The sequence below is a fragment of the Oncorhynchus mykiss genome, chromosome 7 (assembly GCF_013265735.2).
Source record: "Oncorhynchus mykiss isolate Arlee chromosome 7, USDA_OmykA_1.1, whole genome shotgun sequence".
NCBI classification, from domain to species: domain Eukaryota; kingdom Metazoa; phylum Chordata; class Actinopteri; order Salmoniformes; family Salmonidae; genus Oncorhynchus; species Oncorhynchus mykiss.
Window position 1 is genome coordinate 38,885,057 of NC_048571.1, and position 288,358 is coordinate 39,173,414.

A 288,358-nucleotide genomic window follows, 5' to 3' on the forward strand; every position below is an offset into this window, starting at 1 on the left:
AAACAATTACACACAAATACATGATGGGAAACAGAGGGCTAAATTCATGTAGAATGATTAGGGAATGAAAACCAGGTGTGTATGGGTCAAGACAAAACAAATGAATATGAAAAATGGAGCGGCGATAGCTAGAAAGCCGGTGACGTCGATCGCCGCCCGAACATGAGAGGAACCGACTTCTGCGGGAGTCGTGACACCACCCTTGATTGATAAATGAAGGTCAAAAATGACCAAGGAACTCCGCTCACCTGGTTAGGTTGTCCAGGTGTTCATTGAAATGAAAAACCAAAAACCCACAGACACTCTGCCCTCTGTGGAATGAGTTTGACACCCCCGTTTGTCTTTTCAAAGCCTTTCTAAAGACAATTGTTTGCTCCCCAAGATCTAAAACGGCAAACAATGGATGAATTGGGCCCACCAGACAGCAATGCTCAGTGAATGTGTATCTATCCAATGGTCATCTTATTATCCACCATTCACATTCTTTACATTTTTGTAAATCACCTGTAGTTTTTGTGATGTAATCCACTTTCAAATGAAGTACACCTTAATGCTCAATTAAACATGTTTATTAAAATAAGTATCCTACATACACAGTCAAATACAATTCTAAACTGTTTACACTGCAGCTCCAAATAAAGACCCTTCACACCTACCACCCTTCTATTCAGACCTACGGCTGACACCTTTAGTCTCTTGCTCTCTCTCTCCATCCTCTTGATCCATCCTCTGGCTGCATTTTAAGTAAGTGGAGACTTTTTCACTTTCAATTAATTCATCTTTCTTCCCATTTCTTTTGTTTTCAAAAACCAAACCAGGTTGTAGTTTAAAAATGCAAACCAACTGGAGGAGATTATTCAAAATGTGCAGCTTAAAATAAGTAAACAAATCTCACTGGCCCAGGTACTGTTTCATCTGTCAACTAACGACACTCATTGCACTATGCTCCTGAGGCTATGGCAGGCAGCCTATATCTAGGTTACAACAGTTAGTATGGCACATTTTTCCATTACAGTGTGGCATGTGGGGTAATGTTAAAGTGTCAGGCTTTGTTTAAGTACCAGGCGAGGTCCATTATCAGATCTGACCCATATGATTGAGTCATTGAAACCCACATTACCGTCAAACACACACATAGCACTTCTTTAATGGGTTTGAGAAGGGTCGGGGCTTGATGTTTAATGTGAACTCGTCGTCAGCTCCTTAATTGGCCAAACTCTCTTTATTAATTGCTATTGTTAGTATCGTTTTTATCTCACAATCTCTAGTTCTCCTTGGCAATTCAAGCCCCATTGCCAGAGTGGACCTCCCTGGTGCAACATCAGTCAAAGTTATGTGTATAGGGCTATTTTTTCAGACACTTTCATATCCACCTTTCATGCAGAATGGCTCCTGGCTCCAGCCGTAAGCTGTATCCTAGTTGTAAAACAACAATAGGTGGAGCATCAAAGAAGTGCCAGTTCTGTGGTGCAAAAATACAGCTAAAGGTCAAGTTAGAGGCCCAAAAAATGAAGGCAACAGATGAATGGGCAAATAAGACAATGGAACATGGAAGATATGCAACCTTGGTTAATGCAGCAAACAAGCTGGTGAGCTTTATTATGTTTTCCATTAAAAAGATTTCTGCATTTCTAGCTTAGGGAAATGATAGGCCCTATGCACTTATTTGTTGTTGTCTCATTTAAGACTGTAAATCTAAATGTAATTATTTGACTGATATTTGTTGTGTTTCTGGAAGTTATTTTGTCATTAATGATTCCAGGTACATAGGTTCCACAAGGTTGGAGTGTACCCCCTGCTACTCCTCAGGAAGAGGAAGAGGGATAACATGTTGTCGTCAACGGCACTGTCCTCACAGTGGTATGATGAATCAGAACTCAATGGCAGCAATCCAAAGGTTGTATGATGTATGAGGCAATTGTGAAAAGTATTTGGACAGAAATATGTATGCTTGTCTACCTTAAGACCCTATCCCTCAACCACCACATCCATCAGATTGTAAAAAACAAATTATTCCACTTACGCAAATCCGCCAAAGTCAGCCCCTCCCTCTCCTGCCGGCCAAAACTCTAATCCATGCTTTCATCTCCTCTCCCGAATAGACTTTTGCAACTCACTAACACAAACTCCCTCTAAGCTCCAAATGGTTCAAAACTCAGCAGTCCATCTTCTAACCCACACTAAATCATCCTGGCAGCATATCACCCCCATCCTCTGAACTCCACTGGCTCCCTGTCTCCCACCGCATTAATTACAAGATCCTCCTGACCTAAAAAGCTCTCCTCCACCTTGCCTCTCTGAACTTCTTCTCTCCTACAGTACCAGCCCTCATGCTCTCTCTGCTCAACCACAGTTGCCCACCTTGTCATCCCCAGGTCCAAGCTCCAGAGTTTCAGTGACAGTGCCTTCTCCAGGGTTGCTCCTAGGCTCTGGAACTCCCTCCCTCGAGCCATCTGTGACTGTGAATGTGTGTTAGCCTTTTTAAAATGATAAACTTGGATTAGCTAATTGATAATTAGAAAACCCTTTTGCAATTAAACTGGCCTTCTTTAGACTAGTTGAGTATCTGGAGCATCAGCTTTTGTGGGTTCAATTACAGGCTCAAAATGGCCAGAAACAAAGACATTTCTGAGAAATGAAGGCTATTCCATGAGAGAAATTGCCAAGAAACTTTAGATCTCGTACAACGCTCAGTAATACTCCCTTCACAGAACAGCGCAATCTGGCTCTAACCAGAATAGAAAGAGGAGTGGGAGGCCCCGGTGCACAACTGAGTAAGAGGACAAGTACAATGAAGTGTTTAGTTTGAGAAACCGATGCCTCACAAGTCCTCAACTGGCAGCTTAATTAAATAGTACTTGCAAAACACCAATCTCAATGTCAACAGTGAAGAGGCGACTCCAGCATGCTGGCCTTCTAGGCAGATTTCCTCTGTCCGGTGTCTGTGTTCCTTTGCCCATCTTAATCTTTTCTTTTTATTGGCCAAGGAACACAGACACCGGACAGAGGAAATCTGCCTAGAAGGCCAGCATGCCGGAGTTGCCTCTTCACTGTTGACGTTGTGACTGATGTTTTGCGGGTACTATCAGACAATCAGATCCTCAAATGGGCACATTTATTGGCCAACATTAGCACGCAGGCCAGGTAGCCTAGGCCTACTTCTATGCGTAATCAGGTGCGCATCCATACGCAACACTGACATGAGCGCTTCAAACAAAAAGACAATGAAGAAAATTGACAAAACTCGTAAATGGAATGAAATAAACCAAAACTTGTTTCTCACAAGTGTAGCATAGCTTGTGCGCTCCCCTAACAACATGTCCACTCCGACAATGAGAACAGTAATATACTCTTAATAATAATATATTGAATGCATTAACAGAAATGACCATAACCAAACAAACATTGTAGATGAGAAATTGTGAATTAACGGTAGGCTAAATGTACTTCTGGTGATACTGGTGTGCCATCCACGTAGCCTACGCAATGGATTAGTCCACTTAGACAGGTGCAAATCAGACAGGTGTCTCATGTGCCATTAAATAAATAAATACATACAGTGAGGGCGAAAGGTATTTGATCCCCTGCTGATTTTGTATGTTTGCCCACTGACAAAGAAAGGATCGGTCTATAATTTTAATGGTAGGTTTATTTGAACAGTGAGAGACAGAATAACAACAAAAAAATCCAGAAAAACGCATGTCAAAATTTTTAGAAATTGATTTGTATTTTAATGAGGGAAATAAGTATTTGACCCCCTCTCAATCAGAAATATTTCTGGCTCCCAGGTGTCTTTAATACAGGTAACGAGCTGAGATTAGGAGCACACTCTTAAAGGGAGTACTCCTAATCTCAGTTTGTTACCTGTATAAAAGACACCTGTCCACAGAAGCAATTAATCAATCAGATTCCAAACTCTCCACCATGGCCAAGACCAAAGAGCTCTCCAAGGATGTCAGGGACAAGATTGTAGACCTACACAAGGCTGGAATGGGCTACAAGACCATCGCCAAGCAGCTTGGTGAGAAGGTGACAACAGTTGGTGCGATTATTCGCAATGGAAGAAACACAAAATAACTGTCAATCTCCCTCGGCCTGGGGCTCCATGCAAGATCTCACCTCGTGGAGTTGCAATGATCATGAGAACGGTGAGGAATCAGCCCAAAACTACATGGGAGGATCTTGTCAATGATCTCAAGGCAGCTGGGACCATAGTCACCAAGAAAACAATTGGTAACACACTATGCCGTGAAGGACTGAAATCCTGCAGCGCCCGCAAGGTCCTCCTGCTCAAGAAAGCACGTATACATGCCCGTCTGAAGTTTGCCAATGAACATCTGAATGATTCAGAGGATAACTGGGTGAAAGTGTTGTGGTCAGATGAGACAAATGGAGCTCTTCGGCATCAACTCAACTCGCCGTGTTTGGAGGAGGAGGAATGCTGCCTATGACCCCAAGAACACAATCCCCACCGTCAAACATGGAGGTGGAAACATTATGCTTTGGGGGTGTTTTTCTGCTAAGGGGACAGGACAGCTTCACCGCATCAAAGAGACGATGGATGGGGCCATGTGCCGTCAAATCTTGGGTGAGAACCTCCTTCCCTCAGCCAGGGCTTTGAAAATGGGTCGTGTATGGGTATTCCAGCATGACAATGACCCAAAACACACGGCCAAGGCAACAAAGGAGTGGCTCAAGAAGAAGCACATTAAGGTCCTGGAGTGGCCTAGCCAGTCTCCAGACCTTAACCAGTTAGAGCTCTAGGGGCGCTATTTCATTTTTGGATAAAAAACGTTCCCGTTTTAAGCGCGATATTTTGTCACGAAAAGATGCTCGACTATGCATATTCTTGACAGTTTTGGAAAGAAAACACTGAAGTTTCAGAATCTGCAAAGATTTTGTCTGTAAGATTTTGTCTGTAAGAACTCATTCTACAGGCGAAACCAAGATGATGCATCACCCAGGAATTAGCAGAATTTCTGAAGCTCTGTTTTCCATTCTCTCCTTATATGGCTGTGATTGCGCAACGAATGAGCCTACACTTTCTGTCGTTCGCCCAAGGTCTTAGCAGCATTGTGACGTATTTGTAGGCATATCATTGGAAGATTGACCATAAGAGACTACATTTTCCAAGTGTCCGCCTGGTGTCCTGCGTCGAATTCGGTGCGCAATTGCCAGCTGCTTCTACTTTACCATTTGATTCAGGGGAGAAAGCATGTGTCCAAGAACGATGTATCAATGAAGAGATATGTGAAAAACACCTTGATGATTGATTCTAAACAACGTTTGCCATGTTTTCAGTCGATATTATGGAGTTAATTTGGAAAAAAGTTTGCGTTTTGAGGACTGAATTTATGGATTTTTTTTGGTAGCCAAATGTGATGTATAAAACGGAGCTATTTCTAATACACAAGGAATCTTTTTGGAAAAACTGAGCATCTGCTATCTAACTGAGAGTATCCTCATTGAAAACATCAGAAGTTCTTCAAAGGTAAATTATTTTATTTGAAGGCTTTTATGTTTTTGTTAATGTTGCGTGCTGGATGCTAACGCTAATGCTAACGCTAAATGCTAACGCGAAATGCTAACTCTAGCTAGCTACTTTTACACAAATTATTGTTTTCCTATGGTTGAGAAGCATATTTTGAAAATCTGAGATGACAGTGTTGTTTACAAAAGGCTAAGCTTGAGAGATGGCATATTTATTTCATTTCATTTGCGATTTTCATAAATAGTTAACGTTGTGTTATGCTAATGAGCTTGCTGATAGATTTACACAATCCTGGATACAGGGGTTTTTTCATAGCTAAACGTGACGCAGAAAACGGAGCGATTTGTCCTAAACAAATAATCTTTCAGGAAAAACTGAACATTTGCTATCTGAGAGTCTCCTCATTGAAAACATCTGAAGTTCTTCAAAGGTAAATGATTTTTTTGAATGCTTTTCTGTTTTTTTGTGTAAATGTTGCCAGCTGAATGCTAATGCTAAATGCTACGTTAGCCATCAATACTGTTACACAAATGCTTGTTTTGCAATGGTTGAGAAGCATATTTTGAAAATCTGAGATGACAGTGTTGTTAACAAAAGGCTAAGCTTGAGAGCTAGCATATTTATTTCATTTCATTTGCGATTTTCATGAATAGTTAACGTTGCGTTATGGTAATGAGCTTGAGTCTGTATTCACGAACCCGGATCCGGGATGGGGAGATCAGAAAGGTTAACCCCATAGAAAATCTGTGGAGGGAGCTGAAGGTTCGAGTTGCCAAACGTCAGCCTTGACACCTTAATGACTTGGAGAAGATCTGCAAAGAGGAGTGGGACAAAATCTATCCTGAGATGTGGCCAACTACAAGAAACGTCTGACCTCTATGACTGCCAACAAGAGTTTTGCCACCAAGTACTAAGTCATGTTTTGCAGAGGGGTCAAATTCCCTCATTAAAATGCAAATCAATTTATAACATTTGACATGTGTTTTTCTGGATTTTTTTGTTGTTATTCTGTCTCTCACTGTTCAAATAAACCTACCATTAAAATGATAGACCGATCCTTTCTTTGTCAGTGGGCAAACATACAAAATCAGCAGGGGATCAAATACTTTCTTCCCTCACTGTATGTATGCATGTATGTATGTATGCATGTATATATATATATCTGTACACATAGTACCAGTCAAAAGTTAGGACACCTACTCATTCCAGGGTTTTTCTTTATTTTTACTATTTTCTACATTGTAGAATAATAGTGAAGACATCAAACTATGAAATAACACATGGAATCATGTGTTAAACAAATCAAAATATTTTATATTTGAGATTCTTCAAAGTAGAAGTCTTTTCATTCAAAAATGTATTGAATTAAGGGCACTTCATAATTTAAAAGGCTTTTAAAATCCATTAGCGGTGCACAATTTCTACTTAAAATATCAAAGGGACACAAAAGGTACTCATTTCGTGGAATGACTGATTGTTTTCAAGTACCTTACGAACGTGAGCTGTGATTTCCTTGTTCTGCATGAGAACCATACTTTTCCAAATGGTTCTCTTTTTCCAAGAAACTCTCAGGACTATTCTATGTTCCCCAATCTCTGGAGGTACTCCTGGTAGGACAATGAGAGAGAGAAACAAGGTATTTTTCATACAGTGGCACTGCACATAAACATGCAATGGAAAAGAGAGGTTGGTGTGTGTGACTGCATGTGTGCACCCCAATCAATTATTCAAATGTAGTTATAAAACCCTTTTTACAAGAACCCCAAATGTTTAGTACCTTGATATGGTGGATGTAGAACTGGACAGAGTTCTTCTGGACATCTTTTATAATTTTCACCAGGTTACTGAACAGCTCAGGTTTCAGCTGGCTAATCAGACTACTGATGGGTGCAGGTGGATGAGCTTGGGAAAGGCCCTCCCACCCCTGAAGAACTCTCAATCATCTGAGTGAGATGATGTGGAGCCACCATGGTGGCTTCTGGAACCGGAGGATCAACATTTATGACATTGTCTTTTGATTGAAACGTTGCACTCGTTTGTGCCTTACACTTTCCCCGTAGCCCTCGAGCATCTAAGTCAGTGTTCTTTGTCGTGGTTGACATAGCACTTGGCTTGCACGTTCCCAGTTGCTCTCAGCAGTCTGAGTCCGGGTTCTCTGTTGTTTGCGCTCTTGTTATCCACTGGTTGCCCAGTGCCAGTGGTTGGATGGGGAGGGGCGCTAGACTAGAGTGCAGCTGAGATAGAGGCAGCTCTGTCTGGGCTGGGTTGTTGTAGAGGGGAGGGGTAAAAGGAGAGGCAGCGCCAGGACCGGGGAAGGATGAAGAGCGAATAATAACATGATTGTTATTATTACTATTAAACTGAGACACAGCTGAGGGAAACTGAGAAACTGATAAAGAACTGTAAGTGGATGAACTAGCAAGGTTAAGGCCGGGGCCAGAAGGAGAGGCAGGAGAGTGGCAGTTGGGGACAGAATGAGACACAGGTAGAGAACTGTAAGAGTCTAAACTAGCACGACCAGGGGCAGACAGGGACAGAGTGAGAAACAGGGCCACGAGAAGAAGGGTACCAGTTGTATGTAGTTCTATGAACGTGGCTAGCATGGTGGTGGTTATTGTTAGAAAATACCAGGGGAGAGTCAGTGGCCACCATGCTAGGAATCCATTGCTCCTGTGTGTCTATGACGGTGCCCATGCGGTCTCTCAGGGAGCTGACGTAGTCCTGCATAGGCGGGGAGGTGTTGTAGAAGGAGACATACTCAGAGAAGGGCAGGATGGGGGGATGGCCTGGAGGACTCTGGCTAGGGATCAGCGGGGAGCTGTAGTGGACACTCTCTCTGAGCAGGAGGATCTGCATCTCTGTAGAGAAGTCGCTGAACTGCTGGTCCAGGACACAGTTCACTCTGCTCAGCACGGGCCTCTGGACGGGAGGAGTGTTCTGGATGGGGGGAGGATTTTGGACGGGAATCTGCTCAGGAGAACTGAGGTCAAGAGAGGGTGGTGACACCTCTTCTGTCTGCTTTATAACCGTCTCCACCTCTTCATCTACCACTTCAATCACATCGTCCTCCTCCAACTCTTTTTCTTCCTCCTCTACCTCCTCCCCCTCTTCTTGTCCAACATCCATTGTGGTTGGATCTTCAGCAACCACGCCAGATATAACTTTTCCTGTGCTGCCTTCAACCTGTTCCTGCCCAGCCTCCACAGGGCTAGGTTCTCCATTTGGCTTTGGCTCAGGTGAGGGGCTGCGGCACTTGTCTAGTAGCCTGGTGCTCGCTGGAGCACCAGGGATTTGAAAGAAGCTCTGGTTTGTGCTCGTCTTCTTGTCTGTGCTCGTCTTATGGTTGCCGCTTATTTCTGTGGGGTCACAGGGGGTTTCAGCTAATTGCTGCTCACCCACCATGGGACTGGAGCAAGAGCAGGCGCTTGGGCAGGGACTGGAGTAGGGGCTAGGCTCTTCTGACACCTCTAGGGAAGTACTGAGGCTATGCTGTGGGAGCTCCTCTAGTGTAGAGTTGATGCTTCTTTCCCGTCGTTCCGGGACACAGGGGGGGTAGCTTCTGTTTGCCATAGGGATCTGGGGAACAAAGCGTGGGTCCTGAAGGTTGTCCTTCTGGCTCAGGCAGTACTTGTTTGACTTCAGCCCTGCACAGGAGTAAAAGGTATTAGTAAATATCATAATAGTTTCACATATCAGCCAAATTATCTCACAGAAATGAAAATATACAGTACTAATCAAAGGTTTGGACACACCTACTCATTGTAGGGTTTTTCTGGAATAATAGTGAAGACATCAACACTATGAAATAACATATGGAATCATGCAGTAATCAGAAATGTGTTATCAAAATATTTCATATTTGAGATTCTTCAAAGTAGCTACCCTTTGCCTTGATGACAGCTTTGCACACTTGGCATTCTCTCAACCAGCTTCATGTGGTAGTCACCTGGAATGCATTTCAATTAACAGATGTGCCTTGTTAAAAGTTAATTTGTAGAATTTCTTTCCTTCTTAATGCATTTGAGCCAATCGGTTGTGTTGTGACAAGGTGGTATACAAAAGATAGCCCTATTTGGTAAGAGACCAAGTCCATATTATGGCAATAACAGCTCAAATAAGCAAAGAGAAACAACAGTCCATTACTTTATAACATGAAGATTAGTCAATGCGGAAAATGTCAAGAACTTCGAATATTTCTTCAAGTGCAGTCACAAAAAACATCAAGCACTATGATGAAACTGGCTCTCATGAGGACCGCCACCAGAATGTAATACCTAGAGTTACCTCTGCTGCAGAGAATAAGTTCATTAGAGTTACCAGCCTCAGAAATTGCAGCCCAAATAAATGCTTCAGAGTTCATGTAACAGACACTTCTCAACATCAACTGTTCAGAGGAGACTGCATGAAATCAGGCCTTCATGGTTGAATTGCTGCAAAGAAACCACTACTAAAGGACACCAATAAGAAAAGACTTGCTTGGGCCAAGAAACATGAGCAATGGACATTAGACCAGTGGAAATCTGTCCTTTGGTCTGATGAGTCCAAATTTGAGATTTTTGGTTCCAACCGCCGTGTCTTTGTGAGACGCAGAGTAAGTGAACGGATGATCTCCACGTGTGGTTCCCACCGTGAAGCATGGAGGTGGTGTGATGGTGCTTTGCTGGTGACACTGTCAGTGATATATTTAGGATTCAAGGCACACTTAACCAGCATTCTGCAGTGATACTCCATCCCATCTGGTTTGCGCTTAGTGGGACTATCATTTGTTTTTCAACAGGATAATGACCCAACACACCTCCAGGCTGTGTAAGGGCTATTTGACCAAGAAGGAGAGTAATGGAGTTCTGAATCAGATGACCTGGCCTCCACAATCACCCGACCTCAACCCAATTGAGAAAGTTTGGGATGAGTTGGACTGCAGAGTGAAGGAAAAGCAGCCAACACATGCTCAGCATGAAGATATCCCTCTAGTGGTGTGGGGGCTGTGCTTTGGAAAAGTGGGTGGGGTTATATCCTTCCTGTTTGGCCCTGTCCGGGGGTGTCCTCGGATGGGGCCACAGTGTCTCCTGACCGCTCCTGTCTCAGCCTCCAGTATTTATGCTGCAGTAGTTTATGTGTCGGGGGGCTAGGGTCAGTTTGTTATATCTGGAGTACTTCTCCTGGTACTTCTCCTGTCCTATTCGGTGTCCTGTGTGAAATTAAGTGTGCTCTCTCTAATTCTCTCTTTCTCTCTCTCAGAGGACCTGAGCCCTAGGACCATGCCTCAGGACTACCTGACATGATGACTCCTTGCTGTCCCCAGTCCACCTGGCTGTGCTGCTGCTCCAGTTTCAACTGTTCTGCCTTATTATTATTGGACCATGCTGGTCATTTATGAACATTTGAACATCTTGGCCATGTTCTGTTATAATCTCCACCCGGCACAGCCCGAAGAGGACTGGCCACCCCACATAGCCTGGTTCCTCTCTAGGTTTCTTCCTAGGTTTTGGCCTTTCTAGGGAGTTTTTCCTAGCCACCGTGCTTCTACACCTGCATTGCTTGCTGTTTGGGGTTTTAGGCTGGGTTTCTGTACAGCACTTTGAGATATCAGCTGATGTACGAAGGGCTATATAAATACATTTGATTTGATTTGATGTGGGAACTCCTTCAAGACCGTTGGAAAAGCATTCCAGGTGAAGCTGGTTGAGAGAATGCCAAGAGTGTGCAAAATTGTCATCATGGCAAAAAGTGGCTACAAATATAAAACATTTTGATTAGTTAAACTTTTTTGGTTACCACATGATTCCATATGTGTAATTTCATAGTTTCTATGTCTTCCCTATTATTCTACAATGTAGAAAATAGTATAAAAGAAAGAAAAACCCTGGAATGAGTAGGTACGTCCAAACCTTTCACTGGTACTGTATGTGCATACATTTCTTCAAACATATTTCAAAGGAACAAGTGCACATTACAGGGAAAGCCTATGTGTTATGCGATAGTCCATACCTGTGGGGATATACTATGGGAACATATAGCTTCAACTATGTGATCGTAATTGGAAAAACTTTTGCCCGGCCCGAGTTCTGCTGTATGTGCAGTGAGGGTCCATACCTGTGATGGGGATGAGGACCCATGGCATCTGTTCTTCCCCCTGATATTGGGACTGTGATCTTCTGGGCATTTCACCATTGGAACTGGGGCTGAAGCCCTCCAGACTGTTCGTGCTCCCTGCTGTCTGCTCTTACACACACACACACACACACAGAGACAGAGAGAGAGAACAATACAAAGTTATGTACACATATTCAAATCAAACTTTGTCACATACAATAGCTGTAGACCTTACAGTAAAATGCTTACTTACAAGCCCTAACCAACAATGCAGTTAAAAAAAAAATAAGAATAAGAAATAAAAGTAAGAAATAATTAAAGAGCAGCAGTAAAATAATAGCGAGGCTATATACAGGGGGTATCGGATACTTGAGGTAATATGTACAGTGGGGCAAAAAAGTATTTAGTCAGCCACCAATTGTGCAAGTTCTCCCACTTAAAAATATGAGAGGCCTGTAATTTTCATCATAGGTACACTTCAACTATGACAGACAAAATGAGAAGAAAAAAAATCTAGAAAATCACATTGTAGGATTTTTAATGAATTTATTTGCAAATTATGGTGGAAAATAAGTATTTGGTCACCTACAAACAAGCAAATTTCTGTCTCTCACAGACCTGTAACTACTTCTTTAAGAGGCTCCTCTGTCCTCCACTCGTTACCTGTATTAATGGCACCTGTTTAAACTTGTTATCAGTATAAAAGACACCTGTCCACAACCTCAAAGTCCCACTCCAAACTCCACTATGGCAAACACCAAAGAGCTGTCAAAGGACACCAGAAACAAAATTGTAGACCTGCACCAGGCTGGGAAGACTGAATCTGCAATAGGTAAGCAGCTTGGTTTGAAGAAATCAACTGTGGGAGCAATTATTAGGAAATGGAAGACATACAAGACCACTGATAATCTCCCTCGATCTGGGGCTCCATGCAAGATTTCACCCCGTGGGGTCAAAATGATCACAAGAACGGTGAGCAAAAATCCCAGAACCACACGGGGGGACCTAGTGAATGACCTGCAGAGAGCTGGGACCAAAGTAACAAAACCTACCATCAATAACACACTACGCCGCCAGGGACTCAAATCCTGCAGTGCCAGACGTGTCCCCCTGCTTAAGCCAGTACATGTCCAGGCCCGTCTGAAGTTTGCTAGAGAGCATTTGGATGATCCAGAAGAAGAGTGGGAGAATGTCATATGGTCAGATGAAACCAAAATATAACTTTTTTGGTAAAAACTCAACTCGTCGTGTTTGGAGGACAAAGAATGCTGAGTTGCATCCAAAGAACACCATACCTACTGTGAAGCATGGGGGTGGAAACATCATGCTTTGGGGCTGTTTTTCTGCAAAGGGACCAGGACGACTGATCCGTGTAAAGGAAAGAATGAATGGGGCCATGTATCGTGACATTTTGAGTGAAAACCTCCTTCCATCAGCAAGGGCATTGAAGATGAAAAGTGGCTGGGTCTTTCAGCATGACAATGATCCCAAACACACCGCCCGGGCAACGAAGGAGTGGCTTCGTAAGAAGCATTTCAAGGTCCTGGAGTGGCCTAGCCAGTCTCCAGATCTCAACCCCATAGAAAATCTTTGGAGGGAGTTGAAAGTGTGTGTTGCCCAGCAACAGCCCCAAAACATCACTGCTATAGGGGAGATCTGCATGGAGGAATAGGCCAAAATACCAGCAACAGTGTGTGAAAACCTTGTGAAGACTTACAGAAAACGTTTGACCTCTGTCATAACTTTGTTATTGACCAAATACTTATTTTCCACCATAATTTGCAAATTCATCAAAAATCCTACAATGTGATTTTCTGGATTTTCTTTCTCATTTTGTCTGTCATAGTTGAGGTGTACCTATGATGAAAATTACAGGCCTCTCATCTTTTTTTGGTGCAGCTGTAGAACCTTTTGAGGATCTGAGGACACATGCCAAATCTTTTCAGTCCCCATAGATTTCGTCGTGCCCCCTTCCTGACTGCCTTGGTGTGCTTGGACCATGTTAGTTTGTTGGTGACGTGGACACCAAGGAACTTGAAGCTCTCAACCTGCTCCACTGCAGCCCCATCGATGAGAATGGGGGCATGCTGGAGTCCTCCATTTCCTGTAGTCCACAATCATATTGAGGGAGAGGTTGTAGTCCTGGCACCACGGCCAGATCTCTGACCTCCTCCCTATAGGCTGTCTCGTCGTTGATCAGGCCTACCACTGTTGTCATCGGCAAACTTAATGATGGTGTTGGAGTCGTGCCTTTCCGTGCAGTCATGAGTGAACAGGGAGTACAGGAGGGGACTGAGCACGCTCCCGTTTTGAGGATCAGCGAAGCGGATGTGTTGTTACCTAACCTTACCACCTGGGGGCAGCCCGTCAGAAAGTCCAGGATCCAGTTGCAGAGGGAGGTGATTAGTCCCAAGGTCCTTAGCTTAGTGATGAGCTTTGAGGGCACTATGGTGTGGAACGCTGAACTGTGGTGAATAAATATAATTCTCACCTAGGTGTTCCTTTTGTCCAGGTGGGAAAGGGCAGTGTGGAGTGCATTAGAGATTGCATCATCTGTGGATCTGTTTGGGCGGTATCCAAATTGGACTGGGTCTAGGGTTTCTGGGATAATGGTATTGAAGTGGGAAATCTGAGGGTTGTAGTTTTTCAACTCAGCCCCCAATGGAGATGCAGGGTGATATTAGTTATGTTTCACTTCCCAAGGCTTCCACTAGATGTCAACAGTATTTAGAACCTGTTTTGAGGATTCTACTCTAAAGGAGGGGCTCATAAGGGCTCTTTGAATGAGTGGTCTGGCAGAGTGCCACAGCCTCGGTCTGGCGCGCTCACGTGAAAGGTAACTACGTTCCACTTCATTTGTACAGACAAAGGAATTGTCCGGTTGGAACATTAATGAAGTTTTATGTTAAAAACATCCTAAAGATTGATTCCATGCTTCGGTTGGCATGTTTCTACGGGCTGTAACGGAACTTTTTGAACTTTTCGTCCGACGTTCAGCGCGACCTGAACACGCTTTTGGATTTGTTTACCAAACGCCCTAACAAAAGAAGATATTTGGACATAAATGATGGACATTATCGAACAAATCAAAACATTTATGGTGGAACTGGGATTCTTGGGAGTGCATTCTGATGAAGATCAAAGGTAAGTGAATATTTAAAATGCTATTTCTGAGTAATGTTGACTACCCAATATGGCGGGTATCTTTTTGGCTGCTTTGTTGTCTAAAGGCTGTACTCAGATTATTGCATGGTTTGCTTTCTCCGCAAAGTTATTTTGAAATCTGACACAGCAGTTGCATTAAGGAGAAGTTTATCTAAAGTTCCATCTTTATCAATGTTTATTATGAGTATTTCTATAAATTGATGTGGCTCTCTGCAATATCACCGCATGTTTTAGAACTACTGAACGTAACGTGCCAATGTAAACTCAGATTTTTTGATATATGTATGAACTTTACCAAACAAAACATACATGTATTGTGTAACATGAAGTCCTATGAGTGTCATCTGATGAAGATCATCAAAAGTTAGTGATTAATTTTTATCTCTTTCTGCTTTTTGTGACTCCTCTCTTTGGCTAGAAAAAATGACTGTTTTTCTGTGGCTTGGTGGTGACCTAACATAATCGTTTGTGGTGCTTTCGATGTAAATCCTTTTTGAAATCAGACACTGTGGCTGTATTAACGAGAATTTTATATTTAAAATGGTGTAAAATACATGTATGCTTGAGGAATTTTAAGTATGAGAATTTTGTTGTTTTGAATTTGGCGCCCTGCACTTTCACTGGCTGTTGCAGGGGGGGTTCCCAGTCCTAGACGGGTTAAAAGGAAAAAGCTTCTACCAGTTTGTGGTGAGTAATTGCTGTTCTTTATGTACAAAATAAGTTAAAAATAAGTTACAAACAACGCAAAAAAACGAACAAAATAACAGTTGGTTAGGAGCATGTAAAATGTCAGCCTTCGCCTCCAACGCCGTTCTACCGCACTTTCACAGTCATTGAACTGGTTCTAAGTGGTACGGCTTGAGCAGAGGAAAGGTTTAGGAAAGGTTTAGGAAACAAAGGTATCGATTTATTACCTCCAAGAAGTCAGCCTTGACCTGCAGGCCCCCAGAATGTCGTTTCCTCAGGTCAATGTCCTGATTGGGCGGCAGGCCCAGCTTGATCATCCTATCAAACAGCAGAGCTTTAGTCTGCTGTGTCCCCTTTCTTGACCATCCTCCTCCTCCTCTCCCCTCAGACAACTTGAAAGCAGCCTCTGAGCGGTCTCTCCTCAGGTCCACATCTCTCAGACCAACACTCTGCAGCATCACAGAGGACAGATAAGAAGGGCTCTGGCCCTTTTCAGCAGCTGCTGCTGGGAGGGAGAGAAAAGGAAGAGAAAAAAAAGAGACATTTACTGCATTAACACTTTGTGGAACTCTTTTGCTAGGTGAGCCAGCAAACTATCCATGAAACACATTTAAGGAACTGGATTGAACATCTGAAGGACTGGATTTCAAGTTAATTTAATCTAGTTTCCACTACTTATACCTAACAGGCTGACTAAACCACTCGCTTCGCGTGCGCGAGCATTGCAAAATACATTTAGAAATCTCTGTTATTCAATTATTGCACCCACACTGCTCGCGCGCGCCAACGAGCGTCTGCTCGCGCTGCAAGTACTGCCTCTCCCATCTCCTCATTGGTTTATAGAAGCAGGTACCCATGTGCCATCTCCTCATTGGTTATACCCAATGTGGGTGACTGAAAGACAAACAAGGTCAGTGGTGGTAATGCACCTAATTTATGAAAGTTGCCAATCGCAATATAAAGTCAAGAGAATAAAAAGCTTGGTAGGAGGAGAGATAACTAGAAACGATTCGGTTGACCGTTTTATGTGTGGATTAATTGTCGGAGTAGAGGACCTTGTGCATTTCAGGTAAAATAACTCAATGTTTATATCCCAGGACAAATTAGCTAGCAACAGCAAGCTAGCTAAATAGGACAAATAGGCTAGCAAGTGCAAATGTTTAATGCTTTTTGACCTGTCCCCAAATTAATGTAATTGGTTCAGAGTTTGCTTTGATATTTTAACCTGCGTGTCGTGATCGCGTTTGGTGTGGGGGGACAATATAAATGTACGCACGGTGATGCACGCGCGCAGCCAGTTTTGGTTCTGTGTAAGGCCAATCCTCAGTAAGGCTTTCCATACCTGTTCTCCTATCCCTTCTGCCTCTTTCCTGTGAGGCCTTCTTCCGGTAGTTCAGAGTCCTCTCTGCAGTCTTCCTCTTCAGTCCTCGGGGGTCCAACCCACCTGCCCCCTGCTTTCGTCCTCCCTGCGGCACTCCCTTCTTCCGGACGTCCCCCTCTATGTTCCTCCAACACAGTATCAGGTTAATCAGCTCCTTCAACTTCTGAGGTTTGGCGTCAGTGGGAAACTGAGAGAGAGAGTGGTTGACCTGGACCCCCGGGGACTGGGCAGCAGTGGCACCATAAGGATTTACCTCTGACCCTACCACTGACTTGGCTCCACTGCCCTCCCAGCCCATTACAGGGCTGTTGTCATCGGGCACAGTGCAGTAACTCTCTACCATCTCCTTGGCTTGGAAAACAGGCATGGTGTAGAGGTTGGGGTTGTAGATGTAGGAGCGCAGGTAGCCCTCCGTGTTGAGTTTGTGGTGTTTGGGAGCCGGGAACAGCTTCCCCCGGTCATCCAGCTTGGTGTCATATTCAGTCATGGGGATGTGGCGGCGCTAGAGAGGAGATGATACAAAACTTTTCTGTATTCTTGAATGGAAATAAGCTCCATGTCACACAAAAAAGGTACAAAGTAAAACACCACATAACATTCAACGCATCATCCCAAAACACATGTCAATAACATACACATATGGTTAGTCAAAATCGAGTTAAAAGTTTGACTAGTCAAAACACAAAACATGTGATCAATATGCTTATATTATCATATAATCACACATTTATACCTTTCCATGGTGGAGTCCACTGAGGTAGTCCCTGGCCTGGCGCTCGACCCCGGCCGAGAGGTCAGCGGGCGGGTTGCAGCGCACCTTGACCAGGGCGTGATGCAGGGCTGGGACAAAGCTGTTCAGCTGGGGCATGGCGGGGTCACGGGAGGACGTCTGTAAAGGCTCCTGCGTAGTTGGACACTTTGAACTGTATTTTGCCACGTCCCTGGACTCCTGAAAAACAAATAACGCTCGAAGGCATTTTTTCAACCCATCTCTTCTTTCTGAAAAATAAAAATAGTAAATAATTAGAGAATAACTATGTCACACATTAATACTAAGTTATTACATAGTTACTACACAGGCATAGAACAACTTAAATGTAAAGTGATTTGACTTACCAGTTGGAGTGGCCATCTGAACTGAAGACAGGAGGAACAGGAATCCTTTGTCAGCCAACATGTGGACAAGAACCTGCACATAGAAGAGGTGTTAGAGCAGGGCTGGAGCAAAAGCCTGCATTCCCAATAGCTCTCCAGGAGGAGGATTGGTCTAGTTAAGATGTGCTGGACCTGGACCTACCAGTCGCTGTGTCTCCATGCCTTGAAGCAGTGCTGCCAGACAGTCTCCTGACTTGCTCTTATCCACCACCTCCAGCAGACTGCAGTGTGTCCCACTCTTCAACACTACAATAACACACACACGCGCACACACAAACACACACCATTAGAGACGTTTGAAGCCCTGTATCAGTGAGTCTTCTTCAAATCGCAGAAATTGGCACATGTATAGACACATGAAATCTAAATTGGATTAATTGTCAGTGTAAAGAAACATGACTTTGTATATCAAAATTCCACAAAGAACCAGCTAAAAAGAGGACCATATGCATGACAGGCAAAATAATTACCCAATGTTCATCTCCCAGGACAAACTAGCAAACTAGCGACCGCTAGCTAGCTAAATGTCCATGAATGGTTCATGTGTGTCGACCTGCCCCGAAATTAACATCATTTATTTGGGTATTTTAACATGCGTGTCATGATCACGCCTGGTGAAAATCATCAACATCAATCAATGTGCATGATGGCATACAAGCACGTGTGGCCAGTGTAGTCACAAGTAAGAATGACAAAAGGTACCCATGTCGTACAACATGGGAGCATAGATCACAGTGTGACGATGCAGTCTTTTACTTTTCGCTGAGCATACAGTACTGCGTATATATTCTTTGATCTCCAGCACTTGTGTAATGTGATCCTCTTGTAATGTGTACCTTGGTGGCTGCCTGCGTACAGGTTCCAGGAGAACAGAGCCGAGGGGATCATCTGAGTTACCTGGTCCATACTCATCACCAGACCCAGCTCCAGCTTCTCTGGCCTAGAACGGACACACAATGACACTGGTTACCTTCTTTCTGTAATAAAGCACTGTTGTGGAGAAAGACTCATTCTGATTGGCTGTGCCTGGCTCTCCAGTGGATGGGTGGACCTATACCCTCCTAGGCCCACCCATGGCTGCAGCCCTGCCCAGTCATGTGAAACCCATAGATGAAGTCTTAATGTATTTATTTCTCGTTTGATTTCCTTTGATTTTCCCATGATGTCAAGCAAAGAGGCACGGAGTTTGAAGGTAGGCCTTGAAATACATCCACAGGTACAACTCCAATTGACTCAAATTATGTCAATAAACTTATCATAAGCTTCTAAAGCCATGACATTTTCTGGAATTTTCCAAGCTGTTTAAAGGCACAGTCAATTTAGTGTATGTAAACTTCTGAACCACTGGAATTGTGATACAGTGAAATAATCTGTCTGTAAACAATTGTTGGGAAAATTACTTATGTCATACACAGTAGATGTCATAACTGACTTGCCAAAACTATAGTTTGTTAACAATAAATTTGTGGAGTGGTTGAAAGAAGTTAATGGCTCCTACAAAATGTATGTAAACTTCTAACTTCAACTAATTTGGGATGCCTTTAAAGCGTACTTTAGGGGGATGCAATCTCATACTCTGCAAGCTAAGAACATGAACAACTTCATAGTTAAAACCTGTTGCGACGAGCAATCCCGTATCCGGGATCCTATTTATAGCCTCAAGCTCATTACCATAACGCAACGTTAACTATTCATGAAAATCGCAAATGAAATGAAATAAATATATTTGCTCTCAAGCTTAGCCTTTTGTTAACAACACTGTCATCTCAGATTTTCAAAATATGCTTTTGAACCATAGCTAAACAAGCATTTGTGTAAGAGTATTGATAGCCTAGCATAGCATTAAGCCTGGCATTCAGCATGCAACATTTTCACAAAAACAAGAAAAGCATTCAAATAAAATAATTGACCTTTGAAGAACTTCAGATGTTTTCAATGAGGAGACTCTCAGTTAGATAGCAAATGTTCAGTTTTTCCAAAAAGATTATTTGTGTAGGAGAAATCGCTCCGTTTTGTTCATCACGTTTGGCTACCAAAAAACCCAGAAAATTCAGTCATCAAAACGCCGAACTTTTTTCCAAATTAACTCCATAATATCGACTGAAACATGGCAAACGTTGTTTAGAATCAATCCTCAAGGTGTTTTTCACATATGTCTTCGATGATATATCGTTCGTGGAAGTCTGGTTTCTCCTCTGAATCACATGGAAGAATACTTGCAGCTGGAGATTACGCACCAATTTCGACGCAGGACACCAGGCGGACACCTGGTAAATGTAGTCTCTTATGGTCAATCTTCCAATGATATGCCAACAAATAGTCACAATGCTGCAAACACCTTGGGGAAACGACAGAAAGTGTAGGCTCATTCCTTGCGCATTCACAGCCATATAAGGAGACAATGGAAAACAGCGCCTCAAATTTTGCTCACTTCCTGTTTGAAGTTTCATCTTGGTTTCGCCTGTAGCATCAGTTCTGTGGCACTCACAGATAATATCTTTGCAGTTTTGGAAATGTCAGTTTTCTTTCCAAAGCTGTCAATTACATGCATAGTCGAGCATCTTTTCGTGACAAAATATCTTGTTTAAAACGGGAACGTTTTGTATCCAAAAATTAAAAGAGCGCCCCCTATCTCGAAGAAGTTTTAAGAACACTAAACAATATTGTTGAAAATTAAACGTATCCAAGGATTGTTCCAAAAGGTTGTGTTTTTATGGAATGATATTGGTTCTTGTAGAATATGTTTCATTTTCAACAATATTGTTAATGTGTTAACTTTATCTTTTGAAAATAGACAACGTAAAAAGATGTCTTTAGTCGAGGTGCATCAGAATTCACCAATGAATTGGTCCACATGGAAAACGAAAGGCATAGAAACTGTAAATGACTTGGTAACAGGAAATAAATGTATTTCCATGAAAGTACTAAGAAGTAATTTTGAACGGTCCAATGTAGATAGTTTCAAATACATGCAACTTAAAAAAGTTACATATCACAACATTTTTATTTGAAATCTTTTGGACATCAGAGCAACCTTGAGGGAATCTTATTTGATTCAGATTTTTTTTTTCATATGATAGAGAAGATATACAAAACCTTGCGGAGAGCATATCCAACTGACAAACTATTAGAGCAGGTATTCCCAAACTGGGGTACGCGCAATGCCGTCAGGGGTACGCCAAATAAAAATGTGATTCACAGTTAAAAAAAACAATAATTAACACATTTTTTCTTCACATTTTCAAAACAGTCCATTTATATTTTCCTTTACATTTGGGTGTTTTTTTCCCCCTCGCCTGAGTAGCCTCATTTCACTGCCAAAAATCAAATTAAACCATCTAGTGTTCAGCGAAATAACAACACAATGTCAAATACAGGTAGCCTAGTCAAATAAATGACATCCAATCACATTAACCATTACTCTCTTGCGGGAATTCCACTAACAGTACATATGTAGCCAAACGTAGCTGCTGCTCATGTTGGTATCTGTACTGATAGCGCAAAAGCCATGACAGGGAGACATAGCGGAGTGGTAACGCGTGTGCAAGCAGTTGCTCCCAACGCTACTTGGGTACACTGCAGCATCTACCGAGAGGCTCTTGCTGCCAAGGGAATGCCTGACAGCTTGAAAGACGTTTTGGACACTACAGTGAAAATTGTTAACTTTGTTAAAGCAATGTCCCTGAACTTTCGTGTATTTTCTGCACTATGCAATGATATGGGCAGCAACCATGTAATACTTTTACAGCATACATGTCACGTCCTGACCATTGTTCTTTTGTGTTTTCTTTGTTTTAGTGTTGGTCAGGACGTGAGCTGAGTGGGCATTCTATGTTGTATGTCTGGTTTGTCTATTTCTATGTTTAGCCTGATATGGTTCTCAATCAGAGGCAGGTGTTAGTCATTGTCTCTGATTGGGAACCATATTTAGGTAGCCTGTTTTGTGTTTGGTTTTGTGGGTAGTTGTCTTCTGTCTATGCACCAGATAGGACTGTTTTGGTTTTTTAACATTTATTGTTTTGTATTTTGTAGTGTTCATGTTTATTGTCCTAATTAAACATGTTGAACACTAACCACGCTGCATTTTGGTCCTCTCCTTCAACGGAAGAAAACCGTTACAATACAGAAGTGCGTTGGTTATCTAGGGGCAAAGTATTGACACTTTCTTTTTTTAAATTGAGAGACCAGCTTAAAGTTTTGACTGACCATAATTTTCACTTGTCTGACTGCTTGCATGATGATGAGTTTCTCACACGACTGGCCTATCTGGGTGATGTTTTTTTCTGGCCTGAATGATCTGAATCTAGGATTACAGATACTCTCCACAACTATATTCAATGTGAGGGACAAAATTGAGGTTGATTAAGAAGTTGGAGCCCTTCTCTGTCTGCATTAACAAGGACAACACACAGGTCATTCCATCATTGTATGGTTTTTGTGTGCAAATGAACTCAAGCTTACGGACAATATCAAATGTGATATAGCGATGCACCTGAGTGAGTTGGTTGTGCAACTACGCAGGTACTTTCCCGAAACGGGTGACACAAGCATTCCCTGCCTCCAGTCCACTTACCGATATCTGAACAAGAGAGCCTCATCGAAATTGTGAAAATGTAATTTAAATCAGAAGCCACTGCCAGATTTCTGGATAGGGCTGCGCTCAGAGTATTCTGCCTTGGCCAATCAAGCTGTTAAGACACTGTTGCCCTTTGCAACCACGTACCTATGTGAGAGAGGATTCTCGGCCCTCACTAGCATGAAAACTAAATACAGGCACAGACTGTGTGGAAAATAATTTAAGACTGAGCCTCTCTCCAATACCTCCAAACCTCTTGTCCCAATTGGTGTTTTTAAATCACTGATGAAGGATTTTGACTGATTCCCTGATCTGTTAATGTTTTTAATTTGCTGTTTTAGGATTTTGTTATACTCTTGTGAATTTATGGTTTTTACTAGATTACTTGTAGTTTTTCATGTCTGTCTGTATTTGTCTAATGACTTGGTGCTGCCTATCTTGGCCAGGATGCTCACGAAAAAGAGACTTCTCAAAAAAATCTCAAATGAGTCCTTCCTGGTTACATAAAGGTTAAATAAAAAAATACAACCCAACATTGCAGCGTTATGTACATCCTTTCACACCCTTCTCATTAATCTGTGGTGAGTTATTCCCAATTTTCGTTGTACAAATATGTTTTATACGTAAGATGTTTAAATAAAGAGCAAAATGTTTTATTATTATTTGTGCCCTGGTCCTATAAGTGCTATTTACAACTTCCCACGAGCCGGGTTGTGACAAAAACTCACACTCTTATGTTTAACAAAGGTATCGTAAAGTGTGTGTGTGGCAGGCTTACAATGATGGCAAAAAAACAAAATTAGAGTGCACTGACCTTGGTGCCAGAGGGGGTACACAGCTTGAATGTTTGAAGGGGTACGGGACTATAAAAAGCTTGGGAACCACTGTCTTAGAAAAATATAAACTATTGGGAACTAAGACTTAAAAATGACTTGTTGGTACAAGATGGAGAGAAAGTTGGAACATAACTAATTCAATTAATTAAAGAAAATGTATGCTTAATCCAGTATAAACAAAGGTATCGGATTTAGAGACAAAATTGACTAAATTCTACAGCACAACGGAAGAGTCCTGTCTTAAGTGTAAAACTAGCAATGATTCAATAGTCCATGCTTTCTGGGAACGCTATAAAGTCCAAAAGTTGTGTGTGTAGGGCTGACCCCATTTAGTAGACTGATCTATTGTTTGGTCGATAGGCTGTTGGTCGACCGATGTTTCCTTTAGTCGAGCAGTCACAATATTATTTTTCAAGGTGCATCCGTCTGATTGGACGGAAGACTAATCCAGTGGTTCCCACTTGAGAAGATTCATGAGACCATATGCTTCCTGGTAAAATCCACACGAGGAGGTACTTCAGAGCAAAATTCAGTTGGTGCCACGGTAACTAAAAAAGGTTGGGAACCACTGGACTAATCTTTTGCAGAAGCCATGGGGATGGCACAGTCCATCACTCTGACATGTTATACTGAAATTATATGTGCTTGTGTTATGCAAAAATAATGGTGAAATACTAAAAGAAAAATCTAACATTATAACAAACGTGCTTTCTCCCGCGTTCGATACGGTCACTGTCCGCAGTTCTCAAACAATCTTCAGTGGGCTGTAGAAATGGCACCTTTCCCTATGTTGCTATGTGCATAATAGCTCAATTAACCAGCATATTGGGCTGGAGAACAATGCGGCGGAGGTAGCAGCAGAGACGAGGAAACAGCCCTTGCCTTTTCCTAGTTGTCCAAGAAAATTGAGTAGAGAGGAAACCAACTTAACTAGGTCTATAATCAATAGCCTAACTGTTCAAATGTGCCTGGCTTTATAAATCATCCATTTATATATCTACAGAAATAAGACAGCTCTTGCTTCTGTTGCCTGTTTGAGTGTTTGTTTAATAGCCTACTGATTCCGTGAGCACCAAGCCTCATGCAACAGCAAAATGTCAGATTAAGCAATTTCACAGGTTCGGCTGCCTTTATTCTTTGCTATGGTCTAATAAAGGCTTTATAACAACAACAAAAAGTTAGATCAGTGGTATTGCTCATTTATTTATTGCTGTTTACACTGTTCCAAACAGGCAGAACAATTATATTGTAATCTAACAGCACCGGTTTGCCACACATAATATGCACGCAGAGCTTGCTCTTTTACCCTCCTTTTTCTTGATCTCCTTCTTATTACAACTATTATGATCATCATTAAAGTAATAACTCATGTCTATCATTAGTAGGCTTTGTATAGTTTCCTTGTATAAGCACCATCGAGAGCTGTAGGACTAAGAGTGCAGTGCGTCCTGTTCAGTCTTAATACCGGAACGAACTTAGGCCTATCTTTCAATATACAGGATACTGTATCAATCATTAATTAGTTCATGCAATTACACAGCACACGAGGCATTCATGCTTTGAAATGCAATCAAGCATTTTAGTTTTATGGCGCACGTCGTCTCACTCTACTCCCTACTCCAGCGAAAGGCTATTCCCTCAACCCTCTTTACGTGAAACATGTAAGCATTGCATGCATGTGACTAATAGGACCAATCCCTCATCAATCTAAACACTATACCCCATAATGACAAAGCAAAAACAGGTTTTTACATAAGTATTCAGACCATTGACTCAGTACTTTGTTGAAGCACTTTTGGCAGCGATTACAGCCTCAAGTTTTCTTGCATTATGACACTACAAGCTTGGTACACCTGTATTTGGGGAGTTTCCCCTATTCTTCTCTACAGATCCTCTCAAGCTCGGTCAGGTTGGATGAGGAGTGTCGATGCACAGCTATTTTCAGGTCTCTCCAGAGATGCTCAATCGGGTCCAAGTCCGGGCTCTGGCTGGGCCACTCAAGGACATTCAGAGACTTGTGCTGAAGCCACTCCTGCGTTGCCTTGGCTATGTGCTTAGGGTCATAGTCCTATTAGAAGGTGAACCTTTGCCCCAGTCTGAGGTCCTGAGCGCTCTGGAGAAAGTTTTCATCAAGGACCTCTGTACTTCGCTCTGTTTATCTTTCCCTGGTCTCCCAGTCCCTGCCACTGAAAAACAACCCCACAGCATGATGCTGCCACCACCATGCTTCACCGTAGGGATGGTGCCCGGCTTCCTCCAGACGTGACGCTTGGCATTCAGGCCAAAGAGTTAATTCTTGGTTTCATCAGACCAGAGAATCGTGTTTCTCAATGTCTGACAGTCTTTTAGGTGCCTTTTGGCAAACTCCAAGCAGGCTGTCATGTGCCTTTTACTGAGGAGTGGCTTCTGTCTGGTCACTCCACTTTCAAGACCTGGTTGGTGGAGTACTGCAGAGATGGTTGTCCATCTGGAAGGTTCTACCATATACACAGAGGAACTCTGGAGCTCTGTCATAGTGACCATCTGGTTCTTGGTCACCTCCCTGACCAAGGCCATTCTCCCCCAATTGCTCAGTTTGGCTCTAGGAAGAGTCTTGGTGGTTCCAAACATCTTATATTTAAGAATGGTGGAGGCCACTGTGCTCTTGGGACCTTCGATGCTGCAGAAATGTTTTGGTGTCCCTTCTCCAGATCTGTGCCTCGACACAATCCGGTCTCGGAGCTCTATGGATAATTCCTTTGACCTCTTGGCTTGTTTTTTTCTCTGACATGCACTGTCAACTGTGGGACCTTATATAGACAGGTGTGTGCCTTTCCAAATTATGTCCAATCAATTGAATTTACCACAGGTGGATGCCAATCAAGTTGTAGAAACATCAAGGATGATAAATGGAAACAGGATGCCCCTGAGCTCGATTTTGAGTCTCATAGCAAAGGGTTTGAATACTTATGTTTTTTTAATGTTTAATACATTTGCTAACATTTCTTAAACCTGTTTTCGCTTTGTCATTATGGGGTATTGTGTGTAGATTGAGGAAAAGTAATCATTTAATACATTTTAGAATAAGGTTGTAACATAACAACATTTGGAAAAAGGGAAGGGGTCTGAATACTTTCCAAATGCAATGTGCAATGTAAACATATTTTTAATCCGTCTGTCTGCATATTTCAAGACATGGCATATGGGGGTGTAGTGAGATACCCAATGGGCTGGATGATTCTCTTCTCATCACTGATCTTTAAAAAGGTTATTTTAAAACTTGGAAATCAATTAATCTGCCATCATTAAATCAATGGAAAAATCAAATGATTTCTTATTGAAACAGCAAGGGCAACAAAGAAAAACAAATTGGTACAATTTAAGGCCATGTGGCAAACAATAACATAAGCAATAGGGATGGAAATGTGAGCATGAGGGTCTGGGCAGAGGCGATGTAGTTGTTTTTTGTGTGCGTCTGTAAATTGTTGTTCGTATGTTTTTGGTGTCGGTGATTTTTTTTTTTTTTTTTTAACAATAAAAATAATAGTGACTTCATTATCAAGTCGACATTGATATGTAAAAAGGTCACATGACTCACAGTTTGAAAGGCAGGAAGGGGGGAGAGAAGGAGCAGAAGGAGACCTGGGACACTACTCTACCCTCATTCACAAGCTCTCCACTCCACACTGTGTATTTACTCCTGCCTGTAGACACAGACAAGGGCATGACAGTCAAAAACATCCATCAGTAGATAACATGAACACCATGAGAGTACTTACCTGGTACGTTGCTCTGAATGACAGCATCTGCTCAATGATTAAAATGTAAATTACACATGGTAATAATATCATAATCCTACTTCCACATAACAAATTATGACATTACCTTTACTTCCTGTTTGGCTGTTTGACCTGTTAGAGAACATAAACAAAATCATTTTGTGGATTGGTTGACATTTCTACATCAACACTCATACATAATTGACATAGACCTGTACCTTAGGGGAGCCATGGGCTTGGCTTGTAACGGAGCATCTTTGCCTTTGAACTGGAAAGAGACCACTGCATAGGGGCACACATGCCTCGGCCGAGCCTTCAGCTCATCAAAGTCATACTCATAGAAGTATTGCTGTCAAATCAAATCAAATGTTATTTGATCACATACACCCACACCCTGTGGCCAGAATGAGACGTACAGTAAATACAAGAAACCTCTATGCCACACGTGCATTTTAGTTTGATTTTCCCTCTTAATATTTACAAATATTGCCGGTATAATAATCGATTATAATCCAAATGAGAGACCTATCCTCTACATGCAATGTAGTTAGTACCAGTACCTGAGTGAGCTCATAGGCTCTATAGGAGGTGAGAGATGTGACTATGCTGGCATTCTTCGATAAATGGCTGTCAAACTTGAGTGTGGGATCCAAAAGGTTCTTAGACATGTTATCATAGATGCTCTTTACTTTACCCTGTTGGAGAGAGAGATTTGCTTGTTTACTTTCATTCATATTCTGACCACTTTTTTACGAAAAACAACAAGGTTTTCTTACCTTGATAACCTTGAATATGATGATCTCTCCCATGACTCCAGGGTTAAAAGGATTGATCTGCAGTAAGTCTGAGTATTTAGACAAATAAACACCTGGAAGATACAACGGAAACATTTCAGTCTTATTCTTCCTCATAACCATTTTTTACTTGAGCTGGGAATTGCCAGGGACCTTTCAATACGATATCACAACACTTAGGTATAATCCTCACTTCAGCTTAGATCTCCCTATATACACATACAAACAATAACTACACCAAAGATAAACTAGCATCTGCCAACACTTCAACACTCAGGTTTAAATAGCCCACTATGGCTCGGATGATGACCTTACCCTTAGCTGGATTTCCCAGAGCGGTGATCCAGCTGTGCCCCACAAGAAGTCCATTCTCACAGATCCATGGTAGCTATAACCAGGCGTGTAACAGTATTATTACACGTAATATGTACATTCAATACACATATAAACGTAGCGATACTATAGGTCCTTCACCATGGTGGAGTCAGCAGTCAGGAAACAGTGGGTCTCCTCCAGCTCCTTCTCCGTCCTCCCATCCAGCTTCAGCTCCCTCCTTTTCTCTACAAACTGTCAATCAAACAACGATAAAAAAGATGAACCATCAGCGCTGCTGCAGATGAGTGGCATTTTTGTGTCACGAAAATGTCACCCTAAAGCATTGCTTACATTCTTCTCCAGCAGTTTGTTGTGGACGATTCTTAGCTTGGTGTATGTGAACGTCCCGTTGGAGCTGGCTTCTATGTAGCTGGAAGACAGAATAGTCAAGATGTCCTCAAACTCCCTGGACTCTGAGGACACATACTGGAACAACGCTACAGGGACAGAGACGAGAGACAGTCAGGTCGGTCAGTTCAGTTCTTTCCCAAATCCCAATCTAAACATGTTTGTCTTCGGAGACAAAATAATGCACAGTCTATTCTATGCTCAGTCAGAATATTGACCCACACACAAAAACAAACTTAGTAAGCCATCACGCAACACAAAGAACACCCCCTCCGTGTTAGCAAGTCAGTGTTTTTTCAACCATTTCTCTCTCTCCCAGAAATGCAACTACAGATGCTAGGCTTATATAAAGCTACATTGGCCAAAATAACGGGAAAATATGACTGGGTGCCATTTCTGACGAGACATTGTGAAGTCTACTTTTACAGAAGTGAGAAAAACCACACTCTCAAAAGTGACTCAAATAACAGGAAGCCTGTCTCAATGTGGTAACATCTTCCACTGTGCACCACAATGTATGATGTGCTGGGATGCAGGCCTTACACAAATTAAAACACATTATGAAATGTAGTATCATCTGTGTTGGTTGACATGAATAACACTTCCTCTACAATATTCATAGATCCATCAAGAACATTTTGGCAGTGCACTCATTTACGACATTGGGGCTCAAGACATGGACACATCTGCATAAATTGTGTCCTGTAGAACAGAGTTTGTGGGGAAGGATATGCAACAGCAATCATCGAGAGTGGTAGCTCCCTGATTTCTCTATCGTTCTGGTGGTTGGCGATGGAAAAATAATAATAATAATAATAATAAATACCACAATATATAATATACAACATATGAAAAACTGCTAACAGGAAGTTAATCCAGAGATTCTTACCTTTGTCTCGATTCGGCAGTCTCGTCCAAATCATTATGGCATTTATAGTTCTTTATGATATACCTTCGCTTTACATTAGCATTTCATATTATTATTATTATTGGGGGGGGGGGGGGGGGGGGGGTAAATACAGGCAAATATATTGATTAAAATCACCTTGTCCTAGAGAGATTAACACTGTTATCAACCTGCAGAAACAGTGTGCAAGATGTAGGCTAGCCGACAGTAGTGTGCTGATCTACCAGCATATCACATTTTACACAATACATCTGTTTATCTACTTACACTTTATTTATTAAAGTTTATTGTACACAATGCTCACCACCACTCTACATTCCAATGGCTATCTAACTACCTACCTGGCCAAGTAAACCATGTTTCCCTTCCAGGTGCAATAAAAGCAGGTGACCTAACTAAGCAAACGAAGAACATGCTAAATAGTCTACCTGAACAGTGACCCTGGTCAAAATTAATGATCTGACAGCTGAAACACTGTTTACAAGTAAGTAATATATATATATAGCTATTGGAATGTAAAATATATAGCCATTGGAATGTAAAATATATAGCCATTGGAATGTAAAATATATAGCCATTGGAATGTAAAATATATAGCCATTGGAATGTAAAATATTTATTTTATTTAACCTTTAACTAGGCAATTCAGTTAAAAACGAATTTTCTATTTACAATAACGGCCTACCGGGGAACAGTGGGTTAATTGCCTTGCTCATCAGTGGCAGAACGACAGATTTTGACCCCTGTCAACACTCTAACCACTAGGCTACCTGCCGCTCCAAAGTAACGTTAGCTTCCAGACCACATGGGTATCTTTCGCAGTAACAGTAGCACCAAAATCATCAGCTGGCTAACTAGCATATTAACGTTTAAATTATTTAACCAGGCAAATCAGTTAAGAACAAAGTCTTATTTACAATGACGGTCTACCACGGCCAAACCCTATCCCGGACGACGCTGGGCCAATTGTGTGCCACCCTATGGGACTCCCAACCACGGCCGGTTGTGATACAGCCTGGAATCGAACCAGGGTCTGTTGTGACGCCTCTAGCACTGAGATGCAGTGCCCTGGACCGCTGCGCCACTCGGGAGCCAACTGTTACAGCTAATTTCAATTATTTAGCCATTGAGAAAGTACCTCTCTTTTCTTTGTTCTTTCTCGGTATCTGAAAGTGTAAGTGGTCCCCCGCTTTTGGAATATATTGCGTCGAAGTTCCACTTCTCGGTCTCGTCTCCGTACCACCAGCTTGCTCGGAAGAATGCTCGCCATCTTCAGTTGGTGTAGTCTCGGAGGGTAACGTTGTGTAATATTTCACTGAGCTGCATTTCGATGCAGGGATGTTGTCACCACTGTGGCTCTCCATCTGAGATAAACAATTTGTCAACAAACGTAACCAAAACGTAGCTATATTTATTTGTAAATCGGCGGAGTGTTGGTTTCCTGTACACTCTGAGCGCAGACACTCAAAAAAATATTTTTCACTGACGTACGTATTCGACGCTTGGATTCTCAATCGAGGGCTGCGTTTCAAACTCTTAAAATAGTTACCCTCTCCCCTCAAATTAAGTGGACACTTCTGACGTGTTGACACTTGCAGGACGAGGGAATAATTAATTAATTTTAAACGGTCCGCTAATCCGGAAAGTTGTCACTCGTTCATCCCACGGTTGTGTTTTGAGTCATCATGAAACTGTTGTGTGCCTTATATGGCTACAGTCAATTATGATTGCCTTTCATATCTTGGCTTGAAGACAGCGCATCCGCAGACATCGAATGTTAGCCATCCTACCATATCAGGTAAATCGAAAATGATAAGTGTGTTGTCAGGAAAAGTTATGTGCGCAAGTTAACGTTTCCAAAAGCTTACCAAACAGAAACATCATTACTTTTATGATACGTATTTGAGCCGTCATGATCATTAGTAGCACCATTTCTAACTTATTTACATTCGTTTTTATATACACTTCTATGTTGACTTCGCCATATTAATGTTGGTTTTAAATTGACGGACGTTTCTTAGTACAATTGTCACGAATTGAAATATGGGGCGTTTCAGAGCCGGAGTGAACATAATTGTACACTCGCAAACTGGATCAAAGCGAGGGCTAAGAGGCGTACGTTGCCAATTTTCCTTGCTTGGCTAATTATTTGGAACAACGACAAAGTTACCCGCGGGGATTCGCATAATGGCACAAAGGGAGGGTAAGTGGAGGAGGGTGTGTCTTTTGTAGAGTTTGAAACGCAGCGGAGGTTTTATCCGAAGGGTTTTGGCGCCGTCTGCTGCTATTTGAAAGGTCTGATGGCTCAGTTTATATTTACATTTTAGTCATTTAGCAGAAGCTCTTAACCAGAGCAACTTAAATGTGTCCGCATGCTTCCCAGCCGAAACGGTGCGGTAGAGTTCGTGCAAATATTATGACGGCATTTGTGATGTTTTGGACTTCGCTGAGGGTTTTTTTCCGGCAGTTCGGGCACACGGTTTGGGAACCGAACGCGTGTGGTCACGTACTCCGTTAAAATACCTTCTCACTTCAAATACGAGAAAAAAGCGCCAATAGTACTGTTTGTCCATTTTAAGATGCCGTTGCCAGTGTATGTCCTCGAAATAGTCCAAATGTATCCAAATGAAGTCAAGAAATGTCATTAATGTTAGTTGCGCATTTTTACATCTAAAATGTTTGGTGCAATATTTGGTAATGAAAGAATTGTGGATTTTATATGGCGGTTGGCAACCAACTTTACTGGACAGGGTTGTGGCGCAGAGACAAGGAAGGTCTGAATCCTACCCAATATTCCTCGAGGCGTTGAGCGAGGGCGAGGGGCCTTCAGTAGCTTGTGGAGTGGGAGGGGTACAGTCCGGAGGAGAGATGCTGGCCTTTGTTGCTGCTGGAGTTCCACCGTCTCCATCCGGATCGCCCTGCGCCTCGTCCTCCGGGTCGTCCCCGAGGTCAGTGTCGGCGCGCTGCTGGAGCCGCGCGTCATAGGGGGGTGGGGGTACTGTCACGACTTCCACCGAAATTGGGCCCTCTCCTTGTTCGGTCGACGTCACCGGCCTTCTAGCCATCGCCGATCCACTTTTCATTTTCCATTTGTTTTGTCTTTGTCTTACACACCTGGTTTCAATCCCCCAATTACTTGTTCATGATTTAACCCTCTGTTCCCCCATGTTTGTTTGTGAGTAATTGTTTATTGTATTGCGGTCCGTATTTGTGTAATTGTATTTATACTACGTGTATTGTGATATTATTGAGTAAAATTGCTTTCATTCCTCATATCTGCTGTCCTGCGCCTGACTCATCTCACTAGCTACACACAGACGCTTTACATTGTGTTATTTTGCTGAGCACGAGATGGTAACATTTTATTTTTGGCAGTGAAACTAGGCTACTCAGGCGAGAAAAAAACATCACACAAATGTATAGCCCCGTTGGAAAATCTAAATGGACTGTTTGAAAATGTGAATCACATTTTTATTTGGCGTACCGCCGACGGCATTGCGCATACCCCCAGTTTGGGAATAGCCACGCTATGCTGTCCTTTACATGTGAGATTTTTTAGATATTTTTTAAGTAGCTTGTTTCATTTGAAATTCACTGACTAAAATAATCAGCTCTTGAATGCTCTTTGTTCTGTTGGCCTAAACAAATATCCAGATTTATACAAAGTCTTGGTGCTGCCCCTGAGAAAATACTACTGAACAGATGTAAGGAGAGTATGGTGTTCAGACAGACAAAAGAAACCTGAGCCTACATAAGGCTGAGCTGACATGGGCTCCCGAGAGGCGCAGCGCTCTAAGGCACTGCATCTCAGTGCTTGAGACGTCACTATAGACACCCTGGTTCGAATCCAGGCTATATCACAAGCGGCCGTGCTTGGGAGTCCCATAGGGCGGCGCACAATTGGCTCAGCGTCTTCCGGGTTTGGCTAGTGTAGGCTGTCATTGTAAATACAAATTTGTTCTTAACTAACTTGCCTTTTTTAAATAAAGGTTAAATAAATAAAAAATAAGGCGAGACAAGGTGGGACAACATGGGAGACAAGGTGCCAAAGTAAGCCTACTCATGGATGACCCTCCTAAGAGGGCGCCAACAACTACTATTGGCTAAGAGATGTCCCATGAGGAGCAGTGATCAACCACTCCAACAACTGGCTGTTCCCATGATGGTATAATTCCCCCTCTTTGTGTACTAGATCTTAAACATGGTTTGTACCAATGTGGTTGAGAGATGTTTACTTTCCTGGAAGGTTACACGAAAATCCTGTTATTTAATATGTGTAGTAACACTGTAATTAATCTAGTAGCACATTGTATTAACATGTTGTTACACATAGGGACTCAAAGATAGTAGTCACAGCTGCGGCATCTCGGACACAACTCTGGTGTGGAGTGCTATGAATCTGGCAAGCACCTAATATGGTAGTATTAATCAGTCACTAGGGGGCATTGCAAGCCAATAGCTGACCATTACATATCCTACATGGACAACAGTGGGGGTGGATGATCTTTGTTAGTCCCGCTCCGCCAAAGTTTTTACAGACCTATTGATGTAATGTACTACCAGAATCTGTAATAAGTAGAATAGCAATTACATTCTATAGCTAGAAATGGACATTTTAACACAGGTACATATGAAAAATGATAAGTAATCACATGGAATATACAGTGCCTTCAGAAAGTATTCATACCCGTTGACTTATTCCACATTTTGTTGTGTTATCGCCTGAATTCAAAATGGATGACATTTGTTTTTCTCACCCATCTACGTATACACTTACCCCATGATGACAAAGTGAAAACATGTTTTTAGACATTTTTGCAAATGTATTGAAAATGAAATGTATAATTTACATAATTATGCACACCCCTGAGTCAATACATGTTTAGTTACTTTTGGCAGCGATTACAGCTGTGAATTTTTTGGGGTAAGTGTCAAAGAGCTTTGCACACATGGATTGTACAATAATTGCCCATTATTCTTTTTAAAAATGATTCAATCTCTGTCAAGTTGGTAATTGATCATTGCTAGACAACCATTTAAAAGTCTTGCCATAGATCTGCAAGCAGATTTAAGTCAAATCTGTATCTTAGCCATTCAGGAACATTCACTGTCCTCTTGGTAAGCAACTCCAGTGTAGATTTGGCCTTGTGTGTTAGGTTATTGTCCTGCTGAAAGGTGAATTCAAATCAAAATCGAATAGTTAAAAAAAATATTTACCCCCTTTTTCTCCCCAATTGTTAGTAGTTACTATCTTGTCTTATCGCTACAGCTCCCGTACGGAGGAACGGTGAGACGAAGATCAAAAGCCATGCGTCCTCCGAAACACAACCCAACCACAGTGCAAGGTGTCGGAGGAAACACTATGCACCTGGCGAACTGGTTAGCATCCACCACAAGAGTCGCTAGTGCGCGATGAGACAAGGATATCCCTACCGGCCTAACCCGGACGACACTAGGCCAATTGTGCGTCGCCCCATGGACCTCCCGGTCGCGGCAGGCTGCAACAGAGCCTGGGCTCGAACCCAGAGTCTCTGGTGGCACAGGCTGCGATGCAGTGCCTTAGACCACTGCGCCACCCGGGAGGTCCTAAAATCAAATAGTTTTGTTCGTGTACACATTTTGTAGGTGTTGTGAAATGCTTATGTTCCTAGCTCCAGTACACGCAAATATAAAAAATTAAAGAAAGGAATTAAGAAATATTAAAACAAGCAATGTCAGAGTCTGGAATATAATTATTCTGAACAAAAATATAAACGCAACATGCAACAATTTCAAAGATTTTACTGAGTTACAGTTCATATAAGGAAATCAGAAATAAATTCATTAGGCCCCAATCTATGGATTTTACATGACTGGGAATACAGATATGCATCTGTTGGTCACGGATACCTTAAGTGTTGGGGCGTGGATCAGAACCAGTCTATATCTGGTGTGACCACCATTTGCATCTTGCAGCGTAGAGTGGATCAGGCTGTTGATTGTGGACCTCTTCAATGACTGTGCAAAGTTGCTGGATATTGGCGGGCACTGGAACACGTCGATACAGAGCATCCCAAAGGAGCTCAGTGAGTGACATGTCTGGTGAGTGTGCAGGCCATGGGAAGGACTGGGACATTTTCAGCTTCCAGGAAATGTGTACAAATCATTGTGACATGCGGCCGTGCATTATGCTCAAACATGAGGGGATGGTGGCGAATGAATGTCACGACAATGGGCCACAGGATCTCGTCACCGGATCTCTGCATTTAAATTGCAATTGATAAAATATAATTGTGTTCGTTGTCCGTAGCTTATGCCTGCGCATACCATAACCCCACCGCCACCAAGGGGCACTCTATTCACAACATTGACATCAGCAAACTGCTTGCCCATACGACACCATACACCTGGTCTGCGGTTGTGAGGCCGGTTGGACGTTTTGCCAAATATTCTAAAACGACGTTGGAGGCAGCTTATGGTAGAGAAATGAACATTCAATTATCTGGCAACGGCTCTGGTGGACATTCCTGCAGTCAGTATTCCAATTGCACGTGCCTTCAAATCTTGAAACATCTATAGCATTGTGTTGTGTGACAAAACTGCACATTTTAATGGGGCCTTTTATTGTCCCCAGCTCAAGGTGCACCAGTGTAATTATCATGCTGTTTAATCAGCTTCCTGAAATCCATCCACCTGACAGGTGTGGCATAATCTTGGCAAAGTAGAAATATTCATTAATAGGGATGTAAACAAATTTGTGCACAACATTTGAGAGAAACAAGCCTGTTGTGCATATGTAACATTTCTGGGACCTTTCATTTCAGCTCATGAAACATGGGACCAAACACATGTTGCATAATATGCTTTTGTTCAGTGTAATGACAGCATCTCTGTTTCCTCTTTGACTATTCCGCATTGCAAAATTATAACCTTAATAGATTAAGCATAATCTTTTTTTCTTTTGTGTGTTTCTTAGCGTAATAATAACTCCTGTCTTTAAATGAGTGTGGTTCTCTCTAGCTTTGACAAATTCTGTCTCTAATACCTTACGTATCCTTTAAGATTGTTATTAGACTTGATGAAGGGAAGCTAAACTGATAATCAGAGTTTCAAGTGAATTTTCTCTTTGAATAAAAACTATTACTGGTGCCCTTATTCAATGTTATTCATTTGAAATAGTAGGCAGATTCGTTCATTAAGTTACCAATTGTTAGACCACTAAAGTTCCTACACAGTTATGGGTGAACAGGGACTACAGGAGGGGGCTGAGCACGCACCCTTATGGAGCCCCTGTGTTGAGGATCAGTGGAGCGGAGGGGTTGTTGCCTACCTTCACCACCTGGGGGCGGCCTGTCAGGAAGTCCAGGACCCAGTTGCACAGGGCGGGGTTCAGACCCAGGGCCCCGAGCTTAGTGATGCGCTTGGAGGGCACAATGGTGTTGGAGGCTGAGCTGTAGTTGATGAACGGCATTCTTCCATAGTTATTCCTCTTGTCCAGTATGGGATAGGGCAGTGTGCAGTGCGATGGCGATTGTGTCATCCGTGGATCTGTTGGGGCGGGATGCAAATATTAGTGGGTCTAAGGTGGCAGGTAAGGTGGAACTGATATGATCCTTAATTAGCCTCTGAAAGAACTTCAAGATGACAGAAGTGAGTGCTACAGGGTGATAGTCCTTTAGTTCAGTTACCTTTGCTTTCTTGGGTACACAAACAATGGTGGACATATGGAAGCAAGTGGGGACAACAGACTGGAATAGGGAGAAATTAAATATGTTCATAAACACTCCAGCCAGCTGGTCTGCATATGCTCTAAGGATGCGGCTGGAGATGCCATCTAGGCTGGCAGCCTTGCGAGGGTTAACGAGCTTAAATGTCTTACTCACGTCGGCAATGGAAAATGAGAGCGCACAGACCTCATGAGCCCGAAGTGGGGGAAGAAGGTGTTTAGTTTGTAGAGGAGCAAAATGTCAGTGTCCGCGTGTCTGGTTTTCCGTTTACAATCCATGATTGTCTGGAGTCCCTGCCGCATACAGTGCCTTCGGAAAGTATTCAGACCCCTGGACTTTTTCCACATTTTGTTATGTTACAGCCTTATTCTAAAACTGATTAAATCAAATATATCCCTCAGCAATATACACACAATACCCCATAATGACAAAGCGAAAAGTTAATTTTTATTTTTATTTTTAGCAAAAATTAAAACTAAAAGCAGAAATACCTTATTTACATAAGTATTCAGACCCTTTGCTATGAGATTCGAAATTGATCTCAGGTGCATCCTGTTTCCATTATGCTTGATGTTCCTACAACTTGATTGTGGTAAATTCAATTGATTGGACATGATTTGGAAAGCCACACACCTGTCTACATAAGGTCCCACAGTTGACGTCAGAGTAAAAACCAAGCCACGAGGTCAAAGGAATTGTCCATAGCGCTCCGAGACAGCATTGTGTCGAGGGGGAAGGGTATCAAAACATTTCTGTAGTATTGAAGGTCCCCAAGAACACAGTGGCCTCCATCATTCTGAAATGGAAGACGATTAGAACTACCAAGACTCTTCCTAGAGCTGGCCACCCGGCCAAAGTGAGCAATTGGGGGATAAGGTCCTTGGTCAGGGAGGTGACCAAGAACCCCAAGGTCACTCTGACAGAGCTCCAGAGTTCCTCTGTGGCGATGGGAGAACCTTTCAGAAGGACAACCATCTCTGCAGAATTCCACCAATCAGGCCTTTATGGTAAAGTGGCCAATCGGTAGCCACTCCTCAGTAAAAGGAACATCACAGCTCGCTTGGAGTTTGCCAAACGGCACCTAAAGACTCCCAGACCATGAGAAACAATATTCTCTGGTCTGATGAAACCAAGATTGAACACTTTGGCATGAATGCCAAGCGTCACGTCTGGATGAAACCTGGCACCATCTCTACGAAAAACCATGGTGGTGGCAGCATAGTGCTTTGGGGTTGTTTTTCAGCAGCAGGGACTGGGAGACGAGTCAGCATCGAGGGAAAGATGAATGGAGCAAAGTATGGAGGATGAATGGAGAAAAGTACATAGAGATCCTTGATGAAAACCTCCAGAGCACTCAGGTCCTCAGACCGGGGCCATGGATCACCTTCCAACATGTCAATGACCCTAAGCACACAGCCAAGACAGCGTAGTAGTGGCTTCAGGACAAGACTCTGACTGTACTAGAGTGGCCCAGCCAGAGCCCAGACTTGAACCTGATCGAATATCTCTGGAGAGACCTGAAAATAGCTTTGCAGCAATGCCTGCCATCCAACCGGACAGAGGTTGAGTTGATCTGCAGAGAAGAATGGGAGAACCTTCCCAAATACAGGTTGCCAAGCTTGTAGTGTCAGACCCAAGAAGAATTAGTGCTGTAATCTCTGCCCAAGGTGCTTCAACAAAGTACAGAGTAAAGGGTCTGAATATACATTTGGACACATCTACTCATTCAAGGGTTTTTCTTTGTTTTGACAATTTTGTACATTGTAGAATAATAGTGAAGACAAACTATTAAATAACACATATGGAATCACGTAGTAACCCAAAAAAAGTGTTAAACAAATCTAAATATATTTTATATGTGAGATTCTTCAAAGTAGCCACCCTTTGCTTTGATGACAACTTTGCACACTCTTGGCATTCTCTCAACCAGCTTCATGAGGTAGTCACCTGGACTGCATTTCAATTAACAGGTTTGCCTTGTTAAGTTAATTTGTGGAATTTATTTCCTTTCTTAATGCTTTTGAGCCATTCAGTTGTGTTGTGACAAGATAGGGGTGGTATACAGAAGATAGCCCTATTTGGTAAGAGACCAAGTCCATATTATAGCAAGAACAGCTCAAATCAAAATGTATTGGTCACATACACATGGTTAGCAGATGTTAATGCAAGCGAAATGTATGTAGCGAAATGCTTGTGCTTCTAGTTCCAACAGTGCAGTAATATCTAACAAGTAATCTAACAATTCCACAACTACCTAATACACACAAATCTAAAGGGATGGAATAAGAATATGTACATATCAATATATGGATGAGCGATGTCCGAGCGGCATAGGCAAGATGCAATAGATGGTATAAAATACAGTATGTACTGTACATATAACATGAGTAATGTAAGATATGTAAACATTATTATAGTGACATTATTTCAAGTGACTGGTGTTCCATTTATTAAAGTGGCCAATGATTTGCGTCTATGTAGGCAGCAGCCCCTCTGCGTTAGTGAATGCTGTTTAACAGTCTGACGGCCTTGAGATAGAAGCTGTTTTTCAGTCTCTCGGTCCCAGCTTTGACGCACCTGTACTAACCTCGCCTTCTGGATGGTAGCGAGGTGAACAGGCAGTGGCTCGGGTGGTTGTTGTCCTTGATGATATTTTTGGCCTTCCTGTGACATCGTGTGCTATAGGTGTCCTGGAGGCCAGGTAGTTTGCCCCCAGTGAAACGTTGTGCAGACCGCACCGCCCTCTGGAGAGCCTTGCGGTTGCCATACCAGGCGGTGATACATCCCAACAGGATGCTCTCAATTGTGCATTTGGACAAGTTTGTCAGAGTTTTAGGTGACAAGCCAAATTTCTTCAGCCTTCACCACACTGTGTGGGTGGACCATTTCAGTTTGTCTGTGATGTGTACGCCGAGGAACTTAACTTTCCACCTTCTCCACTACTGTCCTGTCAATGTGGAAAGGGGGGTGTTCCCACGGCTGTTTCCTGAAGTCCACGATCATCTCCTTTGTTTTGTTGATGTTGAGTGAGAGGTTGTTTTCCTGACACCACACTCCAAGTGCACTCACCTCCTCCCTGTAGGCGGTCGTATCGTTATTGGTAATCAAACCCATTACTGCTGTGTCATCTGCAAACTTGATGATTGAGTTGGAGGCGTGCATGGCCACGCAGTCATGGGTGAACAGGGAGTACACAAATGGACTGAGCATGCACACTTGTGGGGCCCCAGTGTTGATGATCAGCAAAGTGGAGATGTTTCCTACCTTCACCACCTGTGAGCGGCCCATCTAAGTCCAGAACCCAATTGCCCAGGGCGGGGTTGAGACCCAAGGCCTCCAGCTTGATGATGAGCTTGGATGGTACTATGGTGTTGAATGCTGAGCTGTAGTCAATGAACAGCATTCTTACATAGCTATTCCTCTTGTCCAGATGGGATTGTGCAGTGTGATGGCGATTGCATCGTCTGTAGACAATGGCAGGTAAGGTGGAGGTGATATGATCCTTGACTAGTCTCTCAAAGCACTTCAGGATGACAGAAGTGAGTGCTACGGGGCAATAGTCATTTAGTTCAGTTATCTTTGCTTTCTTGGGTACAGGAACAATGGTGGCCATCTTGAAGCATGTGGGGACAGCAGACTACGATAGGGAGAGATTGAATATGTTCTTAAACACACCAGCCAGCTGTTCTGCACATGCTCTGAGGACGTGGCTAGGGATGTCGTCTGGGTCAGCAGCCTTGTGAGGGTTAACATGTTTAAATGTCTTACATCGGCCACGGAGAAGGAGAGGGGGGGCCTGCAGTCCTTGGTAGAGGGCCACATCGGTGGCACTGTATTATCCTCAAAGTGGGCAAAGGTATTTCGTTTGTCTGGAAGCAAGACGTTGGTGTCCGTGACGTGGCTGGTTTTCTCTTTGTAGCCCGTAATTGCCTGTAGACCCTGCCACATACATCTCGTGTTTGAGCCGTTGAATTATGACTCCACTTTGTCTCACTACCGACATTTCGCTTGTTTGATTGCCTTGCGGAGGGAATAACTACACTGTTTATAAATGTGCCATATTCCCAGTCAACCTTCCATAGTTAAATGTGGTGGTTCGCACTTTCAGTTTTGCGTGAATGCCGCCATCTATCCACGATTTCTGGTTAGGGTAGGTTTTAATAGTCACAGGGGGTACAGTATCTCCAATGCACTTCCTTATAAACTCACTCACCGAGTCAGCGTATAAATCAATGTTATTCTCTGAGGCTGCCCGGAACATTTCCCAGTCCGCGTGATCAAAACAATCTTGAAGTGTGGATTCTGATTGTTCAGACCAGCATTGAATGGCTCTAGTCAACAGTAAATCCTGTGAGTTTCTGCCTATAGTCGCTATGATGAAACTGGCTCTCATGAGGACCGCCATAGAAAAGGAAGACCCCGAGTTATCTCTGCTGCAGAGGATACGTTCATTAGAGTTACCAGCCTCAGAAATTTCAGTCCAAATAAATGCTTCAGAGTTCAAGTAACAGACACATCTCAACATCAACTGTTCAGAGGAGACTGCGTGAATCAGGCCTTTCGTGGTCGAATTGCTGCAAAGAAACCACTACATAAGGACACCAATAAGAAGAGACTTGCTTGGTCCAAGAAACATGAGCAATGGACATTAGACTGGTGGAAATCTGTCCTTTGGTCTGATGAGTCCAAATTTGAGATTTTATTGTTCCAACCGCCGTGTCTTTGTGAGACACAAAGTAGGTGAACTCCGCATGTGTGGTTCCCACCCGTGAAGCATGGAGGATGTGTTATGGTGTGGGGGTGCTTTGCCGGTGACACTGTCAGTGATTTATTTAGAATTCAAGGCACACTTAAGCAGCCTGGCTACTACAGCATTTTGCAGCGATACGTCATCCCATCTGGTTTGCACTTAGTTGGGCTATCATTTTTTTTCAACAGGACAATTACCCACAACACACCTCTCAGGCTGTGTAAGGGCTATTTACCAAGGAGGGTGATGGAGTGTTGCATCAGATGACCTGGACTCCACAATCACCCGACCTCAACTCAATTGAGATGGTTTGGGATGAGTTGGACCGCAGGGTGAAGGAAAAGCAGCCAACAAGTGCTCAGCATATGTGGGAACAAAACTGTTGGGAAAGCATTCCTCATGAAGCTGGTTGAGATAATGCCAAGAGTGTGCAAAGCTGTCATGAAGGCAAAGGGTGGCTACTTTGAAGAATCTCAAATATAAAATATATTTTGATTTGTTTAACACTTTTTTGGTTACTACATGATTCCATAGGTGTTACTTTATAGTTTTGATGTCTTCACTTTTATTCTACAATGTAGAAAATAGTACAAATAAATTAAAACTCTTGAATGAGTAGGTGTCTAAACTTTTGACTGGTACTGTATGTACATTTAATCTACGTTTTTTTTAAATGATAAAGTGAGCACACAAAAAAATATATATTTTTTGCTTTGTCATTATGGGGTATTGTGTGTAGATTTGGGGGGGGGGACAATTTAAATACATTTTAGAATAAGGCTGTAGCGTAACAAAATGTGGAAAAAATCTAGGAGTTTGAATACTTTCCGAAGGCACTTTCCTTCCTCTCCAGCAACTAGTGACTGGGTTATTGATACACCATCCATGCAATGAATAACTTCACAATGCTCAAATGGATATTCAATGTATGCTTTTAAAATGTTTACCCTTCTACCAATAGGTGCCCAGTTTTGCGAAATATTGGAAAACCTCCCTGGTCTTTGTGGTTGTGAGGGGTATAGAGATGAGGTAGTCATTCCAAAATAATGTTAAACTATTATTGCACACAGAGTGAAATCGAGCAAGGGTAGCATTCCAGAGGGACATCAGGGACTGTAACGTTCTTTGCTTCACGGAAACATAGAGAGACGCTATCGGAGTCGGTGCAGCCAGCTGGTTTCTCCACGCATCGCGCCGACAGAAACAAACATATTTCTGGTAAGTATGCTTTATGGTTAACGAGACGTGGTGTGGTCACAACAACATACAGGAACTCAAGTCCTTCTGTTCACCTGATGTAGAATTCCTCACAATCAAATGTCGACCGCATTATCTACCAAGGGAATTCTCTTCGATTATAATCACAGCCGTATATATTCCCCCCCAAGCAGACACATCGATGGCTCTGAACGAACTTTATTTGACTCTTTGCAAACTGGAATCCATATATCCTGAGGCTGCATTCATTGTAGCTGGGGATTTTAACAAGGCTAATCTGAAAACAAGACTCCCTTAAATTGTATCAGCATATCGATTGCGCAACCAGGGCTGGTAAAACCTTGGATCATTGCTATTCTAACTTCCGCGATGCATATAAGGCCCTCCCCCGCCCTCCTTTCGGAAAAGCTGACCACGACTCCATTTTGTTGCTCCCTGCCTACAGACAGAAGCTAAAACAAGAAGCTCCCACGCTGAGGTCAGTTCAACGCTGGTCTGACCAATCTGATTCCACGCTCCAAGACTGCTTCCATCACGTGGACTGGGATATGTTTCGTATTGCGTCAGACAACAACATTGACGAGTACGCTGATTCGGTGAGCGAGTTCATTAGAACGTGTGCGTTGAATATGTCGTTCCCATAGCAACGATTAAAACATTCCCAAACCAGAAACCATGTATTGATGGCAGTATTCGCGTGAAACTGAAAGCGCAAACCACTGCTTTTAATCAGGGCAAGGTGACCGGAAACATGACCGAATACAAACAGTGTAGCTATTCCCTCCGCAAGGCAATCAAACAAGCTAAGCGTCAGTATAGAGACAAACTAGAATCGCAATTCAACGGCTCAGATGCGAGGTATGTGGCAGGGTCTACAGTCAATCACGGATTACAAAAAGAAAAGGCAGACTAAATAACTTTTTTGCCCGCTTTGAGGACAATACAGTGCCACTGACACAGCCCGCAACCAAAACATGTGGACTCTCCTTCACTGCAACCGAGGTGAGTAAAACATTTAAACGTGTTAACCCTAGCAAGGCTGCAGGCCCAGACGGCATCCCCAGCCACGCCCTCAGAGCATGCGCAGACCAGCTGGCCGGTGTGTTTACGGACATATTCAATCGATCCCTATCCCAGTCTGCTGTTCCCACATGCTTCAAGAGGGCCACCATTGTTCCTGTTCCCAAGAAAGCTAAGGTAACTGAGCTAAATGACTACCGCCCCGTAGCACTCACTTCCGTCATCATGAAGTGCTTTGAGAGACTAGTCAAGGACCATATCACCTCCACCCTACTTGACACCCTAGACCCACTCCAATTTGCTTACCGCCCAAATAGGTCCACAGACGATGCAATCTCAACCACACTGCACACTGCCCTAACCCATCTGGACAAGAGGAATACCTATGTGAGAATGCTGTTCATCGACTACAGCTCAGCATTTAACACCATAGTACCCTCCAAACTCGAGACGGCCTACAGGGAGGAGGTGAGGGCCCTCGGAGTGTGGTGTCAGGAAAATAACATAACCTCACACTCAACGTCAACAAAACTAAGGAGATGATTGTGGACTTCAGGAAACAGCAGAGGGAACACCCCCCTATCCACATCGATGGAACAGTAGTGGAGAGGGTAGTAAGTTTTAAGTTCCTCGGCGTACACATCACAGACAAACTGAACGGGTCCACCCACACAGACAGCATCATGAAGAAGGTGCAGCAGCGCCTCTTCAACCTCAGGAGGCTGAAGAAATTCGGCTTGTCACCAAAAGCACTCACAAACTTCTACAGATGCACAATCGAGAGCATCCTGTCGGGCTGTATCACCGCCTGGTACGGCAACTGCTCCGCCCACAACCGTAAGGCTCTCCAGAGGGTAGTGAGGTCTGCACAACGCATCACCGGGGGCAAACTACCTGCCCTCCAGGACACCTACACCACCCGATGTCACAGGAAGGCCATAAAGATCATCAAGGACAACAACCACAGAGCCACTGCCTCTTCACCCCGCTATCATCCAGAAGGCGAGGTCAGTACAGGTGCATCAAAGCTGGGACCGAGAGACTGAAAAACAGCTTCTATCTCAAGGCCATCAGACTGTTAAACAGCCACCATTAACATTGAGTGGCTGCTGCCAACACACTGACTCAACTCCAGCCACTTTAATAATGGGAATTGATGTAAAATATATCACTAGCCACTTTAAACAATGCTACTTAATATAATGTTTACATACCCTGCATTATTTATCTCATATGTATACACTGTACTCTATATCTACTGCATCTTTATGTAATACATGTATCACTAGCCACTTTAAATTATGCCACTTTGTTTACATACTCATCTCATATGTATATACTGTACTCGATACCATCTACTGCATCTTGCCTATGCCGCTCTGTACCATCACTCATTCATATATCTTTATGTACATATTCTTTATCCCTTTACACTTGTGTGTATAAGGTAGTAGTTTTGGAATTGTTAGCTAGATTACTCGTTGGTTATTACTGCATTGTCGGAACTAGAAGCACAAGCATTTCGGTACACTCACATTAACATCTGCTAACCATGTGTATGTGACAAATCAAATTTGATTTGATTTGATTTAGAGTGAGTCCATGCAACTTAAGTGAGTTAAGCAAATTGTTATTCCTAAACTTATTTTGGCTTGCCCTAACAAAGGGGTTGAATACTTAATGACTCAAGTCATTTCAGCTTTTCATTATGTATTAATTTAAATATTTTGAAAAACATAATTTCACTTTAATATTATAGGGTATTGCATGTAGGCCACTGACCCAAAATCTCAATTTAATACATTTTAAATTCAGGCTATATCACAACAAAATGTGATAAAAGTCAAGGGTTGTGAATACTTTCTTAAGGCACTGTAGCTCTATCACAACAGACCATAATACCAGTAACAAATATGACTTGGTCCAGTCTTTTCATGTCCATCTTTCTCAGCCAGGTCATATAGCCATCATCTAACAATGTGAAGTATCTACAGTGGTGAGAGAAAGTTTGAACCCTTTAGGATTTTTTTGTATTATGGGACCAAATACACTTTAATTAATAGCTGATTAATCTTGAGGTTCACATACTTTTTCCGACAAATACATTGAATGTTGGATCAGTTTCCTCAACAAAAAGAAAAAGTACATTTTTTTTGTTATATCAAGTTCACTTTATTTATTATTAGGACTTTTGAGGATTTTCTGCATAAATTTGACCTAAAGGGTTCAAACTCATCACTGTATTTTCCTTTCAATTCCCTTTATCTGATGGCTTAGCTTACAGTACATAGCCTACAACAACATGCAGTATTTCGTTCTGAAACCATTATTTTTTCCTTGCTTTTTTCATTCCTTCTTTTTTTCTTGTTCGTTAGGCCCCTCTCATTCCAATACTTCCCTGTGCAATCTTCTCACCTCCAGTCTCCAACATGAACCAAATAAAAGCATATTTAACTCATTCATAGTGGGAAAATAAACTACAAATAGACATCCTAAATCATAGATTTCAATACATTTTCTTTATAAAAAAGAATACTGTTTTGGGATATTTATTTTAGTGTTTACTTGGTCAAACCGATTCCTTCCTGAACTTCTATACAAATGAGAGGGAACATGACGCCCCACAAGTAAACTTTCACAAGATCATAATTACCTGACACACACAGTTTTGGCAACAATTTAGCAGTGAGTCAGTTCAACACAGAGCACCCAGTGACAGAGGACTGGTCAGAGTACAAATACATAAACAAGTGACTACTTCTTTTAAACAATAAAGGTCTCCACTTCGCTTTTTACAGGAGCGACCAGCGAGTCACTTTGTGGGTGATAAACGTGACCATTAAACACACCAACAGTAATTCATTCAATACTGGCTTTAATCCAAAATGTATCTTTAAGACATTGACTCTCAACACCATGGAAAATCCTGCTTCCTCCAGGATGGGTTCTTTACTTGCTGTAAAATGTTAAGTTTCCCACTTCTTGCAAATCTAGTAGAGATTGACTACGTCTAACTGCCCAACTATGGAATCTGTTCAGGTCTTTCTACATGAGATTGACTACGTCTAACTGCCCAACTATGGAATCTGTTCAGGTCTTTCTACATAATTTGGAAATTCATGTAATAATTTAATGTTGTGCTTACCTCAGACTAATTTACTTTATAGAGGAGATTTAAATAAACACAATCGATTATGAAATGAATCAAACCCCACCAACAGCTCTCCCCTCTGAGTGACATGTGTTTATACTAGGTTACACAACCAAGAGGCCGTATATGGGGCCTGTTCTAGAATTGCCAGTTCCTGACTTATGGAACACCATAGCTTTTTTTTCTTCTGGCCAAGATGTGGGAAGATTCTGAGGTGAACACCTTTAACCTCTTTTACAGGGTTACGGTAACCTGTCCTTAACGAACCCCCCTGCAACCCCATGTCAAGTACTACAATAATAACATCATATTGATTGTCTTTGAAAACATTCTGCTGGTCATTTTGAATGGGTATTGCAAACACTATGTTCTCTAGATTCTTACATCAACACACACACACACACACACACACAAAATATAAAACGCAACATGCAGGAATTAACGATTTTACTGAGATACAGTACATAAGGAAATCCGTCAATTGATATATTCATTAGGCCCTAATCTATGGATTTCACATGACTGGGCATAGGCCCAGCCACTGAGAACAGGTTTTTCCCCCACAAATGGTGTTTATTACAGACAAAAATATTCCTGTTTCATCAGCTGGCCTGCTGGCTTGTCTCAGATGATCCCGCAGGTGAAGAAGCCTGATATGGAGGTCTTGAGCTGGCGTGGTTGCACATGGTCTGCGGTTGGATGTACTGCCAAATTCTCTAAAACAACATTGGAGGCGGCCTATGGTAGAGAAGTTTACATTTTATTATCTGGCAACAGCTCTGGTGGACATTCCTGCAGCCAGCATGCCAATTGTACACTCCCTCAACTTGTGACATTGTGTTGTGTGACAAAACTGCACATTTTAGAGTGGCCTTTTATTGTGCACCTGTGTAATGGTCATGCTGTTTAATTAGCTTCTTGATATGCCACACCTGTCAGGTGGATGGATTATCTTTGCAAAGAAGAAATACTCACTAACAGGGATGTGAACAAATTTGTGAGTATGGAACATTAAAATGTTGCGTTTATATTTTAGTTCAACACAAAGAAAATATCATCAGTGTATTCTCTTAGCTCTGGGAGGCCACAGTAGTACTGCAGTGGGATAATGTGTGATGGCAGTGTCTCTAGAGGCCCAGAGTCGGACCAGGAGAGACAACAAAAATACAGTCCTGTGGTCCCAGTCATGTCTGCCTTCCCTCCTCTCCAGGTAGACATCCACAGTAGACCTGACAGTCACAGCTAAGATACATGGTTGTCACTGCTACAGACAACACCACAGTCTCATAGAAAGATGCTCAAGAGAGAATGAGAGTTTTTTTTTTTTTTTTCAAGTTCAGCAACAAAGAAAACTAACAAATGAAAAAAGTGGGTAGAATAAAAAAAAAAGTGCTCCAATTTTCCACAGTGTATTTCTTCCCTCCCGTATATAGGGAGCATTGCCATGTTGCCACCAATACTGCCAAGGTTTAACCTTTAGCCTCTCTAACCCAGAGAGGTCATGACACCCCGAAGGTCACACTTCTGATGGCCTGCTACTACTAGAGTCTGTTTGGTCCATCAGGGCAGCCTGTGGGGGAGGCCAAAGCCTCGCTTGTGTCCATGTCCATGCTACAGCCTGGAGAGTCGACAGACGAGTCACTGTCGCAATGGTCCATGCTTTTTGGCTGGGGGGCCAGTGGTCCTGAGAGGGGAGGTGTTGTAGGGCTCAGAGGGCCGTGGGGGCTGAGTAGGCTTGGAGGGGGCTCTGGGTCACTGATGCTGGTTTCCACCCCGACAGGAATCCCCAACCCCACAACCCCCATGGCCGACTCAGCAGCTCCTTTGGCCTGTCGAATGCAGTTGAGCCACTGCTGTTTGTTGAAGGCATCGCTGGCTTGGAAGGAGTGGGAGTGGAGCTGGCTACTGCTATGAAACGACACTCTGAAGAAGTTCTTGGCTGAGGAGAGGAGAGATGAGGTTAGACAGGGGAAATTCGATACAAGCAGATTGCAAGTTAATGACCACAGTGGGCATTAATAGACCAGGGGTGCCCAGCGGCAACAGTCCTTCTCCGCTAGTGATGAACCAAAGAGATCCTAGAATTCATATAAAAAATGTTATATATGTAAGTCAATGGCGTAAACACTTACTCCTCTCGTTGTTGCTGAAGGCTCCTCTGATGGAGCCTCCCAGGCGTATCACCCCGTCCTGCAGGTCCTCCCACTGCAGCTCTCTGACGGGGATGGGCTGGCGGTACAGCTGGTAGTACAGCTGCTCATTGTGGGCGATGGCTCTAGTGATGACCAGCACGTCCTGGAACAGGAACACATGCAGCTTCTGGAGAACGAGGGGAGAGGAGGGTGTTAGGGTATAGGGTTTTTGCCTACTTTAAAACATATATTTATCAAGGTTTCTCATGGAGGTACAAAACAATTAACTGCATTGGAAATAATGTAATTGGACCAAACAGATAGATACATACATACATACTTTGACAGGGCTTTGACTGTAATGGATTAAAGTCTAGCTACATTTTCTGGTTCCTGCCTCATGTCAGCATCGGTTTGGACATGAAGCTGTAGCCAATATGCATATCACCTATAATTTGACATTTTTATTTACGTACATGAAAAATAGATTTGAATATTGTGCCAATGTTGGCCTCTTCTGATCGAAGTAATTGATATTGTAATTACATTTTTATATATATTTCTTGTCCATTCAGATAGCTTAAATCTATATTCTTGTCTGATATATATATATATATATATATATATACACACAGTGCCTTGCGAAAGTATTCGGCCCCCTTGAACTTTGCGACCTTTTGCCACATTTCAGGCTTCAAACATAAAGATATAAAACTGTATTTTTTTGTGAAGAATCAACAACAAGTGGGACACAATCATGAAGTGGAACGACATTTATTGGATATTTCAAACTTTTTTAACAAATCAAAAAATGAAAAATTGGGCGTGCAAAATTATTCAGCCCCCTTAAGTTAATACTTTGTAGCGCCACCTTTTGCTGCGATTACAGCTGTAAGTCGATTGGGGTAGGTCTCTATCAGTTTTGCACATCGAGAGACTGACATTTTTTCCCATTCCTCCTTGCAAAACAGCTCGAGCTCAGTGAGTTTGGTTGGAGAGCATTTGTGAACAGCAGTTTTCAGTTCTTTCCACAGATTCTCGATTGGATTCAGGTCTGGACTTTGACTTGGCCATTCTAACACCTGGATATGTTAATTTTTGAACCATTCCATTGTAGATTTTGCTTTATGTTTTGGATCATTGTCTTGTTGGAAGACAAATCTCCGTCCCAGTCTCAGGTCTTTTGCAGACTCCATCAGGTTTTCCAGAATGGTCCTGTATTTGGCTCCATCCATCTTCCCATCAATTTTAACCATCTTCCCTGTCCCTGCTGAAGAAAAGCAGGCCCAAACCATGATGCTGCCACCACCATGTTTGACAGTGGGGATGGTGTGTTCAGCTGTGTTGCTTTTACGCCAAACATAACGTTTTGCATTGTTGCCAAAAAGTTCAATTTTGGTTTCATCTGACCAGAGCACCTTCTTCCACATGTTTGGTGTGTCTCCCAGGTGGCTTGTGGCAAACTTTAAACAACACTTTTTATGGATATCTTTAAGAAATGGCTTTCTTCTTGCCACTCTTCCATAAAGGCCAGATTTGTGCAATATACGACTGATTGTTGTCCTATGGACAGAGTCTCCCACCTCAGCTGTAGATCTCTGCAGTTCATCCAGAGTGATCATGGGCCTCTTGGCTGCATCTCTGATCAGTCTTCTCCTTGTATGAGCTGAAAGTTTAGAGGGACGGCCAGGTCTTGGTAGATTTGCAGTGGTCTGATACTCCTTCCATTTCAATATTATCGCTTGCACAGTGCTCCTTGGGATGTTTAAAGCTTGGGAAATATTTTTGTATCCAAATCCGGCTTTAAACTTCTTCACAACAGTATCTCGGACCTGCCTGGTGTGTTCCTTGTTCTTCATGATGCTCTCTGCGCTTTTAACGGACCTCTGAGACTATCACAGTGCAGGTGCATTTATACGGAGACTTGATTACACACAGGTGGATTGTATTTATCATCATTAGTCATTTAGGTCAACATTGGATCATTCAGAGATCCTCACTGAACTTCTGGAGAGAGTTTGCTGCACTGAAAGTAAAGGGGCTGAATAATTTTGCACGCCCAATTTTTCAGTTTTTGATTTGTTAAAAAAGTTTGAAATATCCAATAAATGTCGTTCCACTTCATGATTGTGTCCCACTTGTTGTTGATTCTTCACAAAAAAATACAGTTTTATATCTTTATGTTTGAAGCCTGAAATGTGGCAAAAGGTCGCAAAGTTCAAGGGGGCCGACTACTTTCGCAAGGCACTGTATATACATACACTGCTCAAAAAATAAAGGGAACACTAAAAATAACACATCCTAGATCTGAATGAATGAAAGAAATATTCTTATTAAATACTTTTTTCTTTACATAGTTGAATGTGCTGACAACAAAATCACACACAAATGATCAATGGAAATCAAATTTATCAACCCATGGAGGTCTGGATTTGGAGTCCCACTCAAAATTAAAGTGGAAAACCACACTACAGGCTGATCCAACTTTGATGTAATGTCCTTAAAACAAGTCAAAATGAGGCTCAGTAGTGTGTGTGGCCTCCACGTGCCTGTATGACCTCCCTACAATGCCTGGGCATGCTCCTGATGAGGTGGCGGATGGTCTCCTGAGGGATCTCCTCCCAGACCTGGACTAAAGCATCCGCCAACTCCTGGACAGTCTGTGGTGCAATGTGGTGTTGGTGGATGGAGCGAGACATGATGTCCCAGATGTGCTCAATTGGATTCAGGTCTGGGGAACGGGCGGGCCAGTCCATAGCATCAATGCCTTCCTCTTGCAGGAACTGCTGACACACTCCAGCCACATGAGGTCTAGCATCGTCTTGCATTAGGAGGAACCCAGGGCCAACCGCACCAGCATATGGTCTCACAAGGGGTCTGAGGATCTCATCTCGGTACCTAATGGCAGTCAGGCTACCTCTGGCGAGCACATGGAGGGCTGTGCGGCCCCCCAAAGAAATGCCACCCCACACCATGACTGACCCACCGCCAAACCGGTCATGCTAGAGGATGTAGCAGGCAGCAGAACGTTCTCCACGGCGTCTCCAGACTCTGTCACGTCTGTCACATGTGCTCAGTGTGAACCTGCTTTCATCTGTGAAGAGCACAGGGCGCCAGTGGCGAATTTGCCAATCTTGGTGTTCTCTGGCAAATGCCAAACGTCCTGCACGGTGTTGGGCTGTAAGCACAACCCCCACCTGTGGACGTCGGGCCCTCATACCACCCTCATGGAGTCTGTTTCTGACCGTTTGAGCAGACACATGCACATTTGTGGCCTGCTGCAGGGCTCTGGCAGTGCTCCTCCTGCTCCTCCTTGCACAAAGGCGGAGGTAGCGGTCCTGCTGCTGGGTTGTTGCCCTCCTACGGCCTCCTCCACGTCTCCTGATGTACTAGCCTGTCTCCTGGTAACGCCTCCATGCTATTGACACTACGCTGACAGACACAGCAAACCTTCTTGCCACAGCTCGCATTGATGTGCCATCCTGGATGAACTGCACTACCTGAGCCACTTGTGTGGGTTGTAGACTCCATCTCATGCTACCACTAGAGTGAAAGCACCGCCAGCATTCAAAAGTGACCGAAACATCAGGAAGCATAGGAACCGAGAAGTGGTCTGTGGTCACCACCTGCAGAACCACTTTTATTGGGGGTGTCTTGCGAATTGCCTCTAATTTTTACATATTGTCTATTCCATTTGTACAACAGCATGTGAAATGTATTGTCAATCAGTGTTGCTTCCTAAGTGGACAGTTTGATTTCACAGAAGTGTGATTGACTTGGAGTTACATTGTGTTGTTTAAGTGTTCCCTTTATTTTTTGGAGCAGTGTATATCAACTGTTCTATACTCCTCAGACTAGAAAATAGTTAACACCAGTGTGGAAGGTATTTTATTTTAAATACACTCCAGTTGACGTGCTGTATTTCATACACAAGTCTCAGAGATATAGTCAGGTCCGACATTTTCGGCACCCTTGATTAAGTTAAAAAAAGACAGCCTTTTTCTAAAAGTATTTACTTATTATTTTGTCACATACACCAGATAGGTGCAGTGAAATGTGTTGTTTTACAGAGTCAGCCATAGTTGTAAAGGCGCCTCTGGAGCAAATTAGGGTTAAGTGCCTTGCTCAAGAGCACATCAACAAATTTTTCACCTTGACAGCTCGGGTATTCGAACCTGGAAAATTTCGGATGCTGGCGCAACGCTCTAACCGCTAGGCTACCTGCCACCCTCTTTGAGCTTGGAGAACACATTGGAAGGGATCTTAGACCATTCCTCCAAACAGAATCTTTCCAGATCCTTAACGTCCATCATCTGCCCTTATGGACTGCCCTGCATTTAAAATGGATTTCAAATAGTATTTGAACCCAGGTCCGGACGCCTCCCCCTCTACTCGGTTGTTATCTCAGTAGGAAAGATGACCCAGCGAGTGCCTAGAGGTGAACCTACTCTCTCAGAGCTGACTCCTGACCTCCAGTAGACCGATTGATATGTGGTGAGAGAGGTGCTTTAAGGGTCATGGTCAAAGGGTTTACTCGTACCATCACGGGTCTGTGTGGATTCAGAGGCTATTCATATATCTAAAATGGCAATAAGGTAAATCTATTAGAGGAAGACACTGCCCCCGCTCTTAAAAAAAACACCTCACCATTGACTTTACTTATGTCAGAGGACATAGCTAGCAGTGGCGTGTCATTAAGCATTTTAATTGACTGTCAGTGGATATTACAGTGCAGTGTTATAGTACTGTTACTGCTTTTCGTGAGTGACACTGAAAAGTAAATGGACAGAAACACTCACAGCGTCCATGTTATTATTCAGGTAAATGTCCATCCTTGCAAATGTCCATCCTATCCTTTTGTATCCCTCCCTACCCTATCTCACTGCCACTCCAAAGTGTTGTGTTATTATGATCGACAGAGCACTACTCACAGCACCCCTGTTGTTCTTCAGTTCCCCGTGACAGCTGAGGATGCGGGAGCTGTCAATGAGTAGGTCTCTCTGGCTGCCCTCTAGGTAGAGGAGACGTTCCTTGTAGAAACGACACTCTGACTCGCCCGTCTGGGTGTTGATCTCTGCCACGATGCTCTGGATCATGTTGATCTGGAGAGAGGGAGAGATGGAGAAGGGTTGTGAGTGAGAATGTATGTGTGTGTGTGTGTTTGTGTGGGGGTGTCAGTGTGTTTGCGGATATGTGGGTCTCTCAATCTCTCCCTCTCTACTCACTGCCTCATCCAGGTACTGTCGGTCTGGATGGTCGTTCGGCGTGTGTTTGAGGATCTCCCTGAGCAGCAGGGGGTATTTGACCAGCCGGCTCCTGGGTATATCCAGGAAGTTCCACAGGTCCAGCTTCCTGCTGAAGGGCGACTCCAGGCAGCGCTGCAGGAAGTCGTGCACCCGGTGGTCCTGCTTCTTATGGTCCAGCAGAGCCTTGGCTGCCACCTGATTACTGCAGTATGAGTTGTAGGAGTCTAGACAGGGAAGCTGGAGAGGAGAGAGAGGGGGACGTAGATCAAGGAAGAGGTCAGTAATGGTGTTTCTGCTTCAGATAAGTGCACACTTTGCAAAGTAGCTCTTATTTATTGTGCACATGTTTCAGAGATGTTAGGCCTCCAGACATTCCTGGTCTAGCTCTGTGTAGCATTCCCGTATGACCAACGACTCCAAGTCTTTATATATTGAGAAGAATACAAGAATGGAGTACCAGTGTGCTGGAGTTTTTGTCAAACTGCTCTTCCATATACCTGGACGACATCACATTGAAAGCTTTAGGAATGTACTGTAACTGGGCATGTGCAGCCAGAGCACAGCAGATGAACAGAAGTACAGAGAGAGGGAGGGAGGGAGGGGCTAAGTGAGTGGGTGTGGGGATGAAATCTCTTGCCTACTACAACTACATTCTGTGTACCACTCATACTATTTTGAACATACGGCTTAGTAAAAATGTAGGCAGTAAGCAACAAATATCAACATACTATGCTCACCCTTACTGAAAATGTGTCATCTAATGCGGAATTGCGCTGTTTCCCCATTCGTTAATTTTGTTAGCACCTCCCCTTATCTGAAGGGGCGGCAGGTAGCCTAGGGGTTAGAGGCGAGCCAGCAGCCGGAGTTGCCAGTTCGAATCCCAGGTCCAACAGGAAAAATCTGTCGGTAAGCGAGCTGGCAACCGGAGGGTTGCTGCATCAAATCCTACATGCCATTGCCTGCCGTTGTGCCCTTGAGCAAGGCACTAGGCCCTGACATCGATCATGCTCTTTGAAGTAAATAATCAGAGAAGCTTTCTTGGTATCATCTATTATAGAGCCAAGAGTTTGACCAGGATTTGTTTTTTGTTTTTTTATGTTTTTTTTTACTGTGAGCCAGAGGCTCTTTCTCAATGAATCTTTCCTTGATTCCTCAAATAATCTCTCCACCTCCTTTTTAAACTGCTTTGGAGAAGGGAAGGACATTGGACCTCCTCTAATACAGTCAGAGGCAAGAAGAACTCTAAAATAGTACTTACATTTCTATTGCTTCATTCTGTGCAGTGTATTGGGAGGTGATGTCGATGGGAGAGGGGTTGATGGGGTGCATGTTCACATTCGTACATCCACATGACTAACCCGGAGGCAGCACTAGCCTCACAATCCTTTTTCATAGGAACACCACTAACAATCACCTCGTTCTTCATGGAGGAAAAAAAACTTAAAAATCCTAAAAACTTAGGATGACCATTTAATCGTTGAAGGTCATTTTCATGGTGGATTGATCTGAAGTTCTAGCATGAGGAAATATAGGACAGAGAACTTGCTTTGTTTCACTTTTCATTGTTTAAAAAGTGACCAATAGATGCTTTGGAGATTAAGTGGAATTTGGAAATCTTTACTCTATTACGCAACCACATTGACATCTTTCCGTGGTGGAGCAGAGTTCAGAGGAGAAGGGCAAGTAAACCCCTGAGAAGCAGGGGAGCAGAGGAGGCTCTCCGCATCCTTGTCAGGCATACATTGTTCCCCATAACTACCTAGTGTAAACAAAAAGTAGGGATGAAGCGAAGGCGGGATGGAGAGGAGCTGCTCAGCATCAATACACTAAGAGCCTTGGACACACTTCACAGCACTGCAGAACTAACCCGATTCCAGCTCTTTGCTAAGGTGTCCAGCTAAAGTGTCACTGCACACATTCTGAGGAAGTTATCATGACATGTTACCTAAGAGCCTTGTTTTAACCTCCACACAGGGTAACCAAACTCCACACCAGTAGGAGATTTCTCTGGGTGTTGCAACAACGGCTACTGTGGGTGTGTGAACCCCAGATGTCAACTTACTGAGCTTGGAGTGCACGCACACTACACAGAGCTCTGATCACACACACTTCGCAGTTGAAGTACACTGGGCCAATAAGACACATGATGACTCTGTTTTCATAAGCTAGCTATGCTATGAAAAACAAACATCTCAGGCTGCCTCATGAACTAGCTGTTTTGAGGGTTCTCGATGGCTGAATCCATCCTCAGAAAAGTATTGAGTAAATTGATGCTGTGTGAAGTGAAGTGACACAAAACCACTTAGTTTGCCAGTGAAACAAGGACAAATTTAGCTCCCTCTCTCCCCATAGGCCAGTTCAGTTTACTGTTTTTGATTTGCCACACACACCACCCCTTAAATATTTCCACATTTTGTTCTGTTAGTCTGTATTTAAAATGTATTAAATTTAGATTTGTTTTTCCACTGGCCTTCACACAATACCCCATAACGTCAAAGTGGAATTATATTTTAAGAATTCTTTCAAATGAAAATCTGTAACATCTTGAGTCAATAAGTATTCAACCCCTTTGTTATGGCAAGCCGAAATAAGTTCAGCAGTAAAAATGTGCTTAACAGGTCACATAATAAGTTGCATGGATGCAATAATGAGTACCACGTTTCATATTTTCAAGCATGGTGATGGCTGCATAATGTTATGGGTATGCTTGTCATTGGCAAGGACTAGACATGGAACACTGGTACATTTAATCATGTTTACATACTGTTTTACCCATTTCATATGTATACTGAACAAAAATATAAAAATGCAACATGTAAAGTGTTGGTCCCATTTGTCATCAGCTGAAATAAAAGATCCCATACATTTTCCATAAGCACAAAACGTATCTCTCAAATTTTGTGCACAAATTTGTTTACATCCCTGTTAATGAGCATTTATCCTTTTCCAAGATAATCCATCCACTAGACAGGTGTGGCATATCAACAAGCTGGTTAAAACAGCATGTTCATTACACAGGTGCACCTTGTGTTGGGGACAATAAAAGGCCACTCTAAAATGTGCAGTTGTGTCACAACACTATGCCACAGATTCCTCAAGTTTTGAGGGAGTGTGCAATTGGCATGCTGACTGCAGGAATTTCCACCAGAGCTTTTGCCAGATAATGTAATGTTTATTTCTCCACCATAACTCACCTCCAACATCATTTTAGAAAATTTGTCAGTATGTCTAACTTGTTTACTGTTAGATATTCCCACCTCGGGCATGTGTAGTATGAACATACAACTGATTGCAAAGTCTAATCAGTATTGAAAACTGTAATATAATCAAGTTGATCCATCAGTTTTTCCTGTTTACGTCACATGGTCAGGAAAACCCTCATCCCCTACATATGATCATAACGGATGGTCTTACCCAGTCCACTAGGATGTGCCCCACATGTTCTGTGGAGCCGTCTGGTTTCCTGGCCTCTCGCAGTCGACTCAGCAGATCTGAATAGTGAGTAGAAGGAGCGGTCTCAACCTCTGTCTAATGGTTCATTTGGGTGTTAGTGTGTGTGTGTATATGGCTGTGTGTTGACTTCTGTGTTTGTGTGAGCAACTGTGTTTCTTTGCAATTGCCTGTTCTTGTGGTTCGGTCCTTTGTAAGCATTCATTCTCACCTTCATGCAGCGGAATGAGAGATTCCAGGGTTCCGAAGATCTGGTTGAGCTCATGTTCTGTCATGATGGACAGTTTCAGCATTGGGTCATGGTACGCCTACAGGTACAGAGAAAGTAGAATGTTAAGTTGGAGTCACAGCAATGCAACCCAACACTACTTTTCTCACTTGTTACATTAAAACAAGTTTTAGAAGCACTAAAACCTGAATCAAGTGTGAGCCCTGAAGATGAAAAACTCTTGGTATTTTTCAAATGTAGACATCCATGTCATAAGCTACGAATGAACAAGTGTTTGATACGCTACTTGATCATAGCTCAGACGTAATATAAACAACACATCCAATATTAGTGGGAAAAAAAACTTTATCCCCTTGACAAAACGGCACTAAAAAAAGACAACAGACGTCAAATGGGGCTGGCAGGTAGCCTAGAGGTTGCAAGATTGAATCCCTGAGCTGACAAGGTAAAAATCTGTCGTTCTGCCCCTGAACAAGGCAGTTAACCCACTGTTCCTAGGCCGTCATTGAAAATAAGAATTTGTTCTTAACTGACTTGCCTAGTTAAATAAAGGTTTAATAAAAATGGGACATCTCCATCAGATATAAAATACATTTTCGCAACAGTATTAGACTTATAAATAGACCAAACATCTGTTGGCATATTGTTGTACATCTACTGTAATGGTCAAAAACACACACACACACACACCACGGGGTCTCAAGTGTGTGATTGTCGGAGCGTAGGAGAAACTGGAGCCTGGCTGATCAGCAGGGTAGAATAACTCAGCTGTGACACTCAACAAAAAGGGAAATTATCTTTATTGGAAAAGCAGATTGTACCTTCTTGGCCAGCTTCAGATCCTCAATGAGATCCTTCTCCCCTCGAGAAAGCTCAAAGATCGCCTGCAAAACACACAGAGGAAGACAGAAGATAGACAAAGAGAGAACTGTGAAACAAGGGTCTCCACGTAGACAAACATCTCAGTGAGAAACAACAATTCATGCATCACCTTCAAAAGATTGCATGTTTTATTTATTAAATATTTTTTCTAGAAAAAAGGAGTCGATATGAAGTATGCGCGTTTCACAACAGTGACAGACTAATCTAAAGCGCTCAACGCGTCGCCACTCTAAAGCCACAAGACTTTACCACCAGACTTCTGTTGCACAGAAGAAAACACAGGACCCCTGACCCCTCAATACTTCCCAATGCACAGATGGATGATTTTCTAAAACAGCCTATTCCATTTTCACTGTCCTTTGATGTCTACTCTGTGTGGCCTGAGAGGTGGAGTCCCAGTTTGAGTGGAAGGTGGTGGGGCATGTTGTTTCAGACAGGCCTGACTAATTTGAACTGTGAAAACTGAATTATATAGCATTTGATCCTCTAGTCTAGAGTCTCCCGTCTGACTATGCTCTGCCCTGGTAGAGTGGTGAACCAGGCGGAGAATCAATGGAGCCCCTTCACCCACTCCTGCTGCTCCTCTTTACAGTAACTGTCCAGTGAAAACAGAATACTAAGTGAGGTTAACTCGTACCCAAATAAATTGTGTTAACTCATCCTATACTCGTATGTGGCCAAAGCATAAATTGAAGAAAAAACACACACAAAAAAAAAATATATATATATATATATATAAAACTTCTATCTCAAACAGACCGTATAAAAATTGCTTCCCATTACCTCAGAAGATGATTTTGGTATGTTATTAGGATCCCCATTAGCTGTTGCAAAAGTAGCAGCTACTCTTCCTGGGGTCCACACAAAACATGACATAATACAGAACATTAATAGACAAGAACAGCTCAAGGACAGAACTACATTAATACACTTTTTTTTAAAAAGGCACACGTAGCCTACGTATCAATACCAATAGAAACAAAATATCTAGGTCAAATAGGCGTTGTGCCGTGAGGTGTTGCTTTATCTGTTTTTGAAACCAGGTTTGCTGTTCATTTGAGCAATTTGAGATGGAACGGAGTTCCATGCAATAATAGCACTATATAACTGTACGCCTTCTTGAATTTGTTCTGGATTTGTGGACTGTGGTGGCATGTCTAGTGGAGTCAGTGTGTGTCAGCTCCGTGCATGTTGACTATGCAAACAATTTGGGATTTTCAACACATTGTTTCTTATAAAAAGAAGTGATGCAGTCAGTCTCTCCTCAAGTCTTAGCCAAGAGAGACTGGCATGAATACTATTTATAATCAGCCCTGTGATTACAATGAAGAGCAAGATGTGCCGCTCTGTTCTGGGCCAGCTGCAACTTAACCAGGTATTTCCTTGCAGCACTCAACCACACGACTGGACAATAATCAAGATAAGTCCTGCAGGCTCTAGTTTTGTCTTGCTTTTTGGAATGTGGTGTTAAAGCAGAGCATCTCTTTATTACGGACAGACCTCTTCCCATCTTTACAACCATTTACAAGTACATTAGAGTGTCTAGTTTGAGAAACAGACGCCTCACAAGTCCTCAACTGTCATTAAATCTGGTTAGAGACAGTTTGCGCTGTTCTGTGAAGGGAGTAATACACAGCGTTGTACGAGATCTTCAGTTTCTTGGAAATTTCTCACATGGAATTAGCCTCCATTTCTCAGAACAAGAATAGACTGGCGAGTTTCAGAAGAAGGTTGTTTGTTTCTGGCCATTTTGAGCATGTTATCGAACCCACAAATGCCGATGCTCCAGATACTCAACTAGTCTAAAGAAGTTTAATTGCTTCTTTAAATCAGTACAACAATTTTCTGCTGTGCTAACATAATTCCTAAAGGGTTTTCTAATGATCACTTAGCCTTTTAAAAGGATAAACTTGGATTAGCTAACACAATGTGCCAATTGGAACACAGGAGTGATGGTTGCTGATAATGGGCCTCTGTACGCCTATGTAGATATTCTATTAAAAATCAGCCGTTTCAAATTACAATAGTCATTTACAACATTAACAATGTCTACACTGTATTTCTGATCAATTTGATGTCATTTTAATGGACAACATTTTTTGCTTTTCTTTCAAAAACAAGGACATTTCCAAGTGACCCCAAACTTTGCACCTCGTCAATATCACTCGGCCATCGCTCATCCATATATTTATATGTACATTCTTGTTCCATCCCTTTACTTAGATGTGTGTGTATTAGGTAGTTGTGGAATTGTTAGATTACTTGTTAGATATTACTGCACTGTCAGAACTAGAAGCACAAGCATTTCGCTACACTCACATTAACATCTGCTAACCATGTGTATGTGACCAATAACATTTTATTTGATTTCAATTTGTCAATGCCAGGTTTGTCATTATCGATCGTAAACAATACTTTTTCCACCTCTCCCACACTACTGTAACTTTACAAATTCAAACTTGCAATGCTTTTCTTTCATTATTTGTTTTTTTATGCATGAATACGATGGCTCACTTGACATTTCCTGCCTAAGTTTGCCAATGAAGTAATAATTAAAATAATTGTGATGAAGAAGCCATCTGATTTGATAAAATATGGAGTTGAATTTGTCTTTCTGCCCATAATTTCATTTACTCAAGTTTTTTCCTATCATTCTTTATATCATTAATTTTAGCTTCATAATATTTTCTGTTAAATCACATAATTTCTCAATTTGCAGTAAGTCAGCCAGTCAGATGTACAGCCAGACTTATTAGCCACTCGTTTTGACCCATCTCTTTCAGCCATACAGTTTTTCAAAATCTCATCAATTCATGGAGCCTTAACAGTTCTAAAAGTCAGTTTCTTAACATATCCATGTTTATCAATAATTGGAAGAAGCAATTAAATAAATTAATCAAGTGCAGCGTCTGGATGCTCCTCATTAACTTCTCTAGGGTAGGGAATTTTGGATAAAAAGCATGCCCAAATTAAATATGCATATAATTAGTAGATTTGGATAGAAAACACTCTGAAGTTTCTAAAACTGTTTGAATGATGTCTGTGAGTATAACAGAACTCATATGGCAGGCAAAAACCTGAGAAAAAATCAAACCAGGAAGTGGGAAATCTGAGGTTTGTAGTTTTTCAACTCTTGCCCTATCAAATATACAGTGTCTATCGGGTCATGTTGCACTTCCTAAGGCTTCCACTAGATATCAACAGTCTTTAGAACCTTGTTTGATGCTTCTACTGTGATATGGGGGCGAATGAGAGGTCTGCCAGCAGCCACGAGCTCAGTCTCGCGCGTTCACGTAATTGCATTTCTGAAGACAAAGGAATTCTCAGGTTGGAACATCATTGAAGATTTACGTTAAAAACATCCTAAAGATTAATTCTATACATCGCTTGACATGTTTCTACGGACTGTAACGGAACTTTTGGACTGTCTGCTCGTGCGTCATGAAGTTGGATTACTGGACGTGCTAACAACAAGGAGGAATTTGGACATAAATGGACATTATTGAACAAAACAAACATTTATTGTGGAACTGGTATTCCTGGGAGTGCATTCTGATGAAGATCAAAGGTAAGTGAATATTTATAATGCTATTTCTGACTAATGTTTGACTCCAACATGGCGGATATCTGTATAGCTTTATTTGTCGTCTGAGTGCCGTACTCAGATGATTGCATGGTGTGCTTTTTCCATTAAGCTTTTTTGAAATCTGACACAGCAGTTGCATTAAGGAAAAGTGGATCTAAAATTCCATATGTATAACACTTGTATCTTTTAGCAATGTTTATTGTGAGTATTTCTGTAAATTGATGTGGCTCTCTGCAAAATCACCGGATGTTTTGGAACTACTGAACATAATGCGCCAATGTAAACTCAGATTGTTGGATATAAATATGAACTTTACCGAACAAAACATACAGGTATTGTGTAACATGAAGTCCTATAAGTGTCATCTGATGAAGATCATCAAAGGTTAGTGATTCATTTTATCTATATTTCTGATTTTTGTGACTCCTCTCTTTGGCTGGAAAAATGGCTGTGTTTTTCTGTGACTTGCCTCTGACCTAATATAATCGTTTGTTTTGCTTTCGTCGTAAAGCCTTTTTGAAATCGGACACTGTGGCTGGATTTACAACAAGTGTATCTTTAAAATGGTGTAAAATACATGTATGTTTGAGACATTTTTATTATGGGATTTCTGTTGTTTTGAATTTGGCGCCCTTCAGTTTCACTGGCTGTTGACAGGTGGGACGCTACCGTCCCACGTACCCTAGAGAGGTTAATCACATCATACCAACAAATATTTTTAACATCATCCACATAAGAGGCCCAGCAAAATCTTTTGTAAGATCTCTTATATACTATTTTAGGCCAAGCTTTTGAAACTTTGGCTTTCCTGGATATAGCCATAATATTGTGATCACTGCATCCAATCAGTACCGATACAGCTTTAGAACAAAGTTCTACAGTATTAGTAAAAATGTGATCGATACATGTGCATGACCTTGTAGTTTTTATTAACACCCTGGTAGGTTGACTAATAACATGAACCAGATTACAGGCATTGGTTACAGTGAGAAGCTTCCTCTTGAGTGGACAGCTTGATGAAAACAAGTCTATTCAGGTCCCCAAGAAAATAGACCTCTCTGTTTACATCACATACACTATCAAGAATTTCACACATATTATTTAGTTACTGACTGTTAGCACTTGGTGCCCTATAACAACACCCCAAAATAAAAGGGTTTAGATGTACCACAACACTTCTCTAAGCTTTACAGGGATATGGCTCTGAATATATACATTAACACCTCCCCCATAAGCATTTCTGTCTCTTCTATAGATGTTATATCCATGTATTGCTACTGCTGTATAATCAAATTAATTATCTAAGTGAGAGTCTCAGAAATGGCTAATATACAGTTGCAAGAAAAAGTATGTGAACCCTTTGGAATTATCTGTATTTCTACATAAATTTGACAATTTTATCTAATCTTCCTCTAAGTCACAACAATAGACAAACATTGTGCTTAAACAAATAACACATACATTATTGTATTTCTCTTGTCTATATTGAGTACACAATTTAAACATTCACAGTGTAGGTTGGAAAAAGTATATGAACCCCTTGGCTAATGACCTCTCCAAAAGCTAATTGGAGTCAGGACTCAGCTAACCTGGAGTCCAACCAATGAGACGAGATTGGAGACGTTGGTTAGAGCTGCCTTGTCCTATAAAAAAACACTCACAAATCGGAGTTAGTTATTCACATGAAGCATTGCCTGATGTGAAACATTCCTCGAACAAAATATATCTCAGAAGACCTAAGATTAAGAATAGTTGACTTGCATAAAGCTGGAAAGGGTTACAAAAGTATCTCTAAAAGCCTTGACGTTCATCAGTCCACGGTAAGACAAATTGTCTATAAATTGATAAAGTTCAGTACTGTTGCTACTCTCCCTAGGAGTGGCCATCCTGCAAAGATGACTGCAAGAGCACAGTGCAGAATGCTCACTGAGGTTAAGAAGAATCCTAGTGTCGGCTAAAGACTTACAGAAATCTCTGGAAAATGCTAACATCTCTGATGAGTCTACGATACGTAGAACACTAAACAAGAATGGTGTTCATGGGAGGACACCACGGAAGAAGCCACTGCTGTCTACAAAAAACATTGCTGCATGTCTGAAGTTAACAAAATGGACCTGGATGTTCCACAGCGATACTGGCTAAATATTCTGTGGTCAGATGAAACTAAAGTTGTGGTGTTTCGAAGGAACACACAACACTGTGTGGAGAAAAAAAGGCACAGCACACCAACATCAAAACCTCATCCCAACTGTAAAATATGGTGGAGGGAGCATCATGGTTTGGGGCTGCTTTGCTGCCTCAGAGCCTGGGCAACTTGCTATCATTGATGGAAAAATTAATGTTTATCAAGACATTTTGCAGGAGAATGTTAGGCTGTTTGTCTGCTAATTGAAGCTCAACAGAAGTTGGGTGATGCAACAGAACAACGACCCAAAACACAGAAGTAAACAAACAGAATGGCTTCAACAGAAGAAAACATGCCTTCTGGAGTGGCCCACTCAGAGTCCTGACCTCAACCTGATTGAGATGCTGTGGCATGACCTCGAGAGGGGTTTACAACTGGGCATCCCAAGAATATTGCTGAACTGAAACAGTTTAGTAAAGAGTAATGGTCCAAAAGTCCTCCTGACCATTGTGCAGGTCTGATCCGCAACTACAGAAAACATTTGGTTGAGGTTATTGCTGCCAAAGGAGGGTCAGCCAGTTATTAAAGGGGGTTCACATACTTTTCCCACCAAGGACTGAAGGTTTACACGGTCTGGTCAATTTAGATATGAAAATGTATAATTGTTTGTGTGTTATTAGTTTAAGCAGACTGTTTGTCTATTGTTGTAACTTAGATGAAGATCAAGTCAAATTTTATGACCAATTATTGCAGAAATCCATGTAATTCCACATACTTTTTCTTGCCACTGTATGAATGGTATCTGATGTTAGCAAGTTATTGATTCATGAACCTTATTTCTAAGGTTACATATATTAATGGGATATTTTCAGCCCTATCCTGGGTAGCTTATCAGAGATAGACATAATATGGAAAAGAGCAAACAAAGAGATACTAATTGAATAATATATATTTGTGTGTGCGTGTGTGCACTGCTGGGTTGAAGCTATGAACCCATAGGCTTGGCTTTCTCATCCCTTCCAGGCTTCTGGAAACGAGGGTGGACAATGAGCCTGTCATAGTGGATGTAAGCAATGTCCCCACGCGCTCTGGCAGCTTTCATGGCTGAGATCAGTTCTTACCTCTTCTGGCCCACTGCTTCAGAAAAGTCCTCGATGAGGAAGATATACATTTCTCTCAAGTGCTTGGCTCTTTCCAGAACAGCTACCTTGTCCTTGAACCTCAGGAACTCGACCACTATCGGCCCGGGACGGTGGTGGTTTTTCCAGTCCTGTGGGTGCATTCTACCTCAAACTTTTGGTGGTCAATCTTCAATTTCTCAGAATTTCCCTCACTTTGTCCTGTTTTTCAGGTCCTAGACCTCTAGTCAGGTCATCTATTATTTGAAATCGTCAAAACAATGTTGATTCTGCTTTTGGAACTATTTTTATTAGTTTAAAAGATCCTTCAGCTGTGATAGAGAGACCCCACTGTCCTCAACAGTTGGCTTTGGTCTTTGTCATGGTAGCCGGCAACGTAGGTTACGCGGTTACACCTCGCAGTTACAGACAGGGCAGGTCACAGGGATGATTGAACACAACAAACAGCAGGGATTTAGACAGCCACAAACCCGGTACAATCCACGGTCCCAGCCACAATGGCTAACCGTGTCACAGGCTGCTTTCAAGCCCTCAAGAAACCCCGCTAGCTTGATAGGCAGCTAGCTGACATTTCAGCCTGTTTTGGTAGGATGGAGTTTTGGCCTGCCTGGTGACATCACTAGGCAGTAAATTTGTTCCAAACTTTCTGCCAATGACAACTAGTTTTCAGTTTTCCCTTCCCTACTCAGATCAATCCCAGACAGTCGTAGCAAAATTCTTGCTCAATAAATATTTTTGTTTCTTTTTGACCACTAACACTTTACACTCGTGGGAATTTGCCTATATAGAAAGGGCTACATTGAAATGTTTCTTACAGAAAAAATATGAAAAGCATATGCTTAACCATGGTAGCAATTGAAAGGGAACAGTTTGGAGATAATGTGGAAATTATTATACCAAAATGTGAGGACTACAGTTCACCTGACAAGACTGAATCCAAAACATTACGCTGTTGATTTTATGTGCATTTTAGATTTACTATACTTTGCTGTATTTGTTGATAACGAAATCTGAAAATGTGGAGTAGGTGCAACATAAGACAAAAAAATGACAAGGGTTTGAGTGAGAGGACTAACTGGTGTCTCCCAAGTGGACACACACACCTCTCCAAAATGTACACAGTCCCGAAGCAATTTCAATGCACTTTTATGACTCAAAGAATAGTCTTCAACTATAAAAAGGTACTTTTTTGAGCTCTCCTATCTGTGCCGTTCAGAAACTTAGAGCAAGCACACTTGTACACAATTACTGTTGTTGTTAACGCAATCCAAAAACAGACCAATATAAAATCACAATCTGGGTCAGTTGGGCAGGATTTGAAAGCTTGTTCTATTGCCAATATGACTAGCTAAATTATAAAATATGATCTTACAGTGTTAGGCTTTCACAAAGGCAATTCAGAGAAACAGATGGTAACTTTGGTGCACTTAGAAAGCAGTCATCAGTGCCTTCAGTTGCATGTGCCAAGGCAAATTTTCTTCACAATTTAAAAAAATAAAAATAGTAGGCTGGCTCATTCTGTTCAGAACAACCCAGGGTATGACGACATGTAATCTTGTTGCTGTACATCAAACATGGTGATCATAAATGGTGACACTGATGATTTGGATACGTGAAGCGCACATATTTTTGGCTAGCTTGTATGGCATCAAATCGGTATTTATTATAATCCTCAATGTCTCATCTTTCAAAATAAAATGTTCATCTTAAATTTACAGCATTTCCCTCTGACAATTTTTGGGGCAAAAGTTGCCCAATTACCAGGAGGGATGGGGTCAACTTCTTGTTGCATGTGGTGCTCAAATTCAGTACGTTTGTCAGTCAAAACTCATGCAGCGCTTTGAAGTGCAGGGCCAGACCTCTGACGTCATGTGTAGTATGTTACTGTACAGCCAATTACAATCCAATGTTCACGGCTATTAGTGCCCAAATCTGCCATTTCCAACCCGTACGAGTGTAAAGGGCTACTTGAAAACAGAGTAAGATACTTAATTGTTACCCAGAAATGATATCAAGATAAAAACAGCTGCACTAGACCTTAAACTAAATGCATTATACCAGTATATACCATTATGCCATGTTAATATGATATCAATGGGGGCCCCCTTGAGGTCATTGCCCCTGGTCACATGCCCTGATTGATTGCCCAGACGGTATTCAGAACATCATTACTACAAGTTTAGATAGCTGGCAAAAAATCATTAGCCAACATGGCTTATTGAGTGACTTACATAACAAGAAAAACTACTGATGAAAATGTCACCTTGTGTATACTACCACGCTAACTCTCAACAGTAAGTTGAGAGCCCGACTGAGTTCCTAAAAAAATAGATTTAATTGTTTTGGGGTCGGGGGCCCGGTTTTTGGAAATTGATCCAAGGGCCTATAAAAGGCCGCCAGTTGCCCATCCCTGAACTAGGATCTAGGGATTCTCTCTCTAGTTTTGGATTTTGCTATGAGCCCTCAAACTAAAGTCTTCCATGCATTCTAGGAGATGCACATCCTTGGTATAGTCATGCTATTCTAAAAGTTTATGACATGGCCTCCATTTTAATGTCAGTTGAAATCAAAGCCAGACAAACCTTCCATCCAAAACTATGCAATACACTATACAGGTGCATATACAAGCCTGACAGTATTTATATTCCTCTGATAGTAACTGTGTACTCCCTTTTGTAACCCTGATAGTCTCGTCCATAAGCCGGCTCTCTGGAGACAAGGCTACCCTAGTGTTAGTAGCAGTGCTCGGACATAGTAACCTCCCGTACTACCCCTGTTGAAAAGCTTTCCGCACCTCTTGGCGATTGATCTCCTTGGACGACAGCATCTGGTGTCCAAGCCGCACGTCAAAGGTCTCGCTCCACAGCTTGCTGTCACGCCGCTTGGTGTTGGCAGGCGGGGCCGGCCGCGTCCATGGTCTGGGAGGCATGACCGACTCTGTTCGACTCTCACTGCGGAAGCTGATGGAACGCTGCGGAATAGAGAGAGAGAGAGAGAGAGAGAGAGACACAGGAAGGTGAGTGGTCCTGTGTGAGTGATTGAGAGAAGAGTATGAAAAGACAAAGATTAGAAAAATTGTCCTTCATAGGACATCAACTAGGAAGGATATAAAAAAGACCATATCAACACATTTGTTCTCATATGCCACTTACCTTATTTCTGATATCTGTAGGTTACTGTACAATTGTCTAGATTATCCTGTCTGTAATGCTATTCAAGCACTGTGCGACGATAGTGAGGCCAGAATAATTCAGAACACAACACATCATACACAGGTCAGATGAGGGCTGGCGTACTTAGTGGATGATGGTCTGGAAAGTGATTGATTTGGACTTAGAACATAACAGATAAGCTGGCTAGGGCTGGGCCTTCTAGGTCGGCCAATCCCGCTATTCATGTTTTATGTTTTTGTAGACATGTGTGGTGTAATTTCAATTGCCTTGACACAAATGGCTGTCTGTTTAGTCATTATGAGGTAAGACATTAAGGGGGTCATACATACTGTGCCTTCAGAAAGTATTCATAGCCCTGGACTTATTCCACATTGTTATGTTACAGCCTAAGTTAATTTCTTTCTCTCTCGCCCATCTACACACCCCACAAATACCCCGTAATTACAAACTGAACAAAGGGTTTTTAGAACGTTTTGCAAATGTACAAATTAAATACCTCATTTACAGTAGTCACATGTATACATGTTACAATCACATTTAGCAGTGATTACAGCTGAGAGTATTTCTGGTCTCAAGTCGCTCGCTTTGCACACCTGGATTGTACAATATTTGCACATTCTTTAAAAAAAAATATTCAAGCTCTGTCAAATTGATCATTGCTAGACAGCCATTTAAGTATTGCCATAGATTTCCAAGCCAAAACTGTAACTAGGCCACTCAGGAACATTCAAAGTCGTCTTGGTAAGCAACTCCAGTGTATATTTAGCCTTGTGATTTAGCTTATTGTGTTGCTCAAAGGTGAATTTGTCTCCCAGTATCTGTTGGAAAGCAGACAACCAGGTTTTCCTCTAGGATTTTGCCTGTGCTTAGCTCTATTCCATTTATTTTTAGCCTAAAAAACTCCCTAGTGCCATAACATGATGCACCCATCACTATGCTTGAAAATATGAAGAGTGGTACTCAGTTGTGTTTACCCCAAACACAACGCTTTGTATTCAGGACATAAAGTTAATTTCTTTACCACATTATGTGCAGTTTAACTTTAGTTCCTTATTGCAAACAGGATACATGTTTTTGAATATTTCTATTCAGTACAGGCGTCCTTCTTTTCACGCTGTCATTTAGGATAGTATTGTGGTGTCCATCCTCAGTTCTCCCATCACAGCCATTAAACTCCAACTGTTTTGAAGTCACCATTCATCTCATGGTGAAATCCCTGAGCAGTTTCCTTCCTCTCTGGCAGCTGAGTTAGGAAGGACGCCTGTATCGTAGTGACTGGATGTATTGATACACCATCCAAAGTGTAATTAATAACTCCACCATGTTTGAAGGGATATTCAATGTCTGCTTTTTATTTTAACCCATCTACCAAGAGGGGCCCTTTGCGAGGCATTGGAATACCTCCCTGGTCTTTGTGGTTGAATCTGTGTTGGAAATTCACTGCTCGACTGAGGTAGCTTACAGATAGAACTATGTGATGGGTACAGAGATGAGGTAGTCATTCAACAAAATAATGTTAAACACTATTCTGGCATACAGAGTGAGTCCATGCAACTTACAGTACGTTCGGAAATTATTCAGACCCCTTTCCTTTGTTACGTTACAGCCTTATTCTAAAATGCATTCAAATTAATTGTTTTCCTCATCAATCGACACACAATAGATTGACACACAATGACAAAGCGAAAACAGGTTTAGACATTTTTGCAAATTTGTTAAAAATGAAACAGAAATAGCTTATTTACATAAGTATTCAGACCCTGTTATGAGACTTGAAATTGCGCTCGCTCAGGTGCATCCTGTCTCCATTGATCATCCTTGAGATGTTTCTACAACTTGATTGGAGTCCACCTGCAGTAAATTCAATTGATTGGGCATGATTTGGAACCAACCTGTCTATACAAAAAGGTCCCACAGTCGACAGTGCATGTCAGAGCAAAAACCAAGCCATAAAGTCCAAGGAGACTTTTGTAGAGCTCCGAGACAGGAGCTGTCAAGGCACAGATCTGGGGAAGGGTACCAAAAACATGTCTGCAGCATTGAAGGTCCCCAAGAAGAGTAGCCTTCAACATTCTTAAATGGAAGAAGTTTGGAACCACCAAGACTCTTACTAGAGCTGGCCGCACGGCCAAACTGAGCAATCGGTCGAGAAGGGCCTTGGTCAGGGAGGTGACCAAGAACCCGATGGTCACTCTGACAGAGCTCCACTGTGGAGATGGGAGAACCTTCCAGAAGGACTCCACCAATTAGGCCTTTATGGTAGTGGGCAGATGAAAGCCACTCCTCAGTAAAAGGCACATGACAGCCCGCTTGGAGTTCGCCAAAAGGCACCTAAAAGGACTCGGACCATGAGAAACAAGACTCTCTGGTCTGATGAAACCAAGATTGAATCCTTTGGCCTGAATGCCAAGCGTCACGTGTGGAGGAAACCGGGCACCATCCCTACGGTGAAGCATGGTGGTGGCAGCTGTAATCGCTGCCAAAGGTCCTTCAACAAAGTACTGAGTAAAGGATATAAATACTTATGTAAATGTGATAGGTTTTTATACATTTTTGCAAATGTATAAAATATAAAAAACTGTTGTTGCTTTGTCATTATGGGGGATTGTGTGTAGATTGATTGGGAATAAAAACAATCCATTTTAAAATGTGGAAAACGTCAAGGGGTCTGAATACTTTCCAAATGCACTGACTCTTTAAGCAAATGTTTAATCTTGAACTTATTTAGGCTCTCCTAACAAAAGGTTGAATATTTAGACTCAAGACGTTTCAGGTTTTCATTTTGTATTCATTTGTAAACATTTTGAAGAGGGAAAAAAACAGTTCCACTTTGACATTATAGGGTTAGGCCAAGGACCAAAAATCTAAATTTAAATCAATTTTTATTTCAGGCTGTTAACAAAAGAAAATCTGGAAAAAGTCAAGGGGTATGAATACTTTCTGAAGGATCTGTACTCATGACAAGTCTAACAATGCATTATTACTTCATCATAATGCCTCATTCCTTCAGGCTAAAAAAAGTTAGTGTTACCAATGATATTTAACACTTTATCTGTAGTGTTTTGTCCTGTGCTTGTATTTGTCAGAATAGGTATTTCAGTAGACTATAAATGGTGGTGTAGTGTTGTACCTGCAGTGTTTGTCCGATCCGCTTCAGAGGTGCAGCCTTGACTGGAGGTATGAGGTTGGCCAGCGATGTAACCCGAGAAAGAGGCTTCACCCGCTTGTTACAGGGCTCCTGGAGAGACCAAAGACACTTTGTGATTAATGTTCGTATCTGACTGTGTGTTAAAATGGCAGAGGGGAGACAGCAGATTTTTTTAAAACAATAAAAAAAAAACAGAAAAGATGAAGAAAGAAAAGGTGGTAGTGGTGCAGATGAAACATTTTGTGGAGTCACAGTAGTTAATACCTTCTGCGTCCCAATCTCCATTGGATCCCATCAACACCAAAGCTTCAAGACTGGAGCCAGTTTAGGTGAACCAGCAGTACTGACCAGATCTGAGACCAGGAGGATAATATTCATCCTCATCGCACCTTGTCCTCTCTCTATCCCTCCCCCGCCCCCGTCACGACCACGGAGTCTCAGGTCTTCCTGACCAGCTGTTGCACCGTCAACCAGGGGTTACCCCTGTCCCATCTACATACATCCAAAAACATGTACGGTCTTCTCCTCTCCTCAGTGCCCCTCAAGGTTACAGTATACAGAGTCTGTCAAACATACAAGGTTTCCTGTAATCAAAACACAGACACAGGTAGCCGGTAGGTGATCGAGAAATCAAGGATGTCTTGTCCGCAACTCCAGCATCTTAACCAGTGAGATGTGCATGTTTCCCTTTTTCTATGACTCCCCATCCCGTCTTCATTCCCTCCCTCGTTTCCACCTCTGCAGGTTTCTCCGGCTGTGTCCTGTTCTTACCACGACAGACGATTTGACCTTACAGCAGTGAAAAGAGGTTTAGAATGCCCTTTGTTTCCTTCCGCAGCACTCCATCAGGATAACATTAGAAGATGAGATCCGACCTCCAGTTGCTGCAGTCAGTCAGAATCATCAGGGGGGAAAAAAACAGACTGACGGGAAAATATCTGCAACCTGCAAAACACCCTTGGCAGCAGCATCATCGCTCTATTCTCCCATCCTCCATTTCCCCCTTCTCCTGCTCTCTCCTTGTGACGTTGATCAGTATTCTGGGAACGCAGTCTTTTCAGACTGGGTAACCCCTCGTCACAATTCACACATGCCTGCTTCACACGTTTACACACACACACACACACACACACACACACACACACACGATAGGCCTGGCTATGCAGCAACAAAAGCAGGGCCATTGTGACTCATAAAAGATACAGGTAACTGCCAAAATAATGGAAACACTTGAGTAAATGAGGGATACAAGGTACACTGAAAACAGGTGCTTCCCCACAGGTGTGGTTCCTGAGTTAATTAAGCAATTAATATCCCACCATGCTTAAGGACATGTATAAAAAAATGCTGGGCAGGCCATTATTTTGGCTACCATGGCTATGGCCCCATAGGACGACAATGCCCCCATCCACAGGGCACGAGTGGTCACTGAATGGTTTGATGAACATGAAAAATCCTATTCCATGGCTGTGTCAGTCACCAGATCGCAACGCAATTGAGATTCTGGAGCGGTGCCTGAGACAGCATTTCCCACCACCATCAACAAAACGCCAAAGGATGGTGGACGTATGGAGTCGCATCCCTCCAATAGAGTTCCAAACACTTGTAGAATCCATGCAGGGGTGCTTTGAAGCTGTTCGGGCTTGTGGTGGCCCAAACCCCGATTTAAGACACTTTGTTGGTATTTCCTTATATATATCCCTTATATTCTCTCGATTGGAGAGAAGTGAGTGGCAGTTCAAATCAGACTTTACAAAATGGTGTAATCAAACACTACTGGCTTACTTAGGCTGAATCCCAAATGGCACCCAAGTCCCCTATTTGCACTATGTTGGGAATATGACTTGTCCGCAGAGATTCATTACTGTGAACTCAATATGTTGTTTAAATTCTTCTTATGCAATCCAACCCCCATAATCTGCAGACTATCTGATATTAGCGATAGGACCACGGGCTCGGCAATCTGTTCATGTGCCAATCAATATCATCAGCAGCAGCATCCCATCTCAGTGAAATGCCAGTCATTTAGTTGTTGATCTTTACAGGGGAGAGAGATGAGGGAAAGGGGGATACCTAGTCTGTTGTACAACTGAATGCAGTAAATGAAATGAGTCTTCCGCATTTAACCAAACCCCTCTGAATCAGAGGTGCGGAAGGCTGCCTTAAAAAAAATATATAGACTGATAGTACAGTCGTGGCCAAAAGTTGAGAATGACAAATATTAATTTCCACAAAGTTTGCTGCTTCAGTGTCTTTAGATATTTTTGTCAGATGTTACTATGGAATACTGAAGTATAATTACAAGCATTTCATAAGTGTCAAAGGCTTTTATTGACAATTTACATGAAGAAGATGCAACGAGTCAATATTTGCAGTGTTGACCCTTCTTTTTCAAGACCTCTGCAATCCACCATGGCACACTGTCAATTAACTTCTGGTCCACATCCTGACTGATGGCAGCCCATTCTTGCATAATCAATGCTTGGAGTTTGTCAAAGTTCTCAATGGGATTAAGGTCTGGGGAGTTTCCGGCCATGGACCCAAAATATTGATGTTTTGTTCCCCAAGCTACTTAGTTATCACTTTTGCCTTATGGCAAGGTGCTCCATCATGCTGGAAAAGGCATTGTTCATCACTAAACTGTTCCTGAATGGTTAGGAGAAGTTGCTCTCGGAGGATGTGTTGGTACCATTCTTGATTCATGGCTGTGTTCTTGGGCAAAATTGTGAGTGAGCCCACTCCCTTGGCTGAGAAGCAACCCCACACATGAATGGTCTCAGGATGCTTTACTGTTGGCATGACACAGGACTGATGGTAGCCTCGTCTTCTCCGGACAAGCCTGGTCTTCTCCGGGCAAGCTTTTTTCCGGATGCCCCAAACAATCAGAAAGGGGATTCATCAGAGAAAATGACTTTACCCCAATCCTCAGCAGTCCAATCCCTGTACATTTTGCAGAATATCAGTCTGTCCCTGATGTTTTCCCTGGAGAGAAGTGGCTTCATTGCTGCCATTCTTGACACCAGGCCATCCTACAAAAGTCTTCACCTCCCTGTGCATGCAGATGCACTCACACCTGCCTGCTGCCATTCCTGAGCAAGCTCTGTACTGGTGGTGCCCCAATCCCGCAGCTGAATCAACTTTAGGAGACGGTCCTGGTGCTTGCTGGACTTTTGTGGGTGCCCTGAAGCCTTCTTCACAACAATTGAACCGCACTCCTTGAAGTTCTTGATGATCCAATAAATGGTTGATTTAGGTACAATCTTACTGGCAGCAATATTCTTGCCTGTGAAACCCTTTTTGTGCAAAGCAATGATGACAGCACGTGTTTCCTTGCAGGTAACCATGATTGACAGAGGAAGTACAATGATTCCAAGCACGACCCTCCTTTTGAAACTTCCAGTCTGGTTTTTGAACTCAATCAGCATGACAGAGTGATCACCAGCCTTCTCCTCGTCAACACTCACACCTGTGTTAACGAGAGAATCACTGACATGATGTCAGCTGCTCCTGTTGTGGCAAGGCTGAAATGCAGTGGAAATGTTTTTTTTTTTTTTTTTGGGGGGGGGGGGGGGGGGGGGGGGTTCAGTTCATTTGCGTGGCAAAGAGGGACTTTGCAATTCATCTGATCACTCTTCATAACATTCTGGAGTATATGCAAATTGGCATCATACAAACTGAGGCAGCAGACTTTAAAAACTAATATTTGTGTCATTCTCAAAACGTTTGGCCATGACTGTATATTAGATACACTATATATTACACACAAAGTATGTGGACACCCCTTCAAATGAGTGGATTTGGCTATTTCAGCCACACCCATTGCTGACAGGTGTATATATTTGAGCACACAGCCATGCAATCTCCATAGACAAACATTCGTAGTACAAAAGGCCTTACTGAAGAACTCAGTGAAATTTGTTCTCTGGAGTCATTTAAAGCGCTTCACCATCTGGCAGTCCGACGGCCTAATTTTGGTTTGGTGGATGCCAGGAGAACACTACCTGCCCCAATGCATAGTGCAAACTGTCAAGTTTGGTGGAGGAGGAATAATGGTCTAGGGCTGTTTATGGGTCGGGTTAGGTCCCTTAGTTCCAGTCAAGGGAAATCTTAACGCTACAGCATACAATGACATTCTAGAACAATTCTGTGCTTCCAACTTTGTGGCAACAGTTGGGGGAAGGACTTTTCCTGTTTCAGCATGACAATGCCCTCATGCAAAAAGTGAGGTCCATACAGAAATGTCAATATTTCACATCGGGAGTACTGCATAGTTGACCTGCCCCCCTACAAATCACATGACCTCAACCCAATTGCAATGGTTTGGGATGAGTTGGACCGCAGAGAGGAAAAGCAGCCAACAAGTGCTCAGCATAAGTGGGAACTCCTTCAAGACTGTTGGAAAAGCCTTCCAGGTGAAGCTGGTTGAGAGAATGCCAAGAGTGTGCAAAGCTGTTAATGGCAAAGGGTGGCTATTTGAAGGATCTAAAATATATTTTAATTTGTTTAACACTTTGGTTACTACATTATTCCATGGGTTATCTCATAGTGTTGATGTCTATTACTCTACAATGTAGAAAATAGTAAAAATAACCTAAAACATTTGAATTAGTAGGTGTGTCCAAACTGACTGGTACTGAATATATAAAAAATATTCCATACTTCAAAAGCAATAATAACACTACCAATGCGATTCATGTCATTTACTCCTATATCATGACATTTACTTTGTATTTATTTTTTTCACTTGAAAAATAGTGAAATCATCCAAACCAGTGAGTGCAGCGTGACATTAAATGTGCTCTATCGTGGTACTTCACTATATTGTTTAGTCAACATTTCATAAAAGATTAAATGTATTCCTTAGGACTCCACATTTTTCAACAGTTTGATTAAATATCCACAACAAACGCGCAACAAAGTAGTAGTGCAGTGTATGTCCTATAAACTGTCTGCCTCCACTTAGTGTGCAAGTACATGATTGCGCGAAAGTACATTTTCACCGTATACAAACTGCAACAATTGAATGCAATCGATAATAGTTATATCGCAAATTAAACTCCCTACCTCTACTTCCTTAGCCGGTTGGGTGTTGCTGCTGACTGTCTGCACCTCCAGTGAACAGTTCATCCTCTTCACGACGAGGTAAAAGGGGTAATCCTTGGCCACCATGCTGCTGTCACCTTCCCCGTCCACGGTGGTTATAAACGCAGCAGGGTAGTCACATGCACGTCCTCCAGCAGTTACTGTGCTCGCCAGTGCTACGAAAAGTAAGTTCAAGTAGTATAAAATATCTTCCTGCCAACTCATCCCAGGCGAATTGTGTGCATCTACTCCGCTGTTGTGGAAACTGCGACTGCCAGGAGCGAAATTCCTCCTACTATATGCGCTCAGTGTGTAAATTGCACTCAGGATCAGAGAGCGGGCGAGGGCGTCGCGCATTGGAAAGAAATATCTCCTTACCCACATCCGATCTGAATAGCGCTAAACTTAGCTGCAGAATGTGCCCAGCCATGCGTTAGGCCTATGTGCTTATACCTTTACAGCACTGCAGGTGCATCCGATGTTCTATTTGCGCCATTTGAAACATCCTCTGTCATGACGGACTCTCAAGCACACCTCTCCGCTACCCCGTTCTAATAACTACAGTGTGTTCTGTGCAGTATGGGAAAGCCAGTTATCCGTTTAATATTAAGAGTAATGTCGGTTAACCCATAACTAAAGTCTAGTGTAATTGGTCAGACGCTCGACTAAATTCGGGGTCCATACCTGTTGAGAGAAAAGATTGAACAAGGATCAGAAGCGGAATGAAGAGCTTCACCCTCTCTCTTTGCAAGTAACAGGTATTGTGCAGAAAATCTTCCCTTGCCAGAATCCCCCTTTACGCGAACGCGCACACACTCAATTCTTCATTGCTTGCTAGTTGCGATTTCTGCTCTTTACTCCGTTGTCAGTTTAGCCTACATTTCACTGATCTTAGTAGCAGAAAGCATTTTGTATTTGTGTCCTTCAATGCAGATGTCAATGATCACGTTATGCTGGGTTACATTGTATTTTTAATGGCATTTTGATCGCGGGGGTGGCACTCGTAATGTCTGCAGTTTTCGGTTTGACTATTTGATTCAAGTGTATTAGTCTAGCAATACAGCTCTTTGCTAAAAAAATCGGCATCTCTCCCATGTCTTATTCGACTAGTAGTTGTATTGAAATGTTTATTGCTTACCTACATTTCACTCCCTCTATGTTTAATATAACACACATACATTAATTATTCATTTCGGTTGACTATCCTGGCAAGAAGTTTGTTCTATAGAAAGTATTTGACTCCGATGTGTGCCACAAAGTATGACTTTAGTGACACAATTAAGATAATTAGGGGGGGGGGGGGGGGCATTTTGGCAGGCAAGAAAATGCCTCACCTCACCTCCCCTTCTAATTTCCTTAATTTTGTCACTAGAGTCAAATACTTTCTGTGGCACACATCAGAGTCAAATATTTGTCTCAAAGTCTTGAGACATAAACCTAAATCTGTCGCCTCCACATGGGGTTTCTTGTCTTGCATGTTTTCCTTTTATGATTTGGTACAGTAATTATTATAGAAATAAAAGCAGGGAAAACAACAGGTATTAATTCAATCCCCTAGTAGCTCGCCATGAACAGCAGCAGCTTCTGGTTCAGTGAGCAGAGGTGGGGTGCCTTGCCTTCCCTTGCATGTTGCATTTCATGATTTGGTGAAGTAATTATTGTATTAAAGGAGGGAAAACAACAACTATAGGTCAATCGCAAGTAGCTCCCCTTGAAGCACATCACATCTGCAGCTCCTGTTTCAGCCAACAAGAAATTGATCCCAGTGTTAAGTCTTTGTTCTGGAGGGCTGAGAAGTTCCTGGCTTTGTGTTTTCCTAACAGACCAGGGAAGTGTGTAGGCTAGGGACAAAGCCAGTGGTGAGGAAAGTGTGGGTGTGTGTGCATGCATGTGTTTGTCTGTGCATGTGTGCCTGCGTGTGTGTGTGTGCGTAATAGTGTGCATGTGTGGACGAGCCCAGGCCCCAGCCAGTCCTTACCCGTAAAGCTACTGCCTGCCTGTAAACAAACACTGGCTTTCATATTGTCACTCAGTGAAGTGTAATTTAACATGTTTAATTCACTCACAAACGTCATCTGAAAGTTTCCGTATTGATTATTTTAAACCCAAGAACATATTTTAGAACAGTAATCTTAGTAAGACATTTGCTAACATGATTGCCAGTGCTAGCTAGATACAGTTGAAGTCCAAAGTTTACATACACCTTAGCCAAATACATTTAAACTCAGTTTTTCACAATTCCTGACATTTAATCTGAGTAAAAAATCCCTGTCTTTGGTCAGTTAGGATCACCACTTTATTTTAAGAATGTGAAATGTCAGAATAGATGAGAGAATGATTTTCTTTCATCCTTTATTTCTTTCATCACATTCCCAGTGGGTCAGAAGTTTTTGGTAGCATTGACTTTAAATTGTTTAACTTGGGCAAAATGTTTCGGGTAGCCTTAAACAAGCTTCCCACAATAAGTTGGGTGAATTTTGGCCCATTCCTCCTGACAGTAATGGTGTAAGTGAGTCAAGTTTGTAGGCCTCCTTGCTCGCGTACACTTTTTCAGTTCGGCACACAAATATTCTATAGAATTGAGCTCATGGCTTTGTGATGGACACTCCAATACCTTGACTTTGTTGTCCTTATAAGCTATTTTGCCACAACTTTGGAAGTATGCTTGGGGTCATTGTCCATTTGGAAGACCCATTTGCGACCAAGCTTTAACTTCCTGACTGAAGTGCTGCATTTGATGCCATCGATCACCACAGTCTTTTGGAGAGATTGGAAACCCAAATTGATCTACACGGACAAGTTCTGACCTGGTTTAGATCTTATCTGTTGGAAAGATATCAGTTTGTGTCTGTGAATGGCTTGTCCTCTGACAAATCAACTGTAAATTTCGGTGTTCACCAAGGTTCCGTTTTAGGACCACTATTGTTTTCACTATATATTTTACTTCTTGGGGATGTCATTCGAAAACATAATGTTAACTTTCACTGCTATGCGGATGACACACAGCTGTACATTTCAATGAAACATGGTGAAGCCCCTAAATTGCCCTCGCTAGAAGCTTGTGTTTCAGACATAAGGAAGTGGATGGCTGCAAACCTTCTACTTTTAAACTCGGACAAAACAGAGGTCCCAAGAAACAAAGAGATCTATTGAATCTGACAATTAATCTTAATGGCTGTACAGTCATCTCAAATAAAACTGTGAAGGACCTCGGCATTACTCTGGACCCTGATCTCTCTTTTGACGAACATATCAAGACTGTTTCAAGGACAGCTTTTTTCCATCTACGTAACATTGCAAAATTCAGAAACTTTCTGTCCAAAAAGGATGCAGAAAAATTCATCCATGCTTTTGTTACTTCTAGGTTAGACTACTGCAATGCTCTACTTTCCGGCTACCCGGATAAAGCACTAAATAAACTTCAGTTAGTGCTAAATACGGCTGCTGGAATCCTGACTAGAACCAATTTTTTTTTATCATATTACTCCAGTGCTAGCCTCCCTACACTGGCTTCCTGTCCAGGCAAGGGCTGATTCAAGGTTTTACAAAACATTACATGGGCTGCTCCTACCTATCTCTCTGTTTTGGTCCTGCCGTACATACCTACACGTACGCTATGGTCACAAGACGCAGGCCTCCTAATTGTCCCTAGAATTTCTAAGCAAACAGCTGTAGGCAGGGCTTTTTTCTATAGAGCTCCATTTTTATGGAATGGTCTGCCTACCCATGTGAGAGACGCAAACTCGGTCTCAACCTTTAAGTCTCTACTGAAGACTCATCTCTTCAGTGGGTCATATGATTGAGTGTAGTCTGGCCCAGGAGTGTGAAGGTGAACGGAAAGGCTCTGGAGCAACGAACCACCCTTGCTGTCTCTGCCTGGCCGGTTCCCCTCTTTCCACTGGGATTCTCTGCCTCTAACCCTATTACAGGGGCTGAGTCACTGGCTTAATGGTGCTCTTTCATGCCGTCCCTAGGAGGGGTGCGTCACTTGAGTGGGTTGAGTCACTGAAGTGATCTTCCTGTCTCGAAGACAACCCCCCTTGGGTTGTGCCGTGGCGGAGATCTTTGTGGGCTATACTCGGCCTTGCCTCAGGATGGTAGGTTGGTGGTTGAAAATAACCCTCTAGTGGTGTGGGGGCTGTGCTTTGGCAAAGTGGGTGGGGTTATATCCTTCCTGTTTGGCCCTGTCCGGGGCTATCATCGGATGGGGCCACAGTGTCTCCTGACCGCTCCTGTCTCAGCCTCCAGTATTTATGCTACAGTAGTTTATGTGTCGGGGGGCTAGGGTCAGTTTGTTATATCTGGAGTACTTCTCCTGTCTTATCCGGTGTCCTGTGTGAATTTAAGTATGCTCTCTCTAATTCTCCCTTTCTTTCTCTCTCTCAGAGGACCTGAGCCCTAGAACCATGCCTCAGGACTACCTGGCATGATAACTCCTTGCTGTCCCCAGTCCACCTGGCCGTGCTGCTGCTCCAGTTTCAACTGTTCTGCCATGCTATGGAATCCTGACCTGTTCACCGGACGTGCTACCTGTCCCAGACCTATTATTTGACCATGCTGGTCATTTATGAACATTTGAACATCTTGGCCATGTTCTGTTATAATCTCCACCCGGCACAGCCAGAAGAGGACTGGCCACCCCTCATAACCTGGTTCCTCTCTAGGTTTCTTCCTAGGTTTTGGCCTTACTAGGGAGTTTTTCCTAGCCAACGTGCTTCTACACCTGCATTGCTTGCTGTTTGGGGTTTTAGGCTGGGTTTCTGTACAGCACTTTGAGATATCAGCTGATGTACAAAGGGCTATATAAATACATTTGATTTGATTTGATGCCTTGAGATGTTGCTTCAATATATCCACATAATGTTCCGTCCTTATGCAGCCATCTATTTTGTGCAGTGCACTTGTCCCTCCTGCAGCAAAACACCCCCACAACATGATGCTGCCACCCCCGTGCTTCACAGTTGAGATTATATTCTTTGGCTTGCAAGCCTCCCCCTTTTCCCTCCAAACATAACGATGGTCATTATGGCCAATGGTTCTATTTGTGTTTCATCAGACCAGAGGACATTTCTCCAAAAAGTACGATCTTTGTTCCCATGCTCAGTTGCAAACCGTAGTCTGACTTTTTTTGGGCGGTTTTGGAGCAGTGGCTTCTTCCTTGCTGAGCTGCCTTTCAGGTTATGTCTATATAGGACTTGTTTTATGGTGGATATTGACTTTTGTACTTGTTTCCTGCAGCATCTTCACAAGGTCCTTTGCTGTTGTTCTGGGATTGATTTGCACTTTTCGCCCCAAAGTAAGTTCATCTCTAGGAGACAGAATGCGTCTCCTTCCTGAGCGGTATGACAGCTGCGTGGTCCCATGGTGTTTATACTTGCGTACTATTGTTTGTACAGATGAACATGGTACCTTCAGGCATTTGGAAAATGCTCCCAAGGATGAACTAGACTTGTGGAGGTCTACAAAAAAAAAATTCTGAGATCTTGGATGATTTCTTTTGATTTTCCCATGATGTCAAGCAAAGAGGCAGCGAGTTTGAAGGAAGGCCTTGAAATACATCCACAGGTCCACCTCCAATTGACTCAAATTATGTCAATTAGCCTATCAGAAGCTTCTAAAGCTATGACATAATTTTCTGGAAATGTCCAAGCTTTTTAAAAGGCACAGTCAACTTAGTGTATGTAAACTTCTGACCCACTGGAATTGTGATACAGTGAATTATAAGTGAAATACTTAAACAATTGTTGGAACAATTGTTGGGAAAAATTACTTGTGTCATGCACCGAGTAGATGTCCTAACCGATTTTCCAAAACTATAGTTTGCTAACAATACATTTGTGGAGTGGTTTTAATGACTCCAACCTAACTGTATGTAAACTTCCGACTTCAACTGTAGGTAGCTAAAATGGTTGCCTAGTATCAAACATCTTCAGAAGATATGTAAGAAGATATTTGAGAAGTTCGTAAGAAAATCATTAAATCTTAAGATATTGTTGAGGTATTGCAATTACATACTATCTTATTTTTTTCTTACGAATCTTCTTAAGTTTTTGCATAACAAGTGTTTTGTGAATCTTGGCCCTGCTGTCTTTATCAGCATCATAAAAGTAAAAGAAAAACATGAGCTGGCGCACACGCAGAATAATAGTTTGTGTGGAGGTGCTGACTAACGGCGAATAAACTATAAACTATCATAATAAAGAAAGTCGCACACTCCATGTGTAATCTAACAACAATTTAATGGGTATTTATCAACGTTTTAGCATCACTGTGCCTTCCTCAGGGTACCCAAAATCAGACAAAAGAAAATAGTCGGTCTATCCTGACCTGGCTGGCTGGCTGGGGACTTTATAGGATAACTCACTGACCCCTGGATTATGTCTCGGTCCAACCTGTTTTTGTCCAATCTATAGCTTCCTGTTTGTTCAGCAATCAGCCTATTAAATAGGTCAATAGATAAAACACAGGTACAGTGAGATGACACATATACAAACATGATATACAGTAGGTGATATGATAACTCAAAAAGAGCTCAAGAGGAAAGAATAGGTACAATTACCAAGAATTAGAACTATACTATTCATGTGTCATATTGTGCCAGTGGCTAGTGACCCAGTTGAACTTGTTGTGATGTTGCTCCATCTAATTAAAGATCAACATGGAGACCTGTTCTAATTAGTGTACTTCTATGGTGGACCAGCCCTCTGGCAGTCATTGGCATCACTGTGAGCATGGTGTTGAAGCACACTACATGAGTAAAATAGAGTACAATATAATGTAACTTTTCCACCCGAGGATTGACATTTTTCTTTGCATCACCATGCAGTAGTAGAACTACATTAAAAAAAAACATATTATTATTTCACCTTTTATTTAACCAGGTAGGCTAGTTGAGAACAAGTTCTCATTTGCAACTGCGCCCTGGCCAAGATAAAGCATAGCAGTTCGACATATACAACTACACAGAGTTACACATGGAATAAACAAAACATACAGTCAATAATACAGTAGAACAAAAAGAAAACAAAAAGTATATATACAATGAGTGCAAATGAGGTACAGTGCCTTGCGAAAGTATTCGGCCCCCTTGAACTTTGCGACCTTTTGCCACATTTCAGGCTTCAAACATAAATATATAAAACTGTATTTTTTTGTGAAGAATCAACAACAAGTGGGACACAATCATGAAGTGGAACGACATTTATTGGATATTTCAAACTTTTTAAACAAATCAAAAACTGAAAAATTGGGCGTGCAAAATTATTCAGCCCCTTTACTTTCAGTGCAGAAAACTCTCTCCAGAAGTTCAGTGAGGATCTCTGAATGATCCAATGTTGACCTAAATGACTAATGATGATAAATACAATCCACCTGTGTGTAATCAAGTCTCCGTATAAATGCACCTGTACTGTGATAGTCTCAGAGGTCCGTTAAAAGCGCAGAGAGCATTATGAAGAACAAGGAACACACCAGGCAGGTCCGAGATACTGTTGTGAAGAAATTTAAAGCCGGATTTGGATACAAAAAGATTTCCCAAGCTTTAAACATCCCAAGGAGCACTGTGCAAGCGATAATATTGAAATGGAAGGAGTATCAGACCACTGCAAATCTACCAAGACCTGGCCGTCCCTCTAAACTTTCAGCTCATACAAGGAGAAGACTGATCAGAGATGCAGCCAAGAGGCCCATGATCACTCTGGATGAACTGCAGAGATCTACAGCTGAGGTGGGAGACTCTGTCCATAGGACAACAATCAGTCGTATATTGCACAAATCTGGCCTTTATGGAAGAGTGGCAAGAAGAAAGCCATTACAATATAGCAATTAAACACGGGAATGGTAGATGTGCAGAAGATGAATGTGCAAGTAGAGATATTGGGGTGCAAAGGAGCAAGATAAATAAATCAATTCAGTATGGGGATGAGGTAGTTGGATGGGCTGTTTAAAGATTGGCTATGTACAGGTGCAGTGATCTGTGAGCTGCTCTGACAGCTGGTGCTTAAAGCTAGTGAGGGAGATATGAGTCTCGAGCTTCAGTGATTTTTGCAGTTCCTTCGAGTCATAGGCAGCAGAGAACTGGAAGAAAAGGCGGCCTAAAGGATGAATTGGCTTTGGGGGTGATCAGTTAGATATACCTGCTGGAGCGCGTGCTACGAGTGGGTGCTGCTACGGTGACCAGTGAGCTGAGGTAAGGTGGGGCTTTACCTAGGAGAGACTTGTAGATGACCTGGAGCCAGTGGGTTTGGTGACAAGAGTGAAGCGAGAGCCAGTCAACGAGAGCATACAGGTCGCAGTGGTGGGTAATATATGGGGCTTTGGTGACAAAACAGATGGCACTGTGATAGACTGCATCCAATTTGTTGAGATGAGTGAAGGATGCTTTGATGCAAAATAGGAAGCATCTGCTGGGAACTTGCAGTTTCTTAATATTTATAACAACTACAGAGTATTCATGTCAATCCCTTCTTGAGTCACTTTTCCTGTAATTTCTTGCTTATCCATTCTCCAACCTGAAGTGTGGTCCAATGCAGCCGTTTGCAGCTGTTTTTATCACAGTATCAAACCACTTCTGGGTAACAATTAAGTACCTTAGTGTGATTGTTTTCAATTAAAAATGGTCAAAAATAAGCAAAAATAACTTCTTAGCAATGAGCAATTTCTCAAGCAAGAACTAAGCTAGGACTGTCTGGTAGTAGTCTGAGTGGGAATGGTGTAATGGGGGAAAAATAAGCTGTTAATGGCAGAGGTTGATCGGTCTTTAACTAATTTACTGTCTGGTGATGTCACCAGGCAGGCCAAAACCCCATCCCACCACAACTGGCTGAAATTTCAGGCGGTCTTTTCAATCAGCTCTTACACTACAATAACATTATCGTCCTGTGTAGCTCAGTTGGTAGAGCATGTACCGTTGACACCAGGCAGGATGGGGCCATGGACTCACCGCAAATCCGGACTCTGCCATCAGCATGTAACCGGGATTCGTCGGATCAGGCAATGTTTTTCCAGCGTTGGTGATCGCGTGCCCACTGGAGCCGCTTCTTCTTCTTTTAGGCTGCTAGGAGTGGAACCTGGTGCAGTCGTCTGCTGCAATAGCCCATCCATGACAAGGATCGACGAGTTGCGCGTTCTGAGATGCCGTTCTGTACACAACTGTTGTACTCTGCCGTTATTTGTCTGTTTGTGGCCAGCCCGTTAACTTGAACGATTCTTGCCGATTCCGGCCGATTCCGGCCGTTTCTGAGATACTGGAACCGACGCTCAGTCCACGCTCAAAGTCGGTTAGGTCACTCGTTTTGCCCATTCTTCTAACATTCAACCGAACAGTAACTGAATGCATTGATGCCTGCTTGCAAGCCACGGCCACGTGACTCATTGCCTGTAGGAGCAAACCATTTTGATTTACATAATAAATTGGCCACTGAGTGTAGATAAAAAAACAGAAAAATCCAGTTTTTGACTGCACTGTGACTTTTAAGATATATTTGCTAAAATGTATAAAAAGCTGTTTTTGCTTTGTCATTATGGGGCATTGTGTGTAGATTGATGAGGGGAAAAAACAATACATTTTAGAATAAGGCTGTAGCGTAACAAAATGTGGAAAAAGTCAAAGGGTCTGAATACTTTCCGAATGCACTGCAACTCCAGTTCATAGGTACAGGAGTTGAGAACAAGAGTTCCATAAGTGCGTGCAGGATAGAAATTTGCTTGCTAAGGATAGCCAACATATTCCTGAAATCCTCCTCAAGCAAACAATAGCCACAAGGGAACTCCAGATTGTCAATATTGTCCCGGACGAGAACGTAATAAACATAGCTTATACAACGCTGGAAATGTTCATTAGCTATTCCAGGCAAATCGGGCTCCATTGCAACCTAGCTAGCTATCTGGTAGCAGATGTTGACACAAACTCGTATGAACAGAATTTTAAAAAAATACAATTTCGGAAACAATAGGCCGAAACAACAGGTCGAGGCACGTGACAGGAGTTTGTGATAGGAAATGACGTGCTGAGGTGACGTGCTAGATTCAGCCTGCGATTACATCCTGTTTTCAGGTGGAGAAAGAGTTGAGAGGATACGAGGAAGCTGCTGCTGATGATGATGATGAGTAGACTGCAAAATAAACTATGTGTTTGTCACAGGGCCAGGGGGGACGGGGAGGTGTCTGTGTCTGTTTGTGTGTCGGTCAGATGTCCGGACTGCTACACGGGTCAACGACTCTGTGTAAAGGCAGAATAGTATCCATCCAGCTCTCAGTATCACATTTCAATAGGACTCGACTAGCTGGTCAGTGTAACCTTTTAAAGTTGTGTCAATAAGGACAATCAATACACAAATCAAGTTATGTTAATACAGCTAATCAAATAAAAAACAGATTTTTATGGTTGTTGGCAAATATGTGATATCTCAGAGACTTTGATATATTGTTTATACTCTTCTCAAGCATCCTAGTGATGCTGATAGACATCTGACCTCAGCTGTCATATTTAAAAAATTAAATTAAAAAAACATTAATTTTACATAATGGTTATAAGCAAAGCAGTATTTATTTGATCTATATATATTTCTTTATGTAAGTCTGCTAACCACATTTCCCCCAAAGTGGGTAAATGATGTGTGATTTAAAAAAAAAGAAGTGTGAATATCAGGAAGGATGTGTGATGATTACAGTATGTTATCCAATAGCCGTTTGTTCCTTTTTCCAAAGATCTATTAGATAATTCCAAGACTATTTTTAAGCGTGTGATGTTTTTTCCCCCCCTTATTAAACAACATACTAGAGCAGTCAGACAGGCTTTCTGATCCTGACTGAACCCTGTGTCAGTTTGTTATCAGTGAGAAAGGAAAATCTGATCTGATGGTGTTCTGAAGGTACACTATTAATACATGACCTTTATGATAACCTTCCACCCACCAGAGAGATCAAATGGCAGCTCTGCAGATCCATGTCAGTCCGAGCAGATCATGGTAACTCTTCACACCCCATGCCTGTACAAAAACCTGCCCTCTGTAACCTGTATTAACCTGAAAGTGACTTTCAAACAACATTGAACAAGGGAACACAAGACAGATTCATGCTTCTATGTTTTTATTCATTTTTTTTTAAATAGAAAGTATTGGAAACCTGAATGTGAGTCAGATAGATGTCATTTCTGACCTATCCAACCCAATATTCTATTTCTATGGTCTGAGTTCTGAACACTGAGGAAGCTCAGCTCAGTCAAGCTTGTCTGGCAGGTTTGAGTAATGCTGTGTGAGCCTGGTGAAGTGCAGAGTGAACGAGTCGACTGAACTTCCTGCATATTGCATTGGTCTGATGCTCTGATGAGTGGAGATGAGAGACTGTGCTAATTAGCTAGGGACTCACATAGTCCCGTGGTGTTGAGAGGAGTGTGTGCGTGTGTGTGTATGTGTTTTAGATGGCATTGTGTGGGTGTTGTTGGGGGTGAAAGGAAGACTTATTGAACCATATAAAAGAGGCTTAATTCTTCATTGTCCATTAATTTAATTAGAGGCAGTGTGTGTGTGTGTGTGTGTCTGAAACCAAGATGTGTTTGTGTGTGTAGGCAGGCTTGGTGTTCTACAAACAAGGCTCACACCAGGAGAGCAGCTCTGTGTCCCGACAATCAAATTATAGTATGTTACATCCAGTATGTCGATTTACCGTAGTGCAAATGACAGGACTGACTGACTGGGCGTTCTCTCTGTCCATGTCTAACAGCCTGCTATTTTACTATTCATGTGGCACATGACTACAATGGAATACAATACAATTAAACCCCCACCCCACCCTCCTTGCTGACACCCCCTCATCACGGTTGTCATTATCAGTTCCAGCGATTTACATTAAGGGTTGTCCTATTGCCTGGGGCAGGTGAACTGAGCAGTTGGGTAAGTTATATGAAAACAACCAAACTGCAAAGAATTCCTAGCCTACAAATTATATTTCTGGTTCATCCCCATTGTTTAAGTGAAGTACAGATCATTTGCGGCAGTTGGGCAAGTTGAGCTTACTCTGAGAATTATTTTCTGGTAGCAACCAAAATACAAAGAATTCCAGTACTGATCTTTCTGATTCCTCCCATACTGTATATGTAGGTGAAAGGCAGGCAATGCTGTATATTGCACTTCTGCGTGTAAATAGTTCATTGAAATTTTCGGGCAAGTGATCATAATCTTTGGGTAACGATAAAATACTCCTGACTTGCTTGACGGGTCAAGTGACTTTCAGAATTTATTGTCATTATGCGTATGTTTCAGTGAATGCTGCATGTGTGTGTGTTACTCTGCATCAGGGTTCTTTTCACCGTCTCATCATGTCAACAGCCCTTCAGCGTTGTAGCCATGTCCATATTGGCTTTTCTTGTGCATCTAGGGCAGGGATGGGCAACTCCAGTCCTCGGAACCGGAGTGGTGTTACACCTTTTCCCCATCCCTAGCAAACACAGCTAAACGATTAGCATTTTAAACCGAAGATCAGGATTAGTTGATTATTGGAGGTGTGTTCGCTGGGGCTGGGGCAAAAGTGCGACACCAATCAGGCTCCCGAGGACTGGGGTTGCCTATCCCTAATCTCAGGGCATGGTATTTGTTTTTCACACAGTAGGTCAGTGTTATAGAGGAGGGCTCTTAGTCAAGACCTTCCTTTCTTTATCACAACAGGGTCATGTTCATTAGGCACCAAATGGAAGAAAACAGAGAAACAGGGAGAGACCTGTCCAATAACAAATGCTTGTTTTCGTTTTCAGTTTCAAATGTTTTGCAACGGTATGCACAAATGAATTCAATCAAAGCCTTTAGTTTAGATCAATTTGTGCCTCAAGCTCTGGAACAAATAACATATTTAGTATCCAAAGAGAAACCCAATCTCAACACAAACACGTGTGTGTTTTCCCCATTACGGAACAATTGCTAATCATAGTCACTCATTGTTCAACCAGCATGTATTGTAACAGAATGTTTAACTTCACAATGTCCTTATGTGCTTTGTTTGATTTCACATTCTACCTGATTGTCAGTTTCAAAATAGATAAGTAGTAATATGTGGGCTATGAACACAAGGCTGTCATCACACACACACTGCCTGTCCTCAATTCACACACAGTTCGGAATTCACACACACACACACACCTTTCCTGTCCACATCGCTCACCTCTTGCGCTCAAAGCCATACATCAGGACAGAGGTAGAAATTAGAAGCCATTACTCCAATAAGCATCTAGTAAAGAGCAACACACTTGCTTCTAGCTGTTACCCAGAAAATATGTTCACATTGGCACGATGTGGGCCCAATTCGGGCTAAGATATTGGCTGCATGTTGGCCCCCAAGGCATTTGCCCAGTGTGGCCCAGTATAGGCAGACCTCTGGTGAAGGCAGCGCTCACTTTGCCAGAAATAAGCCCGTTTTTCCCCTGCAAACATGCCCACATTGGCACGATGTGGGCCTAATGCAGGCCAAAATATTGACCCCATGTAGGCTGTCCAACATTGGGCCGATTCTCCTTTGCTATTTAGGAATCATTTAATGTATCATTTATTTATGACACTTTTAATTGAATGCATGAATTGCATACTTTTCGAGCCATAAAGGTATTTAAGGAACGTGATACAATGGCACGTCTACTCCCGCTCCTCCCCTCCGGCGTTTGACGTCGCCAGTTTACTAACCACCGGTCCTGGGAACCATCATTACGCGCACCTGGCATTCATCATTACGCGCACCTGCGCTTTATCATTTGGCACACCTGGACTCCATTACCTCACTCATTACCTCCCCTTTATCTGGCACTCCCTTAAGTTCTTTCCCCGGGCGCTATTGTTTATGTTGTTCATGTCTAGACGTTACTCCTACGTTGTTTCGCTCCATGTTGTTTATTATATTAAACCCACCTGCTTCTTGCCTCCCAGCATCTACATTACACTTGCATACTACTTACTTAAACTGCATACTGTTTACTAATCGTACTACGTACTTTTTAGCAAATACTGTACGCAGTATGCCACAGCCGAAACGTATTACTTTTGGTGCATTCAAGACAACTGGGAACCCAGCTGAGACAGTGAAAAATCGTGACGTCGGTGATCTTTAGGTCAGCGAAATAGGAGCTCTAGGAAGATGCAGAGTTTGTCACTTGTAATTCCGAGTTGGCTGGCCGTAAAAAATATATCATCCATTTCAAAGCACGTTTTTTTCCCAAATTCCCAGCTGTCTTATTCTTTTATACCTCAATGTCTTGAACACACCATCAGTAACGGCTTCACATGGACTGGAAAGAAATGTCTGTAGCCCCACCCACTGACAGTTTAATTCGCCAGAGTGTTGTTGTTTTGGGCTAACGTTAGCTAAGTAGCTAGCATTTGGAATGACGTATTTGGAGTAAACTTGAGTGTACCGTAGGCCTGCGTGTATATCAACAGAAGAGTCACCTGAAGCTTGAGAGTAATGGGAATGCAGTGCTGAGGCAGAGGGCTCATAATGAGTAAGGCTGGCTACAACTCTGAACTGTGTGTCATGAGCTTTCTGGTACCCACCGCTGCTGAGGCATCATCCAAGTAGGTGCCATATATTGTGACGGAGAAGTCCAGTGGCTACATGAATCAGGCTGGTTCCCAGAGTAGACCTCTACAAGATCGTTACCAAATCCCATCTTCATCAGCCATCTCCCTGACCACCTTACTCTGATCAAGCCATGAACTGTCCCTTTCCATCTTTGGAGGATCCATGCACTCATACTTGGCCTCTAGTGGTTGACCTATAGCTAGGCTACTTGTGATCATGTATTGCTTATTTGTTTTTTATACTTTTGATGAGCTTTGAGATTGTCATGAAAAGCGCTATAAAAATGTAATCAATTATTATTATGCCACAGATGGTTTATTTTAGTTTCGTAGAGCAAAAATCCAAGGCCAAGAGGCCGACAAATAAACTTCAATAAAAAAGTGATACTAGCATGAGCAGTGTTCGTGTTTCTGCAACAAAATAGCTCAGATGTGCAAGTGCATTTTTTTTATGTAGATTTTGTTTTTAATAAAACACACCAACAGTAGATGTACCTGTATCACTTTTTTTTTTTTATTACAAAGAAGAAAACACAAAAAAACAACGAAATTAACTTTGGGTTTAAAAAAATAAATACAATACTGTACATACAAAATACATAAAACTACTTCTTAATCATGGTCTCTAAAACGGCCATATGTCATGACTCCCTGGCAGTCACCTCCTTCTCCTACTCCAGCCCACATTAGGGCCATTCTGGGAAGGAGGGGAGCCCATAGCTGCACCTTGGGAGGATGAGGAGATGATGACCGATGGGGCAATGAAGTGGCAGCCCGCTAGCACTTCATCCATCACCGCATACCACTTCCAGGATGCATCTATGGCCTCCAGTCCCTCGATGCTGACTCCGGTGGAGAGAGCTTTTAATTACTAAAAAATATGGAAAATGATAGCTTTCAGCATCAAACATGATACTTTACAATTGCAGTACATTTCTCTGGAATACTTTCTAGCAAGTGTGTCTTCACACGTATGTATATTCATTTTCTGGTGAAACATAGGAAATAGATGGGAAAGTGTTGTTGCACGAAAAGGATAACTTTATTAGCCAAGTACAGCAATAAATGTCAAGATAACATACAGCGGCGTACAGTGTGTTTTTGCTAAAGGTTCTCTTACTTCTTTTTCACCCTTACAGGTGACAGCTGCCCCTCCAGCTCACACTCCTTACCATAGATCCTGAAAAGACACCAGATGTACAAAATTAACCAAAACATGAGCAAAGTAGAGTGTGTGAACTTTCCGAAGTTAGCTAGACTGCCACATACTTTATCAAATTTGGAGTGCCAAGGTGAAACAGTAAGGAGTGCAGCTTACCATTACTTTCACCATAACAGGTCATGTGCAATGAAACTATCAAGAACCATTCAGACAGTAACCGTTCAGCTCATCACAGATAAAGTGAAGTGTCAAATCAGGAGAACTAGAAGAAAAGAGAAGTGTTGGGACCAGCACCGCTGTGGAAAATAGGAATATAGGTTACCGCGTGACTAACACTATAGCTAGTGCATAGTTTTGAACACAAGCAATGGTATTTACAACAAGTAGCTAGCTAGCGAACTAGGCTAATGTTAAATATGAAGTTATTGCTCCACAGCAAGTAACGTTGCCGTTAACCCTGTAGCTAACATTACTGTTCGAACAGTTATAACTTCTAGTCCGACCAGGGGTGAAAGTAAGGCGGTCCGGTACGAAATCCCAGCAAAATAAATAGTGGAGGTACGCCGTACTGGTTAAACATGAGCCCATAACAGTATTTACAACAGAATGTCAAGAAAACGGTAGGCAATTACACCATTATGTCAGAATGGACTTGAAAACGCTCCAAAATACGATGTGGTTCGACGAGAACACCTACATTTTGCCAAGGCCGAGATAAATGCCCGACACTGCGGACAGCAGTGGACATAAATTCTGGCCTAATGAAAATTGCCAAATGTCATTACACTTGTTGGTGTTCTGTGGAGAAGATGTCTCTTTCCATTCACCACTGTTTTGAGTAGTTGTTTGACAATCAGAAGAAAACATCATGACTGGTTGTGTTTATGCCACAATAAAACACATTTTAAAAGTTAAATCACACATCTTTACGACTAGGCCCACAGAGATCCTATTGAATTAATCGGGATTCTATATGTATGTCACGCCCTGGCCTTAGTTATCTTTGTTTTCTTCATTATTTTGGTTAGGTCAGGGTGTGACATGGGGGATTTATGTTTTTTTTGTCTAGTCTAGGGTATTTTTTATGTTTATAGGGCTGTTTCCTTTCTAGGTAGTTTGTATGTCTATGGTTGCCTAGATTGGTTCTCAATTAGAGGCAGCAGTCTATCGTTGTCTCTGATTGGGAACCAATTAGAGAACCACCCACCACAACAGGATCAAGCAGCGTGATAACGGGCAGGAGCAGGAGAGGCAGTGATGTCAGGATTTCTGGACATGGGAGCAGAATCTGGACTATACAACTTGGGAAGAGATAGACAGGTGGGCGGTCGACCCAGGGAGAGTGCCGGAGCCCGCCTGGGATTCACTGGAGCAGTGCGAGGAGGGTTACAGGAGAATGGAGTTGGAGAAACGAGCACGGTGGCGCGTTAGGGAGCCCGAAAGTCAGCCCCAAAAATGTCTTGGGGGAGGCACACAGGGAGTATGGCGAAGCTAGGTAGGAGACCTGCGCCAACTTCATGTGCTTACCGGAGAGCGAGAGGGACCGGGCAGGCACCGTGTTATGCTGTGGAGCGCATGGTGTCTCCAGTGCGGGTGCATAGCCCAGTGCGGTACATACCAGCTCCTCGTATCGGCCGGGCTAGAGTGGGCATCGAGCCAGGTAAGGTTTGGCAGGCTCGGTGCTCAAGAGCTCCAGTGCACCTGCACGGTCCGGTCTATCCAGTGCCACCTACACGCACCAGCCCTCTGGTGGCAGCCCCCCGCACCAGGCTTCCTGTGCGTGTCCAGAGCCCAGTACTCCCTGTTTCTCCTCCCCGCACTCGCTCTGAGGTGCGTGTCCTCGGCCCAGTACCACCAGTGCCGGCACCACATACCAGGCCTACAGTGCGCCTCGCCTGTCCAGAGCCGCTAGAGTCTCCCGCCTGTCCAGAGCCGCCAGAGTCACCCGCCTGTCCAGAGCTGCCCGCCTGTCCTGAGCCGCCAGTCTGCAAGGAGCCGCCAGTCTGCAAGGAGCCGCCAGTCTGCAAGGAGCCGCCAGTCTGCAAGGAGCCACCAGAGCCGCCAGTCTGCAAGGAGCCGCCAGAGCCGGCAGTCTGCAAGGAGCCGCCAGGAGCCGCCAGTCTGCAAGGAGCCGCCAGAGCCGCCAGTCTGCAAGGAGCCGCCAGAACCGCCAGTCTGCAAGGAGCTGCCAGGAGCCGCCAGTCTGCAAGGAGCCGCCAGAGCCGCCAGTCGGCAAGGAGCCGCCAGAGCCGCCAGTCGGCAAGGAGCCGCCAGAGCCGCCAGTCTACAAGGAGCTGCCAGGAGCCGCCAGTCTGCAAGGAGCCGCCAGAGCCGCCAGTCTGCAAGGAGCCGCAAGAGCCGCCAGTCTGCAAGGACCCGCAAGAGCCGCCTGTCTGCAAGGAGCCGCCAGAGCCGCCAGTCGGCAAGGAGCCGCCAGAGCCACCAGTCTGCAAGGAGCCGCCAGAGCCGGCAGTCTGCAAGGAGCCGCCAGAGGCGCCAGTCTGCCAGGAGCCGCCAGTCTGCAAGGAGCCGCCAGAGCCGCCAGTCTGCAAGGAGCCGCAAGAGCTGCCAGTCTGCAAGGAGCCGCAAGAGCCACCAGTCTGCAAGGAGCCGCCAGAGCCGCCAGTCGGCAAGGAGCCGCCAGAGTCGCCAGTCTGCAAGGAGCCGCCAGTCTGCAAGGAGCCGCCAGAGCCGCCAGTCTGCAAGGAGCCGCCAGTCAGCCAGGAGCCGCCAGTCAGCCAGGAGCCGCCAGTCAGCCAGGATCCGCCAGAGCCGCCATTCAGCCAGGATCTGCCAGAGCCGCCATTCAGCCAGGATCTGCCAGAGCCATCAGTCAGCCAGAAGCTGCCAGAGCCGTCAACCAGCCTGAGCTATCTCTCAGTCCTGAGCTACCCCTCAGTCCGGAGCTGCCCCTCAGTCCAGTGGGGCCATATAGTAGGGTTGCCAATCCAAGGTCGGCGGCAAGGGTTGCCGTTCCTAGTAGGAGACTAAAGCGGACAAAGACTATGGTGGAGTGGGGTCCACGTCCCGCGCCAGAGCCGCCACTGTGGACAGACGCCCACCCAGACCCTCCCCTATGGATTTAGGTGTGCGGCCAGGAGTCCGCACCTTTGGGGGGGGGGGGGGGGGGTGGTACTGTCACGCCCTGGCCTTAGTTATCTTTGTTTTCCTTATTATTTTGGTTAGATCAGGGTGTGACATGGGGGATTGATGTGTTTTGTCTGGTCTAGGGGTTTTTGTATGTTTATGGGGCTGTTTCCTTTCTAGATAGTTTGTATGTCTATGGTTGCCTAGATTGGTACTCAATTAGAGGCAGTTGTCTATTGTTGTCTCTGATTGGGAACCATATTTAGGCAGCCATATTCTGTGGGTACTTTGTGGGTGTTTGTCTTCTGTCTTTGTGTCATTGCACCAGATAGGACTGTTTCGGTTTTCACATTTATTGTTTTGTATTTTGTAGTGTTCTCGTTTTTCGTCTATATTAAAGATGTTGAACATTAACCACGCCGCATTTTGGTCCTCCTCTCCTTCAGTGGAAGAAAACCGTTACAATGTAATTCTTTGATTGCGACCATAAAATTATTTGGAGGTCCCGTCCTGGGAAGAAATTAAATCTACTTTCACCCTTGAGTCCTACTGAAGCACGTAGCTAGCTAAAAGGCACAGCAGGCAGCAAATCTGTTTTCAAAGATGTAACGTTACGATGAAATAGTTGTGATCATTTTAAGAAGAACAAAAGCTACTTACATTCGAACACCACCGAAGAAGCATCGCTATTCGCCATCTTCCAAGTTGTTTTGTTGTTTACTTGAACATATCTAGCAATCAGAACTCGCAGCCCCCCCTCTTCCAAAGCACTGTGGCTGTGAAATTCCCCAAAAGTGTTCAGTGAATTCTACTAGATGAAAAGCCGACATGAGTATAACATACTGGCATTTAAAGCATACTCAATCGTGTGCGATTACATTGTTTCCTGCTATTTGTTGATTTCGGTAGTGCATCCCCCAAAGCCAAAATGAGTATGATGTGCGGGCATTTAAAGTATACTTGATTTTCTAAATGTCACATACTATAATACTTTTTTTCATACTCAAACAGCCTACTATTAAAGACACAAGTATGTGTATTCTGACATGGCCAGTGTATCAGAAAGCAAATCAGGTGATTACTATCATATATATATATTTTTGAAGATAAAATGTTCAGCTTCTCATACAGCATGTAACATGCACTTACTGTATCTTTTTAAAGACTTCATCATTGGCTGTGTACAATACAAAAAATGTGGGCATCGCACAACAGAACCCTTAAACTGGAACAACACTCTTAGTAAAGTTCGCACAAAAAGAACTGTGGACACCTCCAAATAATCAAATGAGCCCCTGCCTGTAGCTGGGCTTAGTGGCAGCTAGCCCAGTGTTTCCCAAAGTCCCCCCCGGGTGCACATTTTGGTTTTTACCCTAGCACTAAACAAATGATTCAAATAACCAAAGCTAATTTGGTTATTTGAATCAGCTGGGGGAGGGGGGACCGACTTTGGGAAACGCTGGCCTAGCCCATGATGGGCTTGTTGTGGGCTAGCCCATGTTGGGCTGATGTGGGCTAGCCCATGCCCACTTTGCCACCGAATACCCACATGGGGCAAATGGGGTCATGTTTGCTGGGTATGTCATGCAACACAGGATGGGGGGGCATTTATGACCCTTAAGTGTTTAACTTCTGGCTATTATAGACAATTGTGAAGGTGAAACCAGTCCTTGGCCCTCACAGTGAAAACCTACATACACAGTTATAGACTATTTGCTAAAGGCTACTGTGGATGTGGAAGGTACGACTGAGTCCTTGGCTCTCAACATCAAATCTAGAACTGACCACATTTAATCAACTGGTCGATTGTTTGGTCTCGGCGGACTAATCCATTGCAGAGGCCACGGGGATGGCACAGTCCAATACTCTAAGACTGTGTCCTCGGGGGCCTGATTGGTGTCACACTTTTGCCCCATCCCTAGCAAACACAGCTGATTTTAAACTAATTGCATGTGTGACACCAATCAAGCCCCCGACGACTGGAGTTGCCCAGGCCTGCTCTAAGACATGTTATACTGAAATTGTATATGGTTATATTGTGTAAAAATAATTGTGCAACACTAATACATTTCATATTATTTTATAACAAATGCACATTCTCCTGTGTTGGACAGCGACCGCGGTTCTGAAACATAAATTTCAGTGTGCCGTTGAATTGGCGCCTTTCCCTATGTTGCTATGTGCATAACAGCAAAGTTATACAAGCATATTGGTGTTGAGAACAATGTGGCGGAGGCAGCAGTGGACTAAGGAGACGAGGAAACAGCCCTTGCCTTAATTGTCTAATAAAATTGAGGCTAGAGGAAACGCCAACTTAATTACTGTAGGTCTATAATCAATAGCCTAACTGTTAAATGTGCCTTGTTTTATAAAATCTTCCATATATATCTACAGAAATAAGACAGATCCTGCTCCTGTTGCCTATTTGTTTGTTTAATAGCATACTGATCCCGTGAGCACCAAGCCTCACACAACCACAACATGTCGGATAAAGCAATTTCACAAATCTGTATGTTTTTAAATCTTATTATTATTATTATTATCTTCATTATTATAATAATAACTCATGTCATTATCATTAGTAGGCTTTGTATAGTAGTAGCCTTGTATAATCACTATCGAGCTGTAGGCCTAAGAGCACGTCCTGTTTAGTCTTAATACCGTAACTTACTTAGGGATATATTTTAATATGTAGGCTACTGTATGTCTCAATCAATCAATCATTCATTCGTTCATGTCATCACACAGCATACGAGTCATTCATGCTTTGAAATGCAATCAAGCGTTTTAGTTTTAAAATTAAATAGGGAGCTTTGAATAATTAGCATAAACAATAAATAAACCCCAATTCACGAATTCATGCAACTGTTTTTAGTCTTTGCTGTAATAAAGGCTTTATATATTTTTTTCTTGTTAGAACAGACTCTCTGGTACACTTATAATGTATTTACTGTTTACACTGTTCCAAATATTCACAAAAAAATATAATATTGTAATCTAGCAGCACCTGTTTGCCACACACAAAACTCACGCAACGGTAGCTTTTCTTGATTTTCAGTAGTTTCCACAACTAAGTAAAATGTCTTCCACAGATCTGACTTCCCCTTTCCCTCCTGAGCAACCAGTAAACATTCGCCTGTTTCAAGTTTATTTTTCATGTCCTCCACTTCCATTTTGCTGCCATGAGATACGGTGTTTAGAGTTTGTTATAACCAATTTATTTATGTGATTATAATAGGCTATAGGTAAAAAAAAAAATAACACAGTGTGGCCATCAGGCTCCCTCTTGAGCCATTTGTGTGCTTTAATTATTTAATCGAACAGTGCGCTTAAAGCATCAGACGAGCTAAGTACATATAGTTGATTTTATTCAAACACATAGGATGTGTCTTTATAGAAAAATACATGTTTTAAAATTTCGACCAATGGATTGGTCGAAATTGTATCAATGCTCTCTAATGAAATATAACAGAAATTAAAAGGTTCATTCTCATACAACATCGCACCACATGTCATCTACAGTTTCTTGTTGCCAACATAATACACAACATCTTTGCTTCAAGGTGGTTTGAAAGTGTTTGGGTGACTAAGCTATTGCAGCTTTGACTCCCAAAGACACCCCTCGACCCCCCTTTCCAGATGACAAAGGTATTAGATATTATGTGTCTTGAAAAAAGAAAAGAAAACATTTGTACCGCGTCAGATATAGAGTTGAAATGTATTCAATTTTGAGTTTGCATCCCAATATTACACTTTCCTACAGTATCATAGAAGACTGAAGTTAACATAAAAATAATGGATTTTTTGTGTATTTGTTTTATTTTTTATTAATTATGAAAAATATGAATAACGTTCCACCCATGAGGGCACTAGAGGGCTCTTTTGGTCATTTGACTGCAGGAAAGTGGCACAGGGTGATAAAAAAGAGCAAAACAGCTCTTTGATGTCAGAAATGAATGCAAACCTGACACTTCATACACATCAACACTACAAAGGAGGAAGGCCTCTTTCTACCTCACTGCTGATTGGAAATCTATATCAGTGTTAAGTAAGTGTTCAATTTTCCTTTGAACATCAATCTCCCTTCAAGAAAACACTATATATGAGGTCATGCTGGGTATAAAGTGAAGGTCTAAAGCCTGGGGGATACTAATCACCCACCTGCACATAGACAGAGTTAACAAAAAACATGCTAAATTTGTCTAGTTTCCAACGTTGTGACAGTCCGTGAATGTAGAATGAATGGGGTTGAGTGAGGCCCATTTTCATCAACTAACCATAAAGGTCTCTGTAACATTTTACTGAGTATGTAACAATTTCAGAGAGGATATTAAGAAGGAGAGAAAGACAATTTGATCATCATAAAGGGGTGTTTATTTTTTGTCAGTCTGATCTCATTTAAATTACCAACATATTGTTTCTCTACACCCACTGTGAACCCAAATGTCACTCTACAAATTTAGAAATAAGTATTCTTCTGAAAATGTGCGATATTTGATTATAAAAAAACATAAACTGAGATCAAGATGGCGCCGACAGAGAGTGTTGATTCGGTTCTAGTTCTTAGGAAACTTTGCAGTATTTTTTTTATTTTTATGTATTCATTCTTACATTGTTAGCCCAGAAAATCTTAAGTGTACATACAGCCGGGAAGAACTATTGGATATCAGAGCGATGTCAACTTACCAGCACTACAACCAGGAATACGACTTTCCCGAAGTGAATCCCTTGTCCAAACCACCCAGGGCATTTGAACTGATTTCAGAGGCTAACCCAAAACAACGGCGAAGAAGAGGAAGACGGAGCGGTCTTCTGGTCAGACTTCGGAAGCGTGCACACCACCCACCACTTATTACTCACTAATTCCCAGTCTCTAGATAACAAGGTTGACGAAATCAGGGCAAGGGTTGCTTTCCAGAGTGACATCAGGGATTGTAACATACTCTGTTTCATGGAAACATGGCTTTCTTGGGATATGCTGTCGGTGTCGGTACAGACACCTGGATTCTTTGTGCGTCGCACCGTCAGGAATAAACATCTCTCTGGGAAGAAGAAGGGTGGGGGTGTATGTTTCATGATTGGTGTAATTGTAACAACATACAGGAACTCAAGTCCTTTTGTTCACCTGACCTAGAATTCCTCACAATTAAATGCCGACCATATTATCTCCCAAGATAATTCTCTTTGGTTATTGTCACAGCCATGTATATCCCCCCTCAAGGCGATACCACGATGGGCCTCAAGGAACTTCACTGGACTTTATGCAAACTGGAAACCATATATCCTAAGGCTACCGAAATTCTAGTAGCATATTTACTGTAGCACTCGCGCTGGAAAAACACTGGATCACTGCTAATCTAACTTCTGCGATTCATACAAGGCCCTCCCCTGCCATCCTTTAGGCAAATCTGACCATGACTCCATTTTGCTCCTCCCTTCCTATAGGCAGAAACTCAAACAGGAGGACTATTCAACGCTGGTCTGACCAATCGGAATCCACGCATCAAGATTGTTTTAATCACGCGGACTGGAACATTTTCTGGGTAGCCTCAGAGAATAATATTGCATAAGCTGATTCGGTGAGTAAGTTTATAAGGAAGTGTTTATGAGATGTTGTACCCACTGTAACTATTAAAACCTACCCTAACCAGAAATCATGGATAGATGGCGGCATTCGTGCAAAACTGAAAGCGCAAACCACAGCATTTAGCGATGGAAAGGTGACTGGGAATATGGCCGAATACAAACAGTATAGTTATTCCCTCCACAAGGCAATCAAACAAGCACAATGTCAGTATAGAGACAAATTGGACACGTAATTCAACGGCTCAGACAGAAGACATATGTGGCAGGGTCTACAGACAATCACGGACTACAAAAGGAAAACCAGCCACATCAAGGACACCGATGTCTTGCATCCAGACAAACTAAACACCTTCTTTGCCCACTTTGAGGATAATACAGTGCCATCGACACGGCCTGCTACCAAGGGCAGTGGGCTTTTCTTCTCCGTGGCTGACGAAAGACATTTAAACGTGTTAACCCTCGCAAGGGTGCCCGCCCAGATGGCATCCCTAGCCGTGTCCTCAGAGCATGTGCAGACCAGCTGGCTGGTGTGTTTACGGACATATTCAATCTCTCCCTATCCCAGTCTACTGTCCCCACATGCTTCAAGATGGCCACCATTGTTCCTGTACCCAAGAAAGCAAAGGTAACTGAACTAAATGACTATCGCCCCGTAGCACTCACTTCCGTCATCATGAAGTGCTTTGAGGACTAGTCAAGGATCATATCACCTCCATCTTACCTGTCACCCTAGACCCACTTCAATTTGCTTACCGCCCCAATAGGTCCATAGGCGATGCAATCGCCGTCACACTGCACACTGCCCTATCCCCTCAGGACAAGAGGAATACCTACGTAAGAATGCTGTTCATTGACTACAGCTCAGCATTCAACACCATAGTACCCTCCAAGCTCATCATCAAGCTGGAGGCCCTGGGTCTCAACCCCGCCCTGGGCAATTGGGTCCTGGACTTAGATGGTCCGCTCACAGGTGGTGAAGGTAGAAAACAATATCTCCACTTCACTGATCCTCAACACTGGGGCTCCACAAGGGTGCATGCTCAGTCCCCCCCTGTACTCCCTGTTCACCCATGACTGCGTGGCCATGTGCGCCTCCAACTCAATCATCAAGTTTGCAGACTACACAACAGTAATAGGCTTGATTACCAACTACGACGAGAGCCTACAAGGAGCAGGTGAAGGCACTCGGAGTGTGGTGTCAGGAAAACAACCTCTCACTCAACGTCAACAAAACAAAGGAGATGATCGTGGACTTCAGGAAACAGCAGAGGGAGCATTCCCCTATCCACAACAACCAGACAGCAGTGGAGAGGGTGGAAAGTTTTAAGTTCCTAGGCGTACACATCACAGACAAACTGAAATGGTCCACCCACACAGACAGTGTGGTGAAGAAGGTGCGCCTTTTCAAACTCATGAGGCTGAAGAAATTTGGCTTGTCACCTAAAACCCTCACTAACTTTTACAGATGCTTAATTGAGAGCATCCTGTCGGGCTGTATCACCACCTGGTATGGCAACTGCACCACCCACAACCGCAGGGCTTTCCAGAGGGTGGTGCGGTCTGCATAATGCATCACCGGGGGCAGGCTACCTACCCTCCAGGACATCTACAGCACCCAATGTCACAGGAAGGCCAAAAAGATCATCAAGGACGACAACCACCCGAGCCACTGCCTGTTCACACCGAAGTCAGTACAGGTGAATCCTAGATGGAACCGAGAAACTGAAAAACAGCTTCTATCTCAAGGCCATCAGACTGTTAAACAGCCATCACTAACACAGAGAGGCTGCTGCCTACATACAGACTTGAAATCATTGGCCACTTTAATAATGTTTACATATCTTGCAATACTCATCTCATATGTATATACTGTATTTTATACCATCTATTGCATCTTGCCAATGCCACTGTCATTGCTCATCCATATATTTATATTTATAAGAGCTCGCTGTAGTTCACATTTAAGTGCATTTAATTCACAATTGTAATCATGCTCTGTAACCATCTCTGTGAACTAGAAATGAGATGAGAGGATAAAAGAGATGGATAGTGACTCTGAGCAAAGGAATGGATGAATAAGCGCTTCAGAAGATATCTAGGTTGAGATCACAGTTGTTTTGATATGGCTCAGCTCAATCAGCTAAGTAAAGTGGCCTTCAAAGAGCAGTAAAAACAGCCCTTGCTTTGCTGTTTTATCAAACAACCTGCTAGAATCTGGGTCAGGAGCTGGTGGGTGTACTAGGCAGTAGGATACTAGGAAGTATGGTACTAGGTAGTAGGGCACTAGGCAGTAGGGCACTAGGCAGTAGGGTACTAGGTAGTAGAGCACTAGGTAGTAGGGTACTAGGTAGTAGGGTACAGAAAGTAGTGTACTAGGCAGTAGGGCGCTAGGCAGTAGGGTACAGGCAGTAGGGCACAGATAGTAGGGGACAGGCAGTAGGGGACATGCAGTAGGGTACTAGGCAGTAGGGTACAGCCAGTAGGGCATAGGCAGTAAGGTGGTAGACAGTAGGGTACTATGCAATAGGGTACAGGCAGTAGGGTACATGCAGTAGGGTATTAGGCAATAGGGTACAGGTAGTAGGGTGCTAGGCAGTAGGGTGCTAAGCAGTAGGGTAAGGCAGTAGGGTACAGGCAGTAGAGTGCTTGGCAGTAGGGTGTGTTGTGTGGGTTGGTTATTTTATTTTGACCCCACAAGGATAGTAAAACAAGGAAAATGCTCCCTCATAGGTACATTTCCCACGTCCCCATGAGTACAAAGGCTATTTTAAGATTAGGGGTTAGGTTTAGGGTTAATGTTAATGTTACAATTAGGGTTAGAATTAGTTAGGGGTTAGTGGTTAGCAGTTAGGTTTAGAGTTTGGGTTACGGTTACGGTTACAGTTAAGGTTATGTTTAGGGTTAGGTTTTGGGGAAATAGTATTTTGAATGGAAATCAATTTTAAGTACCCACAAGGATAGAATAACAAAATATGTGTGTGTGTGTGTGTGTGTGTGCATATGTACATGTGCACACATGTGTTTGTGTGCATTTCTTTATTGTCTATTTCTTTCAGAAAAACACTGCTTTATTCCAACAGCGAGATAGCGCTAGACACTACAACCCGTCAAGGAATCAGAACCATAGCTGATTAAAACCGAGGAGCAGAGATTTTTCTCTCTGTGTCTAATTACACAGACGTTAGAACTCAAATCAGGTTTGACAATCTGTTCAACTGGGTTGATAACACAGACTTTGAATGGAAAGCTCTTGAAAGCCCAAACATCTGGATATGTAAAACATCTCTTAAGAGTATACACATACAGTTTACAGTTTGTCTAGATGACAGACAGTGTGAGAGAGAGAAAGCGAGAGCGAGAGAGAGGCAACTCACAACCACTACAAACACAGAGCTGCCAAGGAAGAATCTGAGTAGCACATTAACCCCGGCTAAAAAGAAACTGCATAAACCAGCATAAATTCCAAGCTGTTCAAGCTGGTCTGACCAGCATGGCCTAGCTGGTTATGCTGTCAGACGAGCCTTTGTTGTGTTTTCGATGGTGACCAATGTTTATTGTGTTGCCACTGGTGACCAGCCTTTGTTGTGTTTTTGCTGGTGACTAGCCTTCGTTTTGTTTTTTGCTGGTGACCAGCCGTCATTGTGTATTTGCTTGTCACCAGCCTTAGTTGTGTTTTTGCTGGTGACCAGCCTTTGCTGTGTTTTTGGACACTGGTGACCAGCATAAAACTAAAACCAAGCCAGCATCAAGTCACATTATGCAGGCTTGCAAAGTGCTATTTAATTCCCATTGGACTTCAGTCAGAGTGGATTCCCACAATCTGCATTCAGAATGACTGCCAGAGTTAGATAGGTAGATAGATAAATAAATGAGAATATTTAAATAAAACCGAACAACCACTTAGTAACAGGTCCAACTAACTTGGATTAGTTGGATTGGATTAGTTTTGAAAAATGTATGTTATTTATCTTTGTGTAGCATAGGCTAAATGCATTGATTAATTAATCAATGTACATGCAAAAGCACAGATATTGAAACAAACAATTAAAAAAAATCTAACTGCATAAAAGCATGCTGGGAAATATGATAATGATGGGTGTGGTTTTGCAGGGGGGTTAACCTCACAAGAGATTTAAACTCATAACCTCTCGGTTGCCAGCGACCTGAATTTCCTGCTATGCCACTGGATCTGTGGGTATGATAAAGATTGTTAAAAGATTAGAACTAATAAACATTCTGTAATTTGTACCTATGGGGGAACCCTTTTGGGTGCCATGAAGAACCCTTTGATTTTTTAGAACTCTCTCACAAGGAACACTCCTGGGTTCTTCGTTTTGTCCCTATAGGACAGGGGTGTCAAACTCATTCCAAGAAGGACCTAGTCTCTGCGGGTTTTGGGGTTTTCCTTTCAAATAAGACCTAGACAACCAGGCCAGGGGAGTTCCTTAATGATCAATCCATCAATCAACTAAGGGAGGAGTGAAAACCTGCAGACACTCAGCCCACTCAGAGTTTGACATGTGCTGTAGGGGTACCCTTTTGGGTTCTACGTAGAAACCTGTCATGAAGAACCCTATTGTTACAGAGTTCTGTCATTTGTCCCAATGGGGGAACCCTTCTGGGTGCCATGTAGAACCCTTTGATTTGTCCCTGTAGAGGAACCCTTTTGAGTTCCATTTAGAACACTCATGAAGAACCCTTTGGTTCCAGGTAGAACCAATGACATGTTCTACAGATAAACGTATAGGATACTTCAGATGTGCTTATGGCACACTGTTAAAAATGACCTGTCATTTGACAGTAAGTTACTGGCTTCTGAGTTGTAGTAAAATATAGTATTTTTACAGTTGAATTAACGTGTTATTGTTGTAAAATAACTTGTTGTTTACCTTACTTTCACTATACTTTGAAATATAGGTGGGGCAGTGTGCTGGATGGGGCTCATTAGCATATTTGGTGGCATGGTCTAATATACAGTGCCTTCCGAAAGTATCCGGCCCCCTTGAACTTTGCGACCTTTTGCCACATTTCAGGCTTCAAACATAAAGATATAAAACTGATTCTTTTGTGAAGAATCAACAACAAGTGGGACACAATCATGAAGTGGAATGACATTAAATTGCATATTTCAAACTTTTTTAACAAATCAAAAACTGAAAAATTGGGTGTGCAAAATTATTCATCCCCCTTAAGTTAATACTTTGTAGCGCCACCTTTTGCTGCGATTACAGCTGTAAGTCGCTTGGGGTATGTCTCTATCAGTTTTGCACATCGAGAGACTGAAATTTTTTCCCATTCCTCCTTGCAAAACAGCTTGAGCTCAGTGAGGTTGGATGGAGAGCATTTGTGAACAGCAGTTTTCAGTTCTTTCCACAGATTCTCGATTTGATTCAGGTCTGGACTTTGACTTGGCCATTCTAACACCTGGATATGTTCTATTTTTGAACCATTCCATTGTAGATTTTGCTTTAAGTTTTGGATCATTGTCTTGTTGGAAGACAAATCTCCATCCCAGTCTCAGGTCTTTTGCAGACTCCATCAGGTTTTCTTCCAGAATGGTCCTGTATTTGGCTCCATCCATCTTCCCATCAATTTTAACCATCTTCCCTGTCCCTGCTGAAGAAAAGCAGGCCCAAACCATGATGCTGCCACCACCATGTTTGACAGTGGGTATGGTGTGTTCAGGGTGATGAGCTGTGTTGCTTTTACGCCAAACATAACGTTTTGCATTGTTGCCAAAAAGTTCAATTTTGGTTTCATCTGACCAGAGCACCTTCTTCCACGTTTGGTGTGTCTCCCAGGTGGCTTGTGGCAAACTTTAAACAACACTTTTTATGGATATCTTTAAGAAATGGCTTTCTTCTTGCCATTCTTCCATAAAGGCCAGATTTGTGCAATATACGACTGATTGTTGTCCTATGGACAGAGTCTCCCACCTCAGCTGTAGATCTCTGAAGTTCATCCAGAGTGATCATGGGCCTCTTGGCTGCATCTCTGATCAGTCTTCTCCTTGTATGAGCTGAAAGTTTAGAGGGACGGCCAGGTCTTGGTAGATTTGCAGTGGTCTGATACTCCTTCCATTTCAATATTATCACTTGCACAGTGCTCCTTGGGATGTTTAAAGCTTGGGAAATATTTTTGTGTCCAAATCCGGCTTTAAACTTCTTCACAACAGTATCTCGGACCTGCCTGGTGTGTTCCTTGTTCTTCATGATGCTCTCTGCGCTTTTAACGGACCTCTGAGTCTATCACAGTGCAGGTGCATTTATACGGAGACTTGATTACACACAGGTGGATTGTATTTATCATCATTAGTCATTTAGGTCAACATTGGATCATTCAGAGATCCTCACTGAACTTCTGGAGAGAGTTTGCTGCACTGAAAGTAAAGGGGCTGAATAATTTTGCACGCCCAATTTTTCAGTTTTTGATTTGTTAAAAAAGTTTGAAATATCCAATTAATGTCGTTCCACTTCATGATTGTGTCCCACTTGTTGTTGATTCTTCACAAAAGAAATACAGTTTTATATCTTTATGTTTGAAGCCTGAAATGTGGCAAAAGGTCGCAAAGTTCAAGGGGGCTGAATACTTTCGCAAGGCACTGTAGGTTGTATTTGTGCCAATCGTTAGTGGAAGTGTTGTACCAGTTTAAGCGGTTTTATTGTTATGTTGATGAAGGCTGAGCATCTTTTTTGTCTATACCCAGTTACAATCTTTGTAAGATATGTGCCAGTCACGAGTGGCATTGTTAAGAGGTTACTGTGCATTTTCAGTAACTTAATGGCAGTTGGTCACAGGGAATTTTATCTAAAATGTTCAATAAGCTGCTGTCAGCTTGCTGCAAGTAGTTATTGTAAAATTCATAGTATTGTACTGTGACTGATCTCTGTCACGCTCACTCTCACTGACCTGATGGTGTGGCAGGTAGTGATGGGGAAATTAAGGTTCCTGAAACATTGAGGAATTCCAGCCAATTGTGTCGAAGATATGTTCATTACTCTGAGCTTCATTATCTGTTCACAATGCACATTAGTGTCATCTGCTGGTCAGCAATAAATAGCAATGTGTGATTACCAGACAGGCATCTTTTTTGTAGTCCTCAGTTTTCATCAAAACTCCATGGCGCAGCAGTAAATCGTTAATTTTAATACCCTACAATCAGTTGGAATAAATAAAAAAGTATGGTTTCACAGAAAGTGTGGTTTCACATTAAAGTATTTTCAAAATAGTGTACCTTCAACAGGATTTCACCTCATATCCTCACGTAACTGAACGTTCCATAGCTCTCTACTCTACCTGCTAATCCACCAGTCAAGTGAAATTGCTGGCACAAAATCCTAACTAAATTACGAGCCTAGCTGGTTTAGCCATGGAAAAAGTGAGCAACCTTCCCACTAGCCATGATTGGCTGAGATAATGAGTGGGCTGGACATGCCAAGAGTTGAGTTTGGATTGTTCTGCCATGTAGCACACTTATGTCTATAATATGAGCTGGTCAGTATGTGTAGTTAATCCTTTCTAAACAGTTTTTTTTTTTAAGATATCACATAGTAGAACTGCATAAGTGTTGCTCTCCACTTTATGGAGGACCGAGTTTTGAAATCAATGGAATTAGTGTATGATATCTAAGGAGATGGAGAAAATCCTGGAGTCGAAAAGAGAACACAGAAGGCTCTGGATTACATATTCAAACTAAGGGCCACCATGGTATCCGTGACAGAGAGGGAGAAGCATCCATCAATGTATATGGATGGGTAAGAGAGTCTAGCTCGCTACATTTTCAGATATTACACGTTTCTAATTTTGTCAGAAAGTTGTTTTCATTTCAAGTTAAAGTGTACTGTTAGCTAGCTAGCTAACATTAGTTGGCTGGCTAGCTAGCTAACATTACGCATATGATCTGTGTAGTAATATTATTCATATCTCAGAGCCATTTGCATTGCTAGTTATAGCCTAATGTTAGCTAGCTAACATTGAACCTGGTTGGTTAGCTACATTTAAAAAAATATATATATATTTCACCTTTATTTAACCAGGTAGGCTAGTTGAGAACAAGTCCACATTTACAACTGCGACCTGGCCAAGATAAAGCAAAGCAGTTCGACACATACAACAACACAGAGTTACACATGGAATAAACAAACATACAGTCAATAATACAGTAGAAAAAGTCTATATGTAGATTCATGCACGGTAGTAAGATTATGAGTTGGGAATAGGGTTCATTGTTTAGCTAGTTAGCTACATGTCTAAACAAAAGACTCCACTTTGCAAGTAACTATTTCAGTAGAATGTTTATGATGTCACTGTGGATAGAAATAGCTTGTAAATTTGAGTGCAGAATAACTGTCGAATTTACGAACGCTGAACACCTGTGGCCAATACACGTTGGCAAAAAACATAATGATTAAATTGTTGCCAGTGCACAGCTGCAGTCACCAACACTCTGGATAATATAACAGCCTAACCAACACTGCTAGGGTGAGTAAAATGGTCAGAGTGAGCTGTTCTCTCATTTGTATCTGGAAGTAGCTAGCAAGCTAGCCAACGTTAGCCATTTAGCTTGGGTGCTTCACTGCTGTTGTTAGGTAAGAACGCTCGAATCAACCCTACTTTTGTTCCAAAGCGTCCAGTGGGCTCTCTGTGAGGGAAACGCTCTGAATTTACGAACGGCCAATCTGACAACGCCCAGAGCACACTCTGGCACTCCAGATTAAATTTATGAACACACCCGTAGTATAAACCAGCATTTAGTCTTGAAATCTTTGGTTGTTTAGTACATAGCCTGTGTGATCCTTAAAGAGATGGGTGTGGCTAAAGCTTAAAAGGGTGTGAACGATGCTGAGTGGGTGTAGGCAAAGAAGAGCTCTCCAGTAGGCACCAAAACATTCAAGGGCCATTTTCTCAAAAGTGATGTTACAAGTTTATAAACTTTCAAAGCAGAATTACTTAGCCATTGTTCCTCAACTGTAGTGTATGATATACCATTTTCTAACTCTGAGTCTCTACTTTCATCCAATGTAAAAAACACAACTTTACATTTTGCTACATAAGACCAAATTGAGCTGGTCGGTCACATATTTTGAATTATGGTGTCCAGTAGAGGTCGGTGTTTGAAAACAGCTTGGAATAGAAGAAAGCAATGGAACCACAGCGAAATCAGTGGGATCTTGCATTTTGCAACACAAGGTTTGAATAAGCACTTATATCATTGATGACGTACTAATGATAAAGTGATACACGCAATGCCACACTTTTTTGAAGTTGGTTGGTTAATGATTTTGACGCATGCCTCAGAGCTCTGGTATTAAATGTAACATCACTAGTGGCAGGAAGGTCAGTTTTCTGCCAGGTTGAGGCCAGTTCCCAAGTGTGCTTAATGGTTGTCACCTATTATTTTAAGCTTTCTTGTAATCAAAAAAGTTAAGTGAAGGTACAGTGAGCTACTGGCAGCTATTTGCAAGTACATCACTGTGTATTTTAAGGTAATTTACTGACATCTGGTTGCCAGTTAGTTATTAGCAATTACTGTGAATTTTACAATAACTTACTGACAACTGGTTGCTAGCTTATTAACACAAAATTAACAACAACTTCCAGAAAACTAACCATTATTAAGTTACTGTGAAATGCACAGTCACCTCTTAACGGTGCAGCTCTTTAACATCACATACCCTTATACAGCCTGTATAATTCACAGTTAAACGGGGGGTGCTCAACCTTTGACAACATAACCATCAACCACTTAAACTGGTACAACACTTCCACTGATGGTCAGCACAAATACACACATATTAGATCATGCCCCCAAATATGTTAATAAGCCCCACAGGTATATTGCCCCCACCTACATTTCAAAGCACAGTGATGATTGTACCTTATATTAAAAATATTGGGTAGAAAAATGTACCATTATACTAGATTATTTGCACATGTACCCTAAAATGAACCGACCAATGTATACCTCTGAAGGCACCTTATGTGTACCTTTGACCTTTTTGCACCCCAGGGAACAACAATGTACAATAACCATACCCTAATTTTGAGAGTGTGTGGATATATGTTATTGGTAATAAAGATGTACCTGGTGGCACTGCTGAAACATTAATGCACTTCCACCAAAAAGCTTGCAAGTTCAAATCCCCTAAGCGTTTATGTACCCTTTACATCAAGTGTCCCTGAGCACTGCTATTTTTTACATTGGTGTTGTCAGGTAATCTGTCAATTATTGACTTGTTTCTGGGCCACTTTTAGCAAAGTCCAGAAACGTATTATCGCCATTAATCTGTGGCCGATCTCTATGGTGCCTACAGACTTGGTGGCATAGCAGGAAATTCAGGTTGTTAGCAACTAAGAGGTTGTGAGTTCAAATCTCAAGTGAGGTATAGTCTCAAGTAACCAGCATTCAGCAGCATACTGTCCCTTTACAGCAATAACACCTTAATTCAGCTGTAAACATTCATTAACTTGGTGTTTACCTTACTTTCACTGCAACCAGTATCCTGTAGTGTACCCTAAAATTACAGGAACTTCTTAACAGTGTAGCATTTCATGGCATAAAAGGAAAACATGGTGGGGAGGGAAAGAACAGGATGGTTCTTCACAACCAATACAGCAGTAAAGAACACTTCCTAAAATGCAAAAAAAAAAAATTGTGGTTACACATATCACCCTCAGCCCTGACAAAGTGTATGCTGGTTCAGCATGATGTAGTGCTGGTCAAGATGGTCTGCAAAACCACGCACATCATTATCATTTTCCCCAGCATGCTCTATTGCAGTTTGATTGTTAGAATTGTTTGTTTCAATATATGTGTTTTTGCGTGTACATTGATTGATTAATTAATTAATTAATTAATCTTATGCTACACGAAGATAAATAACACATTTTCTAAACAAATTCAATATTTTAATTGGACTTATTGCACCCCTTACTGAAATGGTTGTTCCAGTTTAGATGGTTTAGGTCTCTTTTATTCATTATTCTAACCTTGGCAGCCATTCTGAATGCAGAGTGTGGGTGAGTAAAATACCACATTGTTAGATATTGCCGCTCAGGCTACATAACAATAGGAATTAGACATCACTTTGTGAACTAGCATGTGACTTGATGCTTGTTTTGTGGGTGACAGACAAAAACACAACAACGGCTGGTCACCAGCCTATGCTGGTTATTGCTGGGGGTTTTCAGCAGGGAAGTGATTTTAGAACAGGAATTTTTACCTAATGACCACACTGTCCATCAGTGATGTTCCACTGGTCAGTCAGGTCTGAGGGAACGTGTGTTTGTTTGTTTGCGTGTGTGTGTGTGTGTGACTGGGCACAGCTTCCTGCTGTAACAGGCCTCAGTCAGATTGTTTCCACTGAGGAGAACTAGAACTAGCCATCTGCTCCTCAATGAGCAACACACACACACACGCTAGGCAGACCAAGGAATTGTGCCTGCCCGGCACTCTGCTTTTATAGCCTTCAATTTCCCAGCAACTCCCCCAGAGACCAGATATCACAGGTCCAAGCACACAGCTGGCTTCACCTAAACCAGCTAGCAAGCCAGCTAACCCAGGTTTACCTAAACGCACACCTGTCTGACAGCTAATACCAGGTTGTGTTACAAAATGTCAAAGGAAAACAAACATTTACATTTGTTACTGGAAAATGTAAATAGTCCCTACACATTTTGCTCAGTTTTCTTCCATTTGGTGCCTACTGCAGATGACCATGTACATGTTGAGCAACTACAACTCCAACCCCTCACTCTCTATGGGCTATTCCCATTGACAAATGTTTAAGGAGAGGCACGCAATAAGAGATTTCAATTTACAGAAAATGTATATAAAATTTCCAATTTACATTACATCCTTGCCTTGTGGTTGGCAACAAGACATTCTTGCCCTGCAGCTCCAAATTTACCAGAAATATCAGCATCACAGTAGCTACTAGCCAGTAAGCATTATTCAACAATGTGAACAACTTTTCCTCTAAAACGTATTAACTACACTCTTGAATAATGCAAACAAACCATATTGCACTTTTGAATAATGCAACAATTCACAAGCATGTGCAGACAATTAAATGGTTGTCACGTTCTGACCTTAGTTCCTTTATTTTGTCTTTGTTTATACGGTCAGGGCGTGAGTTGGGGTGGGCAGTCTATGTTAGTTTTTCTATATTTTCTATTTCTGTGTTTGGCCTGATTTGGTTCTCAATCAGAGGCAGCTGTCTATCATTGTCCCTGATTGAGAACCATATTTAGGTAGTCTGTTTTCCATTGTGTTTTGTGGGTGGTTATTTTCAGTCTTTGTGTGTCTGCACCAGATAGAACTGTTTCGGTTGTCACTTTGTTGTTTTGTATTTTTGAAGTGTTCAGTTTCTTATTAAAAAGATGAACCCTAACCACGCTGCGTTTTGGTCCTCTCCTTCTTCCCAAGACAGCCGTTACAGAACCACCCACCACAAAAGGACCAAGCAGCGTGGTAACGGGCAGCAGCAGCGATCGCAGGACTCCTGGACATGGGAGCGAGATCTGGACTATGTCACTACTTGGGAGGAGATAGACAGGTGGTCGGTCGACCCAGGGAGAGTGCCGGAGCCCGCCTAGGATTCTCTGGAGCAGTGTGAGGAGGGATACCGGCGAATGGAGTCAGCACGGCGGCGCGGAAGGAACCCGAGAGCCCCAAAAATGTATTGGGGGTGGCACATGGGGAGTGTGGCGAAGGCAGGTAGGAGACCTGCGCCAACTTCCCGTGTTTACCGGAGAGAGAGAGGGACCGGGTAGGCACCGTGTTATGCGGTGGTGCGCACGGTGTCCCCGGTGCGTGTGCATAGCCCGGTGCGGTACATTCCAGCTCCCGTATCGGCTGGGCTAGAGTGGGCATCGAGCCAGGTGCCATGAAGCCGGCTCTACGCATCAGGTCTCCAGTGCGTCTCCTCGGGCCGGTGTACATGGCACCAGCCTTATGCATGGTGTCCCCGGTTCGCCCGCACAGCCCAGTGCCGCACTGGCCTGGCTACGGGGAGCATTCAACCAGGTAAGGTTGGGCAGGCTCGGGGCTCAAGAGCTCCAGTGCGCCTTCACGGTCCGGTCTATCTGGTGCCACCTCCACGCACCAGCCCTCCGGTGGCAGCCCCTCGCACCAGGCTGTCTCTCTGTCTCCTTCCTACAGGTGCTCCCGATCTCCTAGGAATGCCTTGGAGATCGACCAGTCGATTGCGATCGACCGGTTGGTGACCACTGCTCGAGAATGTTGAGTGAAGTTCAATCTCCTGCTTCTCTCTGTGGGCTAATATTTCTTCTGTGCGGCAGTCCCGGGGAGGTTAGATGCTTTTTTGCCCTTCCGTATCACTTTATACACAGAAGATCTCCATTAAACACAAAATCAAGATGTTTCGCTGTCTTCCTGTGACAGCCGATAACAAATGGGACTACAAATAGCCAGGGGCGCAACTTTTGTTTTAGAACTTTTTTTTATATACAGCTCTGGAAAAAATTAAGAGACCACTGCAAAATTATCAGCTTCTCTGGTTTTACTATTTATAGGTTTGTGTTTGGGTGAAATGAACATTTTAGTTCTATTCTATAAACTACTTACAACATTTATCCCAAATTCCAAATAAAAATATTGTCATTTAGAGCATTTATTTGCAGCAAATGAAACTGGCTCTCACGAGGACCGCCACTGGAAATGAAGACACAGAGTTACCTCTGCTGCAGAGGATAAATTCATTAGATTTACCAGCCTCACACACATCAACATCAACTGTTCAGAGAGGACTATTCTCAAAAGACTATTTATCAAAAGCAATCACTTTTGCATGTGAAAACACAGAATCCTCCTCATTTCTCCATGTGCTTAATTACGTCACTTTTGTTTTGAGCCACCCAGGAGGCAGCTTGCTTCCAAAATGAATGCAATCAATTTTCACGTGATGCAAAACACATCTACCCGGGCACCTGGGTCAGATTAACTTCTTAGTGATCCCTTCGCGCACACGGGATTGATTTGACAACACCCAGTGAAATAGCAGCGCGCCAAATTCAAAAACAGAAATACTCATAATAATAATTCATGAATCATACAAGTGTTATACATTGGTTTAAAGATGGACTTCTTGTTAATCCAGCCACAGTGTCAGATTTCAAAAAGGCTTTATGGCGAAAGCAAACCATGCTATTATCTGAGGACAGCACCCCATCAAACAAACACATGAAAATCACATTTTAACCCGCCAGGTGCGACACAAAAGTCTGAAATAAAGATATAATTCATGCCTTACCTTTGAAAATCTTCTTCTGTTGGCACTCCAATATGTCCATTAAACATGACAAATGGTCCTTTTGTTCAATAAATTCTGTCGCTATATCTCCAAAATGTATAATTTATTTGGCGCATTTGAGCCAGAAAAACACTGGTTCCAACTCGTGCAACATGACTACAAAGTATCTAATATAGTTAGTTACCTGTAAACTTGATCCAAACATTTCATTTCAAACATTTCATTTCAAACATGCTCCAGAGCGCTCAGGACCTCAGACTAGGTCGAAGGTTCACCTTCCAACAAGACAACGACCCTAAGCACACAGCCAAGAAAATGCTGGAGTGGCTTCAGGACAAGTCTCTGAATGTCCTTGAGTGGCCCAGCCAGAGCTTGGACTTGAATCTGATCAAAAATCTCTGGAGACACATAAAAAGAGCTGTGCAGCGACGCTCTCCATCCAACCTGACAGAGCTTGAGAGGATCTGCAGGGAAGAATGGGAGAAACTCACCAAATACAGGTGTGCCAAGCTTGTAGCGTCATACCAAAGAACATTTGAGTCTGTAATCGCTGCCATGTGTGCTAAAACAAAATAGTAAAGGGTCTGAATACTTATGTAAATGTGATATTTTGTTTTTGAATTTGTTTTTTATATACTTTTGCAAAAAATGTTTAAAAAAACAGTTTTTGCTTTGTCATTTTGGGGTATTGTGTGTAGATTGAGGGGAAAAAAATAATTGTATCTATTTTAGAATAATGCTGTAATGTAACAAAATGTGGAAAAATACAAGGGGTCTGAATATTTTCCGAATGCACTGTATATGTGTGTTGACTGTGATCAGGGCAGGTGAATGTAAGTGTCTTGTCTGTTTAATGAACAAAATAACAAACTATTGATTTAATTTGCATGGCGCAGCCATGTAGCCTATAGGCTTTTCACAGACCAGTAATATAATTAAACTCAAAATATGCTATTTTATTATTTTGAAAAAACATTTTGTTAGTCTTATAATGTTTCTTAAGACCTGCCTAAACAATTGTATAATTATTTGTTTTAAAATCTCACTACTGGGATTCACCAGAATCTCTAAGTAGCTCGAAGAACCAATCATACACATCTGTCGGAGACAGACAGGTCGAGTGGCGAATTAAGGAGCCTCTCCCCTCATATTAAAGAGCCAATCGCCTGCCTTCTGATCATTCTCACCTCTCTTCCTCACAGAAGAGTTATACTTAGCTCTCCTCAGCATGACTTGATCTGTTTTACAGTTGAACTGTTCACAGGTTTTTTTGCTTTCGTCTTTTGTGTTGGCTTCATCTCCTGTTGTAGCTAGCATCACACGGTTAGCTGCTGAGGCTTGGCTAGTTAGGTTGCAGGGCTTAACTAACCTGGCAAGCTCGATGCCAGGCTAGAATTGCCAACTGGCAAGTGTCTTCACTGACATTTTCAACCTCTCCCTGACAGAGTTTGTAATAACAATATGTTTCAAGCAGACCACCATAGTCCCTGTGCCCAAGAACACTAAGGTAACCTGCCTAAATGACTACCAACCCGTAGCACTCACATCTATAGCCATGAAGTGCTTTGAAAGGTTGGTCATGGCACATCAACACCATTATCCCAGAAACCCTAGACCCACTCCAATTTGCATACCGCTCCAACAAATCCACAGATGATGCAACCTCTATTGCACTCCACACTGTCCTTTCCCACTTGGACAAAAGGAACACCTATGTGAGAATGCTATTCATTGACTACAGCTCAGCATTCAACACCATAGTGCCCTCAAAGCTCATCACTAAGCTAAGGACCCTGGGACTAAACATCTCCAATTTGCAACTGGATCCTGGACTTCCTGATGGGCCACCCTCAGGTGGTAATGGTAGGTAACAACACATCCGCCACGCTGATCCTCAGGGGTGCGTGCTCAGTCCTCTACTGTACTCCCTGTTCACTCATAACTGCACGGCCAGGCATAACTCCAACACCATCAGTAAGTTTGCCAATGACACAACAGTGGTAGGCCTGATCAATGACAAACACATGGCCATGTGGTGCCAGGATAACAACCTCTCCCTCAACATGATCAAGACAAAGGAGATGATTGTGGACTACAGGAAAAGGAGGACCGAGTACGCCCCCATTCTCATCGACGGGGCTGTAGTGGAGCAGGTTGAGCACTTCAAGTTCCTTGGTGTCCACATCACCAACAAACTATCATGGTACAAACACACAAAGACAGTTGTGAAGAGGGCACGACAAAGCCTATTCTCCTACACCCCCCCCCCCCCCCCCCCCCCCTGTTTGTCGTGATACCAAGGGAGTCTGTTACAGAAGGCTTGGACCAACTTGGATAGAGTATACAATATGACACACTGTAAATGTTTCAACTCGTATAAATGTTTCTACATTTAATCTGTTGTCTCCCTCTCGCACACATCCATATATTTTAGTGACAAAGAGAGACTGTTCTGTTTGTATAAATGGTCTTGCCAGTCGAAGGTTGTGTTTATTCCTCTGTCTCCTGTTAAATAGTCAGCTTTTCGCACTCCCGAATCTAACCAAACACACACGCACACGCACACATACACACACAGAGCATAGATCGTCATTGCAAACAAAAATAGGCAATCTTGGATACACAAGAGGGATACACTGCAACTCGTAAATGTGGACAGGAGTAGATACATAAACTTGACTAACAGCCCAGAACAACGTTCTCACGTGAAACTCCAGTAATTGTCTTAAAAGGATATTTGTAGCTAAGAATATAGGGATCGTGTTTGGTCCAGATTGGATACTTTAAACGTCTCATTAGTCTTGTTGTCTGGTGATGGAAATCCTGCACACATTCTCCCCACTACCTTATACAGGTCTGCGGGAAGCTAGTTCCTAGAAACAATGCCATGGTCCTCATATCCAGATTAAACTATTCTCATGCTGGGTTAGACAGAATTTCTTTTTTTTAAACAGTATTTATTTCATTGGAATTTCACAATTAAGAGCTACAAAGACGAAGCAAAAACAGTACACACACACACACACACACACACACACACACACACACACACACACACACACACACACACACACACACACACACACACACACACACACATACATACATACATACATACATACACCATCTTCCCCTCCCTGCTCAGCGCTTCTCTCACCCCATCCCCATCATTGTGTCTTTCTATACATACATTTTAAACAAACATACAAACAGAAATTAAACAAAAGCTCAGTTTAAACCAATAAGTTAGGTTCAACACATGGAACGTACTGTGTAACTCTGAAACAAATAGATCACCACCATTCTCAGAAAATCCTTGCAGCATAATAGCTGATACCCCAGGTTCTAGATCATTTAGATGAGGTTCCCATACTTTGTAGAACTGATCTGTTTTAGAATGCAATGTACATGTCAAATATTCCAGTGGCACCCATTCTAATAGTATCTTATGCCAATCTTTAATAGAAGGAACCTGATCACTAATCCACTGTATCCACCAGTATCTTCGTATTTTGTGTTAGGGTGCCTGTATCAGTTTCACATTTAAGACACTGAGGAGAAGAGGAAGAGCATGTCTGCGATTTGGGGATATATGCAATCTGTGTATTATTCTTAACTGAATTGCTCTAGTACGATTACATATAGATATTGTTTTTGCATATCTCCAAATGTCCTCCCACATCTCTTCGTCAATAGTAACAGACCATTCTTTCTCCCACACTTGTTTCACCCTCTGTGTTTCAACAGTAGAAAAGGACCTTAAAGCATCATAAAACAAAATTACAGGTATTTTCCTTTGTGGGGGGAAAAATAATTATTTCAATGACAGACACATCAGGGTTGTCAATTAAGGTGGTGCTCTTCAAAATATAATGTCTTACTTGTAGAAAGCGGAAAAAGTCCTGCTTTGGGAGTCGGTGTTTCTCAACTATCTGCTCAAATGACAGTAAAATCGTATCAGCTAATAAATAATTTAGTCTGCCTGTGCCCTTATTAAGCCAAAAGTTAAAGCCAGCATCCAGCCATCCTGGACCAAAATCTGGGTTGTTAAGAATTCGGTTAAGAGCAGAGGTTAGTTTGGACCTTCCCAAAAAACGTTGAACTGATCTCCATACTTTGAGTGTGTTAAGTGTAATGGGGTTATTGCAGTGATCTTTAACAGACTTGAAACTTCTGAAAAATAAAATATCCTGTAAGGGGTATTTTGAAAAAGAAGTCTCAATGTCTAACCAAATAGAGGAGTCATCATTTGTGATCCAGTCAGAAATATAACAAAGGTGGGCACACCACTAATAGAACCTAATATTGGGCAGATCCAAGCCGCCCATAGAACTTGGCAGCTGCAATATTGCCATATTGCCATATAAGTCTCGGCCTGCGTTTATTCCATATAAAGGAACTTAGCCATCCATGTACATCCTTTATTACCTTTATTGGAGAGTAAGAGTGGGATCATTTGGATTTGGTAAAGTAGTCTAGGTAAAATGTTAATTTTCAAGAGGGATATTCTACCCAACCATGAAATCGGAAGAGAGTTCCAGCGCTACAGATCCTGTGTTATTGTATCAAACAAGGGAACAAAATTGGCTTTGGAAATTTGCTGGAATTTAGGAGTTACAAATATACCCAGATACGTAAAACTTGAAGGAGACCATTTAAAAGGAAAGGGGGAGAAGTATTAGGTACAGAATGAAGGTTACCAAGTTGCATAGACTCTGATTTAGTTAAGTTATTCTTGTAGCCTGAGAATTCACGGAATAATTCAATAATATTAACAAGAGATGTAATTGAAGTCTCGGGACTAGAGATGAATATCAGGACATCATCAGCATACAAGCTTATTTTATGGTGAACGTCACCAATGAGCAGCCCCTGTATAGCAGCCGTTACTCTGATGGCCTCGGCCAGTGGTTTCATAGCGAGTGCAAATAGGAGAGGGGACAAAGGACAGCCATGTCTGGTACCTCTGTGTATAGAAAAGCTATTTGACCATAGCCCATTAGTAAGGACAGCAGCCTGAGGATCATCATATAAAACTTTAACCCATTTTATAACGTTGTCCCCTAGACCAAATTTAGTCAGAGTAAAGAATAGGTAAGATCACTCCACATGGTCAAATGCTTTCTCATCATCTAGGGAGAGCACAAGAGGATTAGACAGGTTTAGACAGAAAAAATAAACGGTTGTTACTTACTGCTGCCCCAAGACAGGTAAACACCAGTTCGAGTCAAATTAACCTCAATTTCCCGCTTTCGCAAGTTTGTTCCAATAGCCGAGCAAAAACGAGACTTGGAAAAAATGGAAGCACAAGACTAGGGTTAATTTAACTACAGATTTATTCAATTGTCCTCAAAGAGTGGATGAATACTCATGTTGAACCCTGTCAAAAAAAGTGTAGTCCAGAATTACATATGTTTATATATTTAACCTTTATTTAACCAGGCTAGTCAGTTAAAAACAACTGTGTATGTACAATGACGACCTGGAGAGTGGAGCTTTTATAGTCCTGAGTCCAACATAGACTATACACGTGGATTTACTCTAGAGTCGTTTGATATCAACCAATAGGCTATTTCCCTCATCAGAAGGAGCAAGGGGAGAAACAATAGCATTAGCCTCCTTTTCCAGTGGTCCCCGCCAGCAGCGGGGTATGAACCCGGCCATTGTGTGAGCCAGCCAGTCAGTCACCCTGCTGAACACACGCCAAGCAGGCATGTGACACCACCTTTCCCCCTACCCCTGGCTCTAGCCCTGCCCTGGCTCTACAGTCACTCTGTGTACCCTGGACTCCAGTCTAACTAACACTGGGCCTATAGATTGCAGTACACAGGACCTGCCTTGGCTGTCAATCCTAAAATAATAGTTTAGTATTGGTAATAGTAGGTACTGTGGGGACCTTTTTAATACAATGGACATGTTGACTATCTGTAGCTGACGACAACACGTTGAAGAGTTTACAAGATAATACAAACTGTTTCTAATAGAATTTTGGATCTTAAATAAACAATTTATTCCATGGATATATTTTTTTCCTATTTCTGTCTGAGTTTACACCCTTGAGTCATTAGAATCGGTAAGGGGAGGAGTGCTGTTTTAAAAACAACGATCGGACAGTACTCATCACAATGGTCTGCATTTAAACACCACAGTTCCACCTCAGATCTGACCTCACTGTGTCAGTAAAACACCCAGATCTGTCTTACCCAGCTCTGGACCTGTCAATCAACTGACACCCCACTCAGAGATGCACACATCTTCCCTTTTCACCCAGACCTTAACTATTCTCTCCCTACTGCCTCAATACTTAAAAACCTAAGTAGCAAAACACCTTGAACCAGATTCCACAGCTTGGTTTTGTGTTAGGACACGCTGAATGTACTCTGTGGAAACAGCCAACAGCCCAACACAAGTTCAAGGCATATAATTTAGCACCAATGCTTTGGAAGCATTTTCCTGACACCACCCAAAGCTATTTTGTTTTCTGACTGTGCTGTTGTCTGAGATGCAAGGCTTCTTCAGTCTGGGCTTTAAAAGTACATCCTTTGAGCAAATTAATGTTGTCGTGGTTTTTATGCTGTTAACTAAATAGAATTCTCTTACTTCTACAAATGTGGAAATGGCTGCTAATTAATGTCCACGTCAACACAAGCAGCCAAAGAGCCAACAGCATTGTGTGGTACTTCAGGAACACCTCACAAGTCCTCAACTTCATTAAATAGTACCCGCAAAACACCAGTCTCAATGTCAACGGTGAAGGGGCGACTCTGGGATGCTCGCCTTTTAGTGTACTTGTCCTCTTGCTCAGTTGTGGACCTGGGCCTCCCACTCCTCTTTCTATTCTGGTTAGAGTTCCGCTGTTCTGTGAAGGGAGTAGTACACAGCATTGTACGAGATCTTCAGTTTGTTGGCCATTTTTCGCCTTAATTTCTCAGAACAAGAATAGACTGACGAGTTTCAGAAGAAAGTTATTGGTTTCTGGACATTTTGTGCCTGTAATTGAACCAACAAATACTGATTTTTTTATTTTACCTTTATTTAACTAGGAAAGTCAGTTAAGAACAAATTCTTATTTTTAGGAACAGTGGGTAACTTGTTCAGGGGCAGAACGAAAGATTTTTACCTTGTCAGCTTGGGGATTTGATCTTGCAACCTTTCGGTTACTAGTCCGACACTCTAACCACTACGCTACCTGCCGCCCCACTAGGCTACCTGCCTCCCCAATACTCAACTAGTCTAAAGAAGGACCGTTTTATTTCTTCTTTAAATCAGCGCAATTATTTTCAGCTGTCCCAAATGGAAGGCATACTCATTGTTTGTCATCAGTGGCACCATAGACTCCACTGATCAGCCAAAACAAGCCCAATAACACAATGCATGCACACACTCCTATTGAATATGTATTCACCTGTATTGTGAGTAGGCCTATGCCATCTTAATTTACCCAGTTTATCAAAAATGTATCATTAAAATACAATTATTACCATTATGTTTATATGTAGTTAGATTGGTAAAGAGAAATCTTTGTTTGGTTAAAAAATGTATGCATTAGTGCATACATGGCTGTCTCTGGGAAATTTGGTCAACATTTTGTAATTTAATTGATATTGAATATTGGCCTCCTTGACCCCCAAAAATCAGTATTGGTTCTAAAACAAATCCATATCAGTTGTTCTCTATTCAGAATGAGTACCAAGGTTCGGAACATTTTGAGGACAACCTTTAAAACTGGAACAAACATTTCAGAAACGGGTGCAGAAAATCAAACTAAGTAATTGGATTAATCAATCAGTGTACATGCAAAAACATAGATATTGAAACAAACCATTCTAAGAATCTACCTGCAATAGAGCATGCTGGGAAATATGATAATGATGGATGTGGTTTTTGATTCAAAGGGATGTTTATAAGTTTCAGGCTTCTGAAATAGGGTAAAACTAGGCCCTCAAAATAAGGCTTTATGAAATATGTATGGTATTGTATTAAATAATGTATTTTTTTCATGATAACACATTCGCTGAAGTTCTCACTTGGTCCATAGGACCGAAAATGGGAAAAGCTCAGGGAAATATTTGAATAAGGCCTTACACTAAGCAGTGTGTTAATTTAACACTGTTCCAGTGATATCAAATTGGTACAGTAGTTAGTCTTGTCACATCGCTGCAACTCCCATACAGACTCGGGAGAGGCGAAGGTGGATAGCCATGTGTCCTCCAAAACACGACCCTGCCAAGATGCACTGCTTCTTGACACACTCCTCGCTTAACCTGGAAGCCAGCTGCACCAATGTGTTGGAGGAAACACTGTCCAGCTGGCGACCGAAGTCAGCGTGCATTCGCCAGGCCGCCACAAGGAGTCGCTAGAGCGTGATGGGACAAAGACATCCCAGCCGGCCAAACCTTCCCCTAACCCGGATGACGCTGGACCAATTGTGCGCCACCTCATGGGTCTCCCAGTTGCGACTGGCTGTGACACAGCCCGGGATCGAACCCGGATCTGTATGACGCCTCTAGCACTGCGATGCAGTACCTTAGGGAGGCCCTTTTTTAACACTGGAAAATTTGCTGCGTAGTATTGTAAGGTATTTCAGTACAAGACGCACAGTAGTTCAGCATTCAATGGTTCATACACAGCATTCATACACACAGGCCCAACCAAGGAGAACAAAATAGTGAAATAAGTATCCAAGCTATTACTGCTGCTATTTACTAGTATCCCTAGCCTTGACAGACAGGTTGCCTACCACAATGTACTATAGGACTGGGAATGTCAAGACTAGCTATTTACTAAAGGGTCTTCGTAGCACGGACCTTAGGAAATAGGAATAAGCGTGGAAATGGCCTGACCTTTAGGGAAGCAGAGAGTCTCATAATGCAAGTTGCTGTTTGTATCAATCACACAGCCCATCGAAAGAGAGAAAGAGAGAGAGGGAAGGGGGTCGAGAGAGAGAGACAGTGTTCTCCCTCTGATCAGTGTTGTTCAATCGTCCTTTCTCCAGGTTCCTCAATTATCACCAATTTTCAATATCACTAATTGGTAAAAGGAGGGGAGGAGGTAAGGGGGGGGGGGGGGGTAGAAAGTGAGAGAGAGAGGAAGAGAGTGAGGAGGAAGGGGCAAAGGAAAAGCCAGTATTCTGAGAATGAGCTGTACTCACGTTGATATCCAGGCTGCACAAGCTGAGAGAGTCCACATCCCTCCTCCTCTGTTTCCTCTTCTTCTGTAAACACACAACAACAACAACACAGAGGGTGAGTTTTTTTTATAGAGAACATGGAAGCAAGGTAACATGTGAGGAACTGAATAAAAATAATTTACTGGCACACACTCAATACGTTTGCTAAACTACAGGTTGCCCTGTGAAAACCAAAATAGTTTTTTCAAGCAATGGTCTTTTTAGGGAGTATGCAAGCACACTCGTTCAGGTCGCCTAGCTGACTTCGGCTAGCCGCCAGCCGAACTGAAGCATGCTGATGCCTTTAGGCTAACATAAATCCAACATATAATAAGCCAATCAGTGGAGCACTTAATAGTTTTGGCTCGTCTCCAACCATTTAGTAGATAAACTAGGATGCTATATTTACAGGCATAGCAGCAGTCAATCTAAATGGATTCCGTTCACTGTTTCTTTCTACTTGGCATTGTATTCTACACAAGTTGTAGTGTGTTATTATTGTTGCCGTATAACAGTTTAATTCCCATGACAACAAGAATTCTCCTGCCTGGCTACCGGGAGGATTTTCTGAGGTCAGGGAGAGGAGTTGAACAATGGGACATGGGAAGCAAGGAGTTGTGTCTGAAAGAGAGTTGTGTTGAGGTACGTAATGTATACAGTATGAACTCAAGCCTGTGTTAAAAAAATATATTTTAGACTAGGAGCACTGATCTAGGATCACCTCCCCTGAGTCCCCTCTGTCCATATAATCGTATTCAGTATGATAAAAAAAAAAATATGAATAGGCAAACAAGAAGGCAAATATCCTAAAACAGCAGTCCTACTCTTGGTGAATATGAGCCCAGAACAACTCTGAGATAAATCTGCATATTTCTGAGGCCTGACTACTTGCTATATGACACGGATAGAAGTCCTTCTATAATGGAACACAACATTCCATAGCCTTCTAACAGGAGAGCTGACCCACACAAATCGTATGGAGCTGAACACAACAATGACACATCGTTCCTACAACAGAACTTCCACAACACACTCCAACGGATCTTCCAGACTGAACAATCGGGCATGTGGAGCTCAACACAGATGTGTTGGTTGGAGTTGTTACGTATGGAACCCTTACGCAAAGGGCATTGTTACAATTACGTTACATATGATGTAAACACTTTTCTCTAACGTATGTGAACTCAAAGAACTCTGAAGTCCAGATAAAGCTACATTCATTTCTCTGATTGCTGAAGACTGGCCAGAAAACTCATTCCAGAATTCAATTTTTTTGCTGATTGAACACAACATCCAACAGACCCAAACAAATGTAGGTCACAGGAGGCTGCTGACGGGAAGAATGGCTCATAATAATGGCCGGAAAGGAGCAAACGGAGTGGCATCAAACGCCTGGAAACCATGTGTTTGATGTATTTGAAACCCTTCCACTGATTCCGCTCCACTCATTCCCACGAGCCCGTTCTCCCCCAATAAGGTTCCACCAACCTCTATTTATTTTGCTCAGGAAATACACAGGGGATTTAACAGGGAAGGACTGGTGCCCATAGGCCTACTGTGGTTTCTGAAGTAAATGTTTTCCTGTAATCGGACTATTCTAGATCATCCTTTAACTATTTTATTGAGCATTCAGAGAGAAACAACTGGTCAGTCAGACTGAAAACATAATTAGTAATAGTTAATGAAAGAGTGGGTCACTGTCTTAATACATTTCCGAAGGTTTAACTATCATCTGCATCAGAGATATTTCCTTATGATTAACATTTCCTGCTCATATTTGTACCTCCTATGGGATCGATGTCCCTATACCGGGACGGTTGAGCTAACGTGCACTAATGTGATTAGCATGACGCTGTAAGTAACAAGAACATTTCCCAGGACATAGAAATGTCTTATAAGGGCAGAAAGCTTAAATTCTTGTTAATCTAAATGCACGGTTCAATTTACAGTAGCTATTACAGTGAAAGAATACCATGCTATTGTTTGAGGAGAGTGCACAAACAACAAACTTTTATCACGGCAACTGGTTTGATACATTCACCTCTGAAGGTAAATAGTGTACTTTCATTCAGTAATCTTGCTCTGATTTGTCATCTTGAGGGTCCCAGCGATAAAATATAGCATTGTTTTGTTTGATAAAATCTATTTTTATATTTTAAATGTAGGAACTGGGTTCTACAGTTTGAACCCCTGCTGTCTCTGGCTCCACACCCACCCCGTCCGGCCACCTAGATGTGCGAAAGTTAGTGTATAAGCTAATGATCCATCATGTATGACATTCCTGGGAGTGTGTAAACAAAAATGTTGTATTACCATAGAATTGTTGTATGTTCTCTATAGTTATGTACTTGAAAATGTTTGTATTATCTTTTACCAGATGTAATGTGTTATATTCTCCTACATTAATTTCACATTTCCACAAACTTCCAAGCGTTTCCTTTCAAATGGTATCAAGAATGTCCTGAGATACAGGCAGTTAGATTTGTCATTTTAGGTGAACATTTAAAAAAAGGGTCCGATCCTTAGTCAGAGCTCTGTATTTGATATTTACCGGTATGCAATCTCCACTTTGAAATGTCAGACTTGATTTTCCCTTGCAAAAAATGGAACAACCCCTACACACATTATTTTCCGCATTTAGTTAGCTGAGAGACTTTCTGACATGGAGAATATGATGAAGCCTGGAAACAATTCAGCATCTCCATCACCAACCCCCTTTCCTTCTCCAGTGCAACTTCCCCAGCCCTATAACTCACAGCCCCCATCTCCCCATCGCTAGCTAAAAAGGCAATTTAACTATTTTTATCCAGTAGAAAACTCAGCGGTCAATATTTGAAAGAAATCATACACATAGAACCTGACGACCTGACTTAGTTTCAAAACTTTTACTCAGCCTAGTTTATAGTAACTCAGGTCTTTGCTGCAGAGGCACAGCAGGTGCAGCCGCCCCAGGGAACATGCAACAACACTTCCTGTGCAGAGTAACAGGCGACAAGAGCCTTCCTCCACAAACGCACGCAGGCACACACTTAGCACGCACACACACACACACACACACAGTGCACTGAGTGCATGGGGACACAACAGATGGTGACTACTGTAGCTCTCTGTTTCACTATACAGATGTAGGATCTTAATTTGATCACCCTGTTGCAGGAAAACTTTCCTGCAATGCAGGAAATGTTACAATTGTAGTGTATTTGAGATTTTAAAAGGCTTCTGAAGTTTAACTTCCACTTTGAAATGTCAGACTTGATTTTCCCCTTACAAAAAATGTATCAACCCCTACACGTTATTTTCCTGCTGTAACAAACTTGCTTAAATTAAGATCCCACATCTGTACAGGGAAACTACCTCTGTTGCCTCCAGACCAGAGGATGTTGAGCACACCTGTTTGTCTCGCTAATATGTGACCGGTCTATCCTAAAAGGTAGTAAGTATTTGATTGGATGATGCAGCAAAAAAAACAAAAAGGTCAGCTAAAATTGGATAACCTACCGATAGAACATTGCAGAATTCAAGGTTGAATAAAGAATATATTATTTTGAGACATGCTTGTTTATGCATTTATGCATATCATGTACTAACATTGCCTGGCGACTACTAACAAGTTATGCAACTCAACTACCGCTGACCTTATAATGCAGCCTGAAACAGAAATCTGTCAAATACATGGTAATTACATGCTATGCTCTGATTCAAACATCAGGAGTACCATTTTGTCAGTGTTACCAGACTACTGTAGGACAATAACTGTACTCAACAAAAGAGCGGCTCTGGTAGGACTCGCTCACCATAAATATCTTTCACAGCATGGTTGGTACATATAGGACCTATCCTCTCACTCACCTTCTGATGCACAAATAGACAGCACCCCATCATGAGGGACCCCTGAGCCGGTTTGCTCCCCAGAGTCACAAAGTCACGGCAATGCTTTCCCTCCACAGTAAGGGCCACTGCTAGCCCGGATCCAGCCCGCTCCTTAGATAGTGAGGGTCACACACGCTCTGATCCAGCTCCTCAGCTAGCCCACGGACACACACATTTAGATCCAGGCTTCTACCATCGTTAGCCCAGGCCACACAGACTCAAATCTAGTCTGCTCCTCTGCTAGCCAAGATCTCACATCCAGCTTGCTCTTCACACACAGGGTGTGTGTCTGTATCCGTATGAGTGTGTGTGAGAGAGAGGCCGAGTTGCGCTGCTTCGCAACAGGATGTGCTAGCGAGAGGGGAAACTGAGCTGATGCTATATCGGCCTGTGGAGCCACAATGGCCGGTAGACAACCTTTATTTTCGTTGTCCGGAGAGTTTGTGAACTGCCTGGCTTGCAACCTCTCGGACACACAGGCAGACAGTTCTGTCCCTGGTCACAGAAATACCCCCATCACACTATCTTGCCAACCTGAACCGCAATGTAATGGCTTCCAGTAACTACAGCTTGGTTTGGCTCAGTTCTGATTGGTTCGGTAGTGTGAAAAGCCCTGTGGTGCCATGCTTCTGCCCTCTCCCTATGACTAGTACAATGCATCCATTAGGTAGGCCACTACTGGGGGGTCAATAATGATCTGGCAGTAGTACAGGCCTTAAAAGCTCTATTTCCACAGAAAAATCCATGCTGTTGGAAATGTATGATAGTATGAAATACTTTTATATCCTGCAAATCAATGTTTACCCTCACGATCAATTTTATCTCACTGCCTTTAAAGTTTATTCAAAAATGTGTCATTCTAACCCTGATGACATAAATACACATAGCAGGGCTAGGCCTTATAAAACAGATGTCATACTGTACAGTGGATGGTAAAGTATTTAGTCAATCATACACCAAACTGAAAACTAGCTGTTATTGGCAGAGGTTTGGAAATCTCTTTGTTATTGTCATGTTTCCACCTGTCACCAGAGGGCAGCAGAGACCGTCCTAGAGACATTAACTACACTCAGGTGTGTCCAATTTACTCATTATGACTTCCCTGTTAAAAGAAGTGTGTTTTCTGTTGTCCTTTTGCAGACGTTTGAATTGTTTAACATGTGCGCTTGTTTCCAGAGTCAGTTTTTGAAAATGTAGTGTTTTGTTTTTCCCAGTGTACTGTGATCCTGCGGCTACCGTTTCTCAGTAAAGTACTATGTTTATCCTAAACCACTGATTCCTCGTCTGGTCTCTTCTCTGCACCTGGGTCCAACCTTACTACTTCACACTTATTGGTCTATTAACTAATTTACCTCTTGGTGATGTCACAAGGCAGGCCAAACCACCAAAGCAGGCTGAAATTTCAGGCAGTCTTTTCAAGCAGCTCTTACACTAAAAGAGCATTATCATAATGTTTTACAATTGAACAGTATTGTTCCCACCTCATATTGTGGAAATATATATAAAACACAGGAAAATCACATTTTTGACTGCACTGGGCTTTTAAACTTGAATAAAGCAAGTTTGTCAGAAAAACACCCCGTGTAACTGTGCATTACTAAAGTATATGGGATTAAATAAAATATATTTAACCAGGCAAGTCAGTTAATGAAGAACACATTCTTATTTACAATGACGGCCTAGGAACAGTGGGTTAACAGCCTTTGTTCAGGGGCAGAACGACAGATTTTTACGTTGTCAGCTCGGGGATTCGGTCTAGCAACCTTTACGGTTACTGGCCTAACGCTCTAACCACTAGCCTACCTGCCACCCCAAAATAAACCATGTTGAAATGAGAAAACAAGGTCATATATTTTCAGCTCTACGGTTGGGGGCATTCAAGTTATAGTCTCGATATGTATTTGCTGCAGCAAGGTACATTGATGGTGATGCCGTGCGCCAAGGTCAGTAGCAACTATCTTACAATAACTCATCTTAGAAAAGACATTACTGAAATATGCCCCTGACGGTGCAGGTACATCCATTTTAAAGCAAGTGTTTTGTGTGCTGCAGTACAGGTTCACATTTGAATAACTCTGACTGTATTTACCATGAATGATGTCATCACATTCATTGCCTGTTACTTGATGCTTTAATCCAAGTCCTGTCTGAAAGCCACACTTAATGGTGCTTGTTGATCAATATGAGAAACGTAGCATTTTGAGTTGACGCTAGACAAAGGGCTCTCCACAGTCTGCATCGCGGAAGTTCAGCGTGATTTGAAATGTAAAGGCAATATTCCCGCGTTATAGTGGAAACTGCGTTCACCGTGAGTCTCAATCAGAAATGACCTTCACATTTATATCTCGGGAATTGGCCGCGCTTCAACAATACCGATTGAATAGAGGCCCTAGCCGAGAAGAGGCGTAAATACTACAACATAGACATGACGTTATAAAAACGTTTAGATAACCTCACTGGAAACAAAATGTCACAGTCTTGTCATAATCGTGTGGTTCGAGATTACAAGAATAGTTTCAAGATTTTACGGTCTTGTTCTTTGCCGCAGGGTAGGAGGCTGCACAGGCTGCATGTTACTCTGAAGGTTAAGAACAGGGCACACGTCAGCGCACACAGTTCTCGTCTGTAGTGTACACACAGCCAATTATCCAGGTGCAGAGGGTGCAAAACATTTCAGAAGGTGCCAGGTAGAGTCTGGTCTACTGGTGCTGCTGTCGACACGGACTACACATGTCCCAGAGCGTAATTCCACTTTCCTTGGGGGAAAGAAATCCTCAGAGAGAAATAGATAACTGTTCCCAGCTAACTGACGCCTATGGTTGAAGCGTTGCAATTAACGATATGGGAGATTTTCAATAGTGTCCATTGCACTCTTAGGAACAGGGCAAACCAATGTATCAGACAGCTCCGGCTCCAATAACACTCAAATGAGAGGTCACCCAAACAACACATCTCACTAAGAAGTGTAAGAAGAAAATTATTAAAAGCACAAACTCAACTATTTATGGGGAAATGGAGCAACATTTAGCCAGAACAGGTTTCCTTCTAACTCTGTGTCAGTCTAAATGGTGGAGGGGAGAGTTGGTGAGGACAGCAGTGAACATAAATTATAATAATATAAGTCATTAGGTCCATGTCCAAAATGGCTGCCTTTTCCCTAGTGCACTATATAGGGAATAGGGGGCCATTTGGGACGCACACCTGGTTGGCTGAGCTCCTGGTTGAGGGAACAGGACATTCATGCCCTGGAGAAAGATGGTGTTGTCTTGGGACTTAACGCAACAAAAACACGGCCTCACTTTAAAAGGATTTACTGTAATGTTACAGTATATCATGAATAATCATTTGCAGGCCGATTTAGTGTATGAACTATGCACTAATGAATTTGGATGAGCATTTTGTTATGTGTGCCATTCTAATTTGGGGCTACATAGCCAGGTCATTCAAAAATGAACAAATCAGAAAACAAAGGAAACCTCTTCAGTACGCAGAGATAAATAATCTGAGTTGGATAAAGGCTGAGTTGATGAGTGGAAAACTGCATCAACTCCCCTCCAGCTCTCCCTGCTATGACATAACAGGCAGAATAAGGCAGGGAGGAGACTGTGAGGCAGGACTACTCCCAAGTTCTGTGCTGTTATGTACCAGAAGCCAGGAAAGACTGAAATAAACCAAGAATACTCTGTCAGTCCCTAAGGAGGTAGGTACTAGTTAGTCACTTATACAATAGTCTTCTTTCCACCCTGTGTCTCCAAGCGAGGATACTACACAACAGTCTTCTTCCCACTCTGTGTTTTCAAGCAAGGATACTTATTGTATACAACGACGTACATCCTTCAGATCAGGCACTTATAGCAGCTAACAATGTGATGGGACCCTAAAATATCAGACGATAACACCCTGATGAAGGATTGACGCTGAAACACGTTGTTTCATTCATTCCTCTATTACTCAGCTATTGAAAACAGTCAGAGAGAAGCTGTTCTGGTTACCATGGTTTAGATGTAGCATGCCTCCAGGCCCCTTATCTAGTCAGGACATGGCCTTCTCTTTGAGATAGATACGACATCTCAAAGAGTAGAGGCTATTGCCTTTCTATTCTCTTCATACTCGACTTGGCTGCTTTCCCTCCGTCAGAGTAGGGGGAAAAAACAAAGACAAATTGGTCAGGTGTGTGTGTGTGTGTGTGTGTGTGTGTGTGTGTGTGTGTGTGTGTGTGTGTGTGTGTGTGTGTGTGTGTGTGTGTGTGTGTGTGTGTGTGTGTGTGTGTGTGTGTGTGTGTGTGTGTGTGTGTGTGTGTGTGTGTGTGTGTGTGTTTTGAAGACAAAAGGCTTTGATGAGTAGCCAGGTAGGAGAAACGGTCAGTGGTCACGCTGTCCTGTCCGTTAGGAGCTGACCAGACAGAAACAAATGCTGCAGCAGCATGACTAGGTCCCGGTCCAGACTCAGAGGAGGCCTGCCCTGCTGCCCTGTTCTGATCTCCTGTTCCTGACTATCACAAAACTGAGAGAGAACTCTGCCAAATGAGACATTGACAAGCAAAAAATGTATCTTGACAGTGAATAGCAATGACAAAGAACAATGACAAAGAACTATAGGCCTAGCTAGATTAAAGAGGCCCAAGTCTAAGGCAAGGGTTAATGACCTGTGATCAAAAATGGACACATTTCCAATGTGCTCCAAATGCCCAAAACTTTTATTCTTTAGCTAGATAAAACAAATCTAATGAAAACCTTCTATTTTATTTGAAGGAATCCTAACTGTATAACATTGATTGGAACATTCTCTAAGATAACTTGGCCACTGTAAATGATGTTGCTGTGTCTATAAAGCATCGTATGTGGGGGAAACTCCTATTTGTGTTCAAGCCTCTTCCAGCACACCCCCTCCCAGTCCCAGACAAACCCAGCTCCTATCCTGACAACACGGTGTGCTTTCCAGGCATGGACTGGCACAGTCACGGGTACAATAAGGCCTCAGAGTCTGATACCATCAAACATCCACTCACTGCCAATGTACACCAGAGTCATGCTAAGTTGTTCTAATCATACGAACCCACACGAAAACTGTATGCAATCAAAAGCAACTGCGAGGAGAATCAAGGAAATACAAGCGAGAATAAGTGCTGGTCTGTTCTTCAAAGCTGTTGTAAAGGACTCAAGAATGTTAAAGATGCACTTGACACCCACAGGACTGTTCTTTTCAAGGCACAATAATAATAGGTTAACGAATAAGTAACAAGCCAGTAATTACCGAAGACATAATAAATATGTCATGAAGTGTTTGATATATCAAAGACACAGCATACACTGTGGCTCCAACGTGAAATCTCTGGAATGTTTAAAACGCCGAAGCCTTGAAGTGCAACACGACATTCTGACACTTCAGAACCCCAAAAGAAGGCATTTTCCAAAATGTGTTGGGCTAAACAATACAACACCAATATTTCAAACAAACTTTCATCTTCTACAACATCCTGACCAGAGACGCAGCAGAGCAGACAAATAGTGGTGTGTCCTAGAGAGGTGAGGTGCCAGAGAGGTGCCAGAGAGGTGCCGGCCCCTGGCCTTTGTTAGCGTTGGCTGTTCCGACCACCATACTCACCGTCTGCTCGCCCAGCCGACAATGTCTCGGTCCCGGCGCTAGCGTAGCAGCAATGTGTAGGAGGGAGAAACTGAGCTGAGGCCCGAAAGCCATGGCAGGAAGAGGAAAGGCGGGGCAATGAATCACTCTCTTTGTCATATTGACCGGCAGGTAGGACAGGACAGGGCAGGACAGGAATGTCTTCGTATTGACTGTCAAGAGTCCTCAAGCTACTAGGACCTCAGATGATAGGTTCTTTGACCTGAGTCAACTGATCTACAACCACAGTGTGTAAGTGTTGAAGATGATGTCACATCCAAAGACACTAGTCCTACCCAGAGCCTAACATTTAGATATTCCAAACATATTCCGTACAGAAGTCTTGGATATAATCCAAATAGAAAGCTCTGGGCCTACCTATCGTATCATTACAATGTAATAATAAATGCTCTTACATAAGGCCATTGTGTTCGAAAAACGTTACACAACATACATTTTGATGTCTTTGTTTCCTCGCTGCCTGGCAGTAGTGATAAATCAATTCGAGACTCTCAAAAGCAAAACCGGCAAGTTCTTAATTCCTCTGCCCTTCAGTTTCATTTGATATATAAACCGTAATCAAATGCTTTAAAGATCAATCCAGTTTGTCACACTTTTCAGAGTGAAAGCAAAATTATTCTGTAGGCCAAAACACATTTAGGCTGAAATTGCACCCATTTCAATACATAAGAGTGCACAAATTTTGACCAGGGAACATACAGGCACCTCTCTCTCAGGCAGAGGCAGACCTTCAATCGAACACCAGACACACATACAGGGGAGAGACAATTGCAGGGCATCCTGGGTGAGGATTAAAAAAATAAAAATTCTTATTTACAATGACAGCCTACCCCGGCCAAACCCAGACGACGCTGGGCCAATTGTGCGCCACCCTATGGGACTCCCAATCACGGCCGGATGTGATACAGCCTGGATTCGAAGCAGGGACTGTAGTGACACCTCTTGCACTGAGATGCAGTGCCTTAGACCGCTGTGCCACTCGGGAGCCCAAATCATGCATGATTTGCATGACAAAATTACATAATGTCCTACTGGTAAATTAAAAATAAACAGACATTACTTAATTTAAGTGGGGATAAGAGATCCATCATTGTCAGAATGATTGGGAATTAATCAATGAAATTGTTCTGAGGAAGATTCAGGGGAGTATGAATATGACTGTGTTAATGCATTCACCCATGTGCGCGCACACACACGCGCACACACACGCACGCACAGTCTCATTCGGATGCTGACTAACAATAGTTCTAACATTGTGTAAACCACTTACCCCTCTGAACATCCAGCTGTCAGGCGACGGGCGGAGAGAGAAGGAGCTCTTTTTTTCCAGTGTCTGCCTGAAGAAGGAGAGGAGAGTAAGAGAGGGTCAGAGAAAGAAAAGAAAAGCCGTGTAAATCTCTGTCCATTAAACCACAATACAGTCCAAACAAAGACACTAAAGATACTGCAGCAGCCCCAGCCTCTAATCACATTCACTCAAGACATACCCTCAGAGACCAAACAAATGACATCACCACTCTGTTAATGTTAATGGGAACTTGCACTGGTGGAGTGGCCCTTTGAACTTCAGGAAACAGCTAATGGAGCCTGAACACACGCATGCACACACTCTCTCTCAGTCACACATACATACACACACAGCTGACGGAACCGGCACCCCCATGCAGGTCCCTAAACACTTATTCAAGTTTATTTTATTTTTAAAATATTTTCTACATTGTAGAATAACAGTGAAGACATCAAAACGATGAAATAACACAGGTGGAATCATGTAGTAACCAAAAAAAGTGTTAAACAAATCAAAATATATTTTATATTTGAGATTCTTCAAAGTAATTAATAAGTGTGCCTTGTTAAAAGTTCATTTGTTGAATTTCTTTCCTTCCTAATGAGTTTGAGCCAATCAGTGTTGTGACAAGGCAGGGGTGGTATACAAAAGACCAAGTCCATATTATGGCAAGAACAGTTCAAATAAGCAAAGAGAAATGACAGTTCACCATTACATTAAGGCATGAAGGTCAGTCGATTCTGAAAACGTCAAGAACTTCAAATGTTTCTTCAAGTGCAGTCGCAAAAACCATCTATGATGAAATTGGCTCTCATGAGGAACGCCACAGGAAAAGGAAGACCCAGAGTTACCTCTGCTGCAGATGATAAGTTCATTCGAGTTACCAGCCACAGAAATTGCAGCCCAAATAAATGCTTCACAGAGTTCAAGTAACACACACATCTCAACATCAACTGTTCAGAGCAGACTGCGTGAATCAGGCCTTCATGGTCTAATTGCTGCAAAGAAACAACTACTTAAGAACACCAATAAGAAGAAGAGACTTGCTTGGGCCAAGAAACACGTGCAATGGACATTGGACTGGTGCAAATATGTCCTTTTGGCCTGATGAGTCCAAATTTGAGATGCTTTGTTCAAACCTCTGTGTCTTTGTGAGACGCAGAGAACGTGAACGGTTTATCTCTGCATGTGGGGTTCCCAGCATGGAGGAGGAGGTGTGATGGTGTGGGGATGCTTTGCTGGTGACACTGTCTGTAATTTATTTAGAATTCAAGGCACATTTAACTTCTTGGTGACAGGGGGGCAGTGTTGAGTAGCTTTATGAATAAGGTGCCCAGTAAACTGCCTGCTACTCTGTCCCAGATGCTAATATATGCATATTATTAGTAGTATTGGATAGAAAACACTCTGAAGTTTCTAAAACTGTTTGAATGATGTCTGTCAGTATAACAGAACTCATATAGCAGGCGAAAACCTGAGATAAATCCAACCAGGAAGTGGGAAATCTGAGGTTTGTAGTTTCATTTAAGTGATTGCCTATAAAATATGCTGTGTCTATGGGGCCAGATTGCACTTCCCAGGGCTTCCAGCAGATGACAACAGTCTTTAGAAAGTTTTTTGAGGCTTCTATTGTGGAAGGGTGTTGAATAAGAGCTGTTTCAACAAGTGGACTAGGCTGTGGCCAATCAGTTGTTTACTGCGCGGTCACGCAGGTGCGCCGTTCCTTCTTTTTCCTCTGTAATGAATACGCTATTGTCCGGTTGGAATATTATTGAAGTTTCATTATAAAAACACCCTATGGATTGATTGTAAACATCGTTTGACATGTTTCTACAAACTGTAATGGAACTCTTTTGACTTTTCGTCTGGATGTTGCGCTCGCGCATTGTGCGATTGGAATAGTGAACTAAACGCAAGAACAAAACGGAGGTACATAAATATGGACATAAATATGGACATAAATATGGACGTAATCGAACAAATCAAGCATTTCTTGTGGATGTGGGAGTCCTGGGAGTGCATTCTGACGAAGATCAGCAAAGGTAAGTGAAGATTTATAATGCTATTTATGACTTTTGTTGAGTCCACAATTTGGCGGGTAACTGTATGGCTTGCTTTTGTGGCTTAACGCTGTTCTCAGATGATTGAATATTGTGCTTTTGCCGTAAAGCTTTTTTGAAATCTGACACAGCAGTTGCATTAAGAACAAGTTTATCTTTAATTCTATGTAAAACCTTTATCTTTCATCAAAATGTATTATGAGTATTTATGTTATTTGATGTGGCTCTCTGCTATTTCTCCGGATGTTTTGGAGGCTTTTCTGAACATGGTGCCAATGTAAACTGAGGTTTTTTGGATATAAATATGAACTTGATCGAACAAAACATACATGCATTGTGTAACATTGAGTCCTGGGAGTATCATCTGATGAAGGTCGTCAACGTTTAGTGATTAATTGTATCTATATTTCTGCTTTTTGTGACACCTCTCTTTGGTTGGAAAATGGTTGAATGCTTTTGATGACTACTTGCTGACCTAACATAATGATATGTTCTGCTTTCGCCGAAACGCCTTTTTGAAATCGGACACTGTGGTTGGATTAAAGAGAAGTGTATCTTTAAAATGGGGTAAAATACTTGTATGGTTGAGGAATTTTAATTATGAGATTTCTGTTGTTTTGAATTTGGAGCCCTGCAATTTCAGTGGCTGTTGGCGAGGTGGGACGCTAGCGTCCCGAACGATCCCAGAGAGGTTAACCAGCATGGCTACGACAGCATTCTGCAGCGATACACCATCCCATCTGGTTTGCGCTTAGTGGGACTGTCATTTGTTTTTCAACAGGATAATGACCCAACACACCTCCAGGTGGTGTAAGGGCTATTTCACCAAGAAGGAGAGTGATGGAGAACTGCATCAGATGACCTGCCTCCACAATCACCCGACCTCTACCCAATTGAGATGGTTTGGGATAAGTTGGACCGCAGAGTGAAGGAAAAGTGCTCAGCATATGTAGGAACTCCTTCAAGACTGTTGGAAAAGCATTCCAGGTGAAGCTGGTTGAGAGAATTTCAAGAGTGTGCAAAGCTGTCATCAAGGCAAAGGGTGGCTACTTTCAAGAATCTCAAATATAAAATATATTTTTATTTGTTTAACACTTTTTTTGGTTACTACATGATTCCATGTGTGTTATTTCATAGTTTTGATGTCTTCACTATTATTCTATAATGTAGAAAATAGTAAAAAATAATAATAAAGATAAACCCTTGAATGAGTAAGTGTGTCCAAACTTTTGACTGGTACTGTATATATATATATTTTTGGGGGGGCAGCTAACTTCCTTCAGTTCTACACATTTTGCAATGTGGCAAAGATAGAATGTGGAATTAATGGCAGTAGAGGCATAATCTGATTTTACTTATATCACAAATTGTGTAAAATAATTATTGTCAACCTAAAATATTGTCATATAATCATAAATACAGTTTATATCGGTGTAAAAAAAACATTAGGAACACCTTCCTAATATTGAATTCGTCAGGGCATGGACTACAAGGTGTCAAAAGCGTTCCACAGGGATGCTGGTCCATGTTGACTCCAGTGCTTCCCACAGTTGTGTCAAGTTGGCTGGATGTCCTTTGGGTGGCGGACCATTCTTGATACATACGGGGAAACTGTTGAGTTTGAAAAACCCATCAGTGTTGCAGTTCTTGACACACTTAAACCGGTGCACGTGGTACTACCATACCCCATTCAAAGGCACTTCAATGTTTTGTTTTGCCCATTCACCCTCTGAATGGCACACATACACAATCCATGTGTCAGTTGTCTCAAGGCTTAAAAATCCTTCTTTAACCCGAAGAGGATTAAATCTTCCCCTTGAAGTGGATTTAACAGGTGAAATGCATAAGGGATCATAGCTTTCACCTGGTCAGTCTATGTCATGGAAAGAGCAGTGTTTATAGGTTTTATACCAATTTTCTGAATAAATAGCCTCTAAAATACACTGTATATGTAAACAGACCATAAATGTCTCAATTGTTGTTTTCCTGGAAAGCTAAGCGTGCTATTATATGATACAATATCAGTACTTGTTGCATTTACAAATGGTCTAAGTCCTATCAGCTACTGATTTCAACCAGTGTATGGCTGTGGATTGACTGCATTGTTTAAGTGGAATGTTGATGTATTGGCAGTTAATTAGAAACATTTCTGGAATCATTCCTCTACAACTGGCTGTCTAACTAGCTAACAAACATAAGCCTACAGTGCAGATAAAATCTTCAAATTCATTATTTTACACTATCTTATCAAAGCACTGGCAAACCATGGTCGACCAACTCCCTGACAAAAATGGCTGAACTTTATTCCATCATAAGCAGGTTCATGTCCCTTCTATGTAGTATTTTAATTCCTAATTCTATGGGGGTGAGCTCTCCAGGGAGTTTGGGGTTCAGGGGTGTGTGGTACGCCAGTGCCTTTATGGTACACTCTTAGCACCTTTTTTTCTATCTGGAACCTAGAAGGGTTCATCGGCTGTCCCCATTGGAGAACCCTTTGAAGAATCATTTTTGGTTCCATGTAGAACCCTTTCCACAGCAGGTCCTACATGGAACACAAACGGGTTCTACATGGAACCAAAAAGGGTTCGACCTGGAACCAAAAAGGGTTCTCCTACGGGGACAGCCAAAGAACCCTTTTGGAACCCTTTTTTCTAAGATTGTAAGAGCTAATGGACAGAAGCAGCATTGTCTGAAGAGTCTGAAGATGGCCGTGATACATGGTTCATTGATGATTCAGGACCCTTCAAAGACCTAACGATGGTGATGATCAGAGCCATGTATTTATGTGACGGTGTGTTTAAAGCGTGCTTAAGAGTTCAAAACTGGGAAGCCAGGCTTGAGTCACAGACTGTAGGAATGACAGAGACAGATAAAATGGTTTTGTTTAAACAGCTGCAGCTGCTACAGTGAGGTTACATTAAGGCCTTGATGTCTGGGGGGGGGGGGGGGGGGGGGGGTTGAGTGGAGTGTGTGCCATGGATGCTCTGAAGGACAGACACAATTCCAACCTCTACTCCCAGGTTAGTCTCCTGTGACACACTGTAACATAAATGTTAACTGGCCAGCGCACGGGAGATTTTGTTCTGGGTTCAGACCTTTGTCCAAAAGGTGGCCAGCCAGTAAGTAGCTACGAGCTGAAATAAACAACAGTCAGGGTCACACAATAGGAAATAAGTTCAGTCAGTAGTCACTAGCACACAAATACAATAACCGAGTTAAACAACCATAGGTCTTGGCTCCTCCGTAAGGTCAGAGTTAGATAAAAAAAACTTCAGGCCTAAGTCTGTCAACAAGCTACGCACATGTCAGTAAAATATTGAATCAAATCAAATTTTATTGGTCACATACACATGGTTAGCAGATGTTAATGCGAGTGTAGCGAAATGCTTGTGCTTCTTGTTCCAACAGTGCAGTAATATATAACAAGTAATCTAACAATTCCCCAACAACTACCTAATACACACAAATCTAAAGGGGTGAACGGGAATATGTACATACAAGTATATGGATGGCTGAGCGGCATAGGCAATAGGCAATTTTATACCAATAGATGGTATAAAATACCGTTTATACATGTGATATGAGTAATGTAAGAAATGTAAACATTATGAAAGTGCCATTATTGAAAGTGGCATTGTTTAAAGTGACTAGTGATCCATTTATTAAAGTGTCCAGTGATTGGGTCTCAATGTAGGCAGCAGCCTCTCTGAGTTAGTGATTGCTGTTTAGTAGTCTGATGGCCTTGAGATAGAAGCTGTTTTTCAGTCTCTTGGTCCCAGCTTTGATGCACCTGTACTGACCTCGCCTTCTGGATGGTAGAGGTGTGAACAGGCAGTGGCTCAGTGGTTGTTGTCCTTGATGATCTTTTTGGCCTTCCTGTGACATCGGGTGCTGTAGGTGTCATGGAGGGCAGGTAGTTTGCCCCCAGTGAAGCGTTGTGCAGACCGCACAACCCTCTGGAGAGCCTTGCGGTTGAGGGCGATGCAGTTGCCGACAGGATGCTCTCGATTGTGCATCTGTAAACGTTTGTGAGGGTTTTGGGTGACAAGTCAAATTTCTTCAGCCTCCTGAGGTTGAAGAGGCGCTGCTGCGCCTTCTTCACCACGCTGTCTGTGTGGGTGGACCATTTCAGATGTGTACGCCGAGGAACTTAAAACTTTCCACCTTCTCCACTGCTGTCCCTTCGATGTGGATAGGGGGGTGCTCCCACTGCTGTTTCCTGAAGTCCACAATCATCTTCTTTGTTTTGTTGACGTTGAGTGAGAGGTTGTTTTCCTGACACCACACTCTGAGTCCCTTTACCTCCTTCCTGTAGGCTGTCTCGTCTTTGCTGGTAATCAAGCCCACTACTGTTGTGTCGTCTGCAAACTTGATGATTGAGTTGGAGGTGTGCATGGCCACGCAGTCATGGGTGAAAAGGGAGTACAGGAGGGGGCTGAGCATGGACCCTTGTGGGGCCCCAGTGTTGAGGGTTAGCGAAGCGGAGATGTTGTTTCCTACCTTCACCACCTGGGGGCAGCCCGTCAGAAAGTCCAGGACCCAATTGCACAGGGTGGGGTTGAGACCCAGGGCCTCCAGCTTGATGATGAGCTTGGAGGGTACTATGGTGTTGAATGCTGAGCTGTAGTCAATGAACAGCATTCTTACATAGGTAATCCTTTTGTGATGGCAATAGCCTGTTGGGGTGGTATGCATATTGAAGTGGGCCTATGGTGGATGGTAAGGTGGAGGTGATTTGATCCTTGACTAGTCTCTCAAAGCACTTCATGATGACAGAAGTGAGTGCTATGGGGCGGTAGTCATTTGGTTCAGTTTTCTTTGCCTTCTTGGGTACAGGAACAATGGTAGCCATCTTGAAGCATGTGGGGACAACAGACTGGGATAGGGAGAGATTGAATATGTCCGTGAACACACCAGCCAGCTGGTCTGCGCATGCTCTGAGGACGAGGCTAGTAGAGTAGACTACTGTTCTCTGTCTGAGAACACCAAGCATCAATCATCATCCACATACCAACATTCCTCTTCTCTCTCTCTATCTACCTCTCTCATTCACACTTTCTCTCTCTCTCCCTCACCCCTTGCAGGAAGAAAACACTCCTGTATCTCAACTAAAAGCTTTACCTTAGCTTCTGCTCCAAACTATGACCAGGAGCTATTGACACCCTGCGAAACTCTCCACTAAAATCACCTACTGACAACATGGGTTAACCATTCGTTACTGCACACCTTAGACAAATATAAGTCAGTTTAGGACACTCAGGAAGAACATTAACCCACTGTTTGACAGTAATAATATTCTAGTCAGTATAGCTGATTAGATTTGTGCTTCATTTTCCTAAGGGTAACTTAATTATGAGATAAATATAAAATCATAATGTGATGTAAGTGTATATTAATATGATCTTAGTGTATAATCTAATATTATAATACTAATATTATTTTCAGAGATTCTCCTTCTAACTCCCTGGATGAAAGATTGATCCTGTGCGATTCCGTGTATGTTTTGATATGAGTCTGTTGCCTAACTTCATCTAGCTCTGTTTTTCATCATCATTCCACAGAATAGTACACTCTTAGAAAAAAAGGTGCTAAATAGAACCATACAAGGTTCTTCGGTTTGTCCCCATAGGGGAACCACCCTTTTTAGTCCTGGGTAGAACCCTTTACTGAGGATTTTACCTAGAACCCCATTTTATCCTCTGAAGGTTCTTCCTAGAACTGTCTATGAAGGGTTCTACCAAGAACCCTTTTACCTTTGGAGGTTTCTTCAGAGAACCTTCTATGAACGGGTAGAACCCACCAGCCTTATTAGCCTTTAAAATGTAACGATTTATGACAATACATAACATACACTACTGGTCAAAGGTTTTAGAACACCTACTCATTCAAGGGTTTTTCTTTATTCTTCCTATTTTCTACATTGTAGAATAATAGTGAAGACATCAAAACTATGAAGTAATACATATGGAATCATGTTATAACCAAAAAAGTGTTAAAATATATTTTATATTTGAGATTCTTCAAATAGCCACCCTTTGCCTTGATGACAGCTTTGCACACTCTTGGCATTCTCTCAACCAGCTTGACCTGGAATGCTTTTCCAACAGTCTTGAAGGAGATCCCACATATGCTGAGCACTTGTTGGCTGCTTTTCCTTCACTCTGCGGTCCAGCTCATCCCAAACCATCTCAATATGGTTGAGTTCAGGGGATTGTGGAGGCCAGGTCATCTGATGCAGCACTCCATCACTCTCCTTCTTGGTAAAATAGCCCTTTCACAGCCTGGAGTTGTGTTGGGTTATTGTCCTGTTGAAAAACAAATGATAGTCCCACTAACCACTAGGGGCGGCAGGGTAGCCTGGTTAGAGCGTTGGACTAGTAACCGAAAGGTTGCAAGTTCGAATCCCCAAGATGACAAGCTGACCCACTGTTCCTAGGCCGTCATTGAAAATAAGAATTTGTTCTTAACTGACTTGCCTAGTAAAATAAAGGTAAAAATTAAAAATAAACCCAAACCAGATGGGATGGCATATCGCTGCAGAATGCTGTGGTAGACATGCTGCTTAAGTGTGCCTTGAATTCTAAATATATCACAGACGGTGTCACCAGCAAAGCACCATAACACCACCTCCTCTATGCTTCACGGTGGGAACCACACATGCGGAGGTCATCCGTTCATCCACACCGCGTCTCACAAAGACACAGAGGTTGAAACAAAAAATCTCCAATTTGGACTCCCGACCAAAGAACACATTTCCACCGGTCTAACGGCCATTGCTCGTGTTTCTTGGCCCAAGCAAGTCTCTTCTTATTATTGGTGTCCTTTAGTAGGGGTTTCTTTGCAGCAATTAGACCATGAAGGCCTGATTCATGCAGTCAACTCTGAACAGTTGATGTTGAGATGTGTCTGTTACTTGAACTCTGTGAAGCATTTATTTGGGCTGCATTTTCTCAGGCTGGTAACTCGAATGAACTTATCCTCTGCAGCCTAGAGGTAACTCTAGGTATTACATTCTGGTGGCGGTCCTCATGAGAGCCAGTTTCATCAAAGCGCTTGATGTTTTTTGCGACTGCACTTGAAGAAACATTCAAAGTTCTTGACATTTTCAGAATTGACTGACCTTCATGTCTTAAAGTAATGATGGACTGTCATTTCTCTTTGCTTATTTGAGCTGTTCTTGCCATAATATGGACTATGGACTTGGACTTTTATGGACTTGGATATGGACTTTTACCAAATAAGACTATATTCTGTATACCACCCCTACCTTGTCACAACACAACTGATTGGCTCAAACGCATTAAGAAGGAAAATAAATTCCACAAATTAACTTTTAAGGGGACATAGCTGTTAATTGAAATGCATTCCAGGTGACTACCTCATGAAGCTGGTTGAGAGAATGCCAAGATTGTGCAAAGCTGTCATCAAGGCAAAGGGTGGCTATTTGAAGAATCTCAAATATAAAATCTATTTTGATGTGTAACACTTTTTTGCTTCCTACATGATTCCATATGTGTTATTTCATAGATTTGATGTCTTCAATATTATTCTACAATGTAGAAAATAGTCAAAATAAAGAAAAACCCTTAAATTAGTAGATGTTCTAAAACTTTGGACCGGTAGTGTATACCATATGGCCCTTCTTTAAGGGCCTAGTTACAGTTGAAGTCGGAAGTTTACATACACCTTAGCCAAATACATTTAAACTCAGTTTTTCACAATTCCTGACATTTAATCAGAGTAAAAATTCCCTGTCTTAGGTCAGTTAGGATCACCACTTTATTTTAAGAATGTGAAATGTCAGAATAATAGTAGAGAGATGTCACATACATAAAAAATGGAGCGGCGATGGCTAGAAAGCCGGTGACGGCGACCGCCGAATGCCGTCCAAACAAGGAGAGGAGCCGACTTCGGCGGAAGTCGTGACAAGAGAAAGATTTATTTCAGCTTTTATTTCTTTCATCACATTCCCAGTGGGTCAGAAGTTTACATACACTCAATTAGTATTTGGTACAGTAGCATTGCCTTTAAATTGTTTAACTTGGGTCAAACGTTTTGGGTAGCCTTCCACAATAAATTGGGTGAATTTGGCCCATTCCTCCTGACAGAGCTAGTGTAACTGAGTCAGGTTTGTAGGCCTCCTTGCTCGCACACGCTTTATCAGTTCTGCCCACAAATGTTCTATGGGCTTAAGGTCAGGGCTTTGAGATGGCCGCTCCAATACCTTGACTTTGTTGTCCTTACGCCATTTTGCCACAACTTTGGAAGTATGCTTGGGGTCATTGTCCATTGTCAACTTCCTGACTGATGTTTTGAGATGTTGCTTCAATATATCCACATAATTTTCCCTCCTCATGAAGCCATCTATTTTGTGAAGTGCACCTGTCCCTCCTGCAACAAAGCACCCCCACAACATGATGCTGCCACCCCCGTGCTTCACGGTTGGGATGGTGTTCTTCGGCTTGCAAGCCTCCCCCTTTTTCCTCCAAACATAACGATGGTCATTATGGCCAAACAGTTCTATTTTTGTTTCATTCGACCAGAGGATATTTCTCTAAAAAGTACAATCTTTGTTACCATGTGCAGTTGCAAACCGTAGTCTGGCTTTTTTATGGTGGTTTTGGAGCAGTGGCTTCTTCCTTGCTGGGCTACCTTTCAGATTATGTCAATATAGGACTCGTTTTACTGTGGATATAGATCATTTTGTAACTGTTTGCTCCAGCATCTTCACAAGGTCCTTTGCTGTTGTTATGGGTTTGATTTGCACTTTTTGCACCAAAGTACGTTCATCTCTAGGAGACAGAATGCTTCTCCTTCCTGGGCGGTATGACTGCTTCGTGGTCCCATGATGTTTATATTTGCGTAACATTGTTTGTTACGTGGTACCTTCAGGCATTTGGAAATTGCTCCCAATGATGAACCAGACTTGTGGAGGCCTAAAAAGAAAATTCTGAAGTCTTGGCTGATTTCTTTTGATTTTCCCATGATGTCAAGCAAAGAGGCACTGAGTTTGAAGGTAGGCCTTGAAATACATCCACAGGTATACCTCCAATTGACTCAAATTATGTCAATTAGCCTATCAGAAGCTTCTAAAACCATGACAACATCTTCTGGAATTTTCCAAGCTGTTTATAGGCACAGTCAACTTAGTATATGTAAGCGTCTGAGTGTGAAAATAATCTGTGAAATAATCTGTCTGTATTGTTGGGGAAATTACTTGTGTCATGCACATGGTAGATATCCTAACCGACTTGCCAAAACTATCGTTTGTTAACAAGAAATTTGTGGAGTGGTTGAAAAACAAGTTTTAATGACTTGAGTGTAAGTGTATGTAAACTTCCGACTTTACCTGTATATCCTAACACCGTGGTGTTGGGAATCTCCTGGTTTACAGGCCACATCACACCTGCAAGTTACATCATTCTGCCTTGCAAAGTGATGTGCAATTCCTATTGGAATCCAGAGTTAGGTTGTCCAACAAGTGGAATTGTTGATTACTCAAAACCTGCATTCAGAATGATTGACTATGAAGACTACCCTAGTCATCTAAACTGGAACAACCATCTCAGTAACAGTTGCAATAAATCCAATTACTAACAGATTGGATTAGTTTATAAAATGGTATGTTATCTTTGTGTAGTATAAAAGGTATCAACCAATCAAAAACACAGATATTTCAGTAAAACAAACAATTCTTTAAATCTCCCTGCAATAGAGCATGCTGGGAAATATTATATATGGTTCTATGTAGAACCCCTTCTTGCCTTCCAAACAATCCTTCTTGCCTTCCAAAGAATCATGAAAGAACCCTTTCTTCCAAAAACAGTTATTAGGATGTTAAAGGTTCTAAGTAGAAACCTTTGACTTACAAAGAACCCTTCCCAAAAAGGGTTATTCTGATCAGAACGGTTCTTGGTAGAACCCTATCCCTCCACAAGAGTGGAGTAACCCTTTTTTTTATATCTGACCATTCCATGTGTTGTTGGTTCATAGAAGAGTGCGTGCTTCTTTACATACAGTACCTTCAGAAAGTATTCATACCACTTGACTCATACCACTTGACTTGTTGTGTTACAGCCTGAATTTAAAATGTATTAAATGTATTTTTTTACTCACTCATCTACACACAATACCCCTAAATAACAAAGTAGAAACATGTTTTTCAAATTTTAGCAAATTTATTGAAAATGAAATACAGAACAATCTTATTTACACACAGTGGCGTGAAAATGTTTCTTTTTGATACTAAATGTTATCAGATCTTCAACAAAAACCTAATATTAGATAAAGGGAACCAAATAACAAAATAAAAGTATACTTATTTTATTGATTTAATTAACAAAGTTATGCAACACCCAATTCCCCTGTGTGAAAAAGTGATTTCCCCCTTACACTCAGTAACTGGTTGTGCCACCTTTTAGCTGCAATGACTGCAACCAAATGCTACACTATCAGTCTCACATCGCTGTGGACGAATTTTGGCCCACTTTTGCCTGCAGAGCTGCTTTAACTGAGAGTTCAAGTATGAACTGCTCGTTTCAAGTCCTGCCACAACATCTCAATTGGGATTAGGTCTGGACTTTGACTAGAGCCTTCCAAAACGTCAAATTTGTTGCCTTTTAAACATTTTTATGTAGCCTTGATTGTGTGTTTGGGGTCATTATCTTGCTGCATGACCCAGCTGCGTTTCAGCTTCAGCTCACAGAAGGATGGCCTGACATTCTCCTGCAGAATTCTCTGATACAGAGCAGAATTCATTGTTCCTTCTATCAAAGCATGTCATCCAGGTCCGTTGGTATGAGGTTCTTACTATGGAATGCAGTGTTTGGTTTTCGCAAGACATAATGGGACCCATCTCGTACAAAATACAAATCAGTTGTGTGTAGAGTACAACTTCAGCTATCTAAACAGAACTAGAATGGCATTTCTAGTTCAATGGTCTATTTGCCCATATCTAAGGATTTGTCTTCTAACACACTGACATGCACAGCTCTCTGGGTGAGATTCTGTCTGTCTAGCACACTGACGTGCACAGCTCTCTGGGTGAGATTCTGTCTGTCTAACACACTGATGTGCACAGCTCTCTGGGTGAGGTTCTGTCTGTCTAACACACTGACAACCACACTGCCCTACCAAGCAAAAAGGCAGTAACTGCTCATAGCGTGGAACTGAGAAAAATGGCTTTTTAATTCTCCAGACAAATTCATTCTAGGGAGATTGGAGATGTAGTGATCTGTTGTCTTACTGTAAGCAATTTGTTAATTCATGTTGACCCTGACCTCTGACATGACCTTTGACCCTTAAATGGCAGTTACTGCCTTCTTCCTTGGCATGATATTTTACAAATTGCAGGGTAATACCAAAGCAAAAAGCAGTATCTGCCATTTTAATTTGTTAGTTTACTATACTTCTCATTTGTGCTATTAATAAAATAGCAGTGTAATTACTGACAGTGTAACAGGGTTGAAACGGAATCCTTTGTGTGTCTTCCACTAAGATGCCAGTTACATTTACATGGAGATGTAGGTTCTGCGTCAGTCACATAACATACTGTGTTTTACATGTTGCCCATGTCTTTTTATAAGAATAAATGTGAAAAGCAGCACTGCAATTGTTTGAATTACATGAAAGGATTACCTATCTTGCAATATATAAAGATGTATTGGAACATGATAGAAGTATGATGTAAGGTAATACTAATTGTAAACAATTAGCATGAGATTGCAAATTAAATTATTTGAATATATTTAAAAAATATATATATATTTAGTTACATAGACCGTTTTGAATAAATAACAGCTTTAAAAATGTATTTTAAACAGATTTACATTTTCATATTCATAAGAGAACACAAACGACATTTACAGTAGCTACAATTGATAAAATGCTGAATAGTTACATTTTATTTTTAAGTATAATTTTCATTTCATTATTAAGTAAAGCTATAGTGCTCTTCCATATCACTCCTCATCGTCAGCAATGCTGTTCACAGCCAAGGCATTCCAGAACTTAGATTTGCAGCCATCAGAGGACACAGCTTGGTGATGATGTCCATCTTCTTGGACTCTTGCCCTATTGCTTATTTAGATTGCATGGATGGACATTGACAGGAAAAAAACATAGTATTGACGTGGTTGTACAGTCCTAATGCACCCTCACATGGCAACGTTGATTCCCATAGATACTACAATAATCTAGGCCACAGGGATTGGTGGAAGTCATTTTTGCAAAACAGTTTTTTCCCGCTATCATGTAATGATGGCACCTAAGCAGACACATTGAGCACACATTGGGCATGCCACAGCTTGTTGTGCTAATTACAGTGGCTTGTGAAAGTATTCACCCCCCCTGGCATTTTTCCTATTTAATTGCCTTACAACCTGGAATTAAAATATATATATTTTTTAGGTTTGTATCATTTGATTTACACAACACGTCACCTTGAAGATGCAAAATATTTTTTTCTTGTGAAACAAACAAGACAAAAAAATTGAGAACTTGAGCGTGCGTAACTATTCAACCCCCCCAAAGTCAATACTTTGTAGAGCCACCTTTTGCAGCAATTAGCACTGCAAGTCTCTTGGGGTATGTCTCTTTAAGCTTGGCACAGATAGCCATTAGGATTTTTGCCCATTCTTCAATTAAAAACTGCTCCAGCTCCTTCAAGTTGGATGGGTTCCGCTGGTGTACAGCAATCTTTAAGTCTTACCACAGATTCTCAATTGGATTGAGGTCTGGGATTTGACTAGGCCATTCCAAGACATTTAAATGTTTCCTCTTAAACCACTTGAGTGTTGCTTTAGCAGTATGCATAGGGTCATTGTCCTGCTGGAAGGTGAACCCCCGTCCCAGTCTCAAATCTCTGGAAGACTGAAACAGGTTTCCCTCAAGAATTTCCCTGTATTTAGCGCCATCCAACATTCCTTCAATTCTGACCAGTTTCCCAGTCCCTTCTGATGAAAAAGATGGTGTTCTCGGGGTGATGAGAGATGTTAGGTTTGGGCCAGACATAGCGTTTTCCTTGATGGCCAAAAAACTCCATTTTAGTTTCATCTGACCAGAGTACCTTCTTCCATATGTTTGGGGAGTCTCCCACATGCCTTTTGGTGAACACCAAAGGTGCTTGATTACTTTTTTCTTGAAGCAATGTTTTTTTTCTAGTCACTCTACCGTAAAGCCCAGCTCTGTGGAGTGTACGGCTTAAAGTGGTCCTATGGACAGGTACTCCAATCTCCACTGTGGAGCTGTGCAGCTCGATCAGGGTTATCTTTGGTCTCTTTGCTGCCTCTCTGGTTAATGCTCTCCTTGCCTGGTCCGTGAGTTTTGGTGGGCGGCCCTCTCTTGGCAGGTTTGTTCTGGTGCCATATTCATATTTTTTTTAAATAACGGATTTAATGGTGCTCCGTGGGATGATCAAAGTTTAGTATATTTTTTATAACCCAACCCTGATCTTTACTTCTCCACAAGTTTGTCCCTGACTTGTTTGGAGAGCTCCTTGGTCTTCATGGGGTCGCTTGCAACAACATAGGAAAAACGCCAAGGGGGATGAATACTTTTGCAAGGCACTGTACATACACCACCAACAAAGGTAATGGATAAAATGTTGGATTTTAACTTTCCTGACCGGGACAGTCACTCAATACTGGAATATAAAAGATAGCCAGAAACCCTGGACATGTCAGTAGATATATTATGAATGAGGTAGCAATGCTGTGTGTGTGCTCAACCAGAAAACGAGTGAGCGTGGCTTTTGACAATTCAGTATGGGGTGCACGTCTAACTGACTGTCAGCTGGCTAGAGATCGTTTGTGTGGTGGAATGTTACTGATTCAAATAGCCCATTGAATGTCAGAATAAAAGTATAGGGATTATATTCGTTATAGGGATAAGAGATTTAAAGCTAGTATAAATTACTGGGAGCAGGTAGCACAAATATATTGCTTCATGCTAATGCTAGCTAGGTAAGTTTTTACGCTTTGGTAGGGGCGAGTCAGTTACAGCTGGGTGGCTGTCACTGGCTAGAAATCGTGTGTGTGGTGTACTGATTCAAAGAAACCATCAGATGAAATTTCAGAATATAATTTATTATAAGGCTAATAGATTAGTATCAATTTGCAGATCTCCTCTTATGGGAGCCAGTAGCATTGTTAGTCTATGCTCGCTAGCTAGTTAGTGAGGTTCTGTCTAACACACTGACATGCACAGCTCTCTGGGTGAGGTTCTTTCTTCATGTCTCCAGTGGGTGATGAAGTCCCTTCCATCTATGCAATGTATTACAGGTTATGGACATGGAGTGCATGATATTCCATCCTGGATATGACAGAGTTTGCCTCACGGGTCTGGCAGGCAGAGTTGAATAACTACAGGCAGATGTGAGATGCAGGAGGATGACCATCTTCTCATACTGAGTAACCTACATAGAGTAATATGAGAAGAATGCAATTGCTCAACTTGTGAAGATATTCTAAACAAAGTGTTTTGATAACTTTCAAGCGTATCGCTTCCATATAGAATAAACCAACAACAGCACAAAACGGTTGAAGCAGTGATCTGCTAACATAACAATGTGCAAATATTACACCTCTCTTTCATCTTTTGCTGTCCTTCACAGCCAATACAGATACTGTACATTTCAACAGTTTGTCTGGTGGTGCTGGGGCTACCTTGCCAAATGACGTCAGTCGTTATTCCTTCCTGTATTGCTTCCATTGTTCCATACACACTACTGTACTCCCCTATTCCCCTTGCATGTTTTATGTAATCCATTAAAAGCAAAGTCATGGAAAGCTACATAACTAAAGATTAACAAATATCATGCAGAATATGAACATTTGCCAAAACAGCACTTCAGAATGCAAGATAAGGATATTTAAAAATACTTTTAGATAAAATGGTGACAGTACAATGCATCTTGAAAATGGATGGCTAGAACAGGCCTGGTGAGAATAGGGTGACCGTTTCCATCTGTTTAGAAAGGGCAGACAAAATGACACAACTTCACTCATGTTCCTCCATTCAACAGTCAATCCCCCTCTCAGTAAAACAAACCCCTGGGGCCATCTAGTGGTCAAAAGGTGCCCAACATCAACCAATGCATCTCTAGTCGACACTGAACGGTCATGCAGTTATGACAGAGTAGGGCCAGGACTTTTCCTGATCAACAGAGTTATTTTTTCTCTAACCAGGGGACCTGACTTGGAACAACTCCTGGCCCAGTAACAGCACATGAGGGAAGATGAACCTTCACTTTAAAACAAAACTAACCCACTACAGGCCATAACTGACTGTCAGGTTTCAAAAGTCAATCTAAGAAAACATACTATACTTCATCTGGGCTATACTCGGCCTTGTCTCAGGGTCGTAAGTTTGTGGTCTGTTGATATCCTTTAAGTTGTGTGTGGGGTGTGCTTTGGCAAAGTGGGTGGGGTTATATCCTTTCTGGTTGGCCCCTGGATGAGGCCACAGTGTCTTCCTAGGTTCCTGTCTTCTAAGGAGTTTTTCCTATGGAATGGCATCAAACACCTGGAAACCATGTGTTTGATGTATTTGATTCCATTCCATCTATTCCGCTCCAGTCATTACCACGAGCCCGTTCTACACACAATACCCCATAATGACAAAGTGGAAACATATTTTTTTTCCATTTTAGAAAATGTATTGAAAATCAAATACAGAAATAACTAATTTACATAAGCATTCACATCCCTGAGTCAATACATGTTAAAATCACCTTTGGCAAATATTAGAGCTGTGAGTCTTTCTGGGTAAATCTCTAAGAGTTTGTAAACCTAGATTGTACAATATTTTCCCAATATTCTTTTCAGAATTCTTCAAGCTCTGTCAAATTGGTTGTTGATCATTACTAGACAGCCATTTTCAGGTCTTTCCATTGGTTTTTAAGCTGATTTAAGTCAAAACTGTAACTAGGCCACTCAGTAACGTTCAATGTTGTCTTGGCAAGGAACTCCAGTGTATATTTGGCCTTGTGTTTTACATTAGGTTATTGTCCTGCTGAAAGGTGAATTTGTTCACAGTGTATGTTGGAAGGCAGATTGAACCAGGTTTTACCAGGATTTTGCCTGTGCTTAGCTCTATTCCGTTTCTCTTTATCCTAAAAAGCTCCCTAGTACTTGCCGATGACAAGCATACCCATAACATGATGCAGCCACCACCATGCTTGAAAATATGAAGAGTGGTACTTAGTGATGTGTTGTGTTGGATTTACCCCAAACATAACACTTTGTATTCAGGACATAAAGGTCATTTCAACTTATACATACGAACAACAACTTACTGACGAACACAAACAATGACTACATCTCATCTGCCCAGACCTGCATAATCACATCCCCATTTCTAGTGCCTCCATTATTGTTTGCCACTTGGCCTTAAATTGTTTCAATTTGTTTTTCTCAGTTGCCCAAACTATTTAAAAATGTAAATAATAAATAATTTGTGAATAACATTTGGAACATCTTTATCCTTTTGAAACCTTTGAGTGCAATGTTAACTGTATATTATTTGATATTTTTGTTGTTGATGTAGTTTTTTGTTTGTTCTCACTTTTGTTTATTGTTTATTTCACTTTCTTTGGCAATGTAAAGATATGTAAGATGTAAAGAGAGTAAGATGGCGCAGGCAGACATGGCAGCTCTGCTTCTAGCTCCTAAGCAACTTTGCAGTATTTTGTCTTTTTGTGTGTTATTTCTTACATTATTAGCCCAGAATGTTTTTGTGTTATTACATACAGTCAGAGCAGCGGTAACTCACCAGCATTACGACCAGGAATATGGCTTTCACTAATTGGATCCTTTGATCATACCCTCCAGGGTAATTGAACTTATCCCAGAGGCTGCTCCAAGTCACCGCTGGCGGAGAAGTGTTATTTGGAATGGACTTCTAGTCCAACTCAGGAAGTGAGCACACCATCCACCACTTCCGAGTATATTACTCGCTAATGTTCAGTCTCTGTGTCATGTTCTGACCTTAGTTATTTTATTATGTCTTTGTTTTAGTATGGTCAGGACGTGAGTTGGGTGGGTTGTCTATGTTCGTTTTTCTATGATTTGGGATTGCTGTGTTCGGCCTGGTATGGTTCTCAATCAGAGGCAGCTGTCAACCGTTGTCCCGGAATGAGAATCATACTTAGGTAGCCTGGTTTAACTTTTGAGTTGTGGGTGTTTGTTTTCCGTGTCAGTGTTTGCTCCACACGGTACTGTTTCGGTTTAGTTATTTCACGTTGTCGTTTATTGTTTTTGTTTCAGTGTTCACGTTTCTTATTAAATATTAAGATGAACACTTACCACGCTGCGCTTTGGTCCTCTCCTTCATACGACGACCGTTACAGAAACACCCACCACCAAAGGACCAAGCAGCGTAGTGACGAGAGGCAGCGATACTTGGAGAACTGGACTTGGGAGGAGATTCTGGAGGGCAAGGGACCCTGGGCACAGGCTGGAGAATATCACCGCCCCAAGGCTGAGCTGGAGGCAGCGAAAGCGGAGAGGCGGCGGAATGAGAAGGCAGCACGGCAGCGCGGCTGGAAGCCCGAGAGGCAGCCCCAAACATTTATTGGGTGGGGGCACACGGGGAGTGTGGCTAAGTCAGGTAGGAGACCTGAGACAACTCCCCGTGCTTACCGTGGTGGGCGTCGTACTGGTCAGGCACCGTGTTATGCGGTGGAGCGCACGGTGTCCCCAGTACGCGTGCTTAGCCCGGTGCTCTACATCCCAGCTCCCCGGCTCGGCCGGGCTAGAGTGGGCATCGAGCCAGGTGCCATGAAGCCGGCAATGTGCATCTGGTCTCCAGTGCATCTCCTCGGGCCGGGGTACATGGCACCAGCCCTACGCATGGTGTCCCCGGTTCGCCAGCACAGCCCAGTGCGGGCTATTCCACCTCGCCGCACTGGCCTGGCTACAGGGAGCATTCAGCCAGGTAGGGTTGGGCAGGCTCGGTGCTCGAGACCTCCAGTGCGCCTTCACGGTCCGGTCTATCCGGTGCCACCTCCACGCACCAGCCCTCCGGTGGCAGTCCCCCGCACCAGGCTGTCTCTCCGTCTCCTTCCTACAGGTGCTCCCGCCTGTCCAGCGCAGCCAGAGCCTTCCTCCTGCCCAGCGTTGCCAGAGTCTCCCGTCTGTCCTGAGCTGCCAAAGCCGTAAGTCAGTCAGGAGCTGCCAGAGCCGTCAGTCAGCCAGGAGCTGCCAGAGCCGTCAGTCAGCCAGGAGCTGCCAGAGCTGTCCGTCAGCCAAGAGCTGCCGGAATCGCCCTTCACTCCGGAGCTGCCGGAGTCTCCCGCCTGTCCGGTGCTGCCGGAATCTCGCATCCATCCGGTGCTGCCAGAATCTCCCGTCCGTCCGGTGCTGCCGGAATCTCCCGTCCGTTCGGGACCCGTGGCTTGGGTCTCCAGCCCGAGGTCGGTGGCGAGGGTCGCCGCGTTAAAGAGGCCACGGAGGCGGGTAGAGAGGCGGAGAAGGACTATGGTGGAGTGGGGTCCACATCCCGCGCCAGAGCCGCCACCGCGAACAGACACCCACCCAGACCCTCCCCTATAGGTTTAGGTTTTTGCGGCCGGAGTCCGCACCTTTGGGGGGGATACTGTCATGTTCTGACCTTAGTTATTTTATTATGTCTTTGTTTTAGTATGGTCAGGGTGTGAGTTGGGTGGGTTGTCTATGTTCGTTTTTCTATGATTTGGGATTGCTGTGTTCGGCCTGGTATGGTTCTCAATCAGAGGCAGCTGTCAATCGTTGTCCCTGATATAGAATCATACTTAGGTAGCCTGGTTTCACTTTTGAGTTGTGGGTGTCAGTGTTTGCTCCACACGGTACTGTTTCGGTTGAGTTATTTCACGTTGTCGTTTATTGTTTTTGTTTCAGTCTTCACGTTTCTTATTAAATATCAAGATGAACACTTACCACGCTGCGCTTTGGTCCTCTCCTTCATACGACGACCGTTACACTCTGGACAATAAAGTAGACGAGCTCAGGGCGAAGATCTTCTTCCAGAGAGACATCAGGGACCGTAACATACTTTGTTCCACGGAATCATGGCTCTCTCGGGATATACTGTCCCCATATATTGTCCTCAGTTCATCGTGCAGACAGGAACAAAGAACTCTCTGGGAAGAAGAAAGGCGGGGGTGTATGCTTCATGATTAACTACTCATGGTGTGATTGTGATAACATACAGAAAGTCCTTTTGTTCACCCGACCTAGAATACCTCACAATCAAATGCCGAATGTATTACCTCCCAAGGAAATTCTCTTTGGTTATAGTCACAGCCGTGTACATTCCCCCTCAAGCCGATACCACGACGGCCCTCAATGAACTACACTGGACTTTTTGTAAACTGTAAATCAGCTGTGGATTTTAACAAAGCAAATTTGAGGAAAACGCTACCGAAGTTATATCAACACATTGACAAATGCCTATAATGCCCTCCCACGCCCTGCCTTTGGCAAATCAGATCACAACTCCATTTTCCTCCTCTCTTCCTATAGGCAGAAACTCAAACAGGAAGTACACATGCTACGGTCTATTCAACACTGGTTTGACCAAATGAAATCCATGCTTCAAGATTGTTTTGATCACGCGGACTGGGATATGTTCCGGGTAGCCTCTGAGAATAACATTGACACTTACATGGATACGGTAACTGAGTTCATCAGGAAGTGTATATGGCATGTTGTTCCCACTGTGACAATTAAAACCTACCCAAACCAGAAACTGTGGATCGATGGCAGCGTTTGCGCAAAACTGAAAGCGCGAACCACCGCAATTAACCATGGCAAGGTGAGTGGAAATACGGTCTAATACAAACAGTGTAGTTATTCCCTCCATAAGACAATCAAACAGGCAAAACGTCAGTACAAAGACAAAGTGGAGTCACAATTCAACGGCTCAGACACGAGACTTATGTGGCAGGGTCTACAAACAATCACGGATTACAAAGTGAAAACCAACATGTTGCGGACACCGATGTCTTGCTCCCAGACAAGCTAAAAACCTTCTTTGCCCGCTTTGAGATTAACACAGTGCCACCGGCGCAGCCCGTCCCCAAGGATTGTAGCTTCTCGTTCTCCATGGCCAACGTGAGTAAGACATTTAAGCGTGTTAACCCTTGCAAGGCTGCCGGCCCAGATGGCATCACCAGCCGCGTCCTGAGAGCATGTGCAGACCTGCTGGCTGGAGTGTTTACGGACATATTCAATCTCTCCATATTCCAGCCTGCTGTCCTCACTTGCTTCAAGATGTCCACCATTGTTCCTGTACCCAAGAAAGCAAAGGTAACTGAACTAAATGACTATCGCCCCATAGCACAAACTTCTGTCATCATGAAGTTATTTGAGAGGCTAGTTAAGGATCATATCACCTCTACCTTACCTGACACCCTAGACCACTTCAATTTGCTTACCACCCCAATAGATCCACAGACGCTGCAATCACCATCACACTGCCGTATCTCAAATGGCGAAGAGGAATACCTATGTCAGAATTCTGTTCATTGACTACAGCTCAGCCTTCAACACCAGGGTACCTTTCAAGCTCATCATTAAGCTCATCACAGCACCCAATGTCACAGAAAGGGCAAAAAGATCATCAAGAACATCAACCACCTGAGCCACGGCCTGTTCACCCCACTATCATCCAGAAGGCGAGGTCAGTACAGGTGCATCAAAGCTGGGACCGATTGACTGAAAAGCTGCTTCTATCTCAAGGCCATCAGACTGTTAAATAGTCATCACTAGCCGGCCACCACCCAGTTACTCAACCCTGTACCTTAGAGGCTGCTGCCCTGTATACATAGACATGGAATCACTGGCCACGTTAATAATGGAACACTAGTCACTTTAAAAATGTTTACATACTGCTCAGCTCATATGTATATACTGTATTATATTATACTGGATTTTGCCACTCTGACATTGATTGTCCTAATAGTTATATATTTTTTAATTCAATTCTATTACTTTTAGATTTGCGTATTGTTGTGAATTGTTAGATACTATTGCACTGTTGGAGCTAGGAACACAAGCATTTCGCTACACCCGCAATAACATCTGCTAAATATCTGCATGTGACCAATAAATTTGATTTGATTCTAATGTTTCCCATGCTAATAAAGCCCATTTGAATTGAATTGAGAAAGCGAGAGAGAGAAGGGAGCAAGAGAAGGGAGGGGCACCGTGAGAGATTCACAGTGCTCTGTTTCCTGATCTCGCTCACTGTACCTGGGTCAGGAAAGGAAAGTGAGCTCTCACACACACACACTTCCTGAGCAATGTGTGCCCTCCTAACCCCACCCAACATTCTTCAGCATTGCAACTCCTGGGAACACACGGTACACCTCACGAGGTACACAATATAACTCCAACTCCACACCTCATCAGATCATAAACAACTGATTAACAAAACCCATGGCGGTCGCCGACGGCCTTTCTTTAAATTAGTATAGCGGCCCGCTAACGGCCTTGTTTTTCTAACAATATCTGTGTCAATATTGCAAAATGAACTTGCTTACAACTTGTCATCCACCAGAAAATAGGGCATGCAGTCATTTGATATATACAGTGGGGCAAAAAAGTATTTAGTCAGCCACCAATTGTGCAAGTTCTCCCACTTAAAAATATGAGAGAGGCCTGTAATTTTCATCATAGGTACACTTCAACTATGACAGACAAAATGAGGAAAAAAAATCCTGAAAATCACATTGTAGGATTTTTAATGAATTTATTTGCAAATTATGGTGGAAAATAAGTATTTGGTCACCTACAAACAAGCAAGATTTCTGGCTCTCACAGACCTGTAACTTCTTCTTTAAGAGGCTCCTCTGTCCTCCACTCGTTACCTGTATTAATGGAACCTGTTTGAACTTGTTATCAGTATAAAATACACCTGTCCACAACCTCAAACAGTCACACTCCAAACTCCACTATGGCCAAGACCAAAGAGCTGTCAAAGGACACCAGAAACAAAATTGTAGACCTGCACCAGGCTGGGAAGACTGAATCTGCAATAGGTAAGCAGCTTGGTTTGAAGAAATCAACTGTGGGAGCAATTATTAGGAAAGTTGAAGACATACAAGACCACTGATAATCTCCCTCGATCTGGGGCTCCACGCAAGATCTCACCCCGTGGGGGGTCAAAATGATCACCAGAACGGTGAGCAAAAATCCCAGAACCACACGGGGGGACCTAGTGAATGACCTGCAGAGAGCTGGGACCAAAGTAACAAAGCCTACCATCAGTAACACACTACGCCGCCAGGGACTCAAATCCTGCAGTGCCATACGTGTCCCCTTGCTTAAGCCAGTACATGTCCAGGCCTGTCGGAAGTTTGCTAGAGAGCATTTGGATGATCCAGAAGAAGATTGGGAGAATGTCATATGGTTAGATGAAACCAAATTATAACTTTTTGGTAAAAACTCAACTCGTCGCGTTTGGAGGACAAAGAATGCATCCAAAGAACACCATACCTACTGTAAAGCATAGGGGTGGAAACATCATGCTTTGGGGCTGTTTTTCTGCAAAGGGACCAGGATGACTGATCCGTGTAAAGTAAAGAATGAATGGGGCCATGTATCGTGAGATTTTGAGTGAAAACCTCCTTCCATCAGCAAGGGCATTGAAGATGAAACGTGGCTGGGTCTTTCAGCATGACAATGACACAACGCCCGGGCAACGAAGGAGTGGCTTTTCAAGGTCCTGGAGTGGCCTAGCCAGTCTCCAGATCTCAACCCCATAGAAAATCTTTGGAGGGAGTTGAAAGTCCGTGTTGCCCTGCAACAGCCACAAAACATCACTGCTCTAGAGGAGATCTGCATGGAGGAATGGGCCAAAATACCAGCAACAGTGTGTGAAAACCTTGTGAAGACTTACAGAAAACTTTTGACCTCTGTCATTGCCAACAAAGGGTATATAACAAAGTATTGAGATAAACTTTTGTTATTGACCCAATACTTATTTTCCACCATAATTTGCAAATAAATTCATAAAAAATCCTACAATGTGATTTTCTGGATTTTTTTTTTCTTTTTGTCTGTCATAGTTGAAGTGTACCTATGATGAAAATTACAGGCCTCTCTCATCTTTTTAAGTGGGAGAACTTGCACAATTGGTGGCTGACTAAATACAATTTTGCCCCACTGTATATACAGTATATATATATATTTTTTTAATCACTTCATTACTCAAAAATGATCATGCCTAAGCGGCCATGACTTTTCACCGTGGAAGAGGATGTATCTATGTTGGTTGGTGATACGGATCCGTACACGTCACTACACGTTGAAAGCAATGACGTTGAGGTGAGTTAAATAAGTAAACAGCAGATACACACTGCACATTACACCTGCTCTTTCCATGACTGACCAGGTGAAAGCTATGTTCCCTTATTGATGTCACTTGTTAAATGCACTTCAATCAGTGTAGATGAAAGGGAGGATTTAGAAGGATTTTTTTTGAAGCCTTAAGAAAATCGAGACATGGATTGTGTACGAAACATTAGGAACACCTTCCTAATATTGAGTTGGATGTCCTTTGGGTTGTGGACCATCCTTTATACACACAGGTAACCGTTGAATGTAAAAATAAAAAAACAGCAGCATGGCAGTTCTTGACACAAACCGGTGAGCCTGGCACCTGCTACCATAACCCTTTCAAAGGCACTTAAATCTTTTATCTTGGGAAACCAGTGGAACACAAACAACATTGTAAATACCACCAATATGATCGTTTATTTATCTTCCCCTACTATTTGTACTACAACTATTTACACATCGCTAAAACACTGTACATAGCTGATAACATATCACTTAGTCTATATTTTAAAAACCTTTTTGAGGGCAATATTTACTGTTAAATTCTAATAATTTTTTTGTTGACGTTGTTTTGTCTTCACTTTTGTTTATTGTTTATTGCACGTGCTTTGGCAATGTCAACACGTTTCCCATGCCAATAACGCCCCTTTGAATTGAGAGAGCGACCGAGAGGGAGAGGGAGGAGGAGAGAGGTAGCCAGAGCTCCTGTCTGCAGTATGTTATGATCTGACAGAATGCCACCGATTCACCTCACCCCTCCCTCTCCACACTCCCCCTCTCTCCCATCCCTTTATCCCTCATTCCCTCCCCCTCTCGCCCCTCAGCTCCATATCAAAGCGTTGGCCTAGCTCTCAGGTTTCAGTCTGAGAAAGTCTCTCTTCACAGCAGCAGAATATGATGTATTATGGGATAGAAGCTAGTCCACGGCCCCGGCAATACAGGGCTATCCAGTGTCTGGGACCCTAGGCTTCAAATGAGCTGCAGGGGAGAAGACGTCTTATTTTAGGATTATGCTCTATGGCTATTTGTCTACACCTGCTAAAGTCATTAGATGCAGTCTCGGCCCTATAGCTGCAGCGCTCACAGTCTGGGTTCAATAATATCACGGTCGGATTAGGAGCAGAAATTAAAGAAGGGCTTTGGATGTAAAATAAAACGATTGAATTGAATGGCTGGATTGACTGAATGTGTATCTTCAAAATATACATTTTCAGTCCTCAGTATGCATGTGTGTGTGGGTAGAGCCTGTTGGATGTTGTGAGTGTTTGCGTAAGCATGAGCATGAGCATGAGTGGGTGTACGCATGTGTGTGTGTGTCAGCAGGCCTTCCAGCCCAGACCCAAGGGTGCTGCTCTCACACTTTCCAACAACACACACTTTCCGTTCTGCAGCGAGGGAAACTGACATTCAGACACTTCCAGCACAAAGATACACACACACACACACACCCACGTGTTGGCAAACAACTACAGCAGAAAGAGGCATGGCTATAGCCTGCCCTAATCTCAGGTCTGTTGTATGCGCATACAGTACCAGTCAAAAGCTTGGACACACCTACTCATTTATGGGTTTTTATTTATTTTTATTATTTTCTACATTGCAGAATAATAGTGAAGACATCAAAACTATGAAATAACACATATGGAATTATGTAGTAACCAAAAAAGTATTCAACAAATTAGATTATTCAAAGGACCCACCCTTTGCCTTGATGACAGCTTTGCACAATCTTAGCATTCTCTTAACCAGCTTCATGAGGTAGTCACCTGGAATGCATTTCAATTAACAGGTGTGCCTTGTTAAAAGTTAATTTGTGGAATTTCTTTCCTTCTTAATGTGTTTGTGCCAATCAGTTGTGCTGTGACAGGGTAGGAATGGTACACAGAAGATAACTCTATTTGGTAAAATACCAAGTCCATATTATGGAAAGAAACAAATGCACATCGAAATGTGTGTTATAGATCTGTCATTCACAATGAAAGCAAGTCTAAGAAGCAGTAGATCTGTTCTATGTGCATTATTTCTTAGCTTCCCATTCTTAAAGCTGCAATATGTAACTTTTTGGGCGACCGGACCAAATTCACATAGAAATGTGTGTTATAGATCTGTCATTCGCATTGAAGGCAAGTCTAAGAAGCAGTAAATATGTTCTATGTGCGTTAATGCTATGCTTCTTATTCTTAAGTTTCATTTTTGCATTTTTTACTTTCGGTTTTGTACACCAGCTGAAAATACAATATTTTTGGTTATGGACAATATATTTCACAGCGGTTTAGATGGTACAATGATTCTATACACTATACGTGCTTGTTTTGTCACAAACTGAAACAAAAGAATTTGCAACCAAAAAATGCCGGAGCGATTTCTGCATAGTGGATCTTTAACAGTGCATTTGACAATGGGTCAATTACATTTTTTTATTTATGTTTTATTTGTATTTATTTTGAGCTCTTTTCTCCCCAATTGGTAGTTAGTCTTGTCCCATCTCTGCAACTCCTGTATGGACTCGGGAGACGTGAAGGTTGAGAGCCATGCATCCACCGAAACACGACCCTGCCAAGCTGCACTGTTTCTTGACACACTGCTCGCTTAACCCGAAACCAGCCGCACCAATGTATTAGAGGAAACACCATACAGCTGGCACCGTACAGCCACATGGAGTCGCTAGAGTGCGATGGGACAAGGACATCCCAGCCGGGCCTCCCCTAACCGGGTGTTCTGCGGCTGGTTGGACGTACTGACAGATTCTCTAAAACTGCGACGGAGGCGGGTTATGGTAGAGAAAATAATATTACGTTCTCTGGCAACAGCTCTGGTGGACATTCCTGCAGTCAGCATGCAAATTGCACACGCTCTCAAAACTTGAGACATCTGTGGCATTGTGTTGTGTGACAAAACTGCACATTTTTATTTTATATTGTCCCCAGCACAAGGTGTACCTGTGTAATGATCATGCTGTTTAATCAGCTACTTGATATGCCACATCTGTCAGGTGGATAGATTATCTTGGTAAAGGAGAAATTATCACTGACAGGTGTCACGTTCTGACCTTTATTTCCTTTGTTTTGTCTTTATTTAGTATGGTCAGGGCGTGAGTTGGGGTGGGCAGTCTATGTTTGTGTTTATAGGTTTTTTTCTATTTCTGTGTTTGGCCTGATATGGTTCTCAATCAGAGGCAGCTGTTTATCGTTGTCCCTGATTGAGAACCATATTTAGGTAGCGGGTGTTTGTGGGTGTTTGTTTCCGTGTGAGTGTTTGTCGCCACACTGTACTTTTTCGGTTTGGTTATTTCACGTATTAGTTTATTGTTTTTGTATTTCATAGTGTTCAGTGCTTTTTTTATTAAAATCGTCATGAACACTTACCACGCCGCATCTTGGTCCGATCCTTACTCCTCTTCTGACGAAGAGGAGGAAATCTGCCGTTACAACAGGGATGTAAACAAATGTGTGCAGAAAATTCGACAGAAATAAACTTTTTGTGCATATGGAAAATGTATGGGAACTTTTATTTCAGCTCATGAAACATGGGACTAACACTTTACATGTTGCATTTATATTTTTGTTCAGTGTATAATCGCAAGTAAAACCGCAAATCGCAATATTTGGTACAAAAATCGCAAATAAGATTTTCTGCCCATATCATGCAGCCCTAGAATTTGAATGGCAGGTAGCCTAGTGGTTAGAGTGTTGGGCCAATAAACAAAAGGTTGCTGGATCGAATCCCCGAGCTGACAAGGTAAAAATCTGTACCTTTTCCCAAAACAAGTTAGTTAAGCAACTGTTCCCCGGGCGCTGAAGATGTGGATCTCGATTTTAAGGCAGCCCCCCACACCTCTCTAATTCAAAGGGGTTGGGTTAAATGCAGAAGACACATTTCAGTTGAATGCATTCAGTTGTACAACTGGTATCCCCCTTTCTGTACCATAGTTGGCAGGGAGGGACAGATTCACACTGCCCACAACCTCTTCCCTGTAACTGCTAGGAGGACCAGCCCCAAGCCCCAGACCACGATACTGTATATCATTGAAACAACACAATGTGTTCTCAGAACTCCGTCTGCATCCATTTCCTGTGGGAACACAGCATTGACTCACACTACAACACATATGGTTCAAGGGCAAAGGACAACCCCATCAAATTAGCTATTATATAATGATAATAGTACGTAATAAGACACTTTATCAACTGAGGCACTACATGGAGACTGCATGCAACATGAGCAGAATTAATTTCTTCCTCATTAAGGACAGCAGGGCATAATAGGGGCGACATAATCTTGATTGTTAGAACGTTCCCTTTCACTTGAACCTAATAGAGAAGTGTTGTAACAGTAACTGTGAAAAGAATCTTCCATTCTTTCCAGAGAGAAATGCTTTGTCCATTGGATCCTTGAGATTTGTAACAGAAAATGAATAATTACAGTATATGGGGATTGTTTTTAAAGAGGGGAGTGGAATACTGTATTACAGACAGCTACTAAACACACTGCCACCTTCCGCCCTACAAGTGAGAGAGATGGCGATCGAGGGAGAGAGGGTAGAGAGGGAGGGAGATTGTCCAGTCCTCCGCAGAAGGTTTCCAGCAGCACTCCCTCTACCACTATGCAATCAGGCATGCACACAATCTCCCCGAAATCTGCCATTACTTCACTGGCCATGCTGAACTCGGTGAGTGAACTTGTGTGTGAGGAAGAGATAGAAAGTCCCTCTCTACCCTGGGGCAAATAGAGACAGAGTGAAACCATATAAGTAGAGGCTGACTGTGAGAGGACTGGGCTGAGGGAAGCCGGACAGAGTGAGAACTCCTACCATCTGTAGAAAACACAGGGAAGGACTCTGAGAGAGCGAGAATTTGGAGGCGAGAGAGCTAATCCCGGGAAGGGGACGTGGAGTGGGAACCAGCGGAGGAGCAGCGCGGCCGTCAGTCCATATCAAAAGATGATTTTGTCTGACACATTGAAAGGGGATTAGGTTGGGGATTACTGGTGAGCACGCTCCACTGGTCCTCTCCCCTGGCCTGGCCCTGGCATGGCTGGTCCCAAATGGCACCCTATTCTCTCCCTGGTCAAAAGTAGTGCACTGTGTCGGGAATAGGGTGCCAATTGGGACACACACCTGGGTTTACCCACTGCTGTTCTGTTCAGTTCACACCATGTGTTCACAGCCCCCCAAAAAACGTGACTTGCCCACATACCGGACAAATCCTGGTATGCACAAGCCCGAGACAGTGTAGACAACCAGGGTACTACCACAACTCAACTTAACAGTTGCCTCAAGAGCTGAGGCCTGAACAACTGCTGATTTAGAAAGATACAACAGGTGAAAAGCCAGTAGCCTCGTCCGTCGTGGTGGCTTTTGACTGCTTTGTATACCAACCGGAGCTTAGCCAGAGAAACATTCCTATTTCTCAAGCAAAGACATCTGAAAGTGTTATGAAAGGCAGAGGCTGATAAGAACAATCATACAGTTCCTTTATAGTTAATTTCTGTCATCATGTGACAGTCATAAGCACGTGGATGAGACAGAATAGAACAGAAAGCATTCTGAGAACTGGAACAAATGGAATTGTGAATTAGAATCAGAACTCTTAGGCAGTAGCTGGAATTCCTGAAGATTCCAACAACACAGGCAGTATCACAACCAGCCGTGATTGGGAGTCCCATAGGGCGGAGAATTGGCCCAGCGTCGTCCAGGTTTGGCCGGTGTAGGCCGTCATTGTAAATAAGAATTTGTTCTTAACTGACTTGCCAAGTTAAATAAAGGTTAAATAAAAAAAATTAAAACAAGCCACAGAGAGGCATCAACACCTTGATGCTATGTTTGCTTTCCTAAAGACCACGAATGGGATGACAAAGATGTGACAAAACATTACAAGTAGCAGAGGCCACCAGTGTCTGACCCTGAGGACTGACTCTGAGGACTGACTCTGATAGACAGACACAGACAGTAAATCACAGAGGACTAGGCAAACCTGAGTCATCAGCTACAGTAGAACAAGGAGATGTTCTGACACGTTTTAACTCCTTAGTGGCATCATACACTGTAAGCTGATACTGACCTCACTCTGGTCAATATGTGGACAAAAAGACAATTGGAGAATGTTTGGAGATGGAGATGCCTTACTGAGATACACTTCCTATTATAAACTACTATATCATTATCATCCTCCTCACAGTCACTGGGTCTACAATATACTAACTGGTCATAGCACTACCCAACCTACTCAATGACTATGTTACTACAGAAGAATAAGAATATTACTCAATGTCACTCAGGTTCTAGCCTCTGCGACACCAGAGATATTAGAGAAAGGAGGAGATAGGAATCGCATTAGACAATGAATGGAGGAACGCATAACGCCCAGCAGACTATCGACCAATCGCGTTCACATTGTTATGCTAAGCTAGTCAGGGTATGAGTGGAGAAACCTGACGATTTTCCTCAAAAAAGTACATAATGCCAAGATTCCAAAGCTGTACGATATTACAGAGTTAATTTTCTCACATCTCATAAAAGATTTGTAATATTGTACTTCTTGTTGACGAAATTCATGCTCATGTTGAGTTTTTGAGCTAGCGCCCAATTGACTCCAAGGAGAGTACTCCTTGTCTCATAATTGCAGAATGCACCGCATGGACAACATACACAATGGCCGTTAATACAATTCAAATGTAATTTCCGATCTCTTCCAAAGTATCTCTGGCGACACTCCTCATATACATTTACTGGATTTGTTGAACAGCAGAGGTGTAAAGTACTTTTAAAAAATACTTTAAAGTACTACTTAAGTATTTTTGACAACTTTTACTTAACTACATTCATAAAGAAAAGTATGTACTTTTTACTCCATACATTTTCCTTAACACACAAAAGTACTTGTTACACTTTGAATACTTAGCATGACAGGAAAATGATCCAATTCGCGCACTTATCAAGAGAACATCGCTGGTCATCCCTACTGCCATTGATCTGGTGGACTCACTAAACACACATGCTTCGTTTGTAAATTATGTCTGAGTGTTGAAGTGTGCCTCTGGCTATCCATAAATTACAAAAAAACAAGAAAATTGTGCCATCTGGTTTGCTTAATAAGGAATTTGAAATTATTTATACTTTTACTTTTGATACTTAAGTATATTTTAGCAATTTTACTTTTGATATGTAAGTATATTTAAAACCAAATACTTTTACACGTTTACTCAAGTAGTATATTACTGGGTGACTTTCACTTTTACTTGTGTAATTTTGTTTTAAGTTATCTGTACTTTTACTCAAGTATGACAATTGGGTACTTTTTCCCCACCACCGTTGAACAGTGCAGAAGAGAAACTCCCCTGACAGTAGTTTTTCTTCTTCTTGTCAAGACCAGTAGAGGGGATCTAATTATTCAGTGCCAAATGAAAGGACACCATCTATGCATTCTACAGACCCTACTGAGTATTCAATACAATAATTTTACTGTGGCACCTAGAATCGTTTTTGCTCTATAAGCCAATATGTATTTCATATACAGTTATTTGCATTGGTGGCATTTATTTCTCATTGGAAGACGTTTTAAAACCTAAATGTAATGAAAATGTCTCTTAAATATGAACAAATATGAATCATTATTGATGTTTAGACAATTATTTTTCATATATTATTAATAAATACAGATTATTGACACTTCCACTATTAAGCAGAGGACCATTATTTAGAACGGTTTGAAATTCCGTGGCCCGGAAGTACATTTTTAGTGTCGCTGATGAGTTTCCTCAGGTTCAGGCAAGGTATAATTTAGCTCAAGTCAGAATATGGATATAATACTTTATGATGAAAACCTGTTTTTATTGACACTAGGCTGCAACATCACAATGTATCCCACGAAAAGTATCATATAATAACATCTTCGTAGTTGGTGTCGACTGTATGGATTAAGCAGTTATGGCAAATCCTATTGGTTGGGTTTCAGCTATCTACATAAGAAAGTTTGTATGATAGAAAAAACATCTTACCTTGAATCTTCTTTGTTTCCATTGCCTGTTTGCATGTGATTAGATGTGTTCCAACGTGATGTAGGTTATTCCCCCAAAAACTGTCAAGTTATTGGAAAGAGGAAACAAGACTATGATCTTCTGTCGTCATACATAGACTGTAAACTCAAAACAGTCCGATCATAAAATCTGAATAAAACCGTTTTTCCGATTATAATAAAAAAAAGTCGTCAATGGCAAACTTTCACTTTGACTCGTCAAAATCTACATCCATAACGCATCGCCCTTGAAGTAGCATAGCTTCGTTTTTTAACCATCAGGTTTTTTGGTTTATTTTTTTCTGTGGCTACAGTTGTTTCATGCGTTGACGCATCATGAAACACAGACTATGGTCCACTGTGGAGTTGTATCGCCGCTTCAAGCACCGCCCATCAACAGTGTGTGTGTGTGTGTGTGTGTGTGTGTGCGGGAGACCAAGGTAAAATGTGTTTTATATTGGATATTCGGTTCTCTCGTCAATAGTTATTGAACCAAACATGCCATGATGATGAAACAGTGGCGTGTATTCATGGATGCCAAAAGATTTATCCCCCAAAAAGGATGGAAAAAACCCCAGCAATTATGTATATTTGCTCTTCAACCGATCGCTGCCTGCACCTGCCCGCCTGTCCAACATCTCTACTCTGGACGGCTCTGACTTAGAATACGTGGACAACTACAAATACCTAGGTGTCTGGTTAGACTGTAAACTCTCCTTCCAGACCCACATCAAACATGTCCAATCCAAAGTTAGATCTAGAATTGGCTTCCTATTTCGCAACAAAGCATCCTTCACTCATGCTGCCAAACATACCCTTGTAAAACTGACCATCCTACCAATCCTCGACTTCGGCGATGTCATTTACAAAATAGCCTCCAATACCCTACTCAACAAATTTGATGCAGTCTATCACAGTGCAATCCATTTTGTCACCAAAGCCCCATATACTACCCACCATTGCGACCTGTACGCTCTCGTTGGCTGGCCCTCGTTTCATACTCGTCGCCAAACCCACTGGCTCCATGTCATCTACAAGACCCTGCTAGGTAAAGTCCCCCCTTATCTCAGCTCGCTGGTCACCATAGCATCTCCCACCTGTAGCACACACTCCAGCAGGTATATCTCTCTAGTCACCCTCAAAACCAATTATTTCTTTGGCCGCCTCTCCTTCCAGTTCTCTGCTGCCAATGACTGGAACGAACTACAAAAATCTCTGAAACTGGAAACACTTATCTCCCTCACTAGCTTTAAGCACCAACTGTCAGAGCAGCTCACAGATTACTGCACCTGTACATAGCCCACCAATAATTTAGCCCAAACAACTACCTCTTTCCCTACTGTATTTATTTATTTATTTTGCTCCTTTGCACACCATTATTTGTATTTCTACTTTGCATTCTTCCACTTCAAATCTACCATTCCAGTGTTTTACATGCTACAATGCCCTGCGATAGTATTCGGCCCCCTTGAACTTTGCGACCTTTTGCAACATATCTAGCTTCATAGCTTCAATCGTAAAGATATAAAACTGTATTTTTTTGTGAAGAATCAACAACAAGTGGGACACAATCATGAAGTGGAACGACATTTATTGGATATTTCAAACTTTTTTAACAAATCAAAACCTGAAAAATTGGGCGTGCAAAATTATTCAGCCCCTTTACTTTCAGTGCAGCAAACTCTCTCCAGAAGTTCAGTGAGGATCTCTGAATGATCCAATGTTGACCTAAATGACTAATGATGATAAATACAATCCACCTGTGTGTAATCAAGACTCCGTATAAATGCACCTGCACTGTGATAGTCTCAGAGGTCCGTTAAAAGCGCAGAGAGCATCATGAAGAACAAGGAACACACCAGGCAGGTCCGAGATACTGTTGTGAAGAAGTTTAAAGCCGGATTTGGATACAAAAATATTTCCCAAGCTTTAAACATCCCTAGGAGCACTGTGCAAGCGATAATATTGAAATGGAAGGAGTATCAGACCACTGCAAATCTACCAAGACCTGGCCGTCCCTCTAAACTTTCAGCTCATACAAGGAGAAGACTGATCAGTGATGCAGCCAAGAGGCCCATGATCACTCTGGATGAACTGCAGAGATCTACAGCTGAGGTGGGAGACTCTGTCCATAGGACAACAATCAGTCGTATATTTCACAAATCTGGCCTTTATGGAAGAATGGCAAGAAGAAAGCCATTTCTTAAAGATATCCATAAAAAGTGTCGTTTAAAGTTTGCCACAAGCCACCTGGGAGACACACCAAACATGTGGAAGAAGGTGCTCTGGTCAGATGAAACCAAAATTGACCTTTTTGGCAACAATGCAAAACGTTATGTTTGGCGTAAAAGCAACACAGCTCATCACCCTGAACACACCATACCCACTGTCAAACATGGTGGTGGCAGCGCCATGGTTTGGGCCTGCTTTTCTTCAGCAGGGACAGGGAAGATGGTTCAAATTGATGGGAAGATGGATGGAGCCAAATACAGGACCATTCTGGAAGAAAACATGATGGAGTCTGCAAAAGACCTGAGACTGGGACGGAGATTTGTCTTCCAACAAGACAATGATCCAAAACATTAAGCAAAATCTACAATGGAATGGTTCAAAAATAAACATATCCATGTGTTAGAATGGCCAAGTCAAAGTCCAGACCTGAATCCAAACGAGAATCTGTGGAAAGAACTGAAAACTGCTGTTCACAAATGCTCTCCATCCAACCTCACTGAGCTCGAGCTGTTTTGCAAGGAGGAATGGGAAAAAATTTCAGTCTCTCGATGTGCAAAACTGATAGAGACATACCCCAAGCGACTTACAGCTGTAATCGCAGCAAAAGGTGGCGCTACAAAGTATTAACTTAAGGGGGCTGGATAATTTTGCACGCCCAATTTTTCAGTTTTTGATTTGTTAAAAAAGTTGGAAATATCCAATGAATGTTGTTCCACTTCATGATTGTGTCCCACTTGTTGTTGATTCTTCACAAAAAAATACAGTTTTATATCTTTCTGTTTGATGCCTGAAATGTGGCAAAAGGTCGCAAAGTTCAAGGGGGCCGAATACTTTCGCAAGGCACTGTATATTGTATTTACTTTGCCACCATGGCCTTTTTTTGCCTTTACCTCCCTTATCTCACCTAATTTGCTCACATCGTATATAGACTTGTTTGTACTGTATTATTGACTGTATGTTTGTTTTACTCCATGTGTAACTAACTCTGTGTCGTTGTATGTGTCGAACTGTTTTTCTTTATCTTGGCCAGGTCGCAATTGTAAATGAGAACTTGTTCTCAACTTGCCTACCTGGTTAAATAAAGGTGAAATAAATAAAATATTTATTCTCTCTGTGTTTCCTAATTTTCATTCAATTCAAAAGAGACAGAATGTACAGTGCCTTGCGAAAGTATTCGGCCCCCTTGAACTTTGCGACCTTTTGCCACATTTCAGGCTTCAAACATAAAGATATAAAACTGTATTTTTTTGTGAAGAATCAACAACAAGTGATAATGTTGCTGCCCGTAGCATTGAACGTAAGGGAAGCCAGCGAGCATTTGGCCTCCCTTGATAAAAAAAACAAACAATAATAGCCATTCAGTGTTGAGCTAAACTGAGTGAGCTCTAGTCTGAATCGTCTTATCACACCATTTTTTGTGTGGTTTGGCTTCACAACAATCACATCAGAAGCCAAATGTAATTTACAGAAGAAAAAAAATGAATTGTTGCATGTTATTGTGTTGTTGTTTTCTGGTGTCTAGCTAGCTAGCTAAAACTTGCCCTTTCCTAAATTAACCATGGATGGAGATCGGGATTTGGACTTTACTTAATTCTCCGTACTGGCCAATGATAATAATGGTGATTCTGATCCAACCATAAATTCATACATTGTGCCTCTGGCCTGAAAGAATGAGAGATCAATATGTAGCTAGATGTAGTAGGCTAATGTTAACTACCTGGCTAATCGTTGCCCATGAAAGGAAGTTACAGTGGTTCCTCCTTTAAAAGTTGTCATACTGCGGCACACCCTGCGGGCTGCTGCAGCATTCTGTGGCACGTCATTTAATTCTCAGCCATTTCTCCTGTTACTGCAAGTTATTGCTAGTTTGACCACCAGAGGGCATCTTTGAGAAGCATTTGATAGTATTCCGTATTGGCATTACCAGAGATTTTAAAACCTTTTTTGTAATAACATAGTATATGGGATTGATTTTAAGAAATTTGGCTTATGGTGTTTCCATTCAGAGAAAAATGAAACCCTAAGGGTTTCCGTTAGGGTGGGATGGAAAATATGGCGCTGTAAAACGTGATTGTCGGGAATAAGTTACAGGATTGCAGGATTCAAAATTATTTGCCTTCTTCAGACAACTTTGTCCCAATATTTCTGTAAATCAGTGATATGTATTCCCATAGTAATTCATTATGGATCCATAACTAAGTCAACATCTGCATTTTGATAGAGTATTTTTTATCTTTATTTTATTAATGAAATGTGGTTATTTGTTTATTAGGCTACTGTGCTCTGGTATTCTGCGCTCTGGTACACTCAGACGAGAGTGCTCTGAAATCCGTGTAGATAGTAGCCTGGACACATAAAATTTTATTAACGTTCTTTTCTGATAGAAACTAGTTTATTGCATCCACCGTGGAGTCTAGTTTCATAAGATTACCATATTTCCCAACTGCTTGCCGTTGTTTTGAAGTAATCGCGAAAAAACAGGCCTTATTTTAGTGCATTTTTCACCCTGCCAGCTCCTATTAGGCAAGCGAGCAAGCATGTTAACCAGGTAGCCTGGGACTACAAAAACTAAAATCGGGTACTGTATGACAGAGTCATAGACCGTTTCGGCAACATGAAAGAGAGGAGGATGGCATTGGTGTTTCTTTACAAGTAGGGTGGGTAAACTTGTTTTTTATACTTACACACACACACACACACACACAAATCAGACCTTGGACAGACACATGATATTTAGCTTACGTTGATCGGACTAATTTGTTTTTGGAATCTTTTGATTTAATGCTGTTGAAATGTTGAAGTTGAAATGGTGCTGGAATTAGTGGAAGCAGCTCTTGTTTTCTTTGCGACTTGCGGTAACTCTCCTGTGTTCTAAATCAATAGTTGTTTAGTGGTCCGTAAACATCGGAAATATTAACTTGATTGATTGGTAGGTTCCTGTAACAGTTTGTTACATGCAATATGCGAGACAGATGTTGCTCTCCAATTTTGTGATGAAACAAAGGTGTGGTTGAATTTATTTTGCCACTGTGTCTTCTTATTTTCTCGGCCTTAGACTTATATATCATGGTGGCAAGACATATCTTATACTAACAGGTTGTAAAACAACAACGCAATTATCACAACACGTAAACTCAGCAAAAAAGAAACCTCCCTTTTTCAGGACCCTGTGTTTCAAAGATAATTCGTAAAAATCCAAATAACTTCACAGATCTTCATCGTAAAGGGTTTAAACACTGTTTCCCATGCTTGTTCAATGAACCATAAACAATTAATGAACATGCACCTGTGAAACGGTCGTTAAGACACTAACAGCTTACAGACGGTAGGCAATTAAGGTCACAGTTATGAAAACTTAGGACACTAAAGAGGCTTTTCTACTGACTCTGAAAAACACCAAAAGAAAGATGCCCAGGGTCCCTGCTCATCTGCGTGAATGTGCCTTAGGCATGCTGCAAGGAGGCATGTAGACTGCAGATGTGGCCAGGGCAATAAATTGCAATGTCCGGACTGTGAGACGCCTAAGACAGCGCTACAGGGAGACAGGGCGGACAGCTGATCATCCTCGCAGTGGCAGACCACGTGTAACAACACCTGCACAAGATCGGTACATCCGAACATCACACCTGCGGGACAGGCACAGGATGGCAACAACAACTGCCCGAGTTACACCGGGAACGCACAACCCCGCCAATCAGTGCTCAGACTGTTCGCAATAGGCTGAGAGAGGCTGGACTGAGGGCTTGTAGGCATGTTGTAAGGCACCGGCAACAACGTCGCCTATGGGCACAAATCCACCTTCGCTGGACCAGACAGGACTGGCAAAAAGTGCTCTTCACTGACGAGTCGCAGTTTTGTCTCACCAGGGGTGATGGTCGGATTCGCATTTATCGTTGAAGGAATGAGTGTTACATCGAGGTCTGTACTCTGGAGCGGGATCGATTTGGAGGTGAAGGGTCCATCATGGTCTGGGGCGGTGTGTCACAGCATCATCGGACTGAGCTTGTTGTCACTGCAGGCAAACTCAACGCTGTGAGTTACAGGGAAGACATCCTGCTCCCTCATGTGGTACCCTTCCTGCAGGCTCATCCTGACATGACCCTCCAGCATGACAATGCAACCAGCCATACTGCTCATTCTGTGCTTGATTTCCTGCAAGACAGGAATGTCAGTGTTCTACCTTGGCCAGCGAAGAGCCCGGATCACGTCTGGGACCTGTTGGATCGGAGGGTGAGGGCTAGGGCCATTCCCCCAGAAATGTATGGGAACTTGCAGGTGCCTTGGTGGAAGAGTGGGGTAACATCTCACAGCAAGAACTGGCAAATCTGGTGCAGTCCATGAGGAGGAGATGCACTGCAGTACTTAATGCAGCTGGTGGCCACACCAGATACTGACTGTTACTTTTGATTTTGACCCCCCCCCCCCCCCTTTGTTCAGGGATACATTATTCAATTTCTGTTAGCCATATGTCTGTGGAACTTGTTCAGTTTATGTCTCAGTTGTTGAATCTTATGTTCATACAAATATTTTCACGTTAAGTTTGCTGAAAATAAACGCAGTTGACAGTGAGAGGACTTTTCTTTTTTTTCCTGAGTTTAGGCTTGATTAATGTGTGAACTGGACCATTTTCCTGTCCTGCTAAGCATTCAAAATGTAAAGAGTACTTTTGGATGTCAGGGAAAATGTATGGATTAAAAAGTACATACTTTTCATTAGGAATGTAGTGAAGTAAAAGTGGTCAAAAATATAAATTGTTAAGTAAAGTAGTACCCACAAAAACTATTTAAGTTGTACCTTAAAGTATTTTTTATTTAAGTACTTTACACCACTGGAAAAAACCATGGTAGCAATTAAAAAGTAACAGTTTGGAGATTATGGTAAAATTATTAGACTAAAGGTGAGGACACAACAGTTCACCGGACGAGACTGAATCCAAAAACATTACACTGTTGATTCATGTGCATTTTATATTTACTGTACGTTTCACCGCATTTGTTGATAACGAAATCTGAAAATGTTCTAGATACATTCAGTAGCATGATAAGAATATTATTGGAAAATATGGGCTAGGTGCAACAATGGACAAAAAAATGATGGGGGTTTGAGTGACAGGTTTAACTGGTGTTTTCAATGGCCACGCCTCTCCAAAGTGTGTACAGTTCCTAAATAATTTCAATGCACTTGTATCACTCAAAGAAAGGGGTAGGCTGTCATTGTAAATAAGAATTTGTTCTTAACTGACTAGCCTAGTTAAATAAACGTTAAAAAAATTATTTAATATAAAGATGCTTTTTGAATCCTCCTACAGTAGCTGTGCCATCAAGGAACTAGACGAGGCACACTTGTAGTTGTTTTGTTTGGAACACAGCCCTGCATCCCTACCTTTACAAATTATGCCCACCTGACTCAGATTGCAATTTATAATGGAACATTTTGGGATTGCGTAAACAACAATACTTATCCCAAAATGTTCCATTATAAATTGCAATCTGGGTCAGGGGGGCATAATTTGAACATTTGTTTTTTTGCCAACATGCCTAGCTAAATCATAAAATATGATCTTAAAGTGTTAGGCTTTCACAATGCAATTCAGAGAAACAGTAATTCCGGTACACCTAGAATGGAGTCATGAGTGCATTCAGATGAATGATCTGTGGAATATTTTCTTCACAAATAAAATAAAAAGTTTATTGGTTGCGGACACAGATTTGCAGATTTTATTGCGTGTACAACAAAATGCTTCTCTTTCTAGCTCCAACAGTGCAGTAATACCTAAAGCAATACAATTAAAATAACAAATACACATAAACCTGAACATTTTTACAGTTAAGAAATATCATGACCAATGTCAGAGCGAAATATAAATATACAGTACCAGTCAAAAGTTTGGACACACCTACTCATTCCAGGGTTTTTATTTTTTTACTATTTTCTACATTGTAGAATAATAATGAAGACAACACTATGAAATAACACATATGGAACCATCTAGTAACCAAAAAAAAGTGTTAGACAAATCTAAATATATTTTATATATTTGAGATCCTTCAAATTAGCCACCCTTTGCGTTGATAACAGCTTTGCACTCTTGGCATTCTCTCAACCAGCTTCATAAGGAATACTTATCCAACGGTCTTCAAGGAGTTCCCACATATGCTGAGCACTTACTTGTTGGCTGCTTTTCCTTCACTCTGCGGTCCAACTCATCCCAAACCATCTCAATTTGGTTGAGGTCAGGGGATTGTGGAGGCCAAGTCATCGGATGCAGCACCATCACACTCCTTCTTGGTCAAATATGGTCTATGGTGTCAGGTAAGGCGAAGGTGAGATGGTCTTTAACTAGCCTGTCAAAGCACTTCATGATGACATAAGTGAGTGCTACGGGGCAATAGTCATTTAGTTCAGTTACATATACAATACCTGAAGTATACAGTACAACAAGCAAACAAATTCATTCTGTTCAGGACAACCCAGGGTATAACGCCATGTCATCTTGGAATGTTACACCAAACATTGTGATCAAAAACATTGACACGGTATATTATTTAAGTTTTATGATATGGAAATGAGAAGTGCACATTTGGACACTGGTGTTTGGCTTGCTTGTATGACAAAGCTGGATTTATTATAATCCTCAACATCTCATTTTTTCAAAATACATTGAGTCAGCGTAATTTACAGCATTGCCCAATTAGAGGGAGGGATGGGGGCAACTTGTCGCTCGCTGTACTCCTATTCAGAATGTCTGTCAGTCAAAACCCATACAGAGCTGTGAAGTGGAGAACATGAGCTCTGACGTCATGTATAGAATATTACTGTACAGCCACTGCATTCCAATTTAGGTGAATATCATTGTCAAAATATTGGATATTTGCATCACGTCTACCAGTTTAAAGGGCTACGAGCTATTGAATGTGGAAATCCGATAATCCAAATGCAAATGTTTTTAATTTTTCGCCGTCTTCCCAATTCAGAAAATATAATTTTCCATAGGCACGGCACTCTTTAAGAGCTATTGAAGATTGAAATCCAAAAATCTTTTTTAAAATATTGTTTTTTAAGTTGTGTTTTGTTCTCCATGCAACCCCGATTCAGAATGTAACATTTTCATAGTCATTGGCATGCTTGTTTCAATTGCTGTTGACGAGAGAAAACCGAATATCCAATATTAAACTACTTTTACCGTGTGTGTGTGTGTGTGTGTGTGTGTGTGTGTGTGTGTGTGTGTGTGTGTGTGTGTGAGAGAGAGAGAGAGCGACCAAGGGGTCTTTTACAGTGAGATACAGTACAGCAGGGTTCCCCAACTTGTGGCCAGTGATTTTATTTGGACACCCAAGTTTTCTGAGCAAAACACAATAAATAAAAACATGCTTGTTTTATAGATTTTTCACTGTTGGCCATCTGCTTCAAGAGATTTTAATTTTGGAAATCTGTTCAAGCATTCCCACACATAATAGACGTGATCGTATACAAATGTAAGCAAGGTTTGCAGTCAAATGATCTGTAATTATGTTCTGGACCCCCGTATCAGAATCGAGTTGTGTAGAGTGTAACACACCAAGTAGGCCTATAGGAAATGTAGTCATTGGTGTGATTTCTAATCCTCTCTCTACAGTGATTTTCTCTTTTGAATAGTAGAGTCTATTCACCATGGGATGGTAATCTACATAATCTTATTTTTTTTTATTTTTAAATGTAGATTAATAATGGTTAATAACTTCCCATATTGCTACTGAACTTGAGCAGTGCTGACGGACTGTCAGTCCTAATGCAAGCCATAAAGTTTATAATAGGCAAACTAACGTGACTTATGTAGGGGTAGGGTGAAAAATAAATTCTATCCCAACCAATTATTACACCACATTTGACAGTTACTAAAACATGCAATAGGTTACATTGTATTTTAACTACCAGTTTGTATCTTGACCTTGGACTTACGGTGCACTTGGCACAGTGCTACTGGTGAAATCAGTTGCCACTTCAAAATGGGCAGATATCAAATATACATCTATGTTGCCATCTAAAAGGGTGTAAATGATATTTCAGATTGTGTTCTTGCCTGTTTAGTTACACACTTTGAGCAGGAAAATGGGTTGTGTCTCACCGAGCCATCCTTCTAAATCTCGTCTCCTTGACTTGTCCGAGGCTTCAATAATGAACAAATTACAATTTCATTTTTTGCTTATTTCCTACATTAGAGTACTATAAAACAGTACAAAGTGTTTATATAAAACGTAGAGAAAAAAAAAGAAACTAAAAACTATACAAAACTGGAATAAAACAGATTATTTCCAAAAACAATGTGTTGTCAAAATGACTGGCACTGGAAAACATTAAAACATTGTTAGAACATACACTGAAGTAGACCCACAAAGACGGGGTTACTTTTCGCTCTGTAAGAGTTGAATAACAGTATATTTCCCAAGTTCCAAATAAAGGCATTTAGTTTATAAAATGAGAATGCCCCTAAAATCAAACCCCTGTCCATTACTGTGAGATAACATTGTCATAACTGCTGGTTTGAAAAATATGATACAAATGTGAGTACTCCCAACCTATCTGCTCTCTTACACAACAGTTGTCAAAACCTTTTCTATCAGTAAACCAAATTGGTGCGAGAATTACATTTTTTTTTTTAAACAAGTAAAAGTGCTTTGACACTCAGTTCCAGCACCTTGTATCCTTGTGTTGGTGTACAATACTTTAAAAAGTTATTTCATATTTCATCATTGACAATAAATTAAAATAAAGTAACAAACAAATGCTCTTTCATTCAAAACATAATTGTCCCTGTATTTAACAAACTACATCGTTGAAGTCACACATTTGTGTTCAAGCCCAGCACTAACACACCAGATTCGAGTAATCATGGATTTGATTATCAGTAGAGGAGTTGAAGCAGGTGTTTCTGCGCTGGAACAAAAATGTGTCACCTCTTTGATGCACCAGAGGACCAAGGTTGAGAAACATTGATGTCGGCCATTTGATGAACTGGTAACCTGGTATGGCGTGGGGTGTTTTAAAAAGCAGATCTAGTGTAGTCTGAATTCAACATCTTTACACCACTAACAATTACAGGACAGCACTGCAAAACAACATACAACCATTGTTAAATAATGCATTGCCTTCACAGTCACACAACCGCTACTTAGAAGGTTCACAAAACAGTGACATCACCCTCGGCGTTCTAAAACGTGACATCATTCCTCCGTGTTTTATCAGCCCACAGAGATTCTGAAGCAGATGACATCACTAGAATCCATGGGCTTGGTCACTGGGCTTGATCCAATGATTCCTTATGAACAGGCCATGCATGTCCAGGTAATGTAATGTTGTTAAGTTCACTACAAGGGAGGAACAGGAAAGAGTCCCAGTCCTTCAGACTGCTCTAGATGGTGATGAAGCTCAGCTTTACAGATGGTGGGCACGGTGTAGTGCAGAGAGCTGACAGCAGGGGGCTCCTCATCACCTGGAGATGGAGATATTCAGCAAATTTCAGAGGCACAAACACACACTAGACTTCACTAGTGAATAACGTTGGTGTTTAATATGAGGGTTTCAGCATAAAATATCCTTTACATTGTTTTTACACACTTAGTAAAATAAACTTATTTGAAAATGCCATTGTTGATTAGATGCCTTTTTAATTAGACAATTTTCTCTTGAACCATTTGGTCTATCTGCTAGAAACTCATGGACAAACATTTTTTATTTTTTTTTAGAAGTTATTCAAGTATAAATGACCAAAGTTACCATAGATTACCTGTTAATTACAGAAGATTCTGGTAATTTTGGTAAATTAACAGTAGTTTTGCAACCCTAAACGTCACTAATGGTGAAATAGAAACAACCAGTGGTGGAAATGAGTCCGTATACAGTGCCTTGCGAAAGTATTCGGCCCCCTTGAACTTTGAGACCTTTTGCCACATTTCAGGCTTCAAACATAAAGATATAAAACTGTATTTTTTTGGGAAGAATTAACAACAAGTGGGACACAATCATGAAGCGGAACGACATTTATTGGATATTTCAAACTTTTTTAACAAATCAAAAACTGAAAAATTGGGCGTGCAAAATTATTCAGCCCCTTTCCTTTCAGTGCAGCAAACTCTCTCCAGAAGTTCAGTGAGGATCTCTGAATGATCCAATGTTGACCTAAATGACTAATGATGATAAATACAATCCACCTGTGTGTAATCAAGTCTCCGTATAAATGCACCTGCACTGTGATAGTCTCAGAGGTCCGTTAAAAGCGCAGAGAGCATCATGAAGAACAAGGAACACACCAGGCAGGTCCGAGATACTGTTGTGAAGAAGTTTAAAGCCGGATTTGGATACAAAAAGATTTCCCAAGCTTTAAACATCCCAAGGAGCACTGTGCAAGCGATAATATTGAAATGGAAGGAGTATCAGACCACTGCAAATCTACCAAGACCTGGCCGTCCCTCTAAACTTTCAGCTCATACAAGGAGAAGACTGATCAGAGATGCAGCCAAGAGGCCCATGATCACTCTGGATGAACTGCAGAGATCTACAGCTGAGGTGGGAGACTCTGTCCATAGGACAACAATCAGTCGTATATTGCACAAATCTGGCCTTTATGGAAGTGGCAAGAAGAAAGCCATTTCTTAAAGATATCCATAAAAAGTGTTGTTTAAAGTTTGCCACAAGCCACCTGGGAGACACACCAAACATGTGGAAGAAGGTGCTCTGGTCAGATGAAACCAAAATTGAACTTTTTGGCAACAATGCAAAACGTTATGTTTGGCGTAAAAGCAACACAGCTCATCACCCTGAACACACCATGCCCACTGTCAAACATGGTGGTGGCAGCATCATGGTTTGGGCCTGCTTTTCTTCAGCAGGGACAGGGAAGATGGTTAAAATTGATGGGAAGATGGATGGAGCCAAATACAGGACCATTCTGGAAGAAAACCTGATGTAGTCTGCAAAAGACCTGAGACTGGGACGGAGATTTGTCTTCCAACAAGACAATGATCCAAAACATTAAGCAAAATCTACAATGGAATGGTTCAAAAATAAACATATCCAGGTGTTAGAATGGCCAAGTCAAAGTCCAGACCTGAATCCAATCGAGAATCTGTGGAAAGAACTGAAAACTGCTGTTCACAAATGCTCTCCATCCAACCTCACTGAGCTCGAGCTGTTTTGCAAGGAGGAATGGGAAAAAAGTTCAGTCTCTCGATGTGCAAAACTGATAGAGACATACCCCAAGCGACTTACAGCTGTAATCGCAGCAAAAGGTGGCGCTACAAAGTATCAACTTAAGGGGGCTGAATAATTTTGCACGCCCAATTTTTCAGTTTTTGATTTGTTAAAAAAGTTTGAAATATCCAATAAATGTCGTTCCACTTCATGATTGTGTCCCACTTGTTGTTGATTCTTCACAAAAAAATACAGTTTTATATCTTTATGTTTGAAGCCTGAAATGTGGCAAAAGGTCGCAAAGTTCAAGGGGGCCGAATACTTTCGCAAGGCACTGTATGTCTGAAATTATGTCACTGACTTATCTGACTGAACCATCTCCGAATCCGATGACTCATTCTTAAATCTGACTCATAGTTAATTATCAGTCCTATTGTACTTAAATGTGAAAATGTCATACAGCATAATTTTAGGCATAGGGCTTTGAATCTGAATCATTCTCAATTTGACCACTTACTATTTTGCAATGAAAATGTCAGATAATTTTAGGCATTTTTAGACACAAAACATTGGTCTCTTACCCAGTCCGGAAGAAGATGATTCGCTGTCGGCCAGGGAGGAGGAGTCAGCCTGGTCAGGTGACAGGCCCTCCATGAGGGGGATGGACAGCTCAGAAGAGGGCACTGACAAATCATAGATCCCAGAGTCCCGGGGCATTTCTGGGGGACTGGCTGACCCATCTCCAGCCTGGGGAGGTACGACAGGCCTCAGAGACCTCAGAGCCAGAGGACCCAAACCAGACGAGGCCCCCGACGTGAACCCAGATTCCCCCTGAGAAAAGCTGGAGCTGGAGAGGCTGTTCCCAGGCCCCCCGGGTCTGTCCAGGGAACAGTGGGCCAGGCTGAGGCTGGGAGGAAGAGACGTGAGCAGCACATTCCTCATCAGAGTACCTTCGCTTTCTGATGGCAACTTAAATAAAACCTCGTTGAGCACCAGCCCAGAGTCAAACTTCTCCATGCGAGGCGACGATGATGACAATGACGTACCGTCACGCGGTGCCAGAGGAGCGGGTTTCACCTGCCTCTCGAACCAATCAGGCTCCAATGAGATGTGCTGGTGCATGTTGCAGATGGCCACGTACAGAGACCGCCCTGACTTGCTCCGGAAGTAGTTCCTCTTGCTGATGTTGAGCGGCTGCGGCTCGCGTTCCGGTAAACTGAGCTGGCGGGAGTGGAGGCGGCCGAACATCTGAGGGAGCTGATCCATGAGCTTGAACTTGGGAGCCAGGCTCAGCATGGTCGGGACGTCGCCCTCGTGGGAGTAGTCGAAGTAGACGGCCATGAAGCGAGACAGGTCCTGGTCTTTCTGCCGCGCCTCACAGAGCTTCTCCGCAATCATGGCCACTGCGACGATGAAGAGCTCTGCTCCGTTTGCTGCAGCTGCTCCACCTACACCAAAAGAAACAATGGACATATAGGAAAATCAGTGACTTTGAGTTTATCCTTGATAGTTTGTTAAAATGCATGTACTTGGCTGTACATGCATTTATTCGACTGAACATAACCAAAAAGACACCTGTTGTAACTGCCGTTGTTAATTCAGTAGATGTCTGACAATGTTTGACAATTTTGGTTTTCATTTGTCAAACAAATTAAATCAAACAATCATTCCCCCCCCCAAAAAAAATATATCAAATCACCTCTGGCTGGTGATTTCCCCCTGCGGCTCTTCTCTATATAGTGCTTGAGGCCTTTGGAGCAGACAGTGATGATGTAGTGAGCCTCATCTATCTGCCGACTCAGCCAGGACATCTGGCCCTCCTTACAGATCTGCAGGTGCTCCCACAGGTCCAGAGTCACCTGAAAAAAAAATCAAAAATAGGAACTGGCGAATGGAATGGGGCGAGGTTAAACTATAATATCACCTGCAGGACTAACCACCACAGAGAGACGTAGTGATTAATATTACAGAATAGTAAACCATTTTTGAGTATTTACTGAGCTAAACTCATCACATCGGGCTGGTGGACGAGACTATTACCATTATAAAATATATGCTGCTACTACTACTAATTATACTATGAAGTCACACACTTCATGGGATCAACCAGCAGGTGGCACAAAGCACACTCCTGATTTACATTTTCCAACCCCATCACATTCAATTCTCTGGCCTGAGCCAACCCTTGGAGCCAACCCTTGGAGCCATAACCTAGCTACAAAGTTGTGTGCTTGAAGGAACATTATTTGGGAAGTTTAGTTCCTACCTCACAGCCACAGAAGTCCTGGAGGAAGAAGGCGAAGCTCTGTACGACTGTGAGGTGTTTGGGGCAGTCCTTAGTGGAGTAGCAGACAAACACCTTAGTCCGGGGCCAGGGTCTGTCTGCATTCAGAGCTGTGGTGTGAGACGATGACTCCGCACTCTCCTCATCCAGATGGGAGTAGATATTCTCTGCACAGATCAAGTTACAACACCATATACAGTATTAATACAATATGAAGACCACAAAGAAAGGTGAAGGGAAATGCATTGGCCTATTCTACTAAATGTCTACTAATGTTTGTAAATGTTGGATACTGGTTTTTTTTAAAGGTAGATTCAGTAAACAGACAGAAAGTAAACTGAGGGATTTTTTTTTTTTACAAACCTAAGTCATTGGTAAATCTAAGTGCTGGCGGTAAGTAGCATTATAGGTCCGGGGGGTGTGTCAGATTGGTTTTTGGTTGCTATTCTAACAGCCGTTATTATGAGCTGGGTTTGATGAATAAACAAGTTGTAGGTGTGACGAGGGCTTGGCCAATCAAGGCATTTCATGGCTTAATACTGCATGCATTTGTCTCTAGTTCTGTAGGATTTGACAGTATTTGCATACTGTCAATCGGCTGAGGGCACGGAGTATTGTCAGAATCCACGCCATAACCAACCGCGTTACCGCTAAGACCAGACTTAAGTTGGTCTTAAATATCCCCACCAGCGTATACTGAAATTGGCACTTTGGCACATGTTTTTAAGGACACACCTCAGATATTGCCACCCTAACCCACCTCAGCGGAAGTGACTGTTAAGACAAGACGGGTAAATTACCAATCCTGGTGCTAGGGTTTGAAAATAGAAGACAGCTTTAACAGGTGAAAAATTGCATTTGACAATTGCACTGGCTTAATACCACCTGCAAATAGAGCCCTGAGCGTGAAATGTTTTATTATTAGGAATGACGAAAAGTACCTTGTTGTTTCTTCCGGCACATTACAGTGAAGAGTGTAGCAAAGGCAGACATGATGACTAGAGGGACAGTGATGGCCATGGCTCTGATAGGCCCTGCCCACGGGGAGTGGACTGAGACAGACAACAGACAGAAAGATATTTAAATAACAAGCAAATACATTTCCAATGAACTATGAATGGGCTTTTTACTCAGCAAAGTGAACATAAAACACCCGGAAGACTTTGGCAACTCCCTAGTCATCCAGGCTTATGTAATGTGAGTTTAGTAAGTGGGTGTCAGTCCAGAGGCAATACTGTGATGTTAGCTAGTAGCAGGCAGCTCACCTTGGCTTACGTGGTACTGGGCCTGTCTTCTGGTAGTGTTGGTGTCATCTCTCAGCTGAAGCACAAATTACATATATGGAAGGAAATATGTGTGTCAGCTGAGATGGCTTCAGTGGGTTTCCATCAGTGCTGCGTCCACAATAGTAGTGCACTACTTTTAACCAGCTCCGTGAGAATCATGCTTTACCTCAATCGCATAGGTTCCTGGTATCACATCTTGAAGAACGCATGTCGTCATGGGCAGATTAAACTCCTTTGCAAAAATAGAGTAGAACAGTGCATTATTGTCATGCCGTTTCTGTAGTGATACAGAGCTGAGGAGTCACATGCATTTCTGACTGAGGGTTTGGAATACTGACATCATAATAGTTGATTTTTTTCACCTCTTAACCAACCATATGGTTGAGGACCTAATCAGGTCATGTTTCTAAAACACAGTATGTGAGAGAGAGGGGACCTGAATGAGAGCTACAGCTAGCTAGGGGGGGGCTTTGGCTTTTATCATTGTTCGAAAGACAGAAGTAGGGCAGGGCCGCTAGAAGACTTGACTGACAGTAGGAGGAACAGGGGAGATAAGATTTTTCTCTTTCTCTCCACAGCTAAAACAACACATCCTGGATACAAAGTGCTGTCTGTTCTGGCAACATGTGTGTGAGAGAGGAGACTCTTCTCTCCTCCAGCCCTTGAATAATGAAGTTAAGTTCTGCTGGGAATATCTTCAGTAACTCAGTGGGTCTGATCAAACGCGTCCTTTCAAATGTAATTTGCTTTTGCCAGCCAGATGGTCAGAATTTGCACCTTCACTTTTCAAAATGTTCAATTTCAACAGGTAAACCTAAACAAGCACAGGTCAAGTATTGAAATGATTTAAATAGTATTTAAAGTAGGATAGTCTATGGTGTGTCCCATGAGGTTATAGGATGTCAGAGAGAGGCCCAGACGGTAGGGGCCCGGTAGATAGAGGCCGAGGAGAAGACACGTCAACATACCATAACCGTACAACATCCCTCCTCAATGTCTGGGAAACACATTAGAAGCCGCTCAGGGTCCATATTACAAAAAAAAAATGTCTCAGAGTGGGAGTGCTTATCTCGGATTTTACCTTGACCCTATTAGATAATAATGAATGAGATATGGACTTTGGGGCAGATCAGCACTGGACAGATCGGCACTCTTAGCGAAGCCTCACCAGTAAAAACGACGTGGCCAACTCATAATGTAATCATGCTCTTACCGGTTTGCAGCGTTTAAGCCTGAATGGTCCCTCCTGTCGTAGTTTGTAGTACAGGTAGTAGATGGTGAAGCCGAAGGTGGAGGGGGCGTGGTCGAAGACAACATGGAGGTTGGAGCCCAGCTGGGAGATGTTGAGAGTCTTGGGCTTCCAGACTGGTCACAACCACCAGACAGAGACACAGAGACAGAGAGAGATTAATCCATGTATATGAGCATTATAGGAATTTCTGGTGGTTTCATCCATAATCATAATTTTTTTTTCACAAAATTCTTTCATAACATTATTTCAATAAACAGTAGCGGACACGCAACTCAATTACAAAACAATTAGGATATAATATAATGTTACACAATATATTACATTTTAACACAATGCCGTTACGAGAGTAATTACAGTATTAGCAAACAGATATGGGAAACTTGATTACTTACATGGTTTGCAGACCAGGTTGTCTGGACCCAGTAGAACTTCACAGGCTGAAAAAAAAGACAACAGGAGTCTTCAACAACAGTTAGAATACTATTACTGTTAGCTACAACGTTATCAATAGGGCCAAGAGTTTTCCTCCCGATCAGGTCAAGAAAAACTCCTGTCCTGGCTGTATTGACATTCCAAGTTGGTGGTCGTGACTTAGCGCTGAGCTCGAGATCTAGCCTACAAACAGGGCCTGCAGTTTGAGCTGTATTCCACTTACAGTTTGTGCGCAGGAAGGATGGGGGGAAGAAGCTGTCGTTCATGATGGTGGGGAAGGGAACAACACGGACCATGTAATCGGTCTCATAGGCCAGGCCAGGGAAGGGCTGTGAGCTCATCTTCTGTCAGGGAATAACAGCGCATACAACTGGGTAAAAATCAGCCAGCACTCACAAATTAAGTATTGCTTCGATGTATTATCAGCAGTCAAAATGGATGCGTTTCGGTCATCAAGTCTTTGAACGGCTACGGCACCCAAACACATAACTTGGTAAGACTTGAGCTAAGCTCATTCGCACACCTTACTTCCAGATGCATGGAAGAAGAAAAAAAACCTGTTTAGCAGAGTGCGGTGTGACTTACCAAAGTCTTGTAGGAGAAGTTGAGCGGTCGTGGGTCTTTGAGGATCATGTGTTGACACCGTTTGCCCTCTGGGTTCTTATCCTCCAGGTATACTCTGAAACCCTTCACATGCTCAATACCTGGACATAATAACACACACACACACACACACACACACACACACACACAATACACACGTTCAATACCTGAATAGAAACATGCACATTCAAAATCGGTGACAAAAATGCACCCATGTCAGATGACAGCATAACACCACCACACCTGTGACACTATCCCCCCCACGTATCACATACAGGAGTTCCTCGATGAAAAGTCGAGTCATACAGCAGTATAGCGTACGGTATGCTGTGGCACTTTATGCGTTTACCGTTAATGCTTGTTCACACCACCAGAGGGTATGGTTGAGCGCATCTACCACACCATTTGACCGCTGCAATTAGATGATGTATTCCCTTTTCTCCTCGACGAAAAGATAGCCGATCCTGGCCTTTAAGATTTACTTCTGATATTTCAGCTGAATATTATGGTGTTTCCATAACATGAATGAATTTGTGTTTCTATAACAAAATGTATTTTACACTCGCCTATGTAGGCCTGTAGCTCACTGTACCTAAAAACATCTGTACATACAAGTCCTTCAAAAATAGAAAATGGGCAGAATATTATAGAAAATATTTGTACGGTCAAAGGCTGACAAAAGTCGGGTCATTTCAATTTAAATGCGACTCGTTCAATTCCCCGTTCCATTCTCGTGTCGATATGGCTATAGTCCCACTAACATTCCGTTATGTAATTAAGCTTTCACGCGTGTTTTTCTGCCTTTATTATTTAAAAAAGTATTTCTGATATTTTAGCTTAATTAATATTATGGTGTTTCTATTCCAATAAAAGCACCAATGCATTTTAGACGGCCTATAGCTTACTAGGCGAGAACAGGGACAATAGTAACAGTGCATTCGAAAAGTATTCAGAACCCTTCACTTTTCCCACATTTGGTTACATTACAGCCTTATTCTAAAATTGATTAAAATCATAAAAAATTCTCAATCTACACACAGTAACCCCATAATGAAAGTAAAAACAGGTTTTTAGAAATGTAGAAAAATGGAAATATCACATTTATATAAGTACTCAGACCCCTTCACTCAGTACTTTGTTGAAGCACATTTGGCAGCGATTACAGTCTCGAGTCTTCTTAGGTATGACGCTACAATCTTGGCACAAATGTATTTGGGGAGTTTCTCCCATTCTTCTCTGCAGATCCTCTCAAGCTCTGTCAGGTTGGATGGGGAAAGTCGTTATACAGCTATTTTCAAGTGTCTCCAGAGATGCTCGATGGGTTCAAGTCCGGGCTCTGGCTGGGTGACTCAAGGACATTCAGAGACTAGTCCCGAAGCCACTTCTGCGTTGTCTTGGCTGTGTGCTAAGGGTCGTTGTGCTATTGGAAGATGAACCTTCGCCCCAGTCGGAGGTCCTGAGCAGAGTTTCATCAAGGATCTCCACTGAAAAACATCCCCACAGCATGATAATTCCACCACCATGCTTCACCGTAGGGATAGTTCCAGGTTTCCTCCAGACGTGTCTCTTGGCATTTAAGCCAAAGAGTTCAATTTTGTTTTCTTCAGACCAGAGAATCTTGTTTCTCATGGTCTGAAAGTCCTTTAGGTAACTTTTGGCGAACTCCAAGCGGGCTGTCATGTGCCTTTTACTGAGGAGTGGCTTTCGTCTGCCCACTACCACAAAGGCCTGATTGGTGGAGTGCTGCAGAGATGGGAGAACCTTCCAGAAGGACAACTATCTCCACAGAGCAACTCTGGAGCCCTGTCAGATTGACCATGGGGTTCTTGGTCTCCTCTCTGACCAAGGCCCTTCTCCCCTGATTGCACAGTTTGGCCGGCGGCCAGCTCTAGAAAGTCTTGGTGGTTCCAAACTTCTTCCATTTAAGAATGATGGAAGCCAGTGTTCTTTGGGACCTTCAACGCTGCAGAAACATTTTGGTACCCTTTCCTAGATCTGTGCCTTGACACAATCTTGTCTCGGAGCTCTACAGCCAATTCCTTCGACCTCACGGCTTGGTGTTTGCTCTGACATGCACTGTCAACTGTGGGACCTTATATAGTACCTTTCCAAATCACATCCAATCAATTGAATTTACCACAGGTGGACTCCAATCAAGTTGTAGAAACATCAAGGATGATCAATGGAAACAGGATGCACCTGAGCTCAATTGAGTCTCATAGCAAAGGGTCTGAATACAAATGTAAATAAGCTATTTCAGTTGTTTTTCCTCTGTTTTAGCTTTGTCATTATGGGTTATTGTGTATAGATTGACGATGGAAAACATGTATTTAAGCACTTTAGAATAAGGCTAACGTAACATAATGTGGGAAAAGGGAAGGGGTCTGAAAACTATGAATGCACGTAGTTTCGTCTTCATCTTTCATAACTCAATAAGTAGATCTTACATGCAATTCTTTTTGACTGCCTACCAAGCATTGTGTAATTGGATTTAACCTTATAGCACCAAGTTAAAAAGGTATTTTCACAGATAACTTCCATATATTGACATATATTGAGTGCCAAAAGTATTGGGACAATTACATTTTTTGTTGTTGTTTTGGCTCAGTGTGCCAGCACTTTGACTTTGAGGGTATTTTCATCCACATCGAGAGAACCGTATAGACATTTTTGTAAATAGTACCCCCAACAGTAGGGGACCAAAAGTATTGGGGAAAATTCACTTGTATGTATTAAAGTAGTAACAAGTTTTGTTTACGAGGGGATATGATGTGTGATTCATTCCGTACCATCCATAATCATGGTAGCATCCACATTAATCTCGAAGTGTTGAGCAACATATATTCATATATACAAAAAAAGTGGCTCCAAAATGAGACAAAACATTTACCATTCAATTAGTTTGGGCACAAAATAATCTGTGTGCAAGCTTGATGTAATTATGAATATTGGACCAAATCGTAAACTTATGACTACTTTAGCATACAGTTGAAGTCGGAAGTTTACATACACCTTAGCCAAATATACCTCAGCTTCTAAAGCCATGACAATTTTTCAAGCTGTTTAAAGGCACCATCAAATTGGTGTATGTAAACTTCTGACCCACTGGAATTGTAATACAGTGAGTTATAACTGAAATAATCTGTCTGTAAACAATTGTTGGAAAAATTACTTGTATCATGCACAAAGTACATGTCCTAAACGAGTTGTCAAAAATATAGTTTGTTAACAAGAAATTTGTGGAGTGGTTAAAATAACGAGATTTAATGACACCAACATAAGTGTATGTAAACTTCCGACTTCAACTGTGTGTGTGTGTGTGTGTGTGTGTGTGTGTGTGTGTGTGTGTATATATATATATATTTGTCCCAATACTTTTGGTCCCCTAAAATGGAGGGACTATGTACAAAAAGTGCTGTAATTTCTAAACAGTTCACCCGATATGAATGAAAATACCCTAAAATGAAAGCTGACAGGCTGCACTTCAGCCTCAGGCATTGTATCATTACAGAGCCAAAACAACAAAAAAAAATGGTGTCACTGGCCCAATACTAGGAGCTCACTGTATCTCACATGTAAAGGACCATCTAAAGAGCAACTATGTGAATAACAAATTTTTTAACCCAAAAATGTCAGATAAAACCCAAGGTCACAATATGTTACCGTTAGCAACTGTCCTTTAACTTCTAGGGTAACTTCCATAAAGCACAAACAATATTAACTGGGGCCCAAAACAATGAATAAAAACATTGCGAAAACATGACCAAAGTACACATTTTGTGAGGAAAATGTAAATCCTAATCATGAAGCGGATGTTGTTTGTGAAGTTAGTAGGAGTCCACACACATTAGCTAGTCACACACACACTTGAGGTAAGGGCATAGTATCAAACATGTTTTTATGAGAGACCATAATTTGAGCTGGCAGGAGAGAGAGGCTGTGCCCTGGCAGAGGACCACACCTGGGTTCAAAGACCATTTGAAATCTTTCAAATACTGTGTGTTTGTTTTACCCTTTATGGAGTACCAGGTGGGCAGGATTTGCACTTTTAGGACTTCTCCATTTATTCATATCAACAGGCAAGCTCAAGCAAGCACAGCTAAGCATTTGAAATGTATTTTTAATAGTATTTGAACCCAGGTATGCAGAGGACAAGAGAGAGGGTGTCTGCGTGCCAAGGAAGTATTCCCGTGCCCTTCAAAGTGTGCCAGCGCACCTCCCACGTTAATTACATTTCTTCCTTATCAGTCCGAGGCATCAGCAGAGGCAGAAAACACACATTCCCTGTGGCTTCTATTACCACTGTGGGGAGCGGAGGCTGTGTGTGTGTACGCTTAGAAGCTGAAAGAGCCTCCTCTTTGTGGTGGTGGTAACTCTACACCTCCTCCACTCCGTCCTTTACCTCTTCTACCGCCACACAGATACCATCAGCCTCACCGTCACCACGTCAGACACAGAGGAGAGAGAAAAAACTGGAAGGAAAAAGCTGTCAGACAGGTTGGGCTGTCTTCCGGAGTGTTTCCCCCCCCCCTGGCGTCGATAGCTTCAGCTTTCTAACTACTTGATTCAAAGTAGGAAAGATCCCCCCTCATTCTCGCTCTTCTGCCCTTTAAGTTTATTTTTCCTGCTTCTTTCTTTAACCCTCTACCTGAGCAGTGGTGCCCCTGTCCTAGGGATTAACCCCTGGAGAATAACATGCTACATTGTCATGAGGATCAGCCATGGCTTCAGCAGTGCCTCAGTTGACAGAAGAAGAGGAAGCCTCCCTTTCAGTCTTGCTCTCTCTGTCACACACACGCACATATAGCATGCCAACAGAGACACTTAAGACAAACACACAGTGCTTGCACACACACACACACACACACACACACACACACACACACACACACACACCTTCAAACATATCAGTGTTGTTGTGTAAGATATGGATCCCTTCCTCCGCTCTTCCCTCTGAGGGGCAGATCTGTGACTGTCAGGGTAGCAGAGTAAGCCTACTGGGAGAAGGTAAACTGCCCTGGGTCTTTGATGAGGACAGGCGCAAAAACACTGCACAGCACGGTGTTTTGAAGATGAGCCTTTTCTTTACCCTCCTATTCTCTCCTGTTCTCAAACCTCTTACCTCTACAAATGACTCTCCATGGTCTGAGATACTGAAGATAAACATAAACGACTCCTGTGTGCAACCAGCACACGTGTCTTCCCGCACACATACAGAGGGTTTTAAAATGTTAGTGTCTCCCAGATGTAATATGATCTACCCAAAACAATCTTGGTAGAAACATTTCAAAGTAGGTCAACCACTAACTTCTGGATACAGATTTCCGCACACTAGGAGTGACTGCTCAACTCTAACCTCAGACACTGGATTTGATTTTGCCCATTGATCTCTAGTCTGTATAATGACTATTTTATCATATGGAAGAATTTAAAATGCGTAGGGTATATGGTTCATACCTAGAGGGCTGGTCATCCAGTGGACCACCACAGCAGCCTGGCTGTCACAGGAGAGGTGGCTGAATGTCATATTGTTCACTCCATGGATGGCATGCTTCCCCAATGGACTCCAGTTCACAGAGCAGTCTGGCGGAGGAGAACAGAGGAGGAGACGACAAGAAAGAGGATATCAGAGTTAGAGTATGCCAATGACGGAGAGGAGAGGTTGTTGATTTTCTTTTAAGTCAAAACAACCTTAGTCACAATTAAATTTGTTTACAGTGTTTAGAGTCCTAAAATTAGACTCCCTTCTTCTTCTACCACACAGAGAATCACCCCCAAATCACACCTTAAAGAGAAGAAAGAGGATGGATCACAGCGCGTGGTTAAGATGGGAAGCTCAGAACAGGGCTCCCTGGATGAAGACTAATGGACAGGTGAGTGGGTGAGATTCTCTCTGAGCCAAGCCTGGGGACAAGAATGTGCAGCCATGTAAGGAGCTGTCCCCTCCTCTGCCATCTCCTTTGACTATGATCCCTATGTCCTCTCAGGTATAGGAAGAGGAGCAGTGGGCTGTGTCACACACACCCCCTGGCTCCGAGCTGCAGTCGATTGTGATGCTAAACCAGAGGGGGGCTTTTCAGAAAAGCTGTTCCCTCTGACAGTCATGGATAATAGCAGCTGACTGCTGGGGTGGTGGGGGTGGGGTGGGGGGAAGGATCAGGATTTGTTACAGGAGAGAAAACGTTGACTTCGAGATATTAACTTCTTGTTGGTGGAGGGTCTGAGACAGAATTGGCAACTTGAGGTGGTAAAAGGTCAACTTTAGTATGGAATGGAAAGGGCAGGCAGTTTTCATGCAAGGCCATGTGAAATAGTGAACACATTGAGATCGATAGCGAGAGAAAAAGAAAGGACTCACTGTCTGTTCGGAATGTGACCCCTCGCTTCCGACCATTCCCGTCAGAACTTGACTGGACCTGGAGCCCCTGCAAGAAAGAAAGATGGTGAAACCACAAGGACAACTGGCAGACAGTAATACACATCAATACAACCACCTCATGTTGCCGATGCTCAGACGGACAGGCTGCGGCCTCACAGGAATGCGAAGAAAATCAGCCTGAACAATAATCCATAGAATTACATACTTACATGGAATATTGGATCAGTACACAATAACCCAGCAGTTGGAATACTGTTGTATTGCCAGCCAAACTGAAAGTAAGAGGGGCAATTCCACGGTAACGGAATTACGGCGAGGTCTCTAGATTTTTCACTTTAAAATGTACTCCAAAGAAAAACTTCAGGTCACTTGAGTGACCCCAGTTCTCTTAAATTATGAGGGAGTCATCTTACAGCGGGATTCACCAGAATCTCCTAAGTACTTGAAGAACCAAAATCATACACGTCTGTCGGAGACAGGTCGAGTGGCGAATGAGGAAGCCCCTACCTTCACACTAAAAGAGCTATTCGCCTGCCCTCTGATCATCTCAAGGAAACCAAACGTCCTCACACTCTTGCAAGTAGGGGAACGTGGTGAGATGTCTCCCTCATAATAATCAGAGAATCGGGGTTATGCAAGGAACCTTAAGTTCTCTTTCAATTTTGTTTTTCAACATCTCACGGTGGGATATATGGCCAACTCTCAGATCACACACGAGCTCGAAGCCAGGTAGTTTCAACTTATCAACCCTCAGCGGCTCGACACCGAGGACCGTAGGCTCCAACAAAAGGTGCAGTGACGTCTAGTCGGTAGAACCTCGAAAGTAACAGGGGATGCCCAACAAGCCGGATCGCAAATACCCTGTAAGGAGATGACCTTGAACAGTGCCATACCCCTGGTGGAGTGAGCCCATAGGCCCTGCGGAGGCAGTAAGCCCTTGCTATTATAGGGCCAATGTATTAGCTTTCACAATGCAATGTGACAATTGTTGACGAGAAAGGGAGGTGCCCGGGACAAAGAGTTGGACACACTTGTGCAAAGCTCTCATCCTATCCAAGTATATGCGCAATGAGCGTACTGGACATAGAAAAGGCAGCAGGCTGGAACGCCACAAGCTCCAAGGCGAGACGATTGTAATTTGCTGCTAACCTTAGGCATAAAGGCGGGGTTGGGCAAATATGTAACTTTGGAAAAGCCCTGGGCAAACTGTAGGCACGAATGGTGAACTAACCGTGCTCATTCACTCACTTTGTGGATGTAAGGATGACCAGCAGAGCGTCTTAAAATGGAGAGATGCTTCATCTCCACGCATTCCAGCAGCTCAAAAAAAGCCAGCTGTGAAATAGCCTCAAGCACAATTGACAAATCCCATGACGGGACTAAATGCTTGGGAACTGGACGAAAGCAACATGCCCCAATCATGACACAACAACATAACGGGGGAGGGGTGTCCCACCATGTTCTTTCCAAAGCTTACATGACAGGCCGAGATAGACCTTAACAGTGAAGAAAGCCTTCCCTCTGACCAACAGGTCCTGCAGGAAGCATGCAACCTGGCATACAGAGCATTGGTAAGGGATGATCCCCTTTTCAGTCACACAACTTGTCAAAATGAATCACTTATTTCCATACAATGAGCATGTAGGAGGGGCCTTAGACTATCCAGAGTGCTATGATCCCGAGAGGCAAGCCTCTCGCAACCAGATTTAACCTCTCACAGGCCAGGCCCAAAGGGCCATGGTTTCCGGGCCCAAAGGGCCATGGTTTCCACTCTGGCCACAGTGGGGAGTACGAGGCTGAGGAAAAGCGTGAAGTAAAATGCTCGGCCAAGGGTGTGCTAGAGCGTCCACCCCCAGTCTCCCGCTAGCGCAAAGAACAACGAGCAGTGCATGTTTTGTTGAGACGCAAAGAGATCCGTTTCACCACTTAGGGAAGGAGTCTCCAGTCCGCTTGATGGGGATTCCCTCTGGACAATAAGTCTGCTCCTATGTTCAGTATGCCCAAAACATGAGTCGCATGTAGAGACAGTAGGTGTGCTCTGCTCAGCAGAATAATCCTGACGGATAGTCTGTAAGCACAGGAAGTGAGTGCTATCCTGGCTGTTGATGTACAATAACAGTCGTATTGTCCATTCTGATCAAGACGTGATTTTTTCATTGAAAGAAGCACCGTCAGCAATTCAAGGTCATTTATGTGAGCAATATGGAGATGAGGCCCATACGTTGTTTTTTTGCATTTCCCTGATGAACTGCGCCCCAGCCCGTGAGTGACGTATCTGTCGTCACCACTACCCCTAAGGGAATGCCAGGAACGAAGATCGAGGGACTTTTCCAGTGACTAAGAGTTGAAAGACATGCGGAAGTCACCCCTCTGGTGATTGAAAGTGACGCCTTATACACAAATGTTGGGCAAAACACCCAACGCTGGTGAATGATGGCTGACAAGAGATAAGTTTGATAGTTTTCCAGTAGAGAAACTAGCTAACCAACTAGCTAGATAATCAACTATGGATTTCAATATTGAAATTGAAGTAGCTATTTGTTCTTCTGTTATTAAAAGCAGGCTATTGATAAGGGCAAGCGAGGTTAATGTTAGCTATCTAGCCATGTGGTTTAACCAAAGCCAAGGTGGTTTCGTTTTCTATACAACTCTGGTTTAACTAAGAGCATTGTACCTAAGTCGAGGAGCTTAGCTTGCATGACTGGGTGGCAGAAGAGAGGTAGGTTGAGAACAGACAGGGAAGAGGTCAGTGACTGAGATGGGGGAGCCAACAGACGTCAGGCTCGGAATCAAATGATAGCGGTTTACAATGTTGGCTAACCGCATACAATTTGAAGTTGTTCTCTGCTCAGCTGACAGAGACAAGTGTCAATTCTGTTCCAAGTAGGGTACCTTGGCTTTCCTCTATACACAGCACTCTGGGGACTTCCTGTAGGTAACCAGGTCATCCACCAATCATCCCGTAACTTAATCATTAGTGATACTGAGTGTTCCACCAATTTCTTTGATGCTGTATGAAGACATTGTGCACAGGACATTTGTCACGTAGAGAGGATGACCAGCTTCTGTCTATTGGTTAGAAAGATTATTCTATACTGTATGGTGGGACATTGTGTCTGAAAAAATGTATCTTGTATAATAACCATCATATCAAAGTAAACTTGGGAGTCATGTGATGAAGTGTGTGGTCCTCCCATTTACGACTCTGGAAACCATGCAGTTCATTAGGCTACAGATTATTTATTTAAATTAAAAAATATATAAAAATAAAAAATGATTTCACTGGAAAATTGCTCAGTATGAGTTTGATGCTCCTTTCGAATAAATGTCAAAGGTCTTATTCTGGTGACATGATGATCGATGATTTGATGCCGTTTGACAAATACAAATATTATCCATAATATTATCCATAATTATCCATTATAATCTCATCATAACCGACCCGCAGTGCCTACCCCGCACTGTAGGCCTTTCTGCAAGCTGTTGGCTCGAGGGCACGTGCCAACACCAGAGTAGGCACAGGCAACAGTTTGTAACAAAACTAATCGTTCAAGTTGACAATGATGGCTTCTACCTCATTGCCCTGAGAGGACGCCAGGTTTGGACCATTGAATCGCCAAGTCTTCTTATGCCTTGCATACACAACTTAGCACATACTGTATCGCTCAACTTTCCTCAAACTCCAGTGCCCAACATTTGTTTACCTTTTTTACCCATGTCTAAGGATTTTAAAATTGAGAATTCAACTCCATACTAAACCTAATTCCATATCCTGTATTGTTCTGCACTCTATAGATGATGCCCCGCTGTAAGAACCTGGAGATATTCACTGGTTCTGAGGGAGGTGACATGGACATGAAACAGTGCCAGGGACACACCTTCCAGCACTTCCTCTGTCTGGACAGCAGCCAGGGTGTGGTCAAGACATCTGCTGCAACTCCATCTTTAGTGTGCAGGCTCTGCTGCACCTGGGGGTAAAAAGGCATGGCAACACACTCCCAACAGTCATGTATGCTTAAACATACTTGTATGCTCATTTGTGTTTCTGGGGGCAAAATATATATTTAAAAAATAATAATAAAAAAAAGTAAATAATTATTTTTTTATATATACAGTGCCTTGCGAAAGTATTCGGCCCCCTTGAACTTTGCGACCTTTTGCCACATTTCAGGCTTCAAACATAAAGATATAAAACTGTATTTTTTTGTGAAGAATCAACAACAAGTGGGACACAATCATGAAGTGGAACGACATTTATTGGATATTTCAAACTTTTTTAACAAATCAAAAACTGAAAAATTGGGCGTGCAAAATTATTCAGCCCCTTTACTTTCAGTGCAGCAAACTCTCTCCAGAAGTTCAGTGAGGATCTCTGAATGATCCAATGTTGACCTAAATGACTAATGATGATAAATACAATCCACCTGTGTGTAATCAAGTCTCCGTATAAATGCACCTGCACTGTGATAGTCTCAGAGGTCCATTAAAAGCGCAGAGAGCATCATGAAGAACAAGGAACACACCAGGCAGGTCCGAGATACTGCTGTGAAGAAGTTTAAAGCCGGATTTGGATTCCCAAGCTTTAAACATCCCAAGGAGCACTGTGCAAGCGATAATATTGAAATGGAAGGAGTATCAGACCACTGCAAATCTACCAAGACCTGGCCGTCCCTCTAAACTTTCAGCTCATACAAGGAGAAGACTGATCAGAGATGCAGCCAAGAGGCCCATGATCACTCTGGATGAACTGCAGAGATCTACAGCTGAGGTGGGAGACTCTGTCCATAGGACAACTATCAGTCGTATATTGCACAAATCTGGCCTTTATGGAAGAGGGGCAAGAAGAAAGCCATTTCTTAAAGATATCCATAAAAAGTGTCGTTTAAAGTTTGCCACAAGCCACCTGGGAGACACACCAAACATGTGGAAGAAGGTGCTCTGGTCAGATGAAACCAAAATTGAACTTTTTGGCAACAATGCAAAACGTTATGTTTGGCGTAAAAGCAACACAGCTGAACATACCATCCCCACTGTCAAACATGGTGGTGGCAGCATCATGGTTTGGGCCTGCTTTTCTTCAGCAGGGACAGGGAAGATGGTTAAAATTGATGGGAAGATGGATGGAGCCAAATACAGGACCATTCTGGAAGAAAACCTGATGGAGTCTGCAAAAGACCTGAGACTGGGACGGAGATTTGTCTTCCAACAAGACAATGATCCAAAACATAAAGCAAAATCTACAATGGAATGGTTCAAAAATAAACATATCCAGGTGTTAGAATGGCCAAGTCAAAGTCCAGACCTGAATCCAATCGAGAATCTGTGGAAAGAACTGAAAACTGCTGTTCACAAATGCTCTCCATCCAACCTCACTGAGCTTGAGCTGTTTTGCAAGGAGGAATGGGAAAAAATGTCAGTCTCTCGATGTGCAAAACTGATAGAGACATACCCCAAGCAACTTACAGCTGTAATCGCAGCAAAAGGTGGCGCTACAAAGTATTAACTTAAGGGGGCTGAATAATTTTGCACGCCCAATTTTTCAGTTTTTGATTTGTTAAAAAAGTTTGAAATATCCAATAAATGTCATTCCACTTCATGATTGTGTCCCACCTGTTGTTGATTCTTCACAAAAAAATACAGTTTTATATCTTTATGTTTGAAGCCTGAAATGTGGCAAAAGGTCGCAAAGTTCAAGGGGGACGATTTTCAAGTCCTGCAAAGCATTCTAAATGTAACGAGTACTTTTTGGGTGTCAATGACAATGTATGGAGTAAAAAGTGCATTATTTTGTTAAGGAATGTAGTGCAGTAAAAGTAGTTAAAAATAAATAGTAAAGTACATATACCCCCAAAAACTACTTTAGTTCTTCAAAGTATTTTTACACCACTGCTGTTACTACAATTTAAAAGGTAAAAACTCAAAAGAATTCTACAAAATAAGGAAAACTAGACCCTACAGTTTGGGGATGGGGATCGGCTGCCTGGCTGTATAACTGGCTGATTGTATAGTAGGGCTGGGAAGATTACAGTATCGCAATATTTTTTCCAGTGCAAAAATTCTAACCAAGTGGACCAAACTCTGGTTCTTTAAAAACCTGCTGTATGTAAAGTATTGTGTATTATAGCTTGTGAAAATAAATACATGACTCTGGATGACAACATGATGTATGTTTCAAACATTAGGTCTGTTTTCCTAAATAAGTTAAATTCACTTTGTGTTTTGTTTCCTTGCCATGCTACTAAAGAGTCCTGACCCTACTGTATAGCTAGCTGACTGACAGTCTGGATAGCTGGCTGGCACTGGCAGTATATCAAAGATCTTATCCATGCTGCCGTTTTAGAAAAGGATGCCCTTATCGCTGAGACAGAGTGCCACACAATTAACCCCAACTAGGGAAATAGATTTATACAAAGCCTGAGAAACAATAACAGACCATTCAGACTAGAGGTCGACTGATTAATCGGAATGGCCGATTAATTAGGGCCGATTTCAACAATCGGAAATCTGTATTTTTGGGCGGAGATTTGACGATTTTAAATTGTTTTATTTTTATATACCTTTATTTAACTAGGCAAGTCAGTTAAATAACTGTTCAGGGGCTGAACAACATATTTTCACCTTCTCAGCTCTGAGGATCCAGTCTTGCAACCTTACAGTTAACTAGTCCAACGCAATAACGACCTGCCTCTCTCTCGTTGCACTCCACAAGGAGACTGCCTGTTAGACGAATGCAGTAAGCCAAGGTAAGTTGCTAGCTAGCATTAAACTTCTTATAAAAAACAATCATAATCACTAGTTAACTACACATGGTTTATGTTATTACTAGATATTATCTAGCGTGTCCTGCATTGCATATAATCTGACTGAGCATACAAGTATCTAAGTATCTGACTGAGCGGTGGTAGGCAGAAGCAGGCGCGTAAACATTCATTCAAACAGCACTTCCGTGCGTTTTGCCAGCAGCTCTTCGTTCAAGCCTATCAACTCCCGAGATGAGGCTGGTGTAACCAAAGTGAAATGGCTAGCTAGTTAGCGCTCGCTAATAGCGTTTCAAACGTCACTCACTCTGAGCCTTCTAGTAGTTGTTCCCCTTGCTCTGCATGGGTAACGCTGCTTTGAAGGTGACTGTTGTCATTGTGTTGCTAGTTCGAGCCCAGGGAGGAGCGAGGAGAGGGACGGAAGCTATACTGAAATACAAATGATATAGAGGGAAATAGTCCTATAATAACTACAACCTAAAACTTCTTACCTGGGAATATTGAAGACTCATGTTAAAAGGAACCACCAGCTTTGATATGTTCTCATGTTCTGAGCAAGGAACTGGAACGTTAGCACATATTGCACTTTTACTTTCTTCTCCAACACTTTGTTTTTGCATTATTTAAACCAAATTGAACATGTTTCATTATTTCCTTGAGGCTAAATGTATTATTATATTAAGTTAAAATAAGTGTTCATTCAGTATCGTTGTAATTGTCATGATTACAAATAAATATATATATATGTATATAAAAATTATAATAAAAAGGCAGATTAATCGGTATCGGCTTTTTTGGTCCTCCAATAATCTGTATCGGCGTTGAAAATTCAAAATCGGTCGACCTCTAATTCAGACCATAGTAAGCCTTGTTACTGTGAGGCCTATGGTAGTTAAATGGAATCAAGTAAATACATGTAATGGAGCAGAATTTGCATCAATTCATTTATTTACTTATCAAATTTACAAAACCCTGAGTCCTACCTTCAGATCCCCATGTGGAACTTGAGTTTTTGCAAAAATGTTCCATTGACGTCAATGCATGATTTAAACACGTCTTGAACTTGCCTGTTCCTCTCCTCCTCTCAGGATGTGTATGGAGGCCCCCAACTAGTTCAAACCTTTCTCCCACCAACACACACACGCTCCCAATCAACACACACATGGTCCCATCAACATACACACAAACTCCCACCTCTCCCTGCCCCTACCCACAGATGTGGGCTCCTGAGTGGTGCAGCGATCTAAGGCACTGCATCTCAGTGCAAGAGGCGTCACTACAGTCCCTGGTTCAAATCCAGGCTGTATCACATCCGGCCGTGATTGGGAGTCCCATAGAGTGGTGCACAATTGGCCCAGCGTTGTCCGGGTTTGGCCGGTGTAGGCAGTCATTGTAAATAAGAATTTGTTCTCAACTGACTTGCCTAGTTAAATAAATTAAACATTTGTGTGTGTTTGGAGTGAAGCAGAAAGAGGGAGACCAGCTAGAGACTAGACCACCATGGCTGAACAGGAGAAGCCATTAACTGTGGTATCCACCTTCCACCACCATCCGTATCACTTCCATGTGTTCTTAACCCAACCATAACCTATTCATCAATAGATTTCCCAAAGGTCATACAGGAGAGGCTCCACTTAAACATGTTTTTCCACATTTCAACACTTTTCTTTCTCCCAGTCTCTCCATCCAACACTTTCGGCTAAAGACAGACCTCAGTCTTTTACGAGGAGCTGAAGATTAAGATTTGAAGCAAATTATCCTTAATTATTCTAATCCAATATACTGTATATCCCTATAGAGAACTCAAGTACTGTGCGTGTCAGATACCGTGTGCGTTTTAACCCGTCACTTGTGGTCAGGATGTGCTAAAAAAGGGCCACTCCGCTGAGGAATTCTTCTGGAAGCGAGCTCTGCCTACTCTGGGCAGTAAGGTTGCTGACCAAGACACATTCCCCTGGAGAGGAAACTTGAGTTGTTGACCAATTTGAACCATTTATTTTTGTAAATTTTTGTTAACGCCATATTTGAAGTATGGGTAGTTCTGTTCCGACCAATCTGAAGTGCATTATGCGACAGTACATAAGCCATGTAAAACCCTCAGGCTTGCAAGGCATTTGTTGAAGCATGACCCTTCCATCGTGATGAATTTAACAATTGAACAAGCCCAAATCAAACAAAAAGCTTCTTTCTTTATTTTTTTTTACGCGTGCGAACGAGCGTGTACACGCTGGAATTAGAATGCATGGTAGTAAATGAGAAAATAGACAGGCCGTGAGTGTTGATGAGTGTCAAATTTGAAAGTAAGTATATTCTCACGGCTATGCAACGCAGGAAAAAATATGAGGATAAATTGACAGAAAATAGACTTTGTGCACTGTGACATCTGGAATTATGACATGTTTAGTTAGTCTATTTAGTGTTGATGATGATATTATTAATGCCAGTGCCAATAATATATATTTGAAGACAGTAACGTTATGCCTACCGGTGTTGAGTCGATCACAGGCATATAGCCTAGGCAGGCTATGGGCTGGGAAACTAAAGGAACTCCAATTTCAAGAGAGAATACTGTTAGTAGAAAGAACGAGACTAGCTAAATTCTTTATATACTGTTTAGAGCAGACCGGTAGGGTGGCTCCTGTAGGACGTAAGGGGAGTCAAAAAGGAACACACAATAATTCACAAGGACTACATAGCGAACATAACAAATACAACTGTTTATTATGGGTGCTGGTGAGAATTACATTGGCATACGCTACACAGTGTATGTGAATTGATGTTCTCTGCTCTCGCCTGCAAATTTTTACTTAGTTGACAGCGTATATCTGTGTGATTTGGGCTTCACTCCTCTGAATTCAATCTTCAGAGCAAAGACCTGACATTTTTATTGTGAGTCAAATGAACGTTGCTCATGGCTTTTTCAGAGTTTTAAAAGGCACATTTTCGGCGGTAGCTACAAGGCTAACTACTAACTAACAAAATGTTTACTACCACAGAGAGGAAGGCGGTAGCTCCCTAATTTCTCATTTAGCAGGGGAATGAAGTGGTGCCTTGGGGTTTTACTTATGGGCTCCTGGGCCTGCCGTCCTGGGGTTTAACACCCTGCTCTCAGCAGGAGGCTGGAGGTCACACACAAACAGATGCAGCAACACACATGACAAACACACACAGTTGCATGCAATGAACCCTTGCCACCCGCCTCACCTGTATCCAATCAGCAGTCTAACAGCCCCCTGAACACAGCATCACACCTCTGACACAGGCCAAGAGGTAGGTGTCTGAGTCTACGACACCCTCCCTCTCCCCACGTTGGCCATTTACAGCCCCCATATATAGGCCTTTGTTCCTGCGGCTAGATGATGTTGATTTGGTCCTCCCTGCCTGCCTGCCTGGGGGATAGGGGGAGATGGGCACTCCCCAACCTCCTGCCAAATGTATGTCCATATTAGACATATATTTCTCAGATTACACAGATGAAGAATTCAAAAACAAACCCAATTTTGATAAACTCCCATATCTACTGGGTGAAATACCAGTGTGCCATCGCAGCAGCAAGATTTGTGACCTGTTACCACAAGAAAAAGGGCAACCAGTGAAGAACAAACACCATTGTAAATACAACCCATATTTAAATTTATTCCGGCGCCGACAGAGATGGCCGCCTCGCTTCGCGTTCCTAGGAAACTATGCAGTTTTTTTTTACGTGTTATTTCTTACATTTGGTACCCCGGGTCATCTTAGGTTTCATTACATACAGTCGAGAATAACTACTGAATATAAGAGCAGCTTCAACTCACCATCAGTACGACCAAGAATATGACTTTCCCGGAGCGGATCCTGTGTTCTGCCTTTCACCCAGGACAACGGAATGGATCCCAGCCGGCGACCAAAAAAAAATACTTCGTAAAAGAGGGAAACGAAGCGGTCTTCTGGTCAGACTCCGGAGACGGGCACATCGCGCACCACTCCCTAGCATACTTCTCACCAATGTCCAGTCTCTTGACAACAAGGTTAATGAAATCCGAGCAAGGGTAGCATTCCAGAGGGACATCAGAGACTGTAACGTTCTTTGCTTCACGGAAACATGGCTCACTCGAGAGACGCTATCGGAGTCGGTGCAGCCAGCTGGTTTCTCCACGCATCGCGCCGACAGAAACAAACATCTTTCTGGTAAGAAGAGGGGCGGGGGCGTATGCTTTATGGTTAACGAGACGTGGTGTGGTCACAACAACATACAGGAACTCAAGTCCTTCTGTTCACCCAATTTAGAATTCCTCAATCAAATGTCGACCGCATTATCTACCAAGGGAATTCTCTTCGATTATAATCACAGCCGTATATATTCCCCCCCAAGCAGACACATTGATGGCTCTGAACAAACTTTATTTGACTCTTTGCAAACTGGAATCCACATCTCCTAAGGCGGCATTCAATGCAGCTGGGGATTTTAACAAGGCTAATCTGAAAACAAGACTCCCTAAATTGTATCAGCATATCAATTGTGCAACCAGGGCTGGTAAAACCTTGGATTATTGCTATTCTAACTTCAGCGACGCTTTTAAGGCCCTCCCCCGCCCTCCTTTCGGAAAAGCTGACCACGACTCCATTTTGTTGCTCCCTGCCTACAGACAGAAGCTAAAACAAGAAGCTCCCACGCTGAGGTCAGTTCAACGCTGGTCTGACCAATCTGATTCCACGCTCCAAGACTGCTTCCATCACGTGGACTGGGATATGTTTCGTATTGCGTCAAACAACATTGACGAAGACGCTGATTCGGTGCGCGAGTTCATTAGAATGTGCGTTGAAGATGTCATTCCCATAGCAACGATTAAAACATTCCCAAACCAGAAACTGTGGATTTATGGCAGCATTCGCGTGAAACTGAAAGAGCGAACCACTGCTTTTGAATCAGGGCAAGGTGACCGGAAACATGAGCGAATACAAACAGTGTAGCTATTCCCTCCGCAAGGCAATCAAACAAGCTAAGCGTCAGTATAGAGACAAACTAGAATCGCAATTCAACGGCTCAGACACAAGAGGTATGTGGCAGGGTCTACAGTCAATCATGGATTACAAAAAGAAAACCAGCCCAGTCACGGACCAGGATGTCTTGCTCCCAGGCAGACTAAATAACTTTTTTGCCCGCTTTGAGGACAATACAGTGCCACTGACACGGCCCGCAACCAAAACATGCGGACTCTCCTTCACTGCAGCCGAGGTGAGCAAAACATTTAAACGTGATAACCCTCGCAAGGCTGCAGGCCCAGCGGCATCCCCAGCAGCGCCCTCAGAGCATGCGCAGACCAACTGGCTGGTGTGTTTACGGACATATTCAATCAATCCTTATCCCAGTCTGCTGTTCCCACATGCTTCAAGAGGGCCACCATTGTTCCTGTTCCCAAGAAAGCTAAGGTAACTGAGCTAAACGACAACCGCCCCGTAGCACTCACTTCCGTCATCATGAAGTGCTTTGAGAGACTAGTCAAGGACCATATCACCCTAGACCCACTCCAATTTGCTTACCGCCCAAATAGGTCCACAGACGATGCAATCTCAACCACACTGCCCTAACCCCTCTGGACAAGAGGAATACCTATGTGAGAATGCTGTTCATCGACTACAGCTCAGCATTTAACACCATAGTACCCTCCAAACTCGTCATCAAGCTCGAGACCCTGGGTCTCGACCCCACCCTGTGCAACTGTTTACTGGACTTCCTGACGGGCCGCCCCCAGGTGGTGAGGGTAGGTAACAACATCTCCACCCCGCTGATCCTCAACACTAGGGCCCCACAAGGGTGCGTTATGAGCCCTCTCCTGTACTCCCTGTTCACCCACGCCTCCAACTCAATCATCAAGTTTGCGGACGACACAACAGTGGTAGGCTTGATTACCAACAACTACGAGACGGCCTACAGGGAGGAGGTGAGGGCCCTCGGAGTGTGGTGTCAGGAAAATAACCTCACACTCAACGTCAACAAAACTAAGGAGATGATGGTGGACTTCAGGAAACAGCAGAGGGAACACCCCCCTATCCACATCGATGGGACAGTAGTAAGTTTTAAGTTCCTCGGTGTACACATCACAGACAAACTGAATTGGTCCACCCACACAGACAGCATCGTGAAGAAGGCGCAGCAGCGACTCTTCAACCTCAGGAGGCTGAAGAAATTCGGCTCGTCACCAAAAGCACTCACAAACTTCTACAGATGCACAATCGAGAGCATCCTGTCGGGCTGTATCACCGCCTGGTACGGCAACTGCTCCGCCCAAAACCGTAAGGCTCTCCAGAGGGTAGTGAGGTCTGCACAACGCATCACCGGGGGCAAACTACCTGCCCTCCAGGACACCTACACCACCCGATGTCACAGGAAGGCCATAAAGATCATCAAGGACAACAACCACCCGAGCCACTGCCTGTTCACCCCGCTATCATCCAGAAGGCGAGGTCAGTACAGGTACATCAAAGCTGGGACCGAGAGACTGAAAAACAGCTTCTATCTCAAGGCCATCAGACTGTTAAACAGCCACCACTAACATTGAGTGCCTGCTGCCAACACACTGACTCAACTCCAGCCACTTTAATAATGGGAATTGATGGGAATTGATGTAAAATATATCACTAGCCACTTTAAACAATGCTACTTAATATAATGTTTACATACCCTACATTATTCATCTCATATGTATACACTGTACTCTATATCTACTGCATCTTTATGTAATACATGTATCACTAGCCACTTTAACTATGCCACTTTGTTTACATACTCATGTATATACTGTACTCGATACCATCTACTGCATCTTGCCTTATGCCGCTCTGTACCATCACTCATTCATATATCTTTATGTACATATTCTTTATCCCTTTACACTTGTGTGTATAAGGTAGTGGTTTTGGAATTGTTAGTTAGATTACTCGTTGGTTATTACTGCATTGTCGGAACTAGAAGCACAAGCATTTCGCTACACTCGCATTAACATCTGCTAACCATGTGTATGTGACAAATTTGATTTGATGTATTTATTTTCCCTTTTGTACTTGCACATCATTACAACACTGTGAATATGAAAGACATATGAAATGTCTTTATTATTTTGGAACTTTGTGAGTGTAATGGTCACTTCACTTGCTTTGGCAATGTTGACATATGTAACCCATGCCAATAAAGCCCTTGAATTGATAGAGGGAGGGAGGGGAGACTCCAGGCACTCCTTACTTCCTTCTGATGTTCCCTCTCCTCTCCGTCTCTACCCCTGTGTGTCAAATGGCCTCAAGAGTCAACTGGCATCTTAAAACTTCAAATGAACAGCTCAGGGTGAGAGGGGTTGGGGTGGTGGTGTGGTGCAATTAACTGGCTGTATCCCATGTGGCAGACCAGCGGGGTCCCATGTTGTTGGCTGAGCGTGAGGTAGATGGAGCGGAGGGTCAGGCCCCGGTCACACTGCTCCCTGAATATTATAGGGCAGTAGAGGACACAGGGGGGCTGGGCCGGACCGGACTAATAACATACCATACTCTCTGGAGCTGGGAGGGGAGGAAAGGGGTTTAATTAGTTGTGGATCAACTGGTAATGCGGGCCCACAATTCCAACTAAAATCAATACAAATTTAAAATGTAGATTTCGATTCATATAGTGCTTTTTCAACAGGTTGTCAACGTGCTTTAGAGGACTCCTAACTACTACGGAATGAGTTCCAAGATCAAAAAGAGAAACCAGGAAGTTGTGGTTGAACACAATAGAAATAAAGACAAAGGCACTTATGCTACACTCAACCTGCACCACTATACAGACAACATGTGGGCAGCAGTAGCTTTGTAGCCAGGACAGGGTATGATCATAAGGAGTGCGCAAAATCTCAGTGGGGACTTGTCTGAATACAGCAGGTAGACAGTAGGTGAGGGCTGCTATCTACGGGCCAGACTTGGGTTCAAATACTTTCACGTTTGTAATTAGCCTGTCTCCAGTTCTCAATCAAGCACAGCTGAATTATTTGGAATGATTTCAAATACAATATGAACCCAGGTCTGCTATGGGCGTCCTCCTCTCTAGCTGCCGGAACCAGACTTATCAAAACCAGGTGTTCCTTCCTGCTCCTCTCTCCAGAATAACAATAATTATATCATCTGAGAGACAGCCGCTTCTCACGCACACACGCACGCCAGCCTTCTGCCCCGAGCCCAGCAAAACCCTTCAAGATGCTTGTTCGGTTAAGGGAACATGTGCGTCTCTCACCCGGTTAGGATATCGTTAAACACAGGCCTCTATGCTAAATCCACTCACAAGGACAGATGTTTAGGTTGGTCAAAATTATGTAGTTAAAAGCAAAAAGAGAACATTATTTTAATCGGTTGGTCACAGTTGTGCAAAGTGTTCAGAAGAGCCAAGAGGATTAAAGACAACTTGTTTTTCTTTCCGGTATAATATCCTCACAACACGTGTAATTAATCGAAGAGAACACAGCAGAACTGAGCAGATCCAGCATTATTACAGGTGGAGATGGTTCCCTTTCAAAATCACCCATTAGCAGCTGAACATATGGAGACAACTCCACACAAACTAACTGAGAACTCTGTAAAAAAAAATATATATATATATATATATAAAGGCAACTATTTATTTGATCTCCTGCCTATGCTCTGCCCCCATCCATTTCTTCTCCTGAACATCAGAGACTTAAAAAAAAAAAAAAAAAAAACTTTTTTGAAGAAACATGTACACCATCATCTCTCATTTGATAAATAGACTGGGATTTCTCTCAACGAGGCGTGCAAACACTGATTAATTACACTTAAATTACAGCTTCACCCATGGAAGGAGGGAGGGAGAGATGAAGGGGGGGGAGCAGTGGTGGAAAAAGTACACAATTGTCATTGAGTAAAAGTAAAAGATACCTTACTAGAAAACCCAGTAAAATACAACTTGAGTAGGTGTAAAAGTATTTTGTTTTAAATATCAAAAGTTAAGTATATTTTAGCAATTAAGTATCAAAAGTAAATCATTTAAAATTCCTTATATTAAGCAAAACAGACTCATTCTTATTTTATTTTTTTACAGATAGCCAGAGGCACACTCCAACACAAATTAAGATTTTGTGTTTAGTGAGTCCGCCAGATCAGAGGAAGTAGGGATGACCAGGGATATTCTCTTGTTAAGTGTGTAAATTATAAAATGTTCCTGTCCTGCTGAACATTCATAATGTAAAGAGTACTTTTGGGTGTCAGGGAAAATGTATGTAGTAAAAAGTACATTATTTTCTGTAGGAATGTAGTGGAGTAAAATGAAAAGTTGGGACAATAAACAGTAAAGTACAGATAAAATACTTTAGTACTTAGGTATTTTTACTTAATTACTTAACACCACTGGGGAGTAGGGAAAGGGGGGGAGGGGAAAGAGGGAGGAGGCGAGGGAGAGGGTGGAGGGGGGCATAGGAGGGCAGGAAGAAGAGGTAGGGAGGAAAAAGGGAGGGGGGCAACTAATCTTACTGCCTGGAGGGAAGGAAAGAAAGACTTGCTCTTAATTAAAACCAGTAACATTTGTTGGTTGTGTCTTGTAAACTACAAATCACCCCACTTTTGAAAAGGGACAGGCAGACCTTGTTTGTGTGAGCAATATGTTAATCAGAAATCAAATGGACAGCACAAATAGGAAATAAAGAGAAAATTAAACCCATCTGAAGTAGGGGGAAAACAGCGCCACTGGCCGCCCCACCACCATTGTTTTTGGTGCAGAGTTTAGGAACTTCGAGCAGTATGACATTGCACACGCTATACAAGAGCACAATGTCATCCAAGGGGTGGAATTTATTATTATTATTTTTTAAACTGTTCGCAGTACCTTCGTTGTTGATGCAATACCGCAAATGGACGTGGTCGTTTCACCATGTTTCAACCTTTTACTAAAAGTATGATATATTTTGGCTTGAAGTCGGAAATCTGAAGTAGGAACTTTGCGGAAATACGTGTCAATGACGTGTAAGTGTTTTTTGACTTACGTGTTAGTTATAGGGCTGGCTTTAGTTCATTTGGAACAACCTACGTACAAACATGTTAGCGCTAACACGTGTGGGCATTGTCACTAGTTACTGCATTGTCACTAGTTACCACAGCATCAAAGTCAAATTGGCTATATAGTACAAATTCATGACCAAACATGTGCTTTTTGACTGCTGGGAGATGTTGGATGGGCTGATGCTGGTGAAATGGTGGTGATACAGCAAGAGTTTACCTAGCTAGCGAGTAAGTAGCAGCTGCTCGCTAACTATACAAGTTTGGCTGGCGAGCTACAGTACTATCACCACCATAGTGGTGGTCTTCAAAACAGGCAGGGTTTCTCTACAGTACTACACCTAGCTTGCTGGCCAATGTGATACAAAATGCTTCAAAGTAATAACCAAAACGTGCAAACTACAGTTCAGGTACACACTGAGGATGTATGCAAGTCATTAAAAAGTGTTAACCCTCGCAAGGCTGCCGGCCCAAACTGCATCCCTAGCCGTGCCCTCAGAGCATGTGCAGACCAGCTGGCTGGTGTTCAGACATTATTCAAATCTCTGTAGGTCAGGCCTCTATACCCACCTGCTCCAAGATGTCCACGATCATCCCTGTGCCAAGAAAGGGAAAGTAACTGAACTGGATGACTACCAACCAGTAGTACTACCTTCCGTCATCAAGAAGTGCTTTGAGTGGCTAGTCAAAAGACCATATCACCTCCTCGCTCTGACACACTCAACCCTCTCCAATTCACCTATCGCCCTGAAAGCTCTATGGACGACACAACCGCCATTACACTGCACAATTCTCTTACCCACCCGGACAAAAAGACTGCATATGTGAGGATGCTGTTCAGGCTACAGCTCAGCCTTCAATACCATAGTGCTCTATAAACTCATGGCCCTGGGTCTGAACTCCTTCCTAAGAAGCTAGGTCCTGGACCACATGGTGAAGATAGGCAACATTACCTGACACAGATTATCAACATGGCGCCCCACAAGGGTGCATACTCAGTCCCCTCCTGTATGTATGTAAGGTTGAACTCAGAAGTTTACATGCACTTAGGTTGGAGTCATTAAAACTAGTTTTTCAAACATTCCACAAATTTCTTCTTATTAACTTCTTGATCCTACTTGAGTCGCAGACGTCTCAAGTAGGCACCTGGAAATGCAAATGCACTACGCTAAATGCTAAATGTACTCGTTAAAACTCAAACGTTCATTAAAATACACATGCAGGGTATTGAATTAAAGCTACACTCGTTGTGAATCTAGCCAACAAGTCAGATTTTTAAAATGCTTTTCGGCGAAAGCATGAGAAGCTATTATCTGATAGCATGCAACACCCCAAAATGCCTGAAGGCGACGTAAACAAAATAATTAGCGTAGCCGGTGCTACACAAAAATGCAGAAATAAAATATAAAACATTCATTACCTTTGATGATATTTTTTGTTGGCACTCCTATATGTCCCATAAACATCACAAATTGGTCTTTTTCCCGATTAAATCCGTCCATGAATGCCCAAAATATCCATTTGTATAGCCTGTCTGCTTCAGGAAAAAAGCTCTCTTCCAACACGCAACGTCATTTTTAAAAATGATATAAGTTGCCTATATTCTTTGACAAAACACTTCAACCTACTTTTGTAACCCAACTTTAGGTATTTGTAAACGTTAATAAGCGATCAAATTGATCACTGGGCGATCTGTATTCAATAGCAGCTACTCAAGAAAACAATGTCCATTTTTCAATCTTCCAAAATCGATTGAGGTAGGCTGGATGGAATGACGGATCTATTGGTAATGTCTCAAAGGATTTTTGTCAATGAAAATTACAAAACGTTTTTGGCGACATCGTGTGGAAGCTGTAGGAATTGCATCCGTGTGCATATTAAATTTGGTTTCCTTTAAACAATCCATGAAAGGGGCGCATGGATACTTTTTTCAGCGACCAGTTTTTCTTGCGCTTTTCGATGAAACACATGCTCTGTTATAGTCACAGCCGCGATTTAACCAGTTTTAGAAACTTCAGAGTGTTTTCTATCCACACATACTAATCATATGCATATACTATATTCCTGGCATGAGTAGCAGGACGCTGAAATGTTGCGCGATTTTTAACAGAATGTTAGAAAAAGGAGGGGGTAGGATGAAGTTAACAAACTATAGTTTTGGCTAGTCAGTTAGGACATCTACTTTGTGCATGACAAGTAATTTTTCCAACAATGGTTTATAGACAGATTATTTCCAAAATTATTTTCAGAAAATGTAATGGCTTTAGAAGCTTCTGATAGGCTAACTTACATCATTTGAGTCAATTGGAGATGTACCTGTGGATGTATTTCAAGGCCTACCTTCAAACTCAGTGCCTCTTTACTTTTGATTTTCCCATGATGTCAAGCAATCAGCCAAGACATCACATCATAAAAAAAATGTAGACCTCCACAAGTCTGGTTCATCCTTGGGAGCAAACGCCTGAAGGCACCACGTTCATCTGTACAAACAATAGTACGCAAATATAAACACCATGGGACAATGGTACTTTGGTGTGAAAAGTGCAAATCAATCCCAGAATAACACCAAAGGACCTTGTGAAGATGCTGGTGGAAACAGGAATAAAAGTATCTATATCCACAGTAAAACGAGTCCTATATCGACAACCTGAAAGGCCGCTCAGCAAGGAAGAAGCCACTGCTCCAAAACCGCCATAAAAAAGCCAGACTACGGTTTGCAACTGCACATGGGGACAAAGATTTGTACTTTTTGGAGAAATGTCCTCTGGTCTGATGAAACAAAAATAGAACTGTTTGGCCATAATGACAATCACTATCTTTGGAAGATAAAGGAGGAGGCTTGCAAGCCGAAGAACACCATCCCAAACGTGAAGCACAGGGTTGGCAGCATCATGTTGTAAGGGTGCTTTGCTGCAGGAGGGACTGGTGCACTTCACAAAATAGATGGCATCTTGAGGAAAGAAAATGTGGATATATTGAAGCAACATCGCAAGACATCAGTCAGGAAGTTAAAGCTTCCAAATGGACAATAACCCCAAGCATACTTTCAAAGTTGTGGAAAATAGCTTAAGGACAACAAAGTCAAGGTATTGGAGTGGCCATCACAAAGCCCTGACCTCCATCTCATAGAAAATTTGTGGGCAGAACTGTAAAGGCGTGTGCGAGCAAGGAGGCCTACAAACCTGACTCAGTTACACCAGCTCTGTCAGGAGGATTGGGCCAAAATTCACCCAACCTATTTTGGGGAGCTTGTGGAAGTTTACCTGAAACATTTGTCCCAAGTTAAACAATTTAGAGGCAAGGCTACCAAATACCAATTGAGTATAGTATGTAGACTTCTTACCCACTGGGAATGTGATGAAAGAATTAAAAGATGAAATAAATCACTAATATTATTCTAGCATTTTACATTCTTAAAATAAAGTGGTGATCCTAACTGACTTCAGACTGGAATTTTTACTAGGGTTAAATGTCAGGAATTGTGAAAAACAGACTTTAAATGTATTTGGCAAAGGTGTATGTATGTAAACTTCTGACTTCAACTGTGTGTGTGTATGCTACAGTTCAAAAGTTTGGGGTCACTTAGAAATGTCCTTGTTTTTGAAAGAAAAGCACCCCTTTTCCATTAAAATAACATCAAATTGATCAGAAATATAATGTAGACATTGTTAATGACTGTAGCCGGAAACAGCTGATTTTTTATGGAATATCTACATATGCATACAGAGGCCCATTATCAGCAACCATCACCCCTGTGTTCCAATGGCACATTGTGTTAGCTAATCCAAAAGGCTAATCGATCATTAGAAAACCGTTTTGCAATTATGTTAGCACAGCTGAAAACTGTTGAGCTGATAAACAAGCAATTAAACTGTCCTTCTTTAGACAAGTTGAGTATCTGGAGCATCTGCATTTGTGGGTTCGATTGCTGGCTCAAAATGGCCAGAAACAAACCCCTTTCTTCTGAAACTCGTCAGTCTATTCTTGTTCTGAGAAATTAAGGCTATTCCATGCGGGAATTTGCCAATAAACTGAAGATCTTGTACAATGCTGTGTACTATTCCCTTCACAGAACAGCACAAACTGGCTCTAACCAGAATAGAAAGAGTGGGAGGCCCCGGTGCACAACTGAGCAAGAGGACAAGTACATTAGTGTGTTTAGTTTGAGAAAGACGCCTCAAGTCCTAAACTGGCAGCTTCATTAAATAGTACCCACAAAAGTCTCAAACGTCAACAGTGAAGAGGTGACTCCGGGATGCTGGCCTTCTTCAACCTCAGGAGGCTGAAGAAATTTGGCTTGTCACCCAAAACCTTGACTAACTTTTACTGATCCACAACCGAGAGCATCCTGTCGGGCTGTGTCACAGCCTGGTACGGCAACTGCTCCGTCCTCAACCGCAAGGCTCTCCAGAGGGTGGTGCGGTCTGCACAACACATCACCGGGGGTAAACTACCTGTCCTCAATGACACCCGATGTCACAGGAAGGCCAAAAAGATCATCATCAAGGACAACAACCACCCGAGCCACTGCCTGTTCACACCACTACCATCCGGAAGGTGAGGTCAGTACAAATACATCAAAGCTGGGACAGAGATTGAAAAACAGCTTCTATCTCAAGGCCATCCAACTGCTAAACAGCAATCACTAACTCCGAGGCTGCTGCCTACATGGAGACCCAATAACTGGCCACTTTAACAAATGGAGCACTAGTCCCTTTAAAACAATGCCACTTTAAATAACGTCTCCATATTTTAAACCTTGCCAATGCCGCTCGGCCATTACTCATCCATATATTTACACGTACATATTCTCATAACCCCTTTTAGATATGTGTATTAGGTAGTTGTCAGGGAATTGTTAGATATTACTGCACTGTCGGAACCAGAAGCACAAGCAATTCGCTACACTCGCATTAACTTCTACTAACCATGTGTATGTGACAAATAAAATGTGATTTGATTTATAGTCACACAAATAAAAAATAAATGAAGCAGGAGCACATCACAACAAGCAGGAGGAATAAGATCGAAGCAAAAGCCTACCGGTCCCAGTGTAATAGGGAGAAAACTCACCAGCTGGCCAGAGGCAGATGAAATAAAGGAGCAACATTGTTCCTGCACTGCAGGGTATATAGATTTTTCAAACTGATACTACGTTGTGTACAATATCAGCTGTAGATAGTGATTATGCTAACAAACCACCAACAGCCTCGCCCCAACAAACACACCGTTCTACGCTAACTTCACAGGTTACTGCACACATGTTGCCAGGCTGATCCACACCCTGGACCTCTGGAGAGCCCAAGATGAAATGTCCACTACAAGCTTGCCACAACAGTGGCATAAGCCATGAGGCAAGAAGATGAATGCCAAGCCTCTTACAGAGGGGATGGTAGCAAAGGCAAAAGTGAGTGTGAGGAGAAGACCGGTCTACTGCAGTTTCCAACTGTGACAGGTGAGCTACACGTGAATGCGCCTTTCACGTCTAACGCATGTAATAATCAATTCAACCACAAATTATGAAAACACAGGCGAGTCCATTATATCTTCAACTGTTACATATCAAAAAAGACACCCGTGTTTTAGATGTGGGCTGGTTCTTACTGTACATGCACAAATCCATGGTTCGCAGCAGAAACGGCAGGGTATGCATGAACATGTTTGTGCACCTCCCATGTTTGTAATGTTTATGTTCTCCGGACAGTGTCAAAAGTAACAGATGAAGATTCAAACGTACTGAAAGAAATTTAGCTCGTAGGCGTGCCTGACGTTGCTAACAGGCCCCCATTAGAAGTAGCAGTAGGTAAGGAGAAGTACCCAATAGGCAGTGCCTTGAGCTACCAGGTAAAGCAATTGAGGAAACTTTTAAAACAAACATTTGATTTACAAAAAAAAAATCATTGAATTCATGGAAATCAAGCATATTCAGCGATAATACTAATACATAATATTACAAACAAGAGTTACAGCAGGATTACAAATGCTGCATAATAATAAAAGACGTATGTGTGAGTGCATGGACGTATTCGTGCATCACTACAGCATTCCTGAGACCTAGAAATAGCGCCCTCTCCGTTGTGCAGAAGGTCGCTGTTTCAATGCCAGATTGGAGGCAAGGACAGGACATGCTACAGTTGAAGTCGGAAGTTTATACACACACTTAGGTTGGAGGTCATTAAAACTCCTTTTTCAACCATTCCACAAATTTTTTCTTGACAAACTATAGTTTTGGCAAGTCGTTAGTGTATATGACAAGTCATTTTTCCAACAGTTGTTTACAGAATATTTTTGATTATAATTCACTATATCACAATTTCAGTGGGTCAGAAGTTTACATACACTAAGTTGACAGTGCCTTTAAACAACTTGGAAAATTCCAGAAAATTATGTCATTGCTTTAAAAGCTTCTGATTGACTCAAAATGATGTCAATTAGCCTATTGGAGGGGTACCTGTGGATGTATTTCAAGGCCTACCTTCAAACTCAGCACGTCTTTGCTTGACATCATGGGAAAATCAAAAGATAATCAGCCAAGACCTCAGAAAAAAAAATTTTGTAGACTGTCTGGGCAGAAGTCTGGTTCATCCTTGGGAGCAATTTCCAAACGCCTGAAGATACCACGTTCATCTGTACAAACAATAGTACGCAAGTATAAACACCATGGGAGCACACAGCCATCATACCGCTCAGGAAGGAGATGCATTCTGCCTCCTAGAGCTGAACATACTATGTTGCGAAAAGTGTAAATCAATCCCAGAACAACAGCAAAGGACCTAGTGAAGAGGAAACAGGTACAACAGTATGCGTTTCATACTTTCATAAAACGAGGTCTATATCGACATATAGCCAGACTACGGTTTGCAACTGCACATGGGGACAAAGATCGTACTTTTTGGAGAAATGTCCTCTGGTCTGATGAAACAAAAATAGAACTGTTTGGCCATAATGACCATTATGTTTGGAGGAAAAAGTGGGAAGCTTGCAAGCTGAAGAACACCATCCCAACCGTAAAGCACAGAGGTGGCAGCATCATGTTGTGGGGTTGCTTTGCTGCAGGTGGGACTAGTGCACTTCACAAAATAGATGACATCATGAGGACGGAAAATGTAGATATATTGAAGCAACATCTCAAGACATAATTCAGGAAGTTAAAGCTTTGTCGCAAATGGGTCTACCAAATGGACAATGACCCCAAGCATACTTCCAAAGTAGTGGCAAAATGGCTTAAGGACAACAAAGTCAAGGTATTGGAGTGGCCATTACAAAGCCCTGATCTCAACCCTATAGAAAAGTTGTGGGCAGCACTGAAAGTGTGTGCAAGCAAGGAGGCCTACAAACCTGACTTAGTTACACCATTACTGTCAGGAGAAATGAGCCAAAATTCACTCAACTTATTGTGGGAAGCTTGTGGAAGGCTACTCGAAACGTTTGACCCAAGTTAAACAATTTAAAAAGGCAATGCTACCAAATACTAATTGAGTGTATGTAAACTCCTGACCCACTGGGAATGTGATGAAATAAATAAAAGCTGAAATAAATCCTTCTACCTACTATTATTCTGACATTTCACATTCTTAAAATAAAAAGTGGTGATCCTAACTGACCTAAAACAGATATTTCTACTAGGATTAAATGTCAGGAATTGTGAAAAACTGAGTTTAAAGTCAACTGTATGTTAGGAAGAATACCTATACAGATGTCTGTCTGCATGGGTGTGTGATGACGAGTCTACTTCTTAAGAATGTGTGGCTGGAAGTTGGACAGCGTACTAACCACAAACCATATCTGGTTTATGTTTTGAATCTGTAGTTAGGGATCTTACAATATATAAAAATAAATCTTACATTTTGGCTATTGTTCTTTCCACGTGCACCCTATGCTTTGCTCTTTGTCATCTTGACATCTGGTTCTGGCATTTGTAGGTTGGACTTTGCAAAGGAAGGAATGTTAAATCTCAGGCCAATTTCCTCCTCACCTTTCTCAATGAGAAACCCCTTGTCTGCCATGAGCCCATCACCTCTCTTAATAAGGTAGCCACATTGAAGCGGACTTTGCAGTAACTCTGATATTACACCGTTTAAATATATTTCTCTGTCGGAAATGGATCCTGGTGGATGCAAATGTAACTGAGTCATGTGGATCACATTATCAGAGGCGTCGGTGTGTTGGTAGACTTGTAGTTGTAATAAGTTTGATGTTGCATTAGCAGTGAGCTTGGTTACTCCATCTTTAACTCTGTGCAATCTACACTGAACAAAAAATAAAAACGCAACATGTAAAGTGTTGGTCCCATGTTTCATGAGCTGAAATAAATTGCAGAAATGTGTTTACATCCCTGTTAGTGAGCACTTCTCCTTTGCCAAGATATGCCAAATCTGTCAGGTGGATGGAGTATCTAGAAGCTGATTAAACAGCACAATTATTTACACCTTGTGCTGGGGACAATAAAAGGACACTTTAAAATGTGCAGTTGTGTCACACAATACAATGCCACAGATGTCTCAAGTTGAGGAAGCGTGCAATTGGCATCCTGACTGCAGGAATGTACACCAGAGCTGTTTTATATTGATTTGTTATATACATTTCAATTGACTGATTTCCTTATATGAAATTGTTGCCTTTATATTTTCATTCAGTATATTTTCCATAAACAAAAATGTTGTTTCAGCTGGTTCAAGCTGGTGAACAAAAATTTATATTTTTTTTAACTACAAAAAAAAACACAAAAATTAGGAACGGGATGAATAGAAATAGCACACAGAACATACCTAACGCTTCTTAGACTTACTTTCAAGTAAAATGATAGACCAAAAACTCACATTTATGTGAATTTGGTCAGGTCGCCCAAAAAGTCACATATTGCCACTGAGTCTCTGCGACTGTCAAGGTATGTTGTCATGGTTACCGGACTGCCACAGCAACCAGACCAAATCCTCGTGACAAGATGCAGGAGTTCTAAAATTCTCAGGTCATTCTACTTTTATTTAGTCACATTGTGGAGCTATTTTCTGTAAGCTCTCCATTAACTTGTAAATAATGTTGTGGGTGTATTTTCCTGTAATAATTCATTTTTAAAAAGCAGCTGAAGTTGTCAGCAATACTCTTGTACTTATTTGAACTGGCTATCCAGCTAGCTAGGAACGAACCAAAACATTTAGAAATGTTCTTTTAGTTTCCTAGCTTGTTAGGTTGACATTTACTGAAATCATTTTTAAAAAACTGAGTAGTTTACTGGTATTAAAATAGAAAGTATGCTATCTGGAGTTCCGAGCTGCTGATGTCATGCAGAGGTTGAAGTTTTGTATTTATACACTGCTCAAAAAAAAAAAAGGAACACTAAAATAACACATCCTAGATCTGAAAGAATGAAATATTCTTATTCAATACTTTTTTCTTGACATAGTTGAATGTGCTGACAACAAAAATCACACAAATTATCAATGGAAATCAAATTTATCAACCCATGGAGGTCTGGATTTGGAGTCACACTCAAAATTAAAGTGGAAAACCATACTACAGGCTGATCCAACTTTGATGTAATGTCCTTAAAACAAGTCAAAATGAGGCTCAGTAGTGTGTGTGGCCTCCATGTGCCTGTATGACCTCCCTACAACGCCTGGGCATGCTCCTGATGAGGTGGCGGATGGTCTCCATGGACCTGGACTAAAGCATCTGCCAACTCCTGGACAGTCTGTGGTGCAATGTGGCGTTGGTGGATGGAGCGAGACATGATGTCCCAGATGTGCTCAATTGGATTCAGGTCTGGGGAACGGGCGGGCCAGTCCATAGCCTCAATGCCTTCCTCTTGCAGGAACTGCTGACACACTCCAGCCACATGAGGTCTAGCATTGTCTTGCATTAGGAGGAACCCAGGGCCAACCGCACCAGCATATGGTCTCACAAGGGGTCTGAAGATCTCATCATCTCGGTACCTAATGGCAGTCAGGCTACTTCTGGCGAGCACATGGAGGGCTGTGCGGCCCCCCAAGGAAATGCCACCCCACACCATGACTGACCCACCGCCAAACCGGTCATGCTGGAGGATGTTGCAGGCATCAGAACGTTCTCCACGGCGTCTCCAGACTGTCACGTGCTCAGTGTGAACCTGCTTTCATCTGTGAAGAGCACAGGGCGCCAGTGGCGAATTTGCCAATCTTGGTGTTCTCTGGCAAATGCCAAACGTCCTGCACGGTGTTGGGCCGTAAGCACAACCCCCACGTGGACGTCGGGCCCTCATACCACCCTCATGGAGTCTGTTTCTGACAGTTTGAGCAGACACATGCACATTTGTGGGCTGCTGGAGGTCATTTTGCTGGAGGTCATTTTGCAGGGCTCCGGCAGTGCTCCTCCTTGCACAAAGGCGGGGGTAGCGGTACTGCTGCTGGGTTGTTGCCCTCCTACGGCCTCCTCCATGTCTCTTGATGTATTGGCCTGTCTCCTGGTAGCGCCTCCATGCTCTGGACACTACGCTGACAGACACAGCAAACCTTCTTGCCACAGCTCGCATTGATGTGCCATCCTGGATTTTTTTTTTTATTTAACCTTTATTTAACCAGGCAAGTCAGTTAAGAACAAATTCTTATTTTCAATGACGGCCTGGGAACAGTGGGTTAACTGCCTGTTCAGGGGCAGAACGACAGATTTGTACCTTGTCAGCTCGGGGGTTTGAACTCGCAACCTTCCGGTTACTAGTCCAACACTCTAACCACTAGGCTACCCTGCCGCCGATGAGCTGCACTACCTGAGCCACTTGTGTGGGTTGTAGACTACCACTAGAGTGAAAGCACCGCCAGCATTCAAAAGTAACCAAAACATCAGCCAGGAAGCATAGGAACTGAGAAGTGGTCTGTGGTCCCCACCTGCAGAACCACTCCTTTATTGGGGGTGACTTGCTAATTGCCTGTAATTTCCAACTGTTGTATATTCCATTTGCACAACAGCATGTGAAATGTATTGTCAATCAGTGTTGCTTCCTAAGTGGACAGTTTGATTTCACAGAAGTGTGATTGACTTGGAGTTACATTGTGTTGTTTAAGTGTTCCCTTTATTTTTTTGAGCAGTGTACTTTTTTAAAACTATAAAGTGAGGTCAGATGACAGTTGCTATGACAATTGTCTACAGACATGTTGATAGACAAACTGTAAACCAGCCTTTACATGTGCCCCACCGTTTCACCATTTTCTGTTCACTTGTAGCAGAGAAAGGATTTCTGCCTGCAGCCCACAGACACCATGAAGATTTTTTGCAAAAAGTGTCTGAGGTCCAAGTCATTGTTTACGGTTGCAATTGGACTAAGTCCAAGGCTGAACTGAACTGATGAAAGATAAACAAACAAATCCAAAACGCTAGACCCCTTCTCTGTTTGTGCAACAAATCACCAGGAACAGCAAAACAACAACGGAGAACACATGCAGCAGCCACATCTACTTACTTTCACACTTGGATTGTTTAAATAACGGAAGGTTCAACAGTATAAATAGTCATAGTAGATTATGCCTGAGAGATTGTTGGCCTGAAGGGTCCTTCTTATAGAGAGTTAAATCAGAGCTTCACTGTAGCAGATGTGATTCTGTTGGCTTGACATCAGAATGTTGACGACAGATCCAAATTGTAGATGCTTTCAGTACCAAAAGTAATTCCAAATAAAAATCATTCCACCCCTGACCCTCTACAAAATGTTGGGATGTGTGTTTTGTCCTATTTTATATCCCAGCCGCCGTCCCCGCAGGAGGCCTTTTGGTAGGCCATCATTGAAATAAGACATTTGTTCTTAACTGACTTGCCTAGTTAAATAAACAAATAAAACATACAATCCTTATCCCAGCCCCTACCATAGATGCCCATGCTGGTTTCAGTCCTTCCTCTAACCCTCCCCTGGCTATACGGTTTTATTTCAGCCCTATCCCAATGCTACTGATCTATGGTTTTGCCGTGGTTCTTCCCCTAACTCCAGTCCCATCCTCCAACTGGGCAGGGCTGGACTAATCAGAGTTCACATTCCCAACCTTTTTTCCTGGGACAATTACCTTTGTGTCCTTTATCAAGCTCTATTAACGCTAATTAATCACTCGTTCTTTACTCCACTCCTTTTCCCTTCTCTCACGGCTGTGTGTGTGTGTAAGTGCATGAATGGATGTATGCTCCAGGGGTGGTATATGCTTCACTGGAGTCCCAGTTCCATCTCTCTAGGGGTCTGGTTCAAGAAACCACTCCGTGGACCCATGTCAAAACCCAATACGTTCTTCACACTGACAGACTAGCATTAAAGAGAATGTCATGGACGTCTTAAACCGCCACATTCATATGCAGAGATGATAAATTAAAATTCTCCACTTGGCATTTCATCCACACAACGATGTAAGAACCACATAAGGTTGGTGGCACCTTAATTGGGGAGGACGGGCTGGTGGAAATGGCTGGAATGGTATCAAATACGTCAAAACATATGGTTTCCATGTGTTTGAAGACATTCCATTTGCTCCGTTAATATTAATGAACCATCCTCCCCTATGCAGCCTCGACTGGTAAAAACATGAATAGGCATGCATCACATGGAATCCAGACTGAATTCTCTCTGGATTCGGGATAAGGAGGTTGAATAAGTTAAGTCGTCTTAAAGATGGAATACGCATTTGGGGAAAACGGCACCACTGTTTGCCCCACACCTATGTTAATGTTTTTTGCAATACATATTGATGTCCAAGGGGAATTTTTTATTTTTAAGTCTCCGTTATATTTATCCCAAATGGATGTGGCAGTGTCTGTTTTCCATTGGAACCTAGCATTAATATTCCAATAGAAGAAAAATGCATGGTCATTTAGTTGTTTCATTCCATTCCAAAATCATGGGCAGTAATATGGAGTTGGTCCCCCCTTTGCTGCTATAACAGCCTCCACTCTTCTGCAAAGGTTTTCCACTAGATGTTAGAACATTGCTGGGATGTTCTTCCATTCATTAGTGAGGTTGGGCACTAATGTTGGGCGATTAGGCCTGGCTCTCAGTCCGCATTCCAATTCAACCCAAAGGTGTTCGATGTGGTTGAGGTCAGGACTCTGTGCAGGCCAGTCAAGTTCTTCCACACTGATCGACAAACCATTTCTGTATGGACCTTGCTTTGTGCACGAGGGCATTGTCATGCTGAAACAGGAAAGGGCCTTCCCCAAACTGTTGCCACAAAGATAATAATATGGAGCATAACTGTTGAGTAGTTTGGGTTAGAAACTTGCTCCTTGTACATAACTGAAAAGCGCAAGCATGACAGTCACTGTGCTTCTCTATGGCAGTGGTTGAAGCACTCATTCTGATATGACATCACGCTCTTTACTCTGATATTCCATTTGTAGGACGCATAGGGATGCATTCTGTGCTCAGTCATTCATTTTGATATGAGAAACACCATTATTCATTGTTAAGAGTATTGGAACGTCACACCCCCAACTTACGTTTTTGAGCAGCTGCCTACCTGTGCTACGTAATATAGAAACCAAGCTTATAAGTGTTCCGTGGGTTATTACACAGAAGTGAAGTAAGCGGAGGCAACAGAGTTCTGAGGAAAGCAGATGGTAATGTTAACTTGCCAACTTAGAAGCTAACCTGGCTAACTAACATGAACTGGCTCAGGTCAGGTAGCGATCATTAAGAACTTTGTGTATGCTATTGAAACATGCAACTATCATTTGCTTCGGATCAACTATAAAAATCCCAGCATTATTTCGAATTTCAGGTTGCTTACCTCGAGTTGCACTCAAATGTGATGCTCAATTAAAGATGCTTCAAATACAGCAGTTCTGCAACACCACTCTCTTCTTCCCAGATTCTCTGATGTTGCTATGGCAATCAAGCTGTTTTTAACCATCCTTGTAACTGTCACTTCTGCGAGGAGATAGTTTTCTAAACTAAAAAAAAAGGTCTACCTAAGAAGCATCAGCCTCTCGGTCTGATATGCGCTTTTGAACATGAGTGAGCTCCACTTACTGCGCTGGCGTCGTCTTAGCCTTAATTTGATTACCGATATCCCCTTACATGCAATCAGTTAAATTATTTATTTTTCAAGGCCTGATTCACTTTGATCAGTTGCATTCTTAAAGCCCAAGAAACAAATACTTAGCTTCCGAGTACATGCGGAAATTAAAAAGGTTTATAACTGGCTGTGGCGTTCGGTATGCCAGTGTCCCTACAAAGTGCACTACTTTTGACTAGAGGAATATAGGCCCTGATAAAAAGTAGTGCATTCAATATAGGGAATTGGATGCATTTTGGGACACAAGCCCTTTTGTTTCCGGCCTGCATGCCTGACCCTCTGAAACATTACCATATGCTATGACATTACTGAGCAAGAACTCACTGGATAATTTTTGTAAACACAGGGCCTGTTTTTAACCTTCGGAGGGGCCAAGTTTCTCACAAAGGCAAAAACAGGTGCTTAAACACAGAGGAATGATCACACACACAAATGTGGGCTTCCTTGGTATCCGCAAGAGACAAATCTCCATGGCAGTGAAGAATGCCCCAACTATCCTCAGGAGGGGGGGGATGCCAAGTGCAAGTGAACACATGCGTTTTAACACTCATGACTTTACCAGACACAGTCCTATCCTTCCATGAAAGCTTGACTTCTTTGTCAGGCTTCTCTGCTAAGCTGATGGCTTTTACAGCTTTGAAACCACACACAGTCTCTTCTCTCCCCTCCTCTCCATGTTAAATGGATTTAGGGAGCTTCTGCACAGTTGACCTTAGCAGTCACACCACACGTGCCTGTGGAGGACGGTTGCTAACCCCATGTCCTGACCAGCAGACGGGGCCAGAGCGTAGTGCGCTAAAAAGGAAATAGGGTGCCATTTGGGACATAGCCCAGCAGACAGGGCCAGAGAGGCAGAGCTGACCCCTTGGTATTCACAGTGGACAGGGGCAGAGAGTGGCTGACCCCCTGGTCCATGAAGCAAACAAGGGCAGAGCAAGGCTGACTCCTCTGCTTCACCCAGCAGACAGGGGGAGAGAGTAGCTGACCCCCATGTCTTACCCAGCAGACATGGGCAGAGCAGGGCTGACCCCCAGCTGCTCAAATGTGACACAATAGCTGTGTTTAGTCAATTAGGATTTGACATTCAATTAGAGGTTGACCGATTAATCGGAATGGCCGATTAATTAGGGCCGATTTCATGACAATCGGAAATCGGTCATTTTGGACACCGATTTTGCAGATTTTTTTACACCTTAATTTAACTAGGCAAGTCAGTTAAGAACACATTCTTATTTTCAATGACGGCCTAGGAACGGTGGGTTAACTGCCTTGTTCAGGGGCAGAACGACAGATTTTTACCTTGTCAGCGCAGGGATTCAATCTTGCAACCTTACGGTTAACTAGTCCAACGCTCTAACCACCTGCCTCACGAGGAGCCCGCCTGTTACACGAATGCAGTAAGAAGCCAAGGTAAGTTGCTAGCTAGCATTACACTTCGTATAAAAAAACAATCATAATCACTAGTTACACATGGTTGATGATATTACTAGTTTATCTAGCGTGTCCTGCGTTGCATATAATCGATGCAGTGCGCATTCGCGAAAAAGGTTGGCTGCTGTTGATGTGTTCTAGTTCGAGCCCAGGTAGTGGCGAGGAGAGGGATGGAAGCTATACTGTTACACTGGCAATACTAAAGTGCCTATAAGAACATCCAATAGTCAAAGATATGAAATACAAATCGTATAAAGAGAAATAGTCCTATAATATCAATAATAACTACAACCTAAAACATCTTACCTGGGAAGACTCATGTTAAAAGGAACCACCAGCTTTCATATGTTCTCATGTTCTGAGCAAGGAACTTAAACATTAGCTTTCTTACATGGCACATATTGCACTTTTACTTTCTTCTCCAACACTTTGTTTTTGCATTATTTAAACCAAATTGAACATGTTTCATTATTTATTTGAGGCTAAAATGATTTTATTGATGTATTATATTAAGTTAAAATAAGTGTTCATTCAGTATTGTTGAAATTGTCATTATTACAAATAAATAAATTAACTAAAATGTTTTATTTATTTTTTAAATCAGCTTTTTTTGGTCCTCCAATAAATCGGTAGCGGCGTTGAAAAATCATAATCGGTTGACCTCTACATTCAATTAAAAAAGGGAGAAAGCCATAAAAGGAAGCTTTAGACAACAATAAAACATTCAATTTAATTGTTTTAAAAAACATTTCCTTATCATATGTGAAGACTTAGTGGAAAGAATAGAGTCTTGGACTCAGGCTTTTTGAAGACTGTAGCCCTATGGTGGGCTGAAAGAGAGCCTTATAAATAAACAACGTGGGTTCCCAATAATGTGTGTTTTGCTAAAGCAGGACACTGCGGAGTGATGATCCAAAGCCTGATCCAGGGATCCAGGGACTAAAGACCTGAAGGGCTTCCTGTCTGTTCTAGTCCTGGCCAGCCAGGTTTAGCTGAGAGAGCGAGATAATCTGCAAAATGACATTACCAAACACACCGTTACAACACAAACACACAACAAGTAAATGTCTGCATGGTGGGGGACAGTGGGATTTGGAGTGTTGTGGTTCATGCTGTAAGAATGCTGGATTCTGGATAATGACGAGAAAGCGGCTCGCTCCTCTCCTCTGACTCCATATTTTTTTTGAATTATTTTTTATTTAACTAGGTAAGTCAGTTAATTAAGAACAAATTGTTATTCACAGTGACGGCCTACCAAAAGGCCTCCTGCGGGGACAGGGCCCTGGGATTAAAATAAATAAATACAACAAATATTGGGCAAAAACACACAACACTACATAAAGAGATACCTAAGACAACATAGCAAGGCAGCAACACATGACAACACAGCCTGGTAGCAGCACAAAACATGGTACAAACATTATTGGGCACAACAGCAAAGGTCAAAAAGGGAGAGAACAATACATCACACAAAGCAGCCACAACGGTCAGTAAGAGTGTTCATGATTGAGTCTTTGAATGAAGAGATGGAGATAAAACTGGCCCGTTGTAGTGTTTGTTGCAGCTCGTTCCAGTCATAGCTGCAGCGAACTAAAAAGAGGAGTGACCCAGTGATGTGTGCGCTTTGGGGATCATCAACAGAATGTGACTGGCAGAACAGGTTTTGTATGTGGAGGATGAGGGCTGCAGTAGATATCAGATAGGAGGGAGTGAGGCCAAAGAGGGTTTTATAAATAAGCATCAACCAGTGGGTCTTGTGACAGGTATACAGAGATGACCAGATTACAGAGTATAATAGAGTGCAGTGATGTGTCCTATAAGAAGCATTGGTGGCAAATCTGATGGCCGAATGGTAAAGAACGTCTTGCCGCTCGAGAGCACTCTTTCCTGCCAAGCTATAAATTATGTCTCCGTAATCCATCATGGGTAAGGTGGTCATCTGAATCTGGGTTAGTTTGGCAGTTGGGGTGAAAGAGGAGCAACTAAATCAAGGAAACAAAGTCTACATTTAACTTTAGCCTGCAGCTTTGATATGTGCTGAGAGAAGGACAGTGCACCGTCTAGCCATACTCCCAAATACATGTATGAGGTGACTGCCTCAAGTAGAGGTCGACCGATTATGATTTTTCAACGCCAATACCGATTATTGGAGGACCAAAAAAGCCAAAACCAATTAATTCAGCGATTTGTATTTGTATGTATTTGTAATAATGACAATTACAACAATACTGAATGAACGCTTATTTTAACTTAATATAATACATCAATAAAATCAATTTAGCCTCAAGGAAATAATGAAACATGTTCAATTTGGTTTAAGTAATGCAAAACAAAGTGTCGGAGAAGAAAGAAAAAGTGCAGTATGTGCTATGTAAGAAAGCTAACGTTTCAGTTCCGTGCTCAGAACATGAGAACATATGAAAGCTGGTGGTTCCTTTTAACATGAGTCTTCAATATTCCCAGGTAAGAAGTTTTAGGTTGTAGTTATTATAGGAATTAAGACTATTTCCCTCTATACCATTTGTATTTAATTAACCGTTGACTATTGGATGTTCTTATAGGCACTTTAGTATTGCCAGTGTAATAGTATAGCTTCCGTCCCTCTCCTCGCTCCTCCCTGGGCTCGAACCAGCAACACAACGACAACAGCCACCACATTGAAGCAGCGTTACCCATGCAGAGCAAGGGAAACAACCACCCCAAGGCTCAGAGCGAGTGAGGTTTGAAATGCTATTAGCGAGCGCTAACTAGCCAGCTATTTCACTTCGGTTACACCAGCCTCATCTCAGGAGTTGATAGGCATGAAGTCATAAACAGCACAATGCTTGACGCACAACGAAGAGCTGCTGGCAAAACGCACGAGAGTGCTGTTTGAATTAATGTTTACGCGTCTGCTTACCACCGCTCAGTCAGATACTTATATACTTGTATGCTCAGTCAGATTATATGCTTGACACACTAGATAATATCTAGTAATATCAACCACGTGTAGTTAACTAGTGATTCTAATTGTTTTTTATAAGTGTGATGCTAGCTAGCAACTTACCTTGGCTTACTGCATTTATGTAACAGGCAGTCTCCTTGTGGAGTGCCACGAGAGAGAGGCAGGTCGTTATTGCGTTGGACTATTTAACTGTAAGGTTGCAAGACTGGATCCCCCGAGCTGAGAAGGTGAAAATATGTCGTTCTGCCCCTGAACGAGGCAGTTAACCCACTGTTTCTAGGCCATCATTGAAAATAAGAATGTGTTCTTACCTGACTTGCCAAGTTAAATAAATATTAAATAAAAAGGTGTAAAAATATATATATATACCGATTTCCGATTGTTATGAAAACTTGGAAATCGGCCCTAATTAAATCGGCCATTCCGATTAGTCGGTCGACCTCTAGCCTCAAGCTCTAAACCCTCAGAGGTAGTAATAACACCTGTGGGAAGAGGGGCATTCTTCTTACCAAACCACATGACCTTTGTTTTGGAGGTGTTCAGAACAAAGTTAAGGGTAGAGAAAGCTTGTTGGACACTAAGAAAGCTTTGTTGTAGAGCATTTATCACAAAATCCAGGGAGGGGCCAGCTGAATATAAGACGATCTGCATATAAATGGATGAGAGAGCTTCCTGCTGCCTGATCTATGTTGAGCCTTGGGGTACTCCCTTGGTGACAGGCAGCAGATTTTCTGACTTTATACACTGCATTCTTTGAGAGAGGTAGTTAGCAAACCAGGCCAAAGACCCCTCAGAGACATCAATTCACCTTAGCCGGACCACAGGAATGGAATGGTCTAACGTATCAAAAGCTTTGGCCAAGTCAAAAATAGCAACACAATATTGCTTAGAATCTATGGCAATGGTGACAATTTAAGGTTGCAGTGACACATCCATTACCTGAGTGGAAACCAGATTGCATAGAGAGAATACTATAGACATCAATAAAGCTAGTCAGTTGATTATTGACAAGTTTTTCCAACACTTTTGATAAACAGGGGAAATTGAAATAGGTCTATAACAGTTAGGATCAGCTTGCTCTCCCCCTTTAAATAAAGGACGAACTGTGGCTGCCTTCCAAGCAATGGGAACCTCCCAGGAAGGAGAGACAGGTTAAAAACATTGGAGATAGGCTTGGTGATGATAGAGGCAGCAACCTTAAAGAAGAAAGGGTCTAAACCATCTGACCCAAATGTTCTTTTGGGTATAAGGAGCTCCCTTAGAACCTCTGACTCAGTGACTGCTTGCAGGGAGAAACTTTGTAGCGGGGCAGGGGGAAAAGAGGGAGAAGCATCGGGGATAGTCGCATTAAAAGGGGTGGGAGATGAGGAAATGTTGGACGGGCAAGGAGGCATGAGTTAAATAGGAATCCTGACTTAATGAAGTGGTGATTAAAGAGCTCAGCCATGTACTTCTTATCAGTAGCAACCACATCAATATTAAGGGACATGGGCAGCTGTGAGAAGGAGGGTTTATTCTACAGGAATTTGACAATTTTCCAGAACTTCTTGGGGTTAGACCCAGAGAGAGAACTACTCTTTAAAGTAACTAACTTCGGCCTTCTGGATAGTTTGAGTGCACATTTCTCATTTGCCTGAATGCGAGCTAGTCACCTGAGTATGCGTGTGCCGAGCCATTCGCCAAATGCAATTCTTGAGGTAGAGTAACTGCAAGATCATGGTCAAACCAGGGGCTGAACCTGTTTTTAATTCTCATTTTATTTATGGGGGCGTGTTAACAATACCACTGAAAATAAAAAAAATTAAAGGTCCAAGCGTCTTTGACAGAGGGGATCAAGCTGATTCTATACCATTTTACAGAGGCCAGTACATGAAGAATGGCATGCTCCTTAAAGTTTTTTAGCCAGCGTCGATGACAAATCAGGACAGGTAATTTCACTGAGCAGCCATTACGAACACAGGCTGTAAAACAGTGATCACTAAGGTCAATAAAGAAAACACCAGACTGATACCCATCAGGATTATTTGTGAGGATAATGTCGAGGAGAGTAGCCTTTTCTGGGTGGTTGGAGTCATACCATGTGGGATTGGTGATAATCAGAAAGATTTAGGGAGCCATTGCTTTAGGACTTGGTCAGGTGGTTTAAGCATGTCCCAGTTTAGGTCACCTTGCAGGACAAATTCAGACTTAGTGTAAGGGGCCAGGAGAGAGCTTAGGGCAGGTAGGGTACAGGCTGGCGCTGGTGGAGGACGATAGCTCTTTGTTGACTGTTGCTGGGTGCTATTAGAAAGTTCAAAGCTTAAAACCAGCAAATCAAATTGTTTGGGGACAGACTTGGTGGAGACAACCGAGCATTGAAGGTGATCCTTGGTAAATATTGCCACTCCCCCACCTTTGGAAGATCTGTCTTGTCGAAAAAGGTTATAACCAGAAAGGTTAACATCAGTATTCAAAACACTCTTAACCACGTCTCAGTAATGACCAACACATCTGGATTGGAGCTGTGAACCCACACTTTCAATTGATACATTTTAGGCAATAAGCTTCTAGTGTTAACGTGCAGAAAACACGTTTTTCTTTTACAAGAGCAGAAATCAGTGAAACAGATATCAGAGCACAAGTCAGAATTGGGGCTAGCAACAGTAGATGTGCATGTACACCCTGGTCAATTTCCAGATATCATCAACAGTAATATAATCAAGGCACGGCATAGGACAAGGAGAGCTCTGCAGTGCAGATTTATGACATTTGAATGTGCATCAGATGGAAACAAGATCATATTGTACAGCAATTTCATCAGGTAACATGAATACAAAGCCGGCGAGAGGTGGTTAGAATAGGATGTGGAGGCCAAAAGTCTGTAACCAATAGAGAGAGTCGGAGTCCCGAGTGTGGGAACAAACAGTCTGTCCCACAGTTGGGTAAAGAAAGTTTGTAGTCAAAGTATGCAGGAGTCATGAGGCAAATTGCAAAATGCACAAGAAAGAAAAAAAGAAAAAAGTGTATACACACACACACGACTTGGAGCTAGGCATCGTAAGTTCAGAGTCACTCGCCCCAACAGTGTGTGTGTGCTGGAAGTGAGTGAAAGCTCGGGTGAGAGGGGTGAGTGTGGTGGAGGTACCTGTACCAGACGGGGAGATAGGTCAGGAGACGGTGAACAGATCGCCAGGTAGAATCCTAGGAAGTGCAGCAGGGAATGGGAGTAGGTGTCCCACCCACTTGGGAGAAGCTTTTATTTCTGGAGGCAGATTTATTGTTGAAATTGTCAGTGAATGGTCTTTGAACAGCAGGAAAGGGCTTCAGAGGACACTTCAAAAGACTCACACTTGTTGGGCCCAAATACCTTTTACTTCACACCGTAGTGCTAATTGAATTTGTATCTGGCTCAGTTCCAGGTTAGAATGGTGTCCTCAGGTCTCTGCTGTTTGCTGACTAGAGCACCCTCCGTATAGCTTGCAAAAATAAAAACTTGGAAGCAGTAATTTCTCTGGTTAAATTCGTCAAAATTAGGTTGTAGGTTTGGAGTTTTGATCTGGAGCGAAGGCCATGCTGTGGAGTGTAGCATCCTGCATATGTACCTGCTGAAAAATCCAAGTTTCTCTCACTCCAAATCTATCCTTTTGTAAAACAAAACATGTTGAAAAATGTGAGAGCCCACATTAAGCTGTGTGAGGGGGGGGTGAAAGAATGATTAAGACAGGGCAAAATAGAAACTAATGTGCATACACATGTTTGTCTCTTCCCTAATCGAATAAATGCATAAATTATATTTACTTGTTCAACTCCATGGAAGAAAAACAACTAAAATTGTGGATATTGAGCAACCAAACCAACACAACATAAAGTGCAGTAACACTTCCTACGGCAACACAAGGTAACAAAGTACTATATTGAGCACCCTAACCTCTATGGCTGCGCACATTGTATGGTGGTAGTCATAAAATAACTACTGAGGAGTAACAATGAACACCGGAATGTACCTTGTGTTTCTTTAGCATTTGAATGGAGCACTGTGTAATCTCACTTTGGGGGTCTGAGCCGTTGTGTCACAGTAGTCATAATTAAATTACTGGTCAGTCGGGTCATATTGAAACACAGGCGAGTACCTTGTATCGTAACTTCATAGAGATGTCTGACTCTGGAGCTTTTGAAGAGACCACTGTATAATCTCATTCTGGGCTCTGAGCCTTTGGCAGGAAGTAGGAAGTGCCCCGGGTAGCAGATCACTGATGAGGTAAAGAGGAAAGATTGGATAATTGGTGGTAATGACTTCAGTCTGTCAGACTCATACAGTCACTGTATCTGAAAACCCATACTAGCGTCCTACATACTTAAACTGCATACTAATTCGGCATTTGATCTAGTAGAAGTCACTTGTCTTTCCCGACTTGGGTGTTTGACTACAGCTGATAATCAGATACATTTACGCGCTGTACCAAAATGAAAGAATGGCGGGACTCAACGCAATCGTGCATTAGATGACACATTCAGAGTACTATTTTCCAAATTTCACATACTATAAAACATTTTTTCGCATAGTATTTAAAACGCTAATATGGGTAATTGGACACGGCCAGTCTTTGAAAGTGCGTGGGTGTGTGTGTGTGCACGCGGCTGCGCACGTTTGTACAAAATCTAATTAGATAAACAATTCCACACAAAAGCAAAACTTATTTCTAACTCTGAACATTTCATTATTTATTCATTTCTTGCACGGGTTCATTCATAAACCTAGCTTCTGACCAGCCCATCAACAATGCAGTGCACCCTAGTAGGGTGGACAGACACACTGGACTTTTAATTCACTTTTAACATACCTCCCGTTTACCAGGGCCAAGCAGCCATTCTTCCCTAGGAGCAAGATTCCCTCCCTCCCTCCCTGTCAAAGGCAGGCAGCCATGCATCTGAAAGGCCCAGGCCTCCTCATTGAGAAAAGCTCCAGGGCAATGGCTCTGTCCCGATTCAGAGCTAGCCAACCAGGAACTTTCCCACAGAACAGACACAAAACTGCCTCCAAGGATACGAGTTGGTTGGGTGGTTTTCAATGCTCCCTTAAGGAGGTGGAGAGGAATAACTCTAAACCTTGTTACCACAATGCACACACACAGGTGCGAGCATGGCGCACACACAGTTTCCATGTGTAACTCTGTGTAGCACTTCTTTACTTTATATTGGCCAGGTCGCAGTTTTAAATGAGAACTTGCTCTCAACTGGCCTACCTGGTTAAACAAAAGGTTAAATAAAAAAAATAAACAGAACACATTTCAGCATGAAAACACACTCTCCCTCTTACAAACGCTCTCTCCCTCCACACACCATCAACACTATGAAGCAAATGCACCTCCCTCCCCGACATCATTCATCTGCAGCCAGATGTTACAGACATAAGAAAAGAGAGAACAAGAGGGGGTTATTTCTTTTGAGAGTTTGTGATTAACAAAGACAAAGTGAAGGAAACATGTGTCCCACATGTGCAGTCAAGCCAGGGCTGGTAAGAGATCCCAAGGCCACCACAATAAAAGACTTGGCCAGGCCACTGTTTGTGTACGTCTGGAGACATTGTAAAACATTGTCTTTTTTCTTTCCATCCCTTTGACACTGTAAATCAAGGCATGACTAGGAATAATAGGGACATTGACAATGGGTGCAAAACACACTAATGTAGGGTTACACTCCGGGAATTCACAATTCGGTCTTTTCTCATACATCAGACACAAATTGACATTTTGTTTTATGGTTTTGTCTTTTGGAGTCTAACAAGGAACCGAAAACAGAGTCGTATTGTGATTAGTGCTATTGCTGCTATCAATGTTATTGTTGCCTCTGATCGCATGGCTGTCCACATAATAGGAAGTACAGCAGACAATTGAAACAATTGGGAAGCAGTCTTCCAAATTACAATCAGAACATTTATTTTATGCCAACAAAAATACAAATTATGTGTGGACCGTGTACTCTTCAAAATAGACTAATGCATTTCCCTTATTTAATTTAGTTCAGAGAAACGAGTTCTCTGCTATGTTTTTAAACATTTTAACCGGCCCATAGAGGTACGACAGGGACCCTCTTCAAACAACTATCTCGTTGTCCCCTGTAGTATGGCGGGACTTTGTGGTTGTAAGCACAAAAGGAAACCAAAGGGGTGATTTCACCTGCCCTGCGTCCCAAATGGAACCTTATTCCCTTTATAGTGCACTACTTTCTCTGTGTCAAAAGTTGGGTACTATATAGGGAATAGGGTGCCATTTGGGACACATAACCTGTTATATATAAATGTGTTGATTGCATTTTTCCTCCAGACTTCCGCTGAAACCTATGATGCAATTCCCAGATATATCCATTATGAAAAAAAGTTAGGTTCTTCAACTGTCCATCACTTGCAAATGAATATGCTTCATAGTTTGGCTGACAATACAGAATGACAGTTTGTGCCGTCGGTGAGAAAGTTCTAAAAAGCATTTTCTAACATGATACATTTCTGTTAAATTGAATTTGTGGAATTTCTTTCCTTCTAAATGCATTTGAGCCAATCAGTTGTATTGTGATAGCCCTATTTAGTAAAATACCAAGTCCATATTATGGCAAGAACAGCTCAAATAAACAAAGAGAAAACGACCGTGCATCATTGCTTTAAGACATGAAGGTCAGTCAATCCAGAAAATTTAGAGGACTTTGAATGTTTCTTGGCACTTTTTGAATTATTATTATTTATTTTTACACAGAAATAGGCATAATGATTATTCTCTAATCATTATACTTCATGCCCCCTCTAAAATATAGGTCCCCAACACCCCTTGTGTCATGTCTACTGTCACAACATTATCATGACAATTGGCAGTGAAATGGGACTGTACTAAGGTCAACACCTTTTTGGAGACAGTGGATCAGAGACACACACACCACTTCTCACCTGCAACAGTTTCACCTTATATAACTAATAGCCATTTCCAACTGTCCACTACTAGTTAGATTCGTTTTTCCCCTTTCCATGTTTTTGTAGGTGTAAAGTACGTCTGTGAAAACACTTTAAAGTACTACTTAAGTAGTATCTGTACTTGACTTTATTTTCTTTAGGAAATGTAGTAATGTCCTTTTTACGTCATTCCTTTTCCCTGACACCCAAATTACTCTTTCCATTTTGAATGCTTAGCAGGACAAGAAAATGGTCCAATTCACACATTTAAGAGAACATCCTTGGTCATCCCTAGCGCCTCTGACCTGGAGGACTCACTAAACACAAACACTTCGTTCGGAAATTGTCTGCGCGTTGTAGTGTGCTCCTGCCTATCCATAAATTAAAAACAAGTTCTTTACTTTTACTCAAGTAAGACAATTGGGTACTTTTCCCACCACTGGTAACATGGTTGTATGGAAATCCTTCGTGGGTTTATTGGGATAGACTATTATTATAAAATATCACTGAAAAACTAGACTGGAAAAAAAGGTAAAGTAGAATATACATATCTTTCAACCAAAGCTTTGACTTCATGAAGTGTTCACTTCATTTGTTTAAAAAAAAACTTCCGCCCAAAATGTTTTGGGATAAATAGCTATAATTCCTATAATTTCCACAACTAGGTTTAAAGAAAATGTCAAAACTGAGCATGAGAAGAACTCAGCAAGCTACGAGACTTGGAACTTGACGCGCGCTCATGACAAGACGTTTATCTGCAGCTTTTTCAGAAATGCCTGATTTAAAAAGTTTTAAAAAAAATGTTACCTTATTGTTGCATTTGTCCGAGTTTCCTTTATTGGTGCCTGGTGCCTGGGAGGCGGAGTAGTAGTTCGAAAACAGGAATACAATTGTGGCTAAATGAAATAGTCTTGCTCGCGCAGCCATACCCTCTCTAGTCCATGCAGACTATCTACTGTGGAGCTCGTTCCGTCCCAGAATGTCTCTGTGATGCTGGTCTAATGTTCCCCCCCAAAGTGGGGCTGTGGCCTGTAGTAGCCTACCTACAGCTCTTGAAGTTGGTTGGCATAAAGTTAGTATATTTGGTCACTTTCTATCCGCCCCCCACAAATATGTGAGCCTGTTCTTTCACTCTGGAATTGTACAAATGAAGTGACCATTTTGAATGAAAAAAAAAAATCTCATCAGATTTGTCTTGGAAATCTCCAATAAAGTTCCTAAATTGTCCCCACCTGCTCCTCAGGTATACGCCCCCTTTCAACCTGTAATATGTCTTGAAGCATCCCAAGGCTGTTGACTTATGCGAATACAGAGAACATTTGACAATTGACTCCTATGGGTTGAAACCTTACATTTTCAAGTTTCCATAAGGGCTACCGGTATCTGTAGCCTACATTTTATATTATTTACATATTACAAAACAACAACCAACAGATGGCTCTATTATTCCTTTTACCAAAGCTGTGTTGGAATACTCATACTTACCGCACTAACCATACTATTTGTGACGTGATTTGAGTATATAGTATACTTATTGGTCATATTGGTCATAGTATGGATATAGTTAGTATGCCATAAGTTCCCGGATGTTGTACTAAATTCACCAAAATACAAAGTATACATGCAGAGGGCACTATTTTGTACTTTTAAGGCCGATAATGCAATTCACCCGAAAGTGGGCGTGGCTTGCTTCACAACGTTTTCAGATTTGAAGAAAATGGTGGAAAATATGCAGCCGAAGTTCGACCAGAGCGAATACAAATTAATTTAACTAACTAATGGCAAATGTTAAGAAAATGTTGAGCAATGTAATAAAGGCATGACTTTTCAAATAAGTTATGTTGCACGTTGGCTCACAATTTGTTAGAAACACTATCCTTACGAACCGCATAGCATTACAGCAGTTACCTAACATTAGTTGGATACTAATACATCGAACTTGCCAGGCAGTATATTAACTATCTGCTATCTAACTAACTAACTAACTAACTAATCAACGTTTATTGACTTGATTATTCACATCATTCTTAGCTAAGTGGTATAGTCGTTATTCCAAACAAATTTGTTCGGGTGCCCCGTGCCCCGCCATGGGCGACTGCCTATGTAACCTATAACTAAATCCGCCACTGAGAAACAGCATCAACTTCCTGTAGACAGGCAAAGCTCTAGTACGATCAACTGAAATGATACAGTTCATTTACAGTATACTAAAATGAACTTATAGTATGTAGTACATACCCATTAAGTATGTAGTACAGTATACAGTATGTTAGTATGGTTATTCGAACACAGCTCATGTTTGTTCTTCTTCTATAAAGTTTTATGGCAGACTACACCTATTGGTGTTGTCGTGTCTTTGGCTATGCCGGATTTAGTTATATGACATGCTATTCTATAAAATAATTTCTCCGTAATGAATATCACCTGATTGAGCTAATCATGTAAATGTAATTAACTAGAGAGTCGGGCACCACAAAAATAATATTTATAGTGCTGTTATCTTCTGAATAAACTCTTAAAGACCTAGTAATATTTTACATCAATAGCAGTCAATATCAATCGTCATCTTACTTCAGTCTCATCTGAAAGTTGTAAATTCTTGGTTATCTGCACGAACCCTGGGTAACAATTTGAATCAGCAATACAAAATTGGGTTTCATTATTTATTTACTAGATACCTAACTAATCACACAGAATTACACATACACATAATTAAATCATAAATTGATTACAAATGAAGTCATGAAGGAAAACGTCCCTAGCGAGCGGAAGAGATATGACAGCTTGTTACACAAAAGAAAAGGGGCTGGGTTTGATTGAAGGAGCGGGAAGACAGGTACAAAGGCAAAGCTGTGCTATCGTAAATACAGTATCTTATGCATTCTAAATTACCGCTCATTTGGGAAAAGGAAAATGCAATAAATATTTACTCTGAGCTGCGCTTCGGTAGGTTGGTGGTAGATGGAAGGCCGTGTTGCCCAACCGGGTCCTTTGAAGAATGTCTCTGGTGGTCAATTGGATACGTTGTAGTAACGTCGTTGTGTGATAGACGGGATACTCTGTCTGTTCCTTCCTAACCCTTGTTTGCATCTGCTGTTGCTAACTCAACGGCTAGGAGGTATCACTTCTGTAGTGAATAAGAGTTCAAAGTTCATACCATTCGCAATCAAAGCTCACGCTGATGTTGGCTTCGTTCTGTAGTTATTATCTGAACATCTATTATTCTGACATAGGACCGTCGTCCTCACATCTTCGGAACAGGAAGTTATATTGTCGTCAAGGGCTCATATAGGAAAGGGAGAGGAGGTCGTGTTTGAAAAGTTTTATAGCCCATGTCCCTTCACCGGGGCGGTCCACTGATTGAGCAGAGCCATATCTTATGAAGACCCAAATCTCACATTTTAGAAGCTAAAATTACATTTCGTCCCATCACGAATAATTTCATATTCAAATATTTAAATTGAACAACAATTCCATGTGAATCTGATAACTCTGATGTGTAGACTTTCCACTGTAGAGTTTATGTCATCTTATCATTGATGAGAATGTCTCAGATGACAAACGAACTGACATCATATTCATTAAGTACCACCGCATATGTTCAATTGTTCGGATTACCAGAATATAGTTCATTTCCCCCCACCTACTGATGTTCCCAGAATTTCTATGTTAGCCAAGGGTTGTTGCAAATGTAACCTCAGTAGGGTAGAGAGAGGAAAAAGGGGGGAAGAGGTATTTATGACTGTCATAAACCTAACCCCAGGCCAACGTCATGACAGTGTATTGCTACCACCTACTGTACAGGTTTGAAGATAATACAAAATACAAAAACAAATCAAAACAACCATCCCACTCCTTCAGTCACATTCAAATCACATCCCTACACAGGCTCAGGTGCCTGTGAGGACGGAGCATTCATTGACAGGATTACTGTCAATGGCAGAGAGGTTTAGAAATCTCTTTTTTATTTTTTTTATTTTACCCCCTTCCTCCGACCACCAAGGTGTCGGAGGAAACACTGTGCACCTGGCTACCTTGGTTAACGCGCACTGCGCCCGGCCCACCACAGGAGTCGCTGGTGCGCGATGAGACAAGGATATCCCTACCGGTCAAACTTTAGGCAACAACATTTTCCCTCACACATTTTCCCTCACACCAATGTTTATAAAGGATAAACATACAGTACCAGTCAAGAGTTTGGACACCTACTCATTCAAGGGTTTTTCTCTATTTTTACTATTTTCTACATTGTATAATATTAGTGAAGACATCAAAACTATGAAATAACACATATGGAATCATGTAGTAACCAAAAAAGTGTTAAACAAATCAAAATATATTTTAGATTTGAGTTTCTTCAAAGTAACCACCCTTTGCCTTGATGACAGCTTAGCACACTCTTGGCATTCTCTCAACCAGCTTCACATGGAATGCTTTTCCAACAGTCTTTAAGGAGTTCCCACATATGCTGAAATCTTGTTGGCTGTTTTCCTTCACTCTGCAGTTCAAGTCATCCCAAGCCATCTAGATTGGTTTGAGGTTGGGTGATTGCGGAGGCCACGTCATCTGATGCAGCACTCTATCACTCTCCTTCTTGGTCAAATAGCCCTTACACAGCCTGGAGGTGTGTTGGGTCATTGTCCTGTTGAAAACCAAATGATAGTCCCACGAAGTGCAAACCAGATGGGATGGCGTATCTCTGCAAAATGCTGTGGTAGCCATGCAGGTTAAGAATACATTGAATTCCAAATAAATCACAGACAGTGTCACCCGCAAAGCACCCCCACACCATCACACCTCCTCCTCCTCCATGCTTCATGGTGGGAACCACACATGCAGAGATCATCCGTTCACCTACCGGCATCACTGGGGGCAAACTACCTGCCCTCTAGGACACCTACAGCACCTGATGTGACAGGAAGGCCAAAAAGAACATCATCAAGGACAACAACCACCCGAGCCACTGCCTGTTCACACCGCTACCATCCAGAAGGCGAGGTCAGTACAGGTGCATCAAAGCGGGGACCGAGAGACTGAAAAACAGCTTCTACAGTGCCTTGCGAAAGTATTCGGCCCCCTTGAACTTTGCGACCTTTTGCCACATTTCAGGCTTCAAACATAAAGATATAAAACTGTATTTTTTTGTGAAGAATCAACAACAAGTGGGACACAATCATGAAGTGGAACGACATTTATTGGATATTTCAAACTTTTTTAACAAATCAAAAACTGAAAAATTGGGCGTGCAAAATTATTCAGCCCCTTTACTTTCAGTGCAGCAAACTCTCTCTAGAAGTTCAGTGAGGATCTCTGAATGATCCAATGTTGACCTAAATGACTAATGATGATAAATACAATCCACCTGTGTGTAATCAAGTCTCCGTATAAATGCACCTGCACTGTGATAGTCTCAGAGGTCCGTTAAAAGCGCAGAGAGCATCATGAAGAACAAGGAACACACCAGGCAGGTCCGAGATACTGTTGTGAAGAAGTTTAAAGCCGGATTTGGATACAAAAATATTTCCCAAGCTTTAAACATCCCAAGGAGCACTGTGCAAGCGATAATATTGAAATGGAAGGAGTATCAGACCACTACAAATCTACCAAGACCTGGCCGTCCCTCTAAACTTTCAGCTCATACAAGGAGAAGACTGATCAGAGATGCAGCCAAGAGGCCCATGATCACTCTGGATGAACTGCAGAGATCTACAGCTGAGGTGGGAGACTCTGTCCATAGGACAACAATCAGTCATATATTGCACAAATCTGGCCTTTATGGAAGAGTGGCAAGAAGAAAGCCATTTCTTAAAGATATCCATAAAAAGTGCCGTTTAAAGTTTGCCACAAGCCACCTGGGAGACACACCAAACATGTGGAAGAAGGTGCAACAATTTTTGGCAACAATGCAAAACGTTATGTTTGGCGTAAAAGCAACACAGCTCATCACCCTGAACACACCATCCCCACTGTCAAACATGATGGTGGCAGCATCATGGTTTGGGCCTGCTTTTCTTCAGCAGGGACAGGGAAGATGGTTAAAATTGATGGGAAGATGGATGGAGCCAAATGCAGGACCATTCTGGAAGAAAACCTGATGGTGTCTGCAAAAGACCTGAGACTGGGATGGAGATTTGTCTTCCAACAAGACAATGATCCAAAACATAAAGCAAAATCTACAATGGAATGGTTCAAAAATTAACATATCCAGGTGTTAGAATGGCCAAGTCAAAGTCCAGACCTGAATCCAATCGAGAATCTGTGGAAAGAACTGAAAACTGCTGTTCACAAATGCTCTCCAACCAAACTCACTGAGCTCGAGCTGTTTTGCAAGGAGGAATGGGAAAAAATGTCAGTCTCTCGATGTGCAAAACTGATAGAGACCTACCCCAATCGACTTACAGCTGTAATCGCAGCAAAAGGTGGCGCTACAAAGTATTAACTTAAGGGGGCTGAATAATTTTGCACGCCCAATTTTTCATTTTTTGATTTGTTAAAAAAGTTTGAAATATCCAATAAATGTCGTTCCACTTCATGATTGTGTCCCACTTGTTGTTGATTCTTCACAAAAAAATACAGTTTTATATCTTTATGTTTGAAGCCTGAAATGTGGCAAAAGGTCGCAAAGTTCAAGGGGGCCGAATACTTTCGCAAGGCACTGTATCTCAAGGCCATCAGACTGTTATACAGCCATCACTAACATTGAGTGGCTGCTGCCAACATACAGATTTGAAATTATTGGCCACTTTAACAAATGGATCACTAGTCACTTTAATAATGTTTACATATCTTGCATTACTCATCTCATGTGTATATACTGTACTCTATACCATCTGTTGCATCATGCCTATGCCGCTCGGTCATCCATATATTTATGTTCATATTTTTATTCCATCCCTTTACTTAGATTGGTGTGTATTAGGTAGTTGTTGGGAAATTGTTAGACATTACTACACTGTCGGAACTAGAAGCACAAGCCCTTCGCTACACTCACATTATTATCTGCTAACCATGTGTATGTGACCAATAACATTTGATTTGACACAGTGACTCTTTCCACTGTCTTATTGTAGCACACTGGGTGATGGAGAATGATGTAGTATTTACAGGCGCATCCATATATGATTTTGTTTCAACTTCGAACATAAATGTATGCCAACAAAAAGAAAGGAGGACCAAGGCACTCTTCAAATAATTAATTTAAATGCCTTTATCAGTATGGCATGTTCAATAGAAACAAGTTTTTTTTTAAACCGACGCGTTACGGCTCCATGACCTTCGTCAGGGAGTACGGTTTCTCGGTTTAAAAAAAACGTTGTTTCTATTGAACATGCCATACTAATAAAGGTATTTTAATTAATTATATGAAGAGTGCCTTGGTCCTCCTTTCTTTTTGATGACCAATTTACCCCTTTTACCAAAGAGCACCTATCTACCAAAATGTACTATTGTGTACCTTAGTAGCGCTTCCCTTCCTCCTCTTTCTACTATAAATGTATGCCAAATTGATACATTTGAGGTAAAACTAAAAATTCTACATTGTAATTGTATTAACACATGACAAGAACATCTAAATTAAAGTGAATATTGCATTTTGAAAAACTATACTTAGATTGAATATGTATCCATTTAAAGAGTGATTTGGTGCAGGGAAAAGTCTATTAAAAATGTGCTTAGAGTTTTGAAACATGAACCATTTTGATCTGTTTTGATTTCTGTGCATAGAGTTGTGAAAATGTACCAGATCCTTGTGACAATTGCACCCAAGTGAGAAAAAAAGTAAGAGTATGTCACTAGCAACACCAGAGTTGTGGATTTGATTCCCAATGAGTTCATAAATGAAAATGTGTGGACTCACGGTTGTACTTTTGATAAAAGCGGGTTCTACATAATGGCATATATTATGGTATGACAGTACTGTATTGACTAATGCAATTTGAGTAAGCAGTGTGAACCCCCCCCCCCCCCCCCCCCCTTATCAAAAAGACCCCAGCAACTTCATTGTGGATACATTTTTTATGTATTGGGGATGCATTTGTTATATACAGTAAATCTCTGTCAATATCAGATGTTTTACTTACTGTGAAATAAAATCAAAATAGGCATCATAATAGTACATACAATAGTTCATATTTTTATACTTTGCAAACATACATTTTCATTGTGTAGTACTCATAATCTGTAGTAGACAATTCAGTAGGTAAATGATTAAGCAATTATCAATTAAAGGGACACTTTGGGATTTTTACAATGAAGCCCTTTATCTACTTCTCCAGTGTCAGAAACTTGTGGATACCATTTTTGTGTCTCTGTGTAGTTTGAAGGAAGTTGCTAAATATCATTAGTGCAATGACTGGAAGTCTAGGGTAGTATGCTAGTTGCCTCTCAAAACGACCTCCAACTTCCTTCATAGTGGATGCTGAGACATAGAAACGGTGGCACTCCTGCTGGCCAAGGTTCTCTGATTTCTACAGACATAATATGTAGAAGATCAAAGTTGGAATAGACTCAGAACCTAATGGGAAAGTGATGCATGTGGGACAGTATCTGTACAGTTACACCCATCACACATTTCAGGTGATCTGGTGTCTCCATTGAACAGTTAATAAAATCACCTCCGGACCATTTACATTGACCTCCCCTCCATTTTGTTTACTGCTGCTACTCGCTATTTATCATCTATGCAGTCACTTCACCCCCACCTACATGTACAAATGACTTCACTAACCTGTACGCTGGCACACTGACTCGGTACCGGTATATAGCCTCGTTATTGTTATTCTTATTGTGTTACTTATTATTTTAGTCTTCTCTGTAAATATTTTCTTAACTATTCTTGAACTGCACTGTTGGGTTAAGGGCTTGTAAGTAAGCATTTCACGGTAAAGTCTACACTTGTTGTATTCGGCGCATGTGACAAAGTTTGATTTGAAGTCATGAAAAAAATATCCTCTTTACTGCTGCATGAACTCTGAGCATTGGAAACATTATCACACAGCAGTCCAGTAGCCTACATGTGGGCAAAAAACAGAATCACTCACTCTTTCTGTGGGAAATTATATTTATTAGTGTAGAATAGACCCAGAGAGTCATAGTAGGGGGCAAAGGACTAGACAGAGAGAGAGGGGAGGAGAGAGACAGACAGAGAGAGAATCGTTTGATATTCTTTAGCACCCTCCTGTGTTAAGGCATAGAAACTGCAGCCATACCATGTTAGTAGAGTAGTGGGTTAATCAGGTTGCCTATTGGTTTGAGTTGTAAACTTAAATTCCCTGTTCCTTATCTTTATTTTACTGCATGACACCACAAGTAGAGGTTTATGGGCCTACTTTAGTCAGAAAAGAGAGGTGCGGATGCCTGCCAGAGCATAAATGCAATTATCTGAAATTATCTTAAATATACTTTTTTCTTTTCTTTTCTTTTCTTTTCTTTTCTCAAAGCTTTCTCTACGATCTAAACCTTTATACCTTCTCCTTCCTGTTGCCTGCAGGGCAGGCTTCCTCACTGCTACTCTTTTGTCTCTCACTCCCCTAAACTTAATTGCCTTGCTGAGGCGCTACTGAAGGAGACAAATTGGTTCCTACCGGGGTGTTTCTCGAACAATAAGGAGAGCTTAACTCTGGATGTTCTGGGAACACCCACAACCTGCAGCTGCTTGCAAACTAAATCATTTAATAATCTAAACTTTCAGAAATGCATTCTATTGTTGGAGAAGATAAACATTTTTGCCAATATAGCTCAATAAACGCCGTACCCACAAATGTATTTGACAATGGTCTTATCTGTTTATAAAAATGAACATACCCTGGAACAGGGTTTCCCAAACTCGGTGCACATTTTGTTTACTTTTTTGCCCTAGCACTACACAGCTGATTCATATAATCAACTCATCATCAAGCTTGGATTATTCGAAGCAGCTGTGTAGTGTTAGGAGCGCTAGGGAAAAAAGCAAAACGTGCACACCTTGGGGACCCGAGGACCGAGTTTGGGAAACGCTGCCCTGGAAAAATTTACATTTACATCAGAATATATTAAATATATATATAGAGAGAGAGAGAGCAAGAGAGAGTGATAAGCTTAATTAAGGTAATTAAGGCCCCTATAAGGTCTGTGTTTATCATTAGGACTATTCCTCTTCTTTGTCCTTGAGATCTGCAAAGGCTTTTTTCACCATGAGGAACTGTGACTCTCTGTGAGAACGTTTCAGTTTGGCCCTGCGGTTCTGAAACCAAATCTGTGGAGAACGGGACAATGTCAACAGAGCTTTTAAGAACAGCCTTTATGGTGTAATTTTTCTCAACAAAAAATTAGCTTTAGTTTTAGAGCATGAAGATGCCTGTCTAGTAGGTTATTGCTGTAAGTACTCAGGCATTTTTTTTTTTTTTTACATGTTACATTGTAATTAACAGATTTTTTTATTTCATGTTTGTTACAAGAAGAAAGAGTCCATATTCTGTGTAATAACAAGAACTGCTGAAAGCTGTTCAAATGCAATTACAATTCAATAATCAAAGTAGAATCCCAAAACAATTAAGTTAGGCCTTGCAAAGTTGATTTACTGTTAAACAAATTTATATAAATTAATATCTTGTAAAGTGAGGCGATGAAGCGAATAGTTTTTTTTATATAAATATAATTGCATATATACACACTACCTTTAAAAAATGTAGTGTCACTTAGAAATGTTTTTGAAAGAAAAGCACACCTTTTGTCCATTAAAATAACATGAAATTGATCAGAAATACAGTGTAGACATTGTTAATGTTGTAAATGACTATTGTATCTGGAAACGGCTGCTTTTTTTATGGCATATCTACATAGGCGTACAGAGGCCCATTATCAGCAACCATCACTCCTGTGTTCCAATGGCACGTTGTGTTAGCTAATCCAAGTTGATCATATTAAAAGGCTAATTAATCATTAGAAAACCCTTTTGCAACTATGTTAGCACAGCTGAAATCTGTTATTCTCATTAAAGAAGCAATAAAACTGGCCATCTTTAGACAAGTTGAGTATCTGGAGCATCAGCATTTGTGGGTTCGATTACAGGCTCAAAATGGCCAGGAACAAATAACTTTCTTCTGAAACTCGTCAGTCTATTCTTGTTCTGAGAAATCAATGCTATTTCATGTAAGAAATTGCCAAGAAACTGAGGCTCTCGTACAATGCTGTGTACTACTCCCTTCACAGAACAGCGCAAACTGGCTCTAACCAGAATAGAAAGAGGAGTGGGAGGCCACGGTACACAACTGAGCAAGAGGAGGGTCTAGTTTGAGAAACAGACGCCTCACAAGTCCTCAACTGGCAGCTTCTTTAAATAGTACCCTCAAAACCAGTCTCAACGGCAACAGTGAAGAGGCAACTCCGGGATGCTGGCTTTCTAGGCAAAGTTCCTCTGTCCAGTTTAAATTTAAAAAAATAAAATAATGTTTTAACCTTTATTTAACTAGGCAAGTCAGTTAAGAACAAATTCTTATTTACAATGATGGCCTACTGGGGAACAGTGGGTTAACTACCTTATTCAGGGGTGCTGTTTGCTGTTGTTCTGGGATTGATTTGCACTTTTCGCACCAAAATACATTCATCTCTAGGAGACAGAACGCGTCTCCTTCCTGAGCGGTATGACAGCTGTGTGGTCCCATGGTGTTTATACTTGCGTACTATTGTTTGTACAGATGAACGTGGTACCTTCAGGCGTTTGGAAATTGCTCCCAAGGATGAACCAGACTTGTGGAGGTCTACAATTATTTTTCTGAGGTCTTGGCTGATTTATTTTGATTTTCCCATGATGCCAAGCAAAGAGGCACTGAGGTTGAAGGTAGGCCTTGAAATTCATCCACAGGTACACCTCCAATTGACTCAAATGATGTCAATTAGCATATCAGAAGCTTCTAAAGCCATGACATCACTTTCTGGAATTTTCCAAGCTGTTTAAAGGCACAGTCAAATTTGTGTATGTAAACTTCTGTCTGACCCACTGGAATTGTGATACAGTGAATTATAAGTGAAATAATCTGTCTGTAAACAATTGTTGGAAAAATTACTTGTCATGCACAAGCAGATGTCCTAACCAACTTGCCAAAACTATAGTTTGTTAACAAGAAATTTGTGGAGTGGTTAAAAAACGAGTTTTAATGACTTCAACCTAAGTGTATGTAAACTTCCGACTTCAACTGTATATAAATTAACATGAATCAAATTAATTGTTCAAAAACTTGTATTTGATTTATTTTTCATATTGAACAGTAAATTAACTTTGTTAGGCCTCAGGGTAAAAACATCCCCATTTTAAATGTAATTTCGAAACAGTTAATTTTAGGCCTACCTGTATTCTATCCACATCCAGATGTAACCTTTGTGCCAGTTCATCTCTGATGTCAATACCCGGATATGAGTTGATGAGAAACACACTCTCCAAGACTTCAATCTGCCCCCCAAGAAGAAATCATATCAATAAATCATATCAATCAAATTGTATTTCCATGAAAACATCTGTCACAAATTGATACACATTTAACACAAATGTATATACTGATAAATGTAAATACTGATAACTGTAACCCTGCAGCAAAATCCCACAGTTATGACATCGTACAAACAAAATGTTGGTAAAATAAAACACTAACTGCCCTTCGGCCGATATATAGGCTATCTACAATAAATATGTTATTAAAATGTTTTGTTACTGATGCACCATGATGGAGGCATGTGAACACTGCGCATATCTGTGCATGAAACATTTTTTTTTTTTTTTACCTGTGTGCTACTGAATGCCGTCCGCGGCCTGCGCCCAATGTACCAGTTTAATGTTCTCCTGTAGGACTCCGTAAAGTGTTGTTTACAGTTGAGCTTCTGTTCTTCTACTGTCCCCTTTATCTCTGCGGAAGGCTCCGATGGTCTATTGACTATGGTGTGACTTCTCTGTTGCGTTGGTTCCAATTCTGAAAAACACCAGACAAAACCTAATATAACTCCACAGACAATGACATACGTTATTATCAGAATTTACTTGAGAGAAATAAATAGTGTTTTACCTGTCCAAGGTCGATACAGCTTCACAGACACATTTTGTAGGCCTGGCCTGTCCAAATTCAACCCAAGGATGCTGTCTATGGTGAAAACTGGCTTTGCGTCAACCAGCCTGATCTGGCAACTAACGGTAGGTGCAGCCATACTGTCAACCAACTCTCTTCTGAAAAGTTACTGGCCTCTGAATGCTGGCTGCTCAGGTGACGACTTAAACGAATCGGGGATTTTCATACGTCACTAATTAAAATCAGAGGTTCTAAAAAGTTTAGCATGTGAATCGAATACCCCCCACCACTGGGCGCGATGAGTCGCAGGTTACCCGATTCAGATTAGGGGGGTTGTAAATAGACCTAGGCATAAAGGTGTTATCTCTTAAGGACAGTGGATTCGTCAAACGTAATATTAGAACTGAAACAAAAAAGCAATGCCATCCTTTTCTTCAAAACTACCAAGGTAGAAAATCAAACCCATTCCCACATGTCGCCAAACCTGGGCACTATTTTAGATAGGCCTACTGTCTGCAGGCATCATTATGCGGGACCAGTCAAGTATCACATAATTCCAATCCTAATAATAATCCTCTAATACTATTAGGTTTAATCCTGATGAATATTCTCTCATCCTGCCGTTGTGATGCATATAGGACGGTGAATTATGTTGGGGACAAACAAAAGCCGTCAAAGCGGCAGGTTGGCGTGTTGCTGGAAAATCGTGTGTAACATTTGTTCCTCCTCGAATCGACCTATTCAAAAGCAGATTAGTGCTCGCTCGCTTTAACGAACAGAACAACGGGAGCTTTAAACAAATAACTCACTTGTTTACTTTTCGCTCTGAATGGAACGGAGAGGATTTGGACACAAGGGACGTCAATGTGCACGGGCGCGCCCAGTCTTTTTGTTTTGAAAGAAGAGCAATACTTAATAGGCTACTCTAAGAAAGAATATGGTTTATTTGCAGCCTATAGGCGCCACGCACGCACGCACACACACACCACTTTGAACCAGGAGCGATAAAACACAACCCTAATCCTTGAATTAGTGTATATTTATTGTTGAAAAGCTATTTTAGGACACTGAAACAGTAATCACTGAAATATGTACATTAAATAGGTGCATATCCCCCACTGCATAAAGTACTAAAGTGCAGCCCCCCATATTAACATCTAGGTTACCCAGTTTACCACTCCCAAAACCTTTCCCCAAAATGGAAATAATAAATATTCTCAACCCTTCTGGGATATCACTTCTATTTATATAAACCAAATCAATTTCACTTTGTTGATATGGTAGTTGTATTCTCTATGAGCTGATCAAATTTGCAGTCAGAGCTCAGAACAAATTTACATCTGAGCAATGGGTAAAGGTCGGCGAACACCTCTGGAAATATGTCCTATACATAGCTTACATACGTAGTGTGCTTCTTTATACAGAAATTATCTGAGAAAACATACAAACCATTCCAATACATTACAGATTAACATACTTAACGGGTGAAAAAAAACAACACCTTAAAGCCACAGCCCTAAATTTAGCACTTTGTAATACAGTATTGTTCTTGCTTCAACCTGGCAGATGAATACATTGACACTTCAGGAAGAAGGTATAGCAATAAGTTGATTCATTCATGAGCATACCACTATTGGTGTTAGGGGTACAAGATCAACATCATCATCTTGAAACCAAAACACACTCGAAACAAAACATGGTTCATTCAAATGGTAGTAATAATGTTATGGAGGGAAAAAAAGAACTGACAAGGATGTATGTGACAATTATTTATCTTCATGATAGGATCCAAAGCACATGCAAACCTGTTAGCTAACGACGAGAGGCTGAGTGTAGACAAGGTCCCGAGGCAGCAAAGCATCCCCAAACCATCACACCACCGCCGAGAACCAGGGTTCTTACTGCGGAATGCAGTGTTAGGTTTCCGCCAGGCATAACGGGACCAATGCCGTCCAAAAAGTCATACTTTTGACTCATCTGTCCATAAATCATCCTTCAAAGAGTCTTGGTGATCATCCAGGTGCTTTTTTGGCAAACTTGAGTCAACCTTTTGGATGAGATGGGTCCTATTATGCCTGGCGAAAACCAAACACTGCATTCCACAGTAAGAACCTCATACCAACGATCAGGCATGGTGGTGGCAGTGTGATGGTTTGGGGATGCTTTGCTGCCTCAGGACCTGGACGACTTGCTTCAATAGAAGGAACCATGAATTCTGCAGGAGAATGTCAAACCATCCATCTGTGAGCTGAAGCGCAGCTGTGTCATTCAGCAAGACAATGATCCAAAACAAGTCTACATGAACATGGCTAAAAAGCAATACATTTGAAGTTTTGGAATGGCCTAGTCAAAGTCCAGACCTAATCCCAATTGAGATGTTGTGGCAGGACTTGAAACGAGCAGTTCATGCATGAAAACCCACAAATGTTGCTGAGTTAAAGCAGTTCTGCAGGCAAAAGTGGGCCAACATTCCTCCACAGCGATGTGAGAGACTGATCAACAACTACAGGAAGCATTTGGTTGCAGTCATTGCAGCTAAAAGGTGGCACAACCAGTTACTGAGTGTAAGGGGGAAATCACTTTTTCACACAGGGGAATTGGGTGTTGCATAACTTTGTTAATTAAATCAATAAAATAAGTATGACCTTTTTTTTGTTATTTGTAAACTCAGGTTCCCTTTATCTAATATTAGGTTTTGGTTGAAGATCTGATAACATTCAGTATCAAAAATATGCAAAAACAGAAAGAAATCATACTTTTTCACAGCTGTAGATTATAAACTGGGTGCTTCGAGCTCTGAATTCTGATTGGCTGACAGCCATGGTATATCAGACCGCATACCGCGGGTTTGACAAAACATGTTTTACTACTATAATTATATCGGTAAATAGTTTCTAATAGCAATAAGGCACCTTGGGGGGGGGGGGGGGTATACGGCCAATACACCACGACTAAGGGCTGTATCCAGGCACTTGGTGTTTCTTCGTGCATAAGAACAGCACTTAGCCATGGTATATTGGCCATATACCACACCCCTTCGGGCCTTATTGCTTAATTAGACAATATGTATACTGTTTACGCAAACAATACAGAAATCTATTATTGCAGTATTAACATGTGCAATGTCTTCCCTCCATATTAGTACACTCTATAATCTCTAACTTTTAGGAAGCCATAGTATTCAGTCAGAACTGCACCTGAATTTCCAAATAAACAAAACCAGAAAAGCATTATTTTTCTTCTTCCATATTATCTGACAGTATACTTCTATATAATTGCGAGTATAAAATACATGATCATTTACACAAGGTGGAGAATGATCCGGAAGGATTCTTTTGATTGTTCAGTCACATGGTTCTTTTTCTACTCTTCTTTTCTTAGCTTGTGGGGTCTTTTTTTTCTTCTAGTTTTTTATGTTATAAAGTATATATTTTTTGCCCTTTATTGATCAAGTCTATCTGCACTCTGAATCCTGTTCCTTCATTGACCAACAGTAGGAGCCAGAGGTGAAACCAGAGAGAGGCTGTGTTTGTGCAGGCCCAGGGTTGAGGAGCCAAGGTGGGCGTCTGGAGAGGAACCAAGTCCACCTCTAACTGTCTGTTTTCATGGGATACTACTTTGTGGTAACACATAGTCAAGCCTGTCCCTTGTAGCCTGGGTGTGAGTCTGTTTCTGCTCTCTTGCCAACTCCTTATGGAATTGTCATGCAATTGTTTGGTTCGACAATAACAATGGAGTAGGCAAAAGCACAAACAGATCTGGGACAAGGCTATGTCTCTCGTGGGTGTTTCCTCTTAACAGCACATTGGGGGGGGGGGGGGGGGGGGGGGGTAGCCTATCCAGCAGAGGATCAAAGCCAGCAGTTACATCGCTGATGATTTGCGTAAAAGTTGAACTTTGGCTCAACTTGGTGAAATTGTCCCCAACGGTTGCATGGTCTCCTCAAGTCACCTCTTCAAGTTGCCTTACTCCATTGAAAATGACTGACTTCCAGTGGTTTGGTCATCCAAAGTAGTATTCAGTGAAAGCCAACAGTAACATCTCTCGGTTCCATTCTGTTAGGCCTCTGACTCACCCTTCTCCCGCCCCTCCACTCCTGCATCGCTGTCCTCTGACTGGCTGTTGCTCAGCACCAGGAACTGTCCGTCAGTGCCAGCGGCAAGGGGGGTGGGGCGACTGAAGGCGGCAATCAAACGGCTCTGTTCCTCTAGGTCCTGTGGGTTCATGAAAATTCATTGATTAATCAAATCAATTAATCAAATCATTCAGTTTACTGTAACATCATTGAACACAGAATGTAATACAGCTGTGATTACAGACAAGAAACCGGCCAAGATAGGCGTTGATTTATGAGTCAACGAGAATAGGATACTATATTGTGATTTTGATTTGATTGACACCTTTTCTATCTGTTTCTGTTTACTCAGCTCCTCCTGCTGTTTCTCCTTGGCCCTGTCCTGCTCCTTCTTCTTCTCCGTGGCTTTGCGATCCTGAGTCAGCAAAAAAAAAAACCTGAGCAACGACGGTTCATCTTAACAAATGAATTCCACTAGAACAGAGAGTTCGACTTCTCACATTTCTTACCATCTCTGAGTGGAACGCTATCTGTTTGGCCAGCCCCACACTGTCACAGATCTGAAAGGAGGACAACACAACATACACTCGGAGATAACGAGAAATGACCATGGGTAACAGTAGACACACATGCAAATGTCTTCATTTTGCCACAACACGGAAACTATAAGCTGTTTTAACTGATAGTGCCATTACTACATAGACACAATATGCTTATTCCTGATCATAAAAAGACATTGGCATGTGTGGTGACCAGGAAAATGTGGTGTAACTATGCCCTTGTTACAGCCTTAAACTACTGGCTCTACCTACATATCATGGAATAAGAAAGGCTACACAGCAGAGCAGAATCTACCTTTTCCCCATCATTGTTGGACTCAAAGATGTAGCAGACAATGATTGGTCGTCCGTCCACCATGCCTTCTGCAGTCTGCAGAACAAATCCAAACAGACGCTTGTTCTCCTGGTGGGCAGCACACAACACCACGCTGGAGAGAGGGAACTGGGGGAGGGAGAGAGAAGGGGGGGGGCAGCAGGGAGAGGGGCAGAGAGAGAAGGAAATCAAGAAGTCACGTGAAACATCAAGTCTCGACAACCTCATGTATCTTGACAGTGATATTACATACAGTTAAAGTTGGAAGTTTACATACAACTTAGCCAAATACATTTAAACTGTTTCATCAGACCAGAGGACATTTCTCCAAAAAGTATGATCTTTGACCCCGTGTGCAGGTCCTTTGCTGTTGTTCTGGGATTGATTTGCACTTTTCGTACCAAAGTACGTTCATCTCTAGGAGACAGAACGCGTCTCCTTCCTGAGTGGTATGACGGCTGCGAGGTCCCATGGTGTTTATACTTGCGTAATATTGTTTGTACAGATGAACGTGGTACCTTCAGGCGTTTGGAAATTGCTCCCAAGGATGAACCAGACTTGTGGAGGTCTACAATTTTCTTTCTGAGGTCTTGGCTGATTTCTTTTGATTTCCCCATGGTGTCAAGCAAAGAGGCACTGAGTTTGAAGGCAGGCCTTGAAATACATCCACAGATACACCACCAATTGACTCAAATTATGTCAATTAGCCTATCAGAAGCTTCTAAAGCTATGACATAATTTCCTTGAATTTTCCAAGCTGTTTAAAGGCACAGTCAACTTAGTGTATGTTAACTTCTGACCCACTGGAATTGGGATACAGTGAATTATAAGTGAAATAATCTGTTTGTAAACAGTTGCCAAAACTATAGTTTGTTAAGAAGAAATTTGTGGAGTGGTTGAAAAACAAGTTTTAATGACTCCAACCTAAGTGTTTGTAAACTTCCGACTTCAACTGTACAATCAATCAGTCACATGCCTACCCTCAGCCGTGTGACTTGTGTCTGAGGATCGATTAGCCTGAAAACAAAAACAACACACAGGATAAGTCTGTGAATTGAATGAATTTCCATGCCTGTATAATAAGGGTAAAGAGCTTGTGTCTCACTTCAGGCATTCACAGGTGACCAGCAGGTGAGACTCTGTCATCCTGAAGATGTTGTGTATGGCTCTGGCTGCTAGGATCTGTCTCATGGTCTCATAGATGACGTCAGAGCTGTCCGCATTCTGCACCTCCATACAGCCCAGGAAACGCGCAAAGAACAGCTGGTGCAGGATAGAGCCTGGATGGACACATATTGTCAATTTTCTTTTATTTTTCCACAGAAATTCATCTTTCGCTTTTAACCTGACCACCTGAGAGAGAAACACACACACACACACACACACACACACACACACACACACACACACACACACACACACACACACACACACACACACACACACACACACACACACACACACACACCTACCTTCACTCTCCTCAGCTGGTGTGCCTCCGGATTCACCAAAAGGATTGGTCCTTCTTTCAAAAAAGGGGGAGCAAAGAAACACACCCACATCTTAAGAACATGACTGGCACAGTGTAGTAGACTCAGAACTATTTTCCATTCAACACATACCATGGGTTAGTCCTGCCCCTATACATCGTTAAGGAAACCCTGGGTAGTACTGACCTTCCCAGTCCGGCAGCCTTCGCCCGTCCTGCGTCCTCCTCGCTGACTGGAGAGATGATGTCAAACTGGATGGGCGTGTTTGGAGCCACCAGTGCGTCCAAGGAGAGGACGGAGAGGGCCGGGGAGGCCGTCTCAGAGCCTGCCGAGCTCACACTGCTGGCCCGCGCTGCCGGTGGCCGCCCTTGTCTACACGGGACGGATAGATGTAGAGACGGATGGACGAGACCCAGGGAACAGAAAAGAGATGGGAGGTTAGAGAGATGGAAACGAGGGATGCTAGCCTCATTGAACATAAGAAAAAAGGTGTACTCATGAAACCTTTCACTACAGTAGGGTCAGGAGTTTTTCCAGACCATGTGACTAAACCAGGAAAAACACTTTTCTCCAAGTTACAGGGTGAGCTAGGCTAGTTATAGGCTGTAATGTAACCAAGCCTAGAGATTTTCGTAGTCAGATCAGGAAAAACTCCAGGCCCAAATAATGAAGTCTATGATTGTGTGAGGAGAGACGGTTCAGAAACCCACGTGCTCGGCCGCAAACTCTCATGCCTCTGCTGGAAGGAGGGAGACGGTGTCACAGCCTCAAGAGCTGATTGGTTCACTCTGGCTGCGATCTCCTGCCAATAGAAAGACGGCATTTCAGCAAAGAGGAAATGCGCTTGGCAACAGAGAGAAAGAGGGCAGATGAGATTCACACTAACCACATCCCATCCCAGACATCCAGCACTGGCTAGGTGAATGTCACACCATGGACACACACAGGGGTGTTGGAGCATTGCTCTATCTATGATAATATCAATCTAAATATAAAGATGATGCAAGCACAGGCTTTTCCAGAGCATAGCAAGATACTCACCTCTGGGTTCTCACTGAGATATATCCTCTTTGAGATGTTGTTAATCGTTGCAATCCACTGAGGGAGGAAAGAGGAGCACAGGACAGTGTTATTAAGAGATACCACAGCTACATTATACATTTATACAATACATAAACACATCCACAATACATTTAATTAAAACTACTGTCGCACCTCTTCACAATCCTTCCTGCTCTCTGCCTGCAAGATGGCCACTCTGAAACAAAGACCGAGCGCATCAGTAACGTCTGTGGAAATTCACATTTTCTTTTGTGACTAAGTTAGAAATTTTCAGGTAACAACAACACTTCATAAAGCAGTTATCGCTAGTTAAAAAAATTTAAAAAAGCTTTAATATGCAGTCAATTACTTCTTGCCGTCGAAGGATGTGATCTGGAAGCAGAAGCGTCGGTCCTCACAGTCCACGGCCATGACGGAGCAGTTGTCTATATCCATGACAAGACCCCCCGCCACGTCCCCCCGCGCCTGGCTCATCAGGTTCCCTCCCTGGGTGAAGAAGTACTGCCGCTCCCAGGATGAAGACACTAAGCCCGTTTTACTTAGGAAACACATTTAGGAGTAAAAACATGGTAGAAACATATTGTCGTTCCGATTAAGGCATTTTGGACCGTATTCACTTTCACTAGAAATGAATAAAAGCATCAGTTTAAAAACAAGCAGGAGCTGCCCTACTGTTGCTTCAAATAGAAACGAGCAGACTTTTTACTTGATTTACTAACCCAGGTGTTTATTTAAAATATATGTTGGTCTTGAACTACAGTGTTGCAGGACTGAGGAAGGTCAGTTTGTTTGGCTAGGCAGTCATTTCTTACTTGCGAGTGTTGAGGTAGCCGGCCTTGCGTGTGAGGTTGCGGTTGACAGGAACCAGGCTGGGGTCAGGGTCGGGCATGTAGAGGAGGTCATTGGCCTGCTCCATATCCTGGATGGTCTGTTGCATCACATCCACCTCCCCGGCCATCTCCCTGCGGACACTGGACACAACCAAACACATTACACGCCCGGCCTTGGAAACAATATGACAATTCCACTTGGCCTCATAGAGGGCAAGATGGAGCTACCACCATTGCTGAAGACTATCCAATCTTTTCAGATCTCTACAAATCCCAAAGGGTTGGGGGATAGGAGATGAAGCTTACTTCTGAACACTGGTTCCTATGTCGGTGAGGAAGTCTTCCCACTGCTGGGTCAGGTTCTCTGATCCCAGCTTGAAGAAGCTGATCTGGGATATAAAGAAAGACAGACATGCTGGTCAGAACATATGCTCCAGCAGGGAGAGAGAGAGAGAAAGAAATACAGAGAGCGAGCGAGAGAGAGAAAGAAATACAGAGAGCGAGCGAGAGAGAAAGAAATACAGAGAGCGAGCGAGAGAGAGAAAGAAATACAGAGAGCGAGCGAGAGAGAGAGAGAAATACAGAGAGCGAGCGAGAGAGAGAAAGAAATACAGAGAGCGAGCGAGAGAGAGAAAGAAATACAGAGAGCGAGCGAGAGAGAAAGAAATACAGAGAGCGAGCGAGAGAGAGAAAGAAATACAGAGAGCGAGCGAGAGAGAGAGAGAAATACAGAGAGCGAGCGAGAGAGAGAAAGAAATACAGAGAGCGAGCGAGAGAGAGAGAAATACAGAGAGCGAGCGAGAGAGAGAAAGAAATACAGAGAGCGAACGAGAGAGAAAGAAATACAGAGAGCGAGCGAGAGAGAGAAAGAAATACAGAGAGCGAGCGAGAGAGAAAGAAATACAGAGAGCGAGCGAGAAAGATAAAGAAATACAGAGAGCGAGCGAGAGAGAGAAAGAAATACAGAGAGCGAGCGAGAGACAGAAATACAGAGAGCGAGCGAGAGAGAGAAAGAAATACAGAGAGCGAGCGAGAAAGAAATACAGAGAGCGAGCAAGAGAGAGAAAGAAATACAGAGAGCGAGCGAGAGAGAGAAAGAAATACAGAGAGCGAGCGAGAGAGAGAGAGAAATACAGAGAGCGAGCGAGAGAGAGAAAGAAATACAGAGAGCGAGCGAGAGAGAGAGAGAAATACAGAGAGCGAGCGAGAGAGAGAAAGAAATACAGAGAGCGAGCGAGAGAGAGAAAGAAATACAGAGAGCGAGCGAGAGAGAGAAATAAATACAGAGAGCGAGAGAGAGAGAGAAAGAAATACAGAGAGCGGGCGAGAGAGAGAAAGAAATACAGAGAGCGAGCGAGAGAGAGAGAGAAAGAAATACAGAGAGCGAGCGAGAAAGAAATACAGAGAGCAAGCGAGAAAGAAATACAGAGAGCGAGCGAGAGAGAAAGAAATACAGAGAGCGAGCGAGAGAGAGAAAGAAATACAGAGAGCGAGCGAGAGAGAGAAAGAAATACAGAGAGCGGGCGAGAGAGAGAAAGAAATACAAAGAGCGAGAGAGAGAGAGAAAGAAATACAGAGAGCGGGCGAGAGAGAGAAAGAAATACAGAGAGCAAGCGAGAAAGAAATACAGAGAGCAAGCGAGAAAGAAATACAGAGAGCGAGCGAGAGAGAAAGAAATACAGAGAGCGAGCGAGAGAGAGAAAGAAATACAGAGAGCGAGCGAGAGAGAGAAAGAAATACAGAGAGCAAGCGAGAGAGAGAAAGAAATACAGAGAGCAAGCGAGAAAGAAATACAGAGAGCGAGCGAGAGAGAGAAAGAAATACAGAGAGCGAGCGAGAGAGAGAAAGAAATACAGAGAGCAAGCGAGAAAGAAATACAGAGAGCGAGCGAGAGAGAGAAAGAAATACAGAGAGCGAGCGAGAGAGAGAAAGAAATACAGAGAGCGAGCGAGAGAGAGAGAAATACAGAGAGCGAGCGAGAGAGAGAAAGAAATACAGAGAGCGAACGAGAGAGAAAGAAATACAGAGAGCGAGCGAGAGAGAGAAAGAAATACAGAGAGCGAGCGAGAGAGAAAGAAATACAGAGAGCGAGCGAGAAAGATAAAGAAATACAGAGAGCGAGCGAGAGAGAGAAAGAAATACAGAGAGCGAGCGAGAGACAGAAATACGGAGAGCGAGCGAGAGAGAGAAAGAAATACAGAGAGCGAGCGAGAGAGAAAGAAATACAGAGAGCGAGCAAGAGAGAGAAAGAAATACAGAGAGCGAGCGAGAGAGAGAAAGAAATACAGAGAGCGAGCGAGAGAGAGAGAAATACAGAGAGCGAGCGAGAGAGAGAAAGAAATACAGAGAGCGAGCGAGAGAGAGAGAGAAATACAGAGAGCGAGCGAGAGAGAGAAAGAAATACAGAGAGCGAGCGAGAGAGAGAAAGAAATACAGAGAGCGAGCGAGAGAGAGAAATAAATACAGAGAGCGAGAGAGAGAGAGAAAGAAATACAGAGAGCGGGCGAGAGAGAGAAAGAAATACAGAGAGCGAGCGAGAGAGAGAGAGAAAGAAATACAGAGAGCGAGCGAGAAAGAAATACAGAGAGCAAGCGAGAAAGAAATACAGAGAGCGAGCGAGAGAGAAAGAAATACAGAGAGCGAGCGAGAGAGAGAAAGAAATACAGAGAGCGAGCGAGAGAGAGAAAGAAATACAGAGAGCGGGCGAGAGAGAGAAAGAAATACAAAGAGCGAGAGAGAGAGAGAAAGAAATACAGAGAGCGGGCGAGAGAGAGAAAGAAATACAGAGAGCAAGCGAGAAAGAAATACAGAGAGCAAGCGAGAAAGAAATACAGAGAGCGAGCGAGAGAGAAAGAAATACAGAGAGCGAGCGAGAGAGAGAAAGAAATACAGAGAGCGAGCGAGAGAGAGAAAGAAATACAGAGAGCGAGCGAGAGAGAGAAAGAAATACAGAGAGCAAGCGAGAAAGAAATACAGAGAGCGAGCGAGAGAGAGAAAGAAATACAGAGAGCGAGCGAGAGAGAGAGAGAAATACAGAGAGCGAGAGAGAGAGAGAAAGAAATACAGAGAGCGAGCGAGAGAGAGAAAGTAATACAGAGAGCGAGCGAGAGAGAAAGAAATACAGAGAGCGAGCGAGAGAGAGAAAGAAATACAGAGAGCGAGAAAGAAATACAGAGCGAGAGAGAGAGAGAGAAATACAGAGAGCGAGAGAGAGAAAGAAATACAGAGAGCGAGAGAGAGAAAGAAATACAGAGAGCGAGCGAGAGAGAGAAATACAGAGAGCGAGAGAGAGAAAGAAATACAGAGAGCGAGCGAGAGAAAGTAATACAGAGCGAGCGAGAGAGAGAGAGAGAGAGGAGAGAGAGAAAGTAAGGCTGATGTACCTGTGCTTGCATGTATCCCAGCAGTGGCTCCAGGAGGGACATCTTCTTCTTGTACTGCAGCGTGTTGAGGGCTGTGAAGTAGTGCATCATGGTCTGGTGCTGCTTCTTCCTGGAGGTGTACACATCCTGCATCACCTCGCCCTTCACCTGGAGAGAAGACGCACACACACACACACATACACAACAAACGCACGCAGACATACACACGGAAGCGCGCACACAAATGTCAGGTTTTATTTGGCAAGGAAGTTATTGTTACAACAACGTCACGTTATATTAAGAAACTTTACCTTCTCATTGTCCCTCCTTTTAGAGAGACGGCTGTATCTGTTGATGGCCATGTCGTGATCTGTCGACAGAAAATGTGTTATTACATTTACAACATGGGCTTTGTAACAAGACATCATGCCAACATCACAACATTAAGTTTTCATGTTTTACTGAATAGTTCTCACTCACCATCGCTGGCAATCTGGAACACTTCCTTCAGGGTCAGGATCTCTGAAGGGGAGAGAGAGAGAGAGAGAGAGAGAGAGAGAGAGAAGGTCAACGTCCATTTCAAACGGCTCACATTCTGCCACTACCAAGCGCAGCCACCCTCGAACGACATGCCCTTGGGGACCAGGGCTCCGATCCCCAGTCCTACCTCTTCACCATTCATCCCTCTAATCTGTCTCCATCTCTCGTAAATGTACATGATCTCTGTATAAACAATACAACATGAGAATGGAACTCTTTCAGAGTCCTACCTTTTAAGTCCCTCTCCTTAAACTGAGTGATGGGAAACATCATGGCATCAGCCAGCTGAGTGGACAGCACTGCATGACAGGAACTCAGCTGTGGGAGAGAAGACAGGTTAGTTACATTACTGAATCTCCTCAGGGAAACGTGTCTTGTGTTTCTCATCAGACAGGTGGAGAGGAGAGATGGGGGAGGTTAGAGAGATGGAAGAGAGAGAAGGAAGGAAGAAAGATGGAAGGGATATGGAAAAAACAGAGTGAAGGAAGGGATGGCTTGAAGTGAAGAGTGAGGGAGTAGCCTGTGTGGAGTGAATGATTGGAGAGGTTAAGACAGAGAGAAGGAAAGGAGAGAAAAAAAAGGGAGAGGTTAAGACAGACAGGAGGAAAGGAGAACAGAAAGGGAGAGGTTAAGACAGGCAGAAGGAAAGGAGAACAGAAAGGGAGAGGTTAGGACAGACAGAAGGAAAGGAGAACAGAAAGGGAGAGGTTAAGACAGACAGAAGGAAAGGAGAACAGAAAGGGAGAGGTTAAGACAGAGAGAAGGAAAGGAGAACAGAAAGGGAGAGGTTAAGACAGAGAGAAAGGAAATGAGAGAAAAAAGGGGAGAGGTTAAGACAGACAGGAGGAAAGGAGAGCAGAAAGGGAGAGGTTAAGACAGACAGAAGGAAAGGAAAACAGAAAGGGAGAGGTTAAGACAGACAGAAGGAAAGGAGAACAGAAAGGGAGAGGTTAAGACAGACAGAAGGAAAGGAAAACAGAAAGGGAGAGGTTGAGACAGACAGGAGGAAAGGAGAACAGAAAGGGAGAGGTTGAGACAGACAGAAGGAAAGGAAAACAGAAAGGGAGAGGTTAAGACAGACAGAAGGAAAGGAGAACAGAAAGGGAGAGGTTAAGACAGACAGAAGGAAAGGAGAGAAAAAAAGGGAGAGGTTAAGATGGACGGAATGGAGGAAGCAATAGAAGAAAGAAAGAAAGAAAGAAAGAAAGAAAGAGAAAGGAAGGGAGCGGTTAAAGTGTGAGTGTTTACAGTGTGGTGTAACTAATGGAGGTTAAGACACAGAGAGAAAGAAAGAAGGAAGAAAAGGAAAGGAGAGAAGAAAAAGGTTAAGATGAAGAGAACGGAGAAAAGAAGAGTAGAGGAGGTGAATGTGCAAAGTCGGAGTGTATAGTGTGGTGTAATTAAGAAAATGTAGAGATGAAAAAGGTTAAGACGGTGTAATCTTATTTGAGCAGCAGCGTGCCACAGCGAGGAGGATGAGTTAATGAGGGCAGAGCAGTGGACCCGCTGCGTGTGTTCTCACCTCGTCTATGACTTTGGCAAACTGCTGCAGAGTGGAGCTCATGACCTCGTCATCGCAGCAAAGAGGGAAACGCTGCAAAGACAGCCCAGTCAGCCCTAAACCATTTTACATTTGCGAATTCAGCCATTTATCAGACGCTCTTATCTGGAGGGACATAGTCAGCGCATTCAACTAATGTTCAAACCGTAAGGGTTTCTTGGAAGATGCATGAAAAATAAATACATACATACTGTACATCATTCCAGCATGTTGACACTGAGAACATAGGCCTACCTGTTTCTCATACCCCTTCAGAAGTTTGGAGGTGAGATGGGTGGCAGCACTCAACTCATTCTGAAAAAAAAGAGTCATCTAACTAGCTGTAGGAGCAATATAAAGAAAGTGTGTGTGTGTGTGTGTGAGTGAGAGTATTGAGTGTGTGCATGCTTGCATTTTTGCTTGTTTTTAAAAGCCCGGACACTAACTGGCATGAGCATATCCCAGAGGTCATTGCTCACCTGTGCATCATAGATTCTGTGCATGGCCTGGAAGAGCTGCTGGGAGTATTTCGATATGGCAGCTGCATCCTCCTCAAACACGCCGAGCAGGGAGCGCGTCTGGCAACAGAGAAACACACTGGATGAAGGAAGCACTCAACTCAGGAAACATTCAGGTTAGGCTTACCTGAAGTAGGTAGCTTAGATGGCACACTTATGTCACCCTTGTGCAAGGCTAATCTGGTCCCAGATCTGTAGCTTTAGCCAACCCCTCTGACTATTGTAGTCACCCCACCGATGGAGGCTCCTCAGTGGAATGGGAGGTCCATCCCACTCAGTGAATTTCATAAAAATTGAAATATCGAACATAAAAAATGTTATCCTTTTTAAATTCAATTATACTAAATACTACATAACTGATTAAAGACACTGTTTCGCAATGAAGTTCTACAGTAGCCTCAACAGCACCCTCCTCTGGGTACATTGACTTCAACACAAAACCTAGGAGGCTCATGGTTCACACCTTCTTCCACGGACTTATAGAGTAAATATGACGACGTGTTCCAACCTATCAGATCTCTTACAGTATGAACTAACATCTCGCCCATCCAATCAAAGGATCAGAGAATGAACGTAGTACCGAAAGCATAAGCTACAGCTAGCTAGCACTGCAGTGCATAAAATGTGGTGAGTAGTTGACTCAAAGAGAGGAAGGTAATAGTTGAACAGTTTTGAACAAATTATTTTCTTAAAAAATTGAGAAGGAGCAGAGAGAGAGATATATTTCATTGTATTTTTTCTTCTTCTTAGTTTACCTTTTACTTACTTCGCTAAACCAGCTCATTTAGCCTACTCAACCTGGCTCAAACAGAGAGGAAGGCTATTTATGTTAGCTAGGTGGCTAAGGCTATCCAACAACGCAACTCTTCCAAGTCAAGGTAGGCTTTCGGTTTTATTAATTTATTGACACTGGGGACCACCAGTGTAACTGTTAAACTGCTTGCTGTACACTGTACTGCGTGATTGTACACATGGATTAGATTGTGGGTTTACTACTGCGTTAGTTCTAGTTTGTTGACTATAAAGTTAATATGGTAACAACGATATAGGCTGGTTAGCGGTTATGGTATGAAGGTTTGGCTTGGAGAGGTTTTTGCGCCTGGTCACAGACAGCTGTTGTGTTATGTTGTGAAGTCCACAAGTGAAGGGAAAAGAAGAGAGGAGAGTGTGTAGATGCAAGAATGAATTATATAACAAGAAAAGTGATGCTTTATGTGACTGCTATGAAAGTGAACTGTGTGCGCGTGTGATCAGGGGGATGTATTCATTCTGCCGATTCTGTTGCAAAACCTTTCTTAAAAAGATGCAAACGGAATGAAACAAGTACAAAAATTCCCAAACAGGTCCATAATAGATGAAGACTAAATATGTTACAACTTCCCCCGGTCTCCCCTAATAATAGTAAATGTGCAACTTTCAAACAATTTCCCCCATTCTTCCCTACCAGCGACTGAAGGAAAGTTTGAGAATATGTTTCAATGAAAGTAAAAGGACAGTAATGTCACAAGTAAAGTAGGATGCCCAGGTTTCAATAGATAAGATATTACAGTTTTTCTCAATCGTGTACAAGCATTTTTCAGAACAATGTTGTAGATTTTCAAAACAGAGTCCACAAGACACAGAAGTCTGCAAAATACATACAGTACCAGTCAAAAGTTTGGACACACCTACTCAAACACATGATAGTCCCACTGAGCGCAAACCAGATGGGATGGTTTAATTGCTGAGGAATGCTGTGGTAGCTATGCTGGTTTGCGCTTATAGGGACTATCATTTGTTTTTCAACAGGACAATGACCCAACACACCTCCAGGCTGTGTAAAGGCTATTTGACCAAGAAGGAGAGTGATGAAGAGGGCACAATGAAACCTATTCCCCCCCAGGAGACTGAAAAGATTTGGCATGGGTCCTCAGATCCTCAAAAGGTTCTACAACTGCACCATTGAGAGCATCCTGACTTTTTGCATCACTGTCTGGTATGGCAACCACTTGGCCTTCAACCGCAAGGCACTACAAGGGGTAGTGCGTATGGCCCAGTACATCACTGGTGCAAAGCTTCCTGCCATCCAGGACCTCTATACCAGGCGGTGTCAGAGCAAGGCCCTAAAAATTATCAGACTCCAGCCACCCTAGTCATAGACTGTTCTCTCTGCTACCGCATGACAAGGGGTACCGGAGTGCCAAGTCTAGGTCCAAGAGGCTTTTAAACAGTTTTTTACTTCCAAGCCATAAGTCCAATGAAAATCTAATGAAATGGCTACGCAGACTGTTTGCATTGCCCCCTCTTCCCCTTTTACACTGCTTCTACTCTGTTGTTATCATATATGCATAGTCACTTTAATAACTCTACCTACATGTATATACAGTTGAAGTCGGAAGTTTACATACACCTTAGCCAAATACATTTAAACTCAGTTTCACAATTCCTGACATTTAATCCTAGTAAAAATGTCCCCATGTGCAGATGCAAACCGTAGTCTGGCTTTTTTTATGGCGGTTTTGGAGAGGTGGCTTCTTTCTTGCTGAGTGGCCTTTCAGGTTATGTCGATATAGGACTTGTGTTATGGTGGATATTGATACTTTTGTACTTGTTTCCTGCAGCATCTTCACAAGGTCCTTTGCTGTTGTTCTGGGATTGATTTACACTTTTTGCACCAAAATACATTAATCTCTAGGAGACAGAACGCGTTTCCTTCCTTGAGTGGTATGACGGCTGTGTGGTCCCATGGTGTTTATACCTGCGTACTATTGTTTGTACAGATGAACGTGGTACCTTCAGGCATTTGGAAATTGCTCCCAAGGATGAACCAGACTTGTGGAGGTCTACAATTTTTGTTATGAGTTCTTGGCTGATTTATTTAAATTTTCTCATGATGTCAAGCAAAGAGGCACAGAGTTTGAAGGCAGGCCTTGAAATACATCCACAGGTACACCTCCAATTGACTCAAATTATGTCAATTAGCCTATCAGAAGCATCTAAAGCCATGACATCATTTTCTGGAATTTTCCAAGCTGTTTAAAGGCACAGTCAACTTATTGTATGTAAACTTCTGACCCACTGGAATTGTGATACAGTGAATTGTAAGTGAAATAATCTGTCTGTAAACAATTGTTGAAAAAATTACTTGTGTCAGGCACAACGTAGATGTCCAAACCGAATTGCCAAAACTATAGTTTGTCAAGAAGAAATTTGTGGAGTGGTTGAAAAACTAGTTTTAAAGACTAAAGCCTAAGTGTATGTAAACTTCCAACTTCAACTGTATTACCTCAACTAACCTGTATATGGTCTCACTATTGTTATTTTATTGCTGCTCTTTAATTACTTTTTGCTTTCATTTTTTATTCTGATTATTTTTTAACTGCACTGTTGGTTAAGGGCTCGTAAGTAAGCATTTCACTCTAAGGTCTACATTGGTTGTATTCAGCGCATGTGACTAATAAAAATTGATTTGATGAAGTACAACATCAGATGACCTAGCCTCCACAATCACCCGACCTCAACCCAATTAAGATGGTTTGGGATGAGTTGAACTGCAGAGTGAAGGAAAACAGCCAACAAGTGCTCAGCATATGTGGGAACTTTCCAGGTGAAGCTAGTTGAGAGAATGCTAAGCGTGTGCAAAGCTGTCATCAAGGCAAAGGGTGGCTACTTTCAAGAAACTCAAATCTAAACTATATGTTGATTTGTTTAACACTTTTTTTGGTTACTACATGACTCCATATGTGTTATTTCATAGTTTTCACGTCTTCACTATTATTCTACAATGTAGAAAAACCCTTGAATGGGTAGGTTTGTCCAAACTTTTGACTGGCACTGTACAATCATTAAAAATGACAGTGACTTCAAAAAGTATTCACAGCCCTTGACTTGTGTTGTGTTACAACCTGAATTTAAAATGTATTCATTTGCAATTGTGTGTCACTGGCCTACACAAAATACCCCCTAATGTCAAATTGGAAAGAAGTACTCAACCCCTTTGTTATGACAAGCCTAAATAAGTTCAGGAGTAAAAATGTGCTTAACAAGTCACATAATAAGTTGCATGGACTCACTCTGTGTGCAATAATAGTGTTTAACATTATTTTTTAATAACTACCTCATCGCTGTATCCCACATATATGGTGCAGTGACTGGTAGCCTAGTGGTTAGAGCGTTGGACCAGTGGCCGAAAGACTGCTAGATCGAATCCTCGAGCCGACAAGGTAAAAATCTGTCGTTCTGCCCCTGAACAAGGCAGTTAACCCACTGTTCCTAAGCCGCCGTTGTGAATAAGAATTTGTTCTTAACTGACTTGCCTAGTTAAAATAAAGGTTAAATAAAATAAATACAGCCTTAGTCTAAAATGTATTAAATTGTTATTTCTTATCTATCTACACACAATACCAGGTAATATCAAAGCGAAAACAGGTTTTTAGACATTTTAGACAACAGAAATACCTTATTTACATAATTATTCAGACACTTTGTTATGAGACTCGAAATTGAGCTCAGGTGCATCCTGTTTCCATTCATCATCCTTGAGATGTTTCTACGACTTGATTGGTAAATTCAATTGATTGGAAATTATTTGGAAAGGCACACACCTGGCTATATAAGGTCCCCCAAGCCATTAGGTCGAAGGAATTGTCCGTACAGCTCCGAGACTGTGTCGAGGCACAGATCTGGGGAAGGGTGCCAAAAGATACAAGCAGCTTTGAAGGTCCTCAAGAAAAAAGTGGCCTCCATCATTCTTAAATGGAAGAAGTGTGGAACCACCAAGACTATTCCTAGAGCTGGCCACCTGACCAAACTGAGCAATCGGGGGAGAAGGGCCTTGGTCAGGGAGGCGTCCAAGAAGCGAATGGTCACTCTGACTGTGGAGATGGGAGAACCTTCCAGAAGCACAATCATCTCTGCAGCACTTCAACAATCAGGCTTTTATGGTAGAGTGGCCACACGGGAGCCACTCCTCAGTAAAAGGCACTTGACAACCCGCTTGGAGTTTGCCAAAAGGCACCTAAAGGACTCTCACACCATGAGAAACAAGACTCTCTGGTCTGATAAAACTTTGGCTTAAATGCCAAGCGACACGTCTGGAGGAAACCTGGCACCATCCCTACGGTGAAGCATTGTGGTGGCAGCATCATGCTGTGGGGATATTTTTCAGCAGCAGGGACTGGGAGACTAGTCAGGATCGAGGGAAAGATAAACAGAGCAAAGTACAGAGAGATACTTGATGAAAACCTGCTCCAGAGCACTCAGGATCTCAGGCTGGGGCGAAGGTTCACCTTCCAACAGGACAATGACCCTAAGCAGACAGCCAACAACACAGGAGTGTCTTCGGGACAAGTCTCTGAATGTCCTTGAGTGGCCCAGCCAGAGCCTAGACTTGAACCCAATCGAACATCTCTGGAAAGACCTGAAAATAGCTGTGCAGCAATGCAGCAACGCTCCCCATCCAACCAGACAGAAAAATGGGAGAAACACCCCAAATAAATGTGTGCCAAGTTTGTAGCGTCATACCCAAGAAGACTTGAGGCTGTATTCACTGCCAAAGGTTCTTCAACAAAGTACTGAGTGAAGGGTCTGAATACTTATGTAAAATGTGATATTTCCAAACCTGTTTTTGCTTTGTCATTATGGGGTACTGTGTGTATATTGATGAGAGAAAAAAAAATATTTTATACATTTTAGAGTAAGGCTGTAACGTAACAAAATGTGGAAAAAGTCAAGAGGTCTGAATACTTTCCAAATGCACTGTACAGGCCTCAATCCACACCAAAGCAATATTATAATTGGAAAGTCACAATGTTGGTTAAGATGACTTAGGACTAACCAAAAGTCACTTCGAAGTAACCCGACTTCAGTCTCTGCACTATAAAATTAAACAATCACCATTGCCTAGCACGTTGCCTATATTGTACATGGTGGGAGACTGATGGGGGGGGGGGGGGGGGGGGGGTTAGACTTTTGTGCACTAGTATTTACTGATTGCTGGAAACAGTGAAGACAATTGCACACATTTCTCTTCTGATCAAAACAATGTCTTAAGATTCTGTGAACAAAACAGTTAACAGCGAATTTTGTATTCACAGATGATATTGGTTTTTAAAGGTTGAGCAAAAGGGGATCTAAGATATTCAACAGGCACAAAGGCAAAAAAGAAATATCATAAGTTATATAAATGTATTTGAGCACTTGCTCATTGCTGTTTCAACAGATCAGAAAATGCTTGTAAGTGATTGAGAAAAATGTATGTTTCATGAAAGGAGTGTGGATGTTTGACCTGACCAAGGAGTTTCATAAACCGACTGAACGGGAGCTGGTAATTATATACACTGCTCAAAAAAAATAAAGGGAACACTTAAACAACACAATGTAACTCCAAGTCAATCACACTTCTGTGAAATCAAACTGTCCACTTAGGAAGCAACACTGATTGACAATAAATTGCACATGCTGTTGTGCAAATGGAATAGACAACAGGTGGAAATTATAGGCAATTAGCAAGACACCCCCAATAATGGAGTGGTTCTGCAGGTGGTGACCACAGACCACTTCTCAGTTCCTACAGTGCATTGCGAAAGTATTCGGCCCCCTTGAACTTTGCGACCTTTTGCCACATTTCAGGCTTCAAACATAAAGATATAAAACTGTATTTTTTTGTGAAGAATCAACAACAAGTGGTACACAATCATGAAGTGGAACGACATTTATTGGATATTTCAAACTTTTTTAACAAATCAAAAAATGAAAAATTGGGCGTGCAAAATTATTCAGCCCCCTTAAGTTAATACTTTGTAGCGCCACCTTTTGCTGCGATTACAGCTGTAAGTCGCTTGGGGTATGTCTCTATCAGTTTTGCACATCGAGAGACTGACATTTTTTCCCATTCCTCCTTGCAAAACAGCTCGAGCTCAGTGAGGTTGGATGGAGAGCATTTGAGAACAGCAGTTTTCAGTTCTTTCCACAGATTCTCGATTGGATTCAGGTCTGGACTTTGACTTGGCCATTCTAACACCTGGATATGTTTATTTTTGAACCATTCCATTGTAGATTTTGCTTTGTGTTTTGGATCATTGTCTTGTTGGAAGACAAATCTCCGTCCCAGTCTCAGGTCTTTTGCAGACTCCATCAGGTTTTCTTCCAGAATGGTCCTGTATTTGGCTCCATCCATCTTCCCATCAATTTTAACCATCTTCCCTGTCCCTGCTGAAGAAAAGCAGGCCCAAACCATGATGCTGCCACCACCATGTTTGACAATGGGGATGGTGTGTTCAGGGTGATGAGCTGTGTTGCTTTTACGCCAAACATAACGTTTTGCATTGTTGCCAAAAAGTTCAATTTTGGTTTCATCTGACCAGAGCACCTTCTTCCACATGTTTGGTGTGTCTCCCAGGTGGCTTGTGGCAAACTTTAAACAACACTTTTTAAGGATATCTTTAAGAAATGGCTTTCTTCTTGCCACTCTTCCATAAAGGCCAGATTTGTGCAATATACGACTGATTGTTGTCCTATGGACAGACTCTCCCACCTCAGCTGTAGATCTCTGCAGTTCATCCAGAGTGATCATGGGCCTCTTGGCTGCATCTCTGATCAGTCTTCTCCTTGTATGAGCTGAAAGTTTAGAGGGACGGCCAGGTCTTGGTAGATTTGCAGTGGTCTGATACTCCTTACATTTCAATATTATCGCTTGCACAGTGCTCCTTGGGATGTTTAAAGCTTGGGAAATCTTTTTGTATCCAAATCCGGCTTTAAACTTCTTCACAACAGTATCTCGGACCTGCCTGGTGTGTTCCTTGTTCTTCATGATGCTCTCTGCGCTTTTAACGGACCTCTGAGACTATCACAGTGCAGGTGCATTTATACGGAGACTTGATTACACACAGGTGGATTGTATTTATCATCATTAGTCATTTAGGTCAACATTGGATCATTCAGAGATCCTCACTGAACTTCTGGAGAGAGTTTGCTGCACTGAAAGTAAAGGGGCTGAGTAATTTTGCACGCCCAATTTTTCATTTTTTGATTTGTTAAAAAAGTTTGAAATATCCAACAAATGTCGTTCCACTTCATGATTGTGTCCCACTTGTTGTTGATTCTTCACAAAAAAATACAGTTTTATATCTTTATGTTTGAAGCCTGAAATGTGGCAAAAGGTCGCAAAGTTCAAGGGGGCCGAATACTTTCGCAATGCACTGTATGCTTCCTGGCTGATGTTTTCGTCACTTTTGAATGCTGGCGGTGCTTTCACTCTAGTGGTAGCATGAGACGGAGTCTACAAACCACACAAGTGGCTCAGGTAGTGCAGCTCATCCAGGATGGCACATCAATGCGAGCTGTGGCAAGAAGGTTTGCTGTGTCTGTCAGCGTAGTGTCCAGAGCATGGAGGCGCTACCAGGAGACAGGCCAGTACATCAGGAGACGTGGAGGAGGCCGTAGGATGGCAACAACCCAGCAGCAGGACCGCTACCTCCGCCTTTGTGCAAGGAGGAGCAGGAGGAGAACTGCCAGAGCCCAGCAAAATGACCTCCAGCAGGCCACAAATGTGCATGTGTCTGCTCAAACGACTCCATGAGGGTGGTATGAGGGCCCGACGTCCACAGGTGGGGGTTGTGCTTACAGCCCAACACCGTGCAGGACATTTGGCATTTTCCAGAGAACACCAAGATTGGCAAATTCGCCACTGGCGCCCTGTGCTCTTCACAGATGAAAGCAGGTTCACACTGAGCATATGTGACAGACGTGACAGAGTCTGGAGACGCCGTGGAGAACGTTCTGCTGCCTGCAACATCCTCCAGCATGACCGGTTTGGCGGTGGGTCAGTCATTCCTTGGGGGGCCGCACAGCCCTCCATGTGCTCGCCAGAGGTAGCCTGACTGCCATTAGGTACCGAGATGAGATCCTCAGACCCCTTGTGAGACCATATGCTGGTGCGGTTGGCCCTGGGTTCCTCCTAATGCAAGACAATGCTAGACCTCGTGTGGCTGGAGTGTGTCAGCAGTTCCTGCAAGAGGAAGGCATTGATGCTATGGACTGGCCCGCCCGTTCCCCAGACCTGAATCCAATTGAGCACATCTGGGACATCATGTCTCGCTAAATCCACCAACTCCACGTTGCACCACAGACTGTCCAGGAGTTGGCGGATGCTTTAGTCCAGGTCTGGGAGGAGATCCCTCAGGAGACCATCCGCCACCTCATCAGGAGCATGCCCAGGCGTTGTAGGGAGGTCATACAGGCACGTGGAGGCCACACATACTACTGAGCCTCATTTTGACTTGTTTTAAGGACCTTACATCAAAGTTGGATCAGCCTGTAGTGTGGTTTTCCACTTTAATTTTGAGTGGGACTCCAAATCCAGACCTCCATGGGTTGATAAATTTGATTTCCATTGATCATTTGTGTGTGATTTTGTTGTCAGCACATTCAACTATGTAAAGAAAAAAGTATTTAATAAGAATATTTCATTCATTCAGATCTAGGATGTGTTATTTTAGTGTTCCCTTTATTTTTTTGGAGCAGTGTATTTTTTACTCCTCTGGTCTTGCCTGAGTCCTCTTTGTCCAGGACCGAGTAAAAATGTATCTGACACTGTGACAAGACCGAGACACTCAATATGTGGTCTTGAGACCAGACTCGAGAACGGTCTCGAGTACGACAACACTGAGTCGTAGTTTAAAGGATAATAAATATTTCTAATTGTGGTGCACTTTATTGTTATCGCATTAATTCAGGCAATTTATCGCAATATGGATTTTTCTCCATATGACCAACTCTAATATAGTATAGCGCCTCAACCATAGAAATAGAATGACTAGAATGGAATGTATTCTATTTCTATGGCCTAATTCCATTGACACCGCTGTTCAGAGCCAGACTGTTCTGCAACAGACAGGAAAGACTGACGAATAGCCTATGAATAGTATTGTACATGTTTTGTTGGATACTCTAGGTAGCTAGCTACATACAGTACAGTAGCTGATAGGGATTGGATGACATATCAAATGCTTCGAAAATGAAAATGCATGAATGTGATGGTTCTCTCTGTGCACGTGCAGCGCTCATAGTCAAGCCAAAAACAATTTATAAAAGGCATTACAATACTCTACTCTTTTTTTTTATTGTACTCTACTCACAGTACTGTACTCGGTACTGTTTTGTACTTTACTCTACCCACTGTACTGTACGATCCAAACTTATGAAACATACATCTATGATACGTTCCGATTTGGTCCAGTCCAGTCCATCTGTGAACGTAACATCAAGGCCAGGGTGGACTGACCAAATGTTCAATGTCCATGAACGTCCGGTGTTGGTTGGTGCTCAGTGGGTGAGGATGCTGGTTACAGTAAATGGAAAGAGAGGGGGCTCATGGGTAGGTGTCTGTAAGAGCTGGGAGAGGTAACGAGTTTGAATCAATTCATAAACAAAATTGATATCAGTAAAATCACTATAGGTCTACCATTGGTAGGTCTACAATTACTTGTTACTTCTGTAAGGGAGAGACATTAGAAAATATATTAAAGATGTGGGTTTTTGGTAACAGAATTACAAGGCAACATATCTTAAACTTACAGAAGGTAAACAATTTCTCCTACATTATAGATAAGTGTTGATATTAGTTGGTAGGGGTCTTTACGTCAACATGATTGTGTTTTGATTCATTTGATTCCCTTTAAAACTTTTTCTGGTAGATGTTGTCCAAGAACCCCTTTCCATCTGTTCATCGAGAAAATGAAACCATGAACTTATGCCATATTTTTAAGATGGAAAATTGTCAAAAAAGATTTAATTGACTTCATTTACCAAAAACATAGTCTTCGCTTTCATTTAACCCCCAATTTGATATGCTCCTAAGAGCTTTACATGTTGCTGCTCACGGGTCCTTTTCGATGAAAATGCCCTTAGGCTAAACATTTTGTTTCATGTAATAAAGTTAATTTTAAAATGGAGCACACTGTTAATAACATGTATTAAATCATGGTAAACAATGTCGTTAAAATAAATTGACTCACCCACACAATTATACCTGGATGTGTCAGCTTTGAAACATGATTTTCTTTGTTTGGACTAGGCTCATGTGGCTTCTACCTGAGTACATGGCACCTGGTAATATACTGCAATTCACACCTATGTAGATGTTGATCATTAGCTCAACTCTCAGTGGTCGAACCCTCTTTTTGGCCCAAACATTCCTTTGTTCTTAGAGCTGCATGAGCTAGGCGGTGGAGACCAAATACAGCGCTGCACATTAGTTCCTCACGGAGTGAACTTTCGCTGCGCTCACATGGATCATACTGGGGTTACAGATGAAAACAAGTACCTAAATCTGCCGTTGGCACCCAGTCAAATTAGGCCAAAGGTTGCCTTGATAAATCTGGTTCATTCTCTTAAATGAAATACAATGACTGTTATTGCATTAGCTGGGGGTGTTGTTTGAAATGTCTGATACAACATACGTTGGTGACATAGCTTTCAACCCACTGCATACCCCTTACAAAATAACATTTTCATGTGCAGGGTGTGCTATGACATGAATATACAGTACCAGTCAAAAGTTTGGACACACCTACTCATTCAAGGGTATTTCTTTATTTTTACTATTTTCTACATTGAAGAATCATTTGTGAAGACATCAAAACTATGAAATAATATATGAAATCATGTAGTAACCAAGAAAGTGTAAAACAAATCTAAATATATTTTAGATTCTCATCTCAAACCATCTCAATTGGGTTGAGGTTGGGTGAGTGTGGAGGCCAGGTAATCTGATGCAGCACTCCATCACCCTGCTTTTTGGTCAAATAGCCCTTACACAGCTTGGAGGTGTGTTGGGTCATTGTCCTGTTGAAAAACAAATTATAGTCCCACTAAGCGCAAAGCATCCCCACACCATCACACTTCCTCCATGCTTCACGTTGGGAACCACACATGCAGAGATCATCCATTCACCTGATCTGCGTCTCACAAAAACAGGGAGGTTGGAACCAAAAATCTAAAATTTGGACTCATCAGACCAAAGGACAGATTTCCACCGGTCTAATGTCTATTGCTTGTGTTTCTTGGCCCAAGCAAGTCTCTTCTTATTATTGGTGTCCTTTGGTAGTGGTTTCTTTGAAAAACTTTGACCATGAAGGCCTGATTCACAGTCTCCTCTGAAAAGTTGAGGTTGTGATGTGTCTGTTACTTGAACTCTGTGAATAATTTATTTGGGCTGCAATTTCTGAGGCTGGTAACTAATGAACTTATCCTCTGCAGCAGAGGTAACTCTGGGACTTCCTTTCCTGTGGCAGTCCTCATGAGAGACAGTTTCATCATAGCGCTTTATGGTTTTTGGGATTGCACTAGAAGAAACTTTCAAAGTTCTTGAAATTTTCCAGATTGACTGACCTTCATGTCTTAAAGTAATGATGGAATGTCATTTCTCTTTGCTTTTTTGAGCTGTTCTTGCCATAATATGAACTTGGTATTTTACCAAATAGGGCTATCTTCTGTATACCACCCCTACCTTGTCACAACACAACTGATTGGCTCAAATGCATTAAGAAGGAAAGAAATTCCACAAATGAACAAGGCACACCTGTTAATTGAAATGCATTCCAGGTTACCTCATGAAGCTGGTTGAGAGAATGCCAAAAGTTTGCAAAGTTGTCATAGAGGCAAAGGGTGGCTACTTTGAAGGATCTCAAATATATTTTTTATTTGTTTAACACTTTTTTGGTTGATACATGATTCCATATGTGTTATTTCATAGTTTTGTCTTCACTATTATTTTACAATGTAGAAAATAGAAAAATAAAGAAAAACCCTTGAATAAGTAGGTATGTTCAAACTTTTGACAGGTACTGCATATCAATGGAACGAAGGTATACCCAAACTCGCTTCAGCCCATCTTAAATGAAAAAGGGGAAATCAGGTACTAGACTGTGGGACTTGAAAATCCCAAAACATTCCTTACCCCAGGATACTTCAACTGGTGTCTTTCCAGGATAATAAAAAAAAAGGAGCGCTCTGTTGCAGCATAAATCTGATCGTTTACTTGTCCCGTCAATAAATCTACCAGATTTACGCAGCAACAGAGTGTGCTCCTTTTTTTTTTATTCTCCCGGGTTATCACCAGTTGAAGTATCCTGGGGTAAGGAATGTTTGCGCATGTGCCAGGTGAAATGTCAACCTCAGTACATGCGCTCCAAAAAGTCGGGTAAATAATAGTGTCTTGTGGATATTAAAAAAAAACATGTCGACCAGCTGAAGGACCAACCACACTGACAACAACATGCGGTAGAGTATGTTCAAACGTAATTTCATTAAACATTCTGTGCTTTGTTATTTGGCAACCTCGTCCCTAGGCAGGAGAAAGTGGTGCACCCTGCCCAGAGACTAACAGTAGCCAGCCAGATAGAGTAAGGATGGTCACGTAACCTGGCAGTAGCTCATTTATGTGTTCATCAACACAATGGTGTGATGTGTTTCACTAGAAAACCATTAGCGTGCATACTTTTAGCAGGTGGTGCAAAGGCCGATATTAATAATGTTGCATAAATAGATAATACCATTGACAGCTGGCAAATATGACGAGGCCAGTTATCACTTTTTGAGCCATTTGACAACTCTTGATGCTTGCTCGAGCGAGTTAGCAGGGCTAGCTTTTGCTGCGCTTTTGCAAGGCACAAAGACGAGAGATATAAAGCTAGCAGGCTACAGAGCATAGCGTGAAATATATTACCTGCGGACTGTCTTCGAATGTCTCCTCTATCGGTAATTTATCTATTCCAGGCATGGCTATAGCTAGCTATTTCAATTCGTATCAATATGAACTGTAATATGTCAATAAGAAACAAAAGAGCTGACAATCACTCCCACTGAATTTTTTTCCCTTTACAGATAGATCCACAACACCCCAAACAGCTCCTCCCACATGCGGATATGGGACACACTTGGAGCGGTAGTCACTAGTTACCTCAGTCACGAAGTCATAATTATGGCTAAACCACAGAGTTTCTAAAACCCAGAGGCGCAACATCGCGAGACTTCCGGGAACTTGCGAAACAAACCATGCCGGGGTTTGAGAAGTCAATATGAGAATTGAAAAAAGATTCCGTAGTTGTTCATAATCTTGAAATCTAAAGGCACAACCTACATTCGAGCCAATGTCTTATGTAGTTGAACATGATATTACTTCAACCTCGTGAAAGTGACAAACTGACACTTTTAGATTTTCGTCAAAAAACAACTTTAAATCAAAGGAGTGCCCTTGATTTGATGGCCTGCACATGAACAATTTGGCGAGAAACTACCATTAAATCCATGCCTGCATTCCAAACACTTAAAAAATACACCCTATCCCCTCAGCCCTCAAATTAAGTGGACACTTCTGATGACGTATCAGGACTTCGGACGAGTATACACTTGCAGGGCAAGGAAGGAAGGAATGATTTTTAAATGGACCGCCCTTGCCTGGAAATTCGTAACTCGTTCATCCCGGGATGATTGTGTTTTCAGCCACCGGTAGGTTGTGGTTGCTTTATATGCACTACAGTCAATTTTGATCACATGTCTACTTATATAAACTATATAATTATTAATATACACCTACTGTATGATATCTAGCAAATTAACTAACTAATGTTAGCCTGCTTAGCTGGAACTTCTGAAGAAGGAAAATGTTTTTATTTCAAAAATTTCCAAAAGCTTTCTTTTATGAGATGTGTTTGTGCCATCATGTGCATTAGCAGCATCATTTGTAACCTTTTTACATTTGTTTTGACTTACTCTTGACTTCTCCATATTGCCGTTGAGGTTTTAAGTTTTGGCTGAATTTTCTTACTGGATGTACAATCATCGCAAATGGAATTATGGGGCGTTTCAGGCCCCGAATTGAACATAATTGTACACTTGCAAACTCAATCAAGAATGAGGGCTGAGGGGCTTATGTTGCGAACTTCCCTTGTTTGGCTAATCGTTTGGACCGACGTCCAAGATGGTGACAGTGATTCCGCCATGGGCATCAGCGAGGTTAAGTGGACGAGGGTGTCTTTTATGAGTTTGAAACACAGCCCATGTCAAACAATAAGCGGTTTGTAAAGAGCATGAATGAGCATGTACATGCTAGAATTCTTCGATGACGTTTAACGGAGGTTGGCATACAATAAATTCCCTTCTGCACACTTCTCACACCTAGGAACCTCCCTCCTACACACTGCTGCCATGTGCCCATAAGCTTGACACCTGTAACAATGTAATGTATTCGGTACAAAATCTTGTACAGGATAACTTAGTTGAAGTCAGAAGTTTACATACACCTTATCCAAATACAATTTAAACTCAGTCTTTTACAATTCCTGACATTTAATCCTTGTAAACATTCCCTGTCTTAGGTCAGTTAGGATCACTGCTTTATTTTAAGAATGTGAAATGTCAGAATAATAGTAGAGTGATTTATTTCAGCTTTTATTTCTTTCATCACATTCCCAGTGTGTCAGAAGTTTACCAGGTCAGGTCTTCATAGCTGATTTTGAAAAGGCATTTGATAAAGTACAACTAGAATGTGTATATATAAATGCCTGGACTACTTTAATTTTGGTGAATCTCTTATACAAAGGGTTAAAGTCATGTACAGCAACCCCAGATGTAAAATAGTAAATAATGGTTACTTCTCAGAAAGTATTGAGCTTTTAAGAGGAGTAAAACAAGGCTGTCCATCGTCTCCATATCTATTTATAATGGCAATTGAAATGCTAGCTATTAAAATTAGATCCATCAATAAATCCAGGGGGATAAAAACAAAAGTGTCAATGTATGCCGATCACAATTTTTTTCTTAAATCCACAATCTGGATCCCTGCACAGTCTCATTGAAGATCTTGAACACTTTTCTAGACTCTCTGGATTAAAACCTAATTATTACAAGTGTACCATATTACATATTGTATCGTAAAAAAAAGTGTTTACACTACCTTGTAATTTACCAACAAAATGGGCGGATGGTGAAGTAGACATACTTGGTATTCACATCTTCAAAAATATAAATCAACTTTAATAATTCATTTCAATAGAAAGTTAGCAAAAATAGATAAGATTCTGCAACCATGGAGAGGTAAATACTTGTCTATTTATGGAAAAATCAGATTGATGAACTCTGGTCCTATCACAGTTTACTTACTTACTAATGGCAATGCCTACTCCGGATGACTCGTTTTTTAAATCATATGAGCAAAAAATATTTCATTTTATTTGGAAGGCTAAGCCAGACAAAATTAAACGTGTTCATTTATACAATGAATACGAGTTTGGGGGGATAAAATTATTAAATATTAAAGCTTTAAACCTCTCACTAAAAGATTCACTCATACATAAGTTATACTTAAACCCCAAATGGTTCTCTAGTAGGTTATTAAGAAAGGCTCATCCTTTGTTCAAAAATTGCCTTTTTGCCTTCATACAGATTACAACTTCTCATTTCCGACAAAAATAAATGGGTTGCAAAATAAATGGGAGGAGATTTTCGATGTACCAATTCCAGATGTACCAATTCCATGGCACATGGTTTATGAACTGGTACAAACTACAAACTACACTTGATTCATCACTTAGAGTTTTTCAATTAAAATTATTATATACTGAACGTCCTCCCTAGACTAAACTACTTATTTCAGATGCTCCCATGCTATCTCCCAGTTTCCTTCTTCAAAACAACTAACCAAAGCATCACCAAATTTATATGGGGCAATAAAAAACCTAGGATCAAGTTTTCCACTTTATCAAAACCGGAATCTAAAGGTGGTCTTGCCCTTCCCTCCCTTCAACTGTACTACTGGTCTGCCCAAATCCGCAACATGCTAACATGGATCACAAACAGACAAGAGTCAACGTGGATTCAGATAGAAGCCCAATCCTGTGGTTCATTGCCCTTAAGTTCAATTATATTCATTAATAACTTTAGTGAAGTGGGCAACATAGCCAAAACCTTTGAGATTTACAGCACCCTACTAGCGTGGAGGGACTGTAAGAAATACCTGGGCATTTCCTCCCAAATATGTTCTCACTCGCCTATAGTAGGCAACCCAGACTTGCCAAAAGCCCTGAGGGATGCCAACTTTAATCTTTGGCATACTCTAGGAATCAGGACCTTTTCAGACCTATTTCATCAGAAAACCACTACACTGAAATCCTTTCAAGAGCTCTGCAGTGAATTCGATGTGCCAAGATCCCATTTTTTTTAAATATCTTCAAATTAGACATGTAATTTCCTCATTTACCTCCAAGAGGAGGTTTAGAACTCAGTTGAATGAAGTTGAAACCCTTCTTGTCACAGCACAATCCATTAAAGGCAAAATATCTTACATCTATAGACTCCTTTCTGAGAAAGGAAGCTCCTCCTTTACTCCTTTGAAAATAATCTGGGAAAAGGACCTTGGTCTGACTATCAGTGATGAGTTATGGGTGGAGGTTTGCGACAGGGTATACTGCTCCTCTACCAGTGTAAAAATGAAAGAATCTAATTACACATTTTTGTACAAATGTTATTATACTCCTTTGAGACTCCATAGAATGAAAACAGATATGTCTCCTAACTGTAAAAGATGTACCTCTGAAAGCGGAACCTATATGCATGTATTTTGGAGCTGTAGGGAGATTGCCAGATTCTGGCAATCTGTACATACTGCTGCACAGAAAATACTAGAGGTACAGTTTGATATGACCCCGTGTATCTATCTTCTTAATTCCCAGCAGGACTTTGTTCTTGATCCTGACAGAGAAAATTTGCTTATGACTATTACATACTTTGCTAAGAAATGTATTCTTCTATTGTGGGCCTCTAATACCCCTCCTACATTTAAAATGTGGATTGACCAGATTGTTGACTTTCTTCCTCTTGAAAAGCTCACTTATGACCTCCACAAGAGACAGCCCAAGTTTGATAGACTCTGGTCTCCACTATTCAACTATATTTCAAACTGGACAGAGTGAACGGGGTGACTAGGGAAATGCGCAGATACATGTTGTGTAAGGTACTGTAAAACCTAAAAACAAATTATTGGCCCGTCGTCTCAGCGAATGCTTGAAATAGCTGATAAGAACCTTGATAGTGCTGCTGCAAGTGTTATATGTTTTTTTTTTTTTTTTTGTGTGTTTTTATTTTAATTCCGTTTTTGAGTACGTGTGCGTAGGTGTGTGTGTGTATGTATATGTGCGTATGTATGTACGTACGTATGTATGTATGTATATATATATATATATATATATATGTACCAAGGAAAATATATAGATTAAGAAAAATAAATGCTTTTATTTGACTTTATCATTCATTTTAATTGTATTTTTATTTCTTCAAAAGTATTATTATTTTTTATTTTTTAATTTTTTTTAAAGCCTGTCACATCTGTGAATGTGGAATGTGTTTTGTTGGTTGATTGAAAAACAAGAAAACTTAATAAAACTTTAAATTGAAAAAAAAATGATTATATACAATTCTTGCCACCAACAGAGTGCTTATATATGGGGCATACAACAATCTCATCTCTGTAGATTTTGTTGCGAAAAGACAGAATCAATAGATAATTTATTCTGGTATTACCCCTCGTCAGAAGTTTACATACACCTTAACCAAATACATTTAAACTCAGTTTTTCACAATTCCTGACATTTAATCCTAGTAAAAATTCCCTGTCTTAGGTCAGTTAGGATCACCACTTTATTTTAAGAATGTGATATGTCAGATTAATAGTTGAGAATGATTTATTTCAGCTTTTATTTCTTTCATCACATTCCCAGTGGGTCAGAAGTTTACATACACTCAATGAGTATTTGGTAGCATTGCCTTTAAATTGTTTAACTTGTATCAAACGTTTCAGGTAACCTTCCACAAGATTCACACAATAAGTTGGGTGAATTTTGGCCCATTCCTCCTGACAGCTGGTGCAACTGAGTCAGGTTAGTAAGCCTCCTTGCTTGAACATGGCCACTCCAATACCTTGACTTTGTTGTCCTTAAGCCATTTTGCCACAATTTTGGAAGTGTGCTTGGGGTCATTATCCATTTGGAAGACCCATTGTGACCAAGCTTCAACTTCCTGACTGATGTCTTGAGATGTTGCTTCAATATATCCACAAAATTTTCTTTCTTCATGGTGCCATCTATTTTGTGAAGTGCACCAGTCTCTCCTGCAGCAAAGCACCCCCACAACATGATGCTGCCACCCCCGTGCTTCACGGTTGGGATGGTGTTCTTCGGCTTGTAAGCCTCGCCCTTTTTCCTCCAAACATAACAATGGTCATTATGGCCAAACTGTTCTATTTTTGTTTCATCAGACCAGAGGACATTTCTCCAAAAAGTATGATCTTTGTCTCCATGTGCAGTTGCAAACCGTAGTCTGGCTTTTTTATGGTGGTTTTGGAGCAGTGGCTTCTTCCTTGCTGAGTGGCCTTTCAGGTTATGTCGATATAGGACTCGTTTTACTGAGGATAATATAGATACTTTTGTACATGTTTCCTCCAGCGTCTTCACATGGTCCTTTGCTGTTGTTCTGGGATTAAGTTTAACTTTTTGCACCAAAGTACATTCATCTCTAGGAGACAGAACGCGTCTCCTTCCTGAGCGGTATGACGGCTGCGTGGTCCCATGGTGTTTATACTTGCGTACTATTGCTTGTACAGATGAACGTGGTACCTTTGGGCATTTAGAAATTGCTCCGACGGATGAACCAGACTTGTGGAGGTATACATCATGAATTTACCTTGTATTTTTCAGAGTTCCAAGTTGTTTTGAACCAACATAAGAGGCAAATAAACAAAGTCAAAGATGGCTCCGCTCAAAGATGGCTCCGCTCATTGCCCAGAAAATATCAATTTAGTTTGGCCACTTTTCAACATATTACAAATCTAGGGGGGGGGGGTCATTTCAGGTGCATGAGGGCTGGAAATGGGGGAAGGTATCGTGGGGGGATATGATGGAGGAAATATTACTATGATGGGGGATTTATCAATAAATGAGAGGCAAACACAGGAGAAGTTTAAAAGCTGAATAAAAATAACACCCCTGGAAATGGACTCCTGGGCTACGTTTCTGAAATGAAAAAGAAAGGTATGTATTACTTGATTTCTAATGCATTCTAGCAATTATGTTTTATCATTTGGCCAAATGGTTTTTGGCTAGGGAAAATATGATTAGATTATTTCAATCAAATAACATTTTCCCTAGACAACAAACTTTAGCCTAATCTGTAGACTACTGTAGACCGAAGAGTACAATTTTGTTTGTTAATTTACATAGACTTTTCCTAGGAATGTATTGTATAGTTAGTAATACTTGAAGTTTATATATGTAACCACGTTTTGGAAGGAGAGCGATAACTGGTCCGCCCACGTAACATTCAGCCTGTAGATGGCGCCAAAGTATAAACTTAGATAATCCTGTCTAGCTCCATAGTTTATGATAACCAATTATATCTACAAACTCGCTTTACTCATGCCACAGTCTCTGCACACAATATAGCTGATTACACTCGCACACCATTCAATCTGATTGCACGCACAAACTACCTCACTTTGTTGCTTACAGGACTTTGTCCAACCCCCCTGTTCTCATTATCCTCTGCCTCGACCAGGCTAAAACCTATCCAAGCCATAATACTCTCCGCATTTGATGAGAAATCTTCCTTGATTGGTGATGAGTCAGGCATCTGTAGGCTACACGTCCAGTGGTGATAAATGAAATATAGTTTTCAAAATGAAGAAAAAGTATTTAGGATGCCAGCCTTTCCCTCGCACTTTTTGTATGCCACTAGTGTACCACCCTATCTCACACGTGCAGCCCCTCAGACAGGTTAATACCAAAGCCTCTTTCAGATGTTAATACATGTAATATAGATGATAATAATAATTATAAAATTATCAATACTACTGTAGATAGTCACTGCTACTACTATAGGAAGAATGTTTTATGAAGCCTCAGGAAGCAGACATTGCGGTATTGATACAATGAGGGGTGCAGAGAATAGCAGCAAAATGCAGCAATCAAATTCTAGAACAGCAGCATATAATTCTGGTACCGCGTGCAAAAAGAACTCATGCCATTATTAATATTTAGAATTTACGCGTCAAATGGTTAACGGAAGCCTCTTCAACATAATCCAGGTAGAATCAGGAATTCCCCATAGCAGCTGTTTAGGCCCCTTACTTTTTTCAATCTTTATTATCGACAAGCCCTGGCTTTGAGTAAAGCCTATATATACACAATACATGTTGTATTGTATGGGGTGTAGGGGTGTAATACGATATGATGTACTGTTTTATCTTTTTGTCACACCCTGATCTGTTTCACCTGTCTTCGTGCTTGTCTCTACCCCCACCAGGTGTCTCCCATCTCCTCTCATTATCCCCTGTGTACTTATACCTGTGTTCTCTGTTTGTCTGTTTCCAGTTCGTTTTATTCATCAAGCCTACCAGTGTTTTTCCCCTTGCTCCTGTCTTTTCTATAGTTCCTGTTTTCTAGTTTTTCCAGTTTTGTCCATTCTGTCAGCCCTGACCCTGAGACTGCCCATTGTTCAGTACCTTTTGAACTCTAATCTGGATTACTGACCTCTGCCTGCCCTTGACCTGTCGTTTTGCCTGCCCCCTGTTCTTGTAATAAACTTTTGTTACTTTGACACTGTCTGCATCTGGGTCTTCCCTAAAATGTGATACTTTTGTTTTATATGTAATGTAAGTGCCTTAATGTGTTTGGCTCCCAGGAAGAGAAGCTGCTGCCTTGGCAGCAGCTAATGGGGATCCTTAATAAATGAAAATACAAATGGCAGCCATTTTATTAAAATGGCCACCCTGGTTGACTTAAAGGCTTCCCAGACTGCCTCAAATCATAAAAATATATGAGTGTACCAAGTTTGATAATTTTATCATAAAATGCATGATTTTAGGTTTATTTGGTTCTTTGTCTGCTGGACTAATAGGCCTATTTAATACTCGCCTTTTCTTATGGCAGAGAAGGTCTTGACATACTTTGACTGTGGAAGAAAAAGTCACAATCCTAATCTGCACAGATTACCACATGTGGAGAAGTACTGTATTATAACATCTCAGGAAGCACATCAACATGATTTAATCAGGTCATTTATGCACACAAAAAAAGTTTATGTCTAGGTCTAAAATGCATCTGAAGGTTCATAAGGGTAATGCTTGCCAGACGATTCCTACCCTACTGTAATGCTTAACACTGAACTGCACTGACAGCATGACTGTGTAGCTCAAGACATCACGGGGCCAGCACTAGATATGGCTTGGAAAATGTACCTTAATCTCAGGATGAGAAATGCATTGTACTCCAAATTGTCCCACTATCCCAACTGTTACCCCGGGAAGATTGAACAACTGCTAGTTTTTCTGCAAAGCTGCCCTTTTTGTCCTCATAGCAAACGTCACATCAGCCATTTTGAACAACTAAAGGATAGTCAGCCAATCAGGCTCTGTGCGGTCTACGCCGTCGCACTGTGGAAATAAATAATAATAATAAATAGAAGTCCTGTGTGGGGAATGGCTTAGTATATGTCAAACTATCCAAAAACTATGGATGCTTGTCTAAAGTACAATAATGAATTGGTAAAGCAGGTCATTGTTGTCAAGGGTGCATTAAGAAAGGCAGAAAAGACACTAGAACATTGTTGTTGTTTCTTTTAATATTTTCTTTCTTTGTTGGAGCTCTAAAAACAACTGCTGGACCCTGTCTTTTTTATTTATTTTATTTTATTTAAGCTTTATTTAACCAGGTAGTCAAGTTGAGAACAAGTTCTCATTTACAACTGCGACCTGGCCAAGATAAAGCAAAGCAGTTCGACACATACAACGACACAGAGTTACACATGGAATAAACAAACATACAGTCAATAATACAGTAGAACAATAAGTCTATATACAATGTGTGCAAGTGAGGTGAGATGAGGGATAAGAGCAAACATGTTGAATTACAATCAATATCACATCGTCATTCGTGTTTAAAATGTATTTCAAGGGACAAAAACAGTACATACAATAGCAAATTAATTCACAGTGACAAGTTCATAGCATTGCTATACAGTACAGTATGAAGACCAGCCCGAGTCCTGTTTTTGCAGTATAATGTCAACAATTGTAATACTGTTTACAACTCAGTTCGAGAAAACCGAGATGACTGCATTAAAATATAAACAGTAGGCTACAGGCCTATTTCAATCATATTGAAATACAGTTCATGTTCACTCTATTGAGTTCTATTTTGCTACTTGTAGGCTACTGCCTGTAATTTGTCTCAATATATTTAATGATGTGTAGCCTAACGTGCCTACCCGTAAGTGGTAACATCTCTCTAGGAGCTGATCTGTTGTCAGTACACAAAGAAAATGTGGGGTTCAACAAGGGTTCTTCTAAGAACCTTATGGTTCTCGGCACTGAAAAATGCCCCCAAAGGTTTCTTTCAAGAACCACGGGTGGCAGGTAGCCTAGTGGTTAGAGCGTTGGACTAGTAACTGAAAGGTTGCAAGATCGAATCCCTGAGCTGACAAGGTAAAAACCTGTCATTCTGCCCCTGAACAAGGCAGTTAACCTAGGCCTTCATTGAAAATAAGAATTTGTTCTTAACTGACTTGCCTAGTAAAATAAAAAAATATGAGGTGAGATTCATTGAGGAACCTCCTCAGATTGTGCAGGAACCTAATTGCCCAACTGTAAAATTTGAATTTGAGACAAC

At 42.1% G+C, this 288,358-nt stretch overlaps 4 protein-coding genes across 14 annotated transcripts; all 4 read right to left on the minus strand.

Moving 5' to 3' along the window:
• Window positions 1–6,757: 6,757 nt before the first annotated feature.
• LOC110527721 (protein TASOR) lies at window positions 6,758–31,765 on the minus strand. 3 transcript variants are annotated; one of them, XM_036983215.1, is made up of 18 exons: window positions 30,705–31,761; window positions 28,603–28,748; window positions 28,411–28,503; window positions 28,252–28,324; window positions 27,919–28,010; window positions 27,703–27,837; window positions 27,361–27,491; window positions 27,249–27,274; window positions 26,962–27,067; window positions 18,809–18,912; window positions 18,115–18,218; window positions 17,934–18,006; window positions 17,551–17,816; window positions 16,779–17,319; window positions 15,664–15,938; window positions 11,585–11,708; window positions 7,269–9,135; window positions 6,758–7,098 (listed from the first exon to the last, which is right to left on the minus strand). In XM_036983215.1, exons 1-17 carry the CDS (start codon window positions 30,928–30,930, stop codon window positions 8,000–8,002), a joined length of 3,651 nt encoding a protein of 1,216 aa, XP_036839110.1. In that variant the 5' UTR covers window positions 30,931–31,761; the 3' UTR covers window positions 6,758–7,098; window positions 7,269–7,999. The 3 variants fall into 3 exon arrangements, with proteins under 3 accessions (XP_036839110.1, XP_036839109.1, XP_021464855.2); XM_036983214.1 differs by having other exon boundaries at window positions 15,664–15,941; XM_021609180.2 differs by lacking the exon at window positions 6,758–7,098 and having other exon boundaries at window positions 8,713–9,135; window positions 11,585–11,713; window positions 15,664–15,941; window positions 30,705–31,765.
• Window positions 31,766–48,744: 16,979 nt separating this feature from the next.
• Window positions 48,745–170,156, minus strand: LOC110527722 (rho guanine nucleotide exchange factor 3). Of its 4 annotated transcripts, XM_021609182.2 has the most exons (12): window positions 169,613–170,156; window positions 136,222–136,288; window positions 125,421–125,483; window positions 72,504–72,611; window positions 68,995–69,171; window positions 59,290–59,352; window positions 58,451–58,547; window positions 58,204–58,280; window positions 54,769–55,026; window positions 54,475–54,645; window positions 49,544–49,730; window positions 48,745–49,350 (listed from the first exon to the last, which is right to left on the minus strand). In XM_021609182.2, the coding sequence occupies exons 1-12, from the start codon at window positions 169,645–169,647 to the stop codon at window positions 48,953–48,955; spliced, it is 1,701 nt and encodes a 566-aa protein (XP_021464857.2). In that variant the 5' UTR covers window positions 169,648–170,156; the 3' UTR covers window positions 48,745–48,952. The 4 variants fall into 4 exon arrangements, with proteins under 4 accessions (XP_021464857.2, XP_021464858.2, XP_021464856.2 ...); XM_021609183.2 differs by lacking the exons at window positions 136,222–136,288; window positions 169,613–170,156 and adding an exon at window positions 129,288–129,625; XM_021609181.2 differs by lacking the exons at window positions 125,421–125,483; window positions 136,222–136,288; window positions 169,613–170,156 and adding an exon at window positions 77,586–78,525.
• Window positions 170,157–179,157: 9,001 nt separating this feature from the next.
• On the minus strand, window positions 179,158–238,522 carry LOC110527723 (interleukin-17 receptor D). 4 transcript variants are annotated; one of them, XM_036983216.1, is made up of 15 exons: window positions 238,152–238,522; window positions 199,142–199,231; window positions 195,243–195,309; window positions 194,342–194,467; window positions 188,867–188,985; window positions 188,505–188,622; window positions 188,242–188,286; window positions 187,811–187,962; window positions 186,764–186,829; window positions 186,577–186,631; window positions 186,253–186,363; window positions 185,294–185,478; window positions 184,727–184,886; window positions 183,609–184,475; window positions 179,158–181,330 (listed from the first exon to the last, which is right to left on the minus strand). In XM_036983216.1, exons 1-15 carry the CDS (start codon window positions 238,269–238,271, stop codon window positions 181,206–181,208), a joined length of 2,406 nt encoding a protein of 801 aa, XP_036839111.1. In that variant the 5' UTR covers window positions 238,272–238,522; the 3' UTR covers window positions 179,158–181,205. The 4 variants fall into 4 exon arrangements, with proteins under 4 accessions (XP_036839111.1, XP_021464860.1, XP_036839112.1 ...); XM_021609185.2 differs by having other exon boundaries at window positions 188,505–188,625; XM_036983217.1 differs by lacking the exon at window positions 199,142–199,231.
• Window positions 238,523–246,384: 7,862 nt separating this feature from the next.
• Window positions 246,385–278,578, minus strand: LOC110527724 (DCC-interacting protein 13-alpha). 3 transcript variants are annotated; one of them, XM_036983219.1, is made up of 25 exons: window positions 278,371–278,578; window positions 264,627–264,725; window positions 264,403–264,462; window positions 264,130–264,201; window positions 262,838–262,925; window positions 262,548–262,589; window positions 262,379–262,437; window positions 262,089–262,235; window positions 259,012–259,094; window positions 258,688–258,846; window positions 258,225–258,413; window positions 258,029–258,071; window positions 257,855–257,911; window positions 257,524–257,615; window positions 257,000–257,185; window positions 256,796–256,845; window positions 256,429–256,603; window positions 256,304–256,340; window positions 255,306–255,452; window positions 254,960–255,010; window positions 254,776–254,865; window positions 254,451–254,589; window positions 250,098–250,282; window positions 249,667–249,768; window positions 246,385–247,575 (listed from the first exon to the last, which is right to left on the minus strand). In XM_036983219.1, exons 1-25 carry the CDS (start codon window positions 278,422–278,424, stop codon window positions 247,468–247,470), a joined length of 2,514 nt encoding a protein of 837 aa, XP_036839114.1. In that variant the 5' UTR covers window positions 278,425–278,578; the 3' UTR covers window positions 246,385–247,467. The 3 variants fall into 3 exon arrangements, with proteins under 3 accessions (XP_036839114.1, XP_036839113.1, XP_036839115.1); XM_036983218.1 differs by having other exon boundaries at window positions 256,796–256,848; XM_036983220.1 differs by lacking the exons at window positions 246,385–247,575; window positions 249,667–249,768; window positions 250,098–250,282 and having other exon boundaries at window positions 251,397–254,589; window positions 256,796–256,848; window positions 278,371–278,577.
• Window positions 278,579–288,358: the final 9,780 nt, after the last annotated feature.

Excerpts from the sequence above, each read along its gene's own strand:
- LOC110527721 (XM_036983214.1), bottom strand. The coding sequence starts at position 30,930 with ATGGAGAGCCACAGTGGTGACAACATCCCTGCATCGAAATGCAGCTCA. Across the intron at positions 27,492-27,702 it reads GAGCCTATGAGCTCACTCAG|CAATACTTCTATGAGTATGA; the intron begins GTACTGGTACTA and ends TTGATTTGACAG. Across the intron at positions 17,320-17,550 it reads GTGGACTCCACCATGGAAAG|CGCCGCCACATCCCCATGAC; the intron begins GTATAAATGTGT and ends TCTCCTCTCTAG.
- LOC110527722 (XM_021609181.2), bottom strand. The coding sequence starts at position 77,987 with ATGTGGGTAAGGAGATATTTCTTTCCAATGCGCGACGCCCTCGCCCGC. Across the intron at positions 72,612-77,585 it reads AACCGGCTAAGGAAGTAGAG|GAGCCCTGTAACAAGCGGGT; the intron begins GTAGGGAGTTTA and ends TGGTCTCTCCAG. Across the intron at positions 49,351-49,543 it reads CTTCAGCAACAACGAGAGGA|CCAAGAACTTCTTCAGAGTG; the intron begins GTAAGTGTTTAC and ends TCCTCTCCTCAG.
- LOC110527723 (XM_021609185.2), bottom strand. The coding sequence starts at position 238,271 with ATGGCTGCGCGAGCAAGACTATTTCATTTAGCCACAATTGTATTCCTG. Across the intron at positions 199,232-238,151 it reads CGGACAAATGCAACAATAAG|GTGCAGCAGAGCCTGCACAC; the intron begins GTAACATTTTTT and ends TTTTACCCCCAG. Across the intron at positions 186,364-186,576 it reads CCAGTACCACGTAAGCCAAG|TCCACTCCCCGTGGGCAGGG; the intron begins GTGAGCTGCCTG and ends TGTCTGTCTCAG.
- LOC110527724 (XM_036983218.1), bottom strand. The coding sequence starts at position 278,424 with ATGCCTGGAATAGATAAATTACCGATAGAGGAGACATTCGAAGACAGT. Across the intron at positions 264,202-264,402 it reads TGAAGGGGTATGAGAAACAG|CGTTTCCCTCTTTGCTGCGA; the intron begins GTAGGCCTATGT and ends CTGTCTTTGCAG. Across the intron at positions 250,283-254,450 it reads AGTGGAGGGGCGGGAGAAGG|AATTGGAACCAACGCAACAG; the intron begins GTGAGTCAGAGG and ends GGTGTTTTTCAG.